Source organism: Diplotaxodon limnothrissa, linkage group LG23 (assembly GCF_057381915.1).
Source record: "Diplotaxodon limnothrissa isolate DT_005_m linkage group LG23, D_limnothrissa_male_GT1.1, whole genome shotgun sequence".
In the NCBI taxonomy this organism is placed as follows: domain Eukaryota; kingdom Metazoa; phylum Chordata; class Actinopteri; order Cichliformes; family Cichlidae; genus Diplotaxodon; species Diplotaxodon limnothrissa.
Window position 1 is genome coordinate 850,395 of NC_140617.1, and position 258,899 is coordinate 1,109,293.

The 258,899-nt window shown below is 44.8% G+C and overlaps 8 protein-coding genes across 9 annotated transcripts; 4 read left to right on the forward strand and 4 right to left on the reverse strand.

The window, feature by feature from the left end:
* Positions 1–21,208: 21,208 nt before the first annotated feature.
* LOC146607152 (ceramide synthase 2-like) lies at positions 21,209–35,482 on the forward strand. The gene is made up of 10 exons (XM_085347308.1): positions 21,209–21,384; positions 23,228–23,345; positions 25,837–25,955; positions 26,451–26,508; positions 26,632–26,682; positions 31,243–31,335; positions 31,727–31,855; positions 34,759–34,865; positions 35,049–35,205; positions 35,285–35,482. Exons 1-10 carry the CDS (start codon positions 21,209–21,211, stop codon positions 35,480–35,482), a joined length of 1,206 nt encoding a protein of 401 aa, XP_085203434.1.
* A 6,064-nt stretch (positions 35,483–41,546) lies between these two features.
* Positions 41,547–43,630, reverse strand: LOC146607153 (kelch-like protein 23). Its single transcript, XM_085347307.1, has 3 exons — positions 42,652–43,630; positions 42,110–42,521; positions 41,547–41,991 (listed from the first exon to the last, which is right to left on the reverse strand). Exons 1-3 carry the CDS (start codon positions 43,619–43,621, stop codon positions 41,688–41,690), a joined length of 1,686 nt encoding a protein of 561 aa, XP_085203433.1. The 5' UTR covers positions 43,622–43,630; the 3' UTR covers positions 41,547–41,687.
* Positions 43,631–43,931: 301 nt separating this feature from the next.
* lsm7 (LSM7 homolog, U6 small nuclear RNA and mRNA degradation associated) lies at positions 43,932–45,666 on the forward strand. The gene is made up of 4 exons (XM_085347309.1): positions 43,932–43,964; positions 44,221–44,311; positions 44,423–44,494; positions 45,242–45,666. Exons 1-4 carry the CDS (start codon positions 43,959–43,961, stop codon positions 45,382–45,384), a joined length of 312 nt encoding a protein of 103 aa, XP_085203435.1. The 5' UTR covers positions 43,932–43,958; the 3' UTR covers positions 45,385–45,666.
* Positions 45,667–48,416: 2,750 nt separating this feature from the next.
* On the forward strand, positions 48,417–54,988 carry tmprss9 (transmembrane serine protease 9). Its single transcript, XM_085348155.1, has 15 exons — positions 48,417–48,558; positions 48,694–48,821; positions 48,903–48,970; positions 49,049–49,224; positions 49,320–49,364; positions 49,977–50,090; positions 50,248–50,413; positions 51,504–51,778; positions 51,928–52,070; positions 52,690–52,963; positions 53,048–53,161; positions 53,247–53,415; positions 53,495–53,760; positions 54,102–54,238; positions 54,827–54,988. The coding sequence occupies exons 1-15, from the start codon at positions 48,417–48,419 to the stop codon at positions 54,986–54,988; spliced, it is 2,379 nt and encodes a 792-aa protein (XP_085204281.1).
* A 413-nt stretch (positions 54,989–55,401) lies between these two features.
* timm13 (translocase of inner mitochondrial membrane 13 homolog (yeast)) lies at positions 55,402–60,734 on the reverse strand. The gene is made up of 3 exons (XM_085348109.1): positions 60,499–60,734; positions 58,790–58,858; positions 55,402–56,433 (listed from the first exon to the last, which is right to left on the reverse strand). Exons 1-3 carry the CDS (start codon positions 60,616–60,618, stop codon positions 56,335–56,337), a joined length of 288 nt encoding a protein of 95 aa, XP_085204235.1. The 5' UTR covers positions 60,619–60,734; the 3' UTR covers positions 55,402–56,334.
* A 13,296-nt stretch (positions 60,735–74,030) lies between these two features.
* enc3 (ectodermal-neural cortex 3) lies at positions 74,031–84,582 on the forward strand. Its single transcript, XM_085347682.1, has 4 exons — positions 74,031–74,299; positions 75,315–76,349; positions 76,437–77,211; positions 83,413–84,582. The coding sequence occupies exons 2-3, from the start codon at positions 75,327–75,329 to the stop codon at positions 77,181–77,183; spliced, it is 1,770 nt and encodes a 589-aa protein (XP_085203808.1). The 5' UTR covers positions 74,031–74,299; positions 75,315–75,326; the 3' UTR covers positions 77,184–77,211; positions 83,413–84,582.
* Positions 84,583–100,402: 15,820 nt separating this feature from the next.
* On the reverse strand, positions 100,403–130,446 carry arhgef18b (rho/rac guanine nucleotide exchange factor (GEF) 18b). Its single transcript, XM_085348804.1, has 26 exons — positions 130,212–130,446; positions 129,823–129,897; positions 129,194–129,302; positions 128,787–128,970; positions 119,264–119,331; positions 117,652–117,697; positions 115,920–116,124; positions 115,264–115,370; positions 114,252–114,392; positions 113,690–113,940; positions 113,495–113,620; positions 113,278–113,395; positions 112,947–113,201; positions 112,774–112,850; positions 112,419–112,597; positions 112,220–112,293; positions 111,916–112,101; positions 111,629–111,778; positions 111,282–111,397; positions 110,786–110,848; positions 110,588–110,635; positions 110,189–110,470; positions 109,912–110,061; positions 104,765–105,092; positions 104,185–104,328; positions 100,403–103,792 (listed from the first exon to the last, which is right to left on the reverse strand). Exons 1-26 carry the CDS (start codon positions 130,250–130,252, stop codon positions 103,503–103,505), a joined length of 3,813 nt encoding a protein of 1,270 aa, XP_085204930.1. The 5' UTR covers positions 130,253–130,446; the 3' UTR covers positions 100,403–103,502.
* Positions 130,447–142,286: 11,840 nt separating this feature from the next.
* Positions 142,287–224,387, reverse strand: insrb (insulin receptor b). 2 transcript variants are annotated; one of them, XM_085348828.1, is made up of 23 exons: positions 223,079–224,387; positions 203,894–204,442; positions 164,416–164,624; positions 164,191–164,324; positions 158,839–158,978; positions 158,523–158,667; positions 157,465–157,679; positions 157,247–157,373; positions 156,875–157,125; positions 155,627–155,794; positions 155,355–155,553; positions 154,200–154,332; positions 153,957–154,110; positions 153,692–153,840; positions 152,009–152,165; positions 151,819–151,915; positions 151,671–151,738; positions 151,349–151,578; positions 150,850–150,960; positions 149,763–149,925; positions 149,547–149,676; positions 149,325–149,459; positions 142,287–149,245 (listed from the first exon to the last, which is right to left on the reverse strand). In XM_085348828.1, exons 1-23 carry the CDS (start codon positions 223,170–223,172, stop codon positions 148,891–148,893), a joined length of 4,113 nt encoding a protein of 1,370 aa, XP_085204954.1. In that variant the 5' UTR covers positions 223,173–224,387; the 3' UTR covers positions 142,287–148,890. The 2 variants fall into 2 exon arrangements, with proteins under 2 accessions (XP_085204954.1, XP_085204955.1); XM_085348829.1 differs by lacking the exon at positions 223,079–224,387 and adding an exon at positions 206,832–207,088.
* Between the last annotated feature and the right edge of the window lie 34,512 nt (positions 224,388–258,899).

A 258,899-nucleotide genomic window follows, 5' to 3' on the forward strand; every position in this document is an offset into this window, starting at 1 on the left:
TGTTTCCTGCAGCTGTTCCTAGATGGACTTATTGAGTCTGCCAGGGCCTATGTGAGTTGCTTAGGCATTGGCTACCAACTAATTATTCATTCACCCATTCTAGGTCAGGATTGGTTCTCTTCAGGTATAACAAATTTAACTTTGTTTAAAGTATTGCCATCTATACCTGACAGGTGGGATAAAAAAGAATGGCTTGGGAGGCGCACAGCAAATCTCAAAGTTTTCCAATTAATGCTGAAAGAACCAAGGATGTAAATGTATTCTTGTTTTAGCTTTACCGAAGACACCAGAGAAAGTATGATATCTATAATGCTGCTGAAATAGACAAAACCATTTCAATAAACTCGCTATTTAACATCAACCTTGTTATGCGTTATCAGAGAACAATCAACTGCAAACAGCAATGAAACATTCAACTATGTACTATTTAAAGCACTAATGACCCTGCTGTCTAACAAGATGTGATAAGTAAGTAGACTGTGGAAAGCTGGTGGGTCTACTCTCTGTGTAAAAGGTTCCTACAGGCTCCACTGACCCCAGTCTCCGAGTTAACACACTAACAGCTAACACTGCTAAACGTGTCTCAACGCCGAGATGGCGCCGATAGCTTTAGCCGTAGCTGCCCCACTTAGTTTAGACAGTAACAAAAAAAAGTAAGCGATAATAATTCATTGTCAAACGTCATAATTAAGGTCAACACCTAAACAATGCTGTGTACAGAATCACACAGGTGCTCAATTACAGCATAAACTTACCTTAGACCATCCTCCGTCATTTTCCTCCTAATTGTGCTCGGAGACACAGAAAATGTATCGGCAATTACCCCGACGGTTATCCCGGACAGCACTAAAGTCCTGAGTGCTGCACCGGGATTTCTAGACGTGGACGGCCAACATTTGAAGACTGTTCTTCCTCGGCGTATTCCAAACGAACACGGTGCTGAATTGATCTTAAACCTTTGACAATGCTGTCATCGATGCGAACATCTTGAAGAGCAATTATCATCCAGACATTTCAGAAACATCATCTAAACGACTCAAAACAGTATCTACAGGTAAATGATCCCTCTATCTGATTTGCTTAAATGAGCAGAACTGGCTGAAGTTCACACCAGTCCGCCATCCTCCGTGACTTTTGACCTAGCACGCTGTTGCTAGCTGCAGTAGCCGTCCGCGGAGCCGGTATCCAGGAAAACTAGTCGGTGGTAAACGATAAGCCAATAGGTGCAAAGGTCCAGCCCACTTACATTGATTGACAGACAAAGTCATTCTGCTGAAAAGTCGCATTATGAAATAAATAGACCATCGGGAAAAACGGGATTTTGAAATAAAGACTGACTTTGAAAAAAGGTCATTTTGGACTAAAAACGGCTGGAAATAAATAAAATGCCTCAGGAATAATCTCTGTTATTGTGAAAAATAATGACCATGAAATAATATTTCACAATAATAAGTAAATTTATATAGCAGAATGCAATATATTTCACAATAATGAGCATTTTTTTTCAAAATGTGTTCCATTATTTCACAATATCATTCTCACATTACATATCTGTGTCTTATTTATTCACATAGTTATTTATTTCATCTTGACCTATTTATTTATTTAATTTTGAACACTTTGGAGTTCCATAATGAATAAGATAGGAAATAAATATGAAAAATTAAAAAGGGTAAATTTAACTAGGAAGGAATAAAATATAAATTAAGGTTAAAAATGAAATAACTGTACAACACAAATTAGAATGAAGGGTAAATTTAACTGGGAAAGAATAAGATAAAATATATAAATTAAAGTTGAAAATAAAATAACTGTACAACAAAATACACAATATAGAACTATATAAGAATGTATGAAGAAATATAAATAAATATATACACAATAACAGCAGCTGTACAAGTATTAACCGGAAATGAAGAATATAGTGACCAGTGTTGTGCAAAACCAAAGTCCAGAAAGTCCAGTGTGTGTGTAAGAACCATATGTGTGGGTCAGTACTGTGTGGTGGTGTGATTGAGAGACCGTATCGCCTGCGGGAAGAAGCTCCTCCTCAGTCTCTCTGTGTTGGTCTTCAGGGAGCGGAATCGCTTTCCTGACCTCAGCAGAGAGAACAGTCTGTTGTTGGGATGGCTGAGGTCCTTCACCATCTTCCTGGCCTTGGTCCAGCACCGCCTGCTGTAGATTGAGTGCAGGTCAGGGAGCTCGGAGCGGATGGTGCGCTCAGCTGACCGCACAACCCTCTGTAGAGCTCGTCTGTCCTGCATGGTGCTGTTCCCGAACCAGGTTAAGATGTTTCCCGTCAGGATGCTCTCTATGGTGCACGAGTAAAAGTTCCTGAGCACCTTGGAGGGCAGTTGGAAGTCTCTCAAGCGTCTGAGGTGGTAGAGACGCTGACGGGCCTTTTTCACCACGGTGTTGATGTGACAGGACCATGACAGGTCCTGCGTGATGTGAACTCCGAGGTATTTGAAGCTGTCCACTCTCTCCACTGGGCACTCGTTGATGACGGGGGTCTGGTAGTTCCTCTCCTGCTTAGTGCTGAAGTCCACTATCAGCTCCTTTGTCTTACTGACGTTTAGAAGGAGGTTGTTCCTCTGGCACCAGTTCTCCAGATTCCTAATCTCCTTCAGGTAGGCCGTCTCGTTGTTATCAGAGATCAGGCCCACCACGACGGTGTCGTCAGCAAACTTGATGATGGTGGTGGAGCTGGTAGTGGCCACACAGTCATATGTGTACAAAGAGTACAGCAGGGGGCTCAGAACACACCCCTGGGGGGCTCCAGTGCTGAGAGTGGTGGAGGCTGAGACATGTCCGCCCATCCTTACTGCCTGTGGTCTGCCAGTTAGGAAGTTGGAGATCCACTGACACATAGATGAGCTGAGTCCCAGATGCTCCAGCTTGGTGGTGAGTGTGGAGGGAATTATGGTGTTAAATGCAGAGCTGTAGTCTATGAAGAGCATTTTAACATAATTCCCCCTTCTAGTGTCCAAGTGAGTGAGTGATGTGTGGAGGAGATGAGAGATGGCATCGTCTGTGGAACGATTTGGACGGTAAGCGAACTGTAGTGGGTCCAGTGTGTCTGGTAGTGAAGAAATGATGAAGTCTCTGACCAGGCGTTCAAAGCACTTCATCACTACTGAGGTGAGGGCTACAGGGCGATAGTCATTGAGAGAAGCAGGGTGGGGTTTCTTCGGGACAGGAACAATGATGGACTCTTTGAAGCATGTGGGGATCACCGACTGAGGTAAAGAGATGTTGAATATCTCAGTGAACACAGGAGCTAGCTGGTATGCGCAGTCTCTTAGGATACGACCTGGGATGCCGTCTGGTCCTGCTGCTTTCCTGGTGTTCACTCTTTTGAAGGCTCTCCTTACTTCATGCTCGGAGATGACGAGCATGTTTCCGGTGCTGGCAGTATCTTCCTGTCTGCAGCCGTTATCGCCGCTAACACTAGCATTGTTGGAGACCTTAGCTGCAGCCTCGAAGCGAGCATAGAAAGTGTTCAGCTCGTCTGCCAGAGTCACGGCCGCTATTGTCCTTAGTCCCCGCCACAGGCTCCTAGAGTCACTCTGTTGGAGTTGTGACTCTAGTTTCCTCCCGTAGCGCTGCTTCGCCTCTTTCACCGCCCTCCGCACGTTATATGACGCGGCTTTGTACGGGTCCATGTCCCCCGTCGTGAGTCCCGTGTTGTAGGCAGCGGTGCGGGATCTCAGAGCGTCGCGGATGGTTTTATCCACCCACGGCTTCTGGTTGGGAAACGTTGTGATAGTCTTTGTCTCCACGGTATCATCCGCTAGTTTCCCGATGAATCCCACAACCGCTTCCGTAAACACGTTGACGTCATCGTCGGAGCTGTTTCTGAACATGCCCCAGTCTGCGTCATCGAGTGCGTCCTGTAACGCGGCCACCGATTGATCCGTCCAGCGCGCGACCTTCCTCTGAACCGGAACTTCCTGTTTCAGCCTTTGTTTGTATTTTGGCATGAGGAAGATGGCGGCGTGATCAGATTTGCCAAACGGAGGGCGGGATTGTGCCTTGTAGCCATCCTTGACCGTAGTGTAGCAGTGGTCCAGTGTCCTTTCACCCCTGGTGGGGCAGGTGATGTGTTGATAAAAGTTCGGCGCTGCGCGTTTGAGGTTGGCGCTATTAAAGTCCCCCGTCACAATAAGCGCAGCGTCCCGGTGTTGTGTCTGGTGCTGTGTGAGTGCCTCATGCAGCTCGCATAAGGCGGTGACCGTGTCCGCTTGTGGTGGAATATAAACGGCACTTACAATGACCGATGTAAATTCCCGAGGTAGATAAAAGGGACGACACATGATGGACAGTAGTTCCAGATTTGGTGTGCAGGAGCGTGTGAGAGGAACAACGTTCGCACTGTTGCACCAGTTGTTGTTCACCATTAAACACACGCCGCCTCCCCTTGACTTCCCCGAGTCCCGTGTCCTGTCCATGCGGTGAACCGAGAAGAACTCGGCCGGCTGGATGGCGTGGTCCGGCACCATGGCGTGGTCCGGCACCGCTGGGTTCAGCCATGTCTCGGTGAAGCAGAGGAGATTGCAGTCCCGAATGTCTCTCTGGAACTTTATCCTGGCCCTGAGGTCGTCAAGCTTGTTCTCCAGTGACTGGACGTTGGCGAGCAGGATGCTAGGCAGAGGTGTGCGGTGTGCACGAGCTCTCAGCCTGTTCCTGACGCCGGCTCGCTTCCCTCTAGGCCGCCGCCGCTTCCCTTTGTTCTCCCTCGAGATCTCACTCGGCCAGCTCGGATCCGGAGTTAAAAACTTCGAATTGTGAGTACATTGTAAACCAATAGAAACAAGAGTGTCACTGTCATACCTAATGTACCCAATGGTGATGATTTTGCCGATTTAGAAACGCTGAAAACTAACTTAAAAAACAAAGAAAAAGTGGTCGGAGCAGTCGTGACGGCAGCCAACCTCACCGGCGCTCTGCTGGGACCTTCCCACATAATCATCTTAAAGGTTTACAGAGAATACGCTGAGAAGGGGGAAATATGCATTGCATGGCAGTTTTCTGACTGAAAATGCATTGTTAATGCTAGAGGTCAGAGGTCAGAGAAGAATGGTCAAACTGCTTCACTCGATCACTTTAAACACGGTTTGCAAAAGAGCCACAGCAGAAGATCACAGCAGGTGCAGCTAAGGGCAGGAACTGAGGCTACGATTTGCACCGCCTCACCAAAGCTGACTATAGAAGACTGGAAAAGGCGAATCTGCTGCAACATTTGGATGGAGGTGTCCGGATTTGGCATAAACACCATGAAAGCAGGGATCCATCCTGCCTGGTGGCGTAATGGGATGGGGGATGAGCACACTTTGTTCCCTTCTACTGAGCATCATTGAATCACTCATCATTACCACGGCCTACCTGAGTGTAGGTGAGTAATGCACCGTTTCACAAACTGGTTTCTCCGACATGACACTGACTTCTTACAGATCTCAGTCCAATGACAGCAGAAGGAGGTCAGCTGTGGCTGGCAATAGCACGCTGTACCTAATAAAGTGTCTGGTGAGTGTATGTTCAGCATGTGCAGGAAACAATGAACATTTAGCTCACAGAGACCCACCCACTCGCCAACATACAGCAGCGCTATGAAAACAAGGAGGTTTGTAACCGTGCCGACACATTCCAGGCTGTTGTTCCCGATGATAAGCGTCGTTGCTCCGGGGCGATCATTCCTGTCTCGCCGAGGGGCCGGTCTGCTCAGACAGCACACTCATTACCTGCTTGTACAAAGAGCTTGTGACGTGAGGTCATGTGGCAGACGTGGTGTGTAATGTCTTCAAACAACTTCAGAGCTCAAAAGGGCAAAAGTGAGGTGGTGGGGAAAGAATCAAAGTAGCAGCTGGCAATAAAAGCACGCATAAAAAGACTGGGACTGGTGTTTGTCTGCTGGGAGCCAACAATCAGATGATAATAAATCTGATTAGTATTTACATGATAATAAGGCCAAGTAACATATGACCACAGCAGCATATGTTGCTCCGACTTGAACATTGTTTTCCACCCCCAACCCCGGCACCTCTCCTTCCTCCTCCACCCTACATCCCTCTGTGCCTCCCAAACCTTCATTTTTTCCTCTCCTCCTGTGATCCCTTTTCTTAAAGATGGGAAAGAAGTCAGCCAAATATGATGCAGTTACAGAGAACTTAATGGCAGTATGATAATGATAATCATTACTGAAATGATGATGAAAGACGTGCGCCGTGAGTAATTCTGTGATGTCAGTGGAAGACAATGAAAGCTGAGGTGCAGAGAGGCAGCTGTGCACGTCCTGACCTGTGAAGCCAAAGGACGAGGCTGAGGGCAGCTGGGATGAAGTAAGGCTCGCGAGATTCATTGTGAAGGACTAAGTGGAGGTTGTCAAAGGGAGCGTGAATTCTGGAAGGATTTGCAAAATTTATGATCAATGAGGCTGCGTTTGTATTTTAAACTTTTGGCAAAATACAAACAAAATTAAGGTCATGTGGGAATCAGGCCTAAAAAGAACAATGTGTGTATACTTAATATGATGAGCGGGGATGAAATCGGAGCATCTTCTGGAGCCAAGATTTTCCAGATCGGAGCTTTTCTGGTTTCCAAATATTAAAACGATTGCTGTAAATATGAAAAACACAGAAAAACCCAACAATTGTGTGAGGAAATCTTCTACATTTAAAAACCAATAACCTGTAGAGGCTTTCTACGATTGTCCTGCTAAAAGCACGTGGATTCATCCAACAGCAGTGAGACCAGCCGGTGTGTTCATGACAGCGTGATGCTCTCAGTAGGAACAGCAGGCTGTCGTCCTCCTATCAACAGAATCAGTTTGCTTTTGTCAGCAAATCGAGTCTTGGAGAATAAGACTGATTCTTTGCACTTACATGCATTTCTGTCCGTAGCTGTTATTCTAATTCCCTTCTTCTCCGTGGATCTTTCCTACTGACCGGTTCCTCTGCTAAATCAAAGAACTGCTTTCCTGGACAACTCTGTGATCTGCTTCAAACTTTGCAAAGTGGTGCTGAGAGGTCGATGTCCTTTCATGTGTTTTAGTGAAACATGGCGTAGTGACGTCATTCTCCCCCTCGTGTTGTTTGGACCATCAGATGGCCACGTTTGAACGAGCACGAGTGGATGTGTTTGTGCAGAACCAAAGAAATTCAGAAGATTGTTTATTTTCTCTGAATCAGTCTCTCTCTCCAAATCCCCCAAGTATTATTATTATTATTATTATTATTATTATTATTATTATTATTATTATTATTATCATCATCATCATCATTATTATTATCATCATCATTATTATTATTATTATTATTATTATTATTATTATCATCATCATTATTATCATCATCATTATTATCATCATCATTATTATCATCATCATCATCATCATCATCATCATTATTATTATTATTATCATCATCATCATTATTATCATCATCATTATTATCATCATCATCATCATCATTATTATTATTATTATTATCATTATTATTATTATCATTATTATTATTATTATCATTATTATTATTATTATTATTATTATTATTATTATATACATAACTGTCGAGACTGGGCAGTGATAGGACGAACCAGAGGAGCTGAAGAAATAAAACACAGCTCAGAGGAATGCCACAAAACACATGTATACATGAGAATGTCTGTGACCTTTAGCCCGCACAAAAGTAGCTAAACAGCAGGTTTGCATAATAGCAGGTCATCAGGTGTAGTCCTAGTTGAGGGCGAAAGGCTGATAGCAATGATTTGGCAGCTCGGCTTCACCTGGTTTTCTCTTTCCAGACGTTTTAGAGCTGCTGCAGGACTGGTTGTACCGTAGTAAGAATTGTTTCCTACGTTAGCTTCAGAACCAGGTTTCCAGTTTCTCGGATAACATGAAGCTAAGTCAAAGATCCAACTCAGCATCAAAGCGTTACCATTTCCAAAAACTATTTACATATTACACTTCAGATGTTGGCTGATGTTAACTTCATTTTTGGTCATGGAAATTTCAGATCCACTCACACCAGTTTGTTACTGATGATTCATTTCAGCCGCAAGTATTATTGAGTGGTTTCCATAGCAACGTAGCAGTACTGTAACATGGAGCAGGAAGAGGAAGTACCCAACACATCACCGTGTGCGGCTACATTAGAAACACAGTGCGTCTTGTTAAATGGGACATTTTCATGTCCCACCAATCTCAGCTGGTGCAGGCAATGGTTTCAGAGCCATCCACACTCTGCTGCTGTGTAGTCGCCCTGATGCTCCTGCTGTCCTCGACCTTATTGAGGAATTTTCTCCACATTGAGGTGGAACGTGTATGGTAGGCGTCCGCATCAACACGTGACCCTTCTCCGGGCCGTGGATGAGGCATGCAGGGACATCACAGCAGACCAGAGTCCGGCTGGATTCGTCACGCCTGAAGGTTCTTTCCAAGATGTTTGGCAAGTGAGAACATTTGTTCTGACATGGATGAGAGAGTGTGGCCAAGTCCACGTGACAGAGCTGATTTCAGAATTGTTGCTTTTCTTTCAAAGGAGGTCGTGTTGTGATTTACTGTGTATGTCATCAGTCAGATGTGTTCAGTTATTCCACTGATCTCTGTTGTTTTTATGAGTGCATGTAGCACCACGATGAGACATGCGACACGTCCTCTGAAGCTGCATGAACAACAGTGAAACCGTGTTTGAACATTAGCCTGTTTGATTTTTGTGTTTAGTTTTGAAAAATAAAGAAAATGTTGCTTTGCTACAATGTAAGTTGCAAATGTTACTGACGAGTTCACAGCGCTGTCAGTGTAAATGTCACCGCCTTTCTATAAAGTGGTACATGAGGAACACTACAAAGATGTTGATGAATGATTACAGGATGAGTTAAATACTGAGAAAACTAAACTAAGCTTCAGAGTAAGTGGCTGACGAGAACGCACTTAACTCCCATCATGTCTCTGCCAGTGTTTCAGATGTTATTAGTCCTTTATTTATCCAGGTAAAAATCTCATTGAGATTAAAAATCTCATTTCCAAGAGAGACCTGGCATCATGGCAACAAAAGTCAGATGTGTGCACTAAATGCCTGAATGAAAAGGGTGCTTTGTTTCATTGGCTGTGGGAATATCCAGACATCCAGAACTTTTGGAAAGATTTCAAATGTTTGTCAGAAACACTAAATATGAAAAATCCCTTTTGGTCTTAAACTCTGTGTTCTTGGAATATCTTCAAAAGACTTTTAGGTAAGATCAAGACGGAGCAGACGTTTGGACAGCAGACTGCTTCAGCCCGAGACGGTTATTTGATGGTTATTTTGGAAAAGTGCAGCTGCATAATCACTGAAACATGGCTGAGAGAGCTTTTGCGCTGCAGTGATGTGGAGAGACGAACGAATCGTTAAAGTAGGAGAACTTCTTTTTTTAATGCAAATCTTTTTTCCCCATTAAGTCCTATTTTGACTGTTGTAGTAAATTTATGTTAATATGCATTTTTATTTAATGAATGTCCAGTGTCTGTGTGCATTTGTGTGTTTGTACGAAATGTTCTGTTTTAAAAAGGTAACAAAGAAATACTCCAAACACTTTGCATTGAAATCAATGGGAGAATTTGACACAGCAAACGATGATAGACATGGATCACCTCGAAGACTAAAGGCTTTGTTAAATCTTCTTTGGGCCACAGAAACATTTTAAGCATTTTGATTTACTCATAAATTTATTAATTTATCAGATTTCTCTGATTAACAGTTTTTTAACCACTAAAATTAAGAAATTACAGGAAAAGGACCCAGAGTCAGACTGAAACAACATTTAAATTAGCAATGCAGGCAGAAAAACAACGAAAGGAAACTATGACAAGGACTCAGAGGAAGACACAACTATATCTACACAACAGGGCAGTTAGAGGACACGAGCGCTGCTGGGCACAGGTGAACAGAATCCAGGTAACGACACAGGCAAGGAATACAACTAAATACACAACAGAAGAGACACAGGACTGCAAAAACAGCAGAAGGAAGTTGCTGACTAACACTTACACGAGAGCCTAACACACTCAAACACCACATAGAAGATCAAAGAAACCAGAATTCAAATAGAAGTAAAGTGAAGCCGAGAAATAAACAAAGTGAAATATAACAAACAACAAGAACCAAAGTGAAACCACAAACTCAAAACACTGAGTCACAGACGCGGGACCGTCACATTCATCAAACTAAAGCTTCAAAATAGACTTTTTATGACGGCAGCCAAAGAAAGGCCATGCTTCCTCGCACAGAGTAATTCCTCCTCCTGCAAAGACATGTTGATTACATTTCCCTCGTTAACCTGATAATGTAACTATAGTTTAATTTCAGAGTGCCCTTTCTCTTCATGTCCTCTTTAATCCTTTATGAAAAATGGTTCATATAAATAAGAATCACCTTTGATTAATGCCATTGTTTCTATCAGCCTTCACGGTGACAGCGAGTGAGACTGTTTCCACTTACTGTGGATAAAAAGATAAAAATGGACCTTTTGACCTTTTGCTAACTAAACGAAACATAATCAAACGTGTACGCGTTGTCTCGTGGTCTGCTTGCCTCCTCAGCTTTTCTGATTAGAAGACCAATAAGTTCTGTTACTGTTAATGCTGCCAATACTCAGCATAGGTTGCTTCTCTGGGAGGTTATATTTTATGACTTTAAGGTCTCTTAAATTCTTCCAGAGTGAAGCTATGAGAGCATGACCCCCAGCCTGGTTCCACTGATGACATAGCCTCCATCTAGCTTGAAGTTTGCCTGTTAATTAAGTCTGTAAACAGGTGGGTGAGAGCTGCTTTGTGGCTTTATGCTGGACCATCAAACGTCTCAAAGACTAATGATGTTTACCTCGCCAGGTCCCCTTGAAGGATGGAAATGTACCTTTTTCCAAGCACGCGAGCACATGTCTGTGCACAGGCACACGTAATCGTGCTGCTGCTGGCCGGGTTACACTTTTCTTTCTCTATTGTTGCCTCCACAGGGGAAATCCATTAAGAGCAACGATGCTGTCATTATTCTCCTGAAAATAACCGTGACCTTTACAGTTATTGGTCATGGCTTGGAGACTTATTTTCAGAAACTAATTGGAGGATAATTTGTCTTTTGTTTAAAATAAAATATACAAGGACATTTTTTACCCTTGTGTTGTCCTGGGGTCATTTTTTTGGTGTATGGAAATCCCGAGGACATTACAAGGGTTAAATGCAGCTTGTTTTTGATGCCTGTGCCTCTATTCCACTTCTCATTTAAAGAAAAGCAGAGTAAAGTCTTTTATATACAACTATTACAGCAGTAACTGGTGATTTCTGGAGAAAATGTGCTTCGATGCACTTTTAGTTCTGCAGAACTTGTTAACACAAAGTATGTTTATCCAGTTTACACTCTGTGTGTCTCAATAATTAAAGGTTAGACGCTTCTGTGGGTTAAACAACTGCACATAATATTTTCTCTGACTCCAACCCTCTGCTGGAGTGGCACTGCTATAAACTGAAGCACAAATACTCTTTAAAATGATTAATACTTCAGATCTGTTCTTTCATTTTAAAATTGTATTATTATGCCTTTTTAAGTAAGCACAGTTATCATAAAGCAGCAATGCTTAAAACACAGTGTGCGCGACGTCCTGTCCAATGCTGCTCTACTTAACCTGCGATGTTTGGTGCCCCCTGCAGGAGCACAGCAGCCTCTGTGTCAGTGCTGAATGAGGTCAAACAGTCAGGAGACTTCCAATCACTCCAGCAGCACCGTTTTTACTGAAAGCCTGCAGCGGTTGCTTTAACTGCGCCTCTGACAGACTGAGTGAGCGAAGACTCGCTCTTAGAGCTGCAAAGTTCACTGGTCTCACTCTGAGATTAACTAATGCAAAACAATAAAAACAACAGCAGAGAGCACAAAGAATGTTTGAAGAGAGAAATTAATAGAAAGCAAAATTGAGAAAAACATAAATGAATAATAAAACAAACAAAGAGTGGAAACAAAGAAAGGGAAGAAATCTTCCAGAACAGAAGTCTTGGTGTGCTGACAAAACAAGGGACCGACAGAGACCAGGGGACAAAGCTAAATGTACGAGCATGAGTGTGTTTAACCAAGAAAAACAAGAGAAGAGAAGAAAAATGTTAAACATGCAGCACAAGCATCCATGCATGCTCGTGTGTCTGGACAAACACTGAATGGGTTTAGATGAGATGTGAATATGGGTTTATTTGACATCTGTGGGACGCTGTCTGTGTTTCTTGGAGGACGCCGCTCACTTCCAGCTCAGCCAGCCTCAGAGCTGCTGCTGTGTAGCTTCCTGCAGCTTCCTGTCCACATTCCCCACCTCCCTGCCTGTGTTTTTGTTGGCCAAGACAAAAGGAGGCACAACTTAGAACTTCTCCTTCATGTTCAATACTCGAAGTGTTATAAGATTGCTGTTCAAAGGTTCCCACCATGACTCTTGTCACACTTTTTTACCCGAGACGAGCGTGGGACTCACTTTTATGTATTTTGAGTAAATGTCTCACTTAAATGGTTTTATATGAACTCTAATACACGTTTTCAAGGTAACCGTCCATCTTAAGGTTAACTGTGACTGGATTCTTTCTTTAAGTCTTCAGGTAACACCATCATCAGCTGATGCAGGTGTGTGTGCACAGCAACATAAGCGTGTGTCACTCGTTCGCTGTAATAATACAGGTGCAGAAATACCTGGTGTTCAGACTGAGTCCTGCATGCAGAGCCTGTTGTTTTCTCTCTTTTTAACCTGAGATTTATCTGTGCAGCACACTGACACACACGTGTTGTACTCTGTGTTTCTGCTGTGTTGTTCGTTTTTGAATGTTTTTGTGAGGAACATTCAGATTTGAGCTTTCCAAACTTTTTTCATCAGGTAATTATACAACATCAAATCACCATGTTTAAGAAAATTACATGTGTGATTGATGAATGACCTTCATGAAGTAAAGGATTGACTACTCATTTGTCCAAAACACAGTATATATAACCTAATGGCACTTTGAAAAAATTAAAAGGAAACTGCCATCTGCCAATCAGCTCACAGGCTTGTGAAGGCAGGTGAGTGAACACCTGTGACACTGTAGTGAATTCTCTCTTATTTGGTGTTCACAGATCAGGGGTTGCGTTCCTAAAAGACTACTTCCATCAGGAAGGAGGTTCTGCAGCATCCGGTCCCGAACCAGCAGACTGAGAGACAGCTTCTTCCACCAGGCCATCAGACTGCTGAACACGTCATAGACACCTCAGCTTCACTACTGGAACTTTAACATTATGCACTCCACACTGTACAGTAACGCCACTGTTTTGCACATATTCAACTCTGTATATTTTATTTTATATATTTTATTTATTGTTTACTCTATTTAATTTGTAAAATATGTGTACACACACACACACACACACAAGTAGAAAAACATTTAGTATACACATCCAGAAATGCATATACTGTTATATATTGTACATATATTTATTAGTTTCAGATGTAGCCATTCTTGTATTTTGCTTGTTTACATTATTGTATTTTGCACAACTCTGTTGCTTGTGAAGCTCGCACACAAGAATTTCACTCACATGTGCTGTACCAATGTACCTGCACATGTGATGTGACAATAAAAGTGATTTGATTTGTTGCCTGGGTGATTTTACCTTTGACATACCTGACACCTGTAGTGCTAATGCTAATGCTAAACTAAAATGGTAACCAAAGCAAACATTATATGTTCCAGTCATCTCGAGGGCTTTTGCATGCTGATATTCAAGGGTGGAGTAAAGGGTTGGTGATGAACACCATCATCTATTCAACATCCTGCCCTCTGGATAAGGTTCAGATCCATCAGGTGCAAACCAGCAGACTAAAGATCAGCTTCTTCCTGTGAGCTGTCAGACCTCTGTGTGAGCACACTTCTCCCATACAACCACTCTGACGCTGTTATTGATCAACTGCTATGTGCTATATCTCAGTCTTTCCTTGTTCGGTGCAATATTTTGTTCTCAGTGAATTACCATCCACCATAGCTCCTTCACCATTATTCATTTATTTAATATATTATATAACTGCCCTTGTATACAGCCCAACAACGTTTCTGTTTCAGTGTTTCATACACCATGTCTACAGTTTACTCACATATATGGATACATATATTTTGCTTTTTCCTCGTTGTAGATTGTTTTCTTTACTTTTGCACCTTTGTGGTCCTGCTACCCAATTTCAGTGTGCAAGAAACCGAACAATAAAAGCTCTAAAGTCTAAAGTCACTGGACACCAGTCAGTGATGAAGGCTAAAGGGGCACGTCCCTTGAACCTGAGTTACATCTAGTAACCACTGTTTCTCTCACACAACCTTTTTGCTTCCTCGCAGACACAACTTGTCAGCTGTGTTAGATAGTAAACTGGAACTATCTCCTAAGCTTTAGGCAACATCAAAAAAGGGACCTTTCATATTTGAATCTTTTTTATTGAGGTTTATCACCCACAGCCGTTCACAACAGATGGTTTCCCCTCTCTGAGCGTGGCTCTGCTGGAGGTTTCTGCCTATTAAAAAGGAGTTTTTCCTTCCCACTGTCACCAGGTGATTGCTAAAATGGCTGGTCTTATTCAACTTGTTCAGCCTGCTTCCTCAGGGAGGCGCTACAGGGCATCAGCACAAACACCCACAGACAAAGACCCTGAACGCATACACGCACCGATAACACAGTCCCACCCACCCATTTTCCCATTTCCCTCTATAAACCACCACTGTGCTCATGTATCTCTACACTGTTGTTACGTGCCAAGGGGTGTGGCTTTGCTTTTGTGCTCTGTTTTGTGTTCTATTTATCTTTCAGGCGTCAGGCCTCCACTGATTGGCCAGTTCAAAGTTGATTGGCAGGTGTCTATTGGCTGGTCTGGGCTCAGTTGGCCAATCACACTCCAAAGAACACTACAAATGAGCCGCTCCCTGGCCAGCTGGGGCTGCTGGCTTCTGCTTTGACAAACATTTGCGAACAGGCGTCTTTATATTGTGTGTGGTGGGAGGCTGGACAGGTAAGCTGGGGTACCCTGTACACTGGTTGTAGATTTTACTCTGTTAGTCACACTAGGTTATGCGATTGATGCCACTCTTGTATGTTTTCACTGACCTTTTGTCGAGTAGCTAGGTAGGCCTTTTGTTTTGCATTTTTCTTTCAATTAGGTTAGGCCCTGGAAGCTATCGACCTCTTTTTGTTTTATTAATTTCTTTGATTTGGATCAACCGCCCAGTCCTCCTCCCCCACCTCTTTTCTGTTGTTAAGTTTGACTATCCAGGCAAGCAACCAATAAATCCTGCCTGATACTTAACTCTAGTGATGGCCAAATGAAGCTTTCCGAAGCACTGAAGCTTGTATTGAAAAACGGTTCATTACTCGAAGCTTTTCAACACAGTCCTCTCCGGTGACATCTGGTGGTGAAAATTTTGAAGAGCAGCTTGAATCTGCAAAATAAAACGGACTGCTCAATTATCACTGCTCACTCAAGAGTGGAGTTCTCTCTGATATTGGGCCACCGTTCCGTTGCTTTGAACATGTAATTGGTTTTGTTTTCTCGATTGGGGGGCTGAAAAAATGTAATGCGTATCTGCGTAATACATTTTGATCAATAAACTTTCCCTATTTAAACATGCACTATGGTGGCCTTTCTTTGCTCATAACTCCTTGATGTTGGTAAATACAATAAGTGAGCAATATATATAATATACATATGATAATGCACAGCACATTATGGAGTATGCCCCTGCTGTGGAGTCCTGCCTCCATCTACTTGTCGTTTAATCACTGGACAGCTGGACAGGTTCATACAAAATATTAGATGAGGCCAATTGTCCTATACATATTTTTGACCTAGGGGTGGGATTGATTGTGAACTGGAAAGGGAAAATGCTTAGGAAGCTGAGTACGGCTGCATCGTCACTGATTTGTAGAATCATTTTTGATTCGATACAGGATCCGATTCAATTTGATTGGAATCTGGAAAGTTTTGCCTCAGTCAGAAATATTACAATTCTGATCATTTAACAGTATATATCCATAATTTCGTATCTATTAAAAGAAAGCTGACACATGTGAGATTTAATTAGAGATGTAAACAGAGAGTTATGAAACCTGCAGCTGCAGAAGCCAGCGGGGAAAAAAAGAGGCAAACACAGCGCGGACCCGACGACGCACCAAAATCTGACTCTGACGCGTCGGGTCCGCGCTCTGTGTTCACGTTTGTATGCAGAATCCGTAAACCTGCTCCCAGTTACTGTTTTAGCTGCATGGTGTTTGACGACATGTTGTGAGGTTTAACCTGAGATGCTGGCGTTTCAGGCATAATAACGTTAATTTACAAATCGACACGGGATTTTAATGAATCAATATCACTTTATTCAATTTAGCATGGATTGTAATCAGAAAAGCGATAATCAAAACCCATCCCTAATCAAGAACTTGCAAAGTAAAAACATGATCAATGTAAGGTAGCCCTTTTGTTATTTACAGTTAACAAGAGGATTAGTGTTACTGTGCGCTGGCTGAGTCTGTTTCTTTTCTTAGAAATAGTTTCTCCTGCCCTGAAGAAAATCCACTTGCATGGAACAGAAGAGGCTGTGGAGTGCAGGAACCACACTGCAAGCTGGTAGATATGCAGGTATTCCTGGGTCCTGCAGACTATCACCTAAAAACAATAAACAAAATGATTTTCTAAACTGTGTAGCAATGTAATGTACGTATAGTGTCAAATACATTGTTGTAGTCTTCATTAGCTTTAATTCACATGGAAGTGTTCCTGAAGTCATATGCTGTAATGATATTTACATTATGAAAACATGATTTTGGACATTTCAAGTTTTTCACTTCGGCAGATAAAATGAATTGAGCAAAATCAACTCAAAATATTCCCACACGCCAGAACGTCCTCTCTTCCTCGCTGGCTCCATATCTGTCAGTGGAATGATCACCTCTTCGCTCTCTGTCACCATCAACACACTCCACGAATCCCGTGGATGATTCACTTCCTTATATCCGTTTGAATCAGGTACCGAAGCAGTTACGTGCGTAACGAAGCTTCGGACGTCACTGGTCACGTGACTTTTGCCAAACGAAGCAAGCCTCGACACAGTGCTTCTGAACCAGTGTGTTGTTTTTTTCGACACACGCTCCGGAGCGTCAGCTTCAAGCGGGCCATCACTACTTAACTCTTCTGTGGTCTTCCTCCTTCATTGATTGTGGTTGTCCAGTGTTGCTGTCTCCTTCCTACCTTTGCCTCCGCCATGGTGGGGGGGACGTAACACTGTAGTTACAGATTCTTTAGCGCTGATAAGATTAAATGGCCAAAAAAGGGGGGAAAAGGCTATTTGGTGTAAATAACCTGAGATTAAAGTAAAAATAACTAGTAGCTAACATGACTCTGTAAATCCAGGCATGGTGACATATTCTTACTAAGCAGTACTCAGCAGGAGGTCCTCGACAGGTTCTCACTTCTGAAATATTGTGTTTAGTTTAGGATGGAGCACACAGGAACAGGATACATGCCAACCAATGATCCATCGTCATTTCACTGGACAATTACCAGGACATCGTCAAACAACATATAGACTTTGTGCACCCTGGATAAAGTCTGCTTACACTTATGTTCTCACATACAGACACACCTGGCAATGACGAGAACGGTTCAGGGTCACAGTGCATAAAGAAAACTGCTCACCTTTATACTAGCAGTCTTTTTCTAAATTAAAGTTGTGATGTAATCCCGTCGTGATTGCTCAGGGATCAAAAAGGGAAAGAATCCAAAAACCAACCATGCAGAAGGTAAAGAGCATAGAGAGCTTTCCTCCCTGAGGACAGGAGAGGATGGTTAACAGGACAGAATTTAATAATGTAACACAATAAGGCTACAAGGTCAGTACAGAACTGCTGAGAGCACCTGAAACTACGGCAGACATTCAGAGTTTCTCAACATGTGCTTGGATACATTATTAAAGACGTTTTAATGGGGAAAAACTCAGTTATTCTAATATTTGTCTCAGTGTGACGTGTTTGTGCTTCTCATGTTGTGATTGGCTTTAAAATAGGAAACAAACTCACTGTGATGCTTATTTGAACGCCAGTGTTCCACACACACATAAGTAACAATAATGGATTGCATTTATATAGCCCTCAAAGCGCTTTACAATGCCACTATTCATTCACTCTCACATTCACACACTGGTGGAGGCAGCTACGGTTGCAGCCACAGCTGCCCTGGGGCAGACTGACAGAGGCGAGGCTGCCATATCGCACCATCTGTCTTACCGGCGATTCCCAACCCCCTGAGCCACAGTCGCCCCACATAAACACACACAAACACACACACACACACACACTAACAGTACACTGACTAAACTGGGTCCTCGTGAGAAAACTGCTCAATAAATCCATAAAGTTGTGTTCAAAAAGCTCAGTTTGTCCTGTTTATAAGATTGAAACCTGCAGTCAGCTGAGACTGAAGACGTCACCTGGATGAGTGACCAAACGTTTCTCCCACTGAAGACGTCCAGATGAACAGAATCAACTTTTGGAGATGTGTTTATTTTACTGTAAATGGTTTTCCAACACCACATGAACTGTGTTTTATGTTAACAGACCGCACACTTTTACTATAGCATGTAATGAATCTCTTGCATTACCTGATACACTGAATTAGTTCACAGCTCCAAATAAAGAGAACAAAATCAACTTCGACATGTGATCGGGCACCTGTGCAGGTTCTCATTGTTGGTATCCAGCCAGTTATATAATCACTTTTTATCTGGGTGAGAAGCAGAAAAGCAAGTTTTGTGACATATTTAGATGTCAAAATAAATTAACTGGCTTTCACTGAATTCAATGACCTTGACCCAGTGACTAAGTAGAAAATAAAGCTTTGTATGTTATAAAGCACTGCTGGGTGGGGCTCTTCCCATCATGCATTTCTCTTTCATTCATAGTGCTGTTGAAATATGACTGGAATGAAAGGCAACATCATGTGATCATGCTCATAAAGCTTATCAGCTCTCTGGTGTAACACACAGGTTGATAAGATTTTACAGTGACAGGATGTGTCGCATTTCTTTCTCTGCTTTGCTTCTGGTTTCCTGTCTGCTGATAACGAGCACATAATCTTTAACATCACTCGTAAAACTGTGTGACAGTGCATCCTGAGGTCACGAGTAATCTCTTTTAAAAGCTGCGCTCATAATATTTAACTGTAAAGATTTCATTTGCAGATGTGTTAGCCACATACAATCATACATGAAAAAACATGAAGATATTAGCTCTCATTGGGCCTCTTATTGTCTAGACGTCTCCAGAACAATCAGAAAATCCCTTTAATTTAATATTTTCTATTTGCCTCATGAAACATTTAGACCAGGAACGTTAAATTAATTTTACACATACCACTGAAACTCTTTCTGCTAGTGTAAAAACGTTTAACTGGACATCCAAAAGTTACCCTAATATCATTTTTTTAAATCTCAGTTTTCTGCATGATAACTGTGTAAAATTAGCGTCCAGACTGTCCCATATTTAAAAAATAGAAACTTTTGTTTGATTGATGAAAATGTTAGCCAAACTGTCGCAGACAGTAAAAAATGGTTTCTGTCATTTAATTATTAAACTGTCGCTCTACTGCTTTGGTGTAGTATACACCAAAGCACACAGCCGTGTGTGTGTGTGTGTGTGTGGGGGGGGGGGGGGGGGGGGGGATCTCTGTCGGCAGGAAAAGCTGTAAAACCTATTTTGAAAAAATACAGTTAAGCCATATTTTGCCCTCCTTCATATTTTTCTAAGAGGCCGAACTGAAGTTATTCCTGGCCCATTTTGGCCCCCGGGCCTCATGTTTAACCACCAAAATTGCGATACGTTGGAAACCCCCCAAAATAAACAGAAGTGAAATTACAACCCGAGCAGAAAATCTCATTTGAACGCGTCTCCTCTCGCCCCCTGTCGGCAGCACGTGGCATTGTCCCCGTGAATGGCTGAGCAGATTTTGGCTGGTGAGAAAATACTATGATCCTCGTGTTGTGGCGCAAGATCCAGAGCAGAGAATGATGATGATGATGATGATGACAGCACACGCCCGCTCTCCGCCCTCGCTGGTAGGAGCGGGTGCGTCCACACGCCCCTCCTCTCTAAATTGCCGCTGTTGCCTCGCTTTCCATCTCCCATCACAGGATCGCGGACAGGTGAGCACAACATCTCCTCTCTGCGGTGTGTTAGATACGCTGTTTCGAAGCTCTCTGCGTGGTTTGTTGAATGGTTGATGGACCCGTGGGTTTGCTGTGCTTCCGCGAATAACAGCTGATGGATCAATTATTGCGCGTTTTAATCTGGCGCACTCGCCGTGCAGTCGGCGCACAGTGGTTACGGTCTGTCTGGTCATCTGACTGCGCAGGCTTTCACATCTGCGCTCACGTTCCTCCACAGCTACGACCTGATCGATACGCGGATCGATTGGATCTCAGCAGCAGCAGCTTTTAAACCCAGACCGTGCAAACCGTTTACAGGGAATAACAGTAGTGAGCTTACAGCATACAGTGTGTGTGTGTGTGTGTGTGTGTGTGTGTGTGTGTGCAGACAGAGACTTGAACGCATGAAGGCTGCGCTGCGCAGATTTTGCTGAAAAGCAGGCACAGACACGTCTGCTGATAATATCGATGCGCTGCTCAGGTGTTTGGACCTGAACACGAGGTGTCTTTTCTGAAAGGCTGATAAGCTGATTGTCCCATTGAGTCAGGAACAAGCGGGTTTGCATCTGATTCATGTTTGTGACAGGCGGCAGCTGCTGCGCCTCTGTGGTTACATTTAACAGGAGATGTAACCTGTTAAAGCCTGAAACAGGAAATAATTCAAATTCATTTGAAGGTGTCGTATTTGCTGCTGTGCTTTTTCATTTATTGCTTAAAAATGTTTTGTGAATATTTTCTGGGGGAAACACTGCACTGCTGATAAACTAGATGTAAAGAGGTGAAATCACCGTCATTGATCATGTAATCGAAACATGTTGCCATGTGAGCTGATGCAGTAGCAGCGATGACACTGTGCAGTTGTTCTTTTCCATCATTTCTGTGCGTGAGCAAACAGTTTCCTCTTGTCCTCTTTGTCATTAATTTGAATCCACTTCCCGTTCTGGTAAACTGTGTTTGTGCGGCCAGACAGTACTCACCTCTTCCTCTTTCGTGCCCCACAGAATGGAGGCCCTGCTGAACGAGTGGCTGTGGCGGGAAGAGTTCTGGATCCCTCCTGGGAATCACTGGAAAGACATGGAGATGAAGGAAGGAGAGGGCCACTTCCCTCTACCCAGGCATCTCATCTACACCTTGCCACTAGCTCTGATCTTTATAGCCATCAGATATATCTTTGAGAGGTGAGGCCGAGCTCACGGCGAGCTCTGGTTTTTGGCTGTTGTCATTAAATAGGCTGAAATCAGCAGAGCAGTAAGTTATGTGGCGCACAGTTTTGTCCTTTTCAGTTTTACCTAATTAGTTGAAGGAAGCAGTGTGATGCTGTTTGTGGGGGAAAAGTAATTTTCTGCTTGACTTGTTTTGGTCATGGTGGCTGGCTGGAGGGTGTTTGCTGCTAAGCTGCTGAGGAACGCCTCCTTTTCCCTTTGTTCATGTGCTACATGCTGTGTGAGAGTCCCGTCTTCCCCCCAGGCTCCTTGTGTTAAAGTGTGTCCGAGTGTTTTTGAGGGAAAACACTCAGACATGGCAACTACAGAAGTTTATAGCTGAGGTTTTACGATGCATGGCTACTAATGCTGATTCTCTGTAAGCTGCCTCTGCAAGGTGTAGTGCACACCAACCAGTCAGTGACTGCTGTCGGGGTGATCGCACAGAAAGTCCTACTAGTGCTTATTAAATGTGTCCTCCCGGTGCTTCAAGAGGTTCCCTAGAAAAGGTCAGAATATTTCTGCTGTCACAGCTGAAGGGATTTGAATGTTATCTTCAGATACCTGACACTTCTTAAAAGACTGCGTTTGGTTTTCGAATATTTCAGTTAGAAGAAAGTAGATCTTCACTCCTCTTTATACGCATTTCATAGCGTTCTACTTTAACGTAACATTTGAACACTTTGGATGAATTAAAGAGAAATAATAATAATTCGAGGCTACAGTTAATCTGTGAGTGCATCTGGTCTGATGATGCGTTTGTCTCAGCGTCTCAAACACTTTCTTGGTTTTACAGGATTGAATGTTTCAGAATGTTAGTGGCACAAAATCAGACAGACGAGAGCTTTCACAGTATTCTGCCCATCACATTTATGCTTGTGAGCAAAGCTGCTTTAAAAGAAACGTCACAGTAAACCTGTTTGTACAGTTAACCAGTTCCTCTGGTAACAGGACAAGAATTTATTCAGGGCTGGCAGAGACGCGGCCCACATGACCACAGCTTGAACGCCTTTCCATTATCATCATCGTCAGCTGCTGTATTGTCTGTGAGAGCTGAAGATTAGCATCCTCGTCTGTGCCTTCATCAGCGATGTTTTAGCAGATTGGTAACATTAGCTGTGAGAGTAGTCCGGGGTCGGAGGATGATGGCGTGTGCTGTGTGCGAGTCGTAGAGGTCGTAGAGGTGGGCACCGTCATTTGTGCTCGCGTAGACGTCGGCCAGCTGGAAGGTGTCTCCACGCAATCTTCTCAGGCCACAGCTGTGTGTGTGTGTGTGTGTGTTCCTGTAACCAGAGCACTGTGAAGCTGCCCTGACCTTCTCATTATCTCCGATCTCTCCCTGCGTGCACACTTCAGGATCATTATCTCTGAGATAGAATTACACACACGCACATTTATCTAAACATGTATTCATTGCTGATACCCTCATATTGTATTATTCTGTCGATCTTTCTGTCTCCTTCCGTCTGTAACACACACACACACACACACACACACACACACACACACACACACAGATCAAGTGTCTCTTGATGCTGGATCGGATAATGGCTGTCTGGGCACAACCCACCCACGGCAGCAGCTCCACAGGCTGTCAGGAGTAACGAGCTCCTCTGTTGCTCTTCTGTGTTTGGAGCACATCGAGCAGCCGTTGATGACATCACACATTAATCCTTCAAGTACTGCAAAACGAATTACTCCCGTTTGTTTTATTAACAGGGTTGCATTTGCTATTATGCACATATATGCATATAAATATAAAACAGCAGCAAAATGCATTTTTTCCCCTCCTCATCTCTTCTGGTCTCTGTCTTCTCAGGGTCATCGCCATCCCCCTCAGCAAAGTCTTAGGTGTGAAGGATCGGATTTGGATTCGAGCCGCTTCCATCCCAAAGCTGGAAGCGTTCTATAAACAGCACAGCCAGCAGCCATCGCAGGTTGGTGTTCACAGGACCCTCTAACTGTCCGTGGAGTGCACTACTGTAACTATGGTACACGTAACAGGGAGTCATTGCTTTAAATGTGACACTCATCTGTATAATACAGTAAATTTTCCACCAATATATGAATAAATGAATTGTTGAAGTCACTTATAAGCATGCAGCCCAATAGGTTAAAGATCAGTTTAATGCACCGATTTTTCTAGTGTGCTGAAAACATTCAATTCAATTCAATTCAATTTTATTTATATAGCGCCAAATCACAACATAAGTCGCCTCAAGGCGCTTCATAGATACAGAGAAAAACCCAACAATCACATGACCCCCTATGAGCAAGCACTTTGGCAACAGTGGGAAGGAAAAACTCCCTTTTAACAGGAAGAAACCTCCAGCAGAACCAGGCTCAGGGAGGGGCGGGGCCATCTGCTGTGATTGGTTGGGGTGAGAGAAGGAAGACAGGATAAAGACATGCTGTGGAAGAGAGACAGAGGTTAATAACAGATATGATTCAATGCATCATGGGAATCCCCCGGCAGCCTACGTCTATTGCAGCATAACTAAGGGAGGATTCAGGGTCACCTGGTCCAGCCCTAACTATATGCTTTAGCAAAAAGGAAAGTTTGAAGCCTAATCTTGAAAGTAGAGATAGTGTCTGTCTCCTGAATCCAAACTGGAAGCTGGTTCCACAGAAGAGGGGCCTGAAAACTGAAGGCTCTGCCTCCCATTCTACTTTTAAATACTCTAGGAACAACAAGTAGGCCTGCAGAGCGAGAGCGAAGTGCTCTAATAGGGTGATATGGTACTACAAGGTCATTAAGATAAGATGGGGCCTGATTATTTAAGACCTTGTATGTGAGGAGCAGGATTTTGAATTCTGGATTTAACAGGAAGCCAAAACAGGAGAAATCTGCTCTCTCTTTCTAGTCCCTGTCAGGACTCTTGCTGCAGCATTTTGGATTAGTTGAAGGCTTTTCAGCGAGTTTTTTGGACATCCTGATAATAATGAATTACAGTCGTCCAGCCTGGAAGTAATAAATGCATGAACTAGTTTTTCAGCGTCACTCTGAGACAGGATATTTCTAACTTTAGAGATGTTGCACAAATGGAAGAACGCAGTCCTACATATTTGTTTAATATGTGCGTTGAAGGACATGTCCTGGTCAAACATGACTCCAAGGTTCCTCACAGTGTTACTGGAGGCCAAGGTAATGCCATCCAGAGTAAGAATCTGCTTAGATACCATATTTCTAAGCTTTTCAGGGCCGAGTACAATAACCTCAGTTTGATCTGAATTAAGAAGCAGAAAGTTAGCGGCCATCCAGGTCTTTATGTCTTTAAGACATTCCTGCAGTTTAACTCATTGGTGTGTGTTATCTGGCACACCCATTCGCACAAGCACAACTGACATTCACACACATTCATACTCCGATGAATGCATCGGAGAGCAATTTCGGGTTAGTATCTTGCCCAAGGATATTTGGCATGCAGACTAGGGGAAGCCGGGAATTGAACCACCAACCTTCCGATCAGTAGATGACCTGCTCTACCACCTGAGCTACAGCCACAGTTTATCCAGCCACCCTATTAATCTTTCCTATTATGTTGCTGATAATCAGAATAATTAGTTAAAATCTGAGGACAAACCAGCGCTATTAGTCTGTAACTGTTACTTTTCTCCGAATCATGGAAGTCCTCCACCCTCCTCTTGGTGTAATTTGGCATTGCAGCAGAGCAGCCGTGTTGCTGTGCAGACAGGCAGGGGTGTACACCTGTCAGGACGAGGCATGACTGAGCATATCGAGTGGAGACGCACCGCTCCACGAGCGCCTTTCTACATTGTTTTTACCCGTGTGTGTGTGTGCGCATGCTCTGGCTTATTTGCAAATCTATTTCCATGGGGCCGCGAGCAGCAGCAGCAGCAGCAGCTAACGACTTTGCTGTTCCCCATGTAAATAACTTGGCCACAAACACGCTGTGAAACAAAGTAGATTTATTTCCTGAATACAACGACTGTATTTCTGTTGCACAACGCAATCGTGGGAAAATCATTTCACTGCTCGGTGTGGTGTCACAGTTTATCCTTTGATACAGTGCTGGAGCTGATGCTGGGGGTGCAGAGAGCCTGTGTAGCCAAATAAAAACATGCATGTGTCACACTGAACCCTGTAATTAGGTTTCACTCAGCAGAGGGACCTTCGGCGCTGTGATGTAGGATGTAGGGAGGGAAGGTCACGCTAACAGTGGTCGAGCACATTTATCTCTGTGGGTGCAGAGCTACACGTCGACAGGACGAGAGCTGTGATGAAGCTGTAACAATGCCTGCTATGAGAAAGCAGCTCGTATTTACATAGTGTGTGTGTGTGTGTGTGTGTGTGTGTGTGTGTGTGTGTGTGTGTGTGTGTGTGTGTGTGTGTGTGTGTGTGTGTGTGTGTGTGTGTGTGTGTGTGTGTGTGTGTGTGTGTGTGTGTGTGTGTGTGTGTGCGCTCAGAGTGAAGTGGTGGGCCTGGGGAAGCAGTGTGGACTCTCGCAGAGAAAGATCCAGACCTGGTTTAGACACAGAAGGAACCAGGACAGACCCAGCAGCACCAAAAAGTTCTGCGAGGCCTCGTGAGTTTTTCTTCTCATACACTCAGTCGTTGAGCAATTTCCTGTTGGACGGATGTCACACGTGTGCCTGGTCACATCTTTGTCTGATCTCATAGAACTATGTAGTTCATTTACACAGCATCCGCTAATAAGGGGTGTCAAACATAAGGCCCAGGGGCCAGAATGGGCCCAGCAAAGACACCGATCCGGCCCACTAGATGGCTTTGGAAAATGTGAACAGAATTTTTACATTTTCTTACAACATTTAAGTTTTATAGCTTTTCTGAATGATAAAGACGTCCACAGTGGAGCTTCATGCTACACCAAAGTAATTACCACCATATAAACGACATTTTCAGTCTCTCTGTTGATTCATCTACAAAACTATCATCCAGGTCATGATAGTTTTGTTCATAAACGAAAACTTTCTTGTCACTCGTCTCGCCCATTTAAAATCAAAGTGGGCCACTGTGACATCCCAGCGCTAATCGATGATGCGTCTGTTCTTATCTGCAGCTGGCGCTTTTTCTTCTACCTCACGTCGTTCACAGCAGGGCTCGGCTCTTTAATTGATGTAAGTGTGTCGTCACTTTTTTCTTTAAAAGACTTTCACTGAATTTTGAGAATCTACATCTGCTTACTACGCTGTTGAAGTAAGATCGAGGCACAGAGATTTATCGTTTCCTCCATCCTCTAGACGCCGTGGTTCTGGGATCAGAGCGAGTGCTGGAGGGGTTATCCCAAACAGGTAGGACACAGATTTTGCCGTTGGGGTGTAAATGCTGGGGTTTGCAGCAAGTGTAACATGAGTCGTAGATTCTTTAATTCATGGTCATTTGATTCTTTGCTCTGTTGTTAAGTTAACATTTATATTCATGAAGAATTAAGTGGCAGAGATGTCTGTGAGCTAAAACTGAAAATCTGCATCACTCAGGTCATAAGAACAATAGGATCTACTTAAAGCAAGGAAAGTGCAGAAAGAGCACGCTGATCGTTTTTAATGCAGACTCCATCCACAATGTTTCAACTGCGACTTCCTTGACTGCAAAGCTCTGAATGCTTTTGTGGTTTCCTTCCTGCCTGAGTTTTTAACTTGCCGTGTGGATGATGGCACACGTTCTTCCCTGGAAGCCACGGCTCTCTTTATCTGCATTTAACCGATAACAGCTCTGCTACTGCAGACTTGATTTTTTTCTCAGACGGGTAGAAAGGACGTATTTTAGGGTAAATACCTCAGTCAACTTCCTGTCATTGTGTCGCTGCAAACTTTCACTTTTGAGTCTTCTCCAAATGTTTTTCTTGTGTTGTCCATGGGTCATTTTTGTCCTCTAAAGAAATCTTTTGCTATCAAAAATGTATTTGTTATTCATCAAATGGGCTGAAAATAACAGAAGTTATTCATTACTATACTATGAATGATTGGAATAAGTTTCAAGTAATTTGATTTATTTATGTGGTTTTTATTGAATTTTATAACGTTGTTGGTCCTCGTGGACAAAAATGACCCCAAAGTACAAAGTGTTGCAAAGAGCCGTATTTTCACACCATACTGTTTTCAAACATCTTTGATCTTGGATCACTGATGTGTGGGGTCAAGCACTGGTCATAACAACCACAACAGGCAGCACAATGAGGAGGCAGGTGCTCTATATTCAATGAAATTTTATTTATACAGCGCCAAATCACAACAACAGCCGCATCAAAGTGTTTCGTATTGTAAGGTAGACTCTACAATAATACATACACAGAAAGTATCCTCAAAAGCCTCCATTGCACTGGAGATTTGCATACTTTGATGAGCATACTTTTTTTTACCATGTTGTGCAAAGCAATGACCAGTAGGACAAAGCACATATTGTCCTCTAGTATAATGAGGAGGGAGAATCAATGTTCAGGAAGATCCAGGGTTAGAAGATATAGAAAATATTGTCAATATTTAGAGCACATGCTACCCTTTCTCTGAAAAAGCACATCAGCCACCTGCAGAAGTGGAAGAAGGCTATGAAGTGAAGAAAAGTGATGAAGAATCTGAACTATGTTCAAGTAGGTTCTCAGGCATCCAGGACATGGTAGTCTGAGGAGCTTGGAGAGAAAGTGACTGGGCTTCTTGAAGTTTCTTGAATTTTCAGAATGTGAAACTGAAATAGAAGATGTGTCAGAGGACTACACATCATCCATTTCAATTATGATGAAGACAAAGAATCAAGCAGGAAAGAGGAATCAGCTGAGACAGAGGAATATTTGCAGTAACGTGAGGAAACACTGATCTGGTCTTCTAACCTTCCCAGTGACAGACGATGCCTGACTCTCTCATGTGCCTCAGAGAAAGATGATCTACCACAGTCCAAGCACATGTGCCAGGTCCCATACTCCTTCAGTGGCTTTTCTACTCGAGTACTGAAAGCATTATACACAGTGTATTCTGCTTGTATTCTGCTTTTTAACGTTCACATGCCAATGGATGCATCAGAGACCAAGTTGGGGTTCAGTAACTTGCCCAAGGACACCTTGGTAAGAACTCCAGACTAGAGCACACAGAGATTGAACCAACAACCATCCAATTAGCAGATGACCTGCTCTACAGCCAACTCAATGACGAACAAGGAGGGACAACAAGAGAGGAAGAAAAATGGACCGAATGCAGCTGTAGGCATATGTGGGTGTGTTGATTCTTACTGCCGTGCATCCAGTAGAGTCGCTACGGCCAGTTTATGACATCCTGAGTCTGGTAGAGAAGTTTTCATGCTGACACAAGATTAATCATAGAAGCACAAAAAGGACATAATTTCTTGATAAAGACACAATAGATGATCGTCGTTCATGACACAAACGTGCTCCCATTTGAGGTGTATGATGTGTGTTGGTGTTGACTTGACTTGAAACACAAGTGGGTGTTCCTCCTGCTGTGATGTAAGATCCTGGTACTGATGTGACTGTATGAGCACCAAGTCCCCTTCAGAGGACTCTGTCCCCTCCAACAGAACATCCAAGTAAACCAGGGAACTTTGAGACAAAAACATGGGCAGCATGTGATGCAGGTCCAGCTGTACATGGAACATGCTCGTGTGCGATGGCAAACCGTCTGTCCTGCAGTCAGGACACGAGTTGTCCCTAACATTGCAGGTTTCCAAAAGAAAACAATCACCTGTAACAGCTTGTTTACTGTATATGCCCCTTGGCCTGCAACTGCAGAAAGAATGCTGTCCATGATGGGACCAGTGCAGAGGAATAAACCTGAGCTTCCTCCTGCACTTGGGTCAAATATGGACACGCCTTTGTCCTCATGAAAGTTTGCCTTCACTCAGACTCATGCCCTCCTACCATGCCAAAATATAGAAAACTGTCAGGCAATGAGTTGGAATAAAGTTGAATAAAACCTTGAAACACAGAGATGGATGATATTTTATACTTGTTGCTTCAAAGCAAACGGGGTCATTTTTGAGCCCTGAGGACCACAGGTGTGATTATGTGCTGCCATTTAAAATTTATAGATGGTTCAAAAAAAGAATTCTCACTAAAGTTCAACATACAGCACTCTGTATGTTGAACTTTAGTGAGAATTTAAAAAAAAAATTTTTTTTTAAATATTTAATTTAATTAAATATTTAATTTTCTTGTTTTATTTTCGCTAAAAAACAGGGTGTATTTTTTGTAAACAAGGTCTGGTGGCCCTAAAATGTAAAATGTTGAGTAAATTTTGTTTTAATGTGTTGGTCTTAAGTAAAACTAAGGTGTAACACTGAATTGATTGACAATTTATACTTTTTACTTTAAAAAAACAGTCAAATGAAGTGGGGACATTTTTGACCCCTGAGGACCACCAGTGTGATTATTTGCTGCCATTAAAAATTTTCAAACGCTTGAAAAAAAACTTTCTCACTAAAGTTCAACATACAGCACTCTCTAGTTATTCAGATAGTCAAAATTATCTAAACAATTAAATATTTAATTTTCTCAATTTGTTTTCGCTAAAAAACAGGGTTTATTTTTTGTAAAGAAGGTCTGGTGGCCCTAAAATGTAAAATGTTGAGTAAATTTTGTGTTAATGTGTTGGTCTTAAGTAAAACTAAGGTGTAACACTGAATTGATTGACAATTTATACTTTTTACTTTAAAAAACAGTCAAATGAAGTGGGGACATTTTTGACCCCTGAGGACCACCAGTGTGATTATTTGCTGCCATTAAAAAAATTTAAATGGTTCAAAAAAAAAATTCTCACTAAAGTTCAACATACAGCACTCTCTAGTTATTCAGATAGTCAAAATTATCTAAACAATTAAATATTTAATTTTCTTGTTTTATTTTCGCTAAAAAACAGGGTTTATTTTTTTGTAAAGAAGGTCTGGTGGCCCTAAAATGTAAAATGTTGAGTAAATTTTGTTTTAATGTGTTGGTCTTAAGTAAAACTAAGGTGTAACACTGAATTGATTGACAATTTATACTTTTTACTTTAAAAAACAGTCAAATGAAGTGGGGACATTTTTGACCCCTGAGGACCACCAGTGTGATTATTTGCTGCCATTAAAAATTTATAAACGCTTGAAAAAAAAAATTCTCGCTAAAGTTCAACATACAGCACTCTCTAGTTATTCAGATAGTCAAAATTATCTAAACAATTAAATATTTAATTTTCTCAATTTGTTTTCGCTAAAAAAACAGGGTTTATTTTTTGTAAAGAAGGTCTGGTGGCCCTAAAATGTAAAATGTTGAGTAAATTTTGTGTTAATGTGTTGGTCTTAAGTAAAACTAAGGTGTAACACTGAATTGATTGACAATTTATACTTTATACTTTAAAAAACAGTCAAATGAAGTGGGGACACTTTTGACCCCTGATGGCTCACATTGTATGCAAATCGGGAGGACATCACAAGGGTTAAGATTACACCATGACTTCCTGTGCATGAAGCACGTCCTCTGTGCTTGTAAATGAGAGCGAGGAGTTCTTACGTGGCCACTGAACCTTTGCTAGACTTTAGCCCTGAAGCTATTAGACAGGTGAAGCTGTAAATACTCAGCAGAGTTGAATATCTGCCTGCACTACCCCAAAAAGTCCAGACCTGCTTCAGCACACTTAAAGGAATCAGTTCAGAAAACTGTTTATTAAACTCTTTCAGTTCCTCAAAAGCATGTAGTTAGAGTTCACGTTGGAGTTCAGTGATTAACAGTCTAACACATCTGTCTGTGAATGCTGCTGCGTGCATCACCATTGTTGCTTTCTAAGTCTGGACAAATAAGCATGGTGTTGGAAAAGCTTCTGTTTAACCACTGAATGATCACACTGAGCTGCTCTCTCCCTCTCCTTCATCAGCCTGTGTCTGAGGCTCATTACTGGTATTACATGTTGGAGATGAGCTTCTATTTGTCGCTGCTTCTGAGCATCTCTGTGGATGTGAAGCGAAAAGTGAGTATTAACTGAAAACACATAAAGAACCTGATTATTATTCCACATTTAATCCCTGAAATGTAACGTTTTAGTCCAATGGTAAAAAAAGCAAATGCAGATTATGCTCTGGATTATCTGTAACTGTAATTATCTATAACTCTGTACTTTGAGTGTTACAGTATATTAAATATTCAGTTCAGTCTCTCCACAGAAACCTGAACTGTACTGAATACTATAATCATTTCAGTGCTTCTGTCCTTCAGGAGGCTTTGCTGCTGTCATATTTGTATTATTTAAATTAACGAATCAGTGCAGACAATCATGCTGGTTTCAAACGGCACCCGTGCAGCTGCTGTTTATGCTGCTGCATGTTTTTAAATGCATGCATGCATGTGTGTTTGTGTTTTAGGATTTCAAGGAGCAGGTGGTTCATCATATTGCCACCATAATTCTCATCGGTTTCTCCTACATTGCCAACTATGTGAGGGTGGGCACTTTGGTGATGCTGGTCCACGACTCTGCCGACATTATTCTCGAGGTAAAACACCACACCTGCCTCCAGATACACTGTGAGTACAAACGCCACTACTTCATTCTTTGTTTTCTAACAAAAGGGAAGTAAGTGCAGCATATTTGGAAATGAAAGTGACTTTTATACGCTGCCTCGTTCACAAGCTTCTGCCACAGCAGGGAAGTCAATGTTCGTATGACCACCTTTATTTTGGAACACAGCCTGAACTCTGTGAGGCTTCACGAGGCACATCCCAAAGCTCTCTTCTTGGAGGCTGTACTTTGTTCCATTCCCTGTCAGGATGATACCACACTGGAAATTATGAACAGGCTCTGGGAGGCTGGTCCATGTTTTCCATCCAGGTTCGTTTTGACTGCAGTGGCAGTTTGTTTGTCAGTGCTGCCAATCGGATGCTTTCCAAATGGTGAATCAAAATTTGGATCAAATGTGGATTCATCACTTCACAGGACTTGTTGACACTGATTTTCTTTGGATTTCTTGTGTCATTTGGCATAGCCCACCCATTTCTCCCTGCTTCCCTGCCTTAAGAGTAACGTTTTGACAGCCACCCTTCCACTGAGACCATTTTTGAGGAGGCTTCAGTGAACAGTAGACGATTAGCTGAAGGGACAGATGTATCCCTCGGGTCCCGGAACAGGTCTTTGCTGGTTTTTCCCAAGTTTTCAAGGACAGGATTTCTTCTCGTCCTCTGTGTGTTCATTTCCCTTAAAAATATTCACAGAGACACTTCAGATGATGCTGAAATATTCCTGTCAAACTCTGTTATGATTGGCCTTTTTCACAAGTTCAACAAAAGAAATGGGAGTCGGTCAGCAGGCTGCTAATAACCTGCAAGTGCCTCGAGGTTCAACTTGAGTTGGGTCTTTGCCAAGTTGTCTGCTGTGTGTAGACACAACACTTGAGTTGCATTTTTTTCAAGCTTGACCGATTCATCAGTGTGAACTAGGGCTGCCACGATTAGTCGACTAGTCACGACTGATTTAATAGTCGACGCGTCGTTTGAAGCTTTGTAAGATCACAAAAGACGCAGGAATAATAGCAGGATTTAAGAGTGTAATAACGGACTGAAACAGAAGATGGCAGCACTGCAAGTACAAGGATGCCAGCTGCCGTTAAACCCCGAAGAAGAAGAAGCTGTGTCCCAGAATTCATAGCGCAGCCCAGCTCAGTTTCCAACAATGGCAGCAGCTGGTTAGTTTTAATATTATTCTTATTATTCTTTCTGGGTCACAAAATAAACGTTTAACATATTTTCAGGCAGGAATGTAGCTGTGTAAACCTCAAATATCTGCTCAGTTTATCAAGACACCACATATTTTCAAAAGCGCTCCGACGTTTTCGGAGATGTGTTACCCACTAGCTCGATAGCTAGCCGGGGGCAAGGCTAACTAGAGCCGTGAGAACACCGGACTCCCGGCAAATCTTTTTCAAACCCACCGCCGTCTTTCGCTACTCAGGTTAAACATGATATATGAGTCACTTAGATAACTTAACAATGTTATTGTTTGGCTTTTTTTAGTATTTTATTTGTTCCTGAGTAAATCGGTTTGGCTGAGATCAAAGTTATAGTTTTTACACAGCTGAATAAACCTCAAGCAGACAGCTGATTATCAGAAGTGTGAGATGCTGGAGAATTTACTCCGGTGTCCTGTTATATTTTAGATAGCAAGGAGTTTATTAAACTTCACCGAAACAATCTGCAAATTTCATTAAAATTTAATAAACTATCATCTTGTCTTTATTTTTAGTTAGCACAGACCTTAAACACTTAAAGCTGTAAGCTAATGATAGTTAGATAAGAGCAGATGCTGCTGGTGCAATAAGCTGTATGCTGTATGTCCAATGGATGCATGATCTGAATAGTCGACTATCAGAATAATCGTTTGTGGCAGCCCTAGTGTTAAGTGACTCAGGTCCAAGGACTGGACTGAAAATGGGTGAGAAAGTTTAAAACCGCTGCTCAAGGCTACTTTTAAAAATTCCAGGAGCGCCTGGCACCTCGGAAGCAAAATATAAAACACTGAGTGGTGGTTCGAGACTTTTGCACGGCGCAGTGTGGAGGAGACTGCATCGTTATGCTCGCACACAAACGTTTAAAATGGCAGATTATTGCACAAACGAGGAACTTGTGTATTTTTGTGAATTTCCTTCTTCTTTCATACGAGCACACACGTCCTGTGAGCCGCGCACAGCGAGAGGTTTCGTTCTGTTGTTGCTTGTCCTGGCTGTAAAGGTTTGACCACCTCGGTGACAGTTGTTCCTTTGTCCGTGGGTGTTGTGAGGCTGTTTCAATGATAAGAAGTGACGATGATGATTGTTTCCGCGTTACATGAGATGAGGAAATATGCAGTCGTGTCAACTCGGGCGTGACAGGGTGTCGCCTGGACGCTGATAAAAATCATAAAGGGAAAATGATGCTGGCTTCATATCCAATAGATGATTAGTTACTGAGTGCAGGTGAGTTCATCAGTGAGTCTGAGGTTTGATTTCGAGCCAGCCACACCCACTTGTTTTCTCTCTCGCTGCGCTAAAACCACCTGGAACAAAGAGATAACGTTCGAGTCAGTAAACTCAGGTGACGTCTTTACACTTGAACCTGTTCAGATCTGAGACCCCTGCAGGACAAACACACTGAAGTGCTCGATGTTTAAAAATGACTTTTTATATTTAAAAGTGAAAATGGGGGTGGAGCTGACCCTGGCGTACGTCCGAGATTAGAACATCAGTAATTGTATGACCACAAATCAAACCTGATGACATAACCTGAAAACACCTGAGCAGGTCGTTACTGTCAGGGGCCGATGAACAGGAAGCTGTGGGGAGGTGGGCTCACACCCACAGCACTTAACCTAAACGTCTTCACTGTCTTTTCTAAGTCACAGGAACTTTTACCTTCCTTTTTCTGACAGGTGGGTAAGATGCTACACTACGCCTTGTGGGCGAAGACATGCGACGTCCTGTTTGTCCTCTTTGCTCTGGTGTTCCTCGTCACGAGGCTGTATGTCTTTCCAAGCAGGTAAGAAACTGTTAAATCAGACGTAGTTTCATGTGTTGGTGTGCAAATGTCCAACTAGGTTTGATGTACAGTTTGTCTTAGAGCACAGATAAAGTTTCCCGTTATCGGTACGACACACGATGCTCTGAAGCCCGAGAGTTTGTAGGAACAGCTGATCTCACTGTTTCTGTGTTTGCCCTCCAGGATCATCCACACCACCCTGATCGTTTCAATGCAGTTCTACGAGCCTTTCTTTGGTTATTATTTCTTCAACGCTCTTCTGTTTGTGCTACAATTGCTGCACATCTACTGGGCCTATCTCATCCTGCGCATGGTCTACAGGTTTGCCTTTGTGGGCAAGGTGAGACGAGAGGCTGTTTAAGCAGCAGCGATAGCAGGAAACGAGGAATCGGATGGTTAACTTTTATTCTTCTCCACAGATCGAGGGTGACGTGCGCAGCGACGAGGAAAGTCCGGTAGATGACAATGAAGAAGAAGAGGAAGACGGGGGTGAGTGCAGCTGGGAGCAGAGGAAGGATGCGATTAACTCCAGACTGGCATCGCTGGCTAACAACTGCGTCCTGAACAACCTGACCAACCAGACAAATAGAAACAGCAGACTACCCAAAACCAGATAGTGGCTTCACATCGAGTCCACGGCTTCGCTTCCACTTCCATGTCTCCAACATGGTCCGTTGATGATTTCAGGTCAGGGTAGGTTTGCCTCTGAGCAAAGAAGCACAGATGATTGTTGATCCACCGAATGTGACACCACTCATAACACTAATATCAAAACAATAAGAACACGTATGATGAGAGCGCGTGATCACTGCGATGCCGTTTCTGGTCCCTGTAGTATAAGAACTTGAAAATATTCAGGACAGCGTTTTAGTTCATCTTTGCTTTTTTTTGAGTGAGAGCTTAAAAAAAATATTGTTTGTATTAAAACATATTAATTCTTGTGTATAATATGGTGTAATCTATTTTAAATGGAACAAACTACTCTGACTGATTTATGTCCACATGGCTGCTCATGCACACAGTTCTGATTGTAGTAAATCTGTTGATAAATCACTTTATTGGCTGTTTTTATTCATTATTCACTGTAATCTGTATTTGAATCCCTCGTATGATTGAAGAAGTTGTATTTTTCTGCGACAGATTTAGACTTTTTAGGAGAACTATGGCGCCCCCTGGTGCACAAAGAAGACGCTGCCCTTTCTGATGCCTTTACAAAAAGTATTTCTTCTACAAACACGGACGTGAACCGTGTGCGTGTCTGTGCATCGTGTCTTTTTCTCACGGGCAGCATGATTTCCTACTCGGGTCTTTTGTTTTGTGCCTTGGCTGCTGTGTTTTGAACACTAAGATATGAAGTCTATGTGCTACTAGGGTTCCCCTTTTTGGAACAACACACAGAAAAGGCCTTATTGTAACGTGTGTTACGTGTTTTTGTGTTGTCATTTCTACCTGATTCACACAGATGGGCATTATTGAGCTATTTTAGACAGTGGCGTTAAATGCATCGATGCAATGCTCCTGGGTAAAAATGAATGTAGAGATATTAGGAGCTGTATATTTTAATATTTACCAAATTGTGTTCTGATGCTTGCTAGTGTGATTTTACATGTGTCTTCCCGCCGTGCTGCTGCAGGTGAACATGCTAATCCAGTCATCATTTATGTAACGATGGCTGTGATAGGGCTAGAAACAGGGCGTGTCTGTGCAGGGGTGTGATGTCACTGACGCCCACCGCACAGCAGGGGGTTTAAAGTGAAATGCTGGAGCGCTAAACGGCCGACGCAGTGAATGAGACTCACCTGGATGTTGTTTTTAAGAAGATATAAAAGCAGGAGACACTTTATGTCCTCATGAAACCTGCATTTGACTTTTATTATGAGTGTTGATTTGTGACAACTCGAACAGTTTAAATAAATGACTTCTGAATAAAACCTGTACAAATTCAGTCAAGCTTTTATTAAACACTTTTACATTTTGTTCATACTAATGAAGACCCCCCCCCCCCTACACACACACACACACAGACAGGTAACCATACACAGTACTGTGCAAACTTTGTTTTGCTATCGAGGTGACTGACACCCTCTTGGTATGTTTGTAAAGTGCTCTTGAGCAGTATTGCTCCAGGCTTCATGAAGGTTGGAGGTTGGCTGCTTTTTCATTCATTTTTATGTTGCGCAGCGAGTCCTTAAACATCTGTGGAGGATTAAAGAGGTGGCAGGCCTGTCTACAGCAGATGAACAGTCTCTGAACGTCCTGTCCTAAAGAGTTACATGAAAAAAACACACACGCAAAGCCGTGACACAGGACCTGAGAGATGCATCTGGCCCTTCAGCTGATCCATCTGCTGTTCGCTGAAGCCTCCTCAGAAATGTTCTCAGTGGCTGTCCACAAGCCATTCTTAATGAAAGGAAACAGGGAGAGGTTTGCCAAATTGGACTTAAAATTAGTGGCAACGAGTCTTGTGGAGTGAATCTACATTTGAAATTTTTGGTTCAAATCGTGGCCAGTGTGTACAGGAGAGGTCAGGAGAGAGGTACAGCAGTGTGTCCATCTGTGAAACACAGTGGAGGCTCTGTCATGGTTTGAGTCTCAGCCAGTGCAGTTGGGGATCTGCAGGAACTCCACCGTGTGACAGACAGCATCCTCCTCTGTCACACCGAGCGTCTGCATGTCCTACCTCACTACATGCATGAATCTTTTCTGAGGTCTTCCTCTCTGCCTCCTGCTTGGCAGCTCCATATTCAACATCCTTGTCCAATATATCTACCATCCCTTCTGTCATAGCTGGACTGGCCAGTGGCCCACTGGGCATTTGCCCGGTGGGCCGCTGGCGACTTTTTGTTTTTATGGGCCGATGGATTTTTTTTTTTTTTTTTTTTTTTTAAGGAAGGGTATATGTACTGAAAGGTGTTGGATTGGCCAATTGGTCATGATCGACTCTGGGCTGGACCAATTACAGCCGAGGAGGCCGAATGCACCCTCCCCCTTGTTTAGCAATCACGTGATTTTCGCGCATTGCATGCCGGGAACTAGTGGCAAAACAATCAAGTATCGCATCAAATGCAAGCATTTGCAGCACCGCAAAACGTTCATTCTCCGGTTCCAATACCTTCTTGTTTTTTCTTTGCCGCACAAAAAAGGTATGTACAAAACAAAAAGAAAAGATACGAGGAAAAAATCAAAGGAGTGAACGGGTCAGACCCTTACGAGCACACAGAGTGGACAGAGTGCCCAACTTTCACCACGCTCAGATTTATAATTATAGGTTCTTGGAGTGAGTGCATACACTCGTGAAGTTTAGTAACTTCAGGTCACTGCAACAAGCCCAGGTACAGTTTACCGACGGATGGGTGCAGGACCTTGAAATGCACCGTGTAGAACGAAAGACCATCGTACGTATCATAAGTTTACCAGTCTCACAAATCGTCGTCATAAATACACATTCGTTAACCGTTTATTAATAGGACCTTTGAGCTCAACGGTAATTAAATTCTCTGACTGTGGTTCCAGTCAGAGAATTTAAGACTTTCCCTAATAACAAACCGTGGCTCTCTAAAGATATTAAGGATCTGATTCTTAAAAGGAAAATTGCTTTTAACGAGGGAGACGTTCCCACTGTGAGAATATTGAGGAAGGAGGTGAGGGCTGCAATAAAGATTGCCAAGATGAGGTATAGAAATAAGATTGAGGCAGAACTCAGCAGTAACAACCTCAAAAGAGCTTGGCTTGGTATGAAAACAATGGCAGGGCTACAGACGAAAGGTAAAAGCAGCATTACCTTAGAGGGGTTTACCTCTGACAAACATCTGGCAGACAGTCTTAACAGTTTTTACCTTCGTTTTGAGAACTATGATTGTTCTAGGCAGACCAGCACACTGAGGGAAAGGACTATCACTCCCCCATCTATTTGTATTGATGAGACAGGGGTAGCTAATCTTTTTAGACATACCAAAAGCAAGAGTCCTGGACCTGACAACATCTGTGGACAGGTACTGAGAACTTGTGCTGATCAGCTGAGTGGGATTTTTCACTATATCTTCTCACTTTCTTTAGAGCTACAGACAGTACCTAAGATTTGGAAACATGCTGTCATTGTTCCTGTTGCTAAGGGCAGTTCTCCTAAGGCACTGAATGATTTTAGGCCTGTGGCTCTGACTTCTTTAGTGATGAAGACATTTGAGAAGATAATTAAGGAGATTTTAATGCATGTTGAACACCATCTTGACCCCTTCCAGTTTGCCTATAGAGCAGGGAGAGGTGTGGAGGATGCTGCTGTCACACTCCTGCATCTCTTGTATAAGCATCTTGAGGCCCCCCACACCCATGCAAGATTATTATTTGCTGACTTTTCATCGGCATTCAATACAATTCAACCCTCTTACTTGCTGACAGGCTTTACAATCATTTCAAGCTTGACACTAGTCTGGTCGGCTGGGTGACAGACTTTCTGACTAATAGGTCACAATGTGTGAGGGTGAATCATGTCTTTTCTGATGTGCTCTCCTCCTCTACTGGATCACCCCAGGGTTGCTGCCTCTCTCCCCTTCTGTTCATTCTGTACACAAATGAGTGTCGCAGCAATTTCACAAACAGACACATCCTGAAGTTTGCTGACGACACAGTGATCGTCAGTCTTCTAGTGGGGGACGAGTCAGGCCATGGGCAGGTTGTAGATGATTTTGTGAATTGGTGTGATGAGTTCTTCCTTTCACTTAACATGTCAAAAACTAAAGACATGATTATTGATTTTAGGAAGTCCTCTTATAGCTCATCACCCACTATCATTAAAACTGCCGATATTGGGATCGTTGAGAGTTATAAATATCTAGGTGTGGTACTCGACCATAAACTGTGTTTTGAATCTCATGCTGATGCCACTACTAAAAAAGTTCAACAAAGACTGTTCTTTTTAAGGAAAATGAGATCTTTTAACGTCTCATCTGAGATGTTGTCCTTGTTTTATAGAAGTTTTATCGAATCTGTGATGTCTTTTTGTATCGCTTCCTGGTTTGGTAACCTGACGGTGAAGAATAAGAATCGGTTGGGACTTCTGGTAAAAACTGCTAGCAAAATTTCAGGGCGCTGGCAAGATGGACTTTTGGCCATTTACAATAGAAATGTGCTTAGAAAGGCTCATTCTATTATTAATTGTGTGAACCATCCACTTCACAGTGAGTTTGAGTTGTTGCCTTCCGGCCGCCGTTTTAGAGTACCTCCGAGGAGGACTAAAAGACTCCAGGTCTCTTTTATCCCTACTGCGTCTTGTCTCCTTAATGGCAAATAATTGTCCTTGAATTTTCTATCATTATTATTGTTATTATTGTTTTATAGTATTGTTCTGTTTGTTCTTATCCTCCTGCTGCTAAACTAATTTCCCCTTGTGGGACAATAAAGAAATTGAATTGAATTGAATTAATTAGCAGTGGAAATAATTTCTGGTAGCATCACAGAAATGTAGCAGTGACAATAATACTGTATGCTGTAATCGCACTGGACAATTAGTGATACAAAACAACTGTTTTATCCTGTGAATAAAAGTATATGTTTTTGTCAATGTACCATAATAACAGAAGCGAAACGCAATATTGTGTCAGGACAATTCACTATTTATGCACAATAAACACAATAAACAAAGGAGCATAGCGCCACAATTTCTGTTCAGCGCCAGACTTGCTTGTAACCTATATCACTAATTATGTTAAGAAAAATGACGCATTAACTACTACAAAACTCTGACCTTTGTGGGAATGCTTGGAGCAGACTAACCTGTGAGCTGGAGTGTTCTGGGACGATATATTTGGTATATCCAGACCATCCGTCGGCTCTTACTTCGGAAACATGGCTTAAAAAATTTCTCTTCAACGATGTAATCCGATAAAAAAAAACGATCTCTTTACCCGTCGGCTTCCCGTGGCTGTCATGCGACCGGCTATTGAAGTTTAATAATACAACAGCTTCTTGACATTTTTTGGGTTTCTTATTATCGCTGTGTAACTCAGTTCAATTGAAAGCCTGCGTGCGCTAGTACCTCTTGCCACAAGTTCCCAGAAACCTTTGCGGTTTTACCCCTGAATGACGTCACATTTTCAATCTTTATCCTGGTGGGCCGGTCTCTAGTCAAAATGCCCGGGCCGATTTTTTTGTCCCAGTCCAGCCTTGCCTTCTGTGCACATGTCCAAATCATTCCTGCCTTGCCTCTCTAACTGTACTCGTTTCTAGCTCCATCAGTCCTCGTCACTCCACCTCCAGGCGTGCTTCTAGCATCTCCAAACATCACAGCAGCTCTCCAGCATCTTGTAGCTTCTTGCTTTTATCCTTCTGTCTAAAATCACTCCTGACACTCGTCTCCACCCACTCCACCCTGACTGCACTCTCTTCTGGACTCTCCTTTTTCTTGGATGGTTGATATTTAAACGGATCTACCTTCACCATCACTGCTCTTTGCATGTCTCCCTCTTGTTCACACATATGTATTCTGCTTCTTCTGACTTTCAAACCTCCGCCTGCTTCCTGCTCTCCACAGAGCCTGGAACTCATCGTTATTGATCTCTGGGATCATCTTAACAGAGAATAGAATAAAAGAAGAGCTTTGCATGTCCTCCAAGAAGCCTGGAGAACTACTCCTGAAGACTACTTAAAGCTTGCCTGATAGTTCAGCCTGTGCTGAAAAATTAAAGGTGGTCAGACCAAATATTGACTTTCCCTTCAGGTTTGCATGAGTTGCTGCACCCATTTCCCATTTTCCTGACCAAATATAAAGAAAGAGGGATGGCTCGAGAGATTTGCACAATTCCACATTCATTCAACCATCATAGAGCATCATGGGATCATTCTTACGGTGACACACCCTCTGAGGGGCACGGGACAGGGTATAGCATCATCTACCTCAATGCAGGTGTCTATGTAAGGGTCCAGCAGCACCATGTTCGGGAATGCTTTGTTACTCTTTCTCTCGCTGAGCAGGTATATCTGCCCAGTGACTGAGGAGCAGCCACAGAAGAACTTTTTGTTCAGACATTCCTCCTCCAGCTCCGTCCACTCATCTGTCTCCATGTCAAAACGAAGGGCTTGGCCTCCGAACAGGTAGAGGGCACTGTTGAGCTCCGTGGCAACCAGGTCGTATCTAAAGAAAAACATATTAATCTTTCTGTTTAATTGTCAGCTGATCATCCTGTATCATTTAATTTGAAAGCTCAAACTTCATAAGAATGTAAATCTGGCAGTGTCAGAAAGATACTCACCGTGGAAATGGAGAATAGGAGACCACATCCCACTGATCCTCCTTCGCCACATACCTCTGAATTCCACCATAAACCTCGCCATTTTCATCCAGCCCACACGCCACGTAGATACACGACCCCAGAGCAGCAGTGGCTGCCCTCTCTACGGCCCTGACCATGGGACTCACTGCCTCCCAACCCTCCTCTGACCCAAGGACCAGCCTTTCTACATCATCCACAAGACCTTCGTCCATACTTCCCCCCAGGACATACAGTACTGACTCGAGCCCTATGGAGCAGTGGCTGTGTCTGGACTTCTGCAGGGCTGGCCCGTCCACCCAGCGCTGGTTCCCACATTCGTAGATCCGGACCCAATCCACACTGAACCACAGAACATCCCGGAAGTAGCCACCTGTCACGACCACACTGTCTCCTAAATAAAAAGGAAATTTTAAAAAATCAGTGAAAATTTAATGTTCAATATTCATGTAAGATCATAAAAACGAGCACATGAAAAATAAGCACACATCTAACTTTTGCCAGTTTCATTATGCATCCATTACCCACTGCAGCCACGGAGTACTGTGTGAGGTTCTTCCTCTGCAGGGGCGCGCAGCTCTGCCATCTACCACTCATCGGGTGATACTGGAACAGCGCCTGTTCTTCCTGATCATGAGGCCCGCCCAGCACGAACAGGGTCTCTCTGGCCCTGGTCCTCATCATTGACCTGCCCACTGACCAAGATGCTGGGAAATGTTCATTGAGCTTTATGATGAGCCTGGCTCTGGGATCAGAGCTTTTCATTCTGGTCAAGAGTTCAGTGATGAAAGGCAACGACAGAGACTCGGGCCTCACCAGCTCAATGAGCTCCAGGAAATATTCTTCTCGTTTAGGGTCAAATGACACCCAGCGCAGTATTGCCTCCAGAGCCAGATCGTCTTTATGGATGGTTAGGTCATCGCTGGCAAGTAGATCTGCTACTGACTCTTTTGAGAGTGACAGAAAATCCTCTTCAGCTGAAATAGCGGAGAAGTGAGTGAGCACCACCTGTCGTGCTGCGGCATAAAGCTGAGTGCAACCCAGCTGCCAGGCGTAGGCCATCATCCCCAAACAGTTGCTGAGGTGCAGCTCACGCTCCAGGAACTTACAGCACAGCAGCCTGGCTCGCTCCAGCTGCAAAAAGTCGGACGTCTCGAGGATGCCCGTAACATTTTCTCTGTCCAGAGACAGGCTGCATGTTGTGGTATATTCCATCAAGGTCCTGAAATGCTGCAGACTCACACCTTTAATCTCTACCTGCCTTTTGCTGCTCTCCAACCCACGGCCAAAGAACAGAGCCCTGAAGTAAGGGCTCTGCAGGGCCAGATGTTGACGGTTGACATAAAAAATCTCTCCTTCTACTTGTAGGCTAGCATCAGGTGTTATATCAGCCTCAGAGTCCTTCACCTGTGAAGCAGACTCATCCTCTTCTTCTGATACAAGCGTCAATTCAAAGCTCTGCAGTTTCAGCTCATGGTCACCTCTGTCAGCCATGTCACAACAAACAGCCACCCCTCCTCCTGTGTTCTGCTCGGATCCTCGTCCTCTGCTTTCCAACACACCAGCTGGTGCTATTAATAGACTTCCCCCCCTCGACTGACAGCAAAGGAAAAGGGGGTCAGTTCCAAAAGCAGATGCTGATGATAAAACTGTGAGTTATAATATAAAATATTATAATATAAAAACTAACTCACCCTATCATACCAGCCCCATTAAATTAAATCATGAAGAGTCATTTTAAAAAGCAGTGACGTCATGTAAAGGCGCTCGGTGTTTTGATTGGTGGAACATTCTTGAGGTCGAAATTTCACTTCCGTGTCACGCAGCTAACATGGCGGTGAGTTCGTACATTCAAATACTTTTCTGCCTTTGCACCTTTAACGTTGTCGGATATGCTGTTAGCCCGTGAGTGTGTGTTTCAGCCGTAACCCGGGTTTAAATCAGCACGTTCAAAGTAATATAAGGTGTTTTTGTTGTATCATGTTAGCTAACACGGCTAGCCTAGCTAGCTGGGCTCATGCTCAGCTGGTGTTTGTGTGCGCGGCTAGCACACATGCGACTCACAAACGGCGTGTTTTGTTTTCTCTGCGCAGGATAAAGACAAAAAGAAAAAGGAGAGCATCTTCGACTTGTCCAAATACATCGATAAGCCGATTCGTGTAAAGTTTCAAGGAGGACGAGAAGGTAGGTGGATCAGTTATGATAACAAGCTAACAGTTAAGCAGCGCTGCGGGATTTGCTGTCCTTATGTCCAGCTAATGGAGACTTTACACCGTGTATTTGTTTCCTCCTCAGCCAGCGGTGTCCTTAAAGGATTTGACCCTCTGCTGAACCTGGTGCTGGACGGCACTATTGAGTATATGCGCGGTAAGTGTGCGCTTTAAAGTCAAGACCATGCGAGGGAAAAATGATTTACAGGAACAAAGAATGACACAAGACTGCGCCAGCACTGAAGTGTTTTGCGTTTCCTTTAACCTGAACCCAAATGAGTCATTTGCAACACTGAGGCAGTGCCCAGACTAACCTGAGTGTTTCTGTGATCACATCTACTGAAGGAGGACCCAGTAAAATAAAATAAGGCTACTGGTGATGGTGAAAGTATTCCGATGGTCCCACAACTGGGACATACTGGGACCATACTGAGTCGAGCTGTGTGTTTCATCAAGCGTTGATCCTTAGCTCAGGGCTGACCACCAGCCTCAGTGTGAGCTATGACAGCTGTAGCCTTCACTCACACTGAGGAGTTTTCATGCTAAAGTCATGTCAGCGTGTGGGTGTAAGTGTGAGCCCAGCTGAGTTAAATTAAAGTTTTGTTGTTTTTTTTTAACTTAAACTGAGCCTCATGTTATTGACTGTTTGAAATAGCTACTCAGCTCCTCTCCAGCAGGTGGGTGGAGCTCCTGCACCTGAGATATTAAGGCTAAACCTTCTCAGCGACACCACAGTGAAGTTAGGGTTGAAAAAACTGAAACTGAGTAGCTCATAGGAGTTACTTGAACACTGGTGGGGCTTACTGTTAAAGCCGTGTCTGTATTTAAACTGATCGTGCAGCATCGACTGCTGTCGTAGATAATGTGACGCTTACTTGTGTGCTCCTGCAACTCCTGTGTTTAGATCCAGATGACCAGCTGAAGCTGACAGAAGACACCCGGCAGCTGGGGCTGGTGGTCTGCAGAGGAACCTCCGTAGTGCTGATCTGTCCTCAGGATGGCATGGAAGCCATACCAAACCCATTCATACAGCAGCAGGACGGCTAACACACAAGCTCTCCCCTGCTAACTTACACGTACTTGTACACACTTGAATATTTCGTTGTTTCTTTTCCTTAGTTTTTATTTCGTTTTAACAATAACGGTGATCATTAATGGAGCCAAGACGATTTAGTTAAGCAGCAAAAAGACGTTTGAATGCACTTCACTTTTATTTCAGTCTGATGTGCAAATTTGTAAAGATTTGTGTTGTAAAGAGCCCATAAATGTGGGATGTGTAAACAGTACCATTTTCTTTTTATCCAGAATAAGTGAACTTTTTACTATTCTTTGTTGTTTTGATAAGAAAATAAAGTGAAAATGTAATTATGCCGACTTTTGGAAGTTTTGCTCTACTCTGCTGGCTGCACATCTTTGCCTTCAGAATTACATGAAGGTTGTGAAAACGACCACTTTGAATGTGAGTTAGATTCCTGAAAGTCGCTGTAGTTTAACAGCAGCATGACTCAGCTCAGATGTGGTTCCATTTTTATCTCGTACACTGAGTGTCACGGGTTCTCTGCCATTTCACACCTCGCACTTTCAGTTTTTAATCACTCGGTAAAACCAAGCAAAGACTCAGAGACACAGGCATGACTGCATCAGCAGTCTCGTGTTTATCCTGCCTAAAAACTCCTTTATTGAATTGAGTTCCCGCTTTATTTTTCTCCTTTCATCCAGACTTCTGTGGCTCGCTCCATACTTTTGGACCCACTGCTCTACAGCTGAGCGTCACTGCTCGCTGTCCAGCTTAGCCAGCAAAAAAATACGTCAAATGCTTAACAATCCAACGCCAATTCCAAAAGAGTTGGCACGTTCTTTAAAATGTGCACAAAAACAATGCAATGATTTGCAAATTTCATAAATCTGTAATCTGTTTGTGTGTAGTTGTACGAAGCAGCTGTTGCCAGTTGAGGCCCAACATGATCGGCTGTGGAAGAAGCATCTTAGAGACAGTTTCGCAGAAATTGTGATGAAAGTTTTAGAACTTAAAGACTCAATATGTCTACAGTGCAAGACATCAAAAGAGGCCAAAAATCAAAAACTTTAATAAAAACAGACATGTACCTGTTGTGGAAATCACTGCACAGAGTTCACTGTGTCATCCACAAATGCACATTAAAGACAAGAAGAAATCTGAAGAGAAGCCACGTGATCCAGAAACGTCCCGGCCTTCTCTGGCGGAAAACTGTGATGGAATTTAAATTCTTATTTGAAAACTTGGCCTAAAGACGAGAGGGTCCATCAGGCTTGTTGTCGGCACCAAGCTCAAAAGCCTCCATCCCTGCTGTCACGGGGGGTCAGTGTCTGTGGACGTGGACTATATGCTGAAAGGTATTTACAGGTTTTAGACCAACACATGCTCCCACCCAGTGGTGTCTTTTTTCAGGCAAGGCTTTGCATATTTCAGCAATACGATGCTGAAACACATGAATCTGTTACAGCAGCATGGCATCATAGTACACAGTGTGCTGATCGATGTGCAGTCCAGTTTCACCAGCTGCAAACATCTGGAGCACCATGAAATCACAAAAATACAACAAGGCCAGAGCTGATTTCTGTTTCAGCCCCCTGACTTCACAGCGAGTGGTCGTTGTACTTAAACACCAGCTGGTTATGTTCAGTGATCCGTGTGAGCGGCCAGTTAACAGTGTGATGATGTCGGTCATGAACTTAAAGTTTTGAAAGGAATACTGGGAGTGTGTGTTGAGTGTGAGAAGATAAACTTCAAGCCTGTAAACACACCAACAAAGAGGCTGTTGCACCTTTGTGCTTTAGCAGGGCGGGGGAATAATCCCAGTTTGCACCTCGAGCTTTACAGCAGAACGTGTCCATTGTTTGTTAAAAGTTGACCCATGTGCTTTGAAATGAGGGACAACTGTTCCTGTTCAAATAATTACAGAGTAGTTAAACTGTGTTTTCAGTTATGGAAACTGAATAAAGCCTTAAATACACTTTAAACTTGTGCACCATTAACCTCGATGCAAGAGGTCAGTAAAGTGTCAGACTGGAGGCGCTGTGGGCCTTAATGGTTTGCCAGCTTGTTGTAAGTGCAGAACTTGCAGCCAGGAACAAAAAGGCCGAGTTAAAGGAGGCTCGGCCCCTCCTCCTCCTGTTGCCCAGTCACTGTCAGTGGAGCACTGACGAGCAGCACCGGAGCCGCTCTGGAGCGTTTCGAGCCATTTTCATCTCTGCTTTGTTCCAACTTGCTGTACTGAAGGATGCGTGTTTGATATTTACCCGGAGACTGTGGACAGCAGGTCAGCTGCAGGTCAGCTATGAGGTAACAGCAGAAACACCTGTGCACACCGGGGTGTAACCAAAGGGATCAACAAGCATGGAAGGAGGGTCTGCCAGAGATTTGTGAAGACTTACCGACTTTCAAAGGCAAACAGAAAAAGGTGGGTTACCTGCGGGACGGGGGAAAGGCACGCCTCCTGGCCAAAGGAACAAATAGCGGACCTCTTGGTGTCCTCGCCCGGTCTTCAGTCTCCGTGTCTGTTCTTGCTGGAACTTCGGGATGTTGTAAATGTCAGTGCTGAGAGCAACAGATGAAGAGGTGAGTGAGTCTACCTCAGGACATAAAGCCTGCATTGTTTAAAGCTCCGCTGTGTGAGACGTACCTGAGACGCTGTGTGGAGTTTATCTGCAAAGATTTACGGACGTTTTCTTGTCTTTACTGTGACCTTTCCCCACATCTGATTTGTGATTGCCAAGCGACATGGCCTCCGTGGTTTATTTTACGCGCTCCTCAGGCTGCGCCGCCGGGCGGTAACTTTTTTTGTACTTTTGAATAGTTTGAGTATTTATGATCATTATTTCTTTACTGACAAACAGTTTGTGAGAACTAAAAGTATCTTTAAATGTAACTCTGTGTGTGTGTAAAAGTGTCTGTTTAAAATCATGCTCCCAGTCTCATGTCGCACTAACTGCAGTGACACGCAGCACGTTTATTTCACGCAGGCTTGAATCGTTTTGCCTGTGAGGCATTATGCTGCTGGAGACAGTCGACGGTGGGTTGTGACGGCTGTGAATCCAACATGGAAGCGCAGAAGGATGAAGGCCGAGGGCCGTGGTCATCTTCGCCTCCCGCTCCCTCCAGCTCTGTCTGCTACAGGAGCGGTCTCATACTCTTCCTCCTCTTCTTCTTTATTATTGGCATCTTTGTCGGCCTGGTTATAGGTGAGCCTGCACACGAATGTTGGGTGTAATGTTTTGTGACTCATTTATCAGACGTTTTTAAACCAGCACGAACCGTTTAAAGATTTCACTGCAGATGCATCACTTACTGATAACTTCCTCCTGTTTTACCCGCAGCGTACCTTGTGCAGGAGCAGCATCTTTTCATGGAGACAGTGGAGCTCAGAGGTCTGAAGTACGACGCTGCACTGCAGGATAAGAGCTCTGGTTTCTCCATAGTACTGTCTTCAGTTTTAAAGTCCAGGGTTAGTGCTGATTCACAACACAATGAGAGCGCAGGTCTTAATGTTAAAGGTGTTCAACTGTTACTGATTCTCACCTTTCAGATTAAAAACGTCTTCACCGCCTCACCCATAACACGTCACTTTGTCGATTGCAGCATTGTTGCCTATGGGTAAGCACGGGGTCATTTATTCAACACACAAACAGGATGTAAGATGGAACATTGCCAGTTTTCTTCTCGCCTTCCTAGTAACATTAACGGAGATGTGATGGCGACGCTCCGACTCGTCTTCAGGGTGTCCAAGATCCAGCAGTATTCAGAAAACTTTGTTCAGGACTTGCTGAGTGCAGGACTCAGCTCATCGATGCACGGGAAACCGCTGGAGGTGCCGGAGTTTGGACAGATCGACGCTGTCATCCTGCTGGGTAGTAAAGCTGTCACCAGTCTGTGTGTTTCACCAGAGTCTTTACGTTTACTAGGAGTGACGAAGATCGTAACTATCACTCCTCCTTCTTTGTAGGAGCCAGTGGAAAGTCATTTTATGTTATTGGAGACAGTATGATAGGTAAGTTACACACTCGCACGCACAAAACCAAACACACAATTGTGCTGCAAATTTAACAGTAATGTGCTGGATGCCAGAAAATGACTGTAAAAGTACAGGAAAGTAAAGTTACTGTAAATGAAATTTACAGTGAAAACTGTAAAAATGTTTTATAGCAGTGGAAATGTCGTTTATCATTTACATCTTTATTTGTATAAGAAACGGATACATCAAACTCTTTATCTGACTTCCATAACCTCAAAAAAGTATTTTCATTTCCTTTATTATTAGCCAAGCTAAACTCAAATGTTCACCTAATGATGTCACTTCCATCTGGAATGAATGGCTTTGCCGCACAGACATCCGTCCTCCTCCCAAACATCCATTCATTCATTATCCTGTTAAATCGTGTTCAACAAAGTCTCAGCTTTTCACGAGCCAAAACTGGGCCTTTGTGTTCTGAAACAGTCCATTTTTCAGCTCATCCAGCAGGTTTTCAATGTGCAAATTTATCTTTAGAAGTGAGAATTGTAACTTTAATAAGTCACCAGTTTTGCAAAAACTCTACTATGTATTGTTGTTGTTATTTATTCATTTATTTCATGCGTAGTGAAAGTATTTTTGGCTCTGCAGCCAGCTGTCCTGACAACACTTTCACCTGTGACAGCGGAGAATGTGTCACTAAAGTAAACCCAGAGTGCGACTTCGTCCCAGACTGCGCAGATGGATCTGATGAAGCTCGCTGTGGTGAATGACTCCTCAAACTACAGCAGACATACACAGTAGCTCCGTTACTCCTTCTGTTATTAACGAGTGTGCATCGTTACCACAGACCTGAGCAGAATATACTGGGACACATCTGCTTTTAATCACTTACACTAGTTTTTCTTCACCCAACCCACAGCCTGCGGTACGCGTCCTGCCACGGGGAGTCGGGTGGTGGGCGGTGAGGACGCACGGCGAGGGGAGCTGCCGTGGCAGGTCAGCCTGAGGTTCCATGGGCGGCACATCTGCGGAGCCACCATCGTCAATGAACGCTGGCTCGTCAGCGCAGCTCACTGCTTTGAGAGGTAGCTCTGATTTAAACCCGTTTAAAAACAGTCGTTTGAAAATTTTGGATGCTAATCAATACAATCATTAAGCTTTCGACCTTCACATGCTCAATGCCATCGTTTGAGAGTATGGAGAGGTGAAATGTAGCTCACAGTTTACAGGTGCTTTACAGAAGCACAGCACGGACTTACTGTATACAGCACTGTAGTATTTCTATGCTTTGCTCCTTCCGCGCTGTTTTGGAGGTAAATACTGTGCTTGGTTGTCCATGCTATTCATTTTAAAGCTTTAATTATAAATTGTTTTTCAAACACACGTCTACTAGTATTCTTTGCCTCGTTGGTACATCATCATCATCATCATCATCATCACCTTTATTTATAAAACACTTTAAAACAACCACAGCTGACACAAAGTGCTGCACATTTGAACTAAATAATAAAATTACATAAGATATAAATAAAAGCAAAAATAAAATAATTAAATAAATAACTAATTTAATTACAAGAGAAACTAAGTCTCACTGAGGTCAAAAGCCAAAGAATAAAAATGGGTTTTAAGACATGTTTTGAAAGTGGACAGTGAAGCGGCCTCTCTAACTGCAAGGTCAGGTTATTTCATAATGTAGAAAAGGCCCCGCCCCCTGGAGCAGCTGGTGCGTGGGGATGAGGCTCAGAGAGGTAAGGCGGGGCAAGACTGATAAAGATACCCAGCAGTACACAAGTAATAAAGTTATCTACCAGTGCACCATTAAATTAATTTGCATATTACGTCATCATTAATTGTGATGTATATGTTTCTGGGTACTTTTACTTTAGCAATGTTTTGATCCTTAGGTTTTCCCACTATTACTTAAACAGGACTATGATGCTTCTTTCACCACTTTGCAAACAGTTACATAAAACACATTTCCTCATGTGCTGTCCTGCAATAAATCAGTATTAGGACACATCTGCACACGAGCCTGGAAATGATTTTCAGTTTTTTCAGTTTTTGATCAAATATTCTGTTCTGGCTTTTGAAAAAATGCTAGAAAAGTCCTTAAGAAACAACAATCCCATTTCATGAATATACACCATCATTTATGATTGCCTCCTCTGGTTTTAGGGTCAATAACCCCAAAGAATGGACAGCCCTGGTTGGGGTGACGCTGGTGAGCGGTGAGGAGCCAGAGTCCAGAACGATTAACATCAAGACCATAACTGTGTCTCCAGACTACAACCCCATGACCACGGACAATGATGTAACTGTGCTGGAGCTGGAGACGCCTCTCGCGTTCAGCTCTTACGTGCAGCCTGTCTGCATACCCTCCCCATCTCATGTTTTTGCACCTGGTCAGAGCTGCATTGTGTCCGGTTGGGGTGCCGTACACCAGTTTAGCTGTGAGTCTGCAGGAATGCACACAAAACGCAACAGACGAGTCATTTAGAAAAGAAAATCCTAAAAACTTGTTCTTGAAAGCTGTCGTCTTGTCATTTAAGGTGAAATATGACAAGTGGGAGTAATCAGTGTGTCGTGTGTTCTTCTGCAGTCACGCTGTCCTCCACGCTGCAGAAAGCTGTGGTCAAAGTCATTGACTCCAAGGTGTGCAATAAGTCATCTGTGTACAGAGGAGCGATCACTCCAAACATGATGTGTGCTGGATTCCTGCAGGGCAAGTTGGACTCGTGTCAGGTCAGTGGTGAAAACGGTTCACATGCAGTGGGGCATGTCTATACCTATGACCTATGACCTATGAAGGTCTGAGGATCGCTAAAAATATTCACACCGTTCTCACCTTAAAAACTGAGACTATGAGCCATCTGTTCATCTCAGCATAACCGTGTGCTGTTGATTATACCGTGAGAGGCTCAGTCTGAAAGAAATCCACTTCAAAATATCTGATGTTGCATAAATTATCGAACACGTTTTGGAAATTTTATCTCTCTGTACGTAAAATGTTACTTCTTTGGACAAAAATATGAACTTTAAGAATGTGTAAAATGCACTTATTACATAATTGTTTCAACATTTAAAGCAATAGCTGTGAATTACAGCAGCTGATATTTGACAGTCGTACATGTCGTGCCCCTTCTGTCGTGTCGTCTCCCTGATAAAGACAACATGCTCTGAGACATATCTCCCAGTAGCTCCGTGACTTTCAAGGTTCAGAGCTGATGCTTAAAATTGTGGTGATTAGCCTAATGATGCTAATCCTGACCAACCAGGACGGATTACCTGATGCTGAATAGTTGAAAGTTACCAAAAATGACACTTTTCAGAGTATCTGTCAGCTCATGTGTGTCATGTGCAGGGGGACTCCGGAGGACCTCTGGTGTGCGAGGGGGCCCCGGGAAGATTCTTCCTGGCCGGGATAGTGAGCTGGGGTGTGGGCTGCGCTCAGGTCAACAGACCTGGGGTTTATTCCCGCGTTACCAGGCTCCGTAACTGGATTCTAAGCCAGACTGATCCCACCTCGGTTCATGATTATGGCCAGCATGTTCCCACAGTGACAGAGTTTAATACCCCACCAGCACTCGGGACCTCAGCTGATAACGTGTCGTCTGCAGCAGTGCTACCACTGTCTGGTAATGTCAGCCTGAAAGCTCCTTAATCTTAAGAGCTTTATCGGTTACTGAGATTCATTTATTTAATGAATGTGTTTTTTCCAGCCTTGAATTGCAGTGGAAACTTTGAGTGTAGCTCCACTTCCTGCATCAGCAAGGTCAACCCGGAGTGTGACAGAGCCGCAGACTGTCCCAATGGGGCTGATGAAAGAAACTGTGGTAAACTTAAAATGCACGAAGCACGGAGCATGAGGGACTTACGGGTCATTCTTCTTAACTGCGTTTTGGTTTTTGGTTTTTTAAGACTGCGGCGTGCGCCCTGCGCTGGGCTCCCATAGGATCGTGGGTGGAGTCACAGCTCGGAGGGGAGAGTGGCCTTGGATCGGGAGTCTTCAGTACCAGAGGCTTCACAGATGCGGTGCCACGCTCATTCACAATAGGTGGTTACTGACTGCAGCGCACTGCTTCAAAAGGTATTTCATACATTTATATCAAAACTCGTTTCACTGAAAGCTCAGGAGTGATTCTAATATTAATAACTTACATCTAAAGTGACTCTACTCCCAATAACTGGGCCGTGAGCCTGGGATCTGTGCTGCGATCGGGGGTAGGAGCCCTGGTCGTTCCCATCCAGAGGGTAATCATCCACCCGGCCTTTAATGGCACCAACATGGACCACGATGTGGCTTTGCTGGAGCTGGCCGTCCCAGCCCCGATGTCTTACACCATCCAGTCTGTCTGTCTTCCATCACCAGTACACCGCTTCTTAAAGAGCGCAGAGTGCTACATCACAGGGTGGGGATCCATGAGAGAGGGAGGTGAGAGATGAACCCACGAAACTAAACGTCCTGCATTTAGAGGTCACACAGGAAAAAAATGAAATGTCTTTACTAAGAAATAAAGGCAGGGGAGCCCGAGAGGTGAGATCATTTTCACGTTATTGACGTGACTCAGCCTTCAGAGGTAGAAAAGCAGGAATAGCTCCGTGATCCGTGGCCTGTTCGGCCTTTCACGAGTGAATGTGATATGACTGCAGCCTTTATCAGCTTAGCTTCTGCCTTATCTGCCTCTGAATGGAATTTTGTTTCCACAGCAACAAAAACACTGGTGCTCAGGTGTTGCGATCACACCTGTTCTGTGTGCAATGCTCTTTCCTCAGGTTCATTGACCAACCTGCTACAGAAAGCTGCTGTGAACATCATTGACCAGACGGACTGTCAGCAATCATACGGTAGCGTTCTGACTTCAAACATGATGTGTGCGGGATTCATGGCGGGAGGTCGGGACACCTGCTTGGTATGATGTTCACACAGACTTCTGCACTTCCTGTTTCACAATCGTTAAAAAGTTCCTAACCTGCAGACTTTTAACATCAGGCTGGTGCACTGCATGCAGTGCTCGGAGGCTGGAGGAAGTATGACTGTGGTGTCTTTACAGTGAATGGTTAACCAGGCCGGAGCAAAGTCAACCTTGATCTCCCCCCTTACAGGCTTCTCTGGTTCACCTTTGGAAAAAGGCTGACGAATAAATTAAGGTTTAAAAGCAAGAATCAGATGTAAGAGAAAAAACTCCAAAAAGAATAAAGCTAGAAAATGTGACCTGATAGAAAATGTACGCTGTCTTCCTCAGCGAAGGCAGGCCACCCCGCTGCACCCTCTCCATAATCGTCTTATGTAACGAAACCCTCACGCATTCCTGTTTCGGTCAGAGCACCGGGCTCAGCTGCAGACTGACTGACATTTACTCCCCTGCTGCCATACTCATCTTCAGTCTGCTCTTATAAATGAGTTAATCAATCATCACTGTATTTATAGAGCACATTTATATAGAATTTAAAGTTATTTAAATTCCAAATGAAACTGTTGATGTGTTTTGATATTGCAGGGAGACTCTGGAGGGCCGCTGACGTGTCGTCAGCCCTCCGGTCAGTGGTTTATCGCTGGAGTAACCAGCTGGGGACACGGATGCGGCCGAGTCGGTTTCCCGGGAGTTTACACTCGTGTGACGTCTATCAGGAGCTGGATATCCACATACCTTCCCTTCTGATGAAGGAAGAACTGTGTCTGCAGAGAACTGAGGTCATGCTAAACAGCCACACACAAACACTGTGTACACAGCCCTGACCTTTGTGACCCTCCGGTCACGGGTGCTGGCGGTAGTGCTGTGCTTTACCTGAACTGAGGAAACAATCCTGATCTGTGCCTTAAACATTCATTCACGGATCATTTGGAGTATTTATTAGTTATTTATTGTCATGGATGGTAAACACACAGCACGTGGCTTTGTGTATTTTGTGTGGACAATATGGGATTCATTTATGGGTAAATGTAAGGGTATTGTGATCTTTTACTGCAACGTGGATTTGTGGGGAAAGTCTACTCTGTACAAAGTCAGTGACGTGGGACTCGGTGTCGTTCTGTTGGTGGATATTTTTGATCAGAAACGAGAGAACACCTGATTGATTAATTTATTATTTTTTCTTGGGGGGAAAAAAAATCACTGATTGCAAATGATGTTCACAGCTTTTCTGGCTCCTCACACAAACTCAGGTTCCCAGACATCTAACAAACCGCACACACACGAAGCTGAGAAAGGTGCAGTACCCCGTCAGGGCGAGGGAGACCCCGCTGGAACAAACCCACTACTGTGGAGGGCAGCAGATAGAGTGACAACCAGAAAACACGTCAGACAAAACAGTGTTGTTCTCCAGGCGTACTTTGATATAGGTCTGTTTGGAGGCTTGGAAATGTCAAATTCATGCTGGTGAAAACACCAAAACGCTTCGATTCTTCCTGATGATTTTTAAGCACTTTTTTCCTTTAAGGCTCCAGGAAATATTTAATCTCTAAGCACAATCACCCGGCAAAGAATGTGAAGCAGTGTTTAAAGGAGAGTCTGCAGTGACTGGGAGACGTTTACTGTTATTGGTATTACAGGCAGAAGCATTCGATGGGCAGGGAGATGAGTCACAGGAAGTAAGCTGGGCCTATTGAGCCAAACTGCACCTGGAGTCCTTATAGCAGCACAGCAGGCTCCGCCTCCTGCCACAGCATCAGCAAACACTTTAAAACACATTCACACCTAAGCAGGTAATTTAGTGTTTCCAATCAGCATGGCAAGAACCCGCAGAAGATGACTGATTATATTTCTAACGTAAAACACACAATCGATTTAACATTGGTAGTGAACTGTTCCTCAGAGCAAAATAAAAACTGTCCACAGAGACACCGTTATGGCTGCAGTCCACAGGCTGTGCTCTGCCTGTCAGAGGTACTGTGACAGATGTTGCGCCGCTGCGTGGCAAAGTCGTGCACGGCGCGGGCCCTCCTGCAGAGCACTGCATCGGCCCTCGCTGTGTGCAGCAGCCTGAAGAAGGGAAAGATGAAGAGAGTTCACATGCGAGCTCTTTCTCGCTGCAGTCTGGAGTTGTATGTTCGGGACACGGTGTTCCAGGCGTCCATATAGCGGTCCATACACATGGCGATACACTTCTGTTAGGGACAAAGCAAAAAGAGTCCAGAGAAATAAACCACTCGTGGTCTACAAAGACTTTAACCGATTTAAAACTGTGATTAATACAAAAAATGTTTCTGATGCACTCCTCTATCTATCTATCTATAGATAGATAGATATATTAGGGGTGCAACGATATTCGTATCGATATTGAACCGTTCGATACAGTGCTTTCGGTTCGGTACGCATATGTATCGAACAATACAAAATTTTTAATTTATTTTATAAACTTTCCTTCTGATGATGCTGTCTGTGTTGAGCGCTCAGTGAATCTGCACTCGACTGCTCCGCCTAGGCTGGACAGTGCAGCCTAGGCAGAGCAGTCGAGTGCAGATTCACTGAGCGCAGGGCAAGCTAGCGAGACAGAAGCTAAGCTCTCCTTGCAACATGGCAAATTGAACCTCCCCCACCCTCATTCAGATCTGGCCTTTGGAATTATTTTGGTCTTCATGTGACGTATGACCCTGAAGGTAAGCGCGTCATGGACTGAAGTAAAACAGTATGTTGGATGTGCCACGCAATGCTCAATTACATGGGTGGGAGCTAGTGTGTTAGCGCAGTTAGCTCGTTAACGTGTTGACGCTGTCCAGCCCCACGCACGGGGCGATCCGCGGTAGCTCGTTAACGGAGATTTGCCGTGTTGTGGCGTTAACGTCATTTCAGATTAACGCTGACAGCACTAGTGGGAACACAACGAATATGACTGCACATTTACTCCGACATCATCCTAGTGCAAAGACAAGTGGAAGCAGACAAAAACAACAAGCAGCATGCTACACACTGTACCCGTTTAGACAGCCGTTAGCACAGGATTCTCCTTATGGGGACCTGATATGTTTAATATGCTGCTGAGAATATAGCCCAGAAGAAGCGTATAGTAGAGCTTTTATTTTGAAAGAGCCATTTCTCTGTAATAAACTCTCTTTTCCAAAGATGAGTGATTCCTCAATCAGATACAGGGCTTGCAATATCGCTAGCCCGACGTCCCGGAGCTAGCGATTTTTCCAGTCGGGCTACCAAAATCTATCTCTGCCCTGCCCGTCGGGCTATTGTAGGAAAAATATATGTCAATGCTTTTGCATTCTTTCAGAAATGTAGCTGGGTAATTATGTCATTGGCATCGGTGAGCCACTGTCAATATGTGACATATTGAAATCGCGTTTGAATTTGCGCTTGTTTTTTTGCTTTCACTTTGCAATCGTGCGAACTGTGTATAGAGAGCGACAGCACTGATCTGTGAGTGACGATCATTTGTGCACCAATTCCTCTGACATCGTCTTATTAATCGTTAGCTTACTATGCAAACATGACAATTGAAATCTCCCGCAGCTTAAACATGTGAGAGGTTGATCGCGCAGAGAATCGCTGAGCTTATGTGAGTCCGTGTGTAAAAGTAGCAGTATATATATTTTAGTTCTGCTGAGCCAAATAAGACAGGTCGGGGTGAAGAAGTGACAGCCAAAGAAAAGCTTACCACAAAACGGAGAAGTTATGACAAATCAGACTATAAGGCAAAAAGAAAGTGCAGCTTTATGGTTTCATGGACAAAAGAATTTCTGTGGCTGCAATATGACGAGCTAAATAACCAGGGCTGCACATAAGTGGTCCGCAGGTGCGCATTCGCTGTCAAAATAAAAAACGCGCACAAGATAAGAAGTTGCAACGCGTGTTTGCGTACATAAGCTTTTCAGAAGGACAGACATTTGTTTAGAACTCTTAAAGATGCCGAAGAAGCTCGTTTAAGCAATTACTTTGGTGTTCCTCCACCTCCAAAGAAATGTCAGAAGGAGTCCGAACCACAAAAGAAGCGCGTATTCTCGGACAAGTAGTTGGTGGAGGTGAGCTGGCTTCAAACAAATGATGAACGCACAGAGATGTGGTGCGGAATGTGCCGTGAAAATTTAATAAATGACAAATTAAAAAGGCATGAACATTTTTTTTGTATCGAAAAAATATCGAACCGAACCGTGAATTTTGTGTATCGTTGCACCCCTAATATATATATATATATATATGCATGCAAGGAGCATTTCTGCAGAGAGATAGACCAACCCAGATCAACTCTAACCTGGAAACGAGACACTGATGAAGACTCAGGAGTGGATACATGTTGGTCCACCTTATCCTACGATAAACCTGATATATTATTCTACAAGATGATGCAGTACCTCAGCAGCACCTTATGTTTTTGCGCTTGCCCCACTCAAAAGCACCTGTCAGGTAAGCCTTAGAGCCCTGCAGCACTTTTTTTATGCCCTCCTGCTTTCTTAAAACGTGATCACTTCTTTGCTCTGGGCAGCAGGGCATCACTGAAGCGACTCAGCCAGTGCATACCTGCTCAGAGTTGTCCAGTGTGCTTCCAGGCTTGCCTATGCACTTCTTGAAGCATTTATCGGTCATTCTCTGAAATAGAAACAGTGTTTTATTAGCATTTACTACTCTGACAGCAGCAGCGCAGAATATTTGCATGACTTTTAAAAAAAACAGATATGTATTAACCCTCTGATGCATGAATTATGAAAGCCTTGGTCAAGATTTTTTTCTTAAGTGCTTTTATTCTTCTCAGGACATGAAAAAAAATGTTCAACTCTTTTTTTCCCAAAAATATGTTTTTTTATAAAGTTATAAACTTGTCCACTCCAGTGGACTACATGCGCCTGAGCACTTAGCATGAAATACTGTGAATTTACTATAAAAATTAATTACCTTGTGTTCTATTGTAAATATACAAACACTTGTTTGCTTGTATCCTTTGAAAAACATCTCAGCAATTTTTTTGGAACTTTCAACTCATAAGGCCCCAATGTTTAGACGTAAATAACAAAACCAATCAACAGTCCTAGCTGTGAATCCTACACCTGAATATGGCAAACTATCTCCAACAAGAGAAACATTTTTGAGTCTACACAGTTCTATAACGATGCAGGACAGTATTACCAAGCCCTTAGTAGCATGCTGGAAGAAAACACAAACTGACATCTTAGTCTCTGCATCTCCAAACACTTCTGTGTTCATCACACCTAGGCTGTCCGTAGTTCCTATGTCTCTGTTCTGCTCTGGCAGCCACTCTCATCATCACTGGACTTATCACTGAACTCCTCATCACTGCACTCATCAATGAAATCATCATCACTGGAGCTGGATGGAATTTCCTGGACTATTCTGTACGCTGCCTTATTCTTTGCTGCATTTGAAGTCTACAAAATATGATAAAATAATTATTATAGTAACTCAAACTACAGCTGATCTGCACAGAAATATATATTTTAAATGAGTAGCTTATAAATGTAACAATTATATGCTTACTAAAACAGTCCCAAAAAACAGTGAGACAATTTATGACTTATGTTAAAAAAATATAGTGGGTAATGCATGATGTCCACTACAGTGGACACATGGTTAATCGTAGTTTTCTACATATTAGACATAACAATTTCTTATTCCAAACAGATAATATCCTTCCCTAGATGTTACTGCATATCATCATATTTTTTTTACCTGTTGGGCTCTTTTAGCATAGAAGGATTGACAGGATATGCCAGCAGTGGTCGGCAGGGGTGACAGTTTGTCTGCCATCTTTGATTCAGAGGAAATTTACTTGCAGTTGCACTAACTGAACACTGAATTGACCTCAATGGAGCATGGCAGCAGAGAGCACTCTAAAGGCTAATATGCAGTTCCACCATAGAAACCAATGCATTAAAGAGATATGTACGTTTTAGTAGCTGTCCACTCCAGTGACCACTATGCATCAGATGGTTAAAAGACCCTCCAACGTTGTGGCTCAAAGGGATCTTTTTGTGTCGGCAGCATTTCAGTGCTGGCTCGTGTGTTTATATGAGCCATGTATTTACATGCTGGCAGGATCCATCAACCTTATTGAAGTTATTGCGGGCTAAAAAATAAAACAGTCTTACACACAGAACGAAAAACGAAGCTACTGTAAAGCTGTGTAGCTCTGACCCGTGAGGATAAAAGCACTCAGCACTTCTTTGAGCCTCAATGTGCGCTTGCTAGCTTAGCAGCCGTGTTCATTGATCTACCTGCAGCAGCTCCTGAGCGTTAGCCACCGCGATCTGGACCTTGACCTGCTCCATGATGGTACCGGTGTCCATTTTCCCGCCGGACCCTCCTGCTGAGAAGTCTGAACCAAAGCCGTCCATTTCCGCCTCAGTCGTGTTCTTCAAACTCACCTTTGCGGAGCTTCTTCCAATACACGTGCAAACAGCCGCTGCTAGCCTTAGCCGGCGTTAGTTTCCGATGCCCTTGACAGAAGCTGTGCTTGTTGCGTCATTTCCGTGTAAGCCACTCGGTTTCATGGGAAATGTAGTTTCCCCCCCCAACATAAGCTGTACTGCTACAAGTAGCATTTCTCCTACAGATCAGTACTACTATGTATATTTACATTTGAACATTTAAAAACGGTGTTTTTGTGGGACCATGTGGGACATGTTGGCAATACAGGGAGGTACTGTGCGGGTTTGCATGTAAAGGCCAAATAAATGGCATTTAAAAGCAACTGTCTTGCTAAGTAAATAAAATAAGGATGAAGCGGATCTGAACTTTATGTCCTGTTATTTCTCCTGTCTGTTAATCATCATTAGATTTCATCATCTATGCAATGTTTACTGAGCCAACGTTAGCATTTTTCTAGCCAATTAAGAGACACGTGTAGTGTCACTTTACGCCACATTTTTCCTTGTGTGAAACTAATGAAATTATCCAGAGGAAAAAAAAACGATATAAACTGCGGCTAAATTTTCTGTTGGATAATTTGATTCAAAATCTGCAAAGCGTGTAACGTTTAGGTGGCTTTCCCCCCTATTGGTTTCAGAGTTAGCGCATTAGAGTGTTGGGCATAAAAATCCAGACTTTAACGCATCCCTGGCTGAATGATGGTCTCTTATACTGATGCTTCACAGAGGTTTTATTGGAAATGTTTTTATTGAAACATTCAGTGAAGACACCGTAAGAGCTAGGAGCAAAACAAAACCAGCAATATTAATACCATAAGATCAAAGGAAACAAATTTCTCCTGCTCACATATAGCATATACATCAAATTTACATCACTCAATTCATTGTATCACCTCACTAACTTACCACTACACATCAGAATCAGAATCAGAATGGGTTTATTGCCAGATGTTGAGGTTTACAACATTAGGAAATTGCTGCGGTGCTTCAGTGCAGACAATAAGAATTAAAGTGCTATGTAGAAAGAAAGATATGTGCATGAGATATACATGAGATATATACATGAGAATAAGAATTATGAGTGCTACGCAGAAAGATATATACATGAGTGCAGGTGGTGATCAGTGCCAGACATGAAATGATGCAGTGACACAGCGTAGGGTCATGTGTTAGTGGCGGGGACAGTCATGTGGTTATTGTTCATGTGTCCAACAGCAGAGGGGAAGAAACTGTTCCTGTGGCGAGAGGTTCTGGTGCGAATGGACCGGAGCCTCCTGCCTGAGGGGAGCAGGTCAAGTTCAAGGTTAACAATATAAACTCTATTAAACGACATTTTGATTGCATTTAACTTATTCCGTTAAAGGAAACATTAACAAACCTTGTGCCACTGTCAGCCAGGTACTAATTGGCAAAGTAAACGTACATATTTTTCACTTTAAGGCACACTATTTTACCATATCCTAAAAGAAACGTTACTAACAGCCCTTTAACGGTTTTGTGCCAGTTTCCTGTTTCAAAATAAAAGCATGGATTTCAAAATAAAACCGAAGTGCCTTTCAAACAAACGTAAAAATATTTACCAAATTTAAAGGTCATTTACACTCCCACCAAATCATGAGTGTTTTAACAAAAGGGAGAACTATAACACGAATGAATTTTAAAAACAAATGACCTTAACCACAAGGCCTTTTACATAACGAAAACAAAGAATTATCCATGCATGAGCCTGCAGGTAATGTCCACAAGTCTTCATACAATAAAGGGTATAGTCGTTGTCTTAGACAGCCTCTAAAAGCAAGATCAGTTTCTGAATGGGCCGTTCAACAATGGATGGCTTGCCAGAACATTGACCCTCCCTTTTCATTTTCTGGTCTCCAAGACGAATCTTAACTTTCCTCACAAGCCCATCTTTATCAGCGACTGTTTCTTCAACTCTGGCTAATCTCCACTCGTTCCGTGGCAGATCATCCATCCTTTCGATAACTATGTCACCAACTTTCAGATTCCTTCTAGAAATATGCCAACGTTGTCTAGTGGCAATATTAGAGAGATACTCTCTTCTCCAGCGGTTCCAGAATTGCTCTGTTAGATACTGGATATGACACCATCTCTTACGAGCATACATGTCTTCTCTGATGAACGTCCCGGGAGGTGGTAAGGCTCCAGTGGGTTTCATAGTGAGTAGGTGATTAGGAGTCAGCGGTTCTGGACCATTTGGATCATTCAGGTTATCCACAGTGAGTGGACGGCTGTTCACAATAGACATTGCTTCGTAAAACAATGTCCTCAAACAGGCATCATCTAATCTTCCAGGTGAGAGTGAAAGAGTGGACCGAAGTACATTTCTTACTGTTCTGATCTGTCTCTCCCAGACACCTCCAACATGGCTTGAATGGGGAGCATTCATAATGAAGTCGCACTGCCTCTCAGCCAAGAATGCAGTCAGACGATTGACATCCATCTGTTTCAGCGCATTATACATTTCATTCTTAGCTCCAACAAAATTGCTTCCTTGGTCACATCTTATTTGTCGTACTGCTCCTCTTATGGAAACAAAACATCGGAGGCCATTAATGAAGGCATCTGCTGACATATCATTCACCATTTCAATGTGAATTGCTCTACAACAAAGGCATGTGAAAAGCAGACCATAACGCTTATTCACCTTACGCCCTTGCTTTGTAAAAAATGGCCCAAAACAGTCCATTCCGCAATAAGTGAAAGGTGGAGATGGATCCACCCGCTCAGATGGCAGGTCTGCCATTCGCTGCTCTTCCACTGATCCCCTGAGTTTCCTGCATTTGACACACTGATGCACATAAGATGCAACAGCTCTGTTCATTCCTGGGATCCAGTATCCATTTGATCTGATCTCGTTGATGGTTATACCCCTTCCTTGGTGTTTAACCTGTTCATGATGATGAGCTATTATCATCCTCGTTATGTGGTGGTCCTTTGGAATGATCATTGGATGTTTCTGAGAGGCAGGGAGAGATGCATTTTTCAGTCTTCCTCCCACCTTGAGGATTCCATCTTTGTCAAGAAAGGCATCCAATCGAAACAGTTTACTCTGCCGTGAAAGTTGTAAGCCATTACTAAGTAGCTGGATCTCATCTCGATACACTCGTCTCTGTAAATCTCTTATAATGATGCGCTGTGCAACCTCTCGCTCCTGAACTGTGCTGTGGCTTGTTGACTTGTCACTCTTGGTTCGGCGAAGAAGTCGCGCAACAGCTTGTTTGACCTTACACCATGAAGAAAACTTTGACAAGCGGTCTGAAAGAGTCACTTGTTCTGCAGACTCCAAATTTAGTGCTTGAACCCTTTTAACTTCAGGGTCCCCAACTGGGATTTCTGGGATTACCTCTACCTCTGGTGATACCTCTTTCTCCCATAAGAACTTGGGTCCAGTAAACCAGTTCGATGTCAGAAGCTTGCTTGCATTAGAACCTCTCAAAGCAAGGTCTGCAGGATTCTTGTCAGTAGAAACATATCGCCACTGCTGAGGAGTTGTACTGAGATGTATTTTCTGAATCCTATTTGATACAAATGTGTGGAAGCGACGTGTCTCGTTGTTAATGTACCCCAGTACAACCTTGGAGTCTGTCCAGAAGTATTCATCAATCCCTGAAATTCCCAGTTCTTCCTTTAGAGTATTGCTTGCTGCAACTGATACAACAGCAGCAGTCAGTTCTAACCTGGGGATGGTCACAGCTTTGATTGGAGCAACTCTGGACTTTGCCATAATCAGAGCACAATGAACAGTTCCATTTCCCTTCACATGTCTCAAATATGAGCACTGGCCATAACCATACGTGCTTGCATCAGAGAAGTGATGTAGCTCTCTCTTTGTGACCTTTCCAAAGTCAGCTGGTACATAGCATCGGGGTATGGTGATTTTATCCAAATTTGCCAGATCACTCTTCCAGGATCTCCAGACTGGTTGCAGTTTACTGATGAGTGGGTCATCCCAACCTGTACCATGCCTACACATTTCTTGAAGAACCCTTTTCCCAGTTAGCAGGAAAGGAGCAATAAGCCCAAGTGGATCATAAAGAGAGGCAACAGTGGATAGTATACCACGCCTGGTTTCTGGTTGGTCCTTCAAACGGGCATGAAACCTGAAACTGTCTGACTCAATGTGCCAGTGGATTCCTAAGGCTCTTTCCAGTGATGAATCACTAAAGGCAAGATCAAGAGCCTTTACTTCAGTGGCACGCTCAGATGGTGCTATACTCTCAAGCACCTTCGCATTGTTACACACAAATTTGTGTAGTCGCAGACCACCCATAGCACAGAGCCTTCGGGCTTCTTTTGCAAGCTGAATAGCCTCATCTACATCTGCTATGCTTGTGACACCATCATCCACATAGAAGTCCCTCATAATGAATTGGGAGCCCAGAGGAAACATGCTCTCGTTCTCCTTAGCGAGATGTTTCAACCCATAGTTGGCACATCCCGGTGAAGATGCAGCACCGAAAAGGTGAACTTTCATACGGAATTCCTGTGGCTCCACACTGAAGTTCCCATCCTTCCACCACAGGAAACGTAGGTAGTCTCTATCCGCTTCGCGCACATGAAACTGATGAAACATCCTTTCGATGTCGCACATCAGAGCAACATGGTTCTGTCGAAATCTGATAAGAACACCAGTTAGAGTATTTGTCAAATCTGGGCCCGACAGGAGATGATCATTTAGGCAAGTTCCCTTGTACTTAGCCGAGCAATCAAAAACCACTCTGAGCTTCTCTGGTTTTTTGGAATGATAAACTCCGTGGTGTGGAATATACCATGTTTCACCTTCCTTCTCTTCACAGAGAACTTCTTCAGCATCATTGTTTTTAATTACCTCATTCAAAAACGTTACGTAGTGAGTCTTGTAGTTCTTGTTGTTCAGCAGCTTTCGTTTGAGATGGTTGAGCCGGATGATAGCTAACTGCTTGTTGTTGGGAAGGTAGGGTCTCTCTTTAAAAGGGAGAGGCATCTCATAGTGACCATGGGCGTTCATGTAAATGCTTTCCTTTAGCATATTGAGGAAGGGGATGTCATCTTGAGACACTGTTCTGTTGTCCTTGCTGATGTCCTTAAAGTCAGACTCAAGTACTTTAATGGCATCGGATGGCGTCACTGGAGGAAGCTCTTTGACAGTTACTCTATGGCATATGTTGGCGACAGGAGGAGATTCAAGGTGAGGTGGTGAGCAGCCTATGATGCTCCATCCTAGGTCTGTGCGGACTGCATAAGGCTCATTATCTCTTCCTAGGATGACCTGTCTTGGTGCTAGTGCCTGTGAGCAGTTATAACCTATTAGAAGACCAACTTCACAGTCTAAATGTGGCGGAATATCATCTGCTATTGCTTTGAGATGATTCCAATGCCTCGCCGTTTCACTGGTAGGAATGTGCCTTCGATTCACTGGTATGCAGTCTTTGGTATAGGCAGGAGGGAGATCAATGTGATTTGTGGAGGTATAGCCACGCACTCTGAGACCTGAGACTCTTTCACTGTGTGTTACTGTGTCCTTTCCGATCATGGTGGTTAGCTTTAGCCTTACAGGATAGGTCTTGGTTGTCAAGCTACGACTAACATCTTCATCAATAAACACAGTGTCACTCTGGGTGTCAAGCAGAGCATAGACAAGCCTTTCTATTCCTGGGTTGTTGGAAGAGGAAACCCAGACTGGCAAAATCATGGATGTAGTCGTAGATGTGTGCTCAGTCTCTGTATTGAGAGACAATGTCGTAACTGCTTCGTCTGTATTCTGATTAGAGGCTAACACAGCATTCATGTTGGAATATCTGTCGTCATGAAGGCAAGTTGGGTGTCGTCCCTTACAGATATCACATAAGTGTCTGTGGCGGCAGTCTTTAACATTATGGCCTGGTTTCAGACAACCATAGCAGAGTTTGTTTTCCCTTACATACTTTCTTTTCTCTTCCAGAGGCGTTCCTTTAAACTCTGGACAACTATGTAGGCGGTGTTTGTTATCATGACAGAATGTACAAGGGGGCTTTAAGCTTGTCTTGGATGGTACATTCTTCTCATTCTCTGTAAGTGTCTGTGTATGAAGAACAGTAGATTTATTTTTCCTTTCTTTCAGATGATGTTTCTCTGCAGGTAAGTCTGATAAACGTAATGCATGGAGGGAAGTTACTGGGTTACAGGCAATCTCTGCTTCTAATGACATGAAGTTGACAAAGTCCTGAAAGGCTGGAAATTCCTGTCTGTCCTTCATAAACTGGGTCACCTTGCGGTTCCACCTTGAAGCTGCCCACTCAGGTAACTTTTGGACCAGCTTTTGGTTCTCTTCACAGTCATTCAGAATGTCCAGCCCTTTAATATGAGGCATGGCTTGCTGACATGCATGTAGGAAGTCGGCGAATGCTCTGAGTTGTTCTGCATCCTTTGAGTGGATCTTTGGCCAGCTAGCTAGTTTTTCTCTGAAAGCTCTCTGCAAGACGAATGGTTGACCGTACCTGCTATTAAGGCGATCCCATGCATCCTTATACGCTTCATCATCCTCCCTGTAAAAGATACCATCAAGTGTCTTTCGTGCTGGACCTCCCACATATCTTCTCAAGTAATGCAGTTTGTCAGCTGAACATATGTTCCTTTTATCTATGAGGGATATGAATGAAGATTTCCATTCAATGAACTGGATTGGGTCGCCGGTGAATACAGGTGGCTCTGGCATTGGAAGTCTGTTCATGGCTATGCTGTCTTGTACTGCTTGAGCTAAGTGGGACACATCTGTCTGTGGAGGTGAAGCTGGAAATCTTATGAGATGCTGAACTGGAGCCAGAGACACAGCTTGATGTGGGTGCATATGTTCCTGGTTCCTTAGTTTGCTGTTAGCAGAGCACAAGCTGCCCTCCTGCATTACATCTTGGTTGTAAATTGACAATCTTGCTCGTGCTGCTCTTATATCCTTTTCAGCCCTTAGTCTTTCTAGTTCATGTTTTTGAGCTTCAAGATCCCTTTTCTGTTGCTCTACTAAGAGCTGGATCCTTTCCTTTTGTTTTCCTTCCGCCAATAACAACTCATATTCTGCTTCCTTTGCTGCTAATTCTGCTGCAGCATCTGCTCTTTTTACTGCGACAATGGAGTCTATAGTGTGTTGACTTGGAGGTGAAACCGTGGATCCATATATGGAATGAGCATAGTCTCTGTTAAGGAGCTCACGAAGGCGTTCTTTGACTGCTTCACTATCATAGTCTTCGTCTATGCCTGATATTCTTTCATATGCAATTTTAATAATGTCCTTTGTTACGGCCTCACATGCATCAACACGACGTCTCGTTTCACTGGATGGTGTGAGGTGATCTCTGATTTGTACATAAATGTCCGTAATATCATTCATGCATTTCTCTAAGATATCAATGAGAGCTGCGATTTCACTTTCTGGAATGTCTAGCTTTAGCTGATTTCTTGCCTTACGTGCCTGGATCTTCCATTGATCATAAAGGTGCATGAGCCGCTTCTCCCTTTTGTATGCCTCCTCTCTCTGAAATGTAAGCATCTTCTCCGTGGGATTTCTTGGGCGATCAGATCTGCGAAGTTCCTCATCCTTGCTTGCTTGACAGATGTCTTTTATTTGATCTGAGCCTTCTGCTTCTGCAGTTAATATCTGAGATGCTTCCATTTTGAGCGAGTGTCACATTTAGACCATCACAATGAATCCCTCTTCTTTCATCATAGACTTTGGCAGTCAGGTGAAACTCGTGAGGCTGAAGCTCTTACTGTAGCATCCCTGGCTGAATGATGGTCTCTTATACTGATGCTTCACAGAGGTTTTATTGGAAATGTTTTTATTGAAACATTCAGTGAAGACACCGTAAGAGCTAGGAGCAAAACAAAACCAGCAATATTAATACCATAAGATCAAAGGAAACAAATTTCTCCTGCTCACATATAGCATATACATCAAATTTACATCACTCAATTCATTGTATCACCTCACTAACTTACCACTACACATAAAGGTCAAGTTCAAGGTTAACAATATAAACTCTATTAAACGACATTTTGATTGCATGTAACTTATTCCGTTAAAGGAAACATTAACAAACCTTGTGCCACTGTCAGCCAGGTACTAATTGGCAAAGTAAACGTACATATTTTTCACTTTAAGGCACACTATTTTACCATATCCTAAAAGAAACGTTACTAACAGCCCTTTAACGGTTTTGTGCCAGTTTCCTGTTTCAAAATAAAAGCATGGATTTCAAAATAAAACCGAAGTGCCTTTCAAACAAACGTAAAAATATTTACCAAATTTTTTCAGCCTGATATTTTTATTAAAGTTTTTGCATCGACTTTTACAAAAGACAAATTGAACAATATGCCGTTTTCTTTTTAAAGAACATAAAGCAATATAAGACATACACTCCCACCTCATAATTATAGCAGTACCAGTGGGTGTACAAACAGAAAAAGGAAAAAATCCAATCTAATAATACTAGTAACAAACCCTAGGGTACAAGACAACAGTTCCTGAGTGTACAAGGGAGATGTGGAGAGTATCCAAAACCCCCACCTCCACACAGACACATAAAAACCAAAACACACAAACAAACAAAAAAAACAACAAAAAAACAACAAAAAAACAAAACCCACACATGATAAATGGTCAACTTAGTTATAGGGATAAATCAATTCTGTTAGAGAAAAGAAATATGTATAAAGTAGTTAAATAAATACCATCATAGAACGCAGGCACAATAGAATCCATATACTTAAACTTAGGCCTCTTACTTGAACATAAGATAAGAAAAAATAAAATATGATAGAGTCTGAGCTGGCTAATTGGGAGCATTGCGAGACCGCAAAGTCTGAACATGATCAAAAAAGGGTTGCCAGGTCTTAAAAAATTTGGCCGTAGACCCGCGCAGGGTGAATTTAATCTTTTCGAGTTTGCTAAAATGCAGAACGTCTCTGATCCAGATTTCCCAGGATGGGGCAGAAGGGGACTTCCAACATAGCAATATTCTGCGTCTTGCCAATAAGGTGAGAAATGCGACCAGATCCGCTTGAGGCGTCGGCAAGGCAACTGAATCAGGAAGAACCCCAAACAAAGCAGTTAAGGGCACCGGTTGGAGGGTTAGCTGGATGATCTTAGATAAAATCAAGAAAATATTAATCCAGTATTGTTTGAGGGATGAACATGACCAAAACATATGCATTAAAGAGGCAGGTGTTTGATGACAACGGTCGCAGTCAGGGCTAAGATTGGGGTATATTTGAGCTAGTCTGGCCTTAGTCCAATGTACACGGTGCAGAATCTTACATTGAATCAGCCCATGTTTGGCACAGAATGAGGAGCCATGGACCCGGTAAAGAATTTTATCCCAAGAGTCATCCTGAATCACACACCCCAGATCCTGCTCCCATGCCAATTTAATAGCCGAGATTGAAGAGTTGCCAAAGGAACATATTCTCCCATACAAACAGGAGATCAGGCCCTGTAATGAGGGCGGAGGCAATAGAAGGTTATCAAAGTCATGATAAGAAGGTCTAGATGGGAACTGAGAGGATTTCTCCTTAACAAAACTCCGGATTTGTAAATAGCGAAAAAAGTGACTTTTTGGAAGGCCAAATTTCAATGAGAGCTGTTCAAAGGAGGCAAATGTATTCTGAATGTACAGATCAGAAAAAGACCTGATACCCAAAGAGGCCCACAAATAAAAAGCACCATCAGCTAACGAAGGCTGAAAAGAGGGATTTTTCAAGATGGGTGATTGAAGGGGAAAAAAGGTCAACTTAAAATAACGACGAAATTGATACCATATTTTCAAGGTAACTTTGACAATAGAGTTATTATAAGAGCCTGTACTCGAAGGCTGCTTTTGGGCATAAATCATATTTACCAAATTTAAAGGCATTTACACAAAGTGCGGCACATTGTCTCAATATGCGTGACAGGAGCGCAAGGGGTAAAAAATGCGGTGCAGTCCAACATGAAGAAGGGCATCTGGTCACCCCTACGATTAGCACGTGATCCACCTTAACAAAAGTGCTTTTGTTTGCCACACGGTGGAGCTGTTCTCCGCTAAATACTCCCTCGAGTTTGACTAAGTTCAGTTAGTGTGCTGTAAACAGTTACATGTGTCGATACATGTTTGTGACTGTTCATGAAGCAGATGCTCTTTGTGCAGATCAACACCATGTGAGGTCAACTTTCCTGTCACTGCACATAATAAGACTTTAATCTGTAACGAGGCTGATTTTCCTCTACTGAAATTAATTTTGTATTCATTTATTTTCCACCCATAAGTCATAATTTTTATTTATTTTATTATTAACTAAAAATAATAATATAAAATATTTAATGCACCCCTTAAATTTAGATTGAGATTTATTTAAAATAGTTACACACGGACATCCTTTGAAAGGAGCAGTCACTCTTTAAATTGTAGTCCGAGCACAAGTTTTCCTGATTCTCTGTGTGTTACTTTGATCAGGATACACTTTATCCTTCTAATGACTAAACTGCATTTCTCTTCCATCTATGGATGGGCTGTCACTCTAAAAGGAGGGACAATTCTGTCAAATCTACTTGTTTAAAGATAACATCATTTTCAATAAATGTTAGGACTAAACATGTCAGCTGTCTTGGATAAGCGGGTCATGAGCCAAAACATTTACTACAGGCTAAAATAAATGAAAAGCCAGAGTCGCCTACAGGAATAGAAAGTCAGAAGGAGCTCTGTGCTGTTTGCGTTGGGGCCCAGGGTTAAGGATGGCCTCTCCAAGGACCCCCAGCTTTATGTTTCAGACTCGATGACCTCACTAAGAAGACCACCTGCCTTGAGCGAACAAATAAGTGGTACAGTGTAGGCAACAATGGAGTGGCGGTTACTGTCATCTAAACAGACGCTCACTGAGTGGTTTATTGCACTGTCGGGGGTGTTGATGAACAATCGTAGGGGGTCTGATTAGTGTTGCGCCTGCCCAACAGTAATTAATGACCAGTCATACAAAGCTTGGAACAACACACACACACACACACACACACACACACACACACACACACTCCACAGACCAGTTAGGCTTCAAGCCCTGGGGGTCGAAAGGGCCGGGGGCGGGGAGGAGTGGGTTAAAGCAAAATGAATTAACCCTAGATTACAATCATGAGTTCATTAATCTAATCTGCTTAAATTCTTAATCTCCTTCAGGCACTTGTGTGCATAAAAGCATTTGGCTCTTCCAGCAGTAATGAGTAGCGGCTACAATTGTTATAAAATTGTGAATTATTATGACTGTCAGACTTTGAGGTATTGCACCAGGATGTGAGGTTACTCCAGGACGTTTCGCTGTATAAGAAAGAGACGTCTGCTTACTTGATAAATGAGATGCACTCAAATGTAAATCCCCTGTCAAGCAAATAATAGGAGAGGAAATAGTGGATAAAAGGGAAGACGGCTTAAAACACTGCTTCTCTCATCCACACAAATTCTGAAAGCTAAGCAGCAGCAGCAGTTTGTAATCTTCAAAAGCAGCTGCTGAGCGACACTAAGAAGGAGTTCAAAACAGGAAGAGAGGCAGAGGAAACCCGAGATGTGTGGCACCCACTCTGGTGGACTTCAGTCTTCTCGGTGCACAAACAAACCAGTGTTGTTTAAATCCATGAGGTTTTCTCTGCTGACTTCTATTACGCTTTTCCACAGCAGACACTGTGGCCTGTCAAAGCACGACAATCACTAATAACATTAGCAGAAATTCAAATCCATTTAAATTCACCCACTGGAACAACGTGAGAGCCTTGAAACTGACACACCTTAACAGAATAAATTGTTCACATCATCAGTCACACATGTCAGGGCATGTCCCAGCAAAGGCTGGCGCATAATTGTTACATTTTCTCACTTTAGTCTCTTTTCTAAAACTTTGAGTTGCAGACAAGTACAAGCGGGCTTGACTTAGACGACTCCTCACTGACCTGCTTCTCGTCCTGAGAGGCTGCTTGGATCCGAGGCGCATTCTTTATGAATTGTTGCAAACCTCACGAGTGCTTAATTCCTGCAGAAAATGCCAAGAATTCAGCTGAAGAAACAATCTCACAGCGCTCAACCTGCAATCATATGATCACTAAGACTGTTGTTCCAGATATTTTACTGATTGGCCGTCTTGTATGATGTGCGAAAATCCTTTAAGAACTTCAGTATGCAGTTTTCTTACTCTAATCATTAATTTTTTAATTCTTTGTCAACCTGTGGATAGTTTACATTCCAAAATTAAAATGTACACAGTTGATCTGTCCATTTTCTCCCACTTATCCTATTCGGCTTCACGAGGGGGCTGCTGCAGCCCATCCCACTGCATGGAATAGGCTCTGTTATCTACATGGTAGCTATTTTTGTGGTTTTCAAAAATAATCAAAAATTTTGGGATTTACTGCCACAATGTTTATTCTTGTGAGCATTATGGAAGAGTTGTGCAACACTGAGACCTCTGTGTTATAAAAATGGTGCAAAATAATGCAATAGCTGACCGAGTTGGAAAACAATCTGAAAAAATCTCAGTAATTTAAGCAAAATGTTTGTGTGGTTTCTGGACTATCTGTGGGTGGGGATGGGTGTGCTGGATGGACCTGTGACTTTCTGAAAACCTTCTAGAGAGCAGATTATTAAATCTTATATGATGTAACCTCCATGTAACTTTTTTACCTTTCATTCAGTTAAAAATCGTGGTTAGTTATTTACAACTTCACACCGCTGTCTTTCACAATCAATGCGTTGATTTTTTTTCTAGTAACAATAGTTCTTTCATGAAATTATGTTTATGCTGTTCATCTCGGTCACATTTGACTCAGAGCTGGGTGAGCAGACTGGTCTGTGAAATGAAGGTCATTTTAAGTGATCTTTAGACTGTTTTGTGACATCAAAGTGTAAAAATCTCAGCAGCAACAGCTTTCAGGAAAACCTTTCTTAAACATCGGCCTGTATTACACGTGTAGTTTTAACCCTGTGCGCATTTACACCCAGCATCGATGCCGTCCTGGATAGTTTTTCTGTCTATCGTTATGTCGTCTTTTTTCACAGACTCCCCTTTTCCATTGTGTTGTTCCGCTAAATCCTTTACAAACACAGGCTGCTTGGCGTTCATTGATAGCGCTGAAATGGAGATTTTCTTCTTTACGCGCAAGCCAAGGAAAGGCGAGAACAAAGCAGGCAGGTGAAACATACAGTGACAGGTGTTTCGGGTGATTCATGGCGATGGTTTCTGAATATAATGACGGACACTGATCCAGGTTGGCTGGAGAATAAAGGAAAGCTTTGCGCTGATGCTTGAGCCCATTGGCCGGCGGGAGCAGGAGTGGGAGGAGCCAGAGGAAACACCACCGCTGCTGCTTCGACTCTTTCTCTCTGCGCTCAGCTCGTCGCTCTCCGGCACGCTGCTTGGCTTCACCCACAGAAAACAGCGAGCGGCTAACTTTCCAAAAATTGTTTTGTTTCGGGCACAAACCCAAGAGTGTGAAGACAAACAGATGGCTGAACCGTCTCCCGCGAGTTTAGGGTGTGATACAGCTTTAAAGTCGGGAAGCGGACTCGCCTGAAGTGTGCCACAACTTCAAACACAAACCCGACGACGGGTGGAAGTTGTAGCCGAGATAAAGAAAGGAGTCGGGATCGCTGCCTTTCCCACCGAGGTAAGATCCAACCGTACCACAGCGCTCGCGCGCGTTATTACTGAGCTGTAACACTGTTTCCTTTGATCTCGGCCGATGCTTTGCAGCTGCTAACTTGGGAGGAAAGTTGAGCGCATGCTGGAAGTGCTGACCAGTTTCACATTTACTGCACACACGCTGTTTCCCCCCCACCCCCCTGCACGGAAGTCCACCGTCCCTCTTTCAGCTGGGTTGAATGGCCGATTTAAATTTATCTGCTGTGAAACAATGGGCGCTTTAAAGCGGAAGATATTTATTTGGTCGTTTTCAAGTTATATGTGGGCTCTTTGTTAGCCCGCCGCGCCGTGCCAGGACAAGTGGGTAGCTGAAATATTTCCTAGAATATTAAACAAACCATATAATGTCACTCCCACTCAAGCTTCATATATAAACGATCAGAAAATGCCCCCCCCCCCTCTATTTCTCCCTTGTTGCACTGCGGTTACATAATTTTATCCTAGAGGAGCTGCTCTGAGGTGTCACATCTTATGTGGGCTTGAAAGCTCCTGTATGTGAGCCAGCTGAGAAACACAACAAGCTGGCAGGAATTTATTGGCTTTGCCGAGTTTGGAGGTGACTCACAGCCCTGAAATGGAAGAGGGTGGAAACACCCAGGTGTTGCTTCTAGCCTAACCTTAATCGTTGAAGGTTATTCTAAGAGCCGGTTGTTCTCACGGCTCTGACAGTGATGCATGCTTTATAGATTTTTGCACTGTGTAAATCACTGGTGCACTAACACACACTGGGTTTACGTGGGAGTGCGCCTTATCTGATCTCCTTTCATCTCTCCACAGTCTGAAGTCCGTTTCCGCTGCAGCCTGACATACTGATAAGAGTATTTCATGTACAGCCCATTCATCGGTGGCGGCAGAGTTTTTGTTTAATCATCAAATGGGAGGAGTGCTCACATCAAAAGATTTATATCTGGCCAACTGTAATCAAAATAGAATTAGCTGTAAGAGTAACTTATCCATGTTTTTTTGTCTCTGTGTTCCAGGTTCAAGTCAAGATGTCTGTCAGCAACCACGAAAACAGAAAGTCTCGCTCTAGTTCTGGCTCAATGAATATCCAACTCTTCCACAAGACGTCCCACGCGGACAGCCTGTTGACTCAGCTCAACCTGCTACGCAAACGCAGAGTCTTCACAGATGTCGTGCTGAAGGCCGGCAACCGTTCCTTCCCCTGCCACCGCGCCGTCTTGGCCTCCTGCAGCCGGTACTTCGAGGCCATGTTTAGCGGCGGGCTCAGGGAGAGTCACGACGGTGACGTCAACTTCCACGACTCTCTCCACCCGGAAGTGCTGGAGCTTCTGCTTGACTACGCTTACTCAGCCCGGGTCATCATCAATGAGGAAAATGCAGAGTCACTGCTGGAAGCTGGAGACATGCTTCAGTTTCACGACATCAGGGACGCGGCGGCAGAGTTTCTGGAAAAGAACCTTCACCAGTCCAACTGTCTCGGGATGATGCTGCTGTCCGACGCCCACCAGTGTCAGAGACTGTATGAGCTGTCGTGGAGGATGTGCCTGGCGAACTTTGCTACTCTCTTTAGGACAGAAGACTTCCTAAGCCTCCCCAAGGACAAAGTTCAGGAGCTCATCCTTAGCGAGGAACTGGAGGTGGAGGACGAGAGCCTGGTGTACGAGGCCGTTATCGACTGGGTCAAGGCGGACATGGAGCGTAGGCACAGCGAGCTGCCCGAGCTGCTGCGCTGCGTCCGCTTGGCGCTGTTGCCTGAATCGTACCTGCTGAAGAACGTCGCTTCAGAGGAGCTGGTGATGTGCCACAAGGTGTGCCGGGAAATCGTCGAAGACGCTGTGCGGTGTAAGATGCGGATCCTCCAGAACGATGGGATCGTAACCGGATTCTGTGCACGTCCAAGAAAAGTCAGTCAGGCCCTGCTGCTGCTCGGAGGTCAGACTTTCATGTGTGATAAAGTCTACGTGATTGATAACAAGACCAAGGAGATCACCCCCAAAACAGACATCCCCAGTCCCAGGAAAGAGTGCAGCGCCTGCGCCATTGGTTGCAAGGTATTTAAGCAATGAATCGACTTAAATGTGTCATTTTTCTTTTATGACCCCTCGACGATGTAAACACGCTCTCTCTCTGTCCCTCAGGTCTATGTTACTGGAGGACGTGGATCTGAGAATGGAGCGTCCAAAGATGTCTGGGTCTACGACACATTACACGACGAGTGGTCTAAAGCGGCGCCGATGCTGGTAGCCAGGTTCGGACACGGTTCCGCGGAGCTCGACCACATGCTGTACGTAGTGGGAGGACACACTTCCCTCGCCGGATCCTTCCCCGCCTCTCCATCTGTCTCTCTCAAGCAGGTGGAACAGTACGACCCTCAGACCAATAAATGGACCCTCGTGGCCCCGCTCAGAGAAGGAGTGAGCAACGCTGCCGTTGTCGGCGCCAAAAACAAACTCTTCGCTTTTGGGGGCACCAGTGTAAACAGAGACAAATACCCCAAGGTGCAGTGCTTCGACCCCTGCCAGAACCGGTGGTCGGTGCCGGCCGCTTGTCCGCAGCTGTGGCGATACACGGCAGCGGCCGTGGTCGGCAACCACGTCGTCGTGATCGGCGGCGACACCGAATTCTCTGCCAGCTCGGCGTATCGGTTCAACAGCGAGACGTATCAGTGGTCAAAGTTTGGCGACGTGACAGCCAAGCGGATCAGCTGTCACGCTGTGGCGTCGGGAAACAGGCTTTATGTGGTCGGAGGGTACTTTGGGGCTCAGAGGTGCAAGACGCTAGACTGTTACGATCCAGCGTCAGACTCCTGGGACAGCGTGACCAGCGTGCCCTACTCGCTCATTCCCACTGCCTTCGTCAGCACATGGAAGTACCTCTCAGCATAGAGATGCACTGACGCTCTGAGGTTTTGCGGTGAGTAATTGTAGCTTCTTAAAGTGACGCAAACAAACAAGATGTCAATTACTGTATGTGTGCTATTCATAGTTCCCCTTTAAATCTTCAGATCATGTGTGGGACCTGGCTAGCATAAAGCACACTGTTACACAGTTACAGTTACACAGTTACACTGTTACTGTTACACTGTTACTGTTACACTGTTACACAGTCCAGGTGAATGCCTCTTTAAACCGTCCAGTTTAAAGACTCTTCTGTGTTTTCAGGGTTGCTAATGGTTACAGTGGTTACACATTATCTAGCTGCTGTGCCGGCTGGGTGTCGGGTAAACATGGAGGAGTCTTGGTTTAGAGAGCAGGAGGAATGTCAGTGGTGCTGATAATTACAGAGCGAGAGCTGCACAACAAGACCTCTGACACTGACGGGAGCGAGGTGGAGAGGCAGGCATCAGGTCTGTGCTTGTAGTGAACGGCAAAAGGGTGCAGGGAGCTCTGCAGGCCCAATGCTGCTAACGGGGTGCCTGTAACGAGGCAGTTTGAAAAGTCGATGCGTCACGTTCGCTGTGCTTTAGATAAGATCAGAGACATTCTGTTTGTTAGCTCGTGTGAAGCAACACTTAAGATTTGGACATTTTACAGGACGGGGAAACAAACAAGTCCTCGACTTGCTCCCAGGTTTTGAAGGATTTCAAAAAGGAAAAAAGAAAAATGAATTCCATACGTGCTGACGAGTTTTTCCCACGGTGACAAACAGTCAAACCAGTCATCAGGAATTCAGGAACAGAGAAAGTCTAAAGGGTATAAAAATATGACTGACTACAACAACTCAAGAATAATAGGAGCCAACTGGCCTGAAGGGAAGGCAGGGGCAGTTTTCAGTTTCATGCGAGTCTATCGATTGATGCTTTACTCCTGAGGCGTTTTCTGCTTTTACACGGTGCAATGACAAGCGCAGTGAGCAGCTTTATTTATTTATTTTTCACACGTTCCCGGTGGTTTGAAATTTCATGAGGCCCGTGCTGTGACCTTATTTCAGTTCTGGTGCGATCCGTAGAAAACAGCTGAGTGCTGCAGTAGTTATTGAATTTGAAATTAAAGGGTTTTATCTTTATTACAGTAATAAAACTGTAAAGGAAAAAACAAGGAGGGGTTTTACGACACTGCAGCCAGCGGTCGTGTAGTTTAGCTTAGCACAGAGAGTAGAAAGAGCTAGCCTGGCTCTATCTGCTCTGTCTAAAGCTAACAAGAGTGTTTGCATGTCACTCTGCAAAAGTAACTAAAGTTAGAAGAGGTCCAACTAACTTCTACTCTTCATGCTAACTTAATTGCTTTCTACAGAGACTGTAAACAAAAAATGGACACGGCTAATATGACATCAGCCGTTTCTTTGTAAATGTCGACTACAACGTTTCAGTTTCAGTCGTCTGGCAGTTGCCATCCCGTATTTTGGAAAAAATAGCTGTTGTGATGGAAATTGAAATTGTCTGTAGAGAGCAAATGTTTTCACTCCTGGCTGTTTTAATGTGGGAGTCTGAAGCCTAAGCAGTGACACGAGGATCTGTATTTTTGATGGCTGCACTGAGGACGTCAAAACAAGAAAACAAGTCGACTTCAGAGAAGCAGGAGTGACTGCTTGGCCTTCGGGTCTCCAGTTGTCCATAACCTCCATAACCAAAGTATAATCCAGGCATAAGTGGACTGACTCGCTTTTGGGGCCAGACTCAAGTGGCCTCTTGAGAAACTTCAGGTTTTGTTGCTTTGCGCTGGTTTTACTTTCCAGCCTGGGGGTTTACTGCTTGGTCTCCTCCAGCTTCATATGCTGTGCACCATGAGACTGAGAGATCGTGATTAAGAACCAAGTTGACTGAAACTAGACGGACTCGATCAGATAATCATAAATGCAGCGGTAAATGTGAGCTGTTCTTATATGTGCTTGACGAATGTTTGGCTAGAAAATAGCCAGAGTGGATACAGCTCAAGTTAAAATTCTGTGCATATTTTGTTATTTTCTGTTTGACAGACCCAGGTGCATCCTGGGTAAATCCTCCTCCCCCACAGTGCAAAAGCAACAGTAAAGGCACCTCCTCTTTTTATTCTGCCAGAGAGTTTGAAAGTAGAGTAAAGCAGAGGCGAGCGACAGTAAACAGCTGGAGATGATGGGGCTGGGGGCTTAGCATTATGGGGCTGCTGGTATGGGCCACTGTATCCATGGTAGCCAAGGTTTCTGGGCTGGGATGGAGACAGACAGGCTGCCTGTGAAAGATCAAGGAACCGCGTCTTTATGAACCTCGCAGTTACAGTAGCTGCCGTCCTGCTGCTGACTGCCTTTATGTTTAATTACTGCACAGATGGAGAAAGCTCAGATTTCCAGCTTGTTAAACACACTCCTTCCCCAGACCCTTGTTGACTTTCTCTCTCACACACCCAAGAAAGGAGGAGGGGGGCAAACACAAACGTATGCACAAACTGAAGGAGAGGAGGAGATAAGCGAGTAAGACCAGGAGAAGCAAAGCTATATTTTCCAGCGCTTGGCAGCCGAGTCTAACGCCTGCCTAAAAATACGTTGCTCCAAAGTTTTCAACTTTCAGCCGGGGTTAGAGAGAAGAATACTGTGTTTCTGCAAGTGTGTGTGTTTGTTTCCTCCCAGCAGTCTGGTGAGACTTTACACATTGCTGGCATTGCCCTTCCTAGTAAAAACCAGCCGTCCTCACTCTAATTTGGGAGGAATGAAGGTGTGGCTTGCTTTCCCATTAGTAAAGATTTGTTAATGTCGCCTTGTGGTTTGCGTGGCCTGTATGGGATTACCAGCCGTGCTGTGTCTTTCTTTTTCTTTTTTGTCACCACCTACTGCAGTTTGTTGCCCCGTGCATTTCCACCAGATGTGACTAACCGCAGACTTCAAGGCCAAGCCAGAACCCACTGTGGATGGGGGAAGAGTGTTTGTAAAGGCTCGTGTTTGTTCTGGGAATGGGAGTAAGAGCCTGTGACGTTCACAGACGGGTTTAAAACACGCAGAACTAAACGCGTGTAATTTTGTTTAGACTCGTTTATTTAGTGCGTCTTTTGGGAAATGATAAGCTGGATGGCATCCGGGGGGACAGCCTGGTCCGTCGTTGGTGCCAGACTACAGGCAGACAACACGTAACTGGATCCCGCTCTCTCACCACTGAACTGTAATAGCCTTGAAATGCCTGTTATGTTGCCTGAGCCTTTGCCCCCCCCCCCACAATTCAGCTTTTTAACGGCTTTAACCGACGGTCTTGTGAGGTGGGCATGGCTCTCTGTGATAGGGTACACCTGGAGAGGTCAGAGGTCACCGAGGGACTCCTTGGTGGTTTCTCTTCATCCCCAAACAGCTGCTGTGAAATGGAAAGGTCACGGTGGGATCGGGGAGGAGGACAGCAGAGGCCTCAGTCACTCAATACTAATGTTTTATTAATGCCTTGCTGTGAGGGCCACCAGGAGCACGGGCTGAATGAAGCTTTTATTGTGGCATCTGTGTACAACAAGGCCCGCCCCCCCAGCTCACGCACACGTGCACGTACAGTCAGAGTTAGCACGTGCACGCACACTTGGTCTCGGGTCCCTCGAGTAATCAATCTGCCACATTACAGCCCTCAGCACAAATGCTGAAATTTGCATAAACCTAATGGTGTTTTTATTGGTCTTTTCTCCACGCTGGGACTAACAAAAGGAGAAAAGGGAAGACGATGCTTAAAATGGCTGAATAATCACCCAGACTAATTCGATTAGACCCTTAAAAAGAGACGAGCTGTCATACAGTTACAGCGGCCCCCCTCAGAGAGCCAGCTGGGGAAGGAAACAGTGTGTCTGCCTGGTAATTAATCCAAATTGCGTAATATTTGCTGAAGTGGTGCTGAAAGTGAGGCTCGTCCAGTCACACAGATGCTCTTTGTTTCTGCAGCGATTCATCAGGCGCGCCTCATTATGCTTTAGAGCCGTACCAAGATGCCTGTAAGCCGGAGCTCATTCCCAGAGTCCTTCACGCATCCCTGAAAACAATGCAAACTCATGTAAATGAAGTGACTGCGATTCATGCATCGGTCAATACGCTGCAGTTTCAGGTGGTCATTAGTAAACATGGCACAGACCTTGTTGCACACAGGGGACAGCTAAAGAAAGGACTGGGCTAAAGAAAGGACTGGCTTTGGTTCGTTGGGCTTCTAGAAGATGCAGATGTGGGTTTTAGTTAAATGCAGCTTTTGCAACATGCCAGGTGTCATTCTGTGAGCCGCTCCTCTCCAGGTGTCTCAAACTGGACGTTGTGTAATTTCATGAGACAAGCTTTTGTGAAAACATGAGGCGAACCTGGCAGATCCAAGCAGAGCAGCATTTAGTCCCAGCCCATCTGTTTGGTCTGCAGAGGCACGCAGCAGTTGCTCCTGATTGGACGCACACAGCGCACCTGGATAATTCCTGGGTTACAGCTGTGTCTAATGAAGAGCCGTACTTTGAAATGTGGGCGAAAGGTGAACGCTGTAAACGATGCAGCACGGTGTTGCGCAAAACTGACCTTGATGTGACAGGTAACAAGGAAGTGACGGTCTGGAGTTCATCCAAGGTGACAGTGAGCTAAAGTTTGGTAATGTGAGACGAGGATATTATCTCTCAGTGGATGAACTAACCACGGCAGTACATTACCTCTTTGTTGCTTTGGTGTCTTTAAGCACTTGGTGAATGTTCTTCACTGTCTGGGCCGCGGTTCAGCTCGTCGTACCCTGGACGTGACGGCCTGATGCCGCAGTTCTTATGAAGCTTTGATAAACAGAGCTGTCACGGTCTGAGCAAAGTGGCGGCGTGTTTGGGTTTCATCATCTGCACAGCAACCGGTGCTGCCGGTGAGCCATGCACATGTGCACTGACAGAGAAAGCAGAGGCCTAAAGCTGCATGCGATGCAATGAGTGCTGCTGTTCTTGCTTTTCAAGGCAGGATGAGCTAAGCTAGCTGAGGAGCCTAGCTGTAGAGTCTTACTGAACCATGAACAGGTAAAATTGGAATGATATGATTATTTGCAATAAAGCCAAAAAAAGATAAAATAGTGGTTACAATTTAACAAAGCCAAGGTTTGTGTATATACAGTGTGTGTGCCAGTAATCACTGCAAGCTTCAGGCTGTTCAAATGCTCGACGGACGGCTTTCTCTTCCACGCTTGGAGCTCCACCCACCTGCTGTTTTAACATCTTCCGTTTGTGAAAATCAGCCAATCACAGACGACTCATTTCACAAGGCAAAACTCCTCTGACAGAGTTCAAGAATAAATATCAGGAGGTGGAACGCAGCATAACAATAAAGCTCCTTTTCAAAGGAAGCTTTTATAGAGATTTGGAAATGTCACCGGCACGTCTGCTGCAGTGGTAGAATCAGCACGCTCGCAGCGATAAACAACTAGAGCCTGAACAGCTCCAGCCTATCACAGCAATCAAGAGTTTAAACGTGCAAACAAATATTCTCCAACTGTGTCTGACTGTTACGCTTCAGGCAAAGTATTCACAACCGTCACAGATGTGCGTGGATCAGTGAAGGCTTCTGAAGTATCATCGGGCTTTGTCAGCCGTGGAAATTAGAGTCTTTAGGTTATTCAAACAAACCCCCAGCAGAGCCCGAGTACGAACTCGCTGCCTCACGCTGCAGGCGGGTTATTAGTATCTCTGCAAATGTGCAGTATGCAAACCACCAGGTTCAGGTTTCTGTCCAGCGTCCCAAACATCCAGAGGACGACTTCCTCATACCGCCACGAGAGGAAAATTAGACAGTGAGGTTGCAGAGGAATATGAGATTCCAAAGAATTCATTACAGTGTTTGTATTTTTAAAAAATGCAGCTTGCAGATGCAGGAATTGCAGCATAAAGCCTCCTATCAGGATAAAGCAGATGGTTTTTGGAATATGTGCTTTTTATCTGAGTTCACTGAAGCTTATTTTCACTCACAGGTCCCAACTTCTGCACCCTCAGATATTCATCACTAAGCCACATAAATGGTTAAATGTTGCTGCGTTCAGAGGTGTTATTAATGCTCTGTGGCCAAAGCCTGATAAAACAGCACAGTGATAAGCTGCTGTGTAGCCTGGAGGTCTCTGCCTTCCTCTCCCTGAGAACGTCCAGGCCCTCTGGTCATGTGCCCGGCGTTCTCATACAGGGTCCTTGTACAGCAGAGTTCACGGGACCAGCACATTAATCCCTCTCTGTCTTTTTCCCTCAGATGAGCCTCAGAGTCTGGTATGCAGGAATGTGCCCCCCCTCGGCGGCTCCGAGGAGGAGGAAGAGGAAGAGGAGGGGGTTTTGCGTGTTCCCGTCGTTTCTCCATCCAGACTGATTCACATTATCTCCAACTGCACATGAGCGAAGGCCTGGAAACAGCACAGAGACTTTTGTTTTTTTACCCGATGTGTTTACTCGTGCTTCTTGTGTAACTTTGCCGTGTTGTCCCCGCATCTGAAGTGGACTCGCTGGTGCGTGTCCAGCAGGGCCTTGTGAGCACGTCTCTCTCTCTGTAGCTGCTGTCGCTCTGTCAGCCCTGCACTGCTCGTCCGGAGACGTGCATCCTCTCACCAGTGCATCACCGCTCTAACTGACACTTTAGCTTGTTTCACCGCGAAGAAGGAAGTTGAGATGTCCCTCTTTGTCCCCGCCCACTCCTGACACTGTTTACTCAGGTGTAATTTATTCAGACTGAATTAGACCTTTGCTGCGGCCGGCATGTGCAGAGGGAGAGGAGACGTTTGGGGAAGTGTATGATTTTGTGAACAGAAACGATCTTCCTGTCTGTGTTTTTAGAAGTTGGACTTGGGCTTCCCTCAATCTTGCTGAGCTAAATTTGTATCCTCTTCCTAACTGAAAATACAAGCTCGCAAAAAAAGGAAGAAAAAAGAGGGAACGTGGCCCATCACGACTTGAAGGAGACACTCGTCTGTGTCGGCTTTCAGATGATGATTTCTGTCTGTTCTTATCTGTCTCAGGGTCATGTGTACTTGCTGAAGGAAGGGTTACATCTTTTGTTATCGCTCGTCTGAAAACAGATTTCATTCTAGTGAATGTACTTTTTTTTTTGTGATACAAACTCTTCTTTATGTCGTTTTGCCAAGTGGAAAATGTCTGATTGTGCTTAAAAGCGTCGGTCATATCTGAAACAGAAATGTTGCCAAAACCTGAATATCTAACTTTAGTGTTGTTATGGATTTAAATAACAAAACTTAGTGTGATAGCCTTGTAGCTGCAATAGTGATTTTTTCTTTCCGTGTCTACAGAAGTCTTTGGTGTGTATAGTTTTGTACATTTGCCTCGTAATTCATTTGTAGAAGGCTTTAAATTTGCACAACTCTCTTAATTGTCTTAATTTTGTATCTTTTGTCTTAACCCGGTCGGGTAGTGTGAGTAATCGAAGCCTTTTTGTAGCAAATCGTCAAAAATATGTTAATTTGCTCTCTGTGCAAGTCTCCGATGTATGGCAGTATACTCCAGATATACTGATATATTAAGCTATTACTGAAACAGTCTGTTACTACTTGTTCTATAGTTTGTTACTTTTCAATAAATGTCATCTTGTTGGACTCGTGCTCGTCCTCTGTGGAGTTCAGCAGCTGTACGATCACACAGGTGCTTCAGATAGTTTCCAAATGCAGGTTCGGAGCGCTTTTGGTATTTTACCAGCAACTGCTTCCTGCTCTCTGTGCACCGAGGAGTCGCTCAGATTAACTGCTCATGTTTGATCTCTTTGACAATATCACGCGTCAGGATCACATGGTATGTGAAGCAGAGAAGAAAACCCTTCTAAAATCACCATCAGAACGCTCAGATCTTTAAAATATACCCTGATGATTCTCACCAGCAGTCAGGAGATGCTCCTCCTGTGACAAACAGTGCAGTCGGGGCGTTGGGTGGGAGGAAGTGGGGCTGGCACGTTTGCGTAGAAGAGGGAGGAGAACCACCAGAGAGGAATGTACCCACGCTCAATGTGAGGGCGGAGCCTGTGAGTGCTGCCTGCAGCTCGAGGTTTGTAACAAACCTGCAGGATTTCCACTTCTGAGGTGTTTAAACAGTCGGGCAGCAGGGCTTTGACTTGTGCTTTAAAAGATAAAGTTTAAAGAGGACATTTAGAAAACTGTCACAGGAACGATAGACTTGACTGTTAACTCTGTAAAATAGCTCCACCACACACCCTGATATATGTACTTTTTAAAAAAGGAATTACTGCACAATGACAGATTTTAAGTTAGACATAGATCAACTAGATCAGAACAGAAAATACATGTTTCTCTCTCTCACACACACACACACACACACACACACACACACACACACACACACACACCTGTCATTAAAACAAAAACATTGCAATTGCATTATTGGATAGCCCTGCGACAGACTGGCGACCTGTCCGCGGTGTACCCCGCCTCTCGCCCTATGACAGCTGGGATAGGCTCCAGCGCCCCCCGCGACCTTGAAAAAGGATAAGCGGAAGCGAATGGATGGATGGATTATTGGATAACCTGCACTCGTGAATCAAGCATTCAAACAGGGACAGTGTTTTCGTTTTGGCTTTTTGGACACAGAGACTGTAGGTGTCACAGTTCGATGGCATCAGACTCCTGATCTCACAAACACAAAGTTAGAGAAAAAAGTGGAAAATCTCAGATCACAGTCCAGCTCGTCCAAGCTTCCTCCCCAGCTCTCACTCTCTGTCCTCTGGCTGCAGAATAACACACTGACTCTCAGTTTAGACCGTCACTATTTTCATCCCCTTCTGTTTTTCTTTCTGTTTTCTCCTCGCCTCGGCCTCAGTGGAGATGAAATGAGCTACCCTGACAATGCTTGAGAACGACAGATGGATGAAGACATCAGTGAGTGCGCCTGTGTTTGCCTGAGAGTGTCAGACACAAAGAGGGAGCTGGGAAAACAGATCGTCTGAAGGTTTTTTATTTTCTTAGCATTGACTTCTTGTCTGCATAGTTCTAAATGTCTAAAAGGTTGATAAAAAAAATCCAAAAGACTCTCTGTACACCAACATGTTCAGTCTTTGCCTAACGCGAGTGACATAATGCAACAGCGTCGTTAAAATATTCCAAAGACAGACGAAGAAACTTCAAAGTGTGCTGTTACTGCTCAGCAGTGCACTGAGTGCTGTTAATTGGATGTAAGCAAAGAAAAATGTGCCTCTGCAGCCGTTGCATCGTGGCTGTAACGGGCCGTGTCCAGTCAAGCATGTGCACACGTTTGTGCCACTGTGGGTAAGAGATTCATCAAAAGGTTAATTTATGAATTTTTGGAAACAATGCAAAGGCGCATTAAAAATGAAACGGCCTCTCTGAAAGGAGGCCTGGCACCATGAGCCGGTCGGTCAGTGGCTCCTATTGTGATGCTAACAGAACTTGCCGACAACACAATTAAACCACGGCGAATAAATAGACGTTTCAAAGTCCGCTGGACACAAAAGAACCTCAGACAGAGACACACACACACACTGGGAAAGGGGGATGGAAGGTTGGATGAGCTGTCATGACTGGATTGGAGGATATGTGGAGTCTCTGTTTATGTGTGTGTGGTTTTTGTGCACATATGCATTTATGCTTCATCCTCATGTGTGTCTGTGGTCGTGTGTTTGTGTGTGAAGCGGGGGGTTGTTGTGAACCCATAAGAAAAGGAGCAGTGAGGTGGAACGGACAGAGACGTTGCACTCTGCCTCACTCACCCAAATATTGGCATGCGTGCGCTGGCCTGAGACCCCCTCAGCTGGGGGCCGCGCCTGCTTTGGACAGGAACAAAAGGAGACGCCTTGATGACGCGTCGGCAGGAGGAAGCCCGATCGATGGATCAATAAAGGCCTTCTGGGCAGCTCAGATCTGAGCCGAGAGTAAAGGGGCTTTAATTCTGAATTTTAAACGCTACAGAGGGGAATAAATCAAGGCTATCGGTCTGCATCAAGATTGTTCAAGTGCTTAAATCTTCATCTTAAGATGCTTCAAGGCTTCCTATGATCTCGAGATATTAACGTGAACGGCTCCATTATAGCTCACCTGGTTTAGGTGGCCTGGGTTTGATGTCATTTCCTCTCACTCTCCCTGTTTTCCAGTCTACTGTCCGCTCTGTCCTGTCAAATAACATTTAACATGATCCCCCAACTTGCATACAAAAACTTGCAATCGTTTATAAGAAAAGTTACAAATATGTGGTCCAAGTGCAGACGCACAGGGGAGTTTGCAGACTGCATGTCTGCATGTGGAAGTTTGTCAGGACTGAAAAAATCAGCAGGCGAGTCGAACTGCAGAAGGGAGGAAACGTCCCTCCTTCACTCTTACATAAGTCTCCCTGGTTGCACAGGCACAAATCAATCTTCATCAACCGATGCCCCGCCTCACTGTCTACCTCGTTTTACTACTGAGAAAATGACCACAAGCCTGTCCAGCCTGTAAGAGTATACAATTACCAAACAATGCCGTCCCCCGTCTCTGTGCCGTCTCTGCTACTGGTGTCAAATTTGTCCTTCTGTCTCCCCCCTGTTATCCCCCCCTCCCCCCTTCATAGCTGCGGGCATCTCTGCTGGCAGCCGCTCCACGGCTTCAGAGCTGGCTGGGTAAGCAAATGAGGAGTAAACAGAGTGTGAGACAGTTAGACAGCCAGTCAGACAGTCTAACCACTGGAGCGAATGCAGGGGTTGTCTCGTCTCTACTTTCTGTGTGTGTGTGTGTGTGTGTGTGTGTGTGTGTGTGTGTGTGTGTGTGTGAGGGGCTCTGAGGAGCTGACAGGTCGGCTAGCACCAAGCAAGGCAGAACTGAATCTCCTGAGTTAAATGTGTGCTGGCAGCAGACTGAGCCATATGCAGAGTGTTGTGTGTTTGGAATTTAAAGTAAATATACATTAAAAAACAGGACATTTGATTTAACGAGGTGGAATTTAGTCTTAAAACTAGAGGTGGTCTGATACCAGTACCGATATTGGTACCAATATGAAATGGGGAATAAAAACATGTACAGTGGAATTACGAAGACCCCATTTCACGATAAATTCAAGTTAGGAAGGCTGAACTCTGATTGGCTGAGCCTACAATGCCCACAATCATGTGACAACCCCTTGGCTTCCGTACTTGCGCTTCGCTGTTCCACTTGAACGATGTATTGTTGTTCTAGTTAACAATTAGCCAATTAGACAACAATTAGAAAATGTGACGTCATTCAGGGGTAAAACCGCAAAGAATTCTGGGAACTCGTGGCAAGCGGTACTAGCGCACGCAGGCTTTCAATCGAAATCAGTCACACAGCGATAAAAAGAAACAAAAAATGTCAAGAAGCCGTTGTATTATTAACTGCAATAGCCGGTCGCATGACAGCCACGGGAAGCCGACGGGTAAAGAGATCGGTTGTTATCGGATTACGTCGTTGAAGAGAAATTGTTCGAGCCATGTTTCCGAAGTAACAAAGACGCGACGGGTGGCCTGGATTGCAGCCATTCAAAGACCAAATATAACGTCCCAGAACCCTCCAGCTCACAGGTTAGTCTGCTCCAAGCATTTACACGAAGGTCAGTCTGCTGTTGTAGTTAATGCGTCATTTTTCTTAACATAATTGGTGATATAGGTTACAAGCAAGTCTGGCGCTGAACAGAAATTGTCGCGCTATGCTCCTTTATTTATTGTGCATAAATAGTGAATTGTCCTGACACAATATTGCGTTTCGCTTCTGTTATTATGGTACATTAACAAAAACATATACTTTTATTCACAGGATAAAACAGTTGTTTGTATCACTAATTGCCCAGTACGATTACAGCATACAATATTATTGTCACTGCTACATTTCTGTGATGCTACCAGAAATTATTTCCACTACTAATTAATTACCGTTGAGCTCAAAGGTCCTATTAATAAACTGTTAACGAATGTGTATTTATGACGACGATTTGTGAGACTGGTAAACTTATGATACGTACGATGGTCTTTACTTTCTACACGGTGCATTTCAAGGTCCTGCACCCATCCGTCGGTAAACTGTACCTGGGCTTGTTGCAGTGACCTGAAGTTACTAAACTTCATGAGTGTGTGCACTCACTCCAAGAACTGTATGATTATAAATCTGAGCGTGGTGAAAGTTGGGCACTCTGTCCACTCTGTGTGCTCGTAAGGGTCTGACCCTTTCACTCCTTTGATTTTTTTCCTCGTATCTTTTCTTTGACTTTTCATCAAGTCTGTCTTTGTACGGACCGGCATTGTTTCCTTCGTTTTGTACATACCTTTTTGGGGGGCAAAGAAAAAGCAAGAAGGTATTGGAACCAAGAATGAATGTTTTGCGGCGCTGCAAATACTTGCGTTTGATGCATTGCTTTCATTGTTTTGCCACTAGTACCCGGCATGCAATGCACGAAAGTCACGTGGTCTGTCAATCTATCGTACAGCATCGCCTCACTCAAAAGGCGCGATGGGTGCTTCGACTTACAAAAGACCCTCGGGAACAAATTCATGTCGTAAGTCGGTGTTTCCACCTGAAACATGCACTATGAACAACATCTACAGCTGTTTGTGTGTACTTCGAAATCACAGTGATCATTATTGTTGTGAGTTAAAAGTATCACTATCGCTGTTATTGGTAACGGCTTGTTATTTACTCCTACATTTAAGCTTTTATTACCTCCAGTCTGCAGCTTTGTGAAAGCTTTGATTTAATTGCATTTTTAGGTAGACTTTAATGAAATCCAATACAGGTGTTCTGCCATGACGTTCAGGAAGCCTGTAATCAGCTTTGTCCTCCAACGCTTCTATAAATGGAAAGAACAATAAAAAGTAAACACCTATGCGTGCAGTGTTGTTTGGCACCTTTAATTAAGATCTCAGTGACAAACACACATGCTGTGCAGCTGAACTTATGCATGCGTGACATTGGAAAAACTGCATTCACATGTATGAACATTTCACTCTGCGCCTGTTCCTGTAGACTTCTGCAACCTTTGACCCTCCCTCTCTCACTTTCTCTCCACCAGATTAATTTCTGAGTGCAGCGAGGAGCTGTGGCTGTGAAGGAGAGAGAGAGGGAGATGTGAGCATTGTGATGGAAGCATCCAGACTTGCTACAGAAATAGCTGTTTACACAATGCAGTAATTACCCAGTAAACTGCAGGGGAACGAGAGGAGGAGGACACAGCCCATCAAAGCTTTCAGGTCTTTGATGGGCTTCATATATTTGCTTCCTTGCACTCAGGCTCGAGCTCCACCAAACAAGCATCTTGCGTTTTACTGCTATTTGCCTGCAGATTCAAATTTCAAGTCGTCATGACGATAACGACCCCTGATTGTGGGTTGGTCCAGACTAAATGGTACCAAGTGCTGCACTTACTGCAAGTACAACTTTGGGGTGCTGTATACATACTCAAGTATTTCCATTTCCTGCTTGTGCTTCTACTTGGCTCCATATGGCAGGAAAATGTTACACTTTTTATTCCTCTGCATTTATCTAACTGATGATCTATAAATAAAAAGTCAAAGTTTATTATGTAGCACATTTAAAAGGCTAGTGTACATCAAAGTGCTTCACATGAAACCGCAGTGCGGGCAGAACAAAGAACAAATAGTACAATTATACTTAAAACTGCATTAACACGGCGTGCTGCAGGCCGAATGAACGTCACACTAATTTGAAAAAAGCTAAGTTAAACTAGTGTGTTTTTAAACGGGATTTGAACGATTGAATTGATTCCGATGTCCTGATGTCAACTGGGAGATTATTCCAGAGTCTAAGGGCGCAATGGCAAATGCACGGTCACCTCTGGTTTTTAAACGAGACCTTGGTTGCATTAGGAGCAGTTGGCTGGAGGATCTTAGTGCTCTCTAAAAAAGACATTTGTCCAGAGCTGCAGAGGCCCTGGAGCAAAACCTTAACTCTAGCCGATCTTCTGACGAGGCGCGACGCAGGGTTCACCCTGGACACGTCAGCGAGCTGTTGCAGATATTTAAGAGTTTGGCTTCTGCAAAGCTGTCTTTATACGGCACTCATGCTGCTGGCACGTGCAGCAGAGTGACGGGTCCTCTGAGCTTCTTCAGTGGTTTAACTGCACAAAACAGCAAAACTGAGAAAAGTGCAAAAACTTTCATTGATGTTTTTCAGCTTTTCTCCTTCAAAAAATATGATTTCAAGCAAAGGTTCTGTATAAAATGGGATATTAACAAAATATTTGCGTGCCTCTCTAAAAAAAAATAAATCAATAGAAGTATTTTATAGATTTTTCTCCTCCGCTTTGAAGACAAAGGTGGGAGGACCATGTGAAGTGTGTGCGTTGGCAGAGGAGCGGTATGCAGTCACATCACAAAGTCAACACGGGGACAATTTCATTCACAGGAAAAAACACACAATGGCTTCATCCGCCGATCGTAGACGATGAGCAAAGACCGTGGGCAGAGCGGAGTCGAGCCAGCGGACATTCCAGGCAAGCCGGGCATTTTTGGATTCGTGTGGTACAAAAAGATGCCTTTCTCTTCCTCTACCAACTAAAAACACTCCCAAGCTCCTTCTTTTATCTCATGCACTGAGATTTTATTTCATGTAATTGCCATTTCCTCTGAGTCTCATTAATAAAACAGACATGAATTCCCAGTCGGCACGGAGCCAGGCTCAAGGAGGGGGTTGCTCAAGGTTGGGTTGGCATGGAAGGGGTTGATAGGTTGCCCGAGGTGACAAATTTATGCTCACACACATAAAAACACACACGCAGCCTCTCCAATCAGAAGCCCCCTTTTGCTCAGAGAGACAGGCATCAAAAGCATCGTCCACAGCCTGATGAAGGCCTCGGAGCTGCAGCGTGGCAGATTTAAACCCGCCCTCTCTCACACACACGCCGCAGAAAGTCCCACCCAAACAGAACTATGAAAACAAACCACAAGTGTGCGTGCGCGCTCGAGGCGACCCCTTCTGCTGAGCCGTGTCTGGCTGACCACTCCGGATGAGACGTGACACCGAGGATGAAAAATACAATAGAGACACTCAGATGTGTCAGCAGCATCTGTCTGCGTCTGGGCCTGACGTGTGTCGTCCTCCCTCCTCATTCACAGCAGAGCGCAGAGGCTTATACAAAACTAATGGAGCAGACACGCTGCATTAACACTCTCATGGATGTATGCACACATATAGAGACAGACAAACAAGTGTGAGTGCAGAAGGTGCCATGTGGCAGCTTCATGACCTGCATCTCATCTCAGACCCCTCGAATTCCCCCGAGAAGCTCGCTCTGCTTTTGATATACAAAAATAATTTTCCCAGTCAGGAGGAAAGTCAGGAGGAAAGGCCCGGCGGAGGCCGGGCGCTGCAAGCAAGCAAACCGCTGAATGATTCATGACAAATCTCACTGTAGCTGGGCGCGTTGTTCAAGGAGGAAACTGAACTGACGAGGTTACGTTCAAAGAAGGCGAGGACCCAGCTGCTGCTCTCTGATTGGTTACACACACCATTTCCCAAAGGGCCGAGGGGAGGAATAAAGAGCAGGGAGAGGTTTTCTTTACTAACAATAGAGCAGTCTGCCTTTGTGTGGAACAGGTTCGGGTGCAAGTTACAGTAGATGACCGAGCCGAGTGACAGTAAGGTGTGATCCTGCTTAATGCAAATGAAATAAGATCCGTGGATCAAAAGAGACACTGTGTGATTTAAAGTACACTGTTCATGCGTCTGCACCATGAAGAGCGGTTTCACAGCAGACAGTGTCGCCTCTGTTGCATCAGGTAAATTCAGAGGTGATGAAAACCTCGGGACACTCACAGCTGTGTTAACTGTCGAGTAGGAGATACTTGGTGGCGTCTGCCTGGAAACTGAACTTTGTCTTGTTTGTCTAATAGAAGTGAAGCTTATGGTTAAGTTAAGATCTGTAATCAGTCATCAGCCTGCTTTCCTGGGTGTTCGGCTGCTTTTGTTACCGCTTTCAATACCGACGTCATTATTCTAGTCCAATCATCTTCACGCCCACCTTCTTTGAACCAATCAGGCGCCGCTTCTCATGGTTTAAATCTGTGCCCTCCATCATTCACCTCTTCACCTCCTCCCCATCTCCACCTCTTCATCTTCACCACCACATCAGCGTCTAGACTCCGGGTGGTCCTGCCTTAAACCCTGTCGGCACCATGATGGTGACACGCTAGCATCACACAGCTGCAGACTTGTGGGTTGACCTTACACCTTCTGTTGAAATCAGTTTTCTGTGGAGGCCATTTAAGTAAACTCACTGTTCAAGAACCCAGTTTGACATCATCTCAGCTTTGTGACACGCCGGCGTCAGCAGACATGGCAGAGTGTTGCATTTAAACAACACGTAATCAGTACTCGGGGATCCAGCTGCGCTCCTGCTGTTTATGTCAAATTCCGACCCCACCATCCCAAGTCGAGACTCATCAGAGCGGGCGACTTTTTCCAAGCTTCTATTTTGTCTAATTCTGGTGAGCCTGAGGGAAATCAGTGTCCTGCTCTGAGCTGACAGGTGTGGTCTTCTGCGTTGTGCATTCAGAGATTCTCTTCTGCATATCTTGGCTGTGACGAGCGGTTATTAGAGCCACTGTTGCTTTCCTAACAGCTCCAACAGTCGGGAGATTCGCTTCTCACATCTGGCATCAACAAGGCATTTAAACCCAGAGGACCGCTGATCACGGATCGATGCTACCAGTGCTTAAAGTAGCTGAAATCAGCTGCTCGTGATTTGAAATGGATGTTTAACACTTGCAGGAGAAACCACACTTTGATTGCTTTTCTTTTCAACATAAGAAGGAAACCTTTTAATGAACTCATCTGCTAAATTTTCTTTTGCCTATAAAGAATAGGGAATACTTTTGAAGGTTGAAGTCAGCAGCAATGCGAGGCATGACTTTGCTAATGTTTAACTTCAATATCCTGATCTAACCTTAGCCAAACTGCTTTTATTACCTGAAGCAAACTGTGTACACCCACATGCAGCTCCATCCCTCAAACATGGGTGCAGTGGCTGAACATAGGCGAACAGCTCAGGTGCTCGCAGGAACTGATATGCAGGTGTGATGTGTTACTGGGGCTGAGTTTGGGGGGTTTTGCATTATTTCGAGTCTCAGGGCCCGTTCACACTTTTTCAGTCATGGTCTCAGCTTTGTGACAACTTTCCTCATTGGATTTGTAGAACTGCAGGGATGCAACTCTATAGAGGTAATTGCTGCAGTACTACTGAGTAATTATATAAACAGACTTTTAGCAACAAAATAATTTTCCCTGCGTGCAGGAAATCCACCCGGCTTTGTCCTAGTCTGGTGTTTGCCGTTACAGCAGTTAGTGGCCTTTTGGTCTTTTGGCAGCGTCTGCCCGTCTCCACTCCCCCACTCCACCCGCCTTCCCCTCATCAGCAACAGCCGCCAGACAGCCAACCGATCCTGCCAGCTCTGGTGGGAGGCTGGCGACTGCTCCGTTCCAGCTCCTAAATCAGAGAGGCTGTGTTTAGATCCCCCGTGTAGAGCTGAGCTGCACTCGCACCGGGAGCGCCGCTGTCTTCAGGGTGAACGAAGGACGATGCAATTATTCTCTCCTGTTTATCCTTCAGATTTACGAGCCTGTTTAAATCCTCACCTTCTAGTTACATTTATAAAAGACTATGAAACCAAACCAAGGCAGCTCATATAGACAAAGGAAACAGCTTTCGTTTGCTTTGATGGTCCGACTGGAGTGAAGTGCACCGCCTCAGGCTGCAATCTTCGAAACAACAAATCCTCACGCAGAGTTTAAGTGCACCATCAACAAAAGTGCATCTTGTTCACCTGATGTGTACCTGGTGAGAGAATCTCTCAGCTTGCTTTTATTCCCTTTTGATTCGTTGCACATCACTCTGTGCGCAGAAGGGTTCCTTCAGGCATTAAGGTTCCCTTTTACCCTACATATACATGCATGCAGCCATTTACTTGGAAACATGACACATGCTCTCCAGACTTTCAAAAACAACTTTGATAATGGCGAGAAACTTTTACACAAAGCCCCCGGGTCTTTCCAGGGAGAGACTTCGCTTCTTAAATTGCCCACATCTTCACATTCTGACATGAAGGAGGTTTTCCATGCTTGCTGCCAGGAGGCTAATTTGCCTTGGCACCACGAGCATTGGACTACCAGAAAATGTGTTTGAATAAGTGCGTGTGTGCGCGTGTGCGTGGATGGGGGAAGTTCTTTTTAATTCTTTGAAATGCCACAGAGACCTCCCGGCCACCCGCATCAGCCCTGAACAACACTGCATCCTGAAGCACTGATGGAAAAAAGCTGCGAACAGAGAATCACCTTGTAAAATGTTGAAAGGCTCTTTATTGGCTATGAAACAACTGCAAACTGATCAGCTTTGAGAAGTGGGAGCAACAGAATGCAGTTTGGCACCGACGTGATGGAAGAGAAGGCTTCAATCACTGAATCACTCATTTCAGCTTATTCATAGAGCCCAGCATACAGACTAACAATAAGACAGCACAAAGATGAGCTCATCCAACAGATTTACTAAGCACACCTGTTCAACTGCATGTTAGAGGAATAACATCCAATCAGCCAATCACATGGCAGCACCTCAGTGCACTGGGATATGTAGACTTGGGCCTGAATCTGCTGATCGGGGATTTTCCAAACAGAATCGTCCGAAAACTGGTGAGAAGAAGAGAAAATATGCAAGCGAGCAAACAGCAGTTTATTGTTGCCGACCATGACCATGATCAAATCATCTCACGCTGCTTTCTTTAGCATGAACTTAGCATGAATGTACTGTAGCCTCTAACAGAGCACCTTTGGGCTGCGGTGAAACAAACTAATGTGCAGCAGCTGTGAGATGCTGTCAGCATGGAGCAAAGTCTCATTGGGACTCCTCGTTGAATCAGTAACACAAAGAACGAAGAACCAGCAGGGTGGATCTAATAATGTTTGAAGTTGATTTTGTTCATCTGGACGTCAGGTTTTTGTGAGCGGGAGAAACCTTCAACCACGGTCTCATGTTTCACCCACTGAAACGTCCAGATGACCAAATCCACGTTTCTGAGTATCTAATAATGTGGCCTCTCATCCACTGAACACACTGTACACTGCACTAGCTGCGCCCTTTTTACACACACTCTCCTCTTATTCAGCTATTTATCAATCAAATGTATATAAGTCATGTATATGTCGTGTCTATTTCTTACTTAGTGTGGTGTCTGTCTTTGTTACTGTTTCTGCTGGAGCACTGTAACCAAAATAATCTCTCCAATAAAGTCTTCTGATTCTGATAAAAGCAATTAAACAACCACATGAGCGCTGATCATCACTGGCTCTTGGATTTCCCCTGAAGCCTCTGACTAACTGTGACAACAGCAAATGTCAGGCTGAGCCGGGCGACGTGTTTTTCAGGTTCCACCGGATGTGCTGAACAGTCCAGGGGAACAAAAGACCCCGGGGGCGCGGGAACGACTCCGCTCTGTTTGCTCTGAAGCCTGCCCCCCCCCTCATCCTTTTTAAAATGAAGCCCTTCTGATGATGCTCAGACAAACTGACACCAACATCTGAACCAACCATCTAGATAAGTACTGCTTGTGGTCTCGCACTGTGCCCGAGCTTTAAATTACACGCCCTGCTGTTACAGCGGTGTCAGTTTTCTCATCTAATCCTTGGTAAGATAGCAGGTGCATTTCAGACTAAACATTGTTTGTAGTCGAGCGCAAATTTGTCTTGGCGAAACTCAGACACGACAACATGAGACTCTGATGTTTACGCTCCTCTTCAACGGGCTGATCTGTGACAATGGGGGCATTCATCACTTCCTCATATGGCGTAATCGGCACACGGGAATAAAACTGGACCGACGAGACAGTCGCCGGGCTGTAGCTGACTGCAAAATGCAAATCCTGTGAGCACAAAGGGCGAGTCAGCACAGAGCACACTTCCTTTATAATCCATCGGAGCCTTTTCGATTCACCTGAGGCGTCTCTTCTAGCAGAACAATAGACCTCCACCTGATCTGATTTCTACCTGGCGTAACCTTTCACCATTCCCCCGACACAGGGACCTTTGTTGATCCCAGATGAAGGATCAGATCAGGTTGAAGCAACAATGATTTTCATTCATCTGGAGCAAAACTTTGCTTATACACATCGTGCTTTACAGCTCGTGAGAAGACGTACAGGCACACAAGCTGTTGCAGGCCAGTGACCTTCACTGTTCTGCTCTTTATCACTGATAACAGTCAAAACCCAAAATACCGCATCCCCCACAAGCTTCCCTTTCCCAGAATGCACCACATCCTGCCAAGAAGGTTATGTAAGCCAAATCTGAAGCAGCCTTGGCTGAGAGACATGTTTTACTGCTGGCTGTGTTCCTGTTATCACCTTGGGTGTTTGAAAAGAGGACAGATAGAGTCTGCTTTGTGTCTTTTCAACAAGAGGATCCTTGTGTCAGCCAGGAGCGACGACGAAGCCGTCAGATAAGCAGACATCGAGCACATTCCTTCATAGCGTTAGTTTCAAACACAGCGAGCAGGACAACGCTGAGGATGCAGGTTTAGAAACACTGCGGCTGACAAAGGAAACGAAAAGGTCACGAGACTGTTTGGGGGAGAAGCTGAAAAATGTTTCGGCACAGTGGACCACAAACTGGTGTTAATGCTGGTAGATGTGCACATTTACATGATAAGAAACCATTTCAGAATAATGTTCCTCGATGTAAAATTGTGATCATCATCTATTGTACATAATATCACCAGACTCACAATCTGGAGAAATCTCTGTGTGCAGGAGACGAGGCTGGAAATGAATAACGGATGTGCCTCATTCCCTCAGGCACGACTGTCGCTGCATCCACAGATAAGCTTAAAGCAGCCACACGTGAACACGGTCGTCACTGAGGAGGAAAACTGTTCTGTGGTCAGAGGACTCAAGGTTGGAAATTCCTTTTAAAAACATGGACGCCACGTCCTCCAGCCTAAAGACGAGAGACACCACCTGGTTTGTTATCAGCTCCCAGTTCAAACGCCTGCATCTCTGTGGTCTGGGGGTGGATTAGTGCCTATGGAATTGACAGCTTGCACATCTGGAAAGGCACCATCAGTTCTGACAGGTATATGCAGGTTTTACAGCAACATGCACCAACATTATGACCACTGACGTGAAGAACACCGATTATCTCTTCATCGTAGCACCTGTTAGACAACTGTGATGGCCAGACGACTCTCCAAAAATGCAGCTCTGGTGGGGCGCTCTGGGTCTGCAGCGGCCCAACGAAGGAACCAGATGAACCAGTGTGATGGCAAACCACACACGTCACCACCAGTAGATTCACCTTAGTTTACTTTGCAGTCACTACTTTAATATATTCTACTTATTGTTCAATATTGTTTCTTTATTAAATGTATTTATTTTTCCATCACACCGTCCAGTGTTTATATGGCGTGCACACATATTAACACTGCAAGGTCAACGTTCTGTTTTATGTTAATGCATCTTTGTTTGAGTTACCTGCTGTCTGGCAACGTGCTGGGAGAGCTGAAGAACCACTAACAGCCTAATTGGGTGAAACCACATGCTTCATGGGGGGGGTTCATGTTTGTTTAATTGTTTCGTATTAGTCGTTCATACGGCAGTTCCCCTGTGTCATTTCAGCAGGTCAGTGTGTCTTATGTTTGTTTGAGGTTTGTTAATTGTTAATCTGAGTTTAGTTTATTGACTTGACCTGTTTTATTGGTCTGCCTGTTTAAGTTTTTTGGCTTCGTTAAATATATTTTCATATTTTTGGGTCAATAAAACCCTTTTTTGAATTAAACCCTGGTGTTCTTTATGCTTTACTGCTTGGTCCCCGACAACCAGCAACGGCTCACTGATGGGCCTGATTACCACCTACACTGAACCACTGCTGCAGACCATGAACAACCTTTCATGGAAACGTTTTCCCTGAAGTCTGAACTATGTCAGCGGGATAATGTGCAGTGCCTCAAAGGAAAATGGTTCAGGAATGTTTGAGGAGCACAGCGATGAGTTTGAGGTGTTGACTCGGCCTCCAAATCCCCCTGAGCTCAATCTAATCCAGCATCTGTGGGACGTGCTGGACAAACTAGCCCCGCCTCCCGACTTATGAGCGAATTTCTTTCTTAAAATGGTAAATTTTCCTCAACAATTTAAACATCGGATATGTTTTTCCCCCAGTTATTTATGGGAGAGAAGACCTTAGAGCAGCTTGAGGGAAATTGTGAAGCTTCATTTCTTTTATTATAAAAACTATTTTGCGTTGAAGAAAAGCTGATTTGTTTGTATACGTCGTCTTTGTTAGAAATCAATATGTGACAAAATGTGGGGACTCTCCACTTAAGATGATGTAATAATGCCACAGCGGCGGTGGAGAGGAGGTAAATTATTTTTTGAGTGATGACAACAAAAACATGACTCCAAGTAGCCATGATGACCTAACGGCTCATTCCAGCAAGCAGCGCACTGAACAACAACCACAGCGACGCAGAGTCCATCAAACCAAGATTAGTCTCAGTGTTTTATGAGCCCGCAGGGATGTTTGTCTGCACGTCTGGACTCTGCGGAGCATCTATTTGTTTAACTCTGCGGTGAGAACAGGCTCTGACTCCTGACTTCCTGCAAACAGCATTACATAAACCGCCTCCGAGCTGTGAATCAGTCGGGCTGAGATGGATTGGAGGCGCTGGATGAGAGAAGGGGGAAGAAACAGGGAGACAGGAATTGGGCAGAGCAGTGGAAGGACTGAGACAGAAACAAAGACAGATTAAAGTGCAGCTTCCCTCCGCAGGGGAAGCAGCCTGGAAAAATAATTGTCGAGAGGAGACAGAGGAAAGCCACTAATGACAGCAGACAATAAAAACTGGCCGCTGCTGCAGCGTCTTCCCAGCCAGAACGACAATAAGGGAGGAGCTGGCGGCCCCGCTGTTAGCGATGTCCACCAAAGGATTGAACAGCCTCAACCGCAGCACCTGAATAGATCCTCGTCTGGGAATAGACTGTTATTAAGTCGTCTAAACACAGGGTCAGTAACACCGCCGCGGCACCTCCGAGACACTGGGAGATGGCACGGGTGCCAGCTAATTGGGTGGTCAGGATTATTTTGACGAGCAGTGAATAAAAGTGCGTATGAGTCGGAATTATACGCTGCACGTGCGCAGCCAGTAAACAGTGCGTGCTCGACAGCAATGATCCAAACGCGCGGCACAAAGAGGACAAACAAAGCGAATTATTTCAAGACTTTTTATTACTAAATGTTTCTAATTCAGCAGTTTGTGTCCGCAGGTCATTCTAACAGTCGCAAAGTGAATAAAATAAACGGTACAAAAAAGCATCAGTTTTGCTGTGTGCTACAAACGTCATTAGACACTAAAGTTCACATGACAACAAAGACGCATTCTGAACATTCATTTTCCCTTTCAAGTATGCTACTATCCAAAGTGACTAGTGTAAAGTTGGCAGAGGAAATAAAACAAGTATTTACACGTTACAGGTCCAACAAATGCATTTCAAAATGTTTCCACACACACCGTCCACAGGGACGCCACCGACCGGCCTCCACGTTGGAAAGCAGAAACGAGACTACAGCGAAGCAACGTTTAAGACTCGAGTTGATCCACAAGGCAGCCTTCATCTCCCCGCTGAGGTTTCGTTAACGTCTCGGACCTGGAGCAGAAGCGAAGCACTCGAACACGAGCTGAAAACAGAAATGCAGACCGGAGGAAACGTCCCGAAAAGCTTAAGTGGCTTTTTCAGCTGAGATGATCTTCATGATCGAGTCTCACCTGTTAAGTAACCACCAGAGTAAGCTGGCTGATGAACCTGTGAACTTGCTTGTTGTGCCAAACTCGTGAGCGTCAGTCCAAAAATACAAGAAACTCACACACTACATATCAGCTGAATAAAAATGTAAATAATCGTTTGTGACTAAAGCGATATTTGAGATGAGGCGGCACATGAGCTGTAGCTCAGGCGGTAGAGCAGGTCATCTACTGATCGGAAGGCTGGTGGTTCGATTCCTGGCTTTACTACTAACCCCAATGCATCCATCGGAGTGTGAATGTTAGAAAGCACGACACCGAGCCCCGTCAGCTGAACGCCTCTTTGGTTTAACCAACTGAAACAAGTGGATCATTTCATCCATGAACTCAGTGAACCTGCGACCAGAGAGCCGACCGGCAGAGTACCGCCGCTGGTTAAATACCTTCATTTACACAGCAAATGATGAACGATTGTGATTTCTGCCAAGACTGCATTCAGGAAGGTGAAACAGTACCAGATTGTACATACACACGTGTGTATTTTAAGTGTATATACAGAAATACACATAACGGACACGTGTAGGAGGAGGGCGACCAGCATGTACAATAATATACATAATATACACAAAAACCTGCTCCTAGTCGAGCCCGTGATCACAGCTTCAGACACCAGCTCGTTTTGGATCAACAAACTCTGACGTCCACACGCGTGCAGAGGAACAAACCACAGCTGTGCCTCCACAGCTGCCACAGCATCGCTCTTCTGTCAGGCAGGCACAGAGATTTAAGACAAGGCTGACGAAACGTCTTCAACAATAAATACAGAACACAGTCAACAGAAACTCAAACCCGAACGGGCTAAAATGTACCTGCCAGGTTTTTTCTTACAAACTGTAAAGTCATCAAAATGAGCTCGAGTGACAAAAACATTTCAAAAACAGATTAAAATTTCATTAAACCTAAAAATAATAATAAGACTCACGTGGATTGAAATGGAAAATAAAGAACCTTTAAGCTGCTTCATTCCTCTGTGATCGTTTATCTCAAATTCTGATATTGGAAAAGCTGAATGTGACCTACAGCACGTTTTTATGTCTGCGTCAAACAGACACTGCTGATTGACATTTTTCCTCCCCAGACAGACAGCAGAGGACACGGCTCCCCACTGTGTCCAGAGCATCTCTCTAGCTCTGTATATATGGAATATGTCGGCCGTGTGCGTCCACTCAGAGAACCCGAGTTGCAATGTAACCAAATGCAGTCAAGAATCCCTGTGCAGCCTGTATATTCCATATATATGGAGCTGGACAGGTAGTCTCTTTACTCAGAGAACCGGGGTTATATTGTAACCAATTGTTCTATTTCACGATATATTTGATACTTTTCAGTATCTGAAGCCCACATCCTCTCTCCTGAAACCGTTACGTTCCAATAGGTTGTCTTGTTTTTCTATTCAGGCTACTGACAAGAAAACTACAGCAGTTTAAAGATTGCTTTTAAAATAGCTTCCAGCATGAAATGTACAGGACACCCACTCGAGCTCCACTAACAAATGTTTCATACTGATGTGACTCATAAAGTGATGATGGGGGGCGGGGAGGGGCTTCCTGCGGTGAGACAAACTCAGTAAAGTGGGGACAAACTCAGACATCTGCAATTAGCTTCCTGAATAAGTATAAGTGGAAAATTATAGCCTTAAAATTAAAGCCGATGCTAATAAGTTTGTATTAGTTATGTTTCAGAGTCAGCAACAAACGGAGCGTAAAGATGGGAGAGACATTTATTTGTTGTTATTCAACACCCAGCGTTCGGGGAAAGAGTTGAAACTATGTGACAAAGATTGCGAGTTTGTCTCACTCTGCATGAGTTTCATTAGTTGCACAATTAGCCAAACTCCCCCGGGGTTGAAATGAAGTACGGCTGTCATAAAAAGAGGAAAAACCAAGGACGTAATCAATAAACACAATTAAGACAAATAACAAAATGAAAGGAAGCTTCATCATTTTAACAGCTGTGCAGTCAGACACGACACAGTTTGTCCGTTCGTCCATCAGTCTGGGCTGAAGTATTTACACTGTGCAAATGAAACATCGAGCAGACAGTGTTAGAGTTTCTTTCACGTGGTTCCAGGTGCCGTAAGATCTCCGTCGCTTCCCCGACTGTCCTGATTTCACTCCTCTTGACAAAAAACAACCGTTTCTCTTCCTTTCAGTCACGTCCTGGTTCAGCTCTCATGGATAATGTCTTTGGATCGCTAAAACTTCATTTACACCTTTTTTTCACACTCCTTTGTTTCCCCAAAGGTCTCTCCTTCATGATTCAGCCAATTAAGTTTAGATATAAAACTTAAATAAAATAAGATTAAACGATTACACTAATACTGGCAGTTTAGGGCCAGATGAGGGTTATTAAAAACAAACGCCGTCTTTCTCTCCATGTGAACCACAGCAGCCCTCCTCCCTGCAACAAACCTCACCAGCCTTACTGAAACAATGCGTCTGCATTCACATGATCGCATGGAAGGTGCTCTTCAGAATGGGCCTTATGGTTTAATGGGGATGACGATCAATCCCTGGACTGGTTTTTTCCTCTATCGTAAGTTCAGAAGAAGATGACATCCTCCTTATTGAGGTCCTCTGTGGTGAACTTGTAGGGCGGCGGCAGGCTGTGGCTGAGCCCTTGAACCTGTGCGCTGGGATTGAGGCTCTGCGGCTGCACGGGGGAGTGGAACTGAAGAGCGCCGGTGCTCTGCGAGTGGGGAGGTATGATGGGAGGCTGCAGGGAGGGTTGAGGATGGGACTGTGCAGGAGGCATGGGGGGCTTCTGAACATTTGGAGGGTGGGAGCCAGACTGGATGTCTGGTCCAGCGTTGTCTAGAGAACTGGGCTGATCTGCAGGAAAGGCAATAAGAACAAAGAATTATTGCAAACACAGTTATTCACAGCAGCTCGATGCAGTCGGGCTTATTCATACAGGAATGTAGTCACATAATCCTGCCAGAGCTTTTTTCTTTGTAGCTGCAGCAGAGAGGATTAAAACGTCTGTGTCAGCAGCACCGCTTGATATTAATCATACATGAAACTGATAGGTGTTTACACAGGGTGAGGCTGGGCATGCAGACTTCAGAGAGGAATGTGACTGGGTGGGGTCAGGTTTGCCCAGGTGGAGAACGCAACTCTTTTGTTTGCATCTATGAGAACCAGGATTAATAATGCAGCAGGCAAAGACGGACGAGAGGAGATTGTGTTTGAGTTCGTCTGATTGAGCGCGTGCGCAGCGATACCTGCGTGGTGATGCTGGGTGTGCGACTGAGGAGGGGCCAACATCGGGACCTGCTGGTGGGGGCTGACGGAGCGCTTGACCTTGTGGGCGTTGTCCTCTTTGGTGGAAAGCTTCAGTGGGAGCACCTGCTTCGTGTCCAGCGAGGCTGCGGGGAGACCGAGGGAGGGGACGGGGAGCAGAGAGATCAGATTAGATGAGGCCACTGTTTGATAAGCCTGACCCAGTGAGGACTGCCATGTGATTCTAATGAGACCGATCAGGCCGAGCGCAGGTCAGGCAAGAAAATCCATTTTAATAGAGAGTCTGCTGCACTGATTAACATCACCTACGGGAGGGAGAGACTTAGAGCCTAACGGCCTACACCCAGAGTGCTTCGCTCAAAAAGCACCTGAGCTTTACAAACTGCTTTGAGTAAACAGTCTCTCACGAGTGTGAGCAAGAGACGACCCGCACCGTTATCACCTTCCTTGGTACCTTTCTAAACAGGACTGCACTGTATAGTATTTACACCTGTGGCCATTTAATATCAAGTCTGCAAGTGCTGGAATTTCTGATGCGCGGCCATGATCCCGGCGCCTCACCGGTGCTGTCGGTGCGATGCGAAGCTTTGCCGCTCTTGCTTCCTTTCCCTTTGCTGCTGTTGATTGCTGCCAGCTTGGTGGGGATCTGCTGCTGAACCCCGACCGGCTTGTGCAGCTGGTTGGTGGTGCTGAAGAGATGGAGCGGCACCTCCGTCTTTAGCGGCAAAGTCGAGGAGCCCGTCTCACGTCGCGCTATCACCTCGGGACGCTCCGGATAGTCGGCTTGTGCCACGGACATGCTGCCACGCACCAGCGGCTTCGGAGGCAAGTCGGCGGACCCGGAGGACATGAGGAGATCTCCATTTAGACTTCCAGAAAGGGGAGCCACCTGCAGGACAGGAAAGAACGGGTTATTCTTAAGGTGGACTTTTAAGCTCATTCTCCGTATCGATGCGTCGATTCAGTTTAGAATCACAGCTGCAAATGTTTGCACAGCCCGTGTGTGCGTGTGCATGAGAACACAACTGCAAACAGCTGCAGAGAATACACAGATCGCATGCCATGAATCGTCTGCCCTCTGTAATGGCAGGGCGTCATCAAATCTGCTGAGGCGCTGGGTATTTACGGGCTAAAGAGGGAATCAGAAACACATTGGGCTCTTGCTGAGCATGCATTTTGGTACATCTGGTGCAAGCTTTTGATTCCCCCCCAAAGCTGCTTGAGGACAAAGCGCACAGAGACACAGACACAGAAAATCAGAAACATAAAACCCTTAATAATCCGTGCGCACACAAAGGCGTGTCGAACAAAACGAACAGGACTGCTAAACAAGCAGGCGAACAGGAAAACGGCTCCGGTGACATGAGCGGATAATAGGAATCGCATTTTCCACTTAATTACTAGAAGGGAGGAAAGACGATCTGGAGGCCGAGTCAACGTCAGCGTCCGAGCTGCACTCAGTGAGACGGATTTCTGCAACAATGCAGTGATGTGGTGTTTGTGTTAACAATCCCACAAGTTTCATCGCCACAAAGGCTCCTTTCAGCGCACTTTTGTAAGAAATACTACACAACCAAACTTTGCTAATCCGCCTCTGCAGCGCTGTGACCCAGTTATGGTGGAGGATGATATTTATCTGACATTATATAAGAAGTCAAAGAACAATGGCCGACTACGAATCAGCCAGAAGGGGTTAACTCTTCACCGTCCTCTTACGTGATAATGATGATGATGATAATAACAGACAGGAAATCTTTGGGGATTACTACCATGGTCTTAATTATAAAAATAAACGAACAGCCTTCCTCTAAACGGTGTTTAATGTTGTACAAATATCAACATCAGTTTCTCTGTGGCATCAGCCTGTCTGCGAGCAGTCCACGTGCAACGTGATTGATGCTGCTGCTGACACTTCCTGTGGCGATGGGGAACGCCTGACTGAAGGCAGACTCATCCGAGCGCTCTTGTGTGCAGACTGTAGCTTCCTCTAGCCGAGACAGTGAAGGGGCCCTCTGTGGGCGAAGTCTCCATTCATCCTTTCTTGACCCCTCGGTTTTGCTTCTTCTCCGTAATTTTTCCTCTTTCGGCACTCGCTCATCTCGGCACACAGATCCTTCATTGTTCCCACAACAAGGTGATCTGCTTTAAGCGACGCAAACAGCAGGTTTCCAGGGCAGTAAACCACGCACGAGCTGCCGAGCACAAAGAGCTCTGACTGACAGCACATAAACAATTAGCACTGGCTGCCTTCCAGAGGGTACTGCTAATGCTGGGTTTGGACTAGCTGATTACAGAGCCAGGTTCCTCTCAGCCTGCATATTCCCATATCATAATGTATCCACGAACCCTGCACAAAGACTTCTATATGCTGACAACACCAGCTTGGGGCTTTTAGCTGGGAGTAATTCATGTGTTGAACAGTGACATTAAAAATGTTTTTTATGGTTAATTTGCAGCTGTGATCCAGGCTGAAGTCACGAGATTAGCAGGCAAAACACGTTTAATCCAAAATCAAACTGCACCTAAGTAAATCCTACAGTTCCTGAATGTGGTCCGACTCAGAGAAAGCACCATGGTGGAACACGGTGTTTCACAGCAGCTGTTATTCATGCCACAAAATTATTAGCCAGCATTTCTTATTAATGCCTGATGAATCTTTTAAGTCTCGCATCAATCAAAAGATCAAACATTTCCATCTTTTCCACTCAGCACAAGTTTTAGACTTCAGTCGATTCTCTACAAATAACAAACATGTGGAGGAACTTTAACCCATTTATGACGTTTCAGTCACTCGCCGGCTGCAGAGGAAGAAAGCAGCCGTGTCTGTTTGGGTTCTCCTTACACCAACAATGATCAATACACTGCAGCTTTATCAATAACATGTCACAGCCTGTTATTACCTTAAAAATCCTCATTAATCCCAAAAAAGCAACTTTCTCCAAGACTCCAGTAAAAGTACTTTGAATGTAAAGCAGTACTTTCCTCTCTCAGAGCAAATGATTCACTGGGAGTAATTTGCTAATATTGTGGTTAAAGACTGAACAGTACTGCACACAGCGTACAGCTAACAGGTGGGAATAGCCACAGTGACAGATGGCTCAGAGAAAATATCTGCCCTCGAGCGCAGTGCTCAGCTCCACAAAGCAACTGCTAGCAGCTGATTATAGAAGAACCCAGAAACAGGCCTTTAGGTTTCTGTGCACATGGTGAGGTGTTGATGAGCGTTTACTGCGAGCTTCACAGAAACACACTGAGACCAAAGCAATTAATATCAGTCTGGAGGCTAAAGCCAAAGAGCAACAAGAACTTTTACTTTGTTTGTTCGTTTGCAGACTTTATGTTTCAGTCACATTTGTGTGTCTTCACATAAAGAAATCAGAGAGGATCTAAATAACACCGTTATGCATGTTTGGCTCCTAATTATTCCACCTTTGTGCTTTCGTGCTCACTCTTAGTAGCTCCTGTTGTCTCGCACTGCCCTTTACGTCACATTTTTAGGTACACCCATTCAGCTGCTCGTGAAACAGCTGGTGCATGGAGCAATTTGGCCAACTGTTTCTTGATCATGTTGTTTACGTTCACTTAAACCTAGAAATCGAGATGTAACCTCAGCAACGCTTGGCTTTTATGACCTTCCAATTACAAGAGTACTGAACAATCAGACCACAGCCAACCCAAATCCCGGGGCCAACTACGATCAGACGAGATAACACAGATCAAAGAGGAAAAAAATGCTCTCTTCAGTCAGAACATGTCAAAACCTGCACAGTTGTTGCTCACGTATGTTAAGAAATGCGCACACAGAAGCATGTCTCTTTTTATGAGTCTAATCAAAGCTCTCTGCGATTGCTGATGAGTCCTCATTTTGGTTGGTGGCAGATAAATGTCTGTTGATATCAGCTTGGCCAGGAGCCTGGAACAGATCCTGCGGGTGTAGCTAATGAAAAGACCGTTTGATGTGTTTGACACAGAGGGAGAAGAAACCACTTCCAAATCTCTCCAAACAACAGCCAAGAAAGTCCCAGCCAACCGCATAGAACTGAAACCCATAGACGCTGCACGTATGTACAAAATGCACGCACAAAGACTGATTACATAGGTTGTAAGTGTGATGTAGTTCAGGTCTCATCTTGCAGTTCATGCAACAAACTTCACAGAAACCTTTTTCACCGTCACCGTTTCAGCAGAGGCCTCTATAATTAGAAGAGGATTACTCATGACAGAGGATTAGGTCAGTTCACCCAGAGGCTCTGCTGCTTCATCAGAGGGGATGCGGTTCTCCTGGAGCCACTGAAGTACTCCAGATATGACTCACAGTCAAAGGCCTCTGCAGCTTGTAATGAGATGATAACTGCAATAATTCACATCAGCTGGTTATGTTTGTGTACATCCTGAGTCTACACTCCCGTTACTCGAGGTCTGGGGCATTAAAAAAGGTTCCTAACATGAAATCTGTGAGAATGCACGAGGGCAAAGGTCACCGTGTGAAGCTGAGCAAAGTTACAGACTATTTTAAAAAAGGAATCCACAGTTGCAAAAGAGCTCTGTAGCGCTTTCTGGGACGTGAATGAACAGCGTCGTGTCAGCTGACAGTTAGTCAGCATGGTATGCAGGCTGGAGACGCTGGCCAATCAGCAGAGAGGGACTTATGACATAACTATAGATTGCAATCAGACAGAAATACATGCATATGAGCCCATGTAACAGCACCAATGGTTTACAGACTTGAGTAATTGCAGTCCAGTGACGGTGACTCACTGTGCCGCAGTCAGAGTCATCACAACATCATTGGAAAAAGGCAGCACGCACATGGTGTGCGTGTAGCTGGTAGCTTTTCACATTCACGCTGTAATATTAGTATTTGAAATTAGCTTTAGGTATTTCTAGAGGCTGTGAAAGAGCTTGAGCCAACACATCGCACTGTTACATAAATCATAACACTTTTTCAGGTAAGCAGGAACCAGAGCGTGCAGTGAGTCCCGGGTCTGCGCTGAGCTGTGTCAGAGTGAATGTGGCGGCGCTCTGTTCATGGACGCATAAAGCTTTGCTGTATCAGCTACAAATGAACGAAGTCAATTCAAAGTATGTGATTCAGGCGCTGATTATAAATGCTCTATCCACTGATATTTTTTTTCTTTGACAAACAGATAAAATCTGTGTCAAGACAAAAGTTGCCGGTGCACACAGACACCCCACTAAGCTGTAATTGGTTGTTGCAGACCTTTGAAAACACTAAAGGCTGATATTAAGTAGCTCCTTGACAGATTTGTTAGCATCGGGCATGAAATTACAGTCAGTGGCTCTGTCTCAGAACTGCTCTCCCATGAAGCTCACAATGCAACGCATTGTAGCGTAAGGAGAGGAAGCATAAGCAAAGACGAGAGCGGCTGGGGGGTAAGGAGATGAAGCACACAGAGGTGTGTTTTCAACCGTCAGTGTAACATCAGCCCGTCTATGACACCGATGCTTCTCCCACTCGTAGGAGACCCGATAAGCAACTAAAAAAAGGGTCCTGTGGCAGCTTCTTCATGTTTCCACTTCAAAGTGATGAAGAGAGAAAGGGCACACGGACACACTAATGAACCATCGTGCAAAAGCGAGCACAAAGAAATTAAATGCTTCAAATCAAATGCATGCAACACGTGTGAGCCCGTAATACATCATAACAATAACAACAGTGCATGTGGCCACCAGCACGGGTGCCCCACCTCAATGGTCTTCCTCTTGATCTTCTTCTGGTGTTCCAGGCGTTCCTTTTCTTTCTCCACAGCTCTGGTGGACTCTCTCAGTCTCTCCAGGTCCTGCTGGTACGTCTCCCTCTGCATGTCCAACTCCTCCTTCTCTTTTGCCAGTTGCTCCTGCGCAACAAGAAGTGATGCTGCAGCTTAGGCTTTGTTAAATATAAGCTCAGCAAGTTTAGTCTTCAGCAAACAGAAAGCCAAACGTAACTGTCCTGCAGCTCTTAGGTAACAGAGAGCACCTCACCTCCGTCCTCCTGCACTCCTCCTCTCTTTGTCGTAGCCTGGCCTCGGTAGCCTCCACCTGCTGGCGGTGCCTCTCCCTCTCCTTCTCCCAGCGCTGCTGCTCCTGCCGGTGCTGCGACTGCAGCTTGTGGAGGCTGGCCAGCTCCTCTCTCTGCAAGGCCAGAGTCCGCTGCTTCTCCTGCTCCAGGAGCACGTTCCCCTTGTGGCGGCCGGGCAGGGAGGCCCGCTCCGTCAGCGAGGCCCGCTGCAGCTCGATCTGACTGTCCTGCTGCGAAACAATGGCCTGAAGAGACACACGAGACCAGGTGAAACAACAAAAACGTCGCAGACGATGATGAGCAGCTGAGATGTTATTACATACTAATGCATTTCATTTATAGAGTGAAGGGCAGACTTTCACCTCCAGACTGTAGAGCCTCTGTGAGAGCATCAGCACTCTGTCAAAGAACTAGAGTGCAAAGACAGACAAGGTCAGCACGCTCAAATATCCACAACACAACATTTTACTGGGTTAATAAACATCTCATGGCTGCAGCAGGCACGACTGCGAGCATCAAAGCTGACGTTGTTGTGTAGCTGAGAGATAAGAGGCGCTTACTTCAGCCTCTGGGAACGAGTCGGACCAGATGCGATTCCACCGGGCAGGAGAGCTCTCGTCGACCTGAGCGAGAGACACACAGCGAGCCATCAAACTGCAGTGCTGCACATCACGTACAGTACAATATAAAATATGACCTCAGCACTGAATTATTTAATTTCAGTTTAGTAGAATTAATTTTGTGAAAAAATCCAAAAGTGATTCCAGGAAACAGCCGTGAAAAACGAATAATAAAGTTTAATAAAAGACGAAAACCGAAACGTGTGAAGTATTAGTTCAGAGCACTGAACAGAGTCTGCTGGCTCTGCTGTCCAGGAGAGACGTTTACTGGAATCAAATGAATGTTCAGAGAATTTGTTTATCGAGGTTTCATCTATGTAGACACAGATGAAGTCACCTGCAAGCACGTGGAAGTTTCCAGAGGACTTGCTCTGGTTCTTACTATTTACAGGAAATAACACCGACTCATCCCGAGGCGTGTGTGTGTGTGTCCTACCGTCTGCTCCAGGGCGTGGCTGCCACAGAGGTCTTTCAGCTGAGGGTCAGAGCTGGCTCTTTGACTCCTGTCTCTGTTTCTGGACTCGGCAGAAAAGTTCTTCTTCACACTGCCATCTGGCGCGCGCACACACACACACACACACACACACACATTAACAAATCACAAACGCTTGGGGGGGAAAGAAACTGACCGGCAAACGGTCATAATCTAGGAGAAACTTCACACATACAACCAGATTTGTGTGTAAACTGTCCCCACAGATGTATTTATTCATGTGTATTTATCTGTCCTGTATGTGTGACGTCAAACAGACTTCTTTGCGGCTCGCGCTGTGCTGGACTCACTCTTGTTGAAGATGGCGGGGCTGCTGTCGTAGCCCCCAAAGGTGTCGGCTCGCCTGGGCAGAACCCCAGAGCCGCTTCCTTCCTCCCACCTGGCGGGTGCAGGAGGCCCCTCCCTCACTCCAGACTGCAGCAGGTTCTGAAGGTTCTCCACTGAAGCCAAAACAAATCAATAATATTACAACCTACTAATTTATGCAGCAGCTGAGAGACGAGAACACGTGTGTGTGAACGTCATTTAATTCCCTTTGAAACTTAGATGCACGTATTGTCATGCGACCTGGTCCTACCCTCAGTGATAGCTCCTTTGAGCAGGACCTCCCCCTGCTGGAGGTCTGAGAAGTCTCCTCGAAGCAGAAGTCTGGAGCGCGACGCTGCGTCTTCCAGCCCTGCCACAGACTCGGCCATGTCCGCAAACAGCTGAAGCTTCTCGGTCAGCGCCTGCGTGATCACTGCATCCTTCTGGCTAAGCCGTTCTACAGTTGGGAAGCATGACACAGAAGACTCATTCCTGGACAAGCTTTAATATTCTAGACTTCTAGATAGTTGAAGGGTAAGACAACACACGAGCACCACCTTGTGGCCTCTAGTTACCTCGAAATTCTTTAAACCTGGAAGCTCGCGCCTCTTCTTCCTCACTGAACAGCCTTTCCTCAGTGTGAGGACAGCTAACGGGGGAGAAGACAGGAGCCAGATGAGGAAAGGATCCTGGCTTTGATTGAGGTGTGTGAACACTTTCTTTGGATTAGCCCGAGTGATAAACAGATGCGTGTTTGTGTGTTGCTGCAGCTACCTCTCTGCAGCTTGTCGTATTTGCGTCATCCATGAGTTTCGGTCCTCCTTCGAGCCGGTGTGGATCTCATACATCTCCGGCTCATTGGAAGAGGCACAGATGAGAAACATGGCTTTCTCCTCGTGGGCAACCTCCCTGACTATGAGCTTCTGGAGAGAGATAACTGACGGCTTGTTATCCTGGGAGGACCAGAAGAACAAAAGAGAGGAGGGGGCGGAAACGAGAATGAGAGCTGAACCGATGAGTTTACAAACCTGTCGCCCGTCACAGCAGAATTCTGCTCCTTCTTTCCAAAACACACCGAGCACATTTCTCTTTGATGCCCTTTTATTTTCATAGATACCGACGTACTCACCACTGCAGCAAATACATATTTCTGATCTTTTTCTTGCAGCAAAAGCAACACATCTGACAGCAGCACGGCAAGAATATCTAAAGGAAGAGCAACAGAAATGACAGCTTATTGATTTATAGAACCAGAACACGTGCACAGACAGCAGAGGAGTCATAGTTTTATTATGTGATAACCTTTGAGTCTGCCTGAAGCAGCTCTCCAGCTGACTGTGCCCTCATGAAGCAGCCGTCTCCGGCCCGGCGCGAGGTCCTCCCTCCGAAAGACACGACCGTCTTTGAATTTCCCCTGTGCCTTCGGCTCCATCCTGAGGTGTATTTCTCTGAGCCTGGAGCTCTTCTCGTGGAGATTAACCAACGTGTCCACCCGTACGATGGTGTCTTTGATCAGACCCAGCGCCCGACTCAAATCCACATGCTCGTCCGTACCAGCTAGGAACGAGGAAGAAATGATTAAACACAGCGAAGTCGTTCTGGGCAGTAACTGTGATCTACGGAGCAGAAATACCTTCAGTGTTGTGAAGAATGCGCTCAACTAGTACCGGGTACTTTGTAATCCGCTGTGTCACCAATAAAATACACTCAGTCACTCCGAGCCGCCGCACAATAGACAGGTGACTGATTTTCTGCAAGAACAAAAGCAGAAATATTTGATTTGACGCTGCACGGTAACCAACGCCTCTTTAATGTGATATGATGCAGCTAATTCTGTGTCGGCGTCGTACTCGGATGATGTTTTGGAACTTTTTGTTGTTTTGCAGCTGATCTTTGTAGTAGCTGACAGCTTCAGGGTGGTGACTGCAGAAATCTCCATAGCTGTCCTTCATCTTCTCTCCGATTTCACCTGAGAACTGGACAAAGAACAAACGTCAGCTCTGTCGCCGATGGTGGGCATCAGCGTGCGTGCGTCTCCTCCATACCTGTGCGATCAGGACGTCTGCCAGTTTGTTGATGGTGTAGTTCCTGTCGCTGGGCGGGACGAGGCTTTCTCGCCGCCGCTCTTTGAGACGAGACAGGAAGTTTGTGTGAAGGTCGAGGAGGTTTTCCAAGCGGGGAAACAGACAGTCCAGCCTTCCTGCGTCCATCTGGAGGTTCTCCTTCAACTCCCGGACGTAGACGCGCAGCATGATCTTCAGAGTCCTCACATGATGCATCTCTGTCTGCATCAGCTCTACAGGACGACACGCATGTTCTGTAATGCACGTGTGTGTGTCGTGCACTGAGGTGCTGGATGTTGCGTAAAGCTCCTGGTTTTCCCCTCATCTACACACTCCGTTACATTTAGGCTTTTTAAACACACACATTTACACATTAAGGTTTATTTACAGCTCTCGCCGAATTAAATGTGCGATTCCAACTGTGTTACACTTAAAGTGCACGGCCCAATCAGTGTGCCTTTCAAAGCGCCGTCTGCACCCACTGATCCGCGCGACAGGCGGCTCACTGGCCGGACACGTACAGGAAAAATGAAATCACACTTACCGTATATCACGTCTTGTCTCTTCGCCGTTTCTTTAGTGTGCTTTTTGAGATACTGCTGATCAACCGCCGAACTCCACGAGTCTGCCTCCAAATCCTGAGCATCAGACTCCAGATCAGCCCGCACAGCTGCATAGTGAGCATCTGAGGAGAGCAGCAGAGGCATCACACCTGCTCTGCTTTGTTGGTTATAATTATTTTGAAAAGGACTTCTGAATATTGCATGATGACACCTCAACATGTGCAGAATTTTATAAATAATGACGATTCCTAAATGACCGTTATTGTGCAGGGTCCCTGTTTAACAGCTCATCCTTCTGAACTAAAGGATTTCCCGTCGCCTAAATGAGACAGTTTATAAAATCATCAGCGCGGCCGAGACGACGCGCGGCCTTGTTTTCATCTTTTAAACGATCTGTAGCAACTTTGTGTCTCACTACAGGAAACTTGGTCGCCTCTGCAGAGGCGAGCAACACTAGTTCAGACACGCTACAGTCGCTTCCAGCAATGCCGAACCCGCGTCGCACGTTATCATCAAGGTCGCTTTCCTCAAAGGGCCGATAACAAAGTGTGACTCCTCCTCAACAACATATGATCTCCGCCCCTTTCATCAGTTATCCATGAGCACAGTGCATGCTGTGATGTTCTTAATATCAGAGATAATATAGGTGATCATCCTCCATATTGATAACACAACCGTGAGGAAAAACAACCATCCTGCCCTGTCATACATTGTTAAAGCGTGGAATAAAACGGGTATCGGCAGAAGCCCTTTCATAAATAAGCCCATAGAGTCTCCAGCCTAGAATACAGGTCGAGGTCAGTCCTGAACCCACAAGTCAAACCAGCAGGACACACAAAGCCCTGAAGGTGAGCTGTCGCTCGAGCAGGCAGCTCTCAGAAGACTCAGTCTGAGAAAAGCTGGTCAACAATTTCCCACTGATACCAACTGAGACTGGAACTGTTATTCCAGTAATTCCAGTTCAAGCCACATTTCAGTCACTCAGCTGCTCACCTTCTACAATGATGGACTCTGTGGTCGAAGGAGCGAGGGAAATCGCGTCTTCATTGTAGCGTTTGGAGCGGGGAGTGTCCGTCTCATCCATCTCCCCAGGGAGGGATCTGAGGGAAGACAACCACAGGTCCAAGGTGGCATACATGGTGAAATGGAAACAACGTGATGCTGCTAGCAGCCAACACGTGCGTTTAAAGACCCAAAGTAGCAAATAAATCAAAGAAAGTAGAGAAAATCTTTCCTGATTTCTTCTTCTCCACCTACTCTTTCACTGCCCCCCCCCCCCGTTACCGAGCCATGCAGCAGAAAAGCAGGCAGCTGCAAGCCGTCTACACTCAGCTTCACAGGGCGTCATATTAGAAGAGACAGCCTGCCTTTAAGTGTCGACTATAAAAACATCTTACGGTGGCAACGGCAAAATATCGTTTGAGCTAAAGAGACGAGAATCTAAAAATATGAGACATTTACATACAGCAGAGCCTGCAAACATCGACAGTGCAGCAATATACGTTTCAGAGAAAGACTGCTCTGTGCTCCTCTGTGAATCTTTCAACTCAAAAAACAAAGAAAATCTCTTGAAAAGGAAACGAGTGAGAAAGTTTTTGAAAGAAAAAAAAAGGGTTTTCAGGGGAGAAGTGGATGAAGTCCATACTCACGCTGAACTATTGTTGTAATGAAGGTTGTGGCCAATGCTGGAGGTAGCAGCCGTGGAAGTGCTGGTGGCGAGGGCGGTTTGCGAAGCGCTAGATCCCAACGCACTAATGGTCATGCCTGGGCCACTGAACGAACCTCGATGGCCATCCAGGGCCTGAGATGCGGCCGGGCCTGCCTGATCCCACTCTCTGTCCCGGTCTTTTAGCGCTGGGAAATAAAGACGAGAGACAGGTGATCGGATGCAATTAGAGGACACAGAAGAGGAACATGAGGACAAACGAGGAGAGGACAGAGAGAAAGGAGAAGATGACCGGCGAAGTGGAGCGGAGGAGGAGCTCTTCGTGTCCTGCCCGAGCCGACCCCAGTGCTTTCTCAGCCAGGATTGCGGCAGGGATCGGAAGAATCTGCAGGTGATCATGTCGCGGTGCATCAACATTCGCATCCCCACACGTCCAGACAGACCCCACGAGGAGGCGGAGGACGCTTTGAAGGGTCCCTTTGTTTGGAAAGAGCTTTTAGCAACCACCAGCTCCATTGCAAAGGTCTTCAAATCGGATGAGCGACTCAAGGAGAAGTGCAATAATGCAAACTGAGCGAGGTCACCAGTGTAAACAATGAGCCGAGAACAGCGCGAACCCTGCTTTTATACGCAGCCCACGAGACCCTTCAAGCCCGAGCTCCTCAGTAGAAGTAACTTCTAGAAAGACGCACACCCTTTGATGTTTCTCGCACTTTCTGATCCTTCACGCCTCCTCAATTCCTCCCTCTCTTGCTGATCTTCCTGACCCCCTGCACAAGCTACTGATTGGCTGGAGGCAAGACATGAGGCAAAACCAGGTGTGGGTGACAGGCCCCCAGCTGTTCACAAGAGACTAACAACTGCTACAGGAGATTAACTTAAGCTGCTGCCGCCGCCGCTCACGTCCCCCGTGGGTTCGCTCGCATGCAACCGGACCTGCTGCATGTTACAATTAGCGATGAGTGAGTTTTCCTAGGATGAATAAAAGCAAATGCATTTGTATCATAGTCAGCAAAGCCCATGAAAAGACCAAAACCACTTATATATTCATCCTGCTAAGCAGTATCGTCTGTGTACCACCGGGTGATTAGCCCCCTCAGCTGTACTCAGAGCACCATTGCTCAGATTTAACACTTGCTTTTGAGGAACGACTTTAAAAAGACTAAAACGTGCAGCTTCACCCAGTCTTTTATTTTCTTTCTAAATGCTTTTGTTCAACAATGACGCCCTGTGGCCAAGCGTAAGATGAATGAGGTCAGAATGCACAGGTGACACTTGTGCAACACTTCATAGCAGTATTAGTACAGCAGCTCTGTCTTTATATGAAGTCGATACATAAACAACATTTCAAAATCAGAGTTTGGACAAAAGGTAAACCAGAAGTAAATCTGACTGTTCTCAACGGTGGCTAATCATCACCTTCGCCTACCGGCTGTTGGAGGCCAATCTCCCCCTCCTATGCTCAGTGTGTAGGCGCACACACCACAGAGAAGCAGACCCACAGACACACAAACACACACACCAGAAAGAAATAGGACAAGTCCACCATCAGATGTGTTGAGGGTTCATGTTTTTAATCCTCTGGTGTGGCAACCAGCTTTCTAATTAGACATATAAAGCCACCTTCTGAGCCATCGATGAACCCCCATAGTTACACTGATACTGTGTCAGTGGGATCGGCGAGCACCACATCCGCACATCAGCGCTCTACTCACCGAGGTTAGGAGATCCTGATGAGCTAAGCTTCGGTAGCGTATCTCTCTGCGTGGAGAAAATAAAGAAAGACGACATTTTTAAGGCCAGTTTCTCGTGCTTTTATCAACAGAGTCAGATTATAAAATTATACAACATTGCACACAGTTAGTCTTTATTAACAAGAAGTCGAGCTGCAAATGAGCCGGGAAAAGCGCCCCGACAGAAGTGGATTCACGCGTCTGTGAGGGGATGAAGTAGCTTCATGCACCACCTTAATTTCTTTTACGATTCCTATTTTGTTCTCAGTCTTCTGTCTTACTCTTACATTTTTGAATGAGACAAAAAAGAGGAAATAATGTCAGAAAACGTACAACACTGGAATTTATAAAGTCTGAGTTATATTTCACTTTAGTTTGTTTAATAAAAATAACAAATGAAAAACAAATGAGATTATTTGTTCCACTTCCTGATATAATTGGACATTACAGCCCTTTGAAATAAGATGTCCAGCACATTGTGTGCTTAAAACCCAGAAACGTGTCCACACAAGTCACTGCGTGCACGTCACTGTCCCTTCATGCACCATCTCTACTTTCAAGATTAGGCTTCAAACTTTCCTTTTTTCTAAAGCATATAGTTAGGGCTGGACCAGGTGACCCTGAATCCTCCCTTAGTTATGCTGCAATAGACGTAGGCTGCCGGGGATTCCCATGATGCACTGGGTTTTTCCTTTCCAGTCACCTTTCTCACTCACTATGTATTAACAGACCTCTCTGCATTGAATCATATCTGTTATTAACCTCTGTCTCTCTTCCACAGCATGTCTTTATCCTGTCTTCCTTCTCTCACCCCAACCAATCACAGCAGATGGCCCCGCCCCTCCCTGAGCCTGGTTCTGCCGGAGGTTTCTTCCTGTTAAAAGGGAGTTTTTCCTTCCCACTGTCGCCAAAGTGCTTGCTCATAGGGGGTCATATGATTGTTGGGTTTTTCTCTGTATCTATGAACCGCCTTGAGGCGTCTTTTGTTGTGATTTGGCGCTATATAAATAAAATTGAATTGCTTTCTGATCAGCGCTCCATCAAATCAATTAACGCTAAAAATCCCCAAAAATAATTTTTAAGAAGTATGACTTGTAGACTAGGATAAGTCCTCTTGATGCTCCAGTGAGCTCATATTGTGCAGATGCATAAGAGACGGTGTATGTTTGAGAGTCATGGGCGCGGTTGTTGCAAAATGTTTCGACAGCCCTCGTATTGAATGTGGAAATTACAAGCAGCAGCATCATCATCGACACTTCTGTTTACGCCCGCTTCACCGTCACAGTGAACACTGAATCCTGCCGTCACGGTCAAACAGCAAATTCTCGTTTCATCATCAATCCAAAAGTCATTTTAACATAAACATTCCTCCAGATTTCTCATGCTTGACAAAATAAATCCCGTCTGAAGGTTTCTACGTGTCATCACTGCCAGCGTTGCACAGAAGCACTAATGGTAATCGAACCACAGAAGAGGACACAGGAAGTGATATGCAACTCCTTCGTGCAACATCACATTAAAGTCCAGGCCTGTAGAGCGCAATCAAACCCAGCGTGGCCTAATCGTGGCTGCTCGCCGTGTTTCGAGTGTTTACCTTATTCTTGCTGCTGGTGCACTCCCCCAGCAGAGACTTGCAGCTCTTGTGAACGTTCACAGCGCAATCTGAAAAACACCAGGGCAGAAACTTACAGTCAGTGTATCATTAGTCTTTGCAGGAGCAGGTTTATACAAGACCACAAAGTTTTGGCAATGATGCATGTTTGAAATGAAAAAGAACAACATTTGAGCAGCTCCTGAAGGCGACGCCATCACAAGTACAAAGCTGTGATTCAGACAAGGCAAAGAAACAGAAAGCTGAAGGACAGCACTTTCAGCTCATGCAAACAAATCACAATGTTTGTTTTCAGGCATGTATTTGTAAAGTAAAACTGGTGGGACTGGTGCAACAGTGGCTGTGTCTTCTGTTTGTTTCCCCATAAAGACACAGAGTCAGAGCGCAGTCGGACCAGCAGCTTCCTTTTTCTCAGTAACAGGTTTATATTTCTGTCTTTATTAAACCCAAAGCTGCTGCTGCTGCATGTTTAGATGACATGGCTGTATATACCTCTCTGCTAATTACACAGATAAAAGCTGTTATGGAAAAATAAACTGGGGGTGAGAAAAGTTCTCCTCTATCGCGTACGCGATTACTGAGATCTTGCAACCTGGCAGCGTGCAGTACAACACATACTGTAAACGCCCGAAGCCTTTTCTGGAGGACAAGGCTAGCCAAACAAATTAGTCATGCTTCAGCATGCAAAGCGTGTTCCCATCCCTTCCAGGTAAAACCACGATAATACAAACAAGACAGACAAGTACATGGTTGCGTACGCAGACTGAAGCCGTAAAACCTTATCTACGCTGTGACTGGTGAAAAACAAATTTCAGCTGACTGCGTCAAGTCAGTGCATCACAAGAGAAAGTGTGACGTCGCACAATAACTCGTTCACTGATGATGTTTATGTCCTAAAGCTTCATTGTCAGCGCTGCCTCCTTTACACCGACGCAGGCAGCGTGGCGAGTGTTTGAAATCAGGCTTTGTAGCTGGCTGACAAAGGTGACGCTGGCGTGAGCCGTACCAGCAACTTCCACTAAATGCTAAATGTTTCTAGTCCTTACCCCTCCCTTCTGAATGCTGGTACCACAATACAGCCGCTACAATGGAGACAAATGATAAGTCTGTATCTTCTTACCCAGAAAAAGCATGAAGCAGTGAGACAGGTGATCGTTTGTGTGTGAAAACGCTCTGCATGCAGCTTTTTGCCTCTTAGCTTTTTTCTCTGTGTCTGCTGCTCGCTCGCTCTCACAATAAATGAACAATTGCTGGCTCAGCTGAAGGAAAAGAAAACAGAAACTGGCTTCTGAATAATCTGAACCAGCACCGCTGTGCCTCTCTTTGAGCTGTATTCAGCAGATATATACTTAAATTGTGAATAGCAACTAGAAGCACTTTGCGTTGAATCTAAGCCCATTTTCCCCTTTTAGACTTTGTTTAGCAGCTAAAGGCTGGACAAGAAGGAACTTCAGAAGAAACTAGAAATTTCCAACTTTTCATCCTGATTCAACTAAAAGATGAAAAAGAAAATAAAATGTAATCTTCTTGCTAATCTGGCTGTTCGACAGACGAGCTCAAATTCATTGTTTAATGAAGACAACCGGCCCCACGGGCAAGGCTCATTCCTCTTTCTTCCAGAGCTCTCGTCCACCTGCTCCTTACTCTCACTACAGAGCACAATGTCATCTGCGAACAGTCCACAGAGACTTGACCGATCTGTCAGCCTGTCCATCAACACTGCAAACACAAAGCCCACCACAGGCTGTGAGGCTCCTGAACTCTCTGCCCCCCTCTCACGGACAATAACCATATCCAACTTCTTAATAGCAATGAACTGGTCTGCATTGGTGCATCATATCTTTATTCTCTTCCCCCTCCTGCCCCCCCCCCCCCCCCCCCTCTTTCTTAAATAGATAACTATCATATCTGATATCATATCTCACAGTACAATAATATTGAATGGGTTGCATTGTTGTATTTTGTCATGTTTCTCAGGTCTTTGTCTGAATTTCTACGAACATTATTGCTAAGGATTGTCTTATTGCATTGGAGTCACACTGGGTTAAATATGTACACTTGGGTTTTAAGGGGTATTTATTATTTTCTTCTTTTTTTGGGTTGTATGGAAGCCCCAAACGCAATTTCATTGTTCTTGACAATGACAATAAATAAATAAATACTAAATACTAAATACCTCCGACTCCTACCACACAGCTCACCACTGTGTCACCGTCCCGCACTTCCTTATGCAGTACGGCAGTTCCTGTCTTGGAAAGGTACTGAGAAGCAGACGGGATTAATAATTAAGTATATCTGTGTGGGGTTTAAAAAAAATCAATGTCATTGCAAAATTATCAGTCAATAGAAGTAAAAGATTAACCTTAGATAAGCAAGAACAGTAGGTTTTCTGCTCACTGATATCACCGAGCTTATCATTGCAGCTTGTTAACAATAGCACACTGTGCACCAGTCATGCTGAACACACGGGTGGTGACAGAGATCAAAGTAAGCAGAGCTCAGGTGAGGAGGGTAGGGCTGTTCGATATAACCATATATATCTGATGACGATATAAAAGCGTCTGTCGTTTCATTTTACGCTGTCGTTTGTTTCGTGGTGTTGCAAAATAAACTGTTTACGGCAATATTTGTTCATGGTTCTGATGTCGCTGTAGTGTTTATATTAATTTCTTAAAGTTCTCTCTTTCTCTTATATTTGATATAACCACACTACGGACGGACAAGCGCCTGTTTTTATGCGTTGTCATTAGCAACAATGAAGGTAACAGCATCACGTGTCCGCTTGTTTATGTTCCACATAAACCTTTCACAATAAAGCTCAAGATCCTGTTGAGACTTTTCAAAATAAACTGAATCACGTGAAAGAGCAGATTATTTACAGATGAGAAGTAAAAAAGAGCCGCCAGGTGCTAAAAAATAGATCTTAGACTCAAACGTTAGAACAGGCTTCTCCCCGCAGCACGCCGTGTAATAAATACAAAGAAAACGGCGCCGTTACAACTTATGTCTAAAAATGTATCGTTTCAGCATCGGTTAAAACACTCGACTCCAGCTACACGACGCACAGCTGGAAACACTTCACGCAAGTCGAGCTGCCCGAGATTCACGAGTTTACAGAAAATGTTACATTTTTGTGATTTACATCGTTATCGGACGATAGATGTCTGATATCGGGAGATGAGGTTTTGGTCATATCGCACAGCCCTAGAGGACGGGATCGCGTATCATCAGCTGGACGACTGATACTGTTGAGAAATGTCAGAAGTTACAGTTACTGATGTCAGTCGCTGATCCACGGGACACTCGGCTCCCTAACAAAACCACGACCACACCCAACATCTGCTGACACCCCATCGCACAACAAGTCTTCTTGTGGTACAGAGTGCACACTTCAGTGAGTCACAGTGAACTAGAAGTGAAAATGATACTTTGCTCTCTGCTGTAACTGATAGAAAATTAGAAGGAAAAAAAAAAAAGCTGTGCTGCTACTCCACTTCTAGAGAAAATGTGTTATCTCACATGCCCGGCATTGGATTTGGCAGAGGTCAACAGAAGAACAGGGGTTTCTTCCAGGAAAGCATTATTTCACACATCACATCATGTAAACACTGTTTTCACACGCGGCCCAGAAACGCTGTCAGGTTGTGAAACTGCAGTTTCCGTCGCAGGTGGTTTTACAACATGCAATAACAAAGGATGCACATTTTAGATCCTAAAGCAGCTGTGAGTTTGCCGATGCTGGCTTTGAATCTATTTAGAAAGAATTTAAGAACGCCTGGCTACCTGATGGTGCTCGGGTGGCTCAGATTCAAGCAGCTGTGCATTTCTGTCAATCTTAAGCTCTCGTTGCGATCCTGCTTCACACACACAAATGTCTTTACTTTATTCCTTACTATATGATAGATGCAGATTGAAGGTGCAGCCTGGTTTGTGGAAAATATATATAACTCACAGCAAAGACAATGTGCAAAAACACAGGAAGCTGTTGTGTTAATTCATGTGAAAGCAATAACCCTGTCACAGCTCTAAGTATAGGCTTTAAACCATAGAGGCTAGCACTGCAATTGCTGTCAAGGGCCACAAGAGCTCATTTTAGGTCACATCCACTGTTCACTTACAGACTAATGACGACTTAAACAAAAAACACTGACTATAGACGCTTGCTGTGAGTGGATCCAGTGGCTCTGTTATGACCAGAATCCCACACATGGCATTCAAAGTCACTAAGGCAGTCCGTTTGGTTCCCATGACTTAGAGAACCAGAGCCCTTTGTATGTGAACGTCGTTCGATTTATGTGAATGAAAAGCATTTTCAAGCATGTCCTCTCGGTCAGTCCACTGCAGAGCTGACACAAACAGCTATTAAACCATGGATATGGATATCCACAGTAACTAAATGCATGCCTATCAACTAGATAGGAAACCGAGAGAAAACACAGAGAGAGCATGTAAGCTACAATAGAAGTTAAACATATCACCCTTCCACAGAATAACTTGGACAGTGCAGTGTCACAATTTGAGAGGAAATTAACTTGACGGTAAAGTTCAATAAGTAGGCTGCTTATCGTTTTGAACCATGTGAAAAGCATGTGTGACCCCAATCAACCGTATTACCACAAATAGTTGATCGACTAAAGGTAAAGAGGAAAACAGGTCACTTTAAAAAAAACATTCTAGCACAAAGCTTCCTGTGCAATCATGCATGCAAAAAAAGAAAAAGAAAGAAGTTACTCTTAATCCCCAAAAACACTAGCGACAAAAACATTTGGGACAAAGTCCAAAGAGGCCAGACAACCCAATGACATCATCTAATGAAACGGGAGGGAAGCGGCGCAGTTTACAAAGTGAAGTGAAACATCTCCACCAAAAGAAGACCACCAATAATCTAATGCACAACATAAATTAGCACAACAACCATGCCTTCATTGTCGTACACTTGACCTTGCTTGGGTTTGAACTATTAGATTAATCTGGTTCTCACTCCTGGAAGTAATGGTCCAAACCATTCTACTTTTTCTTGGTAATGGTGCTTCCCCCCCCCTCCTGATTAATTAGGCCAAAGGTTACCAGTATAAAAGTAGACAACAATGGTCCACAGGAGGAGAATACTAGTGTGAGAGCCAAACCTTCAATCGTGTAAAATGCAAACATTCAGAGAGCCGGGCATGCTTGAAGGAAAGGCAGTGATGCATAAAGAAGTGTTGTGCTAACAGGCAGACATGGGTGAGACCCAGAGTCAGTGGAGTGGGCTGTTATGCACTGGTAGACCTGCCAAGCACAATTAGCACCATGTGACCCAGTCAGAACAGAAAGGCTGAAGAGTGAGGTGACAGGCTGAATGGTCACCCCTCAGCCTGGGGCATTCCTATCGCCTGATGCCAGCAAAGCTCTGGCAGAGGGGCATCACCTGCCCGGCTGAGGAATGGGAAGCATCTCATTTAATACACTGAAGAATATACATTTAAGGAATAAAAGCTGCCTGGGTCTCAGTCAGCTAAGAGGAGGGAGCAAAGACAAATAAAGGAGGCTGATGGAAACGAGGTGGAGACAGCCTCGGTCAACACTGCTCTAACATTACTGCTGTAAACGTGAATACACGCTCCGTTTGAAACACGTTACATGAGAGGAAACGCCAGTAAATTAAGACTTCAGGCACACCAAGTTATCTTGGAAGCTAACGCTAGCAATCACCTGTTGAGCTTCGTGCAAAGTCTACAACCGGCAGCAGAGCAAAGTCACCGAAAAACCCACGTAAAGTTCAACAAACAGACGAGTTTCGTGGCGTTGTGGGTTTGTTTACGCCACAAAGACACAAGCTTTCAGCTAACCTTGTGTTTCGAGAAGGAGAGGTTGTTCGCGAGCTAGCACGCTAAGCGCTGCGAGGCTAATAAGTAGCCAGCACTACGCTGAGAATAGCTGGGAGCTAATTTGGGCCAGCTAAGTATAAATTAAACTCTCGGGGAAGTAAATGTGTCTTGCCCTTATTATCACACCGAGTCAACACTGGAGGGAAAAGAAAAAAGCTCCTAGTTGGCTTTGATTAGCTCTTAGCTGGCTTAGCTAACGACAGGAATGACTGAAAAGTCCACAGAGGGGAAACAACGGGAGTTATCCACCTGATCCCGCTTGAGACCATCGCTACAGTAGCCGCTTCTTACCGCCCAAGAAGACTCGGGTTTGCCTGAATCAGCTGCATCCGAAGGGAATTGTAGTCTGTCCGTGAGTTAAATAAAACACACCGGCCAGTGAGATCAGCAACAAGTATCCCACATACTCGGTTTTGTCCAGTTTGTGTCTCCACTGGGAACAATCTCTGGCATACAAACGACGCATTCCACAGGCTGAATCCCCACAGGGCTGAGTTCAAATTAAAGGGACACTCACTTGTTTTCTCACGCCTGTGTCCGCGGAACAACAACACATGAGCATCTAGGGTTTGTGACTTCATTCAGCAGCAGCAGCGATGATGATTGATGGATGGAGAAATGTAACAGATGCATTATTATAATTATTATTATTGTTTTATCCAGATTGTTTAACACAATCTCGGAGAGTGAAAGAGCCCGAGCATCAGAGGAAAAGTGTACTGGTACTGATTTTCAGGAACAAGGGTGATGTACAGAGCTGAGGCAGCTATAGAGCGATACAGCTGATGAGTCATACCGTGAAGATATGGGAAAGAGTTGTTGAGAGGTGACGATAAGTGAACAGCAGTGTCCTCATGCCGAGAAAGTAAACTATTTCCCTATGGGGACTAACACGCACACTTTACTTTACTTTACACTAGAGACATGTTTGCTTTGAGAGTGCTGATGGAGAAGTGTAGAGAAAGTCAAAAAGAACTGCACTGTGGTTTCTGTGGATCTATGAAAGCAAGAGAGGAACTGTGGTACTGCGTGAAGAAGGATGTGAGGGTGGTGCAGGGTGTACAGCAGGTTTACAGGCAGGTTCAAGGTGAGGATAGGATTACACCAGCAATCTGCTAAGACCCTTCCTTCTTCTTTGACACAGTGATGGAGGCTCTGTGGACTATGATATTTACAGGCAACAATGTGATCTGTAGTGAGACCGGGGAGCAGGTGGATGAGAGCCTGCTTCATCCGCGAGTATTAGGGATGATTTGCGGCAGAAGGATAGCAGCAAAATGAAAGAGAAGGTTTACAAGATGACAGTGTATGGTTGAAGATGCTCAGACTTTCACTGGGAGTGACCAGGATGTACAAGATTAGATGTGGATATGCTGGGCAAAGGATGTTGAAGGGAGGAAGAAAAGGAAGGAGGACAAAAGAGGGGATTCGTGGATGTAGTGGTATGTAGTGGGTCGTTGTGATGATGATAGGGACAGGGAGAGATGGAGGCAGATGATCCACCCAGCTGAAAGACGAAGATGTCAAAAAAGAGGCAGTCCAAAGAGGAAGACACTGAATGTGTGGCACGCCGAGCCTCGCTGAAGGATACCAGAGCAGCTCTGTTTAATAAGCAAACAATAAGAAACAACCATATATTACATCCTGACCGCCAGACTGCACGGTGTATAAATATCCTGGACGTATTATGGCCTTTGTCTGCCACAGAATAGAGGGAGAAAGGAAATATTGGGTTATAGTCATGAAATAATGAAGCAATAGCACAGAATGACTAAATGCCCCCAGTGCTCCCATCCACATGTGCCAGTGAAAGCAAAGAGAAATGGTGATGACATTGAGAACACTTCTGTTTCCTTGTTACTGGAAACTTTATTTGTTGATGTGAAATTCTCAACAGCCAGACCACATGGCTTATGAGAAGACGGCCTCTGGTTTACAATAATGTCAACACATGTGACAAAAGTCCACACTGCCAGCATCAGTCACGGTGATGGAAAGGAAATACCCAGTAGGAGTTTAAAACTGTCACTTTAACAAACCTGTATAAACATAGATGTAACATCAATACTGAGAGTGTGTCTAGAACCATCCATTTTAACTGCATCGCTTTAGGTTTGTGGACATTTGTTTATGCTCTTAAGGTCCGCCCACAGCATTCCTGTCACTGCCCCTCCTAGAGTCCTGAACGAGATTTCTTCCTGTTTAAATGGAGTTCTTCCTTCCCACTGTCGCCAAGTGCTTGCTCAAAGAGGTCATCTGTATTATTGTAGGGTCTTCGCCTTCCAGTATAAAGAGCCCTGCGGCTGTTGTTGTGATTTGGTGCTGTATAAGTTAAACTAATTAAATGTAACTGACCTGACTTGACGGTGCCATCGAAACACGTCGATTCTTTTCTTTTTCAGTCATTCTGCTGTAACATTTGCTGCTGTGCTTGGGATCATTGTCCTATTGTGTGACCCAGGTTTGGTCAGACAGACAATCTCACATTTGCCTCTAGAATACTTTTGTATACTAAGAAGTGCACAGTGGACTCAGTGAGTGCAAGGTGTCCAGTCCCGGGGCTGCAAAACGAGCTGAAAGCATTGCCCCGCCCACCACCAACAGTTGATGTGAGGTTGTTGTGCTGGTATGCTGCGTTTGATTTTCTCCAAACGTGGCGCTGTGGTTTGGTCAGATGCAGTTTTGAAACCTGTGCTGCAATCGTCTTTATCAAGAGAAGAGACTTTTTATCATTTTACTGACATGAAGCTTAACATTTGACACGCAAACTAGTTTTACTTGAGTAAAGTTGTCAGCCACGTTATGGTCAGATGTGAATAATACAGACTAAAGGTTCTTAACTCTCGTCTACGTCCACTAACACGACTGCCATTATTAAAGAGTTTCACTGGGAAACTTCTTCCATGCACGGTACAAGTAGTTCATCAGAAGCTGTTGCAGTTATTTATAATCTTCCAAATGTGCAAAGACACATTCGGTAACATTATTCTGACTATAGCCTGTACGCTGCCCTTGATTGGCTTAAGAGTAACAGACCAATGGATTCATGAAGCTTTGGTTACCTTGAGACAAAGCGAGGCTCAGCTTTTCCACTTCGAGCTCATTCAACACGTACAAGACAGCAGAAATCTGAAATATGTTGCAAACTAGAAAAACAAATCTAAGGCGAGCTGCAGCTTCACCGAAACATCTGCAAGAATTTGTCCAAACAAGTTCACCGAGGTGTGTGACCTGATGAGGTAAAGTAATGATGAGGCGGGAAAGGGGAAGGCTGTGTCATCTTAGCATCTAACAAGGGAAGGGAACGGCAAAATGTCTTCTACAGCCCCAAAGAGGAGCCACAGTCACTGTGACGGGTGGTGAAAGCTGCTGTCTGATTCCATGTATGTGCTTTGACAAAGATGTCAGTGTAAGGAGGCTGAACGGGTGTTTAGTGAGCACAAGCTCTTCGTGTTGTATGTGCATGTGTGTGTGGTTTGTTTACCTGTGTGCATGAGTGCGCCACTAAGTGGGCGAGTGAGTGTGCATGCAGTATAAATAGATGCGAGCTTGTGCATGAGCGCGGCACCTGTGCACATATGTGTCCGACTGAGAAGAAGCGTGGGTGCGTGTACACCTGTGGCTGTGGTGTTACTCACTCGTGCACTGCAGGCCATGCTTTTTCTGCAGCGCCTTGCTGCACAACGAGCACGTGGCACAACTGGAGAAGGAACCTGGCACCAAATGATGCCCATTGCTGTGAATGCCACACATTTTCTCTTTGGGCTCCCTGTCCTTGTCCTTCACCTTGTCTTTCTGAGGCTCTTTTTCGCGGTTCTTACCCTGCAGAGGAACAAGGAAAGAGGCAGATTGGTTTTTTCATGCACATGTTGTGTTCTTCAGACATAATAAACATGACATCTCATGGCTGAGGCAGGACATACAATTCGGATAGAGATTGCAATCTGCTTTAAGATGCAATCATTAGGCCAAACGTGCCACGCACTTCAGTGCAAAAGGTACATTTATATTTCGCCATGAAGTCGTAGGGGCTTCACAGGATTACCTTGTCTTTATTGAAGGAGCCGGTCATCCTGTTCCTGAGAGAGCTCAGAGTCCTTTTTACTTTTGTGCCTCTTTCCACCTTCTCTATACGATCCTCCTCTTCTTCATTCCTGGTAGATGAGCAAGAGAGTAAAGTATAAACTACAGGCTAGTGTAAAGACACCACAGCATCTCTGTGGCGTCTTTTTCTTCTGCTTTCAGCCTTTAAAGGGTGAGATGGAAGCAGATGATCCACTGCTATCCCTGACTTTAAAAGCATTACACTCTTTGTTGAGTTTCAATTGACTTTTTTGTGCAGCATCAGGTCATCTCAGGGAGCTTTACATAGTAAGGGAATAAAAACCCATAAAACTTCCCCTGAAGCACACATCAGAAATTCATCCTGGCAAACAGGGGACATTGTTGATTAGTAACAGTTTTCTGATGGTTTCTATAAAAACAAACCACATTATTGCAGAACCAAGAGCAGCCTGCACTGTATCAGCACTTTGTCTTTCACTGCTTTCAGTTTTGTATCCCGTCACCGACGGCTAATAAAACTCCTCCCAGGACTGGCTGAGATCACAAACATCCCAAATGTGAGACGATGAGCTTCAGTCACAGGGGAACAACGGTGAGGGCCGTACTTACTCGTTAGAGAGGAACTCGTACCAAGTGACACTTCCTGAATCTTTGGCGTCTGATCTGCTGCTTCTCTGCTTCTCTCTGTCAATGACAACAATGACAATGAAAGGCTGGATTCAAAAATCTCCAAATGTGAGAAACGTGTTTGTCGTGGCTTAAGTCTTTAAACTGTACAAAAACAAAGAGTGTGGTTTAGACTCGGTGAGTGTTTTCCCAGTGATAACAGCCGTGTCACTGCACAATGTCAACATGCAAAACATGGCAAAAACATGCTTGCACTTACAGTGCAGTGTGTGCACACGCACGCTCTACAGTCTGGCTCTGCTGGTGCTTTATAGACTGGGACGCCGCTACAGCAGTGAAAGCACGCAGACCTCCCTCTCCTGTTTACTTACCCGTGGTACTTCTTTAGCTCCTGCAGAACTTTCTGTACCATCACCCTGAGACAAACAAGACACTGAGACTAAGTGGAGGAGAACAATTCTAGGAGCTGGGTGCTGATTTTGAGAAGAATCCTCCCCCGTGTGCTGTGTCCGCACACCGCCCGGGTACATATAAAATAACCCTCCCCCTCACACACACAGACACAAAGGGGCCATCTAAGGAGCTGGGAGAGGGAACTGTGGGAGGAGAAGGTTGCTGACATATGACATGGAGCAGAAATGTCAGCAGAGAGTGGGGAAAGCCCCTCTGCTATGTGGGAGTGAGAGAGCTGCAGCTCACCATTTAAAGCTACAGAGCAGGATTTGCACTGCTGCACTAAAGGAGTCAAAAACTGCAATAATACAATTCAACATAGTTTAGAAGACGTGTTTCCTAATGTAATCAAACTACTTCCTTCTTTCAAACATCTTTAAACTTGCACTCGACAGAAACAGCTTCTCGAACACGGTGAGAACGAGCAGCTATGTTGATGTAAATGACGTGTACTCACATATGCGTCTGTCCTTCAGTAGAATGCAGGTTTTCTTCCGGGTCAAATTCCTCAGCTACAGGTGAAAAAGATAAACTGGTCAGTTATGAGGAAAGATGCCTTCAGGTGATAAAACCTGAACTTAGATTTGTTCTACAGGCGTTAAAGCCGCCGGCCCACCTCCTGCTGCCCTGGCAGCCCGTTTGGATGTCTGTACAACACGAGAAATGTGTGCAGCACGGGAGCAATCGTCTGTAGCAAGGATCTCTGAGCGGGAGTATAGCTGCCTGCCGGGCTCACCGTGGTCCTGACAGAAGAAGAATAAACGCACATGTATCCACTCCTCAGCAAGCAGCACACACACACTTACTGTATACGATAGATTTCTTATGCAGACGGCAATTTACATTCAGTTATTTTGGTCAACGTGGTCAGAAAATTCTTTGTGGTTCAGTTAATTTGTTGTTTAGTATCAAATATCCAAGCTGTGGTCACCTACAGCTTTCCTATCGTCCATATGTCCCAGACCAAAAGTCCTCTGGGACTTCCAGTCTTTTCCAAAAACTATTAGAAGCTCACTGGTTGATGTGTTCATTCATTGCAGTGTCACAGAAATGCACCTGCTTGTTCTGAAAGATGAACAGCATCCTGCAGTTTGAGGAAATCACTGAGCTCGAGTTCAGCGCAGAGCTGCACGTCTGTGACGTCTTCAGAGGGAACTAAATGACATTGTTGCTTTTGGTTTGTTGTGAGATTACTTTAACAAAAAAGTTTAGTTCCTCGATGCCACTTTTGAGTTATTACCACCACAGTGACCCTGATCTTTGGGCAGCTTACCCTCAGGCTGAAGCCATCAGGACTGCCGGAGTCCTCCTCAGGACACGGCGAGCAGCTGTAGGTGGACTGGAAAAGACTATTCTGTCGCTCCTCGTCATCATCATCATCTCTCTCTCCGTCACTGTCTATGGCCTTGGTGTCGAGACTGAGTCTGGCAGCACGGCAAGCAAACACAAAGCAAATAGATTTACATATACAAGCATGTGCATATACACACACACACGTGGGAGACAGAGGGAGTCTATGACTTGTGTGTATTTTCTGTTTTGTCAGTATTTTTGTGCACGTTTCATTTTCACAGCTCAAAGAAGCTTCACCGTCATTATTTAAAAAGCTGTGAAAGACCAACCACAGGAAACGTTCAGCTCACTTAAATAACACAGGCAGAAAAGTGTTTTTGTTTTTGAGCGTGACAACTGTGCTGAGTAATACTGAAGCAAGATGTTTCTCTATGTAGAAACTTTATTATATGACTTATGAGTCAAGTAGATTTGGACTGTAACAGGAGACGCTTCCTCTGAAATGTTTCTGCGTGTCCGGCTCTGCGTCTTACCTCCTCCCCAGGTTGATGGGGGACAGAGGGACACCCCAGCTGTGCCTCCGAGATGTAGACATGGATCTGATTAGAATAGGAAAGCTGTCCAGGTCTGGCTCTCCATCAAAATCCATTGAGCACTGGTCCTTTGCTCCCTCCATCGCCGCTGTCGATGCCGTTTCCATCGATCCCGACAATCCGATCAAATTACTTGGCGAGCTCCGCCCTACTGCAGAGCCTCCACAGAGAGAGTCCTCGCAATCAGTGAACCCACCTGGTAACAACTTAGGACTGAGCTGAGTGACCACAAGGTTGTGAGGAAGTTCCTCTGGAGGCTGTTCGCAGGACGGGAACGGTGCATTTAAGTGTGGGGAGTGCGTGTTCAGAAAAGAGTGTGCAGGTCGGTTTAGGGCTGGACTGTTTGTGTTTAGAGGCTCCTGGAGGTCGACGCTCTCCGTGGCTGCGGTCACTGTGGATGCAGTTGTCTGCGAGGTCGGCGTACCTCCCCGCAGATCTTTTAAGTACTCAGAGTCCCTGAGAGAGGGGCTGATGCTCTGCAAGTCCTCCACACTGCTGCTCTCCTCGATGCAGGGGCAGTCATAGTCGCTCACCACCGAACACGCATCCTGGACAGAGCGCGAAGGCACCCGAAGACAAGACAAACACAGCAGACGTGAATAGAAGTCCTGACACACTTTGGGAGCCTGGTGTGTAAAATGTTAGCGTTCAGATATTCTTTGAACGAGTTAAAGCTGAAGCTGACCGGCACCTGCTGCTAAAGGTCAAGTCAGACAAAAGGGAAGAATTCATTTGTCCATAACGGACCTCGGATCACTATTATTTTGGTAAATGTCATTGCATTTGTTGAGAACCTAAAATAATAGTAACGCTCAGTGTTCAGCTTCACCTGGTCATCACTGGTCCACCCAAAGGAGACGTCCTCAGTGACAGAAGCAGGAGATAATGAGGAGGAAGATCCTTTTGCACTGGTAGGCTGGACGCTGAGATGAGCACTGGGAGGCTCACAGGGCTGACTGCAGGGCTTGCTCTCTGATGCTAAAAACAAATCATTTGGCATTTATTAGTCTCGATAAACACAAATTTACAACCGACACGAGGAGAAAAGGCAGACGTCATCAGCTGTCTAACACCTGTGGAATGCATTTGAACAGTTGCAGTGAATAATGGAAGAAAGGCCCCGCCGGCAGCCCTGCTCCAGCCCCTCGCTGAAAGCTCCTTTGCATTTCCATTGCATAAACAGATTCCTCGATTCACATGATGCCACAAACCGCCGTCACCACTGGCAACTGCTCAGTGAGCCAACATTAGTCTCCATGTCATTTCTGGGAGGCTGGCGATTATTCCCTTGCTGAGCTTTCAGCAGCTCCAGAAGTGGCTTGCCTGCAATAAATCATATAATATACCAGTGCGCTCGGGTGACGTGAGGAGAACAGACACAGAAGAGGCAAACGTGGAATTTCTGGATCTTATTCTGGAGCTAAAAGTGTCATTTTATTACTGAGACACGATAAGAGCAAACATGTCAGAGTTTCACGGCGTCACGTCCACTGGTGGGGCTCCAGCCACACGGTTTATTCTGTTTTCCTCATTCAATGTAAAAATGGGCTTTTCCCAATGATATATGTGTAATATGTGTGTAAACTCAGTAGGAGGGAAAAGGAGGATATGATGCATGTAGTTAAAAAGAAGGTGCAGATATAAACACTGGAATTTCCCCTCAATAATGCAGCAATAAGTAAATATTTCAAAGACAGCTCGGTGCTACAGCTGTGCTTCGGCAGCCCGTCGCCATGAGGAGTATTACTGCATGTAGCCTCCTGAGTTTGAGCTCGAGTTGAGCAGAGAGCGCTCCGGAGGATTTTACCAGAGCCTCTAAAACCAACAAAGTTAAGACAGATTTTATTGACATGTTTTTTATGTTTGATTTCAGCTCAGTGTGGGAGTAACTCCTGCTGTTTTGCTGCTCAGCCCACTCTCGGTGGGCCTCTCTTATCACAAAACGGGCACATCAGAGCCAATCAGTATGTTTTTCAGTGCTAATACAGGCTGAGATGCAGCTGATGTGTCTGTTTGTACTTCGTTCAGATGGTCATACAAGTCCAGTCACTTCTGGTGTAGAAATAAAACACCCCAACATCATATATGCAAGAGCAGAAAACCATCACGAACAGCAGTTGTTGCTTTTCCGTCTAAGAGATACATTTCTTGAATACTTGCCAGATCCTGTAGAAGATGTCCGGCTTTTTAGCTGCTGATTGCACCAGCGAGTCTCTTAGCACAAATATTAATATTTTAAAAAAGATCAACTTAAATGACGGAAGCTTAAAACCTGAAAGACAAACATTACATAACTCGATCACGCAGACGGTCACTGCTGACAACAGGTCATCAAATAATCTGCTAAAGTTGGTAGTTTGATCCCTGCTGCTCCAGTCTGCACGCCACAGATCCAGGATACGAACCCCAAACGGATCCATTGGTTGTGTGAATGTTAGATAAAAACACTAAAGCATAGAAAACTGTGCCTGTGTGAATGAATGGGTGTGAATGGATGAATGAGGCCTGTTAGTGCGCTCGGGTAGAGCAGAACCAGTCCATTTACCAGTTACCATGACACCTGGGGTGTGTGTGTGTGTGTATATATATATATATCTATATCTATATCTATATATCTATATATATCTATATATATATATATATATATATATATATAGATATAAGACACAAAGCTTGCCTATTTTGTTATTGTTGACTTTTTATTACGTTTACCAACTATTATTTTACGCATGACTAACTGCATGCGTGATTTTGGTCTTTGATTGCTTATAAGAACGGTGCCTATAAATAAAATTATTATTTTATTTTTTCAATTCCTACTTGAGTTATATCCTGGTTACTGTGCGCTGGTGAAGGGTTGTTTGCAATGAAAAGTTTTATTCATTTCTATTTATCATCATACGTGTCTCCTCTTTAGTGTTGTGTTGATTTGATGCGTCTTCCAAAAGACATCTTGAGCTCAGTTAGACTCATAAAAAAACGAACCCTCCTAAATCACCATTAACCATCAGAGCGACACACACACACACACACACACACACACACACACACACACACACACACACACTCTAACTTGATGTGTGTTTTTTCCCTCTCTCAGAATCACTTTTGAGACCTCGGCAGTGGCTGAACGCTATGATGAAACACAGACATCGTGTCCTGCTGTAAACCAGCAGCATCCACTCCCGGCTTCAGCGGCGCAGTCAGGGCTGCTGTCATATAAACACACAGACAGACGCGCTGTAGATCCAGTTTTCTATATTACTAAATCACAGGCCGAGGCTGCAGCGGTGGCAGTGTCCTCACTGGAAGGAGAATTTGTTTGCGTCCCGATCCCGCTCATGTTGAGTAAACTTAAGACAGCCAGCAGGCGCTGCTGCGGTTGCTTAATGCTGCCTTGCAGCGCCACTGTGGCCTTTTATGGTCGGCCTCTCAGATCGCCCCCGACATGACACAGAGACGAAACGCCCGTGTGCGTCCTCAGGTGAGCGCGTTTGCGCGTTTGTCACTGTCAGCTGTTTTCTTCGCAGTTCGGCTCCACGTACTAAAACTAGTGGCTGTAATGAACAACACCAACATGAACGGCTTTGCATCTGTGATTTACTCAGCATCGAGCCTCGCTTTACTTTCTAAACATCTCTAAAGAGGTGTTTATTATTCAGCTGCTGTAATGGTGAGTTAAGTCACATGAACTGCGCTGAGCTGCTGAATGATTGCAACCGCTAATTAAAAGGAAAAAGAAACCAGAAGCTGTGCATCAGCGCTGCAGCCGGTGTGACGAGGAGGAAACGATCGCACGTGTTTCCCACAAAGTCTGTCGTTCGTTTGTCTGCAAAGCTAATCACAAGAGGAACTCATGTGATTATGTCAGTTGATTTTGTGATCTTGATGCTTTCTTACATAGTGTGGCGATACATCATCACCCAGTGACACAAACCACAGGAAATAAAACTACAACTCATTTAATAAAACTTACAGCTCCTGTCTGTCTGCGACACAGAGCTCACATTAAGGTCGTGGTGACCATTTAGTATCTGTCACTGGTGCTTGAATCACACAAAGTGTGGGCTGCTGTGTCTCTGTGTTTGCGTGACGGGCTGGAGGTGAAGGCAGAAGCTGTGAGATCTGAGGTTGAAGCAAACATCAAAAAACAACTGTCAGGCTGCAGAGCCTCTTTGATCACAAATGCGCCCGACGGCTGTTTTCACAGAGCTGAGCGGCCCGGGTACTTTGGACGAAAGCAAAGTGGAAACGTTCCACGCTGCTCGTGTGCGCTAAGCATTACATTAAACCACGAAAGCGCAGAAAGCAGGAAACTAGCTGCCGACGAAGCTCCACCTGTTAGTCATGCTTTCTCTAAAAGGACAACAAGACCAGTGCCACACCAAGTCCCACGCAAAGCTTCACAGCCTGAACTGTCCACGCACGGTGCAGCTCCACCGGTGGACACACAAATTCAGTAATAGATTTATGCTCAAATTTGAAAGGTGCATGGTGACACTGCACAGAGTGAGAAATGACTCACTGAACTTTGCACCAACGTCTCATCTGCTGCACTAACTGTCTCCGACCACAAACCCCAACCAGGTCAAACTGGTAAACAACAACGGTGTGAAAATGGCCAAAGGAAGCCAGGAGAACATTAAAATAGCAGCAGCAGTAGCCAGCAGGTATAACGCACATCTCTGGGTCACATCCAGTCTGCAGCCCATGCTGGGTCACCTCCCCCCATCCACCCAACATACCCACGATGGCTGAAACATGAAGTCAGTGTAAAACCAGGTTACCTCTCTTGAAGGACCATCTCTTCATCCAGAGTCTGGAGAAGGATGGCCAGGAGTTGTTAAGAGGAGAGTCCGCCATAGGAGCAGCACAGTGGGTAGGCCAGCAGGAACTGGAGCTCGCTCGCACTCGAGCTCTGGCACCCAGCAAGAGGAAGAGGGAGGTGAGAGAGGGAGGGAGCGAAGAAACGAGCGAGAGAGAGAGGGCGAGCGGCATCAAGAAGCATATCAGTGTGGTGTCTTTAAAAGGGGTGAGGGAGTGGGCTCTCAGACTTCCCGGGGGGGGTAGAGCTCTTGTTTTTAGATTCATTTGAAGCTGATTGAATGACAAAGTAAGGAGGAGGAGAGAGTTGCAGTTTTATTTCAATATGCACTCATGAAATGGATCCATAGCGCTGTGCAAACGTCTCCAGTCACCTCTTATTTCTTTGCATTTGGATTCCACAGCGTGCAGGAGTTTGTTTTTCAAGTCATCTCGAGAAACACTTGTTCAGACTTTCTGAAGCTCTTTCAAAGCTTTTTCTTTTTGTTGTGTGGATGCTTTTTCCCTCATTTTCAGTCCAGTCATCGTAGCATTTGCTGTTTTTCTTGGTCCACTTAACACTGACCTGTGAATCATTCGAGCATGCAGAAGACGCCCAACTCAAAGGATGAGCCCCTAACAGGAAAGCTAGCCAAGAACCAATTTAAGCACTTTGCACTTTCGGGCCTTGGGAGGAGAAATCCAGCAAAGACCCGACACAGGATGTGACGGAGAATAAAGGTCCAGTCATGCCAAATACTGACTTTCAGGCTTGTTCATTTGTACAAACCTCTTGCTTCAGACCAGTTAGCAGACGCAGCTGTTTTAGAGAAACAAAAACAGAAAAGGAGAAGGAAGCATATGCAATGAAAGTACAGGGTAAGGATCCATGCTGGGTTTTTCTTAGATTCAGATTCACAGGGAAACTGCACATTACAGAAAAGACCAAGTCTAACAACTAAAGCAGTAAGTTTGAGCTAAAAACAGGAGGTACTGTACCAACCGCTGACTGCTGCAGCTGCTAGACATGGGGCTTGGCATTTCTTGCAACTATTTCCTTTGCACCAGCGTCGCTGCGGACGACTGTCAGTGCACATCATGTGGAAGACTCTCCCTACTTTCCCACAGATGACACGGCTTGAAGCGTATTACAACCGAAATGTGCTGCACATCGTCTCACATTTGATCCACCGCCAGTCACAACCTGTCAAAGTTTATAAAAAAACTAAAAACACACAAAGTGCACTTACGCTGGATGGAAGGTCACAAGTGGCAGCGTGTAAATTCCTCCTGTTGGCCAAAAGAGTGAATTAAAGGCAGAAAACCCCCAAAAAACAGATGCTTTAAATCCTTCAGATGGGACTGTTCTGCAGGAACGTCGGACTCAAACTGAGCGCATACAGCCAAAACAGTTGCCGTCTCTCAACCCGCTTCCTCTTTCTTTTCTTTCCCCTTTTTTCTGTGTGTCATTCTGCTCAGCTGAGGAGAACCGCACTCTGAATGGCCCACACGTACAGTTTGACACATCACTGCAGCAGCGTGATAGCGCAGCAGTGTGGAAGCGTAACCAGAACGAGTGACCTGTTGGCAGTAAACCTTTGTTACTCACAAAAACAACGTCTCACTCCATCGAAGAGCAATAGTTTCGTCACCGACCATCAGCACACACATATACGCTGAGATGTAGTTTGACGTCTCTGGTGTGTTTTTCTGCTACTACATCTTCTCATTGTGCAGCTTTGTGCTTCCATGCAAAGCATTTACATAAAACAAGTTGGGGAGGAACTAGATGTGCTTATAGTGGTTTCCCTCAGTGCATAACGACGAACGCTGCACTGCTGCTCTTTTACTTTCAGATCTTTTTCTGAATCAAAACTAAGGCTTGTGCAAACCGGCCGTGCAGTCTTTGTGTTTTTCCCCTGAAACCCAACCTACATGCAGAGAATGGAAAGAAAAGTATTTGCAATGTGCAGCTTTAAGACGTCTCTGTGCTTCAGAAAAACACACAAACCTATTGTAGTTATTTTTTTCATTAAGCTTAAATTGGCCAGATGGGGGTGCATCAGTTACTCTTCTGCTTTGCAGTGCATGGCTTCACCACAACAGGTCTCAGGCTGAAAAACACGACGACGAGAGCTAATAGGTAAGACTTAGCTCCTCCTCAACCACCATCAAGATACCACTTTGCAGAGCTGTTTAGGTACATGACGATTTTTATCAGCTGCCAGCCACGGCTCTGCGTCTGAACTAGGATGCTGAAGTGTGAGAATGCTTCAGTAATGTTGAGTCCAAATGTACAACTTAAATGTTTTTCCATTTTTATTTACTCCTTTCATTCAATCGTTGCATCTACTTTCCATTTTCTGAGAAAAATACATTTAAAAAATGAGGGACAGAGTGCTTCTCTCCTGACCTGACTGATGAAGATCTGATCCAGAAATTTACATTTGGATTTGTCCCTTTGGTGTCTCTCAGACCATTTCCCGTCTTTAAGAATGGCTTCCTGACAGCCACGCTAACACCGAGACCATTTCTGACGAGACTTCAGTGAGCAGTAGATGGGTCGACTGAAGGGTCAGATCCATCTCTCAGGTCCTGTGTCATCCTTGCAGGACTTCAAGGGCATGACCTTCAGACTATCATGGATGCTATCTGCTGTGCATTTGGTTTTTTAGGCTTGTCTTCCACTTGTCCTGTTTACTCATTTTTTTAAGAATATACTGCACATCACACCAAGATAAGCCAGGTTTCTTTGCAAATCGTCTTGTTGGGGTCATTTGAGGCATCAGTGTTTGAGAAAATGCACAATTTTCTTAACCTTTAATATGATACAAAAGCAGCCAAAGCAGTCTCTAGTAACCGTTCTGCACACCGCATTAAAAAAAAAAAAAAAGTAGTAGTCAGCAGATTATGATCTGTATGCAACATTACTGGTAGTGATGGTCCAGTGGACCCTAAAAAACCCAGAGGGCCCAAATGAGCATCAGGTTGCCCTTTTCGCTCAGAGTAATTCAGCTGATGACCAACTTTCCATGAAAAGAAGCCGACGGGATGCTGAGCTCTGCCCCCCCCCTGGCCTCCAGGAGCGCCCACAAATGCATCCAACCAGCATCTTAAAAGATTTCTACAAATTTGAGCTCCAGGATCAGAAGCAGAAGAAATGTTAAAGCAACATGACAGCTGGGAGTGCTTTTTTGTAACAGGATGGTGAAAGGAGCCTCCTCAGAGAAAGGACTACAAATCTGTGGTGATGTCCTGCTAACCCAAAAACTCCATCAGCTCATTTTTACATGCTGCCACAGGACATCCACCTGGTGTCACCTGAGCCCGCACTGCCAGCTAGTCCATAAACTCATGTTTTATATTTATCAGATAACTTAAACTAAACGAGGAGGAAGTGCTGAAGACAAATCCAGACGAAAACAACCACAGGGCGACTATAGTCACACAGCTTCCTCCCATCATGTGAAAATACTACCAGTATCTCTGGATCTGGGAAACACAGAAGTCCCAGCCAGTACTCCCAGTGCTCCCAACACTTCAACCACATGGACAACACACCAAGATAACAAACGGTCCCGAAAGGAAAACACGATCAGCAGTTTTCCTGTGTGAAATAGTCGTAACTCAAACTGCGTGACTGGCAGGTTTGGAGCCAAACGTAGGGAAGCGCTCGGAAATACAGCTTCACTGCTGAAACAAGGTAACTGTTGGAACGCAAGTACGCCAAATATACCAGGAATACGAGGAACTTGGAACTTACTACAGGACACTAGGAAGACACAGCAGAGACGACAAGGGAACAGGTGAGGAACACAGCTGAGCAGAATCTAACTGAGGAGACAGAGGAAGTAAAACTGAACATGACATACATGGGACAAGGACCTAACAAAATAAAACAGGAAGTAGCTAACACAAGGGCCAGAACTTAGACAGGCTAACTTGACAGAACAAAAGGGAAAACGAGCGACTACAGAGACCGGCACAGAAACACACACGGGGACACAAAGATGGAGACTAGACTCATTTCCACAGGAGACAGAGGACACGGCACAGAGACAAAACTAGGACAGCCCGGACAAAAAAGGAAACTAACACAATCAACCATACAAGAAACCAAAAACTACATTTGTTTCTATTTCTTAAGAACCAACAGCCCAAAACATCTCACTCAAAAAACCAATTAGCTTAACCAATCAACTTGTTCATTTGCATAACAAAGAAATGAGGTCCACATGTAAAGGTGAAGAAAAGCAAAACAAGAGCTAAACTAATGAATAATAGCATCAAGGCATTCAAACCAGTGACCAGAGCGCAGTGAAACCAAAGCAAATAAAAACCAAGTTGGAAACCTTCTCCATATAAGATAGTTTCCAACTTGGCTTTTATTTGCTTTGGTGATGTGCAGGATGTCACTTCCTGTAATAGATGACAGAAGCAAATCATTAGGACCTGAAAAGGAGGAAGCAAAAAGCAGACCCGACCACTGAAACCACAAAGCCTGGCGGCCGTCACTTATCTTTGGCACTCGATTCACTCGCATAAGTAGTTTTTAGAACAGGTGGCAACAAAGTAACAGTCGTGTTACTGCGTCAAGTGTAGCTGCTCAGACATCTGGATCCTTAGACACAAAATACACAAAGATTCATTAATGCAGCTCTACGTTTATTTATAAAGTCACTGGTGTCGTTTGTATTGTATTTGAAGTTCCTCTCACTCGTTACATTTAATGAATATCCTGATTTAATCAGTGACAAAACCAACAAAGAGGAGCGTCTGATGCTGTTGCGCTCCACAGGGTTTAATCATCACTCATCCCAACGGCAGATCCTTCTGTTCTAACCCTGTGCTGCTTTTTATATGGCAGTGACAAAGGAGTGCTCATGTGAGATGAGTTGGATGAAGGCATGGTGACATTATCCAACAAAACTTTATTCTGAGACCTTCGCAGTAATCAGTCAGACGCTCACGTCCCAGTTTAAAGCTCTTTCCCAGGCTGGGAGCTGAGACGAGAGTCTAGCTCTGGATCAGACCGAGTTACAGAATAATGAAAAACGATTGAGCTCTTTTACAGATTTGCTGCCTTGCCCAGCTTTAAATGTTGGAATTGAATCAACCTGCAGATAATGTTCATCATTTTAATGGAACAGAAAATATTTCCCCTGAAATGCATCAGCAGGGTTCAAGTGTTAACAGCAGGAAACAGGATGAATCCAAACCTCGATAACGTGACTGAAAACACAAAGTGTGCGATCAGTTTAACTCCCCAAGCTGACAAAGTGCACAAAGACGCATATTCTCCAATAATTTTATTCATAATTTTAATATAAACAGTTAATTGTTGAATAATTTACACACAGCAAGATTTTTATTTTCATATCATTGCAACACTTTCTGTACACGTCACTACTTGGCTCTCCTTTGAAAACATAGAAAAAATAAATTGTCAAGCGTTCATTTCGTCATGGCACATTTTTGATCCTGTACAATATGCATGTGTGTGTGTGTGTGTGTGAGACTGTGTAGTCGATATTTTGTGGTACATAAAGATAATGGCACATCTGGATCCAGTGTCAGGGATGAAGCGATCTCTTGCGGGTTTTGGGGCGAGGCGTCCTTTTTTTGTCGTTTTTGTGTTTTTGCACTGCACATACACACATATACACCTGCTGTATGCGTACACGCCGACATTTCAACATAACATATACACAACATATCCCAAAAAGAATACATCAGCATATTCATCGCCAATAAAATGACATTAACAAAGAGGTATCCTGCAAGACAACACAGAGCATTCTGGGGACCACCTATGTGCACGAGGAGAGAGGAAACGTGAAGTAACAGGAGGACGAAGAGAGCGCTCGTGAAGATCTCAACCGAGGACGACGACACACTCGGACCGAGCATCGCACACTGGTGTGTAAACTGGAGCAGACCACTGGACCGGCGGGTGACTCTCACAAGCTCGTCCTCATGTCTGTCACCTGACAAAGGGCTGCGACACACAGGACTGGAAGTCATTCATAGGAGAGGTTCAGCCTTTACGCTCGTATAAAGCTTGTTCATGTTATGGGGGAACACCAAGCTGTAGCACAGAGGCAGCTAGCTTAGCACAAAGTCCGACACTGGAGAACACGGCGAGTGTGGCTCTGAGCGAAGCTACCAAGCTCGTTTCCACCAATCGAAGACGAATAAAGCCCATCAGACAACATTTCAATTTACTTCTGCATAAGTCACATTTTTAGACTTATGCAGAAGTAAATTGAAAAACCTAAACTAACCTAAACTAAACTAAACTGTCGAGCTGAAATTCCGAGATACTCAATTTTTTTTTGCTCCAGTGGCAGAAACAAGCTTCCATACAGGATAAAACACCTTAAAATCCTACAGTTCAATATTAGACACATTATAACTAATCTGTTTAGTCCACACACACACACACACACACACACACACACACACACACACACACAAACCAGTAAATGTGAGAAACTGTTGTTGCTGGTCTTCTGTGGACTAAACCATCCAGGTGATGTGTTCATTGGTTAATCAGAGTCACGCTCGCTCTTTCTAATCTTTATGTTTAGAGAGGACCCGCTACGCTACAGTCGCTTTGAATGAGTCCTTTGTTTATCCAAATCTCAGGGTTGGTCCAACCAGTTACTTTATCCACTGCCTGAAACAACACTAGCCGCTCTCTATGACATCACAAAGAGCCAAGAGTAGAAAAAAGTCACAGGGATTGCATGCACACACACTGAAGTCATTTTTTGGGAAACTTTAGCTTAACTCACCCCGTAACAGCTCATATAAAAATAAGTGACTAATAGCTCCGCTTCACCTCTCCGTGAGGGAATTCACCAAAACATGCACGACTCCTGTGACAGCCTTCCAGCTCTGCAGCCGAGAGCCTGGCGGAGGACACGCCTCTCCAATAACACGTTTTCTCTTTAGCTTATTCAGGATTTTCTCGCTTGTGTTTTTTTGTTTTCTTCTTCAAAATAACGCACAGTGGTCTTTTCCAGTTTGTCCACACTCACAAAGAAACAACAACAACAAACAAGTTACTTGGAAACATTTTCACACTAAAACACCTGCGACAGGTGAAGCGTGTGTGACGTGAGAAAGGCTTTACGGGTGACAGGGTGGCATGCCGCCGGGGCCGGGTGGAGGCGGGGGCGGGCCGAAATCGCACGACCTCTCGGGCCAACATTCAGGACATGCATCGGACTAAGAGCGGGGTCGGCGTGCGGAACATTTCAGGCCGCGTACTCGTGAAGCTGTGAGACTGCAGCTGTGCAATAACAGACTCGCGCTTCTCTGTGTAGTGGGCTGCTTCATGAAAAAACAAAAAGAACCTTTTTAAATTTAGAAAAAGTTATATACACATTGATAACAATGTTAAATTCAAAATGTACAAGAGTAGTAAAAGTTTACAGTCAGAAAAGGTCGTCGTATTCGGCCTCCCTACTTTGGCTAGAAAAAAAATAGATATCAACATCTCTAAAACGTAATACTTTTCTCTTTAAAACAAAACAATAATACATACAATGCTTTGTTCTCACCCTGTGCTGCGTTACTAGCATGCTCTGTCCAACCAGAGTTCAGCAAAACAAAGCCAAACTTCCCTAAAAGTGAAGCGCTCTCGTTTTGTTTCCAGGGACGAGAAGATCTGCTGCTATTTACACGTAAGAGCTTATTATTGGGTTCATTCAAAACGAAAATGACAAACATACAAATCGTGCAGCAAACGAACGCACTTTTCAATGTTTGTGCGCTCACTTGTTTGCGTGACTTTGGGCTGTCAAAAAAAAAAAAAAAGCATCAAATTATCTGCTGGTACAGATGTTTCATCTTCATGCACAAAGCAAGCCAGAGCTTAGCAGAGCAGAGACACAAGTTCAGCTGTTATTTTCTCTCCGCGTGGAGGGAAGGTTAAAAAGAAAAACAATGATTTCCTAAAACAACAAAAAAAGCAGAATCGTTTCGCCAAGAACAAAATTTATGTGATTTTCATTTCGTGTTCGGAGGCGGGAAAATCCTCTTTTGTGATTGGTGGACTGTCAGGGGCGGTTCTGCTCAGGAGGGGGTCAGACGGAGCTTTAGGCACTGTGGGTTGGCGCAGGAGCGGGGAAGCCGTTTGTCCTTGCAGCCCCTGACGCGCAACGCTCCCATCCGACCACTAGAGGGCAGGCCACACCAGATCACGTGTGAGTGGAGCGGTCCTGACTGATTTCACAGGCTGGGAAAAACTGATTTATGAGAAGAGTGTTTAGGTTTTTGTCGCCTTTTTGCAAGGATGCTGAGAACTTGCGCTTCAGTCAGAGCAGATGAAAGGTAGGTAGGTAGCTCTTCCTCCTCCTCCTCTTTACTCTCCAACCGTAAGCATCGGGCCGCCTCCCTGAGACGAAAAAGTTACAATCGAGATTTCAGTTAATAGTTGTTATGGCACACAGGATGGTCCGAGTCCCTTTCAGAGGCGGAGGAGGGGGTGGGGGTTAAAGTCCTCCTGTAAGCAGCCCGGGCGTCTGCGTCCTGCCACGACAGACCCAATCCACGGCATTGACAGGAAATACAGGTCATCACTCGACATTCACAGTAGAAAAAGCAAAAGCATACGCACAGAATGAAATCAGAACAGAGAAACAAAAGTACAACAGGAGGAGACTCGAGATGTGAACACAGCGACTGTTTCGACCGCACGGAGACAGTTCGACGCGCCGAAGAAGATAAAGCAGCGTGAGGTCCACGGCTGAGCTCGGTCAGCCTTGGCTGCGTGAAGGCAATCACAGATATGAACAGAGTCACGATATTATTGGTTTTTCTTGTCAGTGTCACTGATATCAGAGCCGCTTTGCGCACAGCCCAGAGGCCCGGTGAGCGCGGAGAAGGGGACCAGTAAAGCTACGGTGCTGCTTCCAGTGACCGTGGGAAGCTTTGTGTGAAGAAATGTTCATGAAACGTGCAGAGGAGAGGGGTGATGAGTGCTCTTAAAAACGCGACGCGCGGGCTTGAACATAAGATGTGAGAGTCTATAAGAGCACGCCACGGACGCAAGACGGCAACCTGGGAACCCATCCATGACTCAGGCTCCGCAGACCGATTCCTCCGTGTGCACTGAGGTAGACTCCGGCCAAACACACAGACGACAATCATCACTAACTAATTAACTAACGAGCACTCCTGCCGCTCACCACCGCCGACTCCATCTCTACAGCTGACCAGCCTGCAGCACTTACTCCACCCTCAGCGGCTCTAAACATGCTGACGGTGTTCTTGTTCACAGGATGATGATCATAAGAAAATGTTCAGAGCTGCAGATGTGCAGGAACACGCGACTTGCAGGAACACGCGACGTGCCGACTCTGAGCGGCTTTTGGCTGCGCGATCGGATCGTGATGCAGTTGGAATATTTCACGACGCACACGCAGCTGATGTTAGTCTGCTTTTATCTTTCCAAACAAACTACCACCGGCCCGCGGCTTTCACTCCTCAGTATGATGAACTAAAAACAACTCCATCATTTCCCGCCCCCTTTTAGTGGCCACGGCGCAGACTCGGGCCGATCCGCGCTCGGTGTGATCGACGGTGTCTGCAGCAGAAACACCGCCTCCAAAAAATATGAGAAAGCAGTGAGTCGTCTGTGTGTGTGTTGAACTACAGCCAATAGATTTAGCCTGGAAGAGGCTCAGGGTTTGAGAAGGCACTGGTAAATATCTGGAGGCAGCTTCCCGGCGGTCTCTGACTCGACTCTCTGGGTTCTTGGTGAGAGAGCAACGCTTTGGCTGTGAGTCTGTTCAGTTTGGCACCCGCACTGCTCTGTGTGTGATCCGCTGACTATCGGCTGATGCCTGAGGACCACAGAAGAGCGGCCGCGGGCTGGCCCGCTGCGAAACACCGGTGACCTTTGGGCTCTGGATGAAGGTGGGTCAGTGAAAGGTCAGCCATAAGGACACTTGACTTGTTTTGAACTCTGGATCAGTGGACAGGAATGTTTTTGAATCATCATCAGGAGCAATTTGACAAGTTTCTGCTTGTGTGAATGTTCAGAAAAATCTGTCTGCCACCGTATGTGTTGAAGTCATCTATTAAGGAGGAAAATCAAAAAGCGAACGTCTGTCCCTGTGTGATAGTGTGAGCTCTGCCAACAGGCAGGAAAGGCTCGAGGGAACGAGGAGCTCCAACTCAACTGGAATGTCAGACCTGAGTGAAACAGCTGCTGCACACAGTCTGCAGTGATAGCAGGGAGAATAATGGGATTAGCAACCAACTGGCAGCCCCCCCTCCCTGTGCTCTCTCAAAAATACAGGGAGACTGCCCCCCCCTCCATCTGCAGGTGGAACTGTCCGTATGTCTCCTTCAGGCTTCGACCACAAAACCTGGAATTTTCCACCAGGCTAATCTTGAACATCAGCAGCAAACAGGACGCCTCGGGGAGACCAAGCACGGGTGGAGGGGCAACGCGTGACTCTGATAACCCCCTCCATCTAACGCAGAACGCCTCCCCCCCCACCCAACCGCTGCTGTCAGTTCATGCTCCGCCTTTACTCCGAGCAGCACCGCGCCGTCTAACCTCGCCAGCAGCTGACACAGACGGGCAAACCGGAGAAACCACAAAAATAAATAAAAAAATGAAAACCGCAGGAACAAACACGTGGGAGCCTCAACGCCACCGAAGACACGAGAGACGGCGCACCCGGGCACGCCGACCTACAAACGCCTCATAAAGCTTCTTTCTCTCTCTTTTTGGTTGTTTTGTTTTTAGTTTATTTTCAAAGCTGTAGTGAAGTCTTGAACTATTGTGCACTTTGAGAGGAAAGAAATGCAGTCAGCTTACAGCATTTCCAGGTTTCCCATCCAGACAAAGACTAAGAGGGAGGCGGGAGGCCTAAGACACGGAGAGCACTGCCGGTAGGTTGGAGCGATTTCTGGGGCGATAAAAATAAGGAAGTAAAAAATGTGAATAATAAACCCGACGAAACAAAGAACAAGCAAAGCTCCTGATGGAAAATATTACAAACTATTTACAATGCCATCTATTTTATATATATATATAAAATATTGGTAGGGAAATACCAATATTCCATATATATGTGTATTATATATACTCATATAATTCTATACCCACTAAAATATATGAAAGCAGCAGTTATTGGTCAGTCTGAGGGACTCTTTTTGTCCAATTCTTAACTGTTTAAATATCCTTCAGCCTTGAGGACACAAAAAGAAACGTTTGAAGCAAATAAATTAAAAGTTGTCACCAAACACCCGACGAATCTGTCGTTTGGAATTCTGCAGAAGCAAAACAAACAAACAAACAACAAAAACATTCCTCTAGGAATAGATGTTTGTTCTACCATCAAGTCTTTGCAAGTCATCCCACTGATTAAGTCATTGTTCAAAAAGGACAAGTAGTGTAGACACTTTGTTTACAGGCCACGTACACAAAGGCCACTATCTGAGTAAAAAGAGGGAAACAAAATAAAAAAGCACAGAATCGTGGAAATGCGGATCGGTGGGAGAGGAGGAGGGGCGAGTCTCGAGGAGGTCGAGCACGAGCAGCCTTCTTGGTTGTCTAAGGTTTGTTGTGTTCACAGTTTTCTGTTTTTTCCCCGTTTCCATCACAAGGAGTCGTGGAAACGCGGCGTTAGTGACGAGCGATGGTTTTCTGGTCTGATGTCTTACACCACGTTTGCATCATCTTGCCTGTGTTCTGGAGCCACGGGGAAGAAAATAAAAAGTCCTGAGATTTGTGTCTCTTTTTTTGTTTTTTGAAGGGCTTCTCTGAAGAATAAGAAAATCACCATCATCGAAAATGATGAGAGGAACACGAAGGAGACAGAAAAATAGATCGGAAAGGGGAAAAGGGAAAGCTTCAAAGAGTTCTTTGAGGAAATGGGAAGTGTTAGGAAGGGCTGGATCTGGGCAATGATAAAATTCTTCCATTTTTCTTGCCACCGTTCATGTGTGTGTAGGGGACGTGCTCCTCATAGTTCCCCCTCAGGGCCACCGAGGGCCCGCTGTCCCTGGATAAGCTCTCCTCTCTCTGGGAGTAAGAAGAAGGGTCCAGGGGGATGCTTTCCATGTTGTCCAGGTCTAGGTCAAACTCCTCCGTCTCGGGGACTTTGTTTTCATCACTGTAGAAGAAGGAGACCTCCTGGAAAGACGGGTCCAGGTCGTCCCGCAGCATCTCAATGATCTCGAGGAACGTCGGACGCATCTTGGGATTGTACTGCCAGCACATCTGCATGAGGCTGTGCCTGGGAAGAGGGATGAAGAAAGGCCAATTTAGTCTTGTGTAACGTGGACGGCAGTTTTCCCAGCTCCGCATCTACTCACATCCTCTCAGGGCAGTTCTCCGGTCGATCCAGGAATCCTCCTTCCATGACGAACTTCAGCACCTGCTCGTTGGACAAACCCTGGTAAGGCTGCTCGGCCAGCGTGCTGATCTCCCACAGCACAACACCGAACGACCTGCAGATGTACAAACGCACAAACAAACGAGATCAGGCCGAATGACGTGCGGCTGTACGGTAGGCCACTGTGTGAGCTGTGACTCACCAGCAGTCAGAGTGGGCGGTGAAGACTCCGTCCTTCAGGGACTCGGGTGCCATCCACCGGACAGGAAGCAGGCCCTTCCCTCCTTTACGGTAGTAGTCCGTCTCATAGATGTCTCGTGTCATACCAAAGTCTGAGAGGAAGAGCGACGGAGACAAAGGTTAAGACAACACCTCCAACTACGCGGCGGTATCGACAACACCAAACACGTTCTGGTACCTCCGATCTTGACGGTGAAGTCCTCCGCCACCATGCAGTTCCTGGCTGCGAGGTCTCTGTGGACAAACTTTTTAGCGTTGAGGTAGGCCATGCCGTCGGCGATTTCTGCAGCCATCTGGAGCATGTCTTTCAGAGTCGGCGGTGGGGAACCAGACGGGTTGTTCTACAAACCACAAACAGGTTAGACCCACTCACAGCTTCCCGCAGGTAACGCTGTGCTGGACATCTGCTGAAATACTCGGGCGTAGTTTTCAGTCACGTGACCGACTCGCTACACTGGCGAGCTAAATGTTACTGCACGACTACTTGGATCATCTACCCGTGGAGGGGAAATGAAGACAGCGATCCATATTCTGCCCCAATACCACAGCTACTGTCTGGCATTTTAGTTAAACTCAAAGATGTTCGTAGGATTGGTGGAGTGCAAAGGTGGGGTGGCTGGAGCTCAGGAGGTAGCCTAAACCATACCCATCCCTACTGCCAACTGGAAGGTTGGTGGCTCGATTCCCAGTCTGCATGCCCAATATCTCTGGGATACTCTCCGATCCATCGGCGTGTGAATGTTAGCTAGAACACACTTTAGCTTAGAAAAAAGATCCTGTATGAATGGGCGACTGAGGCATGTTGTATAAAAGAGTAGAAAAGCACTACATAAGAACCAGTCCGTGTACTGTTCAGGTTACTTGGAGCAGGAGCAGGTGAGTCTATCGTTTACTGATCCCCATCTTCATTACTGAGCCTTAGCAGAGGAATCTTAGCTAAAACCATAACACGTGCAACTTCTTTTCACCTGAAATTTTATGAACAACCATTAGGCGAACCAAATGGCTGTAGGCTTTACTGCACGTCCCAAATCATCAACACTGCTGGTGCATGGGCCCATCGGTCTGAGTGACTCGCTATACACAGGTGGAAAAACCCAGAGTTTGTAGAGCCCTAGTTTGCTTAATTTTCAGCAAACAGGCTTCAGGGAGTGCATCCATATGTAAATAATACAGGTATTAAACCACATGAGTGATGTTTGGGGGCGGGGCTTACATACCAGAGTGTGTAAATAGGTGGGAGCACACTAATCAGGACTACATACCTCAGAGTCTGGCCTGAGACTCCGCAGGTAGCTTTTCAGGTCCCCGTGGGTCATCAGCTCCATCACTACCAGGGTGGGCTGACCTTTGGACACCACGCCGAGCAGACGCACCTGCAAACAATTCATCGTGTTAAAACGGCGCGCTCAACTCTAGCAGTAGACTTTGTGGCCAAAATTTCAATTTAATGACTAGAAATGATAAAGCTACACCTCAATCTGATTTTTACAGCTGACGTTTTAACCTTTGGCAGTTAAACTAGTGATCAGCCGGCTCTGTAGGTCCACAGTAACAGTTACAACATTTGTTTGTAGAGTCAAACTGTGCGTGAACACGGCAGCGCCGGCAAAACAAGACACGACTGTGAGTCAGACGTGTGCCGCCGCTTTCAGCGAGACGACGGGAAAGCTGTAATTTAGTGTAATTGACGAGCAGCTGCTCCGGTGTCCTCTCGGCGTGCCGTGACGCTGTCTGAGGGTTTAACGGTTTAAAGAGTCATACCACGTGGTGACAGCTGAAAGCCTTCATGACGGAGGCTTCGTTGAGGAACTCGATCCTCTCTCGCAGGCTGGCCGATTCGTTGACCGTCTTGACGGCCACGCGCGTCTCCGGATCGCCTTTGACGATGTCTTTGGCGACTCCTTCGTACACCATGCCGAAGGAGCCCTGACCGAGCTCTCTGAGCAGTGCGATCTTCTCCCGGGGCACCTCCCACTCATCAGGAACGTACACTACACAACACAGGTGCAAATGACCGTTTTGACAGAGCGAACTGAGGGAACAAATCATCGTATGACGGAAAAAACAACTATTTCATTCTTACTGTCACCAGCGCTGAAGTACTCGGGGTTTGGAGAGGTGATGAGATCTCCTAAGGGGCCTTCGGTTTGCCTGTAACACGACCACACAGAGTCACTAAGAGTCACTGGAGTTTATGGCTGTAATGGGCAGCCTGCTGGTTAAAGACTAACCTTTTTTTGAAGTACACAAACGCTCCACCTCCCGCGAGTAGCAGCAGGATGAAGCAGATGACGGGACCCATGACAATCCAAATCAAACCTTGATCAGCTGCAACAGATAACAGAGCGGTCACGAGACAGTAAATTTGGCACATCTTCCACTTTTCTGTTAAGTTCAGAAGTCCGACTCTTAGAGTCTTACGGTTGGGCATGAAGAAGTAAATCATCTCAGTAAAGGAGCCGTTTCCTGCCAGCGAGGTGGCGCGAACCCTCACGCTGTAGTTTCCAGGCTGAACAAGGGAAAGCTTGGTGCCACCGAGCTTCTGATAGGCCGGCCGTGACACACAGGTCGTGTGAACCTGGGCCCAAAAGGAAAAGAGAGAAAACCCATGTTATTCTAAAAGTTTGCTTAAATAAATAACGGAAGAGACTTTCAGGACAAACAGGTCCGGATATTTCCAGGTTACTTTTACACACATGTGGCACAGCAGGAAATACTACAGTTCAGATGTGTTTACATTACTTCAAATACTCAGGTGCCAGGGTAGAGCGTGCAGGATGCAGCACACGCATGATGCTCACTCGCTGCTCTATTCCCACCCAATCAAAAGTGACCAAAGTATTTTTGCTGAGCCAATTACTCTTAACCCCTGACTGGGTGGACAGCCCACACTCCACCCCATCTTCTCATGCTGCTGTGAAGCGAACCTTCACCTCACAGAATGACCTGCTCGAGCTCGTGTCTCTTATTTTGAAGGGCCAACGCTTAAACGTTCTTGCTGCTGTTTGTTGGGCTCGTTGGTTTGCAGTATAAAGGGCCTCGAGGGGAGTGCTGCTGTGATTTGGTGCAAACCTGAATGTTGTGCTGAAGTGAGAAGAACAACCAGAGCTTTTTGTGCTCAGGGTCCGACCAAATCACTGCATACACTCACACGAAGGAGCGATTTTTTAAAGTGGATGCTGTTGAATTAAAATGTATCCAAAGAGCTGACATGTGCAAAAACACATAAGACTGTAATCTAAAAATTGGCCTGTAGCCCTTCGATAGAAGTGAAAAGCTGGGCTCGTTTGACTCTGTGTTAAGGACGCTTAAGGTTGGCTGATGCGCGACTGCACTGTCGCAGTTGAAGTCCGTTCCACTGAAAGCAGCAGGAAGTGATCGCTGCAGTGATAAATGCATCCAGCCTTCATAACTGTGTTGTAACATTCTCAGCGTTGTCATCGATGTGAGCCTCCAACGCGCCCCAAACATCATTTTAAATGAATCCACATCGGTCTGGGCCACGGGCGGTTTTTCAGCACAGCGAGATGTCGCGTGAGACGAGTCCATCGCTGCCACTGCATACTAGTCTTCCATCCTGCCTCTGTCACTATGGTAACAGATCTGCTACTGGCTCCTGGGGTCAGGCGGTGCAGCAATGAATAGTAATGAGAGATGAATTCACACATTTAGAGCAAGTAAACAACAAGACTTGGACGCGCCGTCACAGACGAGACCTTATGCACGCAAACGTTCCCAGAATTTCATCCACAAACGAACGCGTCCGACAGCGTCGACACGCAGCACCAGGAGGCTGTAAACAAATATTTCCTTGTCCCCTTCTATAATGAACAGACACAAATTGGGTGTTTACAGGAAGCCTTTCCTTCCCGGCCTGCCTCGCCTCCCTGGAGTCTACCCAGATCACTCCTTGTCTTCTCACCTGCGTCTACTTTTCCTTCTGTGCATGTCCTTCCAGCAGAGCGAATCGGGATCATTTCTGCTGGCTGTTTTCCCACATCACCTCTGTGCCCTTTGGTTTTGAAAAACAAAGGACCCCGAGTCCTCCCACTAACATTTTCCAGGCCCAGCGCTCTCTAAGGTTTGCCAGTGGTTCATACTGACCTCTGAGTCTCCGACCTTTTTGTAGAAGACCTCGTACAGGATGATGAGCCCATTAGGGTTGATGGGTGGATTCCACTTAATCAACACATAGGGAGGCTCGCCTTGCACAATCTCGTGGGTCACGGGCTCTGGGATGTCGTCTGCTTTCTCTGCAGGTGTCAGACAGAGAAAAGCACTTCACAGTGAGGCGCAGCCGATTTTATCTCCAGAATCTGATATTCGGTGCACCAGCAGCCTATTTGCACACGCGTGTGCCCGTTCTTACCCTCAGGCATAGTTCGGGCACTGATATAAGTAGCCATGCTGCAGCGTTTGGGATCTGTCGGATCGTTGCAGGCTATGATCTCTATCTTATAACTGGTAAAGTGTTGCAGGTTGGAGATGACCGTCGACTCCTTTGAGAACACCTTTTGTTCCACCTGAGCAGAAAGGAAAAGAGATTGAACTTCGACTGCAACTCGAAATAAAGTGAAGGGAAAAGATGTGGTAAACATAAAACGCTCGATACCTTGGATTCCTCTTGATCCTCGCCATCGGGGGCGATTGTGCCTGAATCCAACTGCAGATTGGGAACTGTAGTAAGGAAGAGAGGAGGCTGGGTGGCATTAGCAACTCCCACCGAGCGGCGCCGCCGGGATGGTCTGCAGAAGTAAAAGTTAGAATAGGATATGAGTGAGTGACAGAGCGCGGACCTGCAAAGTCGTCAAGTTTCATGTGCATCAAGTGTTTGCAGATGACAGATGGTGTTTTGTGGAAGCAAGCCAGACCTCTGTTCGCACTAACCTTTCCTGTGTGTCTAACTTCATGACATTTATGCACAAACACCATCCTAGGAGACATACTGACTCTCACCACTAGGTGGTGCCAGGCCATCCAGATGAATCTGAGTGCGAGCCACCATCCCAGCTAACAGGCTGCGTATGAACTGTTGAAGAGACGAACCCGAGTGCTGCATTTAGGACCGAGTGAAAGCAGAAAAAAACGGGAGCTCGTGTCCGTTTGCGTGACAAAATAAGAAAAGCGTGAGCCGCTTCTGGTGTCCTGCACTGTATGGAGCTGACCTTGGCCAGCTCAGAAGCAGGAATTCAAAATGAGGCTGATGTGCGCACGGCTGTGTGTGTGCGTGTCTCCAAATGGCAGTCTGCATGACTGCGCTCCTGACCGGCATGAATGATAATGGGCACAGTAATCACCCCCCCAGGGAAGCAGAGGCAGAGACTGTGGGTGTTTGTGTGTCCGAGAACAAGGTAGGGGCACCAGGGCCCAGACACTGCACCTCCCGCTGCAAGCCCCCGACGGTGGGTGACCAGCACAAAAACAAGTGTCTATAAAAACCACACACAGTGGTGGAGGACACAGAATTGGCACAGAGACTCACACCAAGGCTGAGTGATCTGGTTTAACTCCGGTCACGAAGAGAAACAAACGAGACAAGAAGCTCCTTTTGGTGCTTCGCTCGGTGTGAAGCTGAACTCACACCAAAAGAATTTGTTACATTTCTGCAAAACTCGAGGGCATTAAGCGGCTCCAGGAACACGAATTAAACCTTTAATTTAGGTGCTGGGGTGCGTCTCTATTTAAGTTTTCATTTAGCATGTGGGTAAACGATGCAGCCAAGGCATCGTCGCATGTTCAGATGCTGGGAATGAACCTGCTCTCGTACCTGCTCTCAAAGACTTCGTTGTGCAGGTAGTTCTCGAAGGTCTTGCGGTACTCTATCTCCTCCTGCTCCTTCTTTAGCTGGCTGTCCGTCTTGGGGCAGGCGCAGCACCTGCCGCCCGAGGTGGGCTCATCTGTTTGGTTCCACTTGTGCTCATCCTCGCTGTCCAGGTGGGTCGGGATGCGAGACGGCACTTTCATTCCTGGACGGGAAAACACAGCAGTCAGGGAAAGCCCCTCAAATGACTGAAGAGGGCGAACCATTTAAACTGCAACCTTGTAAGCAGTAGTCGAATTTGTACAGGTCGCTGTCCTCCGCCTGCTTTCGACAGACCACCCGGTAGTGGGTGATGTTGCCATTGGGACTGGTGGGCGGTTTCCACTTCAGGATGATCTGAGAGGAGGAGTTGGAGGAGGAGATGGGGTCCAGAGGAACAGAGGGTTCTGACGGGGACAGAGAACAAAATGTAAGTGCATCAAAAGGACTTTAGCTCCATCAGACTAGAGTCTAGAGGCACCATTCCATCCTTCTTCTTTTTACCTTGTTTGGAAAATAAAATAGGTCCAACGATTTATTAAATATGCAAACATCCATGGAAACACCAAACATAACAGTTTGCACAATTCTAACGAGCTTAAAAGTCGATATTTGTTTAAACACGTTTATTCCTCAGCACAGTGCAGTCCACCCTCCACTGAGACCAGATGGATCAGCTGAAGGGACAGATGCATCTTCCTGCGTCGCAGCCTTCCCAGATTATTGTCCTGTTTCTTGACTTTTAGATGCTGCTCATGTGCTGTAAACAGTTTGTCTTCCTTCTCCTTTGTTCTTCTATTTTCCTCACTTTTTTAAAGGATAAGCTGCATGCCGTGAAGCTTTTGGCTAATAGCTCTTTTGGAATCAGTTTGAGGTTCACACAGATTATTTTCTGCCTGTCAGGCGGCTTATGTTTGGCTTTTTTTACAGATTCAACTAAAGAAATGTGTTTTTGCTGCAGGTAACAGAGTGTCTACAGGCACAACTGAAAAGCGGCTCTTTGCTAAGTCGTCTGGTTCGTCCCTCAAGTTTGGTTCCTTTTATGTTCCAATGATTCCTGGTTCATGGTCAGTGTTAAGAGGTTTAAACAAATAAAAATGATCAGGGACAAACACTGCACAAACAAAAAGGAAAACTTTCAGAGAGCCTGCTCAAGAGCACTTTAAAAAGTTACAATAAAGTCGAGCAACTTGGAAACAAAATATAAAGAAATGAGTGCTGACAGTAGTATGAGGGCAACACCCCCCCTCATCAAGGAAGGTTCATCCAAACGTGAGCAAGGTCCCAAAGTTGTTTCAGTTTAAGCCCAAATGGCTTCTTAATACATCCCATCATATAAAACAATTAACAACAGTTGGAGTGTTTACCAAAAGCCCCCCAACAGAAGTCCAGAGTAGTTTTACACAATCACTTAGAAAACGTCAGATGTTCTACAGTCATTGAAGTATCCATCAAACACAAACGTCGGTGTTCATGGCGTTACTCACTGGAAGCATCCGTCTGAACGTAGATGATCTCGGTCTTGGCTCCGTGGACTTGGTGCTCATCAGACGCAGACAGCTGCGTTTTGACCATGATGGCGTACTGGGTCCAGGGCTTCAACGGTCGGATCAGGTACCCCGGGTCGTCTGCCTTCTTTCCCTCCGTGGAACGAGGCGGCGGATCGACATCGGCAATCACCCAGCTGTTAGAGCCGCAGGCGTCCTGTCCATCAAACTCGGTGACGTTCTTATACGGCCTGTTGCACATGGAACGAAAACGTCCCAACATTGTTAGGCATCCGTGTGTCAGACAGACTGAAGAGTAAAGTGTTGGCTTTTGTGTGTCCTCGTCTGTACACGAAGCAATGATTTACTTACGCCTCTTTGTAGAGAACCATGAATCCCAGCAGGTCCCTAAAGTCTGCTGGCCAGAATGGCTCCCACCTCAGTATAATCATATTCGACTTGGTCTTTATCAAAGTGAAGTTCAGCAGCTTCGTCTCACCTAAAGGACCAAACACAATAATCACGTTCACGTTAGTTTTTGGTCAGAGCAATCCCAAAAACAAGGCAGTCCCGTATTCTGGTGCTCTTACAGGAAGCTTGCTCCCCGTTGTTGCGTAAAGCGATGTCGTTCTTTTGGTTTCGATCCCGGGTTCCAGTCACCGTCTCCATCTTTCGGATTTCAGACATGCAAAGCTTAGAGTTGTAGTGGAAGAATGTGCGACCACGCAGGATGGTTAGGTTGTGCTTGGACCAATCCCAAAGCTCACGGAGGTTCTGGTTGTCCAGCGCATAGAAGGCATAGGCCCTGAAAGAGATCGGACATCAGAAAAATCAATCACTCACAGCGAGGAGACGAGAGGAGGGGGGAGGGGACAAGAGGAGAGGAGACGAGAAGAGAGGAGAGGAGACAAGAGGAGACGAGAGGAGAGGAGAGGAGACGAGAAGAGAGGAGACGAGAGGACACAAGAGGAGAGGAGACAAGAGGAGAGGAGAGGAGAGGAGACGAGAGGAGAGGGGAGGAGACAAGAGGAGAGGAGACGAGAAGAGAGGAGAGGAGACAAGAGGAGACGAGAGGAGAGGAGACGAGAAGAGAGGAGACGAGACGAGAGGAGACGAGACGAGAGGAGACGAGAGGACACAAGAGGAGAGGAGACAAGAGGAGAGGAGACAAGAGGAGACGAGAGGAGAGGAGAGGGGAGGAGACAAGAGGAGAGGAGACGAGAAGAGAGGAGAGGAGACAAGAGGAGACGAGAGGAGAGGAGACGAGAAGAGAGGAGACGAGAAGAGAGGAGACGAGAGGAGAGGAGACGAGAGGAGAGGAGAGGAGAGGAGACGAGAGGAGAGGGGAGGAGACAAGAGGAGAGGAGACGAGAAGAGAGGAGAGGAGAAGAGAAGAGAGGAGACGAGAGGAAATGAGAGGAGACAAGAGGAGACGAGAGGAGAGGAGAGGAGACGAGAAGAGAGGAGACGAGAAGAGAAGAGACGAGACGAGAGGAGACGAGAGGAGACAAGAGGAGAGGAGACAAGAGGAGAGGAGAGGAGAGGGGAGGAGACAAGAGGAGAGGAGACGAGAAGAGAGGAGAGGAGAAGAGAAGAGAGGAGACGAGAGGAGACAAGAGGAGACAAGAGGAGAGGAGAGGAGACTTACTCTGCCTCGAGCTGCTCCCCCCTGATGACACGCAGTTTGCGGAGGAATGAGAGGGAGACCAGGGCGTAAGCTCTGCGGATGGTCAGGTAGCCTGTGATCTCTTCAATCTGACCCAAACTCGCCTCCAATTCGGCTGCTATGTTATCTATAAAGACGACAGTTCATCACATAAACAGCTACCAGCTGATGAGAGCAGACAGAGGTCAGGTACATACAGATAAAGGCTCAAAAAGTTTTAACAAAGGGGGGAAAGTCAAGAAACCCAAGTAATGGACAAGAAGGCGACACGGAGAGAGAAACAGGAAGTGGTACTCACTGCCTCCTCGAATCTTGATGATCATGTTGCCTTTAAGAATGGTGCACCCCCTCAAAGCCTGGGCCGACGTTACCGAGTCGATGGTCTTGTTTCCCACACACTCTTTAGGACACAAGCCCGCACACCGTGAGCAAGTCAGCCTACACAGAGAAACACACAACATCAAAATCCTAATGAACGAGCTTTGTGTGCGAGCCACGACTAGCTGAAGGTCAGGACTTCTGGAGACAACGTGGACGCTGCAGAGAAACGCCTTCGGTTAAAGCAAACAAAACTGTTTTCTGAGCGAAACACACAGAAAATGCCTCAAATGTTTCTGCGTGCAGTTATCAGAATTGGAATGAGGCAGGAATGCTCGGTGACATAGCGGAGCGCCGTGGGTCGGAGCCGGGGATGACATCGCAGTTTTAAACAACAAGGACGAATCTGTTCAGCGGAGTTTTTCTGAGGTCTATTCAGACTTTCTACATGGGCAGACATCCATCTGCTCTGTTATAGCTGCTGGTTCTTCTCCCTTTGTCCAAAGGAAATTAGAAAACAAACACGAGCCAACATTCAAGTGTCTAAAACTGCAGTTCCTCTCATGTCCACTTGAGGCTGGCTCCAAGAATGAGTCAATCCCCACAGACGTCCACGTTAAAGGCTAAAACGGAAATGTGGATTGATGACGAAATGGTTAAAATCTGTCAATATCAGTATTGACCTCCAACCGGTATATCGGTGTATTGGTGGGGCATACTTTATATAATCATATATATCTGTTTTTAATGGAAGTGACGGTGGTGAATCAAACAAGAAACCATCAAACATGCGCTCAATAAGCTGCTGCACTTATGTGAATCTCTATAATTCTCTCAAATGATTTAATAACCTCTAAAATAAAATGGTTTATTTAACAGGATTAATGTTCTGCCGCTAGTTTTAGTGCAAAAAATATCACAGAGAAAAGAAACAAGACTCGCGCGCCAGCTGCAGCTCTCAGAGCGATGTCCTCCCACTGCAAACGTGCTTTTGCACGTAATCATATGCACACGCACGCACGCGGCGATGAGGCCTTGATAGCGCCCTTCAAGAAAATCATTCACAAAAGGCCTGGCATGTGCAGCGAGTAGTCTGGTACGTGCTGCTCCATTCACAAATGAGCACTGTTTATTTTTTTGATGCACTCTCAAATGAGCAGAATCCAGCTTTCATTTCCACCCTCGATGTCCCCACCCACCTGCTTTAGCCATACACGCTGCACACTGGCTGAAGGGCAAGGAAGCCTCCATGTATACTTCCCCATTTCCTATTTTGAGGGAATCGAGGATGTTCAGTTATAATGTTTTTCACGTTTGCTTAAAAAAGGTAGAGTGCATGTCAGCCGGGGCAGGGGATTGCTCTGGATCATTAGAAAAGATACCGATCACCAAACTCAGGCCCCGGGGACGTCTTTAAAGGAGCCCCTGTGCCCAGGAAGCAGCCAACAAAGGAAGCTGTTGTACTGCTATTCATAAGCTCACCCTGCTTTAATTCTGTGCAGCTCCTATTATATTCCCTCTGTGCAGGAAACACAAACGCACATACACGCAGTTATCCAAAATAAGCCCCCCACCCCTCCCAGACAGCCAGGCTGCGATGAAGACCCCATTTACCACAGTCACAGTGGCACGAAACACCCCACAGGTACTGCTTTTGCCATCTACGCTGACAGCTCCACGCTCGGCTCCTCGTGGTTTCCACCTTATCAAGCTCCTCATTTCTCGCACTCAGTGGACGAATCATTCTCTGTGACTTGTGAGTGAGTGGAAATACACTGTAATGAATTCTGCAGAACAACAGTGACTTTTAAGAAAAGCTCCAAGCATATTTTGTGTCTCTTTCTCCCACATGGAAAATTGTATATTCAGCTCCTCAGAAGTAACGCTCTAGTTGCAGCGTAGACAGAATGTTTTGGGTCGTTGTAGTGAAAAACACAGACACACAGGCAGACAGGCGGCGTCCGACCGGAGCTCTTAAAGGGACAGCGTTGATCCGTCCGGCTGAACTCTGTGACTCGGACTCCTCGAACCGTCGAGAACAGAGGCTTTGGTTTGGAGCGAGCGTACGTGCACACACAGCGGTACTGCTGTCACATCCAGGAAAGAGGAAACTCTTTTTAGACTGGCAGAGGAGGATGAAGATGCAGTTATGAAGCGTTTCTTCACATTATCTTAATATAACATAATACACAGTATAATAACATGCACTGAACCACCAGCACTTTACATACCTCTGTAGAAATCATCCACATATCTCACTTACCTGCACTGCTGTATAATTCTGTGTAAATAATCATTCTGTACAATACGATAATTTTTAATTCTACTTAATTCTGCACTTCTGGATGGATGCAAACTGCATTTCGTTGCCTTGTACCTGTGACGTGTGCAATGACAATAAAGTTGAATTCTATTCTATTCTAATATCTACCTGGAAAAATGAAGTACAGGGCAGCTTCCATCATATCTAACACCTCTCATGTCGTTGTTGTTTTAGATGCGTGCTAACAGCGCTGCACATATGCACACATGCACAATGCTGGAGGCACCAAAGGGAGGCAGGGTCTCCTACTCAGCAGTCTGTTAAGAGTCCCAGCAAAAACATGATGCAAACCGATGGGTGGGCCATGCTCACGTTGGACGGCGTGGGTGTGAAAGCAGTGGCGGACGGGGCGTGCTCGTGTCTGTCTGGGTGGAGCTGCTGCCAGATGATGACACATGTTCTCGTTATAACCAAAACAGGCTGTAATGTCGCAAAAATCAACAGATTCCCAATGACGACGTGGACATCGAGCCTCGTTCCAGGCCGTGGACGTCACCTGGCGACCAACCAATATTTCCATTTTGTGTAGTTCATTGGCACATAACAACCAAGGCATTCTTGACATGCCTGAAAGTATTGCCCAGGATTACGCATCGATGTGCAAGGACGCACAAAAAACAACAACATGCGCACATAAAGGCTGCCGTTCGGCCTCGGGGTGTGTGACTGAGATTTACAGCGATGCTCTTTTGCGTCTAAGCACGCGATATTCCCCGCAGGCTGGCGAGATGCATTTCTCTCTAAAGCGCGTGACGATTAAATGCTGTTACCTTTTCTGCTGTTTGTACTAAAAGCTTTAAAACGCCTTCGTTGGTATTGTTTATCTAATAAACACACAATATGACTCCGTCTTCTCTGTAACATCATGTCTGCACCTGGAAAAAGTAACCCGTCTGTACACTTTGCTGGTAATGAGCCAGAACCTTCTGCACGTATAAACACTAACGTGTGTTTGCGCACGTGCAAATATATAAACAATAAACACACGCGCACAAACGCAGGTACGCCAGAAAAACACAAACACCATCAATCATTCAGCCACCTGTGGCTGCAGCGCACAACCTGCTGCTGTTAGAGCCAACGCTGCTTTTCCTGTCACACTCGCCACTTTTAGTCTTTCTCAACAGTCCTAACCATCTGTCTGCAAACTTCACTCCACTTCTTCTTCACGCTAGGTGACGACCCTTTTTGCAATCAAGAAGTAAATAAGGACGATGGACTGTTTGTGCCAAGCTGTGTTCAAAGAAAAGAAATAATTAAGTCTGAAACGCGTCTCTATCGATAGCGTCGGCCACAGACTGCGGGAGGATTTCTCCGAGCTGCTGCTGAGACAAACGTGTTGCCCTCGCTGCCTCGGCTGTATGTGTGCGCACTGGAAGCATGTAAACACACGCTTTCTTCGAAACAAACGCACGTCCTCCGTGTTTAGCAACAGCTACGAGACAGGATGTTCTTCTCTCCTTCACCCCCTTTACTACAAGTAGAAAGCTGAATATGCTGTGAGGTAAACAGGTTGGACGTCTGTTTATTAAAAGCTCTTGTCACATTTAAGACATCAATAAGACGAGGTTACACGTGCACTGTGGAAAACTGTAACCGGTGTTTCGACTTTGACTCTTCGCCTGTCTGACTTCAGTATATCTGGTTAACAGAGACGACTGAGCTGAGGCTCCAGATTTCTAACGTCGGTCACAGCGATGGCCGCCGCTCCCCGAGCCTGGATCTACCCGAGATTTCTTCTTCCTGTTCATAGGGTTGGGTTTTTTTTAAATGCTCCCCAATATCGTCGAGAGTTTGCTTTTAGCGCCGTGATTACCAAAGTGTGGGCTGCGGCCCCATGGTGAGCCACGGAGGTACTGCAGGTGGGACGCAGTCAAAACTGAAATTCACGTTAAAGACATACAATTATGTACAGCTACATGTATTTCTATACATTTATTAAAAGTGGTCATAGGAGGTGGTTAGTTTGTGATATTCCTCATTACTCTGACTTTAATTTTCTGCTCCTGTATTGAACTTGGTCTCCTGGCTGTATATGACCGTGGCACTGCTGTGTGGTTACTTTTCATTTTTTAGGGTCTTTATCTTCCAAAATAAAGAGTCTTAAGGGAGAGTTGTTGTGAATTAACATTTTTATATATGTATATATAAATAAATAAATAAAACTGACTCTTAAACCCTTTCTGAAATGCACACAGAGTGTTTTGCTAAATTTCACATGAAAACTGCAGGAGACGCGCTCACCAGCACAGACTGTTTAAACATCACTGGGAGCACAGGACCCTCATATGTGGTTTCCAGACGAATCAAAACTCTCAAGTGTTTTTTGCACGCAAAATAAAACCTCATTTAAGCAAATTAAAAACACATAATCTCCGTACTAAAAGTTTTATAAACTTCTCTGGACAGCGTTGTGCCTTCGCCGATGCAGCTGAGTAATCACCGAGAACAAAATGTGACGGAGGCCGTGAAAACAAACCGGGGACGTATTTGCAGCGGCTGAGATCAGAGGACTAATTTGCATATGAAATCATGTAGCTAATGCCTAAATGGAAACTGTGTCTTCAGCGCTGCGTGGTAACTTCTCCTGCAAATATTGCCTTTTCTTTATTTGATGTGCTGCTGAGTTTGTGACTCATCCTGCTCAGGTTTCCAGTGAAACAGTAACGCACGGTTACTAAGGACTGCACAAAGCGGGGCCAACAATCACATACAGGTTGCCCCATGCCTGCGTGTGCTTTGCTGTATTTATGCTCTTTGTCCCATTTCAGATTTGGTGAACACCTGAGCAGAAGACATTAAGAGGCAACACGAGGAGAAGCTGGAGCAGACGGGGACTTACCTGCATCGCTACATAACTTATCGAGTGTAACAAACAAATGTAAAGTTCCCTTCTGTGCAAATGTGTTCGGTGACCACAGAGTGGCGGTGGGATGACATTTACAACCATGTGACGACAGCTACCATCAGCGAGGTTTGTGCGTGCGTTTGTGTGTCAGCCAGACGTACGTAGTGGAATTTATACTGGAATATCCGGAAGGGCACTCTGGGATACAGGCTCCGCTGTGGATGACGTATTCATGGCAGCCCGAGTCCCGGTCCTGGTTTTGTTTCCGAGTCTGCTTACACTGGTTGTGGAGGTCCTGAGTATATGAACAAGTACAACAAGTGGGGGGAAAATGTAATTACACGAGTTTATTAATGAACTGGTGATTAACTGCAATTATTACCAACCTGACAGAAAGCAAAGCTGACACAGCGCCACCCTCTGAAGATATAGTATCCAGGAGGACATTTCTCTACGCAGGCGTTCCCGTGCTGGAGGTTCCTGCAGGCCACGCAGCTGCTGGCGTTACCCGGCTCAGAGCAGCTGCCCAGGCACTGGTCGTGGCAGCACTGGCCCTGGGGGGTGCAGGCACTGTGCTTACAGTTGTCCACGCACACTAAAGGAGACGAGCAGAAAGGAGGAAGAGGCGGTTAAATGTGAGCTCATACATATTCTCCTCATACGCGTTTTATCCCGCTTCCCCCGCCGGCGTCACCGTTCGGACAGCTTCTGTGACGAGCTCAAACACAAGGCTGCGCTGACAGCTGCTCACTGCTGCTCCTTTTAGCATCTCACAGCTCACCAAACATCACAGCGAAATGGCCACCAAGCTGTGGTTCGCACTGATCTGAGAGCAGCGAGTGAACCGCGTGCATTTTGGGTGTTTATATCCACACGTGAACTATAAACAGGTGTGTATGTAGTTGGCCTTTTGTTATTGCTGCGGTCGCTCAAAGAGAAAACGGGAGCGTGCGCAGCCATGAGGAAGAACACAAGATGGAAAACGTCTGACCTCCACACAAAGGTCAAAAAACCCAAAACACGAGGACTTCCTTGTTCGCTCGCTGGTATTTGCACCACTGACTTTGTCATCTCACACCTGAGAGAAGCTACAAAGGCTCGTCTGCTCTTCAGGCACGCACATCCCAGTGTTCACTGCAAGTGGATACTGGGATACTGGGAGGGGTTGAAGGAGCAGAGGGGGTGTGTGTTTGTATGTGACGTGGACTGAACTGACTAACATGTTATTAGTAAGTATGCGCTTTACGTACTTCATGGACACATGACTGCACAAATCAAACCAGCTCAGGCTGGAAAACTGTACGACTTCACCTGAGCAGTTTACGCCCGAGGGTCAGCAGCAGCCCACGTTGCCAAGGAAACCGGCTTAATTGCTGAAAGGCTGAACACTATGTGACACGGGCTCACGCCAGAGTTTTTGGACCTATTGGGAAAGAGCCTAAGAATCAGCTGTGATCAGATTAGCAGTCCGGTCTGACCCGCTGACTGTAGTAGTCTCTGACCACAGACTCATTAGATCTCACGTTACACCGACCACCAACCTTTTTATCATCGGCGCCCACAGCGCCGATAAACTGCCCTCAGCTGTGCAGTGGAGAAGTGATAACTGAAGGCTGGAAGTTGGTCTTCATAGTAAAATATTGGCAATAAAAGAAGATTGAACTGATCAGTGTTTCAGAGAGTTCCCCTTAATTCAGAGCCTGTTCAGTAAAACACGTCTCGACCGGACGAGCCCTTCGGTCATCTCACCGTGTCCCCGGCGGGTTCAGCTCATTTTCATGTTCCTCTGTCCTGCTTTAGTCTGGAGGATGAGGGCTCCGTGTCCGTTAACCCACGTGACGTGTGCTTGTATAGCGTGTGCGATGTCTGAATTGATCGCGTGAGCCGAGCTGCGATCGCTCTTCTAGCAGCGAAGAACTGAAGGGGAAACATTATTCAGGTGTCACGCTGATGAACAGCCTAAAAAGGTGCCAGGGGGGCAATGTTTGCAGCTTTTGTGGGATGCAGCCTCTGTTGAGGACAACTCTTGCTGCCAAGGTTACATCCAGGGCCCCCACCTTCCCACCCCAGCATGCCTCCTTTTGCACGAGAGGGCGGCCCATTGTGCTGCCTGAGTAAAAGCGGAGGGGACAGACAGGGTTGTGGCTAGGGGTGAGGATGGGGTGGGGTAACGAGGTTAAAGAAAGGAACAATAATGAAGGGAGCAGCCGGGGGAAAAACCCCGGAGAGGGAGAATCACTAATGCAGGGAAAAACACCATCTCCGTCCTCTGGGGTAGTTCATGCGGAGGTCGCTCCTCTACATCTTCTTTACTAAGTGCCGTTAAGACGCCGCTGCTGCGCACAACCGAGAAGAATGCACAGCTCCTCCCCCGCCCTCACCCTCCACTCCGCCGCATAATGGTGAAGGGGAGGGCTGATCCAGATCCATGCCGGGGAATCGCTCCAGCCCTCTGGATCCACCCTAAGCTTTAGCCAATGTGCTAGCTGGCTGGGGGAGGCACCCACTGAATGGTCTCTTCCATGTTGGAGGGGAGAGACTCCCAGGGTTAACCCTGGCCGTGCTGGGACAGGTGGGAAGGAGCAGATGCAGCTAAGAAGCCAACACGCCAGGGAAGACCGGCTGCCGAGGGGGGGGGGCGAAGCTAAAGGCTCGATCCGTTTACCCAAAGCCAGAAACAGAGGCTCATTTTTTTCAATCAAATCCACGAGACGACAAAATGTCTGTTATTCTTCACAGAAGCAGCGTGCAGTTTGCACATGTGCAGCACAAACACCACCACTGCAGCAGGACCGTGTCTGCTCACACTAACGCGGGTTAGCTACTATGCCAAACACGCTCGCTCACTCATCCCCTCCTACTCCACTGTCCTCTCCATCCCAGTCTCACCCTGCCCTGCACCACTATCTACCGCTCTATCTGCCTGCCTGCCTTTCTAGGCCACTCTGCCCCTCCCACTTTCATTCATACAGCGCCTTGTTTTGTTTTCATGCTGGCTGGCTGGGTGGGGAAGGGGAGGGGGAGGCACGGACGAAGGGATGATTTCGCTGGCACAACAAGACGAGGAGGCAGCATCCTGGAGAGGTTCTCTCTCATTAAGCCAAACACAAACACACGTAAAACCTCACTGTGTCATTGAATCATTTGCCCGCCTCCTCCTTACGCATGCACACAGTTCCAGTAAAGGTGTTTAAACGCGAGGCGTGATCAAAGGTGTGCTACGTTTACCTTTCATTTGGCCACGGCCGTAAAAGCCCCGGCTGCTCGATCCTCGGGGGAGAACGCGGGAGAAAGCCGGGCAGCCAATAGCGTGCAGCCACACACGCAACACTTCCTGCTCATAACACTTAAAACCTCCCCTTTAATTGGCCGCGGTGTCTACAGGCAAAGAGCTGGGAACAATAACAAACAGGTTTTTACCCCAGAGCTGCTCACTCAGGACACGCACGCTCTTACTCATCCACACACAGTTTACTATATTTGGCCACGGTGGGAGTCCTGAGCTCCAAAAGCACTGCTATAAATGCTTCGAGTGATCTGATGTAAGATATTTGTCCTGAGGGACTGGAGGGAGGGGAACGGGTGTAAACAAAAACACGCTGATTGCTGGGAGGGACCAGAGTGACACCGGCGTCGTCAAGAAGCACGAAAGCCACGCCGCCGTTCACGGAAATGCAACACAGGCTACGGAAAGAGCAGAGGGGGGAAAGACAGGAGGTGGAGAGGAAGACAGAAAACAGCTGACGTGAGGAAGCAGAAGGTGGAGGAGAGGAGAGTCGGGCTCTGACGAACACCAACGTCCGATCTTTTCTAACCCTTTATGCTTCGAGCCGATATTCCCCCACAGGTCACACACACACCAATCACGCCGTCTCTCCTGTCAACAATCAGTCTAGTGGCTGAAGTCCGAATGAGCGACTGCAGAATCGAGGCTGAACACCAGTGTTTGAACAAGCCCGTCTGTTCTCTACTCATTTTACCTCAAACGAAGAAGAACAAAGTCTTAAATCCTTGTGAAGCACCACAGCAGGTTTGTTACAAAAACAACCATCCGTGGCATAAAACAACAAAACTTTATTCGTTTTTAATCTGCCAGAAAAACGTACGCCGTCCAGCACTTTTTATTTGGTGAGCTGTTGCCAAAGAAACGAGACTAACTTCACAGTGCAGCGAACCAGAGGAAGAGCTGCAAACAACGTTATTCAAACGAGCTCTCAGGAACTGATCGCCGTTTCCTGAGAAGCGCTCCGTGTATCACTTCTAATAAGTAAATACTGAGACAGCAGAGAGGAAAAACAAACTGCAGGCAGCGTATCGCCACCACAGCTCCTCCCTTTCCATCGGCGTTATTTTTATAATCCCGTGGATCCATCACCGAGTCAGTGACCGTGTGACGCTCACACACTGGAGCCCGGATCCAACATGTTTGGACATCTAAATGAAACCGGGTGGTTTACCGAGCCACGGGGTCTGACTTTAGCATCAGGTGTGGGGTTGGGTGGTGCAGCGGTGAGCAGGGTCACCTTACAGCGGGAAGATTTTGGCTGTGAACCTGCTGCTGACCTGGAGGCTTTTTGGGACGATGGACTGTTTGTGCCAAGCTGCGTTCAAAGAAACGCTCACGACCTTTATCTATAACAAGAAACCTGATACAAAAGTGACACGAAGAACAAAGGGCAACATGTGTGCTGGCAAAATGAAACGAGGCTGGGTCACCGAGGGTGGAAGTGGCTGGAAGAGCAGGGCCTGGTTCATCTCGGACACACACGAGTTCAGCCTTCGCTTTAGGTCAAACCTTAGAAAACAGAACACACACAGGCTGTAGTGTCATTACGGCCTGTGTGCTTTGTTTTTTATCAGGGTATATACCTCACAGCGCACTATTCTCTCCTATCGCACGCTCCTGCCACATATCTGACATGCCCGTCTCAACATGTCGACTCTTTCCACTTCCATAAACAGAAGCGTTCTGCCGGTCTCCCCAAACGAGTGTCAAGAAGCAAGGCCCGAATATCTGCACCTCCTTCTCTGATAGCCCGTCATCATGACCCTGCAGCACCCCAATGGCCGAACAAGCACACGCGTGCTTTATTGTACAGCCGTGCAGCTATAGCGCTCCTTCTACAGCTGCGATTCAGTGCTACAAAGTTTAATCGAAGCGTCCATCGATCGCAATGAAAGGAAACTGAGTCTGTGAGAACGGAGAAACCTTTTCCACACATGGCCAGACTTACTGTTTTTCCTTATCTCTTGTGATCTCCAGCTCGGCCTGCTGCAGCTGAAGCTCTCCTTAACGTGAGGCTAATTCATTTTCACGAACGCAGACACGAAGATAAACAGTTTGAAAAGGGGGGAATGTGGTTTAATGAGCGCGGTTTCGCTCCCCGCTTTGTCTGTCTGTTCATCGATTTCCTCGTCTGTGTCTTCCTGTGCGCCGGCCAGCCCTGCTGGCCCGTCCTGTTACCATGGAGACGAGTCCAGACATAGACCGTCTGCAGTAATTAGCTGCATGCTCCCAACAGGCATTTTCTTAGATTCCCCTCTGGCTGTGTTCGTGTCCTGTCTTTCACGGTAACGCCTCACCTTCCCGTCATCTCTCTGCCCCGTAAAGATTTACAACCACTTTGACCTTTTCCACTCGGCTTCTTCTTCTTTCTTTCCCCCCCTCTTGACCCTCCTCGGCACCTTCCTTTCCCTCGGTCCCACCCCACCGTAGTGCGTCTCGTCGCAGGTGATAAATCACCCCGCCGAGAAAACCCCAGTCACCGGATCTCACTGCAGATGCTCAGGGTGGAACTGAACTCACACTCACACACTCTCTGCAACTTTCTGATGCTCGTGTCGTTACCGACCTCCGAACCTACTGATCCCTGTTAACCCTTATCCTGCGACGAGCCACGTCTCCTTGCTCCCCCCTCCTCTGTGACGCAGCTTTAATTTGTCGCACTGCCACCAGCTCGAGCTTTTCTGACATTAGACGCAAACATGAAATACACCCGCAAATAAAAACAAGCCGGGAACACACACACACGCACACACAGAGTGGTAGACAAAACAGTCAGACATCACTGAGATCAACATAAACTCACACACACAGAAGTCTTGCAGGATTTGCTGACTGGGTAGTTTGGTGGGAAGGTGATGGAGAGACACGGCGGACAAAACATTCATCTAGACAGTGAGACACCTGCATCACAGACCTCAGGATTTTCCTTAACCCAGAGGACTACTCGCATCCACACACATACACACACACACACACACACACACACACACACACACAGCCTTTAACAGTTTACGATGAATCGATCGTGAAAGCGACCGACGAGGAGGAAATAATCCCACAGGCCCAAACTCTGCCGTCAGACGGAGGAACCTGAACACCTGCAGCTCCTGTTTGTCTGAAGCTTACATGTAAAACACTCTGCAGACGGTGACTCGACACCTTTGCCCGGCGCTGCTCGGTGCCGTTTTATGGACCGTAGCTGTTCTTGGATAAATACCCGTCCACATCGGGTTAATTTAATCGGCGGTGCTGCGCCGTGGCCCGCTCATGACTAAGGTGTTTTTTAAAGCATTCTCCTTCTGCCTCAGCCGCCCATTATCTCCTCACATTAGACACAGAGAAAGTCAAAGACACAACTCAAATTGCTCTCTCTCCTCAAGTTTTTCAAAGGCCCGATTGTCACAGTTCTCCCTTCCTCCTGTCCTCTTTCCTCACTCCGTCCTTCTTTCTTCCCTGCCTCCTTTCCTCTTTCAGGCTTTCTTGTATTTCAGGGGCGTTGAGTTCGTGTAGACCTTCCGACCGAGGCGAGGGCTGCATGGAGTCCAGGATGCCAAGAAACTGACTTTTTACTGAAGCCTTGAAAGGACATCAACAAACTGTATAAGTAATGAATAAACAGATTATCTGATTAAATTCTTGTTATTAAGACACAAATGAACCACTTAAACTTTTGCTTGTTGTGTGTTTCTCTGGTTGATAATATTTAATGTACAAACCAATAATGAAACTGGACCATGTGGTCTTTATTCAGCGACACGATGAAAGCTGGAGCCAAGTTTCTGTTTTCCTTTAACTGCGTTACACTCGGCAGCACAGATGCTGCGTGCAGATTAAAAGGTAGCAGCGAGCATGCGGGCAAACGTGAAGACAAACACGCACAGAGCGTCTGCAGGTAAACACGACGTCTTCCTGAAATCAAAAGCAGGACAAACAAGGAAATGATTTCACACAAACAAATGAACAGACAAGAAAACACGAGCGCGCGCACAAAGCTCCGTGCTGGTGTGTTTGTGCAGGCCGACCAGCGGCAGCGAGCAGCAGTCACAGTGTGAGGCCAGGGCGGGATGGCTGCAGTGCAGATGCTGGCTGTCCTATTTCATATTCACAGCATAGCACTACATAGAGCCACGGTGCATGGGGAGAGGTGTGCGCACGTGCGTGCACGCCCAGAGAAGAGCACAATGTGGATGCACATGTCAATCGTGCAGCTTCAGAAAAGATGGGAGGGCTTCTAAAGACTTGAGGAATTTCAAGGGAACGCTTCGTTCCGACAGATGGAAAAATATAGGCGGCAAAAAACCAAAACAGCTAAAGTTGAAGAGCTCTCAGTTAAAAACATGCCCCCTCTGCTCTTTTTACAAAAATCGGAAGACTCCCATTCTGCCCGTCTCCTCCTTCCACTCGCTTCCCACAGGGCCTCAGGAAGAACCTTTTAGTCTGGGAGGAAGGAGGGAAACTCTTCATCACGACTCGGAGAAACAGGCCTGTCACATTCCCAAACTGAAAACACAGCACACGGCTCACGTGTTGCAAACATGTTCTAATGACGTTCCTTTGTTGGAAGAAAACAGACCCTTCCTTCGTGCCCTTTAACCCCTGACCCGACACAACAATGGTGGTGCTGTTGCTGCTTGACTAAAGTCTGGAAGAATTACATTCGATAAAGGGCACAAATCTTTGTAACGTAACAGGCTGACAGTAAATAAGATCAGGTGCACAACGGTGTGTAGAGAGCAGCCACCGACCTGAAACGTACCTGGTTAAAAACTGTAACATATACAGATTAGAACATTTTTCCCAAGGAAAAATAAAGCTGTGGTTATCAAACGGCGAGAGCCATCTTTCCATCAGCGCAGCGAGCAGCCAATGAAAACAGCTGAGACACCCGACCGTGGTGTCTCCGGGGGCCGGTGTGGCTCATCATGGAGGGTGTTAGTCATAATCACAACAGTGACTCAGACTCACATGGATCAGAAGACTTTGGGAAATATCGAGACATCCCGTACTCTGGCGTTTCATCACGTTCCCCTTTTTCTTTTGTCCTGAACTGGAAGTGCTGATGACACCAGTCAAACCTCAGGACTGAATCCACCAGGAGAGAAATGCGTCTCTCCCACCAGCACCGACTCTGCTCCAGTCCCACCTCACTGTGAGCGGCGGCCGTGATGTCATTTCTATGCGACACAAACAGAAGCCAACGATGGAGGCGATGCTACGCCGGCTTGTAAACGTCTGCACGGTGTTGATTTAGGTGCAGCCGTTACCCTCGTTGCCAGGTTTCAAAAAATGGCGGATTTGAGTCTTGTGAAGGAGTCGCTCTCGTGACTCATCCTACCACGTCACTCAGGCTGCTGATGTCACATTTTTGGCCCAAGTCATCTCGCTTCAAACCTCAAAAACCTAGCACGGTCGAGTCGAGATAACTGCGACTGGAAAAGAGCGTTGGACGTGCACTGACGGGATTCGAACTACCGGCTACATCTCTGGGAACAAGCTGTGCCATCAGGTGACCAACAAACGGTTCAACTAAATCCAAGTGTCCCAAAAACATCCCGTTCCTGTGTGAACAGGAATAAAACGCATACCACAGAGTTTACATGTTCAACAGGACCCTAACGTCAGCTGACTGGGATGATAACTTACTGCTCGCCGATCCACCACTTCAACATTAATGCAGCGCACGCCGCTCTGAAACCTCCCCTAATTAAAATCTTAGTTTCAATAACTGCCAGAATGAAGAGAGTTGCCATAAGCACACAATTAACTGCCAAACAGAGAACCGGGGGATTACACGCGTGTGCATGCCTATAACGACAAGCTTTACATATGGAGGGGAGGAGATGCATCACTACAGCTTACCAGGAGCCACGCAGCACCTAGAGTGATATGGACGCGCTAGAATAAGATCTGATCTGACTCCCTGTGCCCTGGCATGACGACGGCGCTGACAAGCGCCAGGAAGGAAAAGCAGAGGCCAATGCAGCCTGCGCGAAATGCACGCAGCGATACGGACACACGGGAGAGGCGACGGGTGAACGGAAGGTGGAGGGCGAGGCGGAAGGGTGAAGCTCAAAGGGAGGAAAACGCGCTGAAAGGAAAGATCCAGAAAAAAGCCTGGGGTGCGAGGGGTCGAGCAGGCGGTGCAGGCACGCGGCCACTGTGGGGGAAACACTTAGCGAAGTACGACAACCAAACCACGTGGATTTACCAGCACAGAGCGGCAGGACTGCGTCCCCTCCCCCAGACTCGTTTTCCTCTCCTCGAATTTGTGGGGCGTCTCCTCAAAAGCAAGATTAAGTAGCCGACATTAGGGCTGCCACGATTAGTCGACTAGTCACGATTATGTCGACTATTAAAATCGTCGACGACTAATTTAATAGTCGACGCATCGTTTGAAGCTTTGTAAGATCACAAAGGACGCAGGAATGCGTAGTAGGATTTAAGAGTGTAATAACGGACTGAAACAGGAGATGGCAGCACTGCATGTCCAAGGATGCCAGCTGCCGTTAAACCCCGAAGAAGAAGAAGCTGTGTCCCAGAATTCATAGCGCAGCCCAGCTCAGTTTCCAACAATGGCGGCAGCTAGTTAGTTTTAATGTTACTCTTATTATTCTTTCTGGGTCACAAAATAAACGTTTAACATATTTTCAGGCGAGAATGTAGCTGTGCAAACCTCAAATATCTGCTCAGTTTATCAAGACACCGCATATTTTCAAAAGCGCTCCGACGTTTTCGGAGACGTCTGTTACCCACTAGCTCGTTAGCTAGGCGGGGGCTAGGCTAACTAGAGCCGTGAGAACACCAGACTCCCGGCAAATCGTTTTCAAACCCACCGCCGTCTTTCGCTAGTCAGGTTAAACATGATATACGAGTCACTTAGATAACTTAAACATGTTATTATTTGGCTTTCTTTAGTATTTTATTTGTTCCTGAGTAAATCGGTTTGGCTGAGATGAAAGTTATAGTTTTTGCACAGCTAAATAAACTTCAAGCAGACAGCTGATTATCAGAAGTGTGAGATGCTCCAGAATTTACTCCGGTGTCCTGTTATATTTTTGAAAGCAAGGAGTTTATTAAACTTCACCGAAACAATCTGCAAATTTCATTAAAAATTAATAAACTGTCATCTTGTCTTTATTTTTAGTTAGCACTAGGGTTGCCAACTCCCTGAAAAATAAATAAGGGACACCTCGTGGCCAGGGCCGGGCAACCCAGTTGTCTTCACCCTTCCCAGCAAGGCTGGACTGGGACAAAAAATCAGCCCGGGCATTTTGACTAGAGACCGGCCCACCAGGATAAAGATTGAAATGTGACGTCATTCAGGGATAAAACCGCAAAGGATTCTGGGAACTTGTGGCAAGAGGTACTAGCGCACGCAGGCTTTCAATTGAACTCAGTTACACAGCGATAAAAAGAAACCCAAAAAATGTCAAGAAGCTGTTGTATTATTAACTGCAATAGCCGGTCGCATGACAGCCACGGGAAGCCGACGGGTAAAGAGATCGTTTTTTTTTTTATCAGATTACGTCGTTGAAGTGAAAATTTTTAAGCCATGTTTCCGAAGTAAGAGCCGACGGATGGTCTGGATATACCAAATATAACATCTCAGAACACTCCAGCTCACATGTTAGTCTGATCCAAGCATTCCCACAAAGGTCAGAGTTTTGTAGTAGTTAATGTGTCATTTTTCTTAACATAATTGGTGATATAGATTACAAGCAAGTCTGGCGCTGAACAGAAATTGTCGCGCTATGCTCCTTTGTTTATTGTGTTTATTGTGCATAAATAGTGAATTGTCCTGACACAATATTGCGTTTCGCTTCTGTTATAACCATGGTACACTGACAAAACCATATACTTTTATTCACAAGATAAAACAGTTGTTTTGTATCACTAATTGTCCATTGCGATTACAACATACAATATTATTGTCACTGCTACATTTCTGTAATGCTACTGTAACCGGTTTCTGCTTCATCCCGCTGCAACAGTTCGGCCCAAACAGACTCCTCGACTCTGCGTTGTGTAGTGTTTTTAAAAAGACAAGGAGTCTCTGATCGATTGTTGCCACTTTATTTCCTGAATGGAAACAACGGTGTATTATCAGTGCACAGGCTCGCCATACACCACTCCGCACAGCACACTCTCGTATGGCTACGGCAGACTGGCAGCGATTACTGCAGCAATATTACAATTTCTAATATACAATAAAATAACAGCAACAACAAATGATGTACCTGAATGGAAACAACGGTGTATTATCAGTGCACAGGCTCGCCACACACCACTCCGCACAGCACACTACGGCAGAACATCTCATTAGCATTCCGCTTTAGCATACAGTTTCACACATTAATAAACAAATGAAAAGTACATAAAACTGGTGTTGGACATGTGTCCACTAAGCACTTATTACACTCGGTGCTCTTCAGCTAATCAAACATGTTTTATGTGTCTGTACTACTTAGCTATATTGTGTGCGGAACAGAGGCGGAGGCAGACATTTGATACACCCAGGGCTTAGCCCTAAAGGGTAGTATGCATGTGGGATGGGGGCGGGGGGTTATAGGCTCTGTTTTGAGTTTTGTTCAAAAAAGCAGGACTTCATATAGGTTTTAAATTAAGCAGCAAGAACAAAGTCGGGGCTAAACCCCAATTCAACCAGACCCAGAACTGATTCGGAATTAAAACAGGACTACAACAGTTCAAAATCAGGACTACTTAGGACTTAACCAAGACAGAACCAGAATCAGAACTAGATGATAGTAGCACTAAAACCTGCACTACACTTATTTTTTAATTCTACCGAAGTCCACTATTTAGATTCAGAAAGGTTCATATAATTATTTAGCCTTGCTGTGAAAACAAGCCTGCATAACTTAATAAATGTAGAATTTGAAAAATAACAAACCTAAAAAGAAACATTAGGTACGAGATACATGAGGACCTATGATACGGTGATACTTTTGGTAAACAACCATTTGACTAACATGTGTGTCTCACCTGCTCTTCTTCATCTCTGTTCTGTCCTCATTCTCCTCTCTCTCTCTCTGCTCCTCTCTCTCCCTCTTTGTGCTGACAATCAAGCCAAACACCAACATCATCAAATATACAGTTGAAACCAGATATTTACTCTTCAGATAAAAACACTTTTTTAATTGTAACATCAAATCAGACTAAATGTTTATTTTTTTAGATTGATAAATATAAAAACATATTTGTTAACTTTAAGAGTAAAGAGAGAAACTATCTGTATTTCTTAATTGCAAATGGCACCAAATTGTATTCAAACTGAGCCACACTTATGGAGCTCCACAGTTCTTTTCCTGGTGTTTTGGTTGATATCTCTGGATTTTCCCATGTCAAAGAAACAGGCTCTGTGTTTTGCCTTATATCCACATCCACAGCTGTGCCACCAATTTACTCACATGGACTCTACTAACCTATCAGAAGCTTCTTCAGCTCAGAATGGAATCGTCTGGAGTTTTCTTATTAATTAACAATAAACTTAGTGTACATGTACTCCTACATTTGATGAAAGAGATAAAAAATAGAAAGCTCTGTCTCTCTTTATTCTGACATTTAACTAATTCAAAAGATATTTCAATATTTATTTATCCAAAACAAAACAAGTTTACTCTAAACTGATGTTGTGCAGTAAAAAAATGTTCTTGTGTTTTCCATAAAGTGTATGTAAATATCTGGTTTCAACTGTCAATATACTGCTGTGTTGAAATTTTTGTTTTGCATAGGAATATACTGAACAACATACAAAGTACAATATATAAAATAACATCTACCTGAGTTTTTTCTTTGAAAGAAGCTCCTTATGTCCATTCTTGTATATCAGTGCATTACTGAAACCGATTTATTTAGCCGTGGAGGGAAACAACTGAAAATATGAAATAAACACACGTAAGCTAAGACTCTCTAAAAAAACAGCAGTGTTGTTGTTCGGCTTTTCATTTTGCCATTTGTTGATTCACTTGAAGAGCAAGTAACGTAACATGGGTCAAGTGATCACTTTGATATCTTTCATGATTCACCGTCATATTTACATTATTTGTACAGTACGAATGATTTGCTTTGGTACCTGCTCAAACTTCAGCTCTCCTCTGTCTGCCTGGCTGCGCTTCTCCAACAGCGCACGCGCAGGCAGCAGCTGCCCCGCCCCCTCGCTCAGTCGCTTAGTGTCTGAGCTCGGATCATACCAATATTAGGGGGGATTTACGCACAGTCGTAAATTCCCACAGTGTGCACTATGTGCTTCGAATATTGTGTGTAGTTTTTGTTTTATACAGTTGTCAGCCAGGCATCTAACTATGAAAAAATTACACTCCAAAAGACCCCGGGCTTCTGAAAAAACAACCCGGGCTTAAGCCCAGTAAGCCACCCCCCCGCTCCGCCACTGGTGCGGAACAATACAACTCACCTCTCGTATGGCTACGGCAGACTGGCAGCGATTACTGCAGCCAGCCACACCGAGAGGGGGGGCGCTGTTTCCCCATTACACTGATATTTGTGGCAAGTGGAATAATACCACATAAACACTGTTACACTACCAGAAATTATTTCCACTACTAATTAATTACCGTTGAGCTCAAAGGTCCTATTAATAAACTGTTAATGAATGTGTATTTATGAAGACGATTTGTGAGACTGGTAAACTTATGATATGTACAATAGTCTTTCGTTCTACACGGTGCGTTTCAAGGTCCTGTACCCATCCGTCGGTAAACTGTACCTGGGCTTGTTGCAGTGACCTGAAGTTACTAAACTTCATGAGTGTATGCACTCACTCCAAGAAGCGTATAATTATAAATCTGAGCGTGGTGAAAGTTGGGCAGCACGCTGACGTCTTTTGTCCACTCTTTCACTCCTTTGATTTTTTCCTCGTATCTTTTCTTTGTCTTTTCGTCGAGTCTGTCTTTGTACGGACCGGCATTGTTCTCCTTTTGTTTTGTACATTCCTTTTTTGTGCGGCAAAGAAAAAAAAGAAGGTATTGGAACCGGAGAATGAACGTTTTGCGGTGCTGCAAATGTTTGCATTTGATGCGGTACTTGGATTGTTTTGCCACGAGTTCCCGGCATGCAATGCGCGAAAATCACGTGATTGCTAAACAAGGGGGAGGGTGCATCCAGCCTCCTCGGCTGTAATTGGTCCAGCCCAGAGTCGATCATGACCAATTGGCCAATCCAACACCTTTCATTATATATACCCTTCCTAAAAAAAAATAAAAAAAAAATCCATCGGCCCATAAAAACAAAAAATCGCCAGCGGCCCACCGGGCAAATGCCCGGTATGCCCGATGGCCAGTCCAGCTATGCTTCCCAGTGTGGTAGCTCTTTTTTTGTGTGTGAAATTATTTTTTTAACCATTTGACTTGAAGTTGATTTAAGCAGATGCATATTCTTTGTGATATGAACACATGGGAAACAAATGATCATTTAGCCATTTATTTTTAGCTCACAATGACAACATTAACACAGTAAAACAGGTCTCCTTCTTAAACAGAAGCCTGTCATGCTTAACTTTTGAGAATATAAGTAAATCTTTCTTTAAAAGAACTCTGTCCTGCTTAACTTAAAATTATATAAATTAATAGAAAACAATAGAAAGAAAAATATTCTTGTAACAGTGCACATATAGTGCATTTAGTACAATTGGCTTCAGCTGAGGTATTATTTCAGCTTTTCTAATGCTAATCAGCTGCTCCTGTTTGTAAACCCGCTTGTTCCCATGATTACGCATCATAACTCATCATCATTATTCATCTATGTATTACTTTTATGTATTAGTGATCTATTTGTTGTAATCATCTATCCTTGCAGTTGTTTATTACACAAAATAAGTTATATTATCACACTTCTGGCCACATAGCGCTGATATTCACTGCACATGCCCATATTAACTTTTTCCAGCCAGGTGTTTTCCTTTTCCCATTCCTCCCTGTGCTTTTGCAGCCTATTTTTCTTTCTCTGAGCGAACAAACATTGCTGCTCTAATGCTGGGCTCACACTGTGCGATTTTTGGCCCATTTTGAGACGATTTCTGAGTCGTGCGACGGATTTGGTGATCAGACCGATTTTGGCCTTCATCGTGCGTCGTGTAGTATACGTGGGGTAACGAGAAGCGATTAACACCTCACGACCAGCTCCCGATCATCAATCGCTCGTGAGGGTGTCACCGCAGCCGCTCACACTGAGCACGCGCAAACACGTAAACGTCGGTGAAAAAGACGAGCAGCACAGCTGTGCAGCGTGTGATCTGGACACAAGCCATGGAGGCACAACTTGTAGAACTTTAGAAAGCTCATCCGAGCCTTTTCGATGTGGCATCACAAAATTATCACGACCACAACAACCGTGAAAATAGTTGGATTTACATCGCTGCTCAATCACAGCTGCCTGATCATGTTTTTCATTAGCAATTTAGCAAAGTTGATGGTGGTGGTGTGTCTGTGTGAGTGAAAGACAGAGAGAGCGAGCGACAGATTGTCTGTTATAACCTTCATTTTATGGAGGCACAGTGTGAGCACTCAGGTCGCATCAGAGCATCGGGCCGTATAGTGTGAGAGTACATCGTGACCTATGAACTTCTAACCCCTGCGAGTCAATCGTGCAGTTTGAAAATCGCACAGTGTTTGCCCAGCTTTAGGTGTACTGTCATCCGAGACTTGCACCGCAGTGACGGCGTTTGTTTCCCTGTTGGCCATGCTTGTTGTTGTGGTCATCTGTTGTCTTCCGGTATTTTCTCTGTAAGCGACCTTTCCTCGACCAATGAGATGAGCGGTAATCTGAATTGTCATACTCGAATTGTCATAAGTGTGCTGTCAGCTCATTGGTCACAAAGCAGGAGAGGGGCTGGGAATTATGTTTTCAAACAAAGCGTTAATTCTATTAACATTTATAGACTACTTTTGATTCTCACTGTATTACGGGACAAAGTGCGTCCCTTATTAGCTCAATACGGGACGTGTACTTTTGTTTCGAAATACGGGACGATTCCGTATTTTAAGGGACGGTTGGCAACCCTAGTTAGCACAGACCTTAAACACTTAAAGCTGTAAGCTAATGATAGTTATATAAGAGCAGATTCTGCTGGTGCAATAAGCTGTACGTCCAATGGATGATGATCTGATTAGTCGACTAATCGCAAAAATAATGGGTGACTAATCGACTATCAAAATAATCGTTTGTGGCAGCCCTAGCTGACATGTTATTCACTTACAGAGTCATTACGATGATTCGTGACTCTTTGCTTTTCTGTTTTGCAGCTTAAATCAAAATCAAATACATTTATGGTCTATTTAAAATATCTAAAATATTACCAACAAACTTGTTCTTGCATTTATATGGACACCTGAAAACTATAATTAATACATTCACTCACTCTGGTTTACGAGCTGTTATCTAAGTAAACGCCCTCAGAAGTATCAACACAGCTGTTTGAACAAATTAGCAAAACAAATAAAACTTTGCTTTAGCGTAAAAACATTATTTGTAAAGAGCACTACATGAAATATTGAAGCCCGTCATATATCTGCTTCAAAGTACGTGACAGGAAGTCCAGGTTAGTGCCACCCTCACCGTTTCTGTCAGGAAACCTGCCGAAGCTGCTTTTTCACCGTTGGCAGCAGAAGACAAAGAAACAAAACCTTTAATTTCTGCAAATGTGAGTCTGAACTGAGTAATCCTGAATTCTGCGTTTCAATATTCCCTCAAAGTATCCAAAAAACAAACATCTTCATGTTTATGGCCCACTTTCATGTCATAAATAATAGGGGTGGGGAAAAAAATCGATACTGTGTAGCATCGTGATATTTTGTTTGCTAATAATGTATCGATGCAGGGACGGCACAAATCGATATTTTGTTACAGAAAAAGGTTTTTGTGCTCTGACTTCAGAGCACGTTGATCCTTTTTCTGAGCAACAATCCTGACACTGTCAAATGTGTTTAACTGTTTTTTGGCAGAAATAAACAAGACAGTTTACTTATTTTAATTTAAGACATGTTTTATTTTAATTAAGTTTAAAACTTTTTTATTTAATGTAAAATTATATTTTGTTTTAATTTACTTTCAAATTCTTCAGTTGCTGAAGGGGCTGCATAGTTTTCATATTGCATAGTTCAGAATAGCTGTAATTGTACCAGATGGTTTCAGTTAAGTTGGACTAGACTGTAATACAAACCGTTCAGTTTGTCAACAATAAAACTGAGATGAGAGAAAGACTGAGTGTGAGACTTTGTTATTAGATAAAATGAATATTGATGAAGTTTACCTTTATGGACAGAATCTGAATATCGCAAAATATTTTAAAAAATTGCAATAATATCGTATCGTGCGTTAAGTATTGTGATAATATCGTATCGTGGGATGTTTGGTGATTCCCACCTCTAATAAATAAAGGACACGGTATCCTCTCTTCTGTAAAATCAGAGTGAAATAAGAGTTGCACAATCAAAATAAGTGAGTCTTTGGAAATGACAGAAAGTGTTTTAAACTCCAGATTGGTACAAATCTACATGTGCGTGTTGGACACCTGCAAACGAGCTCTTTAATTCGTCTACGACTTTATTCCAACAACACTGGAGGTGCTCGCCTCTCTTATAGCTGCAGTCTGGGCCTAACGTGGATCTTAAGCCAGACTGAGGCACATGGTGTCCCTTCAGGGGCCTGGGCTGGGGGAACAAAATCAAGCTGAGGGATTTTCCCAGCAGGCGACTTCTGGAGGAGAACCATCCAACCACAAAGGAGTACCTGTTTGTGTCATAACACCATACGTGTGTGCGTGCACAGAAATAATAATTCATACCAGCGTGAAGGACAAAAGAATAAAGAACACAGCACATACAACACGAGGGGGGGGGGGGCTGAAGAGGCCCTGCTCATCCTTGGAGGTGCAGGTGTTGTCAGCAGAGGCCCCCTCCAACCGTCAGTGGGAGTGAGTGGGTGGGTGTGTGGGTGGTGCACAGAGAAACACAGCAGCCAGAGGTAAACAGGGAGAAGCCGAGCTGACATTGTTATTTATGCCTGTTGTTACCAAGAGACGAAAACGCTCTGAAAACTCAACACTGCAGTTTAAACACACCAGTTTATTTCTCTGTAGCACAAACTGGTGAACTGGGCCTAATTTCTGAGGCAACAGCAGCCTGTTTATCCCAGCGAGTCTCACTCAAGCATGGATTTGACCTCAATGTTACTGCAGCCTCGTGTTCCAGTGTACACCGACTACTTTACTGGTTTCCATCCTCTCATCGTGCTGAATGCTGAGAGACCCGAATGGCAAACACTGTATTCAGTGTAAGGAACGTGCTTCACAGGATCCTATTATTATAACACGGCACGTTGCAGTCATACAGCGAGAGCATTTCTAAGAAATAAGCACCAGAGTCCACGCTTGAGCTCCTAAACTCGGCTCTGTCTTTTCCCTGTGACAGACTGAAAACGACAGCTTACGTACTTCAGCCAGACTCCATCCAACCAACGATCCTCGAGCCCCAACTGGCTCAGAATATACCGCACCAAGGCCAGCGGCGTGAACAACATCACGCTCCTAAGTGGAGGTGTGAGCGTAACATCACACATTAGAGTAACTGAACCACGAAGCAGATTTACACACAAACGTAGCAAACAATGAAAGACAAGAATTTTCTCTCGAGCTGCTGCCAAAACAAACACGATGAGAGCAAACAGAGGAGCCCGGCGCCCTGCAGCTCCGCTGGCTGCTGCACCGCTGTTATTCTAAGAAATGCTGCTGGTGTGCAGATCCGTGTGTGAGCGGGAGGAAGAACGTTCGCATGTGATGCGCGGGGAGAAGTTTGTGGAAGTGCACTTTTTATATAAACCGCTCCAGCGCCCGTCGCCGGGGAGCGATGGGAAAAACGTGAGCGACGAGCTTCGCGAAGCACGCAGCTCGCTTGGCTGCTCGCGGCGTAACAAAATAAGCAAGAACAAAGTGTTCAATGAGTTTTTAGTCTGCAGTAAAACCCGAGCTTCTGCGGCCAGCTTCTAAATATGATACTCGCTTCGACACCACAACGCCGCTGTACAACAGATGTGATTCTCCGCCGCAGAACATTGGACAGGCGGAGGTAAACAGTAAAAAGTAGAATGAGGACTAAATTAAATCAGCACAGAGGGGAGCGTCTGAGCGGTCGAGGGGAGACAGGCGCCGCTGACCGATGACATCAGCAGCCGCGGCCGAGTTCACCTGTCGACAGGCTGACCAAACGTAACACAGAGGAGACCGTCCTGTATCATCCTCGCCGTACACAGAACTGTGAGACCAGAACGCCGGCGCTCATTTCTTTATATTTTACTAGGAAAATAGAAGATAGGTGCAGCCACTTATTCAAACCTGCATGTAAAGACAGGATATAAGCGTGAACTCTGTGAGACGAGCGCTCTTTGCCTTTCTGTGAGAGGACGTTCAGAGCTCTTTGTTGGATGTTGGCCGCCTTTTGTTCTCGTCTCTGTCGAGATGATCTCACACTGCTTCAGTAATGTGGAGGTCATGGCTGATTTATTTACTTATTTTTGATCCAGGTTTGTCTGTTTTACTGCGTTAACAATGTTGCCGCCCTTCCTCGTAGCACATTTCTGATGCTGGATGTTTTTCCTGTGACCTTCAGATACTCTTCTGCCCTTCATTTGTGCTGCTTCCTTGAATCTGAGATATGCTTAGTGCAAAAACATTGCTTTATGTCTTTTAAACTGTTGTCTTTGGCAGAAATGGAACAAATTATTTGCGTACAATTAAAAACCGGTTCTTTGCTAAATTATCGGTTGTGTGCAGACACAACACTGGTTCATTGCTTAGGTTGGGTGTCTTTTTATGCTTGAGAGATTCATAAGCGAGTGCATAAGCATTTCTATGAAAACGGTCAGGTACAAGGACTAGACTGAACATGAATGGAAAAGCAGCCGACGTACAAAGAAAAACTTTATAAAACCCTCGTGAAAGTCTGGCTCCTCTGACGCAAAATACTAAGAAATGGGAGCTGGCTCTAAAACAAGAGTAAAAAGATTTACAATGAGCTGAAACTTAATGTTGACATGAATCAGTTCAGCTGGTAGCTGAACTAACATCAGTTTGGTTTGCTTTACAATTCAGCCATAAAGGCTTTAATGAAAATAGGAAACATAATTATTAGTGTTATTATAAGATTCAGTCAAATTAAATCAACTTTACCCTGTAAAAAAAAAACGCAAAATGTCAAAATTATTTCAACTCCAATAAAGATCAATTTCAGTATTTCTCCTAAAGATCAAACAAACAGCCACCATGCAGATACGATCATCTTGAACTGGCGAGACGCTCCATGTGTCGTAGCTACTGACTCATTTATCTCCGTCAGCGGTATACGTGAGACAAAGAGCCGAGAGCATCTGTCTCAATCAGCACGTGCAGTATAGCGCCAGACAGTGCCTCCTACAGACATACGTCCAGTCGAAGACAACTAGGAGCTGAGTTTGTCATCCAAGCTGTTCTCCACATCCATCACTGCTATCCAATAATGAGAGGGGTCGCAACCGCAGAGGCGACCTTGAAGGCGCACAGACTCCGAGCTGCATCAGAGGGACCGTCGATGTTCAGAAGGACGCTGGTGGACGTCCATGCAGTCGCAGGCTGCTCCACTGACGCAGCGTCGTCTTCAATATTAAACAACCAGTGTACAAAGTTTCATGAGGTAAAATATTTGTCGCAGGTGCAACAGATTATTTTCTGCTTTAACCGACAAACAGGAACCCGTCCCAACGCTTCCACCTCCTTTGTGGTAATGCCGACCATCGCCCTCTTTCTAGCCCCGGCCCAGTACCTCAGTGTTCCCTTTCTTGCCTCCTGGGAGTAAAAGAGGCACAAAAACAGCCAATGGGACGCAGCTCTGGCCTTGCTCGCATATTTGCACATGGACATTAAAACTCAGCTCGCAAACTTGCATCCTTGTCCCCCATGAGCTCAGTGGAACCAGCCCCCCCTCGCTCTGCTGTTATTGGTCGAGGCAGGCAGCAGGAAGAGAGATGTTTGGCGATAAAGGCGACTTAACCCAGCATTCCTCCTGGGGGCTTATATTTTATGTGGGAAACAAGCAAAGCCATTTGTCAAAGGAACAGCTTGAACTTCACACTCATTTTGCAATCCCAGCACCGTGTATCGTGTAAAAACAGCAGCAGTATAAACTACAGAAGGATTCACTGGAGAGCTTTTCCCCTCCTGGGTTTCTTATTTTAGAAGCAGCCACACTGAGGAAACAGCAGCTCCAAAATGGTGGTTTGTGTACTGGATTCGCTGGCTCGTGGCCCGCTGACAGACGGTGTTGTTGTTGTCATGTGTCCGCTAATGTGCGCCGCTCCTCGCTCATGATTGATATGATTTACAGGATCACATGCTTGTTGTCCACACGCTGGAAATACTGGTTCCACCTGGTTCTCATTAACCTAAACTCAGTCTGTTGGTCAGATGTTGCTACACATCACACACTAAAAGTGGGAAACTGACAGCACATGACGGCAAATTCCACACGGGGAAAAAAAAGATCCTCATTCCACTCCGTTCATGTCAAGACACAAATCACACGAGGACAGATGATATACAGGCTCAGTGCACGCACAGGAACACAGGTGCATCGCTCTTCATCCAAAATACCAGCAGACCACAGGTGTGTGCGGCGCACTGCAGCATGCATGAGTGACAGGCTGCGAGCAGCGCCACAGTGCACAACCTTTTTTAGTCGCAACAATGCCTTCACGAGGCTAGAGCACGCTAAACATCAGCTGGGCCGGACGTCACTCTGCGGGTGATACGCGCACATTCATCGTAAGAGACTAGCTCACTAGTTCATAATCTAAATTAAGCAGCAAGCAACGAGCACTACTCAATGTCATCGTCAGTATATATAAGTGCAGAGGCTGTTTAAAAAGTGGCTTTGCTGCTTTGACATAACTAATCCAGCAACACAACAGATGGTGGAAAAGCTGGTTTTTGCTTACGTTTGACTTTGGAGGCAATAAGAGCAAAACTACAACATAAGAAGACATGACAGCCGCTCTTTTCTCCAGGGTGTCCAAATTTCAAAGCATGTGTAAACACGGTGTCATGCAGATGTGCAGCTGAAATCTACAGATGTTCCTCTGAAGGCCTCACATGCAGTTGTAGTCAGTCAATGTGAAAGCTTAAATCTCAAACACACAATGTTAGGTGGTAGTAGTGTATACAAGCTGCTGCTGTCACACATTTCATCATAAATATGTGTGACATATTTTATCCATATTGTATATTCTGTATCTATATATGTGTATATGTGTATATATGGTGTATTTATGCTTATATCCTTACTCTCATTCCCCTTAATGTATCTGTAACATGCAACTTCTTTCGGTGCTTTGCTACTGGAAACTGAATTTCCCGGAGGAACCCACCCGAGGGATTAATAAAGTTTCATCTAATCTAATCTAAATAAATCCCTGAACATGACTCAAGGTTTTTTCACAGCCATCTAAACAAAAGAAACAAGATTTTGTATCATTGTTTTAGTTGATTTAACTCAACACATGACGACAGGTCAAACTCTTCACACTGGCCTCCCACTTTAAGATGCTGGTTTGGACTTTTAGAGCTTTACATGTCCAATCATCCCCACAGGTCCCTGAGGTCTGGTGGTCAAGGCTTACACCCACTGGAGACGCAGCATTTTGCCACAGCGGACTCTGATCTGCCTCCCACCGACTCAGAGATCTGTGGCTTAAAAAGCTGCTAAAACACAACTTTATCTCTCACAGTGGCTCTGAGGTGCTTTATAAATACAACTTTTCTTACTTTGTTAGACTACTGTTAAATGTATCTTGAGAATGTCATTAAGTGATGACTAAATGATGCGTGTGCGTCGCTGTGTTTGCTGATAGAACTGCACAAAAACTAAAAATGTACTTTTCGGGGGGTCACGTGGCCAAGCATTAAGATGGCAGCTTAGCGAGGTCGCTCTCAGGACAGTGTACAAACTTTCTATAAAAAACCCTTGCATATGCTGTTAGTGTGGTCTGGAATATACGGCACTGACATGTCAAAAGCTTCATCTGTGAAACAGTGTGACATCTTTACCCGAAGACGCAAGACAGGCGCTATACCATCAATGTCCGACACAGATGCTAACATGGCTAGCATAGCCGAGGTTTTGGATGAACTCAAATCACTCCGGTCGGATTTTGGAGCCAAGTTGGACAGCATCGATATAAGACTGACTGGGATGGCGAGCGCAGTGACTGCACTGGAGGGTAAAGTCTCGGAGGTAAAGCAAGACATATTGAACCAGGGGGCTCATATCGAAGAGGCCGAAGCCCGCATTGCCGAAGTTGAAAGCACACTTGAGAAAACAGAAACGTCACTGAACTCGGCTATCAAACGAATCGCACTTCTTGAAGCCAAAACAGATGATTTGGAAAACCGCGGACGACGAAAGAACCTGCGCATCTTCGGCATAAAAGAGGGAGCAGAGGGGCAACAATCACTCTTCGACTTTATTAACATCATGCTACCTAAGTGGCTGGGGCTAGCGCCCGACAAGTCATTCACACTGGAGCGAGTGCATCGCACGCTTGCCTCCGGGAAACCAAACCAGAGCAGAGCGGTGCTTATTCGTTTCTTAAAATTCCAAGAGAAGGAACTGGTATATTGGGAAGCAAGAAAACAACAAATTACACATGATGGGGCCAAGATCACATTTGCACAGGATCTGTCTGCGGAGACGGTTCGGATCCGACGGGGATTTCACCCGGTTGTCAAACTGTTTATTGATATCAATGCCTTCCGTGGATTCCAGCACAACCCATGCAGACTCAGAATCCTGTACGGTGGGAAGATCCACCTCTTCTCAACACCTCAAGAAGCCGAAAAATTCTACAAGAATCTGCCGAAGGAAACAGCAGAGGATGCTCATCACCAGTGAGTTGGTTAAACAACAGGTTAACCATTAAGACACTCCATAAGACTGCCTCTGCTTCAACATAACCGACCAGTAATTGAGTCACTGATAAGAGACAGATAAAATTTTGAGCTCGAATTTATGTGGGACTTATGTTACCATAACTGGGCGTTTTTAAGCGCATATTCGTTCTAAGTTTGATTGCAATCGTTTTTGGGTAGTAGATTAACAGCTGAACCTCACCTAAGTCTTTTTTGTTTTGTTTTGTTTTGTCCTACCAAGGGTAAACTTTGCTTTATTGTGGGGGAAGAATCAGTATCATTGTATGGTTAGTGTACACTGTCTGATTTATGGGGTTTTGGAGAGGTCGCGTTGACTAGTTACTCCTCAGTGATGTGGATTAACGCCCTCCAAATAATTTGTTCAAGGGAGGGGGGAGACATTTCCAACAAGGAAATGCAAATGTTCAATCAGAAATTGTTTACAAGTTCTTTATCTGGTATGTGTGAGTGTGTGAATGTATGTGCAAACCTGCTTCTTCAATTTTCCCTTTACTTTGTTTATTTAAGTGAACAGTCTGACAATATTTTATGGAGAGGACAACTAAAGAGAACATTTTGAAGGTTAACATTACGACCTGGAACGTTAGGGGGATACGGAAGTTAGCTAAACTGAAACAAGTATTAAACCGACTAAAACATTTTAACTCTAGGATTATTTTCCTACAGGAATCTCATCTTACTGCATCAGAGATACATTTATTAACCAAAAGATGGCAGGGTCAGGTATATTTCTCTTCTTTTACTAGACATGCCAGAGGAGTCATTACTCTTATACATAAGTCAATCCCATTTCAAACTACGAGGGTGATTACAGATCCAAACGGGAGATATGTAATTGTGCAGGGCTGTATCTCCATGTTAGAAATAAACCTGATAAATATCTATGGCCCCAACGAGGATAACCCATCCTTCTATGAAAATCTATTTCTCACAATATCAACCTTGGAGGGCCTTTATATCATAGGAGGGGACTTCAATTGCGCCCTGGACCCTAACCTGGATAGGTCGTCTCAAACTGACACTACTCATACCCAGACTAGAAAAATACTTTTTAACTATATGAAAGATTTGAGATTAAATGAGGTCTGGAGAACAAGGAATCCAAATAACAGGGAATTTTCATGTTATTCTAGCTCGTATCAAAGTCATTCGCGGATAGACTACTTTCTTATCTCTACAGAGTTATTACCTTGTGTTGAGAACTGTTGGTATAACAGTATTGTGATTAGTGATCACGCAGCAGTATGTCTATCAGTTAGATTGGGCGAAGTTGATCAAGGTGTAAAGCGATGGAGGATGCAAACATTTTTGTTAAAGGACCCATCATTTGTCAAATTTATAGAAACTTGCATTGATCAATATTTTCAAATAAATAAAGATGAAACCACAGCTAGTATTAGGTGGGAAGCATTTAAAGCTTACATAAGAGGGGAAATTATAAGCTACAGTAGCAACAAGAGTAAGCAATATAACCAAGAATTAAAATCATTAGAAAGGCAAATTAAATCTAATGAAACAGAATTTTACCAGAGCAATGATCCCACTAAACTAAACAATCTGACTATTCTAAGAGCCAGGTATGATAAATTAACAGCAGAGAAAGTGGCAAAAAGTTTAATGTGGACCAAACAATTATTTTATGACCAAGGAGAGAAGGCAGGAAAATTATTGGCCTGGAGGATAAAAAAGATGCAAGCAGAAAAGGCCATCACCCACATAAAGTCCAAATCGGGTATTATAACAACAGACCCTCTAAAAATAAATGAAAATTTCAGAGAGTTTTATCAATCTTTATACCAATCTGAATATACGGGAAACAGAGAAACACAAGATGCATTTCTTGATCAGTTAAAATTTCAAACCCTCTCAGAAGAGGATAAAACAGCCCTTGATAGTCATTTAACAATAAAAGACCTGTCAGAAGCCATAGACGACCTGAATAGCGGTAAAACGCCTGGTCCTGATGGACTTCCAATGGAATTCTATAAAACATTTAAAAATAAATTAATACTGCCACTTCTTAACATGTATGAGGAGTCATATAAGTCCGGAATACTCCCAGACTCACTGAGATTAGCTACAATAACCCTTTTATTGAAGCCAAATAAGCCTCCGACTGAATGCTCCTCTTATAGGGGAATTAGTCTTATGGGATGTGATACGAAGATTTTGTGTAAAGCACTCTCTAGAAGACTAGATAAATGTGTGCCTAATTTGATAACAGACGATCAACAAGGTTTTGTTAAAACGAGACAAGGCTATCATAATATAAGACGTGTCCTCAATGTACTTTATGAGAAAAACAATAGGGAGGACACTGCGCTGCTATCACTAGATGCGTGCAAAGCCTTCGATAGAATAGAATGGAATTATCTCTTACAAGTGCTCCCCAGATATGGACTAGGTGAAACATTCCTGAAATGGATCCGATTATTGTATACACATCCAACAGCACAAGTTTTAACTAATAATAACGTATCAAAACCCTTTAATTTACAGCGATCAACCAGGCAGGGCTGCCCTCTGTCACCAATTCTCTTTGTGTTAGCAATAGAACCTCTGGCCATAGCTGTGAGAGCAAATGCAGGAATATCAGGGACAAGAATTGGAGGAAGAGACCATCTAATTTCTTTATTTGCAGATGATATTATATTTTTTTTGACTAATCTGAAAGATAGTATCCCTAATTTAGTAACATTAATAAAAACATTTGGAGAATTTTCAGGATACAAAATTAACAATTCTAAATCAGAATTAATGTTTCTTAATGAGGAAGAAAGAAGAAGCCCTGTGGTGGCCACCCCATTTAAGACAACTACAACAGGCTTTAAATATTTAGGCATTAGGATCACTCCAAGCCTCAAGGACATAACCTCAATAAATTATGATCCCCTTGTAGGAGAGGTCACGGAAATGCTAAACCGTTGGACAAACCTGCCTGTATCTATGATAGGCCGGATAAATATCCTAAAAATGACAATTTTACCCAAATTTTTATATTACTTCCAAACACTTCCGTTGCCTCTACCAACTTCATTTTTTGACAGTTTAAACAAACTATTTAACCAATTTATTTGGAATAATAAGAAGGCAAGGCTCCGCTTACAACTACTTTACTTGCCCTATGAAAGAGGAGGTCTCCAAGTCCCCAACCTCAGATGGTATTATATGGCTGCCCAACTAACATCAGCCACCCATTATTTCTGCCCAACAACACCTCCAGCCTGGGTTGACATCGAGCAAAAATCTGTTCCAGATCTTCCCTTACACACTTTTCTATATTCTTCAGACACTAAGATATTAAAAAAAACTACAAGGAACCCTTTCTTGAAAAATACAATTATAATTTGGCATGCAGCTCATAAATATGTGGGCGATCCTCCATCGCTTTCGCAATTTACCCCTATTTGGGGAAATGAAAAGTTCACGCCTGGTAAAAGTGATGGGGGATTTAAAATATGGAAAAATAAAGGCATTCAAAAAATTAAAGACCTATATGCAGATGGCATACTGCTCACATTTGATCAGTTGTGTAAAAAATATTTAATACCCCCAAAGCATTTTTTTAAATATTTACAATTGAAAAACTATTTGTCATCAAAACTGCAAAGGATTGCTGAACTTCCACCATTGACAAAAATAGAGGAGGTATGTGTTAAGAATACAAAAGGGAAAGGTTTTCTCTCTATATATTATAATTTACTGGTGCTTTCCTCCAAAGACTCAGCAGCAGATAAACTGGATGCTTGGAGAAGGGAGATCCAAGAGGACATAGATGAAAATGACTGGAACCAGGCCTGCTTAAAAGCACAAAAACAAACAATAAACACACGCTTTAAACTACTGCAATATAAATGGCTCATGAGAACCTATATAACACCTGTCAAGCTTCATCATATGTCCAATGATATTCCGGACATCTGTACTAAATGTCTAGTTGAAAAAGGAACTCTTCTTCATTGTCTATGGGAGTGTCCTAAAATCCAGGACTTTTGGAAAGATGTTATCAAATATCTGTCTGAAGTGTTTAAGGTAAAAATCCCTTTAATAGGAAAACTCTGTGTACTTGGAATATATCCAAGGGAATTTAAGCAATCGGGGGAAAAAACTAAATTACTGGACTACGGACTACTTCAAGCCAGAAGAGCCATTGCGCTATGTTGGAAGAGTATGGATGCTCCCTCCATGGGACTCTGGAAGAAGGAAATTGCAATCTCTCTAGGCCTGGAAAGACTGACATATATTGCCAAGGGCAAACAATGGGACTTTGTGAATATGTGGAAGCCATATATGACTATTTTAGGGAGTGGAGGTGAAGGACATTTATGAACAAAAAGGAAAAGAAGAAGGAAAGGAGGGGAGAATCTTGTCTATCCAAACCCATTGTATTTTTGTATTGCTGTGAGAACTATGCTCATTTCTACATTTGAATGTGATGTAGGCAGGTTTGATGTATGGATGGATGTGTGAATGTGAGGGTGTTCAACATTTGTTTGTATTGTACTATAAAAAATTTCAATAAAAATATATGGGGAAAAAAAAAAAGTACTTTTCTAAAATCCAGTATTTTTCTCATCTTTGTGCAGTAACTCAATGGGGTCATGTTATTATAGGCATAACTGACACGACCTTTGCACTACACCTAAACCCAGCGGTGAGATGCTCTGTGCAAGAACACACAGCAGCACATGTGATCCTAAATCACACACGCAACTGAGCCGCAGAGAAAGCAGAAGAAAAGGCTTTCAGTCACCGAGCGCTCGCAAACTGCTTCTGCCAACAACACACGAACTGTGGACAAACACGTTACAGCCAATCACATGGGGAGTAACTCAGACGCGCACCAATCGCCGGCAAACACATTGCCAAGCAGCCATCTTTAGTAACAGGAGCCAGGGCTGACAAGTTTGGTCTATCATTTTGAGGCCCAGAAATTCCTGCATGTCTGCATACCACAGCATGCAAGGAGAGAGGGAGGGGAGAGGGAGAGAGGAGGGAGAGTACAAAGTAAAAGAACGGGGGACAGAAAGGAGAAGAAAGGGAAAAGGGAGGAGGTGCAGAGGGAGGATCCTGGCCATAAGGTGGAGCATCAGAAGCAGTGAAGAGAAATGGAGAGAAAGCAAAAACAGATTTTTGTCCTCTTTAGTGCTCCGTCTCAGCTGTTATCTCTTATACAGACCAGATATCTGGACACTGCTTTCACTCGTCTCGAGGGCAGAGGGGCCATCAGAGTGTAGCAAGAGCTCGAGGAGAGACGGTCAAGTGCAATGCATACGACAGCAACCGCTCGCACTTCTGAGATAACAGGGAGACAGCAGCAGCCATTGTTACCGTCACCACTCTGCTATCGACAGAAGACACGTGGTTATCAAAGCGTAGTTATATTTGAAAAGCAAATTTATATTGCTGTTCAAGCTATCAGGCTGGCAGTAAAGATGACAAAAGGCGCCAAGCGGCCTCACGGACAGGACTACTTTTATTCTACCGGATCCGTATGACATCATCAGGACTGACAAGTCCGAAGGAAGCAGGCCCAACGCTAAAGCGCGGCGTGACGACACGAACACCGGTGCCACCGAAGTTTATCTTACAGGTTGCATTCATGTGAACGTTAAAGCGTGTCACCCACTTTTGTTTCTGCGTAAACATTTCTTATCAGACGTGTTACGCGATGACTCGGGCAGACGGCCTCTACGAGCTCCCGATGCTACAAGTCTCAACAGAAAAGTGGTGGAAGGTGCAGGCCAGAGGAAAGTCTGCACATTGGACCCGTGCCAGCCGACGTACTCGGAGCAGGGGTGATGAAGCCACCGCAAACTGGGTGAGCTGCTGGGTTTCTAAATATGGAAAACTTTACTACAACCTTTAATGGCACAGCTTCCTCTGGAGCTCTGCTCATCTGAATAATATAAGGATGCCAGTGAAATCAGGAAGTTTACACTGCTTCATAAATCATCCTGGAAAAATATGACTAAGTTTAGATATGAAAAGTGCAGGAAGTCACTGTGGTTGTGAAGAGGAGGATGACAAAAAAACAACAATACTTTTTCCAGCGTGTCTGCATTTAAGCACCGCGGCCGGGAACGCGTGCACCGCTCCACACTGGCACCTCCCGTCTTTGTGAGTCACACTGCAGTGTGCTCATGAACCCATTTATGTGTCCGTGTTGTTGCCTCTATATACGCTCACCCCCAACCTCGGTGGTCCCAAAGTCTCCCAGTGATCCTCCTCTGCAGTTACTAACTCATCTGAAGTTACAGAAGTGTCAGCTTTGACCTCAGACACAGAGGCCTAAAGACCGGTCGACAGGGAAAAATGCGTTTTCTTTGACTGGTTGGCAAACCATTGCTGGACGCTGCTGACAGATTGACTGCTAATCACCCAGGCCGGGAGACCGGTCAGTGACCCTCCGGCAACTCCGGGTCACTATGGAAACAGTTGACGAAAAGCTGGCGGATGGTTTCTGACAGTCACCAGATGAAACTGGTCACAAAGAGGTTTACGGTGGAAACCACTTTCAGCTTGCTTTGGTTGCTAGCAGGTTGCTGCTCACCTGCAGTTGAAATCTGTAGCACAGAAGGTGTGTCTGCAAACACTTGCCAACTAGCTGTAGCGAGCGTGAAAAGTATGACACGAACAGGAAACAGAAAACGTTCTCCTTCAAAATAAAAGTTGTCCCGTTTGAAACGTGTTGGGTGCAGCGAGGAGGCACCAGTTTGACCACACTTCAAGTTTCCACTTTGCGTGGAAGACGTCGATTTCTGTGCAAACACTAACCACAAGCAAAATGTGGGTGAACAGAGCAATCTGCTACCAACCAATCAGAGGCTTTTGGCGCACTTTGCAACCTATTTCGCCTAGCAACAGCCAGCCACTTCTAGGAACCACTCGCCACTTGTCGGTCGCGGAATACAAATTTTTAATTTGTGACCAGTTGTTGCCAATTATCTGCTGATAGTCTCCAAGCCTGAGTGACCGGGGTCTTTAATAGGCTGACCGTCAATGCTCCCTTCACAGACACTTAACACATCCTGGGTACGGCAGGACTCTGAAGGACACTCTGGGTTTTTCTGCCCTAACAGAAACCTGTTAAACAGTTTAAAGGAAAGAGGCATTTCTTTAAGGCCAAGGACATGAGAAGTGACTGATCCGAGTCTGGACAGAGCAAAGTGGAAAGAGTTGGGTTTGGAAGGAACTTCAAGGATGGCGAGGTCACATGAGGACAAACGAGTTCAGCTTAGGAGAAACAAAGTTTCATTTCCAGCACTGACTTTTGAGGTTTCTTTTTTTTGCTACAGCGAATCAAGGCACATGCATTTATTATCAAACAGAGTTCTCAAACTGTGGGAAACGGTACTTTCCCAAGGAGGTGATAAATTTTGAATGTCCAAACATTTCACCCGACCCCTTCAGTCGAGCCACTCTACCACCTCAAAGCAAGACATGAAATTCCAAGTACTTAACAGAGCATAACCATCACGTACCGCAAACGCAGCACGCACTAATAGCCCCTAGCAGGACTTTCTCAGATCACGTATGCATGAACACAGAGGATCTATGCTCCACTGAAGCCAGCAGTGTTTGTTTTTACAGCGAGTTAATGAATGTACAGGTAGGTGCTGCATCTGCTGCGGCTGAGGAACCCGGGACTTCTTCGAAAGCCGTCGATGGCGTAGGGAGGAACTGACTGTTATCAGGACCCGATTATATAAAAATACTTCAGATTTAATGTTGCACGTCTGTTTGGAAATACGAGAATTAAAACTGCAATTCTGCATGTATTTGTATCCAAGCAGTGCAGAACAAAATGACCACGTTTGTCTTGTCGGTGCAGTAACGCTAAATGTATTTCTTTTCAACCAGGGCAGCCTGTCATGTGCTTTACTGCTGTCACCCTGGTTTCTGTCCTCAGCTCTGTTTCACTGACACTGAGCAAATGTACATTTCTGTCCAAAACCCAAAGATGAGCCTGACATGTCTGCTGCGTCATGACTGGAAAATGTAAAAGAAGGACAAAAGTCCTTCAGACATAAATATGAATAAAGTCGTCTCTCATGGTCGTTGCAATCAGAATTTTCCAAAGTTGCATCAAAAGCAAACCGCTAATGCATGAAAACAGAACAAAGTTGGTTTCAGCAATCATTTAGTACCAATACATTTAAGGTTAAAGGTCAAAGCAGCCTCCACTGAGCAGAAGGAAATGTCAGCGCCATGTTAATTGTTACAATGTACTGCGGTTATATTTGTCACCTGTCAGCACGTTGGGACAACTCTATGACGGCGGGCTACTGTTGAACACGGCGAGTTTTACTGCTGCCAGTATTTATACGGTTCTATTTATGACGGCCAACGTGAGTTTTAGATATTTGGAACGAAGACATGGTGTGTGAGGATGTCAGGAGGGTGGCCTCATTTTCTGGACCAGCTCTGCGAACCTGTTTGGGGTTTAAAGGCAGAACATTTAGCAGTGATGTGAAAACTCAGAGCGAGGGGATGGATGGTGGCCCTGAAAGGTCAAACTGCAAGCAGAGAAAAGTGCTGCAAAAAGCAGACAAAACACAACGGAAAAGAAAATCTCACAGAGCACAACAGAAGTGTTTCTGGGGGCACATTAACGTGACGGACCAGATGACATAAACCCAAAGACCAAAACACACTGAAGAGGCTGAAGGTTCATCGGTACAAGTCTCAATGATGATTTATGAAATACTGCAGACACACGTTTACTGTTAGCATGTTAGCATCTCCCCAAAAACGCTTTCGATGCGTTTTTTTTCCTACTTATGTATTTGTGATATATTCATCATCTGCTTGCTTTTGCAGCCTTTTTCGCCGTTTGACCCCTCAGGACCACCGTAGAATAGAAAATACTCACTAACAAATGTGTTTCTGATGTCAGAGCTAGAAGCAGCTGTCACCTGATCGGCCAAAACACAGCAAATGCAGCATTTCTCTGCAGGGCTATGATCATTTGACTGATCTTCCCTTTCCATCCACCACCCTCACAAGTACATAACCCTTCCTTCAATTCTCCAGCTTTTCCCCGGAGCTGTACAGCAGTAGGAAGTACTTCAGGACAAAGGCAGGAAGTAATGAGGAAGTCCCTTCAGACGCGCAGGCTGCAACAACTGTTTGCTTGCCAGCAGGCTTTCCTACACAGGGAAACACATTCGAGTGACACATTAAGCGGATAAACCACTGTTGTCCTTAAAGATGACGTCAAGTTCCTTCTTGGTCTCCAGCTGCACTGATTTAACAAATGATAAACGTGAGTTTAAAAACAAAACAAGAAAGCAGTAGCCATGAAGGCTCGTATCCTCAGAAGCCCCGCCCTCTCCTCACTATATGAGCTACTACCATTTCTGCTAGCAGCCAGGCTCATGACGTGGGCAGCGGTGTCAGTGTGCTTAGTCTGCAGCCACGTATTTTTTGTGCATGTGTCTATGGGAATTGTACCAGTACACAGTGTGTGTGTGTGTGTGTGTGTGTGTGTGTGTGTGTGTGTGTGTAGCAGGATGTGGAAGTCCAAGTCCATTGATGAGCAAGCAGAGAGAGGAGAGGGAGGAGTTTTCCTGATCCCCCAGGGTGCTCAGCTAGCACTACTCTGTACTCATGAACGCACAAATGGAGGCTGAGGGAAGTGTGCACACACACGCACACACTTGCACATGCACATACAGAACTGATGCCAGCTTATCAAAGTTAATTTGGATTTGTTAACAAGGATGCAAGCTGCCGGGGAGGAAAGCAGGAGCTCGACTGCTACCTCTCCCATCTGTCTGTCTCTGTGCTTCCCTCTTCCTCCTCTCTTAGTGTTGCCTCTTGCACTCTTTGTCCCTTATAAGATATTAATGGTAATCCATCACTACAGCGAGTGAGTGCGTGTACTGATGTAATGCAAGCCACGACGGGGAAGCTTTAACTATCGCAAACAGAGAGCGTCGGAGAGAAGCGTTCCCGTTTCTATGGCAACAAACGAGAGAAAAACGAGAACACGTGCGAAGCGCTCTGATTTGTTTCACTATCAGGACGGCCTCAGTCGTGCTTTAATCGAGAACTGGTTGTTATTTGTGTCCTATCGTTGGCGATGAACAAAACACCATCTTCGGTTTAATCATTGGAGTCGCAGCGAGTCGGGACTCAGGACTAAAGAGAGCGTCTAGAAAACTGGACATTTGGCTGTAATCTTCTGTGAAGCAAATAAATGAAACCTTCAGAAACTCTCGGCGTTTGAGATTAACCATTTAGAGCTCGGCAAGATGCATAAAACAGCGCATTACGCAAATACCACCGTATGTTACAAGCGCAGGCAAATCCTCCACTTTCTGCTTCGTCTTACTGTGTACAAGTTATTTATTTAACCACTTCCAGGCAGCCGAGCTAATTCCAGTGAGGGAGAGGAGGAGAAAACATCTGGGTCACAGTTCACGTCGCCCGGGGGACTCCTGACTGATTATTTGGTTGCATCTCCCAAACAGTTTTAACACAAACACGGCCTTCGGGTATTTACTCCACACATTTGTTCTTTTCCCTCCTCGTGGTACACTCGTCCCAACTGTTGTTGACAGAGGGAAAGCAAACGTGTGTGTGTGTGTGTGTGTGTGTGTGTGTGTGTGTGTGTGTGTGTGTGTGTGTGTGTGTGTGTGTGTGTGTGTGTGTGCGCTCGACAGGTGACTGGAACGCAGCAGGCATATAAGACAAACAACTCGCCTCCTCCTCCAGATGGAGGCTTGTGTGTTGAGAGCAGTGACTCAGTAAATGTGCAAAGGTTGTCGCTTCGCAGATCGGCGACGCGTCCGATTTAACGAAGCATCTGAACGCACGTAAGAGTTGTAACAGTTTGCATTGAATCCACACGGGAAGGTTATAAACTGATACTCCAGCAGGGCAGCAGCTTTCTGCTGCACAGCTCCATAATGACCTGAAATGATATGCACCACTGACACTCTACATGTGTCAACACAAACCATTGAAACATAGATAAAAAACACACACACCTTGTTCCCTTAAAGCTTTTAACAGAACTGACACTCGGTCCCTTTGTGTTCGTATCCACGTCGTCTCCGTGTCACTGACTTTAATAGCTAATTACGAACAGCCGCTGCAGGAAAACTCCTTCGTTTACCTTTCATTAGAAACAACTGAAAACAGCTGAGAAGGATCGAGAGAGACAGAGAGGAGAGTCAGGCAGAGACGCTTTCACAAAGGCCGGCGAGCGGCGCTCGGTTGAGCACCTCCATCCTTAATACCGTCATTTCTGTCTCTCTGTAGCCGCCTGTAACTGGGCCGCTCACCTCTTTGGCAAAAGTGTGTTTGTGGCTTTCGAGTGTGTGTTTGTGCGTGTACCTGGGAGCCACACTTGAAAGGCCCCGCCATGTTTGCTTTGCTCTGTTTATTTTGCCCCCCCGATCTGGACCGTGTCCCGACCGACGCTCCGGCTTCATTTGATCGCATGAGAAGTAAAACTGATGGAAATATCAGAGGAAAAGGCCCACGAGCTGCAGCTGAGACAGCATCACAGACACTCATATGCTCAGTGCACAAAACACTTCACATGAATTCAATATAACACACTCATTTTTTAAAAAGAAACACTGTGACACATGAGCAAACATTCGTACTCATTCTCATCTGTATGTGCAAAGTAACTTCTGAAGTCTCTAAGTACAAAAATACCTGGTGCACTGTTGCCAGGACACCACTCTGGCAATAAACACACACAAACAGAAAAATGACACCAACTTGGTTAACTCTGAAACCTCACATTGGCTTTTTCCCCCTTTTGCAAAGAACAAAGCGTACAGCTTACACATGCCTACAGCGACACGCTAAAATCCCCTCTACACTGTTTTACTACCAGTGAAAACACCTGCGTGCACAGTGCTGCAGCTGCTTCTCTCACAGCTTTTTACTGGTTTTTAGACGCCTGTGTCACAAAGTTGAAAGCACCGCTGCTGGGCGATGTCCAACCTGAATTCGACTCTGGTCAGGAGGACCACAAGGTCATTTCAGATGACGCAGTCGGATCCATTTAGAAACACCGTTACGGGTTTAACCTGCGGTGGCCTCGAAGGGGCACGGGTAATCCGTTTGTCGCTACGAGATGAAGCCGTGACTAGCTGCGTGTATCTGAAAACAATGGCAGCAAACAACAAAGCGTGGGCAGAGTGAACTTTGACCCAAAAAGCTTTCCATCCTCCTGGTTGTGTGGATGTTTTTGTGTGTGCGAGTTGTGCAAGCAGAGCGCAGGCTGGTGTGGTTGAACGCAGCGTGCCAGGCCTCGGCAGCAGATAGAGCTTATCTAAACAGGAGATCGACTGTTTGCTCCTGTTCCCTCGTTCGCTCGTCGCTGACTGTTCCTTTGTTTCCGCTCGCTTTACCTCCTTTTCCTTACTCAGCTCAGACACCTGTGAATATCTGTGTCTCCTCTCAGTCAAACAGCTTTCTTCTGACTTTTCTGGGGGAATTTAAACCACTTTCGAGTGATATTTATTCTACACTTCTGTGCAAAAGTCTTGAGTCGCCCCTTTCGTGTCATTTCTTTTTTTAAAGGTGGTCTTGAGGAGTAGTTCTCCGGGCCTCGTGGAGCTCCTTCAACATTTTCTTTTGGACATTTTCAGCTTTTCTACCCATTTTCAGTCCAGTCCTGACTATTTTCCACGGAATCGTTTAACCACAGAAAGGCGCCCGACTCGAGGCATGAAACTGTGTCATGTCCACGCATAACAGAAAACTTAGCAAAGAACCGTTTTTTAAAATTATATTGTCACAAAAATGAAACTACAGAACAACCGTGTGCAATTCTGAATCTGAGGTAGGGCACATCTTAGCATTTAAGTGTCCTTAAAAAAAATCTGAGGAAACTGGAGCACGAAAGCAAAAATGGCAGGTTTAAAAATAAAAATCTTTACTAACAGGATTCGACAGGCTTGTCTAACAAAGTTCAAGTGGTGTAAAAAATACTGCATTTTCACACAGTTTGCACGTTTCAATAAATCAACAAAGCTCAGATGAAAAAGTTCCAAATCAAAGCAGGTCCGTGTACGTCGTCACTTTACTTATCTTGGGTGAAACATGTGGGTGCACAGATTATCATCATGCCTACACACCACTGATCCGACACCCTTTCCGTTTCCTTTCAGGAGGTGTGTTTGTGAGCTGCATTCGTCTTCCTGCCAATCCCATACTTGAGCACTGTCAGAGATTTTTTTGTCTTTACTTAAAAACCCTCAGCAGAGACACGGTTACTCTGACTTTATGTTTTATAGCGCAGGGTTCTGCACGGAGCTGCAGGTAGAAACTAGGTGCAGAAAACCTGCCAATCGCTGCAGGACTCCAGAGCATCAGCTGGAAACACAGACTGTTCGTGCAGAAAGCAACCGACTGAGAAACTACTGTAGCAGAGCTGCACGTCTGAAGCTGCACATACGAACAAACAAACTAAACACGCACACCAGAAACACACAAACAGCACTGGGCTACGAACCTCAGAGGTCATACATGCGGCTTGAACAGGTCATTTAGGGGCACACACACACACACAGCAGTGTAAGATCAGAGGAATGCAGGCTCTCTCTGGCTCTTACCTAAGGCCACTGCAACCCTATAAAAACACAACAAAAACAACCCCACAGTTTCCACTCACACATAAACTTTAATGCCCCGTCTAATGTTCCTCTGCTCCGCACCCGTGCATGTGTCTACGCTCGCACATGTCCAAGTTCGTAAACTGCCAGCGTTCATTCACAGAAGCCCTCATTAGTTTCTCCGTCACGCTGCGGATCTGCAGCCACATCTGCATCAGTATCGAACGGATACAAAACGCACTGCTGATACTGCGCTGCTGTTATCGTTACGGCTGCAGATGCACGTCGGCTTGTAATATTTAAGAGAACAGACGAGCACGTGTTTGCAGCTCCTGTAGGCTGAAAACACGCCTGTGGCGATGTAGCTCTCGTTTAGAGCAGAGCAGCATATCAGCCATACATCAGCGTTCAGGTATCAGCCCTGTGTGTGACACACACGCTGCTGCAGGCAGCGCTGCAGGCAGCACTGCATCATATTCTAGAAATGGCTCCGGCTTTGACACCCAGCTCTTCACTAAACTGGTGTCGGTCACATTAGGCAGAGCGCAGCGTCAGACCTGCGCCCTGACGCAACAGATGTGCTCACGTCCGTGTCAGTGGGCTTTTTGTCTGTGCCGTTTTTAATGGACACAGCTGTTTGACTTTTATTTAGAGTATACAGGGTAAACCTAATCAGCTGTGCAGTAAATATGGATTCTACTGGACTGATCACATGACTCACAGTGCATAAAAAAAAAACAAAGTCCTTATTTATTTCATCCTGGACCCTCAGGTCAACATTTTGAGTACCTCCTCCTCCTCCTCCTTTAGAGACAGCCCTTCGTCTTTTTGAACAGCAGGTAGGCTGTTTAAAAATCTGTGTGTCAGCACTTATGTACCTCCAAACTCGGATGTCAGAGTTCGGGAGTGATGTCACGTTAGCGTCTCCCAAAAAAATCCAGGAAACAGAATTCCTTTTGGCGCTTGGCGAGGTGGAGCCATTCGGGCATCACTAACAACAAAACACATTCATGGACCAAACCTGCTCGCTGCTGTGCACGTGACATCTTTAATGAGTCAGAGAGTTTACAGTTTTCATTTCGTTTAGATTCAGCGCCGCCATCTTGGATTGGAACGACGCTGGTCTGCTGAGAGTGGCGTTCCACAAAATTTCTGACTGGAAACTCGGAATTTATGACTTCCAGCTTATTCAGGAAAGCACCGTTAGGGCAGCTCTGGGATTACTTGCGCACAGGCCAACATCATCATCTCAAACCTTTGCCACAGTAAAAAGCTGCACTGTGAGTTTAAATAAAACTGATAGCAGCCACGTCCCATTCCTTTTAAACATCCAGCGTCGTGAACGATCTGCTCAAGTCAAACTATCATGTTTGAGAGGAAGACTGAGACGTGGAGAAAGGCACTTCCTGTCTTATTTTCCTGACAGTAAGACCTGGCAGACAATCGAGGAGGCGGGACTACAGGCCAGCTGCAGCGGTCGATGTTGGAGTATAAACACGGCCGAGGCTGGCACGCTTTGAAGGCTAGCCTGTCCGTCAGACACAAGACAGAAAAGAAAAATGTTTAAAAAAATAAAAACCAACACAGGCTATAATCGCCTTCAAAATAATAAGCATCCTCTCAGCGAGTCTTACAATAGAGGACGATCTCTGTGTTTATGGCAGGAACGAGCGAGCGGCTGCAGCGCTGAGCAAACCCACAGATGTTTTTTTGGTTTTGTTACTTTTTTACTAAACATTAAAACAAAACAATTTTATAACAAACGTTCACCTCAGCTCTAAAAGGGCATTACATCCCATAATGCCTGCTTTAGAGTTTCCTGTTTTCTGACTCAGCATCTCACTCGAGTCCCTCCGCACACGGAGCAGATCCCGATCCTGTAATTACGGATCACTTGCACACATCGAATGCTGATCAGAGGGCGTGGCCACGACCCCTGGCTGCTCACACTAAGAACGCAGGAATCATCGTGTGCGCACGTTTAAAGACTGATCACAAACACTTACTTCTCTGGCAGTGAGTCTGTGACCAGCATCGTCCCCTGAAGTGTCCGTTGATGGTGCTCTGAGGGCAGATGGTCTGACCTTGGGCTATGCCTGGACACACGTCTCCACACTCTCTCTCATTCTTATTGGCCACGATGAAGTTGTCCTCCACCGAGTCCAGGATCTTGGACCAGTCCAGAGTGGCCAGGTAACACAGGTCCGGATTCTTCTCGATCCTCACGGCGCCCCGGGTGATGTTCATGAGGCTGTACAGGCCCATCTCCTTCATCTGCAGCATCTCGTAAAGCACGAAAGCGTAGTTGAAGAAGAGGTTGTTGCCGCGGATCACCGTCAGGTTGGGGAACAGATCGCTGAGCGTCTCGAGGCCGTAGACCCTGAACAGCAGCACGTAGTCCGTCACCACTCGCAGTTTCGGGTAGCTCAGGCCGCGGAAGTCCTCCGTCCTGGTCTTAAACATGAGCAGGATTTTTAGGTGGCCCTCGATGATGGTGCAGTTCTCCAACGACTGGAGGTTGGTCACGTTATTCCGGATGTCCTTGCTCGAGCAGACTGAAAGGACAGACAGAGGGAAGCGCATAAGAAACAAGCACGTTTCAATTAATATAAGCTCATTACTTCTTGATTAATCTTCTTTTAATCAGAAATGTTCAAATGTACTTCTGATACAGAACAATCAGTTTTCACAGATGACTGAAAATTTTCCATGGATGTCGTTTCTCACACATTGCAGCACGCAGCGGCTCATTTGTGACTTTATACCGGAAATGCTGTGTTTGTGACTGAAGCGAGGGTGCTGCACAGGTCAGGTGAATGCAGCACAATATTTGCCTATAACATTCATCCCTGTCATCACGGCGACGATGAAAACCTGTCCGCAGGACATCTGCATCCTTCAGAGAGCTGTTCATTTGGAAAATGTTGCTTTGGCTTTAATTCACATCAATTAGCCCGACTGTGGCAGGCTGAACAGACAAAAGGGCCTCAGTTTGCAGCTGCATTACAACAACTGGATGTGAACATCAGTACAAACTTCTTTCTCCCAGTTTCAGCCACAAAACCAGCGCCGACCTGCATCAAGGTGAAGAAAGACATTCACGAAGCGGCCGCTCAAGTCCGAAAACCAGACTCTCCGCAATTGCCTTTCTCTCTCTGACACACACACACACACACACACACACACACACACACACAGTCTCATCGGCTATAGCAGTATTATTGTACAGCAGCGTTTGATCGAGCGCAGCAGCCACGAGGTTAACAGAAACGATCCACTCTTCAGCTGGTGCAGACACAAGCTTACGTTTAGACAAACGCATCCGCGCACGCATCAGAGGAGTGGAGAATTCATCAGCACACAGTAACTTTGGGAGAGATGTGCAGAGAGTTTCTCGCTCCACATAATAACACATTAAAGGCAAATTACAGGAGGAAGAAACACTTCGTCGTTCTGATTGTGCAAGACAGGTGTAACGATGAAAACAGTATTTCTGTTGTTGACGTGACAAAGCAGGTTTCGAACTCCAGGTCGGCAAAGCGGCCACAAAAACAACAACACTGCCATTTGCAAACCTGCGGATCCAAACCAACAGCTGTCACACGACAGAAACCAGCTCGCACACATTTACTGGAAAGAAAGCTTTGCCATCCATATAGCATCATATTTACACCCCAGCCTCATAAACACAGCCAGTTCTCCTTAAACGTCCTGTTTCTTTGAACTGCCTGCAGCACAAATGCCAGGAATAAGCACAGAGCGTGGATGTTTCTCCACCAGAGCAGGTGTTTAGTTCACATGAACAGACTTGCTGTATAAAGTGGAAGAGATGTGATTTACTGGGTCACACGGTGACACAGAGGACGGCGGCTGACCGCAGATTCTGCCCTGTTGCCACACCCATTTACATTTCACGAGCACGCCCATTAAACTCTGTAGTTGTGAGACATAAAATCCTAATTTGCTCCCTCGATTTAACTATGCATGGACTGTATCAGCCATAACAGCAGCCATCACGGCCTAAAAACAGATGGTGGTGGACATAAACAGCACCGGCTGATTCAAAGGCAGCCGTCTGACAGACGATGAAAAATCCTTTAAACACTTTAGTGACAGAAAAAAAGAAAGCACAAAAAACTCTTCCCTGTACTCAGAATGAAGGAAGCTCGTAATAATTCATGCTAATTATTCACTCTGTTAATGTTTCGGTTAGACTTTTCCTTTAGGAGAACGTGAGTCCCACAGCCAGGCTCGAGCTTGTGCGCACCACGCTGCTCTCAGTCGCTCGTCAGGCTCAGAGCTCCGTGCAGCTAAATGCATGAACCCTCCTCGCAACGCACGCACATGCACACACCATTTAAAAAAAAGACGTCAATAACACTGAACCCTGAATCCCAAAATAGGGAAGATTTATTGCAGTACATTGATTGGAAACCGACTTCTCACCTGAGCACGCCATTTCCCCAGGTGAGAGCTAACCATTAACTCACCATTTGGTTAATGGTTAGCATGAAAAACATGTCAACAATTCAGGTTCAACCTACGACCAGAATCACACATCAACAAAGTGGCTGCTTATAACACAGAGCCGCCTATAAAACCAGTAAACTACTGAACCACGTTTACTACAGATTCACGCTGCAGGTCGAGTTAAACTTGTACTTGTAATCACAGGAACACACTTCCCTTCCTCCGAAAACATAAAGACTGAAGAGTAAAAATATCTGATGCAATATCTGCAGTGGCGTTACGCTTGTTTGCAGTAACTCCTTCAGAGAAGTGCAGAAAAATATCCTTTCTTCCAGGCGAGACTCGAGTAAGACAAACGTCAGTGCAGCAGCAGAGAAAGAACACGTGTCGAGCTTTAAAAGAAACAAGTAAAAGCAAAATAGAATCTGTAACATTAAATAATTCATCTCCACGTATCCACTGGCCAGTACGCACATTTGTGCTTCACCTATGAATCACATCCTTCACTGTCTTTAGCTCAGTGCTGAGATTGCTTCCAGTGAGAAGACGCACAACAAGCTCAGAGAACAACACAAACTGTGCAGCTGCATGTACCCACATTTGTGTGGACGCAGCCTCCACCAGCTCAACTTTGTACTTCCCCCTGCGGCGAGCCGGCAGCCGGCAGCCAAAAACAACTCATAAAAGTAGTCAATAAATCCAATTTAACTGTTAAGCAACTCATCAGATAACACTCGAGTTTGAAACAACAACAGTAACTCAATCAGCGAACCGGTGTGCCTTGACCACGCCTCGGCGCAACCTGCATCGCAAAACACCAAGACAGGCTACTTCCTCGGCCGTGCGGCGGTTGCTGTAAGTCGCAGTGATAACAGCAACCTTACACCTCTCTCTGCCCCTCCTGCCTTATCTCACGGACACATCGAACACAGGTCACCCGCTCGCTGTCAGCCTGCAGCACTAACCGGATACCTATTGTGAAACACAACAACATAACAAACTGTTACACAACTGCACAGGGGCCAGGGTGCAACTCACCGCTGCCCAAAGTTATCTTCAAGTCACACCAAGAGGACTCGAGCCCCTTACACATGGAGGGCTCTCTTTATAAACAGCACAGGTAAGAAATACGTGAGAGGCAGTGAGGCCTTTCTGGTCGCCCGGCATGATGACGGCAAGCTTCACTGACACAAAGAAATGTTAGAGGGCCACGAGGGCAAGCAGCACATGGACGTGCACAGAGCCTCTACTGCAAAATGGAGTCTTGCTTTCAACTGACAGGAGTGAATGCTGGGGGGGGGGGGGGACAAGAGAGAGGAACAGCAGTCCGGGGCTGGTTGTTAGAGCCCCTGTGTCTGCAGTCTTCTCCTCCCAGGTTTGGTAGCAAGGAGATCCAGGAGTGAGCCAGCAGGGAGAGGAGGGGCGTGGCTAGAAGGAAAGAGGGTCGCATGGAAAAAAAACAAGGGGTGAAAAGGGGGGGGGGGGGCAGAAAAACGGTGGGAGGGAAGCGGGGGGGCTGAAAGTGTAACCTGAGCCCAGACAGGAACGCAGAGTGACGTAAGGGACCCACAGGTCGGTTGGTGATCACATGCATGAATGAAGAGCCGCTATGTGCACACGCACATGCACACACTAGGGCTGCCACAAACCATTATTTTGATAGTCGACTATTTTTGCGATTAGTCGACTATTCAGATCATGCATCCATTGGACATACAGCGTACAGCTTATTGCACCAGCAGCATCTGCTCTTATATAACTATCATTAGCTTACAGCTTTAAGTGTTTACGGTGCTAACTAAAAATAAAGACAAGATGATAGTTTATTAAATTTTAATGACATTTGCAGATTGTTTCGGTGAAGTTTAATAAACTCCTTGCTATCTAAAATATAACAGGACACCGGAGTAAATTCTCCAGCATCTCACACTTCTGATAATCAGCTGTCTGCTTGACTTTTATTCAGCTGTGTAAAAACTATAACTTTGATCTCAGCCAAACCGATTTACTCAGGAACTAATAAAATACTAAAAAAAAGCCAAACAATAACATTGTTAAGTTATCTAAGTGACTCATATATCATGTTTAACCTGAGTAGCGAAAGACGGCGGCGGTGGGTTTGAAAAAGATTTGCCGGGAGTCCGCTCTAGTTAGCCTAGCCCCCGGCTAGCTATCGAGCTAGTGGGTAACACGTCTCCGAAAACGTCGGAGCGCTTTTGAAAATATGCGGTGTCCTGATAAACTGAGCAGATATTTGAGGTTTACACAGCTACATTCTCGCCTGAAAATATGTTAAACGTTTATTTTGTGACCCAGAAAGAATAATAAGAGTAACATTAAAACTAACTAGCTGCCGCCATTGTTGGAAACTGAGCTGGGCTGCGCTATGAATTCTGGGACACAGCTTCTTCTTCTTCGGGGTTTAACGCAGCTGGCATCCTTGTACATGCAGTGCTGCCATCTTCTGTTTCAGTCCGTTATTACACTCTTAAATCCTGCTACTTATTCCTGCGTCTTTTGTGATCTTACAAAGCTTCAAACGACACGTCGACTATTAAATCAGTCGTCGACGATTTTAATAGTCGACGCAGCCCTAACACGCACACACACGCGCGCGCACGAGAGCCCTACCCAAGTTCATCTACAACACATAAAAACATCACAAAGGTTTTAAAATATTTAAATATTTATTTCTATTTAAAGTATAAATAAAAGGATTCAACAGGTTCAATAAATCCACATTTTCATTTAACATTTGGACGCTTCTGGTGTTAAAGAACACAACAAATAAAACCCAATAAAACGAATGCAGGTGGGACAATGACCGTGATCCCTCTACAGCCCACACCGACACAGAGGACCACCCACCAGGGAACAGCCCAGTGCCCTCACTACACGTACAGCATCTCATAATTACAATAACAAACCAATCAGCCACTAATAAACGGGGGGTGGGGGGATAACAGAGCGCTGGCTGAAATGTTCTGTACCACACTGCAGACCTCTATAGGAGACATGTGGGCCATCCACCCGCCTGCCTTGTCTGTTTGACACTTAATTTGGCAGCAGGAATGAAGAGGAGGAGGGAGGTATATTGGGGGGGGGGGTCAAACAAACAGAAGGAGCAGAGAGAAGCTTGGATTTTAAGTGAAGTTGGAGCGTTAGAGCCTTTAAAAGGAGATTAAATGGTGAATCAGAAAAGTTTGTCCTCTTGTTGCTTGAACAGTTATGAGGCTTATCAAAGTGAATAAACTGTTGCAGTTTAGTCGGTGGTTTCTGTTGCTTTAATGATAGTTTGGGAGCATCAGGAAGAAGCAGAGGATTATCTAGGAACAGCTTCAGAGGTCCGTCGCAACCAACCAATGACGTGTGACTATTCAGTTAGCATGAGCCCAGCTAATAGCTAATGCTGTGATGAGTGAGCCAAGTTTGGCTAACAACAAACCTAACTTGATACAGCGCAGACCTACGACACCACAGCAACATGACTGGTCAGTGCTGATCCTGGATCAACGCTAAACACACCACAATCCTGCCTCAATACAAAAAACCTGATTTTTCTTTAGCTAAACACCAAATGCATAACTCAATATATAAGTTATGGAGGACAACATATGACCTGTGCTGAATCACAGTAAACTCTGACAGCTTTAAATCAGCACAGACTGTTTTAATAAGTGTGAAAAAGTGCGCTCTGTGATTAACTGTCACCCTAAATCAGTCGTTCTCAAACTGAGGGCCCGAGAAAGATCAGGCGACTTCTAAATTGGGACATGCACGCTGCTCTGTTTCGTTACTGCCTCTTCACCTCAGACGTGAAGCAGAACGAGCCCAACATCCTCTGCCCAGCTCGGCGAGTTCGGGTACGTCTGGTGCAGCCGAGGTCGCGTACCCGCTCTCTCGGACAGAAACTGCCGTCGCCGCTATTCGGCGAGCTCTCACAGCTGCGACCTGCATTATAGCGTAGCTACGATTTCAAGCAGATTCTTCTCTTATTTTTAGAATTGTGTCCCCTGCAGAAAATGTAATATGCAGCAGCTAACGGTGATGAAAGCGTATCACGGTGGCGTGCAGGCTGCCCTCTATCGCCCGTGGACTGCAGCCTGAGTCCAGAGTGACGGAGGGCAGCCTGCACTTAAAGTGAAACCAGACCGGTCTAGCATGAAACCAGGTGGCAGCTAACTCTGGACTGTGAGAAGTTTCCTCTCGCTGTCAGCTTAGGCACATGCTGCCCCTGATGAGGTGATCTGCTGATTATAGATATGTCAGCAGCTCAGTTGCTGAACAAACCCCAGGGGAGGGAACGTGCGGTCGCGGTGCCAAGTGGACTGCCAGTGGAAAAATGCGTTTGTTTGTTAATACAACTGTGGAAAGTCCTGAGAAGTAAAGCCAGCTCCCCGTGCGCCCACTGCCAAGCTGTGGCTTCACAGTGAAAAACGATGCCGAGAAATTGCATGAAAGGCATTTTGATTAGCGTGTACCAACATGTACCTCCAAAACAAAGAGAACTGAGGACCAGAATAACAGTACGTGAGCCAGCGAGGGAGGGGGCATTTGAATAGTGGAAATAGGCTCAGAGCCACCAATAACAAAAACACACACAGAAAAATATTCAAATCTATTTTCTATTAAGAAAAAGTGGGAACGAAACGAGAAAGCGGAGCTAACGCGTGCACGGAGACCGTCCTGTACTCGAGGCAGCCGAGGACACCAGATAAAGGTGGAGGGAGGGCAGGGTGGAGGCAGTGTGTGGGTTGGAGCACCTGTTCCTCTATTGCCTCAGCTTCCCATTGAGGAACATGGCAGAAAGGAGTCGGCCTATTTATACACAACGCTGGGTCCCGTTACAGCTGTGGCGCGGGGCCAGGCTGCGGCAGATTGAAGCGGGTAGAAAAGAGCAACATGCGCTGCCCTGCGCTGTCAGATGGTCTGCCAACACAAGAGGCCCGAATCAGATCGCACTGGTGACTCTGGCTCGCCTCCTTCCCTTTTACCTTCCAGCACTGGCAAAGAGTAGAGAAGGAAAAAAGGAGAGCGCAGACAGAGGGAGACAAAGAAGCGAGGTGCTGTGTGACGGCGAGTCACCGTTTTCAAAACCAGCGGCGACTGCGTGAAACCAGCACACGTGAGAGTGAATCCCGTCCTGTTGCTGCTGTGTCAAAGAAACGAACGTTTGTGCCCGTGTGCGCAGCTTTTTCCAAAACGTTCAGCAAACTGCACCTGCGAGCACACGTTAACAGCCACATACAATCACATGAATCTGCAGTCAGTTGAAAGTCGACCACACCAGGTGACACTGCAACATATAAAAAGCATTGTGGGCAATCCTGACATAGTCAAAGCATTTTGGAGCCGACGCAGGACCGACTGTGGAACGGGAGCAGGTAATCAGCTGCAGGCCGGCCTCTGCTGAAGACAGACAACACACACAGACACACACACACACACACACACACACACACACACACACACAGACACACACACAGACACACACACAGACACACAGACACACACACACACAGACACACACACAGACACACACACACACACGCACACACACACACAGACACACACACGCACACACACACACACGCACACACGCACACACACACACACACACACACACAGACACACAGACACACACACGCACACACACACACACACACAGACACACACACACACACACACACACACACAGACACACACACACACACACACACACACACACACACACACGCACACACACACACACAGACGCACACACACAGTGAGTAATGCAAGAAACATCTGATGATCCTTTTCATCTTCCTACGTTAGCGAGCTCAGCGTCTTAGTGCGGTGAGCCTCGGCCTGAGAGGGAGGCAGCCGGGGCTCAGTTACCCTGTTTGACTTGCAGCCACAACGGCAGCAGCTGCAGGGCTCGGCCCCACCAGCCCCACCAACGCTTTGACCCACAAACCAGAGCTACACATGAGGCTGGAGGAGCTACGCCTGCCTGGTGGCCCTGCCAAATCTGCTCCTTCTATCCCTGTACGGCTCCCTCGCTCTCTCTTTCTTCTTCCGACCCGTCTGCTGCCTCAGACATGAGACATTTCCAACACTAAACTCCTTCATTAAGCACTGTTTATGCTTCAGCATTAGGAAACAAAAAAGAAAGACAATGCAATAGCTGTGATTACACAGCTGCCCGCGCCGTAGCTCGGCGTGGAAATGGCTCTTCTACACGCTGAGCTTCTAATGTCCGGCTCTGACAGTTTAGGGGTTTTAGCTGAGGTATTCCCCGTGTGGTGAATGGATGAGTAAGCTCATCCCAGGCATGGCAAATCCTATCGATTTGACTGGATTGCTGCTTGTCTGCCAACTCCAAGCTCCAGCTGAATCCAGCATTTGTTCCAAGCAAAGAGCAGGAGGGGGAAGGCAAAAACCAACACACAGGCAGAGAGGGGAAGCAATGATTTGACTCTAACTGCACTGAAATGAAACTCCAGCTGCTCGCGTAACGGGAATGTGTGTGTGTGTGTGTGTGTGTGTGTGTGTGTGTGTGTGTGTGTGGCTGAAACTATGAGGAGGGATGAGTCAAGTTAAAACGCAGGACGTGGGAACAGAAGGACGAAAGGAAAGAAGCAGACAGAAGACGGAGAGCGCAACGACTACCAGGACATCAGATTTGATGTCCGAAGGGTCGATAAACACGGACGGAAAACGGTAGAAAGCAGAGGCCGGAGGGACGGCGAGCAGAGCGGCCGGCGTCCGTGTAATGGTCCGTTTGTCTGCACCGTAGGACCACCGGCTCTCACTGGCTGCTGCAGGAAAACCTCGAAGCACACGGACATTTGCACAAATATGCAGACACACATGCTTGCTTGCCTCCCTCCTTCACTTCTTTCCATATCTCTCCCTCCCTCCCCCTTTTCCATTGCTCGGCCTGTGCCCGCAGTCTTGGTGCCTCCTTCCATTTACCGAAGCACAAACACGCCGCCAATCTGCAGAAACCCAGCCTCCCACCTTTAAACGTCACGTTCATATCGGTACACGCTGAGCAGCGGTGTGATCAATAAACTTTTCATTTATCAGAAATATCCCCTCATCCTGTTTGTTTTTCCATACAGAACATCTACGAGCGTGCTATATATATATTTCTGGCATTTAATACTGACATCATGTTAATGTTCACGCAGCCCAACCAGCCAACAAATCACTGGCTGTTACCTAGCCTCTGACAGACAGGCCCCTGAGTGGAGCGTCTGTGGCCACGGCGGTATTGTAAAACGACTTCCATTCATTACGCTGTCATTTAACAGCGAGGCATAATTCAATATGGCCTCCTTTAACTATAACGGAATTAGGGACGCTTGATGCGGCCTCATAAACTGGTCACAGGCACTCCATCTCTATGTCCCCTTTCACAGCGTCTTGGCATCGGCCTCTGGCCCGTCGACAGCCTCGGCTCCACTCAGCCGCTCCTTTTACTCCGTGCTGTTTACGGGGTGGAGACTGTGTGGCCCTCTGTACTAACCAGATTTAACTTATTCACACCAAAAAGCTGAATTCCTTTCGTTCCTTTGGGTCTGACTGGACCTCGTCTCTACAGGGAAATAACGCGTCCACGGGTCGTTTGTGCAGTCGTGCTGTGACAGTTTCGATAAGGGAGACGCCGCCGGGTTTGCTCCGCAGGCCCAACTAATCAATGTTAAAGCTTAGACATAAACGTGTTCCTTCATGCTGAATAAGCCAATCGGAGCAGAGTTGTAAATCTGGGGCCCGTGGATTCACCTCCACGCTGACACACCCCTGGTGTGTTTAACATGAGGAAGCAATGAGAGCTGAAGAAGGTTACCGCTTTAGGAACATGCAGGCCGAGCAAGCATCCGAGGAAAGTTTCTGATGCTCTGGATAAAAGAAGAGTGCAGCCAAAAAAGAAAAGACTGAAACAAATTCGGCGCCGTCAGCGTTTCACGTACGTCACCGTCACACACTCTGCAGACACTTCTATTAGATACTCCTTGGTAGTACCAGACCTTGGAGGTTGGTGCACTGTGGGCATAAATGAATGCCCGTTCCAACACATAACAACCATCAGCCCGAATCGTGGCTGCAAGGCAGGATGGATGCACGCTTCCTTCTCGTTATGCCAAATTCAGACCCTACCAGCCAACTGCAGGCGCACAAACAGACTCATCAGATCAGTGATATGAATCAAACAAGCTCATGTTCTTGGCTGACAGTGGTACCTGCTGTGGTCTTCTGCTGCTGTAGCCGACCTGCTCCAAGGCTGAACGGTGCTGTGAGTTCAGAGATGCTCTTCCAAAGTATCAGGTCATCTCTGATCTCTGACATCAACAAGGCATTTTCACACTACGGTTTAAATAAAAGTGAGCCAGGATCACCACATTAAGTGTGCAATAAAAGGACCGCTTCAGGTGTTCGGTCGTGCTTGTTTTTGCACGTTCAGTTCAGCTAAACTGCAGCCTGTCTGCACTTTCAATTAAGGATCTCATTTTCTTTTCTACAGCCCAGCATCAGCAGGGCTGAACCTACAGCTGTTTTCTAATAACTCTCGTCAGTTTCCCTTAAATCCTCTGACAATATCGGTTTCTACAGGTCGAGAGTCATGACTCACTCACGTCTGTAGCTCAGCAGCTGTGAGTCATGTATCTATACACTCCCCACGGTTGGTCGTTTGATCCAGAACAAATCTGAGGCGGCTCAACTGATTAGCTGTAAACGTTCTCCAGATTTAACAAAAACGTCCCCGAGCAAACGTATTCTGGTGTTAGTAGCTCCGTTACTGCACGTGTGACTGCCTGAAGGTCACCCGTTACTCAATGAAATCATTGACACTCCTAAAACGCAGAAACAGTTCACGGTTCAGCCGATAGTTTTGTGACGCGAGGCCAGATTCTGACTTTGGCTTCATGAAGTGGTGCAGAGGTGGAGTGAACAGAGGAGGGGATGTAATCAATTCATCCAGACAATCAAGATCAAACAGCTGTTGCCCTGCATTGTGTTATAAACCCAGCATCTTCTTTTGATTTCCACCATAAAAGCACAAACTCGCTCACTGATCAGTTCAGCTTCAGCCAACATGACAAAGAGAACCTTTGGTCGAAAAGGTCCATCTGGAAAATGGCTGTGACCTCCTCTGCTGGAGGTGGTGCAGGTGGTAGTCTCCACCTCTGTTTCCAGCTGTTGTAACGCTGCTGCAGAGAAGTGGCTGCGCACTACAGCAGCGGTGCCCAACCCCCGGGCCGCAGGCCAGTGCGTGAGTCGTTTGGTGCCGGGCCGCGAGAATTGAGCCTTCGGTGTTAAATTTACGGTTTTCAGGGTTTTTATCGTTAACTCTGTTTCTCTGGGTCTTTCCCGTGTTGTAGTTGTGCGTCTTATTTTGAAAGAAATATTTACCCGTTACCATAGCGACCAGAGAGCATTAAGGACGCTGCTAATAAACTTACACAGTGAATTCTCATTTATTATTATATTTACAAAATGCCAACGTTTTTGTCTCGGCCGTATCATTTTGTCTTGTTGCATTTATCCACAACACCTTAACGGCCGGTCCGTGACAACAGTGTGCGTCCGTGGCCGCTGCAGGACGTTATCACAGAAGATCCGCTGCAGCTGAGGAACCGCAGTCTTTAAAGCAGGACTCCTGTGGGTGTTTGTGATCATGCAAAACTGAAGAGTGAATCACAGTCTGCATTTATCACAGGATTATTAATCAATTGCATCACTTCTTTTACTGCAGCAAGCCTGAGACAGAATTTAGCTTTAAGGTGCTGTTATTGACAGACCGTGGGCGAGTTAGGGCCCGATCAGTACAGGGCTGATTGTGGAAGGAGACAAGATGCTCACACTTCAAGTGCTTTTAAATATAAAACAATCACGAACGATTAGGTTGCTTATGGCAGACATCTGCCTTAGGTTAGAAGAGGGGGGAAAGCCACAGCTGGCACCTTAAATCCTCAGTCTCCACAATCACACATTAAAATGTATAACCGGGCTCAGTGCAGTGGGACGTGTCTTTAGACAGGAAGAGGCTGGGTCTGCAGGGTCTGTCACTTACTGCCAGCACAGCTAGTGCTGTCACCATAGCAACGCATCTCATGCTACTCGATCAGGACAAAAACAGAGACCCCAACCCGGCACACGAGTCGCCGAACACTAAACGTGTACCCGTGAGCTCTCGTAAAAAGGACACAAACATGTGCAGACACACGTAGCCACAACGCAGCAAACAACATCATCTTAGAGGGCCACGTGATGCGGCGCACAACCTGCAGGTGAACACGTTAAGCATCGCTTAGACCCAGCTGGAGCAGGCGGGGTTAATAAGAGAAAGCAAATAAAGAGAGAGGCATCAAATGGATGCTGTTCACACCTTTAAGAGGCCTGAAAGAGGAGGCTTTCCCACAGCGCAGAGCAGGTGTGTGCATGCGTGGAAGAAAGGTCTGCAGGCTGTGTGCATCTGCAGTGTGAAGGAAAACGAACGAGCCCAGGGCGGCGAACCCGCTTACCCCTGAACGTGAAACGAAGGGAAGGAAGGAGGCTCGAGTTTAAAGGAGGAGTAGAGGGAGCAGAAGCTGTCGTGGAGGAAACGTGAAAAGCTGCATCACTTTTTAACATCTTCCATTGTTTCACGTGATATTTAAAAGGCTGCCGTATCCACATCACCCAGAAATGTCAAACTCATATGGCAACAGTTCGTCTGCGTCACTTTAACCCAGACACTGGAATTAATAAAGGCTTCAACTAGAAACGTGGCCCATACACACACTGCAGGACAACATTTAATGAGGTCAGATATTAACTGTAACAGCTGAACAGAAGAGTCTTTTCCCGCCTTCTCTTTTCAAACTCAGAAGCTTTGTTCATCTTTTATGTACAGTCTATGCAGCTGTCATTCAAATGGTAAATGGCCTGTATTTGTATAGCGCTTTACTCGTCCTTAAGGACCCCAAAGCGCTTTACATATCCAGTCATCCACCCATTCACACACTGGTGATGGCAGCTACATTGTAGCCACAGCCACCCTGGGGCGCACTGACAGAGGCGAGGCTGCCGGACACCAGCAGGCAACGGGTGAAGTGTCTCGCCCAAGGACACAACGACCGAGACTGTCCAAGCCGGGGCTCGAACCGGCAACCGTCCGATTACAAGACGAACTCCCAACTCTTGAGCCACGATCGCCTCAGACCACAGATGTGATTCGTTGCCTGAAATCTGTAAAAGCATTAGCTGCTAATGTTGTTGGCATTTACAGTCAGATATGTCCACCACTGATTTCTCTCTGCAGCACTCGTCACCTTCGTTTATCATTTGGTCCCTGAGCTCAGTAACTGATCTGACAGCACGACTGTGTGCTTGCAGTTACATTAACTGCCAGCAGCCTCACTGGGCGCCAAACAGACACTTTTCAGTCACATGACAGGCCTCCATGTTCTGTCCATATCGCTCCAATGGCCTAAAGCGGGGACGTGACAGTAAATCCAGACTCGCGTGTCACAAACTGCAAAGACGTTTGATAAACGTTTCGTCTCCTGCTGGGCTTCACGTCGTCTCTGATGCAGACGTTACCATTGCTTTATAAACTGGCCCAAACAGTATTGCAGATGTACAAATCTGTAACTGGGATCAATTAAGCTGCTACGCTTTTTTTGAAAGCCAAAGAATGAGAAATCAGTTGCACGGCCTTATTCGGTTTATTGTCTCATCTGCAAAACATCCCTTTGTTGATCCCTGCGTTACGGGACTGGCTCAGCTTGGAGTTTACAGTGTGAAGTCCCCAACGGTTAAAATAGGGCAGATCCAAACAGCAACAAGGACTATCAAATCAGATTGTTGCAGCATGGCGTAACGGCGCGCTGCGTGTTCATGTGTGTGTGGGTGTGACCCCATCCCTCCCCTCTCAGCTAGACCACATTTCTGTGCAGTGAGCAGGGGTTTACATAAACGGTCACACTCCTCTATCTAGGAATGGGAGTCAGGGAGGAGGGCATCGGCTAGGCTTTGTGTTTAAAAACAACAACCTATCACGGCGCTGGCAGCCTGCGATGGGCTGGAAACACGTCACCTGATCACGGCGACGGCCGTTAGATGTTACAGCGTGGTTTCCTCTTCATAATGAAAGGTTTATGTCGGGATCAACGCGTTTTGACTGTTTGCTTATTTTGCAAGGTGACAGCAGCGCGGCAACATTTGCCTCCTAGCATGTTACGACTGGCTAAAATTAAGATTGGGGATGATTTTTCTGACATCTGGCACTTCTGAGCAAATTCCCAGGAAATCAGTGTGGTGAGCCATCGTCCCTGAAGTCACAGTGAGCACAAAATCATTCAGAAAGTCCGCCTAAGACTCACTTACCAAATACTTTCATGCTTTGTTCTGTTTGGAGACAGCATCTCTAAAAGCAACCTGTGTGTGGACACTAATACAGTGTTGTTAAACACACCACAGCAGCCGTTATGTTATTTTCAGTGTTTAACATCCAATAAAATCTGCTGCTCTGCTTTGGGAGGCCTTTGGCTGAAGACAAACTCATCGACTGTATCGATATCAACACTGGTATCGGTATCGGATACCAGTAGTGCTGGTATTGGCACAGTATTGGAAAGTCACAATACCAGTAGTAAGCATCAAAACCAGTAAAATTTTCATTCACCGTGATTTTAAAAAAAAAGAAGAATTCCAAGTAATTACATTTAATAATAATGGATTGCATTTATTGCGCTTTCACCTGTATTAAAGTTTCAAATCAGTATCATGGTGGTTGGAGACCATTTCCACATCATTGTATAATAAGCACAGGTGCACATTTTGAGGTACGAGTGCACTTGTTGCCAAATCCAGTGATCTGATTGGTCAGATCTGTTTATTCAGATGTGCAACACCTGCATTACAGACGGGAGAGTCTTTTTACGCATGAAATATTCACACAGATTTTACAGGCCTCTCTCTGGGAGAGACACCTGTCAGAGGAAACTCCTTCCCACTGTTCATATCAGCAAGCTCCTCCTTTCAGTTACTACCCACCCACCCTCGTGACCACAGGTGACAGTGGGAACGTAGCTCGACAGGTAAAGCGACAGCCTTGCTTTTACGCTCAGCTCTCCCCTCACTCGTGAGCAACACCCTAAAATTCTCCTAAACTTCTCTAATCGAGGTAGCAACTCGTTCCCAACTCAGAGTGGACCCTCCACCTCTGACCACCTACTACCTGCAGGTGTCTGAGGCTATGGTTAGTAGCCTCAGACACCTGCAGGTATGCAGTGCCAATCAGGCTTTATGTTTATTGCATTTTAAAAGTAAATCTAACATGTTAGCACAGTAATGATGTGCTGCAGAAATGCATTTACTCAGTGGCTCATCAAGCTGTGAATTTGTGGGAGTCAGAAGAGTCGTCTCGTGTTTTCCATCCCCCACTTGTTCCGCTGTTGATAAAAACTGCCGGGAACATGCACACAGTGGCAAGTTAGAAGTTGAAAGGGATACTTGGAAAGATAAGAGCAAAGGAGGAAGCACTTAGCAAAGGCACCCCAACAGTTAATTTCCTGTAGCAGTACATATCGCCTTCCTGGCCAACACTCAGGACCCAGTACACAGCCGGTGGAGGCTCAGTTCATGACCCCGATTGTCCACTGCCTCTGTGAACGAGGAACCGTGCGAAATGAACGGCAGCAACTTGCAATCAACGTCGGGCCGCGATATGAAAGCCTTAAAGATTCAGTGTGTTGCCAATGAAACAGGCAGCACAGGCTGTTCCAGCAAACTATGGTAAAGTGCAGGTGAATGCTAATGCTAAATTAGCCTGTACATACAGCTTTCTGTGTTTACACTTCTGTCTGACCACCTCAGACGTGAAGACTTCCTCTTCTGTCTTATCCAGAAGTCCGAGGACGTCCACACACCTGCGGTGTTTAGTCCCTTAAAATCAAACTCTTCTTTCTTTTCACTCATAAAGATGTGAAAGCAGTAATCGCACCCGGGTGCCGACCAAACAACCATACTGAGACCCTGTGGAGGACGTGGTCTCAGCAGCGTCTGTTTACCAACGTGAACCGACCTCAATCCGAACCGACAAGCAGGTTTACGCTGCAGGTTTGAGGAGGAATAACATTTCATAAGGATGAAGGTACTTTTAAATCGCAAAGGTGTGTACAGGTTTGCAACCAGCCGTGAAATGAATGTAAATTATCCATGTTGCTCCCGCCTCAGACACGCAAACTGAACGTTCTCGTGTGGTGACGTAGTGATGCATTTGGGTTCACTTGGATTTTTCTGCGTCAGGAAAAAAGCCACAAGTTTCACTTATTAACTGATGCGGACCAGAGGAAACGACCTCCGAGCGTGAAAACACGCCAACGCAGGCTTTTGTCAAAACAAACTGCCCATTTAAAAATGAAAAGAAACACCCATAAACATGCGGATGAAGCCTAATACAGTGTTCTCATCAACGCACACACAAATAAATATAAATAGAAAACATACATTGCCAGGAAGTAGGCTGGCCAGTAGCTGAAAAATGAGATCCTGCAGACAGCAAAGGGTGGCTGGGGCACATACTCGAAGTGAAACACACACACACCTACATGGTGGGCCACTTCAAAGACATTCCACAACGTGCACAGCATTGTCGGAAAATGCCAACGTGCACTTCACTGAAGAGTGCCTGAGTGTCCAAAAGGGGCTACAGACAAACTCGCAGACAAATGGAGGCCGAGCCTCGATTTTTACTCCATTAGCTGAGCTGTCAGAGCAACTCTTCAACTGCTCCTCCTGAATAAATGACACCGCTCTGGAGATTTGATTGAGACCGCAAGAGGGGAAGAGCCAATCTGTGCGACCACGCTGGTTAAAGAAACACAGCCGTGCACGTATGTATATTCATGCATGCTCACAAGCAGCACAGCCGTGCCTGACGGGGGCCAGAAGTGGGCAGTTGCACAACTTGTTTTTCACAAGTCAGACCAGGAGACAGCTCAGCGGCAACATCTGAACAACCTTTCCTGATTAACTGTGACAAATGGGCCAATCACAATCAAACAACAGCCTGTGAAAGCTGATTTGTTACATGTTTTCTGAGGTGCAGTCGGCTACGGCGTGGGTTATTTATCAGGACGGCTTCTTCTCGTTCTTGTGTCTGAGATGGAGGTATCAGGCAGCATGTGGATCCAGAATGAAATATTCAAAGTATTTTGGTTGTTGCCCTGACCCCACCCCCTTTTTTTTGGCGTAAACATCTCAAAAGTGCCAAATATGGTCACTTCCCAGAGTCCTCACAGCCAATGACATGTACCCCATTCCCTGAGAGAGAGACGCGAGAGAGGGAAAAAAATAAAAAAGACCAGGAAGGAGGGGTACCAGCAGCCCGTCTCATAAGACCCCCTTTCAGGGGCCTCTGTTCTGTCTGCATACATGACCTGTGTAAAGTAGCCACATCGTTTCCTTTGAACCTGGCCGGCGGGAGCCATTTTAAGCAACACAACCTGAAGCTTGGAGAGTCCCACCATTGCTGACAAAAAGAAAAACAACAGGTTCCACTTTATGAATGGGTGCCCACACATTTACGTGGTCGACCTGCTCACTTGGACCAAGTTCACACACCCAAAAAAACAAAACACTGAGGCTTGGGCAACACGTCGTCCAAAAATCACTGAACACAAATCTCACAAGGATTAATGTGGGCCAAAGGTTAAACCGCTGACAAACACCCAAAATGTTCAATAATTGATTTCACGGGCGCTCCAGACTTTGTTTGTCTCATTCATTCATTTAATTTGAGATATAAGACACAAGTGACCTATTATACAGAGAAATGTATCATCTAATGCGGCCTCACAGCTGGCCCTGCAATTCTCATTTCACTGAGATCACCCTTAAAAATAAGAAATAACACAAATAAGAAATACCAGAGTGGGCAACAGTGCTCATTAACTTCATTCGGCCCATAAAATGTGGGCTCAAGTATGGTGCACGGTGTCCCTGTGTTAAAGCACCAGCTGAAAACAAAACAGCGCACAGCTGGATCGTGCTTAATCTGTGGCAATGCACATCTGTATAGCTGTAATCACCATCCGCGCTAATTCATTGATAAAAAGAAATAAAACCGAGGCGCAGACTCTGGGGAGGAAGATCTGGAGCGGAAGGCAGATGGAGGCTGTCCCGCCACCTATGCGGACACTTCTCAGCGGCTAATTTGTTTACATCCAGGCTGCGTGTGCGCGTGAGAGGCCTAGCAAGCCTCGCAGGGCCAATCCTGCCGCCCCCAGTTTAGGCTCGCTGCCGCGGACCACCCTCGTCCAGTTACAGCCACTAATCTGACCCTCGGGTGGCGCATTTAGCGCGGGCCGCTAAAATATGTACCTTTAAGAGCCGGCGCGAGAGGGGCGGGGTTTATTAGCCGATAATTAATATTTGTGCGCCAAGTTATCAGCCACACGCACAAAACTGAAATTACGAGCCCCTTAATTAGACCTGGAGGAGAATCTGAGCATGCGCCAAAATGAAAGCAACAGTCCCGTGACTCACATTATCACGCTGATTGATAAAAAGAAGAAAATGCCCCCCCAGCAGTGACTGCAAGGTTCAAGAAAAACACACTATTGTTCATGTTATAATGCAAACATCTGCGCTTAGGACAGGGTCATTTCCCGCGAACACACACTTCACACTCACGTGAAGTTATGAGTTATAAGAAGTCATTAAAAAAATGAAATAATACTCACTTTCTCCTTTTATTAGTCCACACTGGCATATAATGCAGGTGCACATGATAAACAACACCATCTGTGCTCGCAGTTTAAGCGTCAGCCGCCTCATTTTGGCTGGAGGATAAGTTATGCTCGTTTCTTGAAGTCGTTCAAAAAAAAATTCCAATCTTCAGGGAGAAATGTTTAAAGTGAACTAAGAAATTGCTAAAAACTTAAAAAGGTCCAATAAAGCCAGCCGATTTGAGGTTTCCTCCCCCTGTAAGGGGGTTATAAATTGATAACTGTCTTCTGTGCCAAATGTGTTATGTACGTGAGACACTAAATAACGTGATCCTGGGTTCTGGCGACACATGTGCGAGTAAAAAATTTCATTTTCCAGAAGTGAAGTCGACAGTCCACGTTCATCTGTTTGATTTTGGTGCCCCGCTAAATCAAGGGGGGAAATGTTATTATTATTATTATTATTAATAATAATAATATCCCACACACAGACAGAGCTAGTTTGGAGATCCCCTAAGAAGGTCCGCTGGCCCCGGGCTCATTTCCCTGTAATGTGCCGCTCCAGTGAGGGAGGACCCCGGGAGGTATTTCAAAAACAAAACGCTGTTTTCCTCACGCAGACACGCGCTGGAGTTGTGAATAGCACCCCCCAAAAAAACACAGGCAGCCTTTGAGCTCTCGTTTTCTTTCAGAAGTCTTTATATCACCTCCTGCGTCCTGGTGTCTTCACACAAGCTCGTCTCCCTTTTCTTTGAGCAGGGAGCACATCCCAGGAAACTCCGGCAGGAAAAACGTGCAGCTTTCCTCGCTTCGACCTCCCTCTGAACTCCTTCACCCCCGCTGACCACCGCAAGCCCGTAAAAACGACAAAACGGCGGAGAGGGGAAAACTAACCTGGAAAGGTTTGAAAAAACGCCACTTTGCTCTCACATTCCCCGCGAGGAGTAAAAGAAGCCAGAAAATAACAACAACAATGCCCGCATTCACCGTGCACGCTGCCGCCGTGAGGTGAGGGAAGTCGCCACACCACGCCGCCCGTTCCTTCCCTCAGATTAACGTTAGCTGGAGGGGGCTAAACGGCTAACGTTAGCTAGCTAATCCAAAACAAACGAGGTTTCGGTGTCGGCGACGAGAGTTCAAAATCAGAATAAAATCAAAAACACGCTTAAAGTGAACAGTCCGAGTCCGCCAGCCCAGAAGAAAAGGACAGGAGAAAAAAACGATGAGGTAACGATACGTAAAAAAGACTTAAAAAGACGGGTCAAGTGTAAAAACTTGGATTCCCGTTTAGCGATCGCTCTCCCTCAGGTTCCCCCTCTTTCCGTCTCTCTCTCTGCGAGCCTCCCCACCAGTAAACAAGTCCTGCCAGTCACCTCAGCTGGGCCACGCAGGGTCTGCGGGAAAACCCGGAACGGAGCGCTTTGTGACACTGCGCTGCTCACTGCGCTCGCCGTCCTCGCATAGCAACACGTTTTATTACAAAAGCAGACACAACACAGGGAAATAATTAAAAAATATATAATTAATGTGGAATAAAATCAGATGAAGCAGAGCGAAGAGTCTGTGGACAAAATAATAGGAACACACTAGCCCAGACCAGTTTTACAGCTGCAGCAAATTATTTTCAAATTCTCTGCCTTTTATTTTATTAATAAACTGTTAATTAGCCCATCGGGAAAAAAAACAAAAACATAAGAAAAGCAAATAAACGCATTATTTTCTGTAACATAAATGAATAGAGCTGATATTTAGATTAAATTTAGGGTTTTTTTTATAAAATGAGAGAGCCACCCAAAAAAACCAGTCAGTATCTTACCCACTATTCACTATATTTTACCAACATGCCCTTTAGACAGACAGATAGGAAAAGATCACTTTATCTTTTTATTGAAGTAATATTTTGTACTTTAAATTACCAAAATAGCTTTCCTATACTGCAGGTAATCCCTTATACAAACATACTCTACACTCACCGGCCCCTTCGGTAATTACACCTGTTTAGCTGCTCAATAACCCAAATATCTAATCGGGGCTAGCAACTCCTGATGACCTGCTGAAGTTCAACGTGAGCAACAGAATGGGGGAAAGGTGATTGTTGGTGCCAGACGGGCGAGTCTGAATATTTAAGAAACTGCTGATTTGGGATTTTCCTGCACGATCATCTCTAGGGTTTACAGAGAATATGCTTAAAAATGCCTTGTTGTTTGGCCCGACTGCTTGGAGCTGATAACAAGGCAACAGTAAATCACATAAGCACTTGCTACAACATGCAGAAGAGCATCTCTGAATGCACAATATGAAGCATATGGACTACAGCAGCAGAAGACCACACCGGGTCATTCTTGTCAGCTGAGAACAGGAAACTTCAGTCCACACAGGCTCACTCAAACTGGACAACAGAAGATTTGTAAAATGTTTCCTGGTCTGATGAGTCTTCACATCTGCTGCGACATTTGAATGGCAGTGTGGGAATTTGGTGTGAGCAACATTAAATCTTGGATTCGTCCTGCCTTCAATCATTAGTTCAGGCGGGCTGTGTTCATGTAATGGTGTGGGAGATCGTTTTTTGGCACACTTTGGATCTCTGAGCATAATTTAAACACCACATCCTACCAGTGTATAGTTGGTGACCAGGTCCATCTCTTTCTGACCTCAGTATACCATCATCTGGTTGTGCTTCTATCAGGATAAGATGCCATGTCAGTTCATCAAGTTCAAATAATCTCAAACTGTTTTCTTGAACGTGACTGTACTCAAAAGACTTCCACAGTCACCAGACATCAATCCAGTAGAGCAGGATGTGGTGGAAATTCCCACTGTGGATGTACAGCTGACAGACCTCAGCAGGACCGACCAAAATCTCTGAGGAACATTTCCAGCAACTTGTTGAAGGCAATCCTGAAGACAAAGGGTGGTCTGGAGAACGTGTACCTAAAGAAGTGGCCACCAATAATACACTGTACATGATGAGCCAATCAGGCGCTTGTTATTACACCTATACCATTCTGATAGAGATGATCAGGAACCCCTCCACCTCACTCATGAAAGCCACTGCTCAAGCAAACACTCACATTTATATTTGATTACCTGAGCTGGCCCAGCGCTTATTAAAGACATCACACAACAGGATCGTAGTGCCTGATGGGAACATTGGTCCCATTGTCATACACCAGTGACACTGTGGGCTAAACAAAGTCTGGCACCGAGGAGTGTAAACATTACACGCTGCCCAGGTTTTGGCAGCCAGAACATACCTGCAGTAAGAAAGCTAACATTGTTCCCTCAGGTTTGCATAGCAAATATCCTTATAATGAAACCAGCACTATTGACGAGGCTTGTCCTCACACAATACCTGGAAGTTTTTTTGTTTTTCCTTTTCCTCCTACGGGAAAGCCGACTTCTGCCACAGTTTTTATCCACCTGAAACCGAGGCTGATATTTGTATAGAGCAGAACAACGGCTTCTTATTTATCACACAGAGGTGCAGTGTGTGTGCTTGGATGGGTACAAACTGCTCTGCTCCACTAAAGGCTTGTGGCGCGGGCTCGTTGTTAATCTTAGGAATGTTGTTACCCGGTGAACAGAGTAAATGAGGTCTTAGTGAGATTAAATGTCACAGGTCTGAAGGACTAAGTTTGTGGAATCTACTCCAAACAGATCTCTTTGTGGTGGTCACGCTGTCTGACGCCAGCTGGAGGCACGCACATGCCTCCTCTCCTCACGCTTGTCCCGCTCGCTCTCAGGTGCTGTGCGTAGCGCCAGTTTATTTTCTTTTTCAGTGGGAGCAGAATAGGTTGAGTGAATGGCTTTTTATCCCACTAACCTACCTAGAGTGCTGTTAGATGAGTCTACACATGCAGCTCCTGCTCTGTACTATGAATTCATTTGAGTAGCACCAAAAATAACCGCCAACTGCAAATGTCAAACAAGGACAAAGGGACACAACGTTGTGAACAAATAGGATTAAATCTGACCCGAGAGGCCAAGTGAACGGAGCTTTGTGCTACATCGGATGAACGTAACACACTTCTGAGGTCGTAAGGCTTTTTTCCGAGCTTTTGAAATTCCTCCTTATTTTCTCACCTCTCGCTCACAGTCAGAGCTCTCCACTGAGATATTGTGAAGCAGTAGCGCCTGCCGTGGATGGAGTGACATTTCTCTTTTTATCACAATGTCAGGGAAAAATTGAGTTTCCACCTGTCATTCAGACTAGTTGACATACAGTCATGGCTGAACCTCGACTCCCACTGCATCAGAAACACTATTCCTCAAGCCTCCTTCTTTATTGTATTTCTTCCTCTGGAAAACCGGCTCCCATATCCACATAGAAAACTGTCAGTGTTGCCACAACAAAAGATAAGAATTTCCTTTCTTTCTTTTTTCTAAATCAAGGTCTGTTTTGTTCACTCAGGTTCTAAAACAGTATCTGAAGTATAAACAAGTCAAGTGTTATTTTCAGCCAGACAGAGTCTTCTTTGTAAAACCCAAAACAGAAATGTCCTCAAGCAGGAGGCGACTGTGCCGAAGTTCAGCACGAAGGCCAGAGCTCCGGTTTGCCAACGACTCCTGCAAAGCTTCTCTATGGGTAGAAATCTGTGCCATCAGAAACTGAATTTGAATAAGTTAAATTTGAATTTGAATTGCTCAGATTGAATCTGAATTGTAACTTGAATAAATGCTTTTGAAAACTGAATTTGAATTAGTCTAATTTGAAATTGAATTTATGGTTTGAAAATGAATTGATTTGCTTTGAAACTGCATTTTATCCTTTAAAAATTCAGCTCTCGAATACTTTCAGTTTCACTTCTCACCATTCAGTTTCAGTTCTACAATTCAATTTCAGTTCCAAAATTCAGTTTTTTGGAACTTACATCCGGTTCCGGTTCAAGCGCAGATTAATAGAACTACGTTTTACTAGCGGACCGAAAGTGTTACTGACGGGAATCTACAGCGTCTTGAGCTGAATTAAGACTTCAGAAGTCATTCGTCATGTCGAATGACCAGCAGATAAACTCTCAGGTTGGTAATAAATGTACTACATGTATAAGAACAAGCGTCATGTTAACAAATGATAGCCGTAAGGTAACTTTTATGCTTATTGTAGCTGTTAGCTAAAAACGCTAATTTAGCGTAGTTTGCCCTGAATTCAGCTTTGACAACAAATATGATCGACTGTTTCTAGTAGAATTCCAAAGTTGTCATCTTGTACCCTCTCAGAGTACCCCCTCTGTATGCTTGCAGAGACCCCTACAGTAGGGAAACATGCAAAACGGTGTCCAAACCTTTGTGTTTTATCTTTACACAGCATCCCAACTCTTTAGCTGACTTAATAACTTTAGCTAAAGTGAATAGTTAGTCTAATTCATTAGTGCAGCATTACTGGGTCACCTCTGTTTGAAGTGATATAATATGATATACAACTATCACTGAAACAGCAAACTTTGTAAATAAGCAAACAACACTTCTCATTCTCTAAACGTTTGGCCACAGCTGTAGATTACACTACCAGTGCTTGTTCACTCTTGACAATAATTACATTTCTAAATTTACTTTGTGCATTTACAGGTAAACAATATCTAATATTTTATCTAAATGACTGCTTTGTCTTTGAAAAGGGTGAAGAGCCTGAGGCCGGTGACAGTCCAGTTCTACTCTAAGTACATCCTTACAGTGGCTCACAGGACAAGGCCACATTCCTGTCCTGCCAGAAGAGAAGAGAAACTTCAGAGTCTTCATGCAGTTCAACCACACCTGTCAAATTCCGTATGACAGGGGTCTCAAACTCCAGTCCTCAAGGGCCAGTGTCATGCAACTTTTCCATGCCCTCGAGGACTGGAGTTTGAGACCCCTGCCGTATGGTGTTCATGCTGTTTTCCACTCCACAGTTACAGCATGTCTGACTGCCTGTTCAGCATATGCAAAAATATATGAGTTTAAGCATGTGATGACTAAGGCCTTCCATTATGGTGTTTGTCATCACATGTCACAGACATCTGGATGATCATTTGGAATAAACAAAACTAAAAACTTGTTACTTCATCTTTTATCTTTATTATTATTATTGTTCTTATTTTACACTTTTCATTGTTAGACATTAGGTTTATTTGTAGTAGTCCTTTCCAACTTCTTTCCCTCTTCCATGTTACTGTGTCAGCATCTATTTGGGGTTGGGAGTGGAACAGAAAGTAAAGAAATCCAAAGTGCCATTAAAACCAGGAGAGGTTCTTATATTTCAGAAGAAGGGATTAATTCAAAAGAAATGACCTCAATGCCATATTTTATTTAGGAACCCTAGAGAACACTTTGCAAAATAACACATTCTTATAATTTCACCCTCAGATGAGCCAAGCTACGACTGTCAGAGAAGGTGATGTAGGTACAGAGCATATGAGAGTGGTTAAGTTAATGTCTCTTGTCTAGATGAAGGCACAAGAGGGATCAATGGCAAGGCGTAGAGATTCAGTATCTTCAGTCTTCAGTGGACACTCCATTTCTGGCACAAAACACCTGTAAAAGATGGTCGATTTAGGAGGTGACCCGACAACTTCAGCCTGTCAAACATAGCAATGGAGCAGTATGTTTAAAAAAAAAAAAAAACTAATTAAGCATGCACTCAGTACCCTAAGAATTATTTATGGTAGTTAAACACAGTGATATTTGTATATCACTTCAAACAGAGATGATCCAGTAATGCTGCACTAATGAATTAGACTAACTATTCACTTTAGCTAAAGTTATTAAGTTAGCTAAAGAGTTGGGATGCTGTGTAAGACATAAATAAAGCTAAAACACAAAGGTTTGGACACCGTTTTGCATGTTTCCCTACTGTAGGGGTCTCTGCAAGCATACAGAGGGGGTACTCTGAGAGGGTACAAGATGACAACTTTGGAATTCTACTAGAAACAGTCGATCATATTTGTTGTCAAAGCTGAATTCAGGGCAAACTACGCTAAATTAGCGTTTTTAGCTAACAGCTACAATAAGCATAAAAGTTACCTTACGGCTATCATTTGTTAACATGACGCTTGTTCTTATACATGTAATACATTTATTACCAACCTGAGAGTTTATCTGCTGGTCATTCGACATGACGAATGACTTCTGAAGTCTTAATTCAGCTCAAGACGCTGTAGATTCCCGTCAGTAACACTTTCGGTCCGCTAGTAAAACGTAGTTCTATTAATCTGCGCTTGAACCGGAACCGGATGTAAGTTCCAAAAAACTGAATTGTAGAACTGAAACTGAATGGTGAGAAGTGAGACTGAAATTATTCGAGAGCTGAATTTTTAAAGGATAAAATGCAGTTTCAAAGCAAATCAATTCATTTTCAAAATATAAAATTCAATTTCAAATTAGACTAATTCAAATTCAGTTTTCAAAAGCATTTATTCAAGTTACAATTCAGATTCAATCTGAGCAATTCAAATTCAAATTGAACTTATTCAAATTCAGTTTCTGATGGCACAGATTTCTGCCCATACTTCTCATTCGATAAGCCAGTTGGAAAGTTGCTGCTGACTAATTTGTACCCAGCAGTGGACATTCTGGTTTTGTGCAACAATACCTTGCTCACCGTATGTTTACAAAAAAGATGACTCTGTGTAAAATAAGTACAAAGAAGGACAAAAACAAGCATGTTTTTCCCCCTGATGGCATGGCCATATTTGAAGTTGACAATACCTCGGTTCACTGGGCTCAAATTGCATAACAGTGGTTCAAGGTCCTTTTTACACACAGGATTCAGGTCAGTTTTATTTATACAGCGCCAAATCACAACCACAGCCGCCTCAAGGGGCTTTATACTGTAAGGCAGACCCTACAATATCACAGAGAAACCCCAACAATCAAATGACCCCCTTTGAACCAGCACTTGGGGACAGTGGAAAGGAAAAACTCCCTTTTCACAGGAAGAAACCTCCAGTAGAACAAGGGGGCGGGGCCATCTGTCGCAATTGGTTAGGGGTGATGAGAGAAACACGACTGATAATGAACGACTGCAAAACCTCCCGCACTATACTTATAGTCCTCTTTCTTACTAATTTAAGACTTCCGGATGTGCTTTGCCGTGTGAAGACGTGCGTGCGGAGGCTCCGTGTAAAAGTAGTCAAAATAGTGATATCGCCAGTTTGTTACCATTTTGAGGAAGCTCGGTTAATACGATTCGTGCTGTGGAGTGAATGAGGGTGCTCACGGGGCAATTTATGACCGAAAATGTCCAACCGACAGACCCGTGCCGGCGTAGAAAAGTTGCATGCGGATAGCAACACTGCCGCCGCAGCTAGCAAGGCCACTGCTAACCCAGCACGCGCCGACAACATGCCTCAGTGGGCTCAAGACATGATGTCCGAGATCAAAAAAACAAATGCTGAGATTACAAAATACAGAGAGGAGACAAAAACCGAGATCATGAGATGCAAGGAGGAAATAGAAAAAGGAAGAAAAGAGTCAAAAGCCGAGATGGAAAAGTGGGCTAAGAGTGTGGAAGATAACACTAAAGCTCAGTTTGAGTTGCTATGTGAGGAGGTGAGACTGATAAGCGAGACGTCCGTCAGTCTGGCTAACAAGATGGAAGCGCGGAAAAAAGAAGTGGATGACACGCTGAACGACCAGTCTGACAGTATAACCAGCATGGAGACGAAACTGAAAGAATTGGAGAAGGAGATGCTGACGCTGAGGAGACGTAGTGAAGATCTCAAGGTGAGATCACGACGCAACAACATACGCATCGTGGGGGTAAGAGAAGGGGCTGAGACGGGCAAGACGCCGTCGGAGTTCATAGCTGGACTGCTGAAAGAAAAACTGGGGCTATCGGTGACACCGACGCTTGACCGAGCACACCGAACACTCGGCGCGAGACGAGACGGAGCCGGGGCTCCACCGAGAGCGTTCGTGGTGAGATGCCACTACTATATAGAGAAGGAGGAGATACTGAGGAAGGCGAGGGAAATGGAGAGAACGCCGGAAGGTCGGAGTGGACGAATTCATATCTTCCCAGACTACAGCCAGGAAGTAAACAACAAGAGAGCAGCCTTCAAAGAAGCAAGGAGCCTCCTGCGTACCTACGGGGGGGTCAGATATGGGCTCCGTTATCCGGCAACGCTGGTGATTACACCAGAAGGGGGACAAACGAAAACCTTCGAGACCCCAAAAGACGCCATGGAGTTCATCAAGAAGACGCTGACTCCCGGGTGAAATATATGGGCTGGTCTGAGCTTGGCTACGTATAAGGGCTACACTGGTGTAAGGACTTACATGTCTCAGGAAAGATATTGGTGATTGGATTTTGCAATATTGGTGAAGTACCACCTCATCTTGTTTTATATTTGAATATTTTGTTTAAGAAAATGCTTTATACTACTTACATGTTATTTTTGTATTACTGGATTTTATTTTCAAGGATCTTTTTGCTACAAGTTCCCCCCGACTGTTTTTTTTTTTTTTTCCCCTCCCCCCTCTTTTTAGGAGGTGGGTAGCTTAGAGGGTGATATTATATTTTTAGAACCATGGGATATTTTGCACGGAGCCGCACACGGTGGGCTTGGTGTGTAGGAGATGGTGGACCGGTTGGCCACGAGGGTGCTTGTTAATGAGCACTGTGTTTGGGTTCGTATTCATATATGCAATGTGTTGTGTGTTACTTGTGTATGTGTGTGTGTTGTTTCCCCATTTTTTCCCAGACACCGTCCCTTTATTTTTTCTGTTTTTGCTGCCAGACCTTCAGGGTGTGATCCAGATGGTGGACGACATGGGAGCGTAGTGGACATGTTGGGCTGTGGACTCCTGGCATGGCACCGGACATGGCTGTGAGCGGAATGGGCACGAACTTGATTAGCTGGAACGTAAGGGCAATCAACAAACCGGCTAAACGGAGTAAAATCTTTTCATATTTAAGAGACCAGGGAGCGGAGATAGTATATTTGCAAGAGACACATTTGTTAAACAGGGACCACCTTAAACTGTGTAGGGGGGGTTTCAACCAGATCTATCATTCAAATTTCGATAGTAAGAGTCGAGGAGTGGCCATCCTTATACACAGGAATGTACAATTCATAGAAACAACCGCCATAAAAGACAAACACGGTCGATATGTTATTGTAGCTGGGAAATTATTCAATATGCCAGTAGTGTTGGCAAATATATACGCACCCAACTGGGATAATGTTCAATTTTTTAAGGATTTGTTTTCGTTACTACCTAACTTGGACACACATAATTTGATTTTGGGGGGAGACTTGAATTGTGTCCTAGATTTAACTCTGGACCGCTCTAGCCCAACACCCGGTGTGCTAAGTAAATCTGCTCAATGCGTTAACTCCTTTTGTGAAGCATATGGTATATTCGATCTATGGAGATATGCAAATCCAACTGTTAGACAGTACTCCTTTTATTCCCCGCCACACCAAACTTATACTAGAATCGACTATCTTTTGTTAGACAAGAAATTGACCCCAATGGTAATGCATGTAGAATACCCTGGTATAGTACTATCTGACCATAGCCCAGTCACACTGAAACTTAAATTCCCTGACTATACACCACCTCAGAGGATGTGGCGTCTTAATAGTAGATTGTTGGCTGATGATGATTTTAAAGAATTCATCAATTCGCAAATAGTTTTTTTCTTGGATCTTAATGATACTCCTGATATAAGCAGTGGCATTTTATGGGAATCATTAAAAGCGTACGTACGCGGACAAATTATTTCATACAGTGCTGGTGAAAGGAAAAGAAGAATGAAACGTACCACAGAATTAATGACAGCAATAAAAGAAGTTGACCGGGCAAATTCTATGACTCCATCTGAGGAGCTGCATAGAAAAAGGATTTTGCTCCAGACTGAATATGACATTCTGACAAGTCAGCGCGAGGAGGATTTATACCTTAGGTCGAGACAAGATCTCTATGAGCATGGTGAGTGCGCCGGCAAACTCCTGAGCTATCAGCTGAAACAATCAGCAGCTGCTGGTATGATAGTAGAGATAGGAGACAATGTGGGTAATAAAATTACAGATCAGAAGGGGATTAACAATCAATTTAAATCTTTTTATGAGGACTTGTATACCTCAGAAATAAATGATAGGGACCGAGTGAAGAATTTTTTTGAAAACCTTGAAATACCACCACTAGAGGCAGCAGATAGAGATAGGTTAGAGGAACCCTTATCTGTCATGGAGATAGACAAAGCAATTCGGGGTATGAAGACAGGAAAAGCGCCGGGCCCTGATGGGTACCCAAGTGAGTTTTATAGGACATTTGCTCCCGCACTGATTCCCTTACTTTGCAGAGTATTTAAGGAAGTTCTTGATAAAAAAGCTCTGCCCCAAACAATGTCACAGGCCTTGATCTCTGTGCTCCTTAAGAAGAATAAGGACCCACTTAAATGTGAGTCATATCGCCCAGTAAGTTTACTTGGATGTGATTATAAAATACTGACCAAGGTACTGGCAGCTAGAATTGAGCTTGTCATAAGTAAGATAATACATCCTGATCAGACAGGGTTTGTTGCAGGTAGACAACTCTCCAGCAATCTCCGCCATCTGTTCAATGTAGTATATACTGCTGAAGATAACATTATGCCAGAGATTGTGATATCCTTAGATGCCCACAAAGCCTTTGATCGAATAGAGTATTACTATCTATTTACGGCCCTCGAAAGATTCGGCTTTGGTCCAACATTTTGCTCGTGGATTAAAATAATTTATTCGAGCCCCCAGGCTATGGTGAGAACGAATAATATCGTATCTGAACCCTTCTCTCTATTCCGGGGAACAAGACAGGGGTGCCCTTTGTCACCCCTGCTCTTTGATGTGGCAATTGAACCCCTTGCGATGATGCTGAGACAGGTTGCTGAATTGGTAGGGATACAAAGGGGGACACAAAACCATAGGCTGTCCTTGTATGCTGACGATCTCCTCCTTTTTCAGTCAAACCCTGCCACTAGTATCCCGGTGGCCCTTGGTATTATCAAAGATTTTGGGAGGGTGTCGGGCTATAAAATTAATTTAGACAAAAGTGTTCTTTTCCCCATTAATAAACAGGCGAGGAAACTTTCTTTCCGGGCCTATCCCTTTGCAATACATAAGGATAGATTCGCATATTTAGGTGTTAATGTAACTAGTAAGTATAAAGATTTACTGGACTATAACTTTAAAGTTGCACTGGACAAAGCGAAATTAGATATGGAAAGGTGGGCGTCGCTCCCCTTATCATTAGCAGGGAAGGTAAATTCTGTTAAAATGATTATACTGCCGCGGCTCCTCTATTTATTTCAGACGATACCGATTTTCATTCCTAAATCATTTTTTAAGGAATTGAACAAATGTACGTCTGCCTTTATTTGGAAAAAAACTATCCCCAGGATAAGACGGGAGTTTCTTGAGAGACAGAAAGAAGAGGGAGGTCTGGCTCTGCCGAACTATATGCACTACTATTTTGCTGCTAATATACATAAGTTGTTATTTTGGGTCAAAGAGTTGGATGAGGATGAAACCCCAATATGGGTTCATATGGAAAGGTATGTCTCTAGTCCAGTGTCCCTGCGCTCCCTGGTCTGCGCTCCTCTACCCTTGAGCAAACATCTTTACACAAACAACCCGGTGGTATCTCATTCTCTGAAAATTTGGACTCAATTCAGATCACATTTTAAAAACAGAACCGCCCTCCTGTCTGCTCCCATCTATGGAAATCACTTGTTTCCCCCAGCCCTCGGGGGAACAGCCTTTAGGGAATGGCATAGAGCTGGGGTGGAATGTGTCAAACATCTTTTTAAAAATGGTACTTTTATATCTGCTGCTCAACTGGAAAAGGACTATGGAATCTCCTCCAAGACTAATTACTTTAGATATTTCCAGGTTCGGGACTTTGTGAAAAAGTCATTCAGCCCCTCCCTCGAGCTTCCACAAAGCGGATGGACAGACGAGTTGATGGACACAGATCCGACTGCTAAGGGGACAATCTCCACGCTATATACACATATTCAGAATGTGGCTTCCCCCTCCCTGGACAATGTAAGACGGAAATGAGAGGAAGAATTGGGGCTGGACATTTCAGAGGTTGACTGGGGGGGGGCTGTAGATCTAGTACACTCTGCTTCTATATGTGTGAGACACGGATTGATACAGTTCAAGGTGTTGCACAGACTGCATTTGTCAAGGGAGAAACTGGCAAGAATGTACCAGGGGGCCGATCTGACCTGCCCCAGATGTAAACAGGTACCAGCCAACTTATGCCACATGTTCTGGTCTTGTTCCAGGCTGAAAGACTTTTGGGCTAACATCTTTAGAACATTCTCATTCATTTCTAATAAGGATATGGAACCAATGCCTCTGACAGCCATCTTTGGTGTGGCACCGAGGGAAACTCAACTAACAGCCTCTCAGAGGAAGGCAATAGCATTCGCCTCATTGCTGGCTAGGAGATTGATTCTACTTAACTGGATAAAGGCAACACCGCCATCCCATAAACGCTGGGTGGAGGAGGTGATGGCACACCTCAAATTAGAACATCTCAGATTTACTATACAGGGCAACACCAAGAAATTCTTTAAGGTCTGGCAGCCTTTCATTTCCTATTTTGAAGATGAGTTTCCTTCCACTCCATAACTGGCAACTCCCCCCCCCCTTTTTTTTTTTTTCCCCCTTTTCTTTTCTTCCTCTGTCTGGGTATAGTTTTGTCTTACACTGTGCGGTAGGACTTGAGTTCGAGCTTTTCTGTATGAATGATATGCTTTCTGAAAACTCAATAAAAACACTTTGATTATTATTTCTTACTAATTTAAAATCTTTTTAATCTATGACAATAAAAACTGAACTGGGCTGTCATTTGGTCACAGATGCAGATGAAGAAGGCAAAACAAACTTCCTCTTATTCTGGCAGCAGCCGCCTCTGCTGCAGCATGCAAACAGAGTGGTGTTTGAACGGAGAGCGGCTTTTTCTTTTTGTTGGCGTGGAGGGCTCAGTAATCGGCTACATAAGGAGCCAGGAAGCATGAGCCTCCATTCAGCCTCGGCGTGTCAGAGAGTTTATGCAAAAGGGCATCTGGCTGTGCGTGTGAGATAGGCTGTGACCGCAAAGGAGAGGGGTCATGAGCTTAAACGGACAAAGTGTTCCTGGAGAATCGTCTTCGAATGGCTCCCTGCACTATTATTTATTCGGATTGTTTAGTTTTTCAGGCCTTGCAGCTTGCAACCAACACAAAACAGACAAACAGCAGGATTTCTCACCATCTGATTCACATGTCGTTTCACACAAACACAGCATAATCACACACAGTTTACTATCATTCAAGCCAAATAGTCCACACCTTTCCCTCTTATGTCCACTTCACACGAGAAAACTCCTGTGATGTGGAGAGAGTGTGCTTCCAAAAGTAAATACAACATAATATATGCCTGACACCGTGCATGCACATTATCAGTTCAAATAGGATGCGGTGGGTTTTCATGCATCTGCAGAACAGATGTGCATCAAACGAGTGGATTTCCATTTGTTTCATAGCACAAGTGAAGTAACTGAGGTTCAGCTGTTGTCAGCACGTAAAAACAATGAGCTGTGTTATTACACTCATGTTGGAGAATACATAATCAGCTCTACACTACAGAGGCTGCGCAGGTAGTCCAACTTCTCCAGAATGGCAGAAGGTTTCCCAGCACAGTCTGAAGAGCATGGAGTTGATTCCAGGAGACAGGCAGGTCCTCTAGAAGAGCTGAACAGGAGAGCTAACCCATCAGCAGGACCTGTATCTGCTCCTTTGTGCAAAAAGGAACAAGACGACCACTGCAAGTCCTAACAAATGACCTCCAGCATGTGAATGTCTCTGCCAAACAATCAGAAACTAGTGGGCCCTGTGCTCACTGCCAAGCACTGTGGACCCTGATGGGCATTTGCCATATAATGCCAGAAGTGGCAGGTCCACCACTGGCACCGTGGGCTTTCCACAGATGTGAGCAGGTTCACCAGAGCCCACGTGACAGATCTTAACTGTATTATTTTATTGTTTTTTGTAAAGCACTTTGGTATGCCTAAGGCTTTTAATGTGCTCTATAAATAAAGGTTGTTGTTGTTGTTGTTGTTGTCGTGCTGGGTCAGTGATTGTCCGGGGAGGCACAGACCTGTACAGGTTAAGCAAATCTCCAGAGGTTAGGATGGAATTATCACTGGGTTGAATGGCCAACCGCTTTCATCCAGACTGAAATATCTTTGCTGTACTTTGAGTAGATCCGGACTTTTGTGACTGTAAACTTCCCATTCATTCATGTTTTGCTCAGAATCAATACTGACCTCGATCACCTCTTACTGGTGCCATCGTGAGGCTGAAAATTAGTCCACTGTCAGGATGTATAACCTACAAAACCATTCCCATCACCCTCGGCTGTGCTTCAGTCCGAACGTTTTCCAAATTTATGATGGACGTCGGTTTACAACGTGGTAACTGGAGACCTTCTTGGACCCGAATGAGATTACACCGTTTGTTAAGTTAAGCCTAGTTTGTGGTGTCAGCTACACACCTGCGAAGTGTCGTCAATGTATCTCGCACAGTTGTGACACCAACCCGATGCCAAAATCTGTCCGCAGACAAACACGTACATTAGCGCCACATTTTGCCACGATGACACACACGAAGACTCACAAGGTGAAAACAATGTCTGCTATGCTGCCGCGGTTGGTAAGAGTGAAGATACTTTATATGGGAAGTCACAAATACGCCCTTTATTTAGTACTCGTGGCTTAGACTGGATTCACACTGGTGAGGTTTAGTGACTGTTCCAGAGTTGTGACACTATCACAGCCAAAACTGTCTTTGTGGTTATTCCGGCTTCAGTAGGTTCTAATTTGAAATTAGTCCCAACCTCCCATCGCTCAACGTGTCATGCTGAACAAGTGAATTGTCAAATCCCTCTGGAGGTAAGAAAAGAAGAGTTTTATTTTCTAAAGCAAAGACTTTACTTCCTGTTTCACACAGCTGTCTCTGACAGTGTCACCGGCCTCACTCTGATTATAACCTGCTCCATCATGTGTGTTGCATGTTCCTGTGTCTATAGAGGCCCGTCTGTGTGTAAGACACTTAACCCTGGGTCACGCGCTTGTTCCAGAGTGCCTTGTTTTCCCACACATGCATCACAACACACTTATCTATAAACAGATTAGACTGTCAAGGTCACTTCTGCTGTCCACTCCTCTGCAGTTCCCCATTCCAGCTCTTATCACCTGCTCTTTCCGGTCGTACTGCCAAGACTGAATTATTTTTTGTCTTCTGTTTTTTTCTTTTGCTCCTTCATCTCTCTTCCTTGTCTCTTCGCTCCCTCCTCCTACTCACAAGAGGAAAAACGGTCTCACACTGACGGGCAGTTCAGCAGTGCGCAGGCTTGAACATAGATAAGGAACTGGGGAGCAGCGCCTCGATGCCTTTCCTTAGAGGATGTGTCAGCGACAGCTTTATCCAGGTATTGTCACAGTGACATTAAGAGCAGCACATCCAGGGTAAGAGGCAGAGAAAATGCGTAGCGCAGTCAAGGTCAGTTCAGAGTTACAGGTCCAGCATAGGCTTGAGTGGAAAATGTGTGTTGGCTGCAGGAAACTAGTATGTGCTGCACAACATCAACGTATGGCCATGTACTTCCTCGCGCACTGGGAATCTGTGGACAGTGTTGTTTTGTTACTTCCTTGCCACGTGTGAATATGCATGCAAGCTCAGTTCTTGGAAACGTTTCCTCCGGAAAGAGTTGAGATAGTCAGAAGAGGCACAAAGAGGTGAAGAGGAGAGTTGTCTGTGATGAAAAAGAAAATGAGACGGTCATGTGAAAATGAAGGTTTACACAGGACTCCATGCACGCATGTGAAAAACCATGTACACCCCAGGATTCAGTCAGTATTAGAACCAGATTAGCAGCACTGTTTCCTGTTTGACTTCATCAGCGGACACATTTTGGCTTCTTTTAATGAAGTTCGCAGACATTTGTTTATGCACAGCCCTCTGAAGGTTCGGGACTTTTTCTGGCCGTTGAAGCACCTTGACTCTTTTGTCTTTCCTCCATATTGACTCTAGAATACTTTGGCACACAGAGCAGTTCATGGTTGACTCAGTGGCTCCAAAATATCCACGTCCTGTGGCTGAAAAACAAGCCCAAACCATCAGCTCTTCACCAGAGTGCTTGACAGCTGCTGTGAGGTGTTTGTGTTGTTTGGTGTTTTGTTTTCACCAGATATCCGAGATGGAGCTCTTCTCTTCACACAGCACAATGATGGACTTCAGACCCACCAGGGTCCAGGCATCATGTTAACAAACACATGACAAACTGCCAAAACCTCAATTTTTATAGAGATCCTCACACTTGCTGATAATTGGTTAATAAAGAGCATTTGATTAACAGCACCTGGTTGCTGCTTATGCTGCTTACCCTCTTATAATCTCTATGTATGCAGGAAGGGTGCAGTGGGTTTTTCACACACTAGTTGTGTCCACATTCATAGGCTGCATCCTCCTCAGGCCGCATTTGTAGGCCGATTACTACAGAGGCCAAACAGACTGGAGCTTAAGAAAACACCAGCAATAAGAAAAACGCTGCAAAAGCACACAAAACACAACAGAAATAGGAAAAAACTGATTTCCAAAAGCACAAGGGAAGTGTTTCTGGGGAGACAATAATCCGACGGACCAGTTGAAGGAACCAAAATATTCTAAGAATTGCGCTGGGAGACACTTAAATTTAGAAATTTAGATTTATACCATCACAGCCAAGTTATAGAATATGCCTTTATGTATTTAACACCACAGAAACAAATGTGTTCAATTGGTAAAAAATCTACTTAGAAAACATTTTGTTGCAGTAATACTTCCATACAAGTGTTCAGTAAATGTTAACTTTCAATGCCTACCAAACTTTACAAGATCTTGCATCTTTCTATTACACAATGTAGCAAACACCTTTAAGATCAATTTTACACATACAGGATTCAAAACAGTTAACAATTTTTGAAACAGAGTCAACATCTTTAACATAATGATGGTTCCATCAAGGTCAAGGAACAGCTTCTGAACAACTTCAAAAGTATATTTGCATTAGCTCAGATTGAGAGCATATATTATGCCCATGAGCAAAACACAGCACCTTGGGAAATTCTGGCCCTCCATTATTTTTGTTTCCTCCACCACAATGGTTGCAGTCTTATGGTTAGATCCAGGGGTGTACCGGTCGCTGATGATGGCAGTTTTCATCACCTGCCTTAAGTTCTTTGGTGTCCTTGTAAAGCAAATTTTAAAAAATAGGTTAGTGAATTATAGATTAGACTTTTATACTTACTGAATCTTAATGAATTCAGATGATCAATGGAACACACACACACACACACACACACACACACACACACACACACACACACACACACACACACACACAATGCTGAATTACTTACACCAAACTCCATGAAAAGGTCCTCGTCCTTCTCTCCAAGGAAAGTGATAAGGCAGCAGATGGCTACTTCTCTGCGTGTTTCAATTGTATTGTGCTATTTAAGAAAAAATAAAGTGTGAGTATAAAATACATGGGTGACTGACAACAAAGTGCATTTCAAAGCTACCCAAAGTCTAAATAGTTGTCCTACCTCAAGAAGCATGTCCTTGATCTGCCTGATTCTCACTCCCTTAGCTCCTCCCCTTGATAAAATGACATCCATCAGTTTTGGGGTGCAATGGTCAAGTGTAGCCATTCAAGGCTTACAGTGGTTATTCTCTTGAACTCCTCCTTTATCTGTAGACCACACAAACAGAAGAATTAAACCTTGCAGACTATTAGCTATACTGCATTAATGAATGCTGTAATACATTATTTAAAGAGGATAGAAGTGATCTAAGGCTACCCCAAGTTTTGAGGGAACAAAAACAATCTTGGTGAAGACAAGGGAGACTTCCCCACCATAACCGTGGTGTAATCTCTAATGTTTTAGCAACCCTGTTTTTGCAGAGGTTTCGAATTTACACATTGTTCACTCCCAGCCCATTTTGTAAAAAATGTGTCCCAACTTAACAAAGCACTAATGACCCTAGATTATCACACTATACTAACTGCTTACATAAAGTCTTAATATTAAGTAGATTCACATTGTTAATGCCAGAATAATGCTATTTGAATGACATTAACAATATTTCACACAATCTGATTTAAAAAAAAAAAACACCCCAAAAAAACAAAACAAAGATAGCTACAGCTCTTAAGATCAAGAACAATACTTACTTTAAGCTGTATCACAATACTAACCAAAATCATTTACAATGTAATATTACGTATAGGTCATGCAAGTTTTATAAAGACATAAAATAGGTGAGCCAGATGGAAAAAAGAAGCCTCTAGGTTATCCCTCTGACAAAACTATTCACAGTTTAAGGCTTCCAATTTTGGTAAAAAGAAAAACAAAATCAGCCTAAGATCGAAATTAGATTGCACTGTGTAGCAAAACTTTAACCACGCTTTTCCTAGCCACAGTTGCACTCTCTAGCTGAAGACTTTTGTCAAATGAAACTTTATAAGTCTTATCCTCTGCTGTGCTAAAGTTTAGAATGGCTAGCATTAGCTACATGTGGTAGTGCAAAGTATTTCCTTATCTGTATGAGCATCACATCATACACAAATCCACTACAGGTGACTAGCACAAATGCTTTGCTTTGGTAGAACTGTTATTTGTAAATGAAATGTTACTTACCTTGAAATGTCTTTTACAAAAGCTTGCACCATGCAACTCAACATGTGTGAATTTGCCCAGCTAGTTAAGTCGGTAGGGGAGGGAATTTGAAATCAGAAGTTACAGTGGAAAAAAATAAGTTATGTATTAAATTTCTTTAAGTAATTACAACTTGAATTTTATTTTGAACCCACTAACATTGGGATTTAATTTCAAATTACATATAAAATTAATTTAATGTAATTACCAACATTATTATTTCAACACAACCCAAAAAAATAAAGTTTGCAACTTAGAAGGTCTATCTTAATCAATAAATTAGAATTTTTATGTTGCAGCCATGGATTTAATCAAGTGGTGGTAAAAGGCCTGATGAATTACTTTTTAGAGTGTAGAGCCGGTGTTCTGGGAATCCATCCTACCTGAAAAAACATCCTACCCAATGTTTCTGCGCAGACGCGGTGCATGCGCACAAAACCAACGCCGAATTAACTTCTTTATCTCTCACCCATCCGGAATACTTCTTAAGGTTAGGTTAGGGGTAGGGGTAGGTTTAGGGTTAGTCACAAGTCACTGTCAAACTATAATACGGGTAGGACGTTTTGTCAGAGTAGGATGGTTTCTCAGAACACCAGCGAGAACAGTGAACTCCCGGCAAATCGTTTTCTGCGGTCTTTCGCTACTCAGGTTAAACATGATGTATGAGTCACTTAAAAATGTTATTATTTGGCTTTTTTTAGTATTTTATTTGTTCCTGAGTAAATCGGTTTGGCTGAGATTAAAGTTATAGTTTTTACACAGCTGAATAAACATCAAACAGACAGCTGATCATCAGAAGTGTGAGACGGCCGAGAGTTTACGCCAGTGTCCTGTTATATTTTCGATAGCAAGGAGTTTATTAAACTCCACCGAGACAGCGGTGACGTAAATCTGAAGGCTAGTCCCATTTCACGCTGATCACTTCCAGCCTACCCGGCCTTCGGAGGACCCAGCCCACATAGACCTCAAAGGCCGGGTCCTCTGGAGGGTGCAGCCTATGAATTTGGACACAGCTGCCTTGAGCCTGGTTCTACCAGACATTTCATCCTGTTCCTGTTCTTCAGAAAAGGGAGTTTTTCCTTCCCACTGTCACCAAATGCCTGCTCAGAGGCTGTTGTCTGCTTGTTGGGGTTTCCCTGTATTATTGTAGGGTCTTTTCCTTATAATACAAAGCTCCTTGGGGTGACTGCTGTATAATTAAAATTGAATTGAATTGATTTTTTCATTGCATTAAGTCCAGTGATCAAACGTCTGTTGTGTCATTTCCCCCCACAGTCTCTTTCCTCAACTGCATTTGAAATTAGCAGTGTGGAGACTTGTGAGTGCAGATCAGAGTGGGGATAAAAATTCCCAGGATTCCAGTGACGTGGGGACCTGACAATGACCCACTGTCTCCTCGCTAAATGGACAGATCCTGCACTTCAAGGTCTTAAATAAATGTCTTAGCATGCAAACGCAAATTGAAGCTGGTGTTTATTTGCAGAAAGAAATCTCAAACCAAAAAACACATCGTGCTCATTTCCAGCACCAAGTAGCTCTGCATGATTCACAGTTTTTAAAAAAATCCTTATTTACCTTATATTGAGCCTTGGTGCAAACACCAATATTTTTTTCCTCTTCCTATTTTGTGATTGGTTGCTTCGTACAAACAGGAGATATGAACATGGGTGTGCTGGAAGTGACCATGTTAAGGATACATGTTCTCGATGACATCTAAGAGGACACAACACCTCTGAGTTTGTGTGTTTGGAGCAGTTTGACATCTGAGCTTTACTAAAGACAAACACCGACCTTATCATACAAAACTTTTGCCATTGTTATGTATGAGCATCCACTACGATAAGAGTATATATGACGTTAGAAAATACAACAAGTCCCTGATGATCAGGGTAGGAATTTCATTTCCATGTCCAACACCTTTTCAGCTTTTCCAGCATTTCATTGGTCGCCAGGGAAAAATGTGTACTCCTTGACTGACTGGTCGCTAGAGGTTGGTGGCAATCATTAGGTGAAACTGGTCACAACAAGGTATACGACCAGACTGACGCCACTGCCTAAAGTTAGTAGTTAGTTGGTAGTTAGGATGTTGACTTGTCTGCCAACCTGCACCAAACTGTGAAGTGTGTCACACAAACTGGAAATAGAGACCATGTGCTTTCAAAGTAAAAGCTTTTTGAAGTACATTTCAGCTCCAAGGGACAACTTTTACTTTGAAAGTGAACATTCTGTTTCCAGTTTGTGTAGCACTTTTTCCAAGTTATCACTTGGTGATTAGTTGGTGAATGTTTGCAGAGAAGTCGGCATTATCTGTGGCCACCAGCACGCTCCAAGCAGCCAAACCAATGATAAAGAGGTTTTTGGTGGAGCACATTCTTTGCAACCGATTTCAGTCGATGACTGCCAGCAGCCACTTGCAAATCCGTTTTCCCCTCACAGGAGATTCTCAAGGGGTCGCAGACCAGTCTAGGCCTGTGTGGCTGACGTCTTAAGCGGCACACGGCTACCTGTAGTATTTCAGGAAGTACCAAGTGACAGATTCCAGGGTTGAGACTCCAAAAGTCAGTCCCCACAGATGGACAGCTAAACCAGCTTAAAAAGTGTGTTATTTCTGGATAATTTAAAATATCTCTTTGTAACATCTGTTCAGTCGTTGGTTTTTTGGTTTGGGTGATAGGTGTACCAATATATCCTCTAATTCAATTCACTGAACTACAACCTCTGGTGGGTACTCTTTGGACTCTTCCGACAACCTCCTGGGACTGACGACTACTGGTTGCTTGGTCAACAACTTCCTCAGCTTTCCATGTCCTCCCTGTTCATACCTGGCTGCTAGATGCTCTTACCAACTGGTCTGTGGTTTCCCTACAGTCCAGGCCAACGTCAGAGAAACATCTCAGCAGCCCCAGACACTTCTGGATGTAACAGCCCATCTTCTGTATCTTCTGACTTTGCTCATCTTCAGAGGCCACATCCCTCTTTGAACGAGGATGAACTTGTAGCTCCATAACTTACACTTGCCGGTGAGCTGGCTCTGGTCTATCTTGGCCAGTCCACCTGAGAGCTCTTTCTCTTGACTTCTCTCCCCACGTGTCTGTGTGAGAGCTCTGTGTTCTCCCCAGGCTTTGGGGGGACAGCGAGGGGCTCTCCTCCCTTACATGTCTGTTATATATGTCTGTGAACTGGAATCATGCAGTGTGCATACACAGTGCTAGCTTTGAGTTTTCAGAACACAGACACTAAAACCAGTGGGCTATCTGTGGCCATCTTCCATGTACAGTCTATGGGCAGCTGCTCTCATGTGGCAGCAGTTTTCTGTTTTCTTTTAATCACTTCATGCAGCAGCAATAACACTGACAAAGATCTAAATATTCATTAAAAAGCATTTTTATCAGTGTGTTTTCCTGATCCACGACCTGAGTAGGAAGTTAAGAAGATCTTTTAAAATCCTTCATCTAATAATAATAAAAGGAATATAGCACAGCTTGCTCCTGACAGCAAACTGCACTGTGTACTGCAGAGATGTGTCGTGAAAGAACTATAATAACAATAATACAAAAAGTCAAGTTTTCCTTGAAATGTATTTACAAAAACAAAGCCGGCGGGCGTTTGCAGGTCTGAGCACGGTGGGAGTTTTCTCTCACACGATCGAGTCCAAATGAGAGAAAGGGGAAACACTTAATTGCTTCCTGAGTGACAGAGGCATGGTTATGGGATAAATGCAGCAGCATTGTATTAGTGTTTACAGAGGAAACAGACCCAGCGCACACCACCCATCGTGGACGTTGCAAACGCCACATCGAAGGTGAGAACTTGTACTTCTCCGAGGATCAAAGACAGATTGCAGCGTTCACGACAGCATCAATTACAGGGCAGCGGGAGACTAACTGCTACTCTGGATTGTAACATGGGCCCAGTGGCTGCAAAGCTACTTCCTCCACGGACTCTGTTCCACAAACAGAGTTAGAAGAAACTCAATCACCAAACTATCGGCCAAAGTCTTTGATTAGTTCCTCCAGTTTGCCTTTTACTGTTGTTACTGACATTGAGGAATGAAGCCTAAGTGCTGGCCCTGAGCTCACGTCACTTCTTTGACGGAGAGGGGGGGGGGGGGGGGGGGGGGGGGGTCTGTTATTCTCTGACCCACAGAAGAGGTGAAGCCAGGCATCGAGGCTTTAACTGTTCACTTTTCTCAGGTCCTATTTGTAGACACAGCCTGGAGGCAACTTACTTCAACATCCTGCGACTCAGGCCTGACTGACCACAGCGCTGCTCTATGACCCCCAGGGCCAGCACGCCGCACACTGGGAACAGGGAGGGACCACGGTACGGATGGGGGGGGGTCTTGAAACTTCCAAGAATGACTATAATAAAAACACTGTTTGTTTATGTTCTCACAAGGAGAGGAAGAGACGTGAGGAAGTTGGGGATCAGGGAAGTAGGGTGAGTGTAAAAGTTCAGCGAGAGGTCTGAGAGTCAACAAACAAGCTGCGGCTGCAGACTTACGCAAGCTGGAATTATTGTAATGCAATGGCAGTGGTGCTCGCATGCCTGAAAGAGGCCGCCTGCGTGAGTATAGTGTGTCTGCTCAACTATAAATAAACCTCCGTTTGAAAACATTAGAGAAAAATAGCTCAAATTAGGACATAAGTATTCAGAGTGTGCAAAAACGAGCGCTTTGACCAAGCGTGCAGGCTGAGGAGCGCGCTGTTACGACACGAGTGTGGCGTCGCCGCGTTCATTAAATACTGACGCGTTAGGCAACTTTTTTCTGTGACACAGTGATTGTGAAATTCACTTATTTGTCTGAAACAAAATGCGCCCTGATTACGCCCAAAGGTCACACCTCCCTGCAGTGCTCCCGACGCATACGACACACAAGTCCAGATTCTACGGTTACATTTTAGCCAGAGTGCTATCAAATAACACCCAAATGGCTTTTGCAGTGGCCAAAACAGAGTCACCGTCACAAAAACATTGACTACTGCCCATAGACTGTGTAGAAAAGACGGACGTAGCCACCACGACTTCACCTGTTGGTTTGTGAAGCCTGAATATCCTGAATATTAACATTTTGGAGCCCAAACTGACAGCAAGAAGGCTGTGTTAGCCAGTAATTCTACCAAACTCGGTCAGAAAGGTGCTTTCTTCAGGTTTAAGAGTCCAGTGCACGGACACTTACACGCACGAGGCTGGACAAAGCTACCACCCGCAGGTTTGGGACTGGGCGTGGCAACGAGGCGTGGGTCATTTCCTCCTTTCGGACACCTGCAATTACCAAAATTTACAACATGGACTTTTTCGCAGTATGACCCAATCGAGTGAGACGATAAACTCAGCAAGAACATGTTTATGGAGATAAACGTCTGATGTCAGCTGCATGTGTATTTGCTCCTCGGTGCCACGTAAACAATAAAGCTATTAGATACCTCACCAGCGCTGAAGTACGCGCTAGCTGGCTCGTCTATCAAACACTAAGCCGTGACATTAGTCAGAAATACTCCAAAGGCTCCGATAGCGCACAGGAAAGAGTAACGAGTTGTGACACAGGCAGAAACTTCCTGTGGAGGTGAAAACTGTGTGTCGTTTGCTTTTTAACACTTTACAGATGTTAACAGGAGCCGGCGTCAGGAGGAAGTTGTTGTTACTTCCACGTTGCATTTGCAGCTCCTGAGGCTTCTCTTTAGAACAAACTCACCTGTGTTTCCATTTGAGGAACATTCGTACACACAGTGGGGAAAAAACATTTCAACTTTGTTTATATTGTTCTTGTTTTAAATGGGAGAAAATATCAAGTGTCTGACGAATACTGGACACGCAGTAAAACCTCCTTCACCTCAATATTCCACCGCAAGGTGATGTTTGATGGCATGTTTGAGCCGTGATCAGCTGCCTGTTTCAGTTGCTCTGAATATTTGATATCGTGGCAGGAGTGCAGTTAGTCTGTATGTGCTCAGCTATCAGCCCTGGTAAGGATTTAACCTGAAGATCTCTCAGTCTCTACATTTAAAAACACTCCACTCTGTTTGGCTTCTTCCAGCCTCCTCACTCATCCTTTGAAGTTCTATTTAGCTTTAACATTTCCCTTCTTGCTGTGCGGCGATGTGAGATAGATGAAGACAAACGGTGTAGAGAGTAAAAGTACGCAGGGAGACGTGAGCACGGCATAGGTGGAGGAGACGCAGGTGGAGAGATGATGAAAGATCAGTGGCAGCAGTGGTCGAGGTCAGCGTGACATTTACTGAGAATTTCTCACCAGGCTGTGCAGGAAAGCCCCCAAAAAGACACTTAATAAAGTCTGTGGTGAAAGAGCTTAAAAATACTCCAACTTCGACATCAAAATACTACAAACAGAAATTTGTATTTAAAGTATTTGCTGCTTTACATGCATTTACATTTTCAGCAGAGGTGTTTTCGACACGAGCTGAAGATGTCGTTATTGCCTCCAGGAAAGCCTTCGGCCAAACTAACACCTCAGCGGGATTTTTGGGTAACTCCCACACCCACTCTGTGGGAATGAGGAAGAGATGAGCACCTCTTCCTCATTCCCAAATCACTTTGTGAGTTCGCTGACAGACCGTCATGTTTTCTTTGCTGTTATTGTCGCTCTCATCCTCTCATTTGGGTTTTCGGTCCTGTTGCCTGGTACTAACCCGGTAAGGCCCAGATGATTTTTTTTATTGTCTTTGCTAAACACAAAAGGGCAGACTTCCTCTTTGACATGACTGCACCTGTGACATTTGCTTCTGATACATCCAGTCATTTGATAATACTTAGAGAGAAGAATAAAAACCAGACTACAAGAGCTGGTTTTTGTCTAACGTTTGAACAAGTCACCTCACTGTGGTGAACACTGTGCTGCCCACTCCACTCGCTGGGGTACGAACGGATAGAAAAGCTGAGAATATGACCAAGTACAACATTTGAGCTTTGTAAAATAGAACTGTTGAGTTTGAAATGACATTCATGATTCGATCTGTGCTTTCTCGAAGGCTTCACATGAGAAAGAGACAAGTTGTTGAAAACCTTGGAGAAGAATTTTGTGAAAATGTAGCATGTTTGTATTTAATCGTGGATCGTTTGGCCGGCCTCGACATACCACGTCTGATGAATGACGCTCACGCTAACCTTGAAAGAAACCTTGGCTTGAAAACATCCTCACAAATAACAGCACAGCCAAGGATTTGGTCCTTGTATCAACAAAGTGTTTTGCATCCATGCAAAGACGTCAGTTTTAGTGTTTCTATGTCAAACATTTGTTTCCGAACAAATTTGGTCTTTTTCTGCTGGGAACCAAAACCTGACAGATGAAAACAAAAACAGAAAGCTGCCTAATCAGCAGCCTCCCTCATGTCAGGAGGAGCACCTACTGTGGTAGACTGGGGCACTGGGGGTTTCGGAAAAGGGGGCCCAGCGCAGGTGTGTCTGCACACAGCCCAGTCTGGCTGAGGCCTCAGCGCCACCCCACAGCATACACAGCCGTCTCCTCCTACCCCACCTCGTCCCATCTGTAGCACATTTGATAGATTTTATCCTCAAGGTCGTCTCCCTGTCTGAGCACAAATCCCCAGTCCGAGGCCCAGTGTACCCACAAACAAATGAGAGTGGCATCTGTATGGGGCGCCGTTTGTAAAGTGAAACATGCTGAAATTAATGGCAACATTTTTCCACATTTAGCTCAAAACAAGTCATTTTTCACAACATTTAGTAAAATATTTGTAACTTTTCATATTTAAAACAGAATTTTAAATGTTAAATCTAAATATTATATTTAAATCTAAATGTTAAATCTAAATGTTTAGGCTAACATGCAAATTTATTGCACGGATCAGCGGAAATACCAAAATAAAAGCTTTCCGAAAACCTCCGGTGCAAAAGTGTGCCGGTAGTGGTCAGACACGTTCTCACTCCCAAAGCGTAATAATTTTCGCTAGGTGACAAATTGTCAACATTTTATGCTTTCGGGTACCCAACATGTATGGAACGCCAGGACTGCCATAATGAATTAATTAAATACACCATTAAATAATTAATTAAATGTGTCAATAATTAATTAAAATTGGAATTAATTAATTAAATAAATAGTTATGACACATGTAATTAATTAATTATTGACACATTTAATTAATTATTTATGTATTTCACATTTTAATTAATTATTGACACATTTAATTAATTAATTATTGACACATTTAATTAATTATTTATGTATTTCACATTTTAATTAATTATTGACACATTTAATTAATTAATTATTGACACATTTAATTAATTATTTATGTATTTCACATTTTAATTAATTATTGACACATTTAATTAATTAATTATTGACACATTTAATTAATTATTTATGTATTTCACATTTTAATTAATTATTGACACATTTAATTAATTATTGACACATTTAATTAATTATTTAATGATATATTTATTTATTTCATTTTGGCAGTCCTGACGCCTGGCTCTCGTCATGAAATAATTTTATCTGTCAGCCTCACCCATCAAACTCAGGGGGCGGGGTTAACGCTGCCCATGCAGCTTCTCTAACATTTGATTGGTTGCCGTGCAAAGTAAGTCAAAACAGGTCGATCCTAGATAATCGATTGCTTGTGTAGACTTGGGGCAGCCAGTTATCCCAGAATGCAGATCAAATCACAGGCAGCAATGGTGGTGGTGTAGTTTTTCTGTCACCAGCTACACTTTTAACAGTGTTTTAGCCGCGAATGTCGCGCCGTATGTCTGGTCAGGTTGTCAACATAGAACATGTTTGCAAAAGTGCTCAGATGTTTTCAGAGATTTCACTAGCTCTGCTAACAGTTAGCATGCAGAGTGCACCGAGGGGGTACATTAACCGGTTTGTTTACATATTCCACTCTCCGTGTTCCACATGTTGCATTCGCAGATTCTCATTTTCACCGAACGATCGTCTCTTTCCGCCTGGTCTTGTGTCTCTGTGCTTCTGTAACATAAAGAACGAGCTGACATTTTTCTCACGAAACCAGCGATCAGCTCAACAGACCCTCAGTTTACCTGCATGCATCCTCCTCCTCATCTGTCAGCTGTTTAACACCTGCTGCTAATTCAAGAAACACGCCTAGTTACCTGGTGATAGTCACAGTTTAACTGGGCAGCCGGTGCTCGATATAACGCAATGTCAGCGCATTTTTCTGCACAAGATAAGTAAATATAGTATTTTCCCCGAGCGCAGAGCTGCTGGAGCTTGTTTCCTTACAGAGCACTTTATAGGCGAGCCAGCTTTATCAGCGGCTGATGTCCAATCACCAGCACACAGCTTTCAAACCTCAGCTGAGTTTTAGCTCTCAGTGGTTAAACGCTGGACTTCATTCACTCAGGTTCTGTCTGTCGGGTCACGTTTACTTCGCTGTTTTATTTACAACTGAGCAAATCGGTTTGGCTGAGGTTAAAGTTACGTTTCATAACTGCATAGTTTCACAGACGTTTAATGGTTCACTGGCACATGTGTTAGACTGAACTATCATCTAAATATCATCTGTTTTTTTAATAGTTATTCAACTGTATTCTAAGCACCAGCTGTCTGTTAGAATGTGATTTTTTTTTCTCTCTCTGTTGGCAGAGGTATAAAAATGTGCAGGAAAATCTGACATGCATGGCAAACTTCACCGACGATATTTAGGGAGGAATAAACACACATCAAACATAAATGAACCATTTGCCTGTCTCCATAATTGAGAGCATTTTCTCTTCTTATGTCAACACTCTTTCTCTCTTTTTTTTTTTTTTTTTTGCTTTTTCGGTCATGTTATGTTTACCTGTCAAAGGCTTGTTACAAACTATGAAACACATTGTGCAGACTTCTGGATGTTAGAAGAAAACGAATACTGCTCATGAATGAGACTAAAGGCAGGAAGGTGTCCTTTAAAACTAAACATGTTAATAGGACCTCCCTGTTTATATCATAGTTTATGATATAGCACGTGTATTTCAGTAATAGCCTGCTGAGGCCACTATACGTGCTGGCCTCATATCAAATGTGAAGGCAGACTGAGTCTATGTTTGACGTTTTTTATATCTAATCTTCCTTTTCAAACATTTAAACAGCAGCGAGTCTGCAGCTGAGGGAATACAAATTCAAATTGTCGGAACAGGTTTGCTCGTTTCTTGGATTCATTTGGTGATTTATTAAATGTATAACTGTTATTCTAATCTGCTGCTGAGTCTCTTACACTTTTCTTTATGCTGTATATTTTCACGTCTCTGGAATAGTTGGCAGTTAGATAGTCAGCTGGGAAACTTTGTGTTAACTCATGGAGCTGAGGATATCGTGGATATGCTGACCTCGCTGCGTGGTGTACAGAGCGAGGTCAGCATGATTAATATTCACAATAAAAATATTAGCCGAACATCATGAAGTCTGTATGTGTTTCATAGTGTCGAACAACCTTTGTACAGTTAAAGCCAGCAGTTACTACATGACGGAAACACCAACGTTATCTCTTTTATGTGTTTATACACAGGTCACGCTGATTACTGAACAAAAACCCAAAGATCAGATGTTAAACAGATTTATTTGCTCTCTCTCCTCCTTAAACATGTTTTTAATGTTAGTTATAATTCAGAATTGGCGACTGAAACACGTAGGACACATAAGAACATCAGGAAATAAAACACCGATAAATATAACCTCAGTAAAAGAAGTCAGCGGGGGTTACTACAGCTGTGTACCGGGGCCTGCGCTTTGTCGGTGGGATTGCTTGCGAGGCGAGCGGGTCTATCCCACGCTTTGCCGTGAGACTGGGACGACATCTCCGAAATCATCGAAACACTTTTGCAAAGAGGCTGTATCTTGACAAACCGACCAGACACATGAAGATTAAACCACTACATTCTCGGCTAAAAAAATATTAAAACGGTATTTGGTAACACACAAACAGGGTTTTTCAAAGCTCAGTTCTGTTAGCTTCCACATGCCGGTTGTTGTGTGCTAGAAACAATGGCCACCAGGCCAAAGCAATGGTTTTGACTCGATCAGCGTTAACCCCGCCCCCTGAGTTTGATGGGTGAGGCTGACAGATAAAATTATTTCATGATGAGAGCCAGGCGTCAGGACTGCCAAAATGAAATAAATAAATATATCATTAAATAATTAATTAAATGTGTCAATAATTAATTAAATGTGTCAATAATTAATTAAAATGTGAAATACATAAATAATTAATTAAATATATCAATAATTAATTAATTAAATGTGTCAATAATTAATTAAAACGTGAAATACATAAATAATTAATTAAATGTGTCAATAATTAATTAATTACATATATCATAACTATTTATTTAATTAATTAATTCCAATTTTAATTAATTATTGACACATTTAATTAATTATTTAATGATGTATTTAATTAATTCATTATGGCAGTCCTGGCGTTCCATAAACACGTTCCTAAATTACGGTAACGGAAAAAGGAGAGCACGTGAGAACCGTTTGGACTCAATCTACACGGTCGTTCATTTTCTAAAAATCGCTTTGGAAAACACTATTTTACGTCATTTAACTGCTAGTAAAGGTTAGGAATAAGGTTATAGTTAGATAAGGTTAGGTTTAGGGCTGGAACACATGGCTGGAACGTCTATTATGGCGGGACCGTCATTCCACTGGAATTCAGCCATAACCCGGCCATGAAAAAGCACGTCCGGCGATTTAGCTGAAAACATCGGAAGATCCGTTTTGTCGGCCATCCAAAGGTTTAGCAGTAGTGCACTCTTAGCAGCTGCAGTCTCCACTTCACAATCGCTGCAGCACATGTCCAGCAAAATCGCTGGACATGCTCGTAGGCAAGAAGTGAAGCAGCACATGGCGGGAAGAAGTGAGGAGGAGAACAGACACAATTTTGCACCGGAGGTTTTCGGGAAGCTTTTATTTTGGTATTTCCGTTGATCCGTACAATAAATTTGCATATTAGCCTAAACATTTGGATTTAACATTTAACATTTAGATTTAATATTTAACATTTGCTTAGGCTGCTGCCCCCGCGACCCGGCCTCGGATAAAGCGGATGAAGATGGATGGATGGATTTAACATTTGATGAAAAGTTACAAATATTTTACTAAATGTTGTAAAAAATTACTCGAAAAAATATGTTTTTGTAAGGTTTTGAGCTAAATGTGGAAAAATGTTGCCGTTAATTTCAGCATGTTTCACTTTACAAACGGCGCCCCATAAATCTGAGCCAACTGCAACTTCCTGCCGCATTTACTTCTAGATTTGAAGGAAAAAAAAATCACCAGATTGTGAAACAGCGTCTTTTTCCTACGAGAGTTACAGAGGAAGGCTAACGTTTTCGTTTTGTGTAAACTTGGTACCATCGAATGTTGGAAACAAAAAACTAAACTTGTTTTTGTTATTTTACACTTTATGCTACTTTCCAAGGCTGACCCCCCCCAAATATGACTGACCCCAATGCTAGCTTAGCTACAGCTAAGCTAGCATTGCCCAAAACCACGGACTGGATGAGAGCATGGATGGACCAGGAATACTTTACAGAGTAATATTTTACTTTCTACTTCTACTCCACCATATTTATTACTGTAAAGCTTTAGTTACTCGTTATTTTTCAGACACAGTACATTGTTAGATCCTTTTATCCTTACATAGCAATACGTAAACAGTTCATGCGAATCATAAGTCAAAATTTCGAGCCTTTGTTATTTATGTGTGGGTTTCTGCTTTTTAACACGTGTCTGTGTTGATATTGTGTCTATATTGTGTACATTTGGTACGTTCAGCTTCATTTTCTGGTCTGGAGGTTGACGTTTTGGTCCACCGGTTGACTTGTTAGCTTACTTTAGCTTGCAGACTGGACAAAGTGGGAAACGACTAGCTTAGTGAAGATAACAAACCTGCTGTGTTTACACTTTGGTTCAAAATGAATGAATAAATGAGAGACGTGTTAATAAATAAGCTTTAACTTAAGCTAGCAGTTTCCCTTTGTGATTTGGTTTTTTTGCTAGGCTAATCTAAAGTAGTCCCCTATTAAATTGTATTAGTTCATCTCTTTGTTTTGGCAAGTTGATAATAATCTCTCTCCCTGGATAGTTAACAATGAAATCTGCTGTTTTGTGGCCAACAAGCTTGTCTTGCCTGCTTCAAGCCTCAAAGCCACCAGTAATACCAGCAGCCGCACTCCCACTGGGAGATCCCGAATCACTAAAAGGAGAAGGAGCAAAGAAACAAGAAATTAAGCCTCCCAGCAGCAGCACTACCTGAGCTCCTTAGATCAAAGGCTGAAACCAGCCGGGAAGGAAAAACCTCCCTGCTCAGCGCTGCCAGGTTCAGCGCTTTAACCCACATGTTGACGCTGGCAGCAGAGAGACGGAGGGCGATAGGTGGCTGCAGGGAAGGACGTGTGGCTGCAATTCATATGTGCATATGCACGGAAACAGACCAAAAGCAGAAAGGTTATGTCTGTCTGGGTGATCTTGTGGAACTCTTACTGTAGGTGAAAGTGTCCTTCTAGATGTTTTCTGTACTAAACCCACAACACAGCTTTGTGTGTGTGTGTGTGTGTGTGTGTGTGTGTGTGTGTGTGTGTGTGTGTGTGTGCGCGCGCGCTCAGAGAGGAACCCTCATTAGGCTGTTAAGACTGAGGAAGAGCCACAGACACAACACAACCACACAGTCAGACGGGTGCTGCCGAGGGAAACAGTAACGGCAAAATGAAAGCACACAAACTTCCACGACACCTGTGTAGACGAGAGATTATGAGATTGTAATCAGCGCGCCTCACATCAGAAGACACGGTGTGGAAAAGAAAAGTTGTTCTACAAAAATGCACGTTTACCAAATTCAGGCTTTTTGACAGATTTGTTTCGTGCAACTTGTTTTTCTGCCACAGAACGATGAAAACTACTGTCATGGTTTTAACACCAGCCTTTATCAACACTCACACAGGCTTCCCATGTCTGATCTAAGAAATACATAAAACTAAATTAACGCTAATAGCTGGGAAATGAAACCATAAAAACAAACAATCACTAAAAAACACATTGAAGGGCTTTATTGACTGGTGGAGGTTCCGCTATAAAATGTATAAATTCTGCAGCTCCGAGGCCTGGAGCTGAGTGTGTGTGTTCAAGGCAGTGAGTCAGTTTATAAGCTTAATAAGTGCAGCTTTCTGCGCTCCCATTAGCTCATTAACGTTACAGCACATTCAAAGCATTGGCAGAAAGGAGGAGGAGGGTGGTGGTGGTGCTGGTGGGAGGGGGGAGAAAAATCCCTCTTAACCTCTTTTGCTCCCTCAAAGGAAGTGCATGGAAAAAAGAAAAGAGAGAATGAAATAAAAAGCTCCTTCATCTCTGTAGGCAACCCAAATCCTCGCCGAGGCTGCGGCCAAAAGCCAAATTAAAAAGACCGGAGTGTTGGGATGTTTGACAGGCGCAGCCCTGAGCTGAGCGGCCGGAGGTTGTCCCGCCATTTGTCCCCGTGCTCTCCGGCTTTTAGGGGCTTCACACCAATTAAAAGAAAAACGAGCGCACACACGTTTTTCGTGTCTCCGTGAGGACTTTCGCTGACGCATTCCCAGCTAATTCCAACCTTAACCCAGAACCGAGTCACAGATATCAATCAGCCCTTTGAAGGGTGTGAAGCTTTTGTTTGAGCTCAAGCAGCTTTCGTTTTAATTTCGGCGGCTCAGGAGTTATTGTTGGCGTCAAGGTTTATAAAGCGCTTGTAAAATATGTAATGGCCAAAATAAAAGCCACAATTCATCGGCCGTGCAACACGACAACCATACTGCAACACAAAGTAAACCTCAGATACAGATTTTGATAAGAAAACATCGTCATAGACCCACCAGCAGAGTCCAAAATCAACTGGACAGTAACACCGTCGCTGCCAGAGCGCAGCGTGATCTGTGAATCACCCTGGAAGAAATATCCAGTGAGCAGCAGCTCTGGCTGAGAATCCACACATCACAACCAGGCTGCAGGAGAGCATCTCTCATCACACGGCAAACCTTTAAGCAGATGTGCCACAGCAGCAGAAGACCACACTGGGTCCTGTCAGCTAGGAACAGGAATCTGAGCTACAGATCACAAAAATGCTTCCTGATCTGATGAGTCCTGGTTTCCGTAGCAACATTTGGATGGTGGGGTCAGAATCTGATTAGAAAGATTGGATCCATCCTGCCTGTTTTATTGGTTCATGTTGCTGGTGATGATGTAATAATTGGGGGGGGGTTAAGCATCATTTACACACTACCTGACTACTGTTGGTAACCGTGTCTGTCCCTTTATGAACTCACCGGATGTCATTCCAACAGATTAGTAGAGAACAGGAGATTTGCATCTGTGTGATGCTGTTGAGTCAACTGGTCCAAAATCTCTGAGAAATGTTTCCAGCACCTTGTTGAACCTTTGATTCAAAGCATTTCCAGGGGCACAAAGGGTCCAACACGTTACCAGCGACTAACAAAATAAAATAACGAGTAATCAAATGACTGGAGAGTTTATATCAGAAAGTAACTGCAGGGTTAGAAGCTGTGCTCACTGTCGTTTGCTTTTCTCCTTCTGCTGGAAGCTGACTGGAAACAGTCATTTGAAATGAAGTCTGAAATGCGTGACCCATTAACACCCATGAAGAAAGTAGCTTTTGCTGGTAGCGCGTGGCCATTAAATCACTCAGTGCTTCTGCAGCCGTCGATGCTTATCTGCACTTGTAAATGAACTTTGTAGAGTTTGAAAGGGAAGTATATAAATTAGGGTGAAAAGTGAAGCAGTTGTGTTTTGTAGCTTTTTTTTTAAAGGATTGCTGGTTAAGCCCCTGTAATGAGCACCCTATTAGGAAATGGCACTGAATTAAGCTAAATTTACTAAACATGTGTGAGTGCAGGCAGTCCAACACTATTTTCAGCTCATCCCTGTGGGAAAAGACTCCAGGAAGGAACCCATTCAGCTTTCCTGGGTCAGAGGTTAAAAGCGCCCTCAACAGGCGTCACAGGAGATACATTTTCTGACTTTAGGAACTTCACACGTCTCGGTCCCTGCTGAACTTTGGTTTTCTACGTAGCCTCCGGTCTCGTTCGGCCGTCGGGGTAAAACCATAATGAACATGGGAAACCGCACCAAGGATGAAGTCATGCGCTG

Coding starts and splice junctions, on each gene's coding strand:
- LOC146607152 (XM_085347308.1), top strand. CDS start 21,209: ATGGAGGCCCTGCTGAACGAGTGGCTGTGGCGGGAAGAGTTCTGGATC. Junction 25,956..26,450: donor AAAAAGTTCTGCGAGGCCTC/GTGAGTTTTTCT, acceptor TCTTATCTGCAG/CTGGCGCTTTTTCTTCTACC. Junction 31,856..34,758: donor CTGCCGACATTATTCTCGAG/GTAAAACACCAC, acceptor TTTTTCTGACAG/GTGGGTAAGATGCTACACTA.
- LOC146607153 (XM_085347307.1), bottom strand. CDS start 43,621: ATGGCTGACAGAGGTGACCATGAGCTGAAACTGCAGAGCTTTGAATTG. Junction 42,522..42,651: donor GTACTCCGTGGCTGCAGTGG/GTAATGGATGCA, acceptor CTTTTTATTTAG/GAGACAGTGTGGTCGTGACA. Junction 41,992..42,109: donor TCCTATTCTCCATTTCCACG/GTGAGTATCTTT, acceptor GTTTTTCTTTAG/ATACGACCTGGTTGCCACGG.
- lsm7 (XM_085347309.1), top strand. Junction 44,312..44,422: donor GTTTCAAGGAGGACGAGAAG/GTAGGTGGATCA, acceptor TTTCCTCCTCAG/CCAGCGGTGTCCTTAAAGGA. Junction 44,495..45,241: donor CACTATTGAGTATATGCGCG/GTAAGTGTGCGC, acceptor TCCTGTGTTTAG/ATCCAGATGACCAGCTGAAG.
- tmprss9 (XM_085348155.1), top strand. CDS start 48,417: ATGGAAGCGCAGAAGGATGAAGGCCGAGGGCCGTGGTCATCTTCGCCT. Junction 48,822..48,902: donor CTTCAGTTTTAAAGTCCAGG/GTTAGTGCTGAT, acceptor CTCACCTTTCAG/ATTAAAAACGTCTTCACCGC. Junction 50,414..51,503: donor GCAGCTCACTGCTTTGAGAG/GTAGCTCTGATT, acceptor CTCTGGTTTTAG/GGTCAATAACCCCAAAGAAT.
- timm13 (XM_085348109.1), bottom strand. CDS start 60,618: ATGGACGGCTTTGGTTCAGACTTCTCAGCAGGAGGGTCCGGCGGGAAA. Junction 58,859..60,498: donor ACGCTCAGGAGCTGCTGCAG/GTAGATCAATGA, acceptor TTTCTATTTCAG/AGAATGACCGATAAATGCTT. Junction 56,434..58,789: donor CACTGGACAACTCTGAGCAG/GTATGCACTGGC, acceptor TGTCCCTAACAG/AAGTGTATCGCCATGTGTAT.
- enc3 (XM_085347682.1), top strand. CDS start 75,327: ATGTCTGTCAGCAACCACGAAAACAGAAAGTCTCGCTCTAGTTCTGGC. Junction 76,350..76,436: donor CCTGCGCCATTGGTTGCAAG/GTATTTAAGCAA, acceptor TCTGTCCCTCAG/GTCTATGTTACTGGAGGACG.
- arhgef18b (XM_085348804.1), bottom strand. CDS start 130,252: ATGGTACAGAAAGTTCTGCAGGAGCTAAAGAAGTACCACGG. Junction 110,849..111,281: donor GCCACGCCCTGGAGCAGACG/GTAGGACACACA, acceptor TCTCTCGCTCAG/GTCGACGAGAGCTCTCCTGC. Junction 105,093..109,911: donor TCAAGAGGAAGACCATTGAG/GTGGGGCACCCG, acceptor CCTGTCCTGCAG/GTGGCTCCCCTTTCTGGAAG.
- insrb (XM_085348828.1), bottom strand. CDS start 223,172: ATGAGGCGGCTGACGCTTAAACTGCGAGCACAGATGGTGTTGTTTATC. Junction 164,625..203,893: donor ACAGACTCACTGCCAGAGAA/GTAAGTGTTTGT, acceptor CGTCTCCTTTAG/TGTGCGTGGACAACTGTAAG. Junction 155,554..155,626: donor ATTCGACTACTGCTTACAAG/GTTGCAGTTTAA, acceptor TTTCCCGTCCAG/GAATGAAAGTGCCGTCTCGC.